This window comes from Macrosteles quadrilineatus, unplaced genomic scaffold, assembly GCF_028750875.1.
Source record: "Macrosteles quadrilineatus isolate MER2022 unplaced genomic scaffold, UCM_ALF_1.0 Scaffold_5__1_contigs__length_97177068, whole genome shotgun sequence".
Taxonomy (NCBI): Eukaryota; Metazoa; Arthropoda; class Insecta; order Hemiptera; family Cicadellidae; genus Macrosteles; species Macrosteles quadrilineatus.
The window spans coordinates 31133511-31421868 of NW_026542598.1; the positions used below are offsets into that span (position 1 = coordinate 31133511).

General features: G+C 34.5%; 2 protein-coding genes across 3 annotated transcripts; both read right to left on the minus strand.

The window, feature by feature from the left end:
- Positions 1 to 30076: 30076 nt before the first annotated feature.
- Positions 30077 to 241569, minus strand: LOC128993807 (laminin subunit gamma-1-like). 2 transcript variants are annotated; one of them, XM_054417822.1, is made up of 28 exons: positions 241414 to 241569; positions 176705 to 176972; positions 155796 to 155913; positions 149486 to 149684; positions 147438 to 147568; positions 143131 to 143309; positions 54596 to 54781; positions 53536 to 53761; positions 52750 to 52859; positions 52187 to 52336; positions 51208 to 51377; positions 47450 to 47582; positions 46523 to 46747; positions 45604 to 45795; positions 44706 to 44903; positions 44020 to 44216; positions 43408 to 43623; positions 42346 to 42616; positions 40581 to 40762; positions 39658 to 39788; positions 38822 to 38932; positions 38048 to 38252; positions 36873 to 37110; positions 35934 to 36121; positions 34767 to 34925; positions 33860 to 33977; positions 31679 to 31791; positions 30077 to 31246 (listed from the first exon to the last, which is right to left on the minus strand). In XM_054417822.1, exons 1-28 carry the CDS (start codon positions 241537 to 241539, stop codon positions 31124 to 31126), a joined length of 4863 nt encoding a protein of 1620 aa, XP_054273797.1. In that variant the 5' UTR covers positions 241540 to 241569; the 3' UTR covers positions 30077 to 31123. The 2 variants fall into 2 exon arrangements, with proteins under 2 accessions (XP_054273797.1, XP_054273798.1); XM_054417823.1 differs by lacking the exons at positions 143131 to 143309; positions 147438 to 147568; positions 149486 to 149684; ... (1 more) ...; positions 176705 to 176972; positions 241414 to 241569 and adding an exon at positions 120014 to 120327.
- Positions 241570 to 280008: 38439 nt separating this feature from the next.
- Positions 280009 to 283264, minus strand: LOC128995504 (uncharacterized). Its single transcript, XM_054420522.1, has 3 exons — positions 283067 to 283264; positions 280474 to 282268; positions 280009 to 280031 (listed from the first exon to the last, which is right to left on the minus strand). The coding sequence occupies exons 1-3, from the start codon at positions 283262 to 283264 to the stop codon at positions 280009 to 280011; spliced, it is 2016 nt and encodes a 671-aa protein (XP_054276497.1).
- Positions 283265 to 288358: the final 5094 nt, after the last annotated feature.

Consider the following 288358-nt stretch of genomic DNA (forward strand, 5'->3'; position numbering starts at 1 on the left):
GTAAAAATGTTGTTAACCGTGTATTTATCCCATAGAACATCGATTCGTATGAACAATATAAATTTTGATTCTGGATACTCTCTATTTCAGAATCTACCCTTTTGAAGGGGTTGCTGTTTCCTGGGAGGATGCGATCCCTTCTTGGGCGTGAAAGAAAAAAATGACGAATATAGATCGAATTATAACGTATAAGCATTGTTTTTTTTTATAAAAAAACTTCAAAAAAGCAAATTTTACTCACAAGTCGAAAATTACTAAGCTGTTTTCGGTTTATCAGTTTGCACACTTATTTTCAGTGAACGTTTTTACAACCCTATGAAAGAAGTTCTTGGTCACCTAGAAGGATAACACCATCCAACCACAGGGAAGAAATTACCCCCAGCACAGGGTGGGTTTTGAAAAATAGGACAAGTAGTATATAAATACCAATGTTTTATTAAAATCGGTGGAGATAAATATACAGACAAATTATCATTGACTGGACTAAATGAGGTTTTAGTGGATTGTGACTAAACTGAACGAACAATAATTACATATTAAGTAGGCTAGTATATTTACATGCAGAGTAGGTAGTTTTACGTGTAGTCAGTTCATATTTAAATGAATTGTCAGTAGCTCATTGTAGTTGTACTTTGACAATATATTTCCATTGATGATTACACACAAGCTGCCACTAACACAGGCCTAATTATCACAAAGGCTTCAGATAGCGAAATTGGTAATTAGATAATTAACTGATTATACACACAACAAACGGGGGAGTTTTCGTTTGAATGGGTAAGTGTTTCAAGTACCTATATCTAGATTACTACCTTACTCGAGAAATATTAATTACATTTTTGATTATATCTGTGTTTACCAGTGTTTCCATTCATCATTGCAAAATCATCGATGGACATTTCAATTTTTTTATACTACTGTGTATAAGGGTATCTGATTTCTCGAATCTATAATATTAAAACGAAACTGTGTTTTTTTATTTCACGATTCTGAATCAACCACTTGACGGATTTTCATGATTTTTGTGTTGAAAGAAAGATAATTTTGAGAACTAGGGAATGTTGAAGCCATAATTTTAGTTTAGGGTTTCAGTTTTTTAGAAATTAATTTTTAATTTTTTTAAAGTCTAGCAGCCGACGCTAAGATTCTAAATTAGCTTTTGGCATAAAATAATTTGCTTAACATAACAGCTGTAAACATTCAGCTTTTGTGTCACAAATTCAGCATTTGGATAAAAATGTAAAGACATACAGTACTTAGGGTTGACTATTTATACTATATGTAATGCTAATCATTAAAACGTTCAATTCTTCTGCAAGAGGATGACAGATTAATTAAATATACATAGTAAAATACTAGGATGTTCAAATTATTTTTTAAAGCAATCTTTGTAATCTTCGATTTGTTTTAGAGCAATATAATTTGTTTTAACTAACAGATGGTTAAATATAAACTATGGAACTATGAGGTTATTTTATTTACTCTTATTTTGTCATTGATTATAGGAAATAAGTAAGATTAGTAGAGATAATTAGACCTCAATTTGAACCACAGTTTTAACCAAAATTAATTAAACCACAGTACAAATCGAGGCTCTGTACACGAGTCTTATTAAAAAAGGATAAATGCAAATTATTTTACTGCCACACTTTTCAAGGAAAGATTAGAAAAATAACAATGTTTACATGTCTTAATTCTTAATTGTAGCTTTTTGTTTACAATTAATGTTTGTCTGCTTTAACTTTGTTTGGATTAGGCCCGGAAATATTGATGTCATAAAAAGAAGATGAAGAATAATCAGTAATCACGATTTTAAATTACCACCACAACCTCAGCCGGGTTTTATACAAAGATAAACAGATGGATGACATAGATTGAACACAACGTCAACATTGACCTAGGATACTGCAATTAGACAAACCATCCTTTTATGAAATCGTGTTCAGTTGTGGTTACGTTTAGGGGCGCCTATATCAGCGCCCCCAAACGTGAAAAAATCACTTTTATTTCAACTATGAATATATTGTACTTTAAATTAACTAATATGGGAAATTACGATGTACGTTTATTCAATGAGGGTGGGTAATTATCAAGGATAGAACTGATAACGGCATGGATAATAAACATTGACAATTACGTCATTAGCTTTACTAGCGTGTTTACTTTTTATATTCCTGCTACATGTGACCAGTTCTTTTTTCAAATGAATGTTATTTGAACCAAACAGCTGTTTCAAAACAAACTGTTATTGTTTTTACATTTCTTTGTTTACACTTATTTATTTAGCAATTAATGCAGTGAAATTGATATAAAGGATAGGTGTGACGATTAGTTTTGATGGTAGGACACCAATGTTGAATTATGTGTACTGTGAATTTTATTGGATAATATCGTTTTATTTTAGGTCGTTTCTATTCAGACCTACTGGAAATTGTGTATAGTAGTTGTATTTTGGTGATAATAATTATGGAAGAGGCAGGTATGCTATGGAAGGTGGTATCGTTTTTGTTTACTAGGTCTATACACTTCCCAATTGACTATTACTCTCTCTACCGTAGGCACTTTCAGTGTGTTATAATCAGTGTGCGTCTGTGCGAATCGGCTGTAAATCTCACTTCAACGCTTTTCACATCGTAAAAATTGCAGAAAATGCATATCGTATAGGCCTATGATGGAATAAAAACATATTTGGTCACACAACATTTGTTTACAAGATGATTTTTCACATTAAAACTGCAAAAAACTTTGCCTTTATTTGTGTAAACTAGCTGATCTGAATTGTACACGGTTTAACTGACTACTCTGAATTCCCGTACGTAGGACGGGCTAACACCTCGTTAATTCTTAAATAGAATTCACCAATTATCTACATCAACCAAAAATGTGACTAGATAAGAAATGTATTGAATATGAAATACCATATCCCTTTTTACTTTAACAGAATCCCTCTCCCCTCTTTGCAACAACTATATGTGTAAAACTTGCTGACACATCTTTGGGGTAAGTTCAACTCACTTAATTACTTATGTTATGGTAAAGAATTATTTTATAGGGTTAATCAGCTATGTCCGGTCTACGCTGGAGATTTTAAAAATGTCTCAAACACTTTACCAAAAGTGAGGCGTGAAAATCCAAATGTGATGAATGCATCACAGCTGTGTTTGCACGATAAATGTAACAGAATTCAGATGCATCACAATGGAAATGCCCAACCTTTCAATAGCCAGACAGCCACAATGATTGTGTTACGGACAGTTCGATGGTCAAAGGAAGTTTACATACGAAGTACAATAGTGTGAATGGAATTAATCTCTACTGTAGTATATTCATCGAGTTAAATCAGCAGTACTTAATTAAAAACTATCTTTTGGTGCGATTTGGATTCTTCATAATAATTCTACCTTAACCCAATGTCCTATGTGATTTTATAGGACATTATTTTTTTTTACTAAATGTACCTAATCGGCATGCCTTATCATTAACACTTCTCACTTAACACTTAACACTTCTCATCATTAGGACGAGAAACTTTATGCTATCTGTTTATTTGGTGTAAATAGCTAATTTCATCACTAGCACCTAAAATGACTCTTTTCGACCCGAGATCAAGTTTTTTTCAATCGAGGCAAAGCCGAGGTCGGAAAATGAGCAAGGGTTGAAAGACCCTTTTTCCCTAAAGATGACATAAACTATTAACACCCAATAAACAAAAAGCCTAATGTTTCTCATCTTAACGATGAGAAGTCTGATGATAAGGCACTTAGGTCTGTTTAGTTAAAAAGTAATTCTCTAGAAAATCACATAAATTATATTTAAGAATTCCAAACCCCACAAAAAGTAAAAAGCTTCGTTCGCTCCGCTTAACAATGAACTACAGTCGATTAAAAATGTCATACCTTCGGCACATGCAATTGTTTACAATCGAAATTTACAAATGAGTTGACAACAGCTGATTTGTACTTCCTAGGGGTAAACCGATCTTTACTTCCTAGGGAGTAAAAATGCTACTTAGACCCGCAACGCATGCAATAAAAACTGCTGTTTTTGCTACAGTATGACGAAAAGATTTATTCGTAGCTCTGCACAGTTAGTGGTTTTATTCTAATTGACAACATTTCTAATTTTAAAAACCTTTATACGTGGTTTGGGGTATTAAACTCTGATAGTTGTGGTCTTTAAAATGACCCCTGCTTACATTTAACATGTCTATGACACCCTCCAAGAACCCCCCCCCCTCCCCAACATGTATAAATAGTTTATACACCCCACTGCATCAAAAATAGTTTATATAAAACTGAGCAATACATTCTATCTGTGATAGTTTGGTAAATTAAAAGACGTTTCAAAACTAGTTTACATGCCGTTTAAGTGAAGTGCATCATTGCATTGTATTTTTAAACATCAAGTACTGTTTTAGGTATATCGGCTATACAGTATAATATCCTAACATGCTAATGGAATTTGTAACCCGAACGATTCTTCCCTATATAATTGTAGGACTACCCCATTGCAATCTATTTTTCTTTTGAAAGCTGGAAAGCGATTTTGTAATTTTCAATTGTTAAACGCTATTTTAGTTTTCACTCCTAGGTTTGTACTATTGCGTGCCGTAGAAGACACTACTGATGAAATTACCTCTAGTTTGATCAACAAACATCACCACATTTCCTGTATATTTGCAGCTTATTGAAACGTTCAACGGACGATGTATCATAACCAACCTGTCATCATTTATCATGCAGAAATGACATTTATTCTGTCTACAGACTGAATAAATTATTATGTACAGAAACAGTTATGCATTTTTATCACGTCGAGTTATTGGTTAATATTATCTCAAGTTTGTTTTTCTTCAATGAAAAAAAACATTGTTTTCAAAATAATTTTGCAGAACTCTAGGATTAAATGAAATATGTAAATAAAATAAATAAAACAATAAATAAATAAAGTAACTAAATGAAATAATAATATCAAAGGCCTACAGAAAAGTAAATCACCGATTCAAAGTTCAAAGCTGACGTGATTGACGAACCATTTGCACGTGATTGTTTACGATGCATTGTGACGTGGCTCTGACGTCATCATACGGACCACATTGACAGTTCCATTCACTGTAAACCATTCGCCAACCACAAAATTTTAGAGTAGTTTTGGTTGACAGTTTCCTTAACCATTATTTTTGAGTATCAATGTCTATGTCTAAATATTAAAACACGTATACTGGTTTAAATTTATTATTCGTAAGTCTCCTTTTAAATTATACGACGATACTAAGCATTATATAAATAAAATAAATGGTAGTACCATTTTACATACATTATTCAATTTAAGTTTAAGATTTCTAACTAAAAAATTGTAAAATTTTATTATTTACACATTAAATATCACAAAACAGATCTACATTAATAATCAAAGAGTTGAGTCAATGTCAAGGGCAAGTGTACTAATTTAGGATGCCTTTTGTCCATTCTTTATACTGAAAAACTTAAAACTACCATTTACTACCATTAGACCTGCTGTCTATCTCTTATTCCCAGAAATATTGAAGAGATAGGGATTTGTAAATGAGAATAACGTAATCTATTAGTAAAATTTGTTAAAGATGTAATTTATTCATATTGTAATGTCCATAATAGTTATGTTAGAAAAGAACATATGATGTTTCCTTGGCAACAGAGTTTAGTTGTTTGTTATATTTTGATGAAGTAAGATGTATACAAAAATCTAAGTTTTTCATTCTATCAGTTTTACTATTAAATTAACTTAATTTTTGATCCACAAGACGACTTGTTATTTTAGACGATATTTCCAACATGGTAGCAGAACAGAGTGGTTAAATTAATTGAGAAGAAGTTAATAGAATAGTGAATGATGAGTAATGAAAAACAGATTGAAAAATTAAGAGGTACTGAGAATTTCACAACATGGAAAATAGTCATGAAGGTAATCTTAGAATGTGAAGGAGTTTATGGAATTGTTAGTGGAGAATTCGGAAAACCAACAGCAGGTACACCAAATTATGACGAAAAATTGGTAAATTGGTCAAAAAATGATGCAAAAGCCAGAAAATATATTGTTTTATCCCTTGAGACGAATCCTCTACTTAGAGTAAGCAATTGCTCTACAGGAAAAGAGATGTGGGAGAAACTTGTCCACATTTATGATGTCAAGTCAACTGAAAATATTGACATATTGAGAAATAAGTTCCATAACATTTCTTGGGAACCTACCCTTAGAATGAATGGTCATCTGGAAAAGTTTGACGAAATCCAAAACCAATTAACAATATACGGTAAGCCTATTAATGAAGACGATTTGTGTGCTCGACTCCTTCAAACTCTACCAAAGGAATATGATCACATATATGTGACTTGGCACGACTCACCAAGGGAGGTGAAGACATGGGACATTCTACAGATGAAATGTCTCAACTTTGAATTACGTCTAAAGGACAGAGACGAGATGGATGTAGCAGTAGCCATGGTTTCCAAAATAAAAGTAAGTTCTAAACAGCCAAAATATATGGGAGCCAAAAATGCCAAAAAGGGAGACTTGCAAAAATTAGGAGCGATAAAATGTTTTTCATGTGGCAAAAATGGTCATCTATCTAAAAACTGTCGAACAGGTGTAATTTGTTTTAAGTGTCACACAAAAGGACATAAATCAAATGAATGTACCCGTGAGATACAAAATGCTGCAATGATGACTCGATCAAATCTAGAGGTAGGCCTAATTGATAAGTCATTTTTCAGTGAATGTGACAACTGGCTTGTTGACAGTGGTGCTTCTCACCATGTGACAAACCGCAGGGACTGGTTCGCCACTTACAAACCATTTGATACTCCTAAAAAGATGGACAGTGCTCGCCAAGGTGTTCATATTCAGGCCTTGGGGTCAGGAAAAATAGACGTTATGGTTTTTGATGGTAAACAGTGGACTTACAGGTATTTCGATGATGTTTGGTACTGTCCTGATGTTGCTTGTAACTTATTCTCTGTGAGGAAAGCAGGTGAAAAAGGCATTCACCAGACTGTGAAAAACAATGGTAAGTCATGGGTGTTTTCTCAAAATGGAACAATCATTGCTTTGGCTATATTTAATACAGCTAATCAATTGTATAATATGGTTGTTAAGGTCATTCCACCAAAAGAATCATGTTTTATTTTGAAGAAAATAAACAATAACGATGATAAACACTACTTTAACATTGAAGAGAGTAGCAATGATATCGAGCATGATCCCCTTGACAGTAGGCAATCAATTCTAAATGATGAGACCAGAAATCAGCTTGTTGACAGTAATCAGGACAATATATTCCATGAAGAAGAGCAAGATATTGTGTATCCAGGAACCAATGATACTGATGAGCAAGACATGTTGTGTCCTAGTGATGATAACGCTATTCCAGGTGATATATTACAAGAGGAGACTTATAACCTGAGAAAACGTGATGGAATAAAAATACCTATGAGATATAGAGATTATTCTGTCATGTGTGTCAGTGACAGAGATAAAAATGAGCTTTTAGCTTCTGCAATACTTACAAACGAAGTACCGGAAAATTATGATGAAGCAATTAGATCTGAGCATGTCGTCGATTGGAAATCCGCTATGGATGAAGAAATAAATTCATTAATAAAAAATAAAACTTATGATTTGGTTGATCAACCAAAAGGAAGAAAAGTCATCGATAATCGCTGGGTATTTGCACTGAAAACAAATTCTGAGAACGAGATCATTCGTTACAAGGCGCGTTTGGTCGCAAAAGGATTTACTCAGCGTCCTGGTATTGATTATGGTGACACTTTCAGCCCTGTAGCTCGGTTTAAGACGATGCGAACTATGTTAGGCTATTTAGTTCAGTACAATCTTGCTATCAAACAGTTTGATGTTAAAACAGCATTTTTGAATGGCAATCTTGATGAGACTATTTGGAAGAGTAAGCTTCAACGGTGTGTTTCCCAATCTTCAATGGAAGCAGAATATGTTGCCGCTAGCGAGACCTGTAAATCCCTTCGTCTTGTGAAAGAGATTGGCGCAATTGAAGAAAAGTCTATTCCTATACTACATGTGGACAATCAAAGTGTAATTAAACTTATGAACAATCCAATGTTCCACGATCGCTCTAAACATATTGAGACGAGATACCATTATGTTCGACAGTTGGTCTCTGGGAAACAGATCACTGTCAGATACATTCCAACAGAAGAACAAACCGCTGATATTTTAACAAAGGGCTTATCATCATTGAAACATGTTAAAATGAAAACTTTCATTGGGATAGTGACCTCTTAACTAAAACTTATTTTTCTAAAATGTATTATGGACATTACGGGGGTGTGTTAAAGATGTAATTTATTCATATTATAATGTCCATAATAGTTATGTTAGAAAAGAACATATGATGTTTCCTTGGCAACAGAGTTTAGTTGTTTGTTATATTTTGATGAAGTAAGATGTATACAAAAATCTAAGTTTTTCATTCTATCAGTTTTACTATTAAATTAACTTAATTTTTGATCCACAAGACGACTTGTTATTTTAGACGATATTTCCAACAAAATTACACTAAATTACGTACTAAATCAATACAATTTAACAGACACTTGAGGTATATTTAAGAAAATATATTAGTGATTAAGTCATGTAGTCTTTATGAAGACAGAATTAAACATGTCTGACAAATGTTCAAGTAAAAAGAAACCCTACACTCGCACTCGGAATAAATATGGTTCTTTGTCTTTTACACGCGACACTATCTTACAATGAGACACGGTTCACATAAATGTTTAGATCGTGTTTGTCACGAAAGCCTGTCGCAACATTTTAAATCCTTGTTATTAGCCAAACAGTAAATCATGATCTCCACATTAACGAATCAACAAAATGGTACTTTTTCTGTAAAATTGCCATATTTACAACACATTTAGTAACTAGGATATTGATTTCCTCGAACGTTAGTTTTCCATTTTTCACAACTTCGATTCCGTTACATAAAAGTAAAGGTATTTGGCGATACTATTACATATTAAACAAACTGTAATGGAAAAAAGTCCGCTATATATTGTATATAAATATTTTAACAAATAAATATTTCAATAAGGCCTCTTACCCACTTGCTTTAACTCTTTGATCAAAGAATAATGTACGTTATTTCATTTTTATCCAATAAATATTTTTGCAAAAAATATGTAAATAAATTATCTCAATCCGTTTCACATACGTAAATCTGGGCCGTGTGTTTATTTGCAAGCATTTTAAATTAGCCTAGATATTGTTATATCTAGTATATTATTTTATAAAATATGCACATAATATATAAAAACACACAATTTGAGTAGAACATAAAAATACAATGTATTAATTTAGTATTTTTTATTAATGCAATTTTTTACTTATTTTCCAACAATATTCAAAAATAATGAAATGGACATTTATCGTCTTAAATTAAACAAAGGTAAAGATAATGTCACAGTTATTCAATGTCTAATTTATGTCAGGTGACAGTTGGACCCAAGATGTCAGCTTTGCTAATGGACAAACTTCGCCACTTCTTAACTTCTGTGTCATTTAACATCATTAGCTTGACTTCTACCCTTAGAGTAACCTTTTCAACGACATTATGATTATGAACTGTCCAACTTAAATCGATTGGAGGATGATTTTGACTCCACTTATTAATATGTATTTGAATTATTGCTGTTAGAATTGTTGTTTATAGTTTATTAATTTATTATACGGTAAAATGCGTTATTATACTTTTGTGGATTTAATCTGTCTCGACTACTTTTTTACGTTCTCCTAGTAAACAAATTCTTAGTGTTCATGTTTTCAATGATTATTTGTGTAAATCATTAATACTGGTATAATCTTTTAATAAATAGAATATAAAGTAAAACTGCACTTAATCGTACAAATATTTTCCCGTTCTGTACTGATTAAATTCCCCTTTTCAGTACGAATTCTCTGTCAGGTTTTATAACAGGACATTTTTTATAGAAATATTAACAGTTTACATAGTGTATCGGAAAATAACAGCATTGGCAGTCAAGATGCCGTCGATGTAACCGGTAGTCCTAGGATACTGTGTGTAATTGCAAGAGCGATACAAAGCTTACCTTGCTGACTGAAATGTTGTGCATGGCAAGTTTCTGTAACAGATGGGGTATTTAAATCTATATATAAAGTCCAAAATGCCCATGAACTTTTGAAAAAACTACAAGTCACACACCCGTAAACCATATACTTAAAATGTTCGTCATGACGAGAAACCTTGTGCAAAACTATCCATTATTTCATAAGTTGCCCTTTAAGGTCGTAATTCCTTTCTAAAGGGAACTTTTCATATACCTAATGCTAAAAATACCTCAGCTGTACTTATTTGTTTGTACAGTATTACTGTATTCTGTTTGGTTAAATTTAGCTTAACTTAACCAATCAATAATTTTATTAATACTTATAAAGTCAAACGGGGTGAGGCCCGTGGGTAACTGCTAGGAGACCTATATTTTAAAACAAAAATTAGTAGTAATTTAGTTTATATACATGATAAATGCATTTTTATTTCAATTCATAAAAAAATTTACGTTTTTTTATACATTATTTGCGCATTTGCTTACTATATACGCACGCAACTTGTCTTAAATTAATAAGTCAACATGTCACAATAATAATTTTTATGGTTGTATTTTCTTAGGAAGGGGTATGGAAATCAGTAAAACCCATATCAATATGCAAGCCAAATTAAAAGTGTCAAAGTTTGCTTTGTTTAGATAAAAGCTTAAACGATAAAAAGTATAAAGTCTCTGCATATTAACCAGCAAAATGAGTAACTTTAGAAGCAGGTTACAAAAAATACTCTACTAGACTAGGCAAGTCTATAGTAAAAAATATTCAGCTTCAAATATTTATTTTTCATCAAGCAAAGATATACTTGAAAACCAGAAATAAATTTCAATGTAGATATTGTAAGTGAATTTTAATTCCATAATTACCATCGATTTACAAAGCAAAGATCAGACCATTGCACAATCAGATAATCTTTCAAGAATTGTGAATTTATAGGTTTCCGATAACGTGCGTGAAAATCGCATTTTACAATCCTACTCTTTGTTTCACTTCATCCATTTCGTTTGCCATTTTTTTAAGTGTTTTTTTTTTCTTTTTGTAGTAATAAAACTGTCAATTTATTTGAAATATTTTTGTTTACAAACAAATCAGTAATATAAATACTATACAATTTACTAACAAACATGTCTGCGAAGTAAAAAAAGTGTACTTTTAGGTTTACGAGTAAAATGGTATCCATACATGTCTTGCAACCATATGAACAAACTTTGTTCTGTTATACATGTCAAAAGAAACAAAAATTAATATCACATGTGTCCCATCTCATTCCGTTTTCGGTCTATCTGTCTGTATTTGATTAGAAAAATATTCATAACTCACTAACAGTTTGAGCTACGTCGGCGTTGAAATTCTGTAAAAATGTCTATCTTACAGACCACTATGTTTGTGCAAAATATGAATAAAACCTCTTTAACTGTTAAAAATGGTGGCTTTTTAAAATATTTTATTCAAACTCAATAAAAACCGTTAGTTTTACAAAATATTTTAAGATACGCTATTTTAGATGGTTAAAGCGTTTTTATTCATATTTTGCACAAACATAGTGGTCTATAACATAAACATTTTTACCGAATATCCACGTCTCAAATAGTTAATGATTTATGAATATTTTTATAAAAATCACATTCAGATAGATAGACCGAAAACAGAATGAGATATGACACATGTTATATTACTTTTTTATTTCTTTTGATACGTTGATTAACGTAACAAAGTTAGTTTATGTGGTTGGAAGACACCCTGTATATTTCAAAGGGCCAAAACTTATTATAGAATTGTCAATTGTCAACTTAATTTAAATACGTATTATGTTATTTTGATTGTAGAAAAATATTACATGGTCAATAAAATTTGAATAGATTTGTTAAAACCATACATGTATTACCGGTAATATTATATTACGAAATTACTAACTGGCTATATATCTTTTTATTTTGACTAAAAATTTTCCAAAAGAAGACCTATTTACTAGTAAAATAATATACAGTATTATCTGTACCTGTCATTTGAACAAAGTATTTCTTTTACCAACTGTTACTCAAAACACATTAGGGTTTGATGACAAGATTACATAGGATTCCTCTGTTTGTAGCCCTACAGCGAAGGGATGTTAACAAACAAGGTAAATAGGGTTGGTTAACCCACCCAAATGTCCTATATCGAGTTAGGATAGTAAATTTATGTTTAATATAGTTTTGCAGCAGATTATTATATTGCATGGAAAAAAAATAATATATGTTTTTAATTAGTCGTTGTGGTCATACCTTTATCATACCATTAAACGTCCTGGATAAAAATTGTATCGGTCTGTATAAATTAAGGCAAATGTAAACCTTTGTGAAATGTTTTCGAATCAGGATGTGTTTCAATCCTGGATTAACATCATGCCGCACTCAAGATGTATTGAAACACAATTTCCATCTCAAAGGTGTGTTGTGGTCCTTGGGGATGTAGCCGAAGGTGGTTGAAGGTTAATATTGTTACAGAGGTTTGGCCAAGTATTCAGGAAACATTTACAATTGTTTAGAACCTTTGATATTATATAAATACTGTCACTTGACACATTTTATATTCTTGCTTGGAGTAAATTAATCCATAATCTATTTTTTGTCGTAAAAGAAAATTAAACTCGGTAAAAACATAAACCATTAAGATATTTCACTGTATTTATATTACAACAAAGTAAAAAAAAAAAACAATACTAACCACTTATCCATTGAATTTCAAAACTATTTTAGTAAAAACAAAAGACAACACCAAAAAGGCATAAGGCCCAAACAAAATCGTATTACTTATTTCACCCAATAAATGTAGACTATAATCCAGTAGTGATTCGTGAAGCCTACTTAAAGATTTACTTTGCCTATGTGATTCCAGTGTTATGACTATGGCGCATACATAAGATACTAAGATGGCGAACAATGAATATTGATAGCTCAGCCGCCAGTTACATAAATACCCATACTAGTGAGCTCTTAGCTTTAAGTTTTATCTATGAAGCAAGATCTAAACTGCGCCAACGACATCTCGTGATTTAACTTGATAACTGAAGTAATCTATTGTTTTCTAATTTTTTTTTGTATCCAACATAACATTTTCATAAATCCCTACTTCTTAGATCTTACACTAAATGGGTTGAGTTTAAATTATATATATTAAATGTGAGTGTGTATATAAAGATAAATATCTCAAGTTATCTATATAATTAATAAGCTACATGAAACTTTGTCGGTTGAACTCCTCCGCCATTTCTTAACCGATTTTATCCATTGACGTCTCATTGGAAAGAGCGCGTCACGTAGATTTGCAAACTGGCCTTAAATTTTTTGAAAAATTCCCTTGGGCTCTGCCCCAGTGGCTTTGAAAGTTCCCATGTTATCCTTATGAAGAACATAATTGTTTACATTTTGATCAGCTGTATAATTTAATTGCTGTTATTTATTTTTCAATTCAATGAAACGCATTGAGTACATTTATTTACTATTTGAGTTTGTGTAAACATAACCCCCAAGACGGATCGTGTTAGTATGGTCGTATCTTAAATTTGTGTATTTATCGTTGTTTTGTGTCGCTATGACGGGTCGTGTTAGCATGATTGTAACTGAAATTTGTGCATTTAACGTTGTTTTGTGTAGCTATAATTTTTTTATTTGTTGTTTTTTTTTTTAATGCCTCCGACGTGACGACAACGAAACATAGACAGGAGACGTAATCGTGATAACGACCGCAGCTACAGAATACTGGCACGTAATAGGCTTAACTCATCACAGTCAGCACCTGGACAATCTCAACTATTAGGTTACAAATGCATCCTAACACTACCCCAAAACGACTTTTCGTTCTCAATTGGCCCTTTATCAATAACCTGTGTTGCCTGTACAGCGAGGCATTTTGAGATGGAGAAAACGGGCGGAATGCTTTAGGTTTATCAATAACGAAGATAAACATGGTCTGAGTTATACACCAGTAATCTTTGAGTTGACTCTTTTTAACTCTTTGTAAATCCTGTTATTCGTTTTGAGATAACTCCTGTAATATTTTGAAATTGCTCGAATTCGAGCAACATGTACACTAGTATTAACAAATTTTACTGTACGAGAATTATCAGTAGGCCTCAGAACTCATTCTCATAATAATTATATTTTTTCATTATTAGATCCAATTGGTGTATTTTATGTAGGCTGTTCCTCTTTAACAAGACCATACCATTTTGCTCAAATAACTCATTTGGTTCCCAATTACGTAGAACTAAGGTTATTGAAATTATGTAAAAGCTGAGAAAAAAGGTAAACCGCTTTGAACTTTCAAATGAAATTATACTTTTTTATCCTAAAAAAATTTCAAAAATAGAGAATTTTTCACAAAAATATGCATGAACAAAACTGTATTCGTTTCTACGGCTGTGTTCTTGTGTGACGATTAACTATCCTGAACTTTCATTAATGTATTTAACCAATGTATATGGCAGATTACGAAATTAAACTTAATTCTTTAAACTGCAATCATTTATAGTTTACTAAATTTCGTAACTTTAATTTTTATCATGAAGCAACAAACATTTGTTAATAGTGCTTTCTAGGCTAAACAAACCTGAAAACCTTAATGATAATGTTTTCACAAATGCAGTTGTATGATCCAAAACTAATTTTCCCAAAGTTTATACCTTTTTACTCTCTTTGTAATGAGCATTTATTTCTATATAGTTCAAGGTTTTATTATGATTGGGTGATTTATTATTTCCACAGACACTTTGCTACAAATGCGACAGACGAGATCCAATAGCATGTGATGAATGTATCACAGCTGTGTTTGGACAATAAACGTCAGAGAGTTATGATGCATCACAATGAGGACATCAGACCTTTCAATAGCCATGTCATCACAATGATTGTATTAAAATAGCAGGCGCACATTCAGTCCCAGGGTTGAAGTTGATCTGATATTTGCTAAACTGTTTTTCTCGGGCTGTCCAGCCTGTCTTAGCACTAATGTGTATTTAACCTGTACTAGATTACATATTTAAATTAGTTGCGTGAAATAAATTGTTAGGTGTGAAAGGTGGATCTACAAATTGAGTTTTGATATTTTTTGCCTAGCCAAGTACCGCAGTATGTGTGGTTATGGTTGGCCTAAACTCAAACAGGTAAGGTTGGTTATACAGGCACGTACGAATATTCTTGTCTAAACTCGCATTATGTACAATTTCTGCTTATTGTGTGAACACATGGCTAATATTTTAGAACGGTTGTTGGCTTTTAAAATCAAAAAGCTTTATGATTTGTTAAAAACTAGTTTAACTTATGCAATCTGAAAACTAAAACTATACAAAACATGTTTATCGAGACGAATAAAACATGTTTTACACCCACCTCAGTTAAGATTGGAATACCTGATTTATTTAATTATATATCAAACATGATGTATTAAAAACTATGAAAATAAATAAATAATTCTATGACGCGGTCAATGATAGCTCAAACCTACATAGGTTAGTCATAAATAATCCTTAACTATAATCGCTTTTCCTTTAACTTGAAGTACTCTATTAGAAGGAAATCAAAAAATCTTTATGAAGGGAAACAACGAGAAAGCTAACCATATAACGCTATATAACTTTCTGTTTTTAATGCTTTTAGATAATTGTCACTCTGTTACTAACATAAAAAAAAACTGTTTTCGGTAGGTCAAATATTGTGTATAAATATTTTGCCCATTTTACATTAATAATTATTATTTATTATATTGATAATGCATTATACACATTGTATGATAAGAAAAAAATAGAATACGTGTCTTTGATCTAAAAATAAACAGATACAACGATATAAATATTTCAAACACCCTCAATGTGTGTTCAAGTTCTCAATTGTAGCATTTTTCCAACGAATTTTTCTTGGGCCAAGTCCCAAACCGCTTGTAATATGAACTGCTTGTCATCTCCATTGTAATTTAAGACTGCTTTGGAACAGTTTTTATCTTATGTAAGAGTTTACTGAATTTCATATTAGTTTTTATTCACACTATGTTCATATAATGTGTAGTTTTAATATGTCTATTTAAATATTGCGCCAACGTTTATCTTAAGATTGCTCCCAGTTTTTTTTTCCAAAAAATAAATACATGCAAAAATAAATAACTTTGTAACTATACCTGTATTAACCTTGTATACTTATTTGCAGGTAAACTAAAGACATTTTTTACGTTTATTTTGATAAATTAATAGTTTGCCATTTACATGCTAAAAACTAAAGGGCTTTGCTAAGTTCACAACTAAAAAAGTTTAATATGAGAAATGTGTTTGATATAAAAAAAATCTAGTTTAATAGATATCTACATTGACTTAGAAATTTAATTCAGGAATTCAGTACAAAAAGGTAGATTTGGAAATTATGTACTTTATTAGTTTCCTGAACACAACGTGTTTTTAACTGGTTAAGTAGTAAGCAAGTAATGAATCTTTTTATATAAAGTTGATTTGAAAAACTACACTCATGATTAGCATTTAATAGTGGTTAAAATGTTGTAAATTAACATTTAAAAGTTGTATAGTGCAAGGGTTAGGTTGCAAAGAAAGATTCCCAAATTATAATTTTAGTTCCCTTAAAATGACCAGTAGGTATCGTGTTAGTAAGAGTTATTGTTTTCCTATTTACTGCAATATTTTACTCTTCCATTAATACTTTGGGTGGATTATCTTAAAAAAGTTAAACGAAACGTTCCTCTCATTTCTGCATCGTCAGATTGGTTGATATAAATGAAAATATATAAATTCTGAATCTACATACGGAACACAGCTATGCACATTCAGTGCCATAAATATACCTCATACAGTAAATGTATATCGCAAGTACGATATGCTGTAGATAGTAGCTCAGGCTTATGCGTTCATTCAATATTGGGATTCCACTCGAGTAATGTTGGTCTATTTATAGAGGCAATATAAACTGGAGTTGTATATATGTATTACTAACTGTACCCGCGGGCTTTGCCCCGTTTTACTTCATAAGTGAGCTCGTTCGCATGGCTCAATCACGTCCTGGTTGAAGTTCGTTCGCTACGCTCACTCACCTTTAGAATGGAGCTCGTTCGCTGAGCTCACTTGCCTTCAGGTTAGCTCGTTCGCTACGCTAACTCGCCTGCAGGTTGAAGTTTGTTCGCTACGCTCACTCAGCTGTACCCGCGGGCTTTGCCACGTTTACTTCGTAAGTGAGCTCGTTCGCATGGCTCAATCACGTCCTGGTTGAAGTTTGTTCGCTACGCTCACTCACCTTTAGGTTGGAGCTCGTTCGCTGCGCTCACTTGCCTTCAGGTTAGCTCGTTCGCTACGCTAACTCGCCTCCAGGATGAAGTTCGTTCGCTACGCTCACTCACCTTTTGGTTGCAAATTAGCTGTTATCATAGATTAAAAAAAAATAATAGTGCTGCACCCTGTTGGTAATCCTTGTAAGTTTTTAATGCTTTTGCATATCATAGAATCAACTTTTTAGTTGAAACAGCTGACTAAATTATTTAATTCCCTTTTAATATGAATACTCATAAGGTTAACATGGGGAACTATAGAGCCACTGGGGCGGGGCCCGAAAGGATTTTTGAGATAAGAATATGCCTATATGTTAATCGGGAATGTGAGCTATCATCATGCCAAATTTCAACAAAATCCGTCCAGTGGTTAATGCGTTCACTTGTCACAAACATACATCCATACATACATACATACATCCAAACTTTCTCATTTATAATATTAGTAGGATAAATGTAAAACGTACACAAAGTCCATAATTTGAGGTTATATTTTTGTTGATGGTTGGTTTATAAGTTAATATTTACCTACGACAGTTTTTTTTTTATGTAGCCGTTTCAGTTCAGTTCTTAGTATTGAAAAGTTTCACATTACAACATTGTTTACTTACATGACAGCAGTTTTACTTAACAGCACGGATAATGAACCAATGAGGTTCAAGGATTGAGAGAGGAGAAGTAAACTTGTAATGCTTCGAACTTCAACTAATCAGCTGTTAACCAATTTAATTGTTAACGATTGGTGCATTTAGTGATTGGTATATTGAGTCGTTGCATCACTGTCATTGTCAATGAGAGGTTATAAACGAAAACATAACCTCTCTTAGAATTTATGAGTAGTGATTTTTAGTAATTAAAACACTGTCGTTGGTTAAGTACTGTTAAAAACTTATATTTAAAACATTCAAGGACAAGAACTTATCTACAGAGTAAAAACATTTTAATTCTAACCATGGATTTTATAGAAGTTAATACTGATGTGGGGGTATTTTATAAAAAAATTGTATACTAAGATATTTGTAGCTATTGTGTGTAAGTCTTGTAAGTGGTAAATTGAGATGATGGCTATTTCTTGTGTAATGTGCATGTATGTCAGATCGGATCCTATATTGGTCTATATTCTCTTTTACGTATAATAAGCAATTTCAAATGTATAAAGATGGAAGGGTTAGGATATTTAAGGCCTTAAAATCTGCTCTTCAATCGTCCATGGGCTTTGTTCCTCTAATGCACCTATCTGCTTTGCTTTGCCATTTAAAAACGGTTTTGGCTCCTAAAGAGTTACCCCTTAAGAGAACACCATATTGTAGGTGAAAATGGAAAAATGCATAATATCAATTTAGAATAATTTGTTCACTTAAGTTGTCCTTTAACTTTTTTAACAAAAATATAGTTCTAGCCAATTTACTACAAAAAAGCTCACTCCAATTCAGCTTCTGATCAATATGGAATCCTAGCAATTTTACCGATTTATTACCATTATAATTGATTTTAAGTAAGTAAGTAATGTTTGTATTGAATTATAAATTACAGTTTAAACTGGATTACTGTATATTAATTTAGCCATAGAAATTTTGTTGGCTTAGGATGTAGCAATCTATAATATTGCTAGTTACATGTAGGCATACTGATATTAAATTTTGTGGTTAACATACTCCTTTATCATTTAACATTGAAAGATACATTTGATTGTTTGAATAACATGGAGAATTTAACTCGAAGTACTCCCATTTAATCTTGCATGAACACCAGAACAATAAAAGTTCAGATAATTTTAAATTGCCAAATAAACGTAGTACAAAGTATTAAGGAAACGCCTTCCAGTATTTACTGTGTTCCCAGAAGAAAGGATGGAGAGTGGCATTATTTTGAGAATATTGGACGTCCAAAACTGTTATTGGTGTTTGCCGAATGCTTTCCTAAACCCCGTTACAATAATATGAACCCTTCCCCGCTCTACTGCATCCCAATGGACCAAAAGTACATTTGAGATGGATATTATGTTTTGAAAGTCCTTAATATATAACATTCACAGCCAACCAGTTCTTATTTTTAAAGGAAATGCATTGATCTCTTTCTAATTCAGTAAGCTATGGAACGTTATCTTATTCATATGTCATTATTATGATTAAACTAGAACAGTACCATTTAGATATTCATGTTTAAGTAGTTAAATCATAGTGTAAACCAAACAATTAAACTATGGAGAGACACTTTTGAATAAATGTTCTTTTCCGATGTGAATACAGTAGAAATTAATATGCTTGTAAAGTAATTAGCTGACCTAGCAGAGGATTAAAGGACGATCCAAGTAAAGCTACCATCCCATTGACTTGGTTTGTTAATTTCCTCCGGCTATGAAACTAACCAGGTAACCAGAGTAATAATGTTATGTAGGCTACAAACCTTGTCATACGTTCCTCATAGCAAAGTATTACAAATTGTAATACTTTTAACACACAGTAACAAAATATGCCATTTTGGTTTACATTACAAGGTTAAACAAATGTTTATTTTCTGTTCTACGGATGGAATTGTTTTAAGTATACACATTCATAGTAAACAATTAGACTGGTATATCCTATTGGAGAAATTCGTTATAGTAAAATAAATTAAAAGAAAAAAAATGAATCTAGTAACCCATTGATATTTTAAGAACTGGTCGTTCAACAAATAACATAGTAGTTCAAAAAATTAAACAGACGTGTACATTTTGACACAATTAAGTATTCGGTTTAGGTTTAACCTAACATAAATTTCTCTAAATGCAAATGTAGCAGAAAAAGAAAAAAACAGAACCCGTAATCGGGACATCCGAATTCGTGGGTTATCGGAAACCTATAAATTTGAACTCTTGAAAGATAAGTGTGTCTGTTCAATGGCCTCATCTGTTTAAGATAGATCGATTCAAAGTACGAGGTTTAAAAATAACTATGTACTGGCACTGTTCTTAGAAGTTTTCATATAAATTTTTTCTCAAGTGTACATAAAAATCATAACGGTAGCAGACATGTTATGTGATTCATTACTTCTTTTAAATTGACCACTATCTAATTTGTTTTAAATGAATGTACCTTTTCAAAGTTAGTTCTAAGAAGAAATAAACTTTTAGCAGTATATTTGATCAAATTTTTTGTATCAAACCCATAATTATAGATATGCTGCATATACCCTCAATAGACCTACTATAAATAATAACAAATAGGTTAATAAAATATACACAAAAAAACTCTATTCGTAACGGATTATTTCTCAAGAGAAAAACAGTTTGGTACAAAACACTGTGAAGTTAATACAAGCCAATCACAATATGTTAATTATCTGATGAGCTACTTATTTGAACACTTGGTTAATTCAATCCACTTTACAGATTTACTCAGAAGTAAATAATGTTTTAAACTGTTCTTCTTGGATTTAATCATTCAGCCTATGTACAGATTACCTCATGTAAATAAATCAACTTTTTATTTTTGTAATTTAAGTGTTTTCCTCTTTTATGTTTTCAATAATTTACTAGTAAATTATTTATAGCAGCACACTGATAAACAATTAGACCATTTGCAGAAAATTATTTCATTTTAACAATGTATTGTTTCAAACAGCTGATCAGTGTAAATAAGCATAAAACAGCTGATTGACGTCGCTCACTAGCAGTGGTTTTACATAGTAACAGTGGGTATTTACATGATCACATTTTCTTAAAAATAAGTTTTCTTCATTATTTATGAACCAATTATCCTAACTTTGTATTATAAGATTTTTAATTGAATTATTTTTTAAGAAAATAGTAGTTAAAGTTTGTTCATATGCAGTTTATGAGACATTTACGTTTCAAATTCTTAACCAGCTGCCATTTTGAAAATAAACACTCAACAAATTTTGTTTAAATAATTTAATTATTTTTCATTAATTTTATATAGGCTATATACCAAATGTCAATATTTTAAACAAGTTTTTATTGAATTTAAATTGCTTATGTGAAAAATACAAAATGACAGCTATACGAGTACCTTTTGAGTTTTTGAAATTTTGAATATGATATTTTGACTTGTCCAGTAATAATAGCTGAAAAAGTTAGTAGAGAGTTACGGGATACCCTGTATAATATTATAACAATATCAGGATGAGAATATTATCATACGCACACTTGATGGACACATAGTCCACAACAAAATCTTTCCATCTCTTGAGAAACATTTCAACTCCTTGGTAAGTCATACTAAATGAATAGATTTTAAGGATTTATAAAATTAAGTTCCAAAACAAACATTTTTACAGTTGACAATATTTGTTTTGAAATATAAATATATGATTAGTATTAGTATATAATATATAATACTCTCAAGGATAAATAGTAATGTTATCCAATTTTTAGGTAAACTCTTTTAGTGCTCGGGGAAGTTATACGTTAACAAACTTAATACATTGTCTTATAAAATCAAATTAAAATTTCTAATTAAAACTAAAAGTTACAAAACTATCAAATTTTTTACAATTTCCGTGGGCACAGTATAAAATATACATGGTTATTGAAACACAAATGTAAACAAAGCAAAACCTGAATGGCAATACGTTTTCATAAAGGTTTGCTGGAAAGTTTATCTGCCACTAAATGTGAAATATGTTCCATTCGAAGCGTGTAGTCCAAAATATCTATAGATTCAATAGTCTCAATGCATTTTTATTTTTTTGCAAATAAGCAGCTGTTTAGTAAGTGATTCAATTATTTCGTCTATTACGATTGTGTTATTATATCGATATGTCGAGCAATTTACAACAATGGGCTAAAACCTTACCTAATAAATCAATCGATAAATAATTTCGATCGAAACGATTGCCGCAATCGAAATTTACTTTTTAAAACCGCTGATTTTTACTCCCTACAGACTTAAAATGATTTTTTTCTCCCTAGACAGCATGGATTAAAAACGACTGTTTTTGCTGCAGTATGACGGAAAATGCATTAGAAAAGACCAATATTTTTTTTATAGTACACTTGAAAATGTAATTTAAGTGCATACAAACAAAGTAATAAATATATAACAATGTAGATGAAATACTTAATTTTATCTCCAGTATTGTATTATACCGTTAGCTGAATTCACCTCCGGTCCAAGCCTTGACAATGATGGATGAAATGGCTTTTCGTGTCACATAAAGAATGATTGATTCTGGACCAAGAATTTGCAAACGTGTCTGAAAGGACCTTATATGTATTACAATAATTGTTTAAGTGGCAAATTAACTTCTAACGTCAGGCTAACTCGTTTTGTAATGAACATTTCACCACAAGCGTATTGCAGCTCAGACTAAATACATTTAATAATTAATCATAAATTTTAATTTTTAAGATTATACAATTCATTGTAGGGTTGTACAGAATTAGTGGGCATGATTATAAAAAAGGGTTCTTTTGAAATGTCTTCTAAATATAATAGAAATAATTCATGATAATGATTAATCACTGAAATTTAAAAATAATTATTTTCCTCTACTGATTTAAACTTTCAAATCTCTTAGAGCGTTACTGATTCAATGTGATAGTAAAGAACAGTGATTAAATCGACACTAGTTGGCTGTGGTCCTACAATAAATAAAACTAAGTAGTAAATAACTAAGTAATCATGAAAAATATCCAAGGGTTATATCGATAGGATATGTAGTTCTTGTAGTTCTAGGATATTAGTTATATAGTTCTTGGATATATTATTCTAAAATATTTTTTACAAGACTAGGATATAGTATCTGAGGTAGAAGAACATCGATTTTGTAATGCAAACGTAAACAAAAATACATGCAAATGTATCTATGTAAATGTAAATCAATTACATTATAATAATGACAGCTGAGAGGACTACCACTGTAATTAAAATAATGTATTCAAATGTTATCATAGCTTCCTCCAATACAAGGCAACCACCAGCGTTGGTGTTTGGCAACGTCGCACCGGCCGGCTGATTGCCATCGTAATAAGAGTGATATCAAACGTGCACAACATTGCGCAGACGCTTCAATAGTGTAAAAGCTGTTCCAGTAGGCCGGGACTGCGGCGTTACCACGTCTCGCTGCGGTCTTGTATTAGAGGAGGACATGATGGCAAAAAGCTTTCTGGTCCAATAAAACTCCAATTAAAAGAGCTAAACTGTGCTTGAACACAAAATTAACCGAGTAATACGCTTAGAGAGAAAACACTACGAGTTTTTTTTTACAATAAGCTAAGGTAGAGTTTCTGTTTCTTGAATAATTGCTGAAGTTATCATAAATTATTGGACCCATCTCTCGGCTCGTCCTTAAAAACATACTGCAATAAATAAAGCTTTTGTGTATAATCCGTAAGGAAATTGATATAGATAAGCAATAAATACGCCCGTGCCTATGTTATTGTATACTTAACCGATAATCTATCATTTAAGTATTATTTATATAGCTTTGAAGTCTCAACGCTTAAAATATAAACAGATATCAGCATATTACATTTTGTATTCTTGGTGTTGTCAGTGGAGTTATGAGCAAACATTTTGGTGTTTTAACCAAAGTATTTTTCATCTTGAAATAGCCATTGATTGACAAATTTTAATAATCGATTGGTTTTTTCAATGATTAAAAATGATTATTTTTCTACTTATTACCATAGGAAGTAGAGGAATTACAAACATGCTTATGAAAGTGTTGGCCACCACAGGGGAGGCTGGCAAAGTTTGGCGAGGCCATAATTCAGAGCTATAAATCTCACAGGTCGCTAGAAGCCAGGTCCAATAGCTTAGGGAATGCGAAATTAAATTCATCTTCAAATAAGGGTAATATTCACTTATCTAACATTCTGAAAACATATTTATTTGGAAATGTAATTATGAACGTACATTTTTGGCTTTTAAATGTTTAAAAAAAATTGCAGTTTTAGACATATTATTTAGTTTACAGATTTTGTTGTTTAATTATTCCAAGTGTCAAAGTACTTATAAATTAGGATTACCCAACATTAGGAACCCCACAAATAGTTCACTCAATAAGAAATTAAACAGTTGTTAATTTAATTTAGGCTATCTTCATAACCATTTTGACGAATACGTTGAGCCGACATTTTTTTAAGCCATTGCGAAATTTTACCAGATCAACTAGTTATAATATAAATGAAACTACTCAACAAATTGAAAGAACGATCCTTTAGACCAAATGTTCAAAGACATTTTGTCTTCTTGCCATAATATATCCACCACAGTGTATTGACGATTTCCTTAGCCAATTTAATAAATTACATTAAATATCAAATTTCAATACAATTAGTATACCTCTCATAGTCAACTAAATTTATATTGCACACATATAAGTGTAAGCAGTTGCATATTCCAAAGTTTTAACAAACATCCTAAAATTGTAGCTATATTATGCTAATCTAATCTAGTGATTGGGTTACTTTTTTAATGGCGTAAGGCAATAAATATTTCTAGTTGACTAATCCTAGTTGAATTTCACTTTGGATAAAATTTAGAGGATTCCCAACCTATTCCTTACAAGCACCAAATCCAGCATCAGATAAATTCGTCATCTAGCCTTACCTCGACTGAATCCTAATTTATGAGATTCCAATACTTGGAGGTCTTCTTACTTCCAATAGATGGAGGTTTTAGCTCTACAGTACGATATAAAATACGGGAAATCTTATAAAACATTTTAAGCTTTAAATACAGTAATAGTATAAAACACATTTCGACCAATCTGAGATGAATGAATTTCAATCATGTAATTGGAAAATATAATCAACGACTTTTATTTACCCTTAAGGGTTTGTTTATGGTATACAATAAAAATACAAAATTAATATCATAAACCACTCCAATCATCACCCAATAAGCGAACATTTAAAGCCATTTTTAAATGAGTAATACGAAAGTTGTCTATTTGAAATGTTTAAATAAAATTAACAAATATGAAACATGCAATAAGTTTTTTTTTCAATGGAGCAAAAATCGGTCACAATTAAAACACGTTGATTTAAATAAACCTAATAAGCCACCATGCTGTTGTATTAGAAGACAGTTGAAGACATTATACAAGTTATACAGTTCAGCGTTATACAAACGACATTTTGGAGGATGCATAATTCAGGCATAAAGTGAGGTGCTCAAGCACAGAGGTAGCCAGTTCTTGGAATTACAGATGGCCTCACTCTTAGCCCGCCGCCTACGTTAAGCTTCTCGTTTGTCTCGGAGAGCAACAAATGTTACGTCATTTGTACTCAGTTTTCCCGTGAATACAGTCAGATTGACATTGTCATTAGTTGCTTACTTTTATATTCGCCAAAACGTAAATTATTATTTTTTTATGAATAATGTGTAGTCAAATTTAGGTAAATTTACATAATTTACGGTTTTATTTAAGGTTAATTTTTGACTACTTATACTGCATTTTAATATTATGTTTGACTTTCAGTAAATATACTTAATTAGGCTAAAAATAATCTGTGTTAAGCCCCCTTTTTATGGATTTGTGATTTTCCTTGTGTAATTAACTAAAAGTAAACAAATCAAAGTTAAAATTGAACAGTTGATACGTAATCATCATCAGGGCTCCTCTGGGTTGTTTTAGGAGGATAGTAGAATGACTCTATCTTTAGCTAACCAACCAGTTTTCCCACAGAATTTCTTCTCAAGGAGTTTTATTTTGTATCATTGTATCATTGTGTAAAATTATCGTAAGACTTTTATAATATGAGATATTTTGAAATGCAGATATTATTATAATTATAGACCAATCTTGTTTTGCTTTAGACGTATTTGTACCTTCAGTTTCCATTTCAATCCGAACGCATCGTTCAAACCATTGCCAGCTAAAATTATGCCTAAACATTTTCTACAGTGAAGTATTTTAATGTGAAAATTAAATTTTGTGGCAAGACTTGAACCCGCTTCTTAAGAACGGCAGTTTGTCTCTTTAACAACTTAGTCAAAACATTTGATTCATACGTTAGTATCTTCTGAATACATGTCAAAGCTATTGTGTGTATTTAAATTTTTGTTCAATTTTCAAGGTGTGGTACATACATTTTTCTTCGGGAATGAAATTATGGAAAGAGCTTCATTGTGAGTTTTAAAATAAATATAAACAAGGTCGTTTATTTAAGGTCCTCCTTTAAGCGGGGATTCATGTACACTAGTTTTCAAACCAACTAGTCAATACTAAAACTAAACCATCCTAATGTTCTACTTTGGAAGGCTTGGTACTAAAATTGCTGTGTATTTAGAGCTATGCAATTACGTAATACGCCAACTATATCTGCAGGTAAAACTTAGGGATGGTTACAATAAAAAAAATAAACAATCAGTTATTTTTAAAGTATGGCAAGCCAACGCTAATCAATTTACCATTACAAACAATAATCCTTGTATAAACCGTACTCAAAGACAACCCAAAACAGTTGGCTTGTTACTATAGTGATCGCAAGTGGCTATCATGTTGCCTGGTAACACTGTGACGTCATCACGAATGAATATAAAACCTCGAACCTACATGCGCATGTGTGTCTGAATTTGTAACACTATTTCCTAATCTTGTTTATCCAAACCATAGCCATTTCAACGTTTTTGAAAGAACAGTTTAAACCTTCGTTCTAACGAATCATACCCCCTTCATCTAACGTCAACAATTTGTAAGATAGCACAAATAATTAACTAGGGAAATTATATCTTGATTCAAAATCGATCTTGATTGGAAAAGCGATCTCGATTGGAGAAGCGATCTCGATTGGAAAATCGATCTCGATTGGAAAATCGATCTTTATGGTTTCCATTTTAAAACTCTACATTTACTGGCAACAATCTAGTCATCGATATTTTTCATACCTTTAATGTTCAAAGAATTAAAAAAGTTAACTATACCTATTTTTTTTAGCTACGCTGATAATAAATAGCTCCCGGGAACTAAGTTAGGCTAATCTACAACAAATAGATTTCGTACTTCCAAAATATGTTGAGAACGTTATTGATTTAAAACTAATGATTTGTTTGAATTAAGCAAAATTGTATGGATCGTTTACTTTTTACAATATAAATGTGCTGAGAAACTGAGACAAGAATCTTCCTAGGTACATTCTCAAGACAGAAATAGCTATTTGTGTATTAAGAACGTATTGGCTGTTTACAAGCTCGTTTCTCCCACTAACACACAGATGAACTTTTTAGATGTATATAAAATGCCATTTAGGTTATGATTGCTTTGTTATGTTATTTGCTTTCCGGTTGTTAACTAACGTACCGGACCCGAGGTTGTGCTTGGTGTAGAAACTACAACGGTGAAATCAGCTGATCAGCGAGCAGGAATGATCCATTTCAGCTCTAGATGGAGGTAAATGAGCTATTTTGCGTACTGCTTACAGCTTTGGAGATCTGATCATTTCCATGAAGTGGTAAGAATAAAATTGATAAGAGTCCTATCTAAAAATATTGGCAAAAATTTACATTTTAATAGTCTTCACTAGTACCGGAACCTTTAGTAAAATATGTAATGGCAGAAGGCTTGCTAGTAAGCCTATGCAAATTTAGCAGAGATGTCTGTTTAAGGTTCCAAGTTGAAACTGTGGTCCATTACTCTGTTGGCCAACACCAAACACTGTACTCTGCTGGAACTATTTGTCTCTTAATCAAATAAATTACCATTTAGGTTAAACTACCTGCAATATATTAATTATTTACAAATGATCTTAACCTTAATTTACACCTACCATCTTTTATACGTATATACCAACCTGTGAGTAACCTAAATGTAAATATGTAATGTTTCAAGTGTTATTAGGCATATTTTAAATTATTTACTTTCTGTAAAGGTAACCAGAAAAATTAAAACTCACCAAGAACATCAAACAGGCAAATTAATTATTTACCAGTTACCGGTAAGTATTTCAAAATTGATAATTTACGTAAATTAAATAATCAAAGACTTAAATATGTCCACATAAAATCTTAACACTTTTCCATAGCAACAAAACTGATCATGACTTACAGGGCACTAAATTACATAGCTGAAAACTTCAAATTGCTAGTAAAACATTGCACCCGTTAAATTATCAATGTAGGCTACCTGAGTCTCGCTTAAAATATATCTCAGATGCATCTTTGGTTCTGGATTCAGAACAATGTTGGTAAAACCGCAGTGGCTATGGCGATCACTGTGGGGTTAGTGTCTGCGATGGTGTTTGCGGTGAGAAGATATCTCGCTTCTCGCAACACTAGGGAGGAAGCCACTGAAAGAGCGAGAGTCCAGAGGTACCTGACGTTTGATCCGGAAATCCAGGAACGAAGTAACACAATCACACGGAGATCTACTCCGGCCAAACTGAACTCACCGGCTTACAGACAATCTTTGAGAGAGGAAAGAGACTCAACCACTTCAAACCCTTCTGAAACTTTGCCAAACAAACGAGTAAATAAAAAACATGAATAAAAACTATTGTTAAGCTCTTATTTGTTATAATTTAATTAATGTACTGGGAAAGTTAGGTGGAATTATCGGTTTCCATGAGAATGGAGAATTGGTGAGTTGAATTTTACTCTTAACAAGGATATTTTTTAAGGGACTGAGTTGTAGCTAAGCTGTGAAAATTTGAGAGTAAAATCTATTTCTTAGTGGAAAAGGTTATACTCCCTCCATTCTACCCATGTCAATGTATTGACTATCTTGTGAGAATATAAGTGTATTTTTTTGTGTTAGCCTATAAGACATGTTTTTTATTATTCATGTACTTTCTGTTGTCACGAAGTAGAATAATGACAACCAGAAAAGAATCCAAAACCAAGAGGAAATGTTATGTTGTGTATACTTTTCTTGTCCCTAGATTCCAAAGTTTTGAGGTAAGCTGGCTGAGTTCTTTCCCCTTCCCTAAAAGCCCTGAACAGCCAAGATGGGTGATTAGGAAGACATTGTGTCTTAAAAACTTTACTTTAAACAAACTTTTTACATCAGTTACTTAAAGATATATAAACAAACTCATCTGAAAGTGGATTTGGTTTGAAAACCCAACAATATTTAAATTTTTATTTCAAATAAAAAGGAGTTAAAAAACTGGAAATGTAAGTGAACAAAAGTAGCTAATCAAACTGACATTTATTTGGTTAACTGCTATTTATTGAAAAATGATGAAAAAATATGTAAAAGCTTTCTAATTAATTCAGATTTTGTGATTAACAAAGAAAAGAATCAATCAGATATATTTGTGGCCAAAAACTGTGACTAATAAAAACAAAATTGATATAAAGAGACTTTTATTTAGTTTTACTAGTCGGTTTTCCTCCCTAAAATCAACAAGTGTTCTAATAAGTTTGTTCAGCTAATGGATTAAAAACATCAATTAAGTAAATTTGTATTCTCTCATAACATTGTTCAGTTTAATTTTAAAATAGTCTAAACAGTATATAAAGCCTGAAGCCTGAAGCCTGAGTTTACCGTGCCTTATTATTACAGTGTGTTTTAAACAACTATTTAGAATGCAGTTGTTCCTTATCGGTATATCAGGAATATCTTTTGCTACCTATCATTTTATGTCGGTGTAGTTAATTCAAACGTTAAATAGTTACTTCACTTCATACAACTAACTACTGTATATCTTTGATTATTTGTAAGGATAATAAGAGGCAGGATTTTAAATAAAATCTAACAGTTTAAAAGTCACATTATTTAATATCCTACAGTGTATCGGTGGTTTTTATGATAATAATCTAACACTATACATGGCTAAAACTCTTAATAAAATCACAATACAAAGATTCGTTACAAAATCTAATAAAAATATACACAACTAAATATTAATGATCGGTTATAAAAATAAATGTCTTTGGTATAACATCCATTGCATTCGTTAGTACTTAATTTGACAGATCAATGAAAAAATTAAAGTAATTAAGAGAACGTTAAGATGAAGATCGAAATATAGATTTACAATTCATAATGATTAGATAAAAAACCAACAATATTTGTTATCATAATCAAGTACTGGTTTACATTCTTACATTTAAAAATATTTAATTGTAGACTGAAACATTATTAAAGAAACTAATAGTTGTACTACAAAGAATTGATGTAGAATATATTTCAGGTCTAATATTGTTAAAGAGAAATATTGAATTGAGCGATAAACTAAGTCAATACTAGGAACTCATATATTTATTTTTATAAACTTTAACCTAGTGTGAAATAGTATGACAAGTTTTGACTCGAAATTCAGACTGCAAACAACACAAGCAATCACAAACTTACGCTAGTGGCAGTGTCCATGGTGATTTGATATACTTTCATTTCACCATTAATATTATCTACCCCAGTTAAAAACTGTGCCATTCTTTCAACAAGATTACGAATTGACTTGATTTAATGCTAAAGTCTTGCTACAAATTGGGAACACTGAAGTGAAATAGATTGATATTGGTTGCTTCTAAAATTTAACAAATAATTTTGAATACATTTTCAGATTTTTCTGCAATGACAAAACAAATTGAACTTTTTCTTACTCTGATGCAGCCATCTTCAACTCTACTCACGTATTGTTTGAACACACCTTATTTCATGGCAACACATGTCCTTGTGATGACATAAGGGTACTTCTGGAAACTGAACTATTTACAGTGTTCATAAGTCTATTTGGTCCTTAAGATCCAGTCTTGTAATGTTTCTTCCCACTCAGATACAGTTTGATTTAAACATTTTCTGACTAAGGTTCTAATCTGGTTCTCTTCCAGCAACCTTCGGGCAGTGCGTTGCGGATATCCTCGATATTTGCAACTTCTTCTTGCAGTTGCTGCAGTTCAGACTTGTAGCTGGATATAAGCTTCGTCTGAAACATATGTTTATGCATTAAAACTACACTTTGGCTATAAAATAAACGCTAGAAAATACGCTAGAAAATGCCACCATAGACAAAACGTGGTTTGAATTTAATAGAATAAAATAAGGTGAAAAAGGGGATTAGTGTCCTGTTTCCTGATATATATTTTTTTGACGCAGGAATGTTCTCAAATTTTTCTTGTAGTGGTTTAAAGTTAGGTTAATGTAATACTTATAAACTAATTACAATACATGTAAAATTAGAAAAATAATTAAACATTTTAAATAATTTAAAAGCATATATAACTAAAAATGAAAAATTTAAAACACTTTTTATTATTTAAAAACTTATTAGAACTACATTACAACTTATCAATAAGAACTCAAAGTGGTAAAATCTAAGCTTTGTATACCGAGTAAAAGATAACTAAAACTGTATTACCTGTTGAATCTTAGCTTCGTTAAGAGCCTCTATTTGACTATCCAAGTCCGCAGCGTAAAAGTCATTTTCCGCTTCAGCCAGTCTCCTCTCCAGCCTCTTGAGAATATCGTCGTCTAAAACAAGTAATTATAATGTTAGCTATAAAGGTGTAGAACAGCTTTTAACCAATTTGTTTATACAAGCCCATTGTTAAAAGTATACATATTGTGTTGAACAGCATAGTAAACATAAAATATCTCAAACTAGCCTACATAAACTAAAAGAAGGACATTAATAAAATAATAATAATAATTATTAATAATAATAATAATGTATAATTAGTTCTGTCTTGTTTATACAACACATGAAAGTGTTTAAATCAAAGAGTTAGGGATAGCTAAAAAATATGTAATCTTATAAAAAGATAGGGCATTTGCCGGGAATTATTAAGGAAATTGACAGGAAAGCAGGCTTACCTTTAAATAAGTCCATAGAGACACATAACACATCACAAAATTAAAAGTAGAAATTTTCTTGGTCACTGACCACTTTTTCAACCACTGGAGATTGGAGAAATGGCAATGGCAGTTGCAATTTGAATCTATTACACCTTGTCAGGGTTGCCAACACAGATGAAGAGACTAAAAATTGTTTTTACTGTTGCATATGTATGAATGTGTTCACTTATTATGAATAATCCACTATATTTACACTGTTCTATATTTACACATATGTACACACACATATTAAACATTTTTTATATACACTAGCCTGCTATGGAAGGTGAGGAATGGGGTTTATCTTAGATTAAGGTTTGGTGGGTTTCTAGAATGGGTGAACCATTGGTAGCTTGTGTTATGTGTCTCTATGGACTTATTTAAAGGTAAGCCTGCTTTCCTGTCAATTTCCTTAATAAAAAATATGTAAATTATTTATACAATATGTAGGACGATCAGTTTAAAGACATCCAAAATGTTTTAAATAGATACTACGTTAAGATTTTGTTCAGATTAAATTAAATATAATTATTATATTTTGTTATACAATTTAAAAGAAGATTTTTTTATTGATTAAGATTATTTTAATGTTTTGTATTTTTTTATGTTTTACAGATGTGTTTTATATTTAAAATTTTCATATTCTGTTATTTTTACATAATCTTTATTCAACTTTTCAGTTAGTCTCTTCAACATGTTTCTTAAATGTATATTAAATAATTTTAAAATTCTTATTACTTAACACTTTTTAAGACTATAATTTAGTTTCTAGAAAGGACAATTAAAAATAGTACAAGAAGAATTACGAAGCACCTGTACATTTATTTGTAAGCTCTATATGTTATGAGATAATAAACATGATTACAGTTAAGACTATGTAAATAGTTAATTAAATTGAACAAATATTTTATCCATGATTTTTATGGATATTCATTCAAATTAAAAATACACTAAAAAGAAATCATTTATGAGAGAAACGGAAGACATAACTTTAAAGTAATGGGTAAAGAAGGGTAATAAGGAAAATTAATGTCCCCAGACTTCTCCTACAGTTATGAAAAATAATCCATTTTGTAACTTTTACCCAGTTAAATCTTTTGTGTAGTTCCTGTACTTCCTTTTGGAATTAAGATTTATTGTTTGAAAACTATATGCTATAAAACCTTTTAATTTGCTATTAAATATAGTTAAAGGTATCACTAAAAAATAATAATATGTAGAATTATTTTATCTGTGATTTTATCAATTTATTTTGTTTTTAAAGCATAAATAAATACCTGCTTCTAATCATATTCTATTAGAACGTTAACAAACATTTATTTTTAATTTTATTAGAAAAAGTTCAACTGGCTTCTACTATACAACTTATATAATGCAGCTGTAATTAGTTCAATCGATTGTAAAATAATCAGATAGAGAATAATTTTCATGAAACAAATTTATTGGGTGATATACTGATTACCAGGAAGAAAATTGATTATAATCACTGTATGTAATAACTGGTGGCATTAACTACACTACTGCTGTATAAGGCTAACTAATTTGATATTAACTTAAAAAGTGTTTAATAATACCCAATAGAATACCTTTTTTATAATATAGGCCTACAGTTAAATCAACATGTTAAAAACAATAAAAAAAAACTAGATGATAGGTAGTATAATTATCTTTGTATTAACTTGGAAAATATGTTTTCCTCACTCACCAATATCACTTAAGTCATTAAGCTCCTTCATAATACTTTGAACAGCTTCCAGCGCAGATTCAACTTGTTTCGTAGCATCAGCTGCAGATGTTTTAGCTTGTCCCACTCGTGTCTTAGCCTGTAAACAGTGTATATTTTTATAATGAAAATATTTTTCTTGTTAAGTAAGAAAATAAATAAAAACAGTTTTCCTCTTTGAGATTTTTAATGGAGTTAAATATTGACAGGATTAGGCTGGAACTAAAAAAAAACATTGAACTATTTAGTAGGCTACTATTCTAGCTGCTATTTTTGCATAAAAAGTCAAACAACGGGAGAATTCCATAATTTTCTACTATGTTTTATGAATATTGGTATGGAGGAGTTGTATTATAAACTTGTCCTTTTTGGTCACAAATATCAACACTGCTTATGGAAAAGAGTGTACAAATTGTGTAGAATCTTACACACCTATTCAATGACAAGCAAAGACGAAGGCCATTAATGTTTTCTACTTCTAAATTTATATTAGAACTTTCAGTGTTTCTTCTTTCAAATGAAATTTTTTATTTGTTATTGAAAGACACATCTGCAATGGTGAAAAAATTCCGTTCTAAGACCTTTTTTGGAACTACGGTAGCAATTCTGAAACCTTGTCGTGGGGTGGTTCTACTGAGAGTCGTTCCTCACACCCCAAGAGGATTTTTAAAGCTGTTTGGTGTCTTTTTAAAGCCATTATATTAATGACTAGAACTGTGTCTAAAAACCTCCCTTACGTTTTTAGGACTAAATGTACTCAAATTATTTTTCCAGGGCTCAATTGGGTTAGGTATTTAGCCTCTTTAGCCCCTCCCCTTGGAACCATCATTGAAGTTTCTATCTTATTTCTAGCTAGAAAATACACAAGAAAGTTTATTGTCTGCCTTACATTGTCAACCAGCTGTTGGTCAACGCGAGCCTTGTTTTCTTGTTCAGCCACCAGAGCTGCTGTTATGGCCACTCTTCCAGCCAACACTTCCGCTTCATCTCTCAGATCCTTCGCTTCTGCCTTGCTCTCCTCTGCTAGAGTTTTAATCTTCTCTGCCTCCTAAAATTAATATGATAATGGTTTTTCAATGACTGCTTATTTTGTTTTAACTATATAGTGTAAAACTATAATTGCATAATACCTAGGTTGTGTTACTATAGTTCGGCCGCTTAGAAAAAGACCTGCGCGCTAATGCTAAACCAATGCTGGAGGAGGTCGCTTTCTAAGCGGCCGAACTATAACTAATAATTTTGTATAAACAATATGTTAAGATAGTTACACAATATTTTTGCTATAAAGTACATGTTCAATTCAAGTGAAAAGTGCCCCCCCCCCCTAACAAGCCCTCAAAATTTGTATTTCTTTTAGAATATAAACATCATTGAATATCTTTATTGGTTAAAGTGTTAAAGATAAATTTTCATAAATAATAATATGTACAAATATTTAAAAAAAACTCCTAATAGAACAATTATCTCGTGAAATTTTATAAAAGAATTTAAAGTGATTGGTAAAAATAATAGTGAACATAAAACGTAAAATCTGGCAGATGAAAGGTTGAAATCCAGCTAACAAGCAATTAAAACAGAGTCGGAATAAAAGTAATAAAAATAACTGCAAAATTGTTGCAAGCATTTTTAAATGTTGTCCAATTATACTACAGACTATAGCCAAATCATTACTATATACTAATTGGTTTGTTAAAACTTTCATGAGAAAGTCCAATCTTGCAAATTATAACGAAACCGGTTGGAACGATTTATTAATATTATATCTTTGTTTGCCATAAATTAATTATTTCATTGACAAATTAAAAACATGGTGGTATACGATAGATATGCTAATGATTAGATTATATTTTAGACGAAGGTGCCTAATTTTAAGATGAAGATGAATAATGAATAATTTGGAATACGTATGATTAAAGAGTGATTAGTGATGAATGATAGGCAATGAAAGATGAGTGAATCAATAATGGATGACAAAACTAAGGATAGTTAAAAGTAAATAAAAATAATTATTAATAATGGTAGAGTAGAAGGATGGATCACATATTTTGTCTGATACCTGTGCAGTGTTGTTGGCAAACTTGAGCTGTTCTTGGGCAGTCTGTGCGTGACTCCCGGCCCCAGCCAGGGCTTCTTGAGCGTTGATGGTCTTTTGTTTAGCTAGACTAATGCGTTCCTCTACGTCCGGGATCGAACTTACTGCTTCCTGCGCTTTAGACTTGCTTTTCTGCACTTGGCTATCAAACTCTGCAAACAGATTTTTTCATGGTAAACTGAACTACAAAATGTGCATTACTTTTGAACTGTTTAAGTTTCTTTCTATGTATTCTTTATACAAATACATGAGCAGAAGACATCTTGTCTAAACATGTGCTTTTGTTAACAATAAAAATGTGTCTAACTGAAAAAAAATTTTGAAGTTAACAATCTCTTAACGAAGTAGCTAAAATGTTTTGCCATTTAGTGGTACAATATCTTCTTTTATCCAACAAATTCCTAGCACTATAAATGTCAGACTACCTAATATTTTTTTATGGATTAAAAAACCCAAATACCAATAGACTGTTGATTTAAAGTGGTGTAAACGCTTAATAACAATCCTTGAACTGCAGGTATTTAAATTATTTTTTATATTCATTGGTAATACGGCAGGTATGACACCATAAAGAAGACTAATTATGGATACCTGAATTGGAAAGATTCCATCCTGGCTAGAGAAAAACAACTATCTATACCCTAAACACACAACATTAAGAACATTTAGCTATAACTGACATCATTTTCAACCAAGGATGGTTGAGTTGAAGAAAAAATATCTTTACATTAAATTATGACCATTGAGTTCCTGATTCCTTCCCATTTAGGCAACTGCTATCTCATCAACAATCATTAAAACATAGGCCCTAGCCCTCTGCATTGCATAATTGAAAAAATTTAAAAGTATACAAAGAAAAAAAAACAGAAAAAAACATGATAAACTACAAGTCAGCAAACTAACCTTGCAGAGTGCGATAGGTCTGCTGTGCCTCTTGCAAAGTCTTGTTGCCAAGATGCACAGCGTCCTCAGCCTTGGTGTGAGCTGCGTCTGCATCAGCCAACAGCTCATCAGCAAGTTGCTGCTGCTCCTCAGCCTTCCTCAGCACGTCATTCCCATCTATCATCAGCTCAGATATGTCTTCTAGCAAAGTCACATGCGATTGATACAGATTGTTGGCTTCGTCTCTGATCTTCTTTGCCTGTCAATGTTTTATTATTTTAGTACATTTGATATCAGAAACGTTATTTGTGGTGTGTTTTTTTGTTGTATTTTCTTATTTTGATAAACGGTCTTAGATTCCAATTTTACCAAAGTTCAAAGTATGTTAAAACTTCGGTAAATGGTTTTTTAATTTCAATTTATAAATAGACCACTATCCAAACGGCATCTAAAATGTTGTATTTGTTATTTATATGTCAAATGTACCATTCAAATTTAAAATTCATTAAAAAAAAACTCAATCCTAAAGAATGGGAATTTGTACTCATGAAAAATTGATATTCATACGAAAAATAAAATAAATTATAATATAAGCTATACCGCAATTAGGATACTTAATGCACTTAAACAACTTAAAACATATCCAGAATATATTTGGAACAAATTAAGTTTTAGTTTTTAAAGGTTTCTTTTATAATTAATGTAAATTGAAAATTTACAATTAATTATTGTAGTCTTGTAATAAGTTTCATTGTCCGTGAAAATTATTACTTGGAATATACTTGTTTAACTTACTCCTGAGAAGTGTGATTTATCTTTCTTGTCAAAAACTGAAGAAGAAACTTTCTTCATGTTGGTTTGTTATATTATTACTTGAAGAAATTACATAGGTAATGTTACTAAATAGTCTTAGGTAAAACATGAAAAAAACAAGAATGTGTAACAGTATCATTATTCTATTCTACTAATAAATATTTTTGAGACCTTAAAAGTTCAATTTTTCAGTGTGTTTCTTTATTTTCAATTTTGTTGGACACACTTCCAGACAAAGCACTAGATTCGTTCTCAGGTTAAGTTGAGGCAAGTTACCTGACCATAAGGGTAAAAGAGGACAATTTATGGGTCAAAAGTAGAAGAGGGCAATAGTGTGGACAGCCCTTTAAATATGACGTAAGATTTAATACATTTCTAGATACCTCAGCACCAGTGTTTATGGATTGTTCTTTGAGCTCCTGGGCGTTAGTCTCTGGTAGCATGAGGTCGTACACATCACTATAGATGGCCCAGGTGTCGTTATATACACCGTTGACATGATTAGCTGTGTCTGCTACTTCCGCCATAGTCAGGTTCAATTTCTCCTTGGTCATTTGCAGGATTGAGTTTTGGTGTCGGATTTCGTCACTGGAAATACAAAGATAGCTTAGATTCATGGCTAATATTTATTTTGAATCAGACGTTTTATAGAAGATATTGATTCAAGTAATCATAATGAACTTTAGATAATATATATGTAATTCCACCCCTAATTCCTGATGTAATCCTTGTTTCTTTCTTCATGGCAAAATGAAAACCTTCTTCCAAATTAAAATTTAAACATATTAAATTGTATTCTCAAATAAACTTGCCCAAACTAAAGTTTAATGTACATCATTACACTGTTACACGATAAAACAATAATTCTATAAATAAATTAAAATACAGCTTTTTATGTTTTAAACAAATTAAAATAATTCTACTTAACCCAGTCAAAAAATATTCATATCTTAGCATAATGCAATACAACACATAACACGCATAATACAATACGACACTTAACAGTACAAAATGCTACGTGTTTTTTAAATTGCATTGTTATAAAAAAATATGTTGATCATTTTAATTACCAGAACTTAGTCTCCCCAAAGTAAATATCGAAATACTGTAAGGTCAAAGGTTAAGTGAATGAAGAAGATGAATGCAAACTGTAATACCTGATGTTTTTCTGACGATTGATGGCGTCTTTCGCAATGTCATACGCTTGGGTTGACAGATTCACAGCAGCTTCAGCAATTTTATGAATTTCTGCCGCCCTCTCTTCTTGACTTTGAACAGAATACAATAAATTAAAAATGAGAGAAAATAAATTCTATAAATAATTAAACACACAATGGGTTCTAAGCAAAACCAAATTATGGATTTCATACATAAAATCTTATCTTGTACCAAGTCAATTTTTGTCAATTTTATTATAAATAGTTCATAGGAAATTATTTCAGTAACATTAAATTTGGTACTATGGTTGAATTTTTAGTTTAAAAAACCATAGTATTATATGCACTCATTGTTTGCAGTACAGGAATCAAAGCTAACTTAAGTATTTAATATTTTGCCGATTATTATTTTTTTTCTAAAATAATCTGCTTTATAACACCTTTAGAAGGTACTAAATTCTAAATATAAAATAACATACTATAAAACATATACTGGTAGCTAAAAAACATAAATTAAACTATACTACCATTAGTCGTTTGGTTAAAAGATGAATATCACTGATATGGAGAAGTTAATTTTAGATTTCAAAGATTTAATTTAAAGGCCATGGCAATTCCTTGTCAAATATATTATTTGTTTTATTTATGGCATTGGCATTTTTTCACATTTTTGTAAGAGACCTGTTTAACGCCTGGTCTTCTTCCTAGCATAAACTGTATACAGCATTAGCATAGTGCAATTACAAGTGGCATCTGTCCAGGATCAAACCAATGTATTTAGATTTTATGGCAAGCAACATAACACCTTGGCTACTCAGATGATCAAATTTACTTACTCCTGAGCAAGGTTCCGAGCCTCTCTAGCAATATCTGACATTTGTTGGTTCTGTTGACCAAACAGTGCGGATCGTTCCACAGCTTTGGCCAATGCTGTTGCTCCGTCTGCCTGAAGATAGTCTAGAGCGTCCTGAATAACAGTAAAATTATGTGAGTAAAACAGATAAAATATCAAATTTTGTTATTGGATACACAAAAAAAAAATTGTCAACCTAGACTAATTAAATTAGACATAGATATGGATGAAAATTACGTATGTGAGTAAAGTTGAGGACTCAAATGTACAGATTCTAAATAATATTTAGCTATAAAGTAAAATGTTAAAAATAGTCTTTAGTTTTGCTTGACAAGAATTATACATTACATTTTAAATGAAGCAAATACAGTAGTTTGAAGCGAGAAGACTTTTTATTGAATCATTCTTTTCTTAGAACAAAATATGAAAGAAAAGCAAGTACCAATTAGTGAAAACTGACACATTGGAATAAAGTTCCTAAATGAGCAAAAAATGCCTATAGTCCTCGCCACCCTAAGTTGAGGCAGCCCAAGGCCGCACGGCGTATATCTAGTGCGGCCTTTGGCTGCCTCAACTTAGGGTGACGAGGACTGTAGTATCAACATTGAACAGAAAAGGAGATTCATAGATTCAAGAAATTCCCAGTTTACAACTGCCTGATGGAATAGTAATTCTCTTGTCAATTGTTAAAAAACATGGTACTTTAAAAGTACAGTTACTGAGGAGCGATCTGCTCTATTTGTATAGCACCGGACTTGGCTCCCATCAGATCATCAATGGATTTTCATAAGTGATCATTTCGCAACCCCTAGTTCTACACTAGTGTGAAAATCAATCCTGGGCTAGAGCCTTTTGCCCTAAGACAAAGAAAAGTAAGTTCCACAAAAATCTAAATTTTCAACCAACCTGTAGAACATCTTGAGCTTGCCCGATTGTGTGCTCTGCCTGAGTTGCGTTTATTTCAGCTTGTTTAGTCTCTGTGTCCGCCTGAGCTATCCAGTTGTCAGCTTGCTTGATCAATGCTTCGACATCATCCAGGCGTTTTTTAACAGCCTGTACTTCTTCCACCAGAGATTTGTCTTTGTTGACTGAAATATGTAAAGAATAGCTTAGCTTGATGATAAAATCTAATATATAAAATTCTTGTGTCACAGTGTTTGTCTGCAAACTCCTCCGGAACGACTTCACCGATCGTTATGAAATTTGGTGTGTAAATTCTGTAGGTATGCGAATCGGATGTAAACTATTTCCAGTTTCGAAATTCTTAAAAGGGCTCTGCTCCAGTGGCTCTGGAGTTTCCCATGTTAACCTTATGAGAAATGGAATGAATCTTAACAGCTGTTTCAATTAAACAAGTTGGTTCTGTTCTATGATGTTCAATAGCATTAAAGTTACAAGGATTACCAACAGGGTGCAGCACTATTATTTCTTTTACATTTATGACAACAGCTAATTTGCAACCAAAAGGTGAGTGAGCGTAGCGAACGAACTTCAACCTGGAGGCGAGTTAGCGTAGCGAACGAGCTAACCTGAAGGCAAGTGAGCGCAGCGAACGAGCTCCAACCTAAAGGTGAGTGAGCGTAGCGAACGAGCTCCAACCCAAAGGTGAGTGAGCGTAGCGAACGAACTTCAACCAGGACGTGATTGAGCGATGCGAACGAGATCATCTTGAAAATTAAACGTAACGGTACTTTCTTTCCATCGGTCTGTCTTAGGGGAAACCTATAACTTAGGCGATACGAAGTTCGCCGGGTCAGCTAGTAAAAATATAAAAATCTAACTCATTTTTAATTTGCCAGTTCTGATATTATGATTTTTCAAGTATTGATTTAAGTTATGATCAAAAAAGTAATGTTGATAAATGTTTTTTGTTATCTTGAAAACATAAAATATTAAATACTGTAGCCAAAATTTAATGTTGTGATTTAAACTGTAAGACTCATAGAACATTGGTAAAGTTCAAAGACTTTTTCAGATTTGAACAATTATTAGAAAAGAAAATAGCAAATGAAAAACTAATCACGGTTTCATCATCTAGCAGCGCTTTAATTCAAGCTTGGGATCAACGCAAATTACCTTTTAAATTCGTGGACTTGCAAGTTCAAATATGATTTTAAAAACATTAAATAAAAAATGCTTAAACAAAGACAGTTTTTTAGGTTTTCAAAATAATTACGATTGTTAATGATGATGGTAAGTATTATTTTCAAAAGAAATAGTAGATTGTAAAAAAATGAAACAAAATATAATTATAATTTTACATTTTACAATGTCACACCAAGAACAAAGCTTTTGCCAAAAATGAATAAGAACACAAAATATGTGGAAATCAAAGTGTTGATTTTAATGTATTTTACACATATCACGAGGTTTAAAAAGTTTTTTTGGAATAAAAAAAATAATTATTTAAAATTTATAGTAAAAATCTGTTGTTATAACTATGTAAAATTGTCTTTCTAAACAACTACAAAACATAAATAATATTTAGTACAGTGGAACCTCGATAACAAGAGTTATTTTAAAATTACCAAGAATTTATTTCACCCCTGACCACATGTTATTGCAAACCTGCATAGAAGTCAACCTTGATGAAAAGTCTTATTTAATAATCCCTTAGTCTTATTATCGAGTGAGTTATGTTATCGAGGTTCTACTATACACATTTGCTCACTTCCAGTAGCGTCGCGAGCGTCTCTCCAAAGATCTTCCACATATTCCTGTACGACGTGGAGTTTCTTGTCGAAGTCGACATCGTCAATGACAGTCGGGTTGTCTTGGATCTCCTTGAGTACAGAGTTGAGATGTTTGAGGTTCCCCCTGTGTTTGTCGACAGCGTCCTGTACGAGATTGTAGCACGCAGGACAGTCGACACATCCTTGCTGCCGATTGAACTTGTTCTCCTTACATCTGTCGCACCTACGACCTTCTACATTCTCCAAACACTGTAATAACGGCATTCATTAGTCTTGTATTTAGTAAAAATAATTTACTTTTGTGATGACTTGTCAGCCACGGCCACGGCATGAGGACTTGATTTAAAGGAGAAGATATCCCCCCCCCCCCACAAGGTAAAATGTAGGGAGATAGGGATTTAACTGGAAGTATTTTAAGGAGTGAGAGAAGCTATGTTACTATTATACTCTGTTTCCTTAGCCTACCATTCATTTACTGGTTTGATCTTGAAAAAAGTGTTTTACTTTTCATAAATGGTCCTGAACTAATGATACTACTTTATGTACAGAACCTTCAAATTTACTTTAATGAAACAACTGGTCTGGCCTTGGCCAGTAACAAAGCTATACACATCATCTCACACCATTCTACACTCATCCTTCACTCATATTTGGGTTAAAATACCCTAGGTGGGGTCCTCATCTCAACAATGATAATTGAAAATTTAAATTAAAAGCAAAATTTGTAAATACAGCTAGGTCAAGTATGGAAACAATCAAAAGTTTAGTTCTGACTTTTCTTGCAATAAAAACTTTTGGTGAGGGTTGTTGCTGCTGATAAAAGTTACTAACCATGAAAATGTATTCTCCTTTGAGATTTGTACGTTGAGAAACTGACCTTTTAATTAAAATTTTTACATGGGCAGAAGGTATAACTGAGCTACTACAATCCACTAACAGTTTTATGATCAAAGACTGTTTGTTTAGAAAAGTTTGTTTCAAAACATAGAACTCTCAACAATATCAGGGCACTTTCTTAACAAATAGCTAAGAACACTCACCGGACACTGCCCTGAAGCATCGCACTGTAGCTGGAGGGAACCTACAAGATCACACTTGCACTCTTCACAGCCGTCGTCAGAGAAACCGTAGTGGTAAGGCTCGCAGATGTCGCACCGTTGACCCGTCACACCCGGGCGACAGTTGCACTGACCCGTCACAGCGTCACAAGACTGGTTCAGGGAACCCACCGGGTCACAGTTGCAAGATTGGCAACCCTAAAGACAGAGATTTAAGTAATTTCAATTAAAATTTGTAACTTTATTTTTAAATTTTATCAGTGTTGAGAAGTTGTTAGATTTAATCTTATTTTAGAGATAATATAAGGCAAAACTATGAAGGTAACAACAACAAAATGCTAAAGATTCCATGAAAAGATAGAATATAATGACAAATAATAAAACTAAATTAATTGTCTACTTTTTATTTATACAAAAATGTTTTCAATATTCTAAGATAGATGAGAGTGCCAATTTCAAAACTACAATAATATTGTAATATTTAAATAAATAATTTCACTATAATTTTTTTCTGAAATTAAATTTTTTTACATAAAGGATATAAAAATACTAAAATTGTTTAAGTCATTGGTGCTTGTTTAGTCATTAACTTGCCTGTCCAGACACAATGTTGTAGTATCCTGCCTGACACTGGTCACAGTTTACTCCAGTCACATGAGGTTTACACTGACACTGCCCACTCAGCTGATCACATATAGGAGGTCCTGTAGAGTCAACCTCAGTACCTGGCAGGTAGCACTGACATGGCTCACAGTCACCCTTAGGTATGGCCAAGGCGTCACCGTAGTATCCTGCAATATACAATGTGAGGTTTACACTGACATTGTCCACTCAGCTGATCACATATAGAGGACCTCCTAGAGTCAACCTCAGTACCTGAGAAAATAATCTGAGAAAAATTATAAGTGGAAAGCATCAAAATGGAATTGAATTTCTTATATTCAAAATATATTTCGTCTATGTACAAAATGTTGTACTGATAAATTAATAAATGTAAAAATTGTATACCTATCTTACATCAAATTTAATGTGTATTTGATGTAAAACAAACATTTTTCCTTTTTATAAGTTAATGTTTAATATTTATTTTATGAAAAATATACATATTTAATGCAATGTGGGCTTGAAATATTTTATACTTTATCCACATAAAATTGGAAACAACATAGTTTTTCCCACCAGTGATTTATTTTTTTTTTAAACGAAACCAACTTTAACAGAATTTAAATTAGACTAACAATCCTTTGACTTTGCATCCATCCGGGTACTTTTTCACTCACCAGGAAGACACTGGTCGCATTGGTCGCCGCCTGTGTTGTAGATACACTTCAGACACTGTCCGGTTATTCTGTTACAGTTTCCTACAGCGTTCAGGTCCACGTTGAGGTTACAGTCGCAAGCCTGGCACTGCCTGATGGGACCGTGGCGACCCTTGGGGTCTCCGAAGTAGCCGTCGCTGCAGAGGTCGCATTGGGGTCCTGCAAAGTAGATATTGGGATTTTTTAAAGCAAGAAACTAAATATTTCTTTACCAGGACAATCAATTTTAGATTGTCTTTTAGCCACCTGGTAAGAAATCATAGTAAGTTAAATTTAGTTAATAATACATATTATTGTCATTCAGCTAAAGATCAACCTTTTACATACGGTAATACAATCTTCAAAAAAGTTTTTCAATAAAATTACAAGATGTCCCACACTCACACTTCTATGTAGAATGTAGGTAAATATGGTTAGCGTTCAATTACCAATGCTAAACATAAATTAGATCAACATTTACACAAACAATGATTCAACAATACTTAGTTAAGTTGTAGCGGGTTAGTGACTAAATTGAATGTATAGAATCAAAAACAATAAAGACAAGACAACCATTTCAAAAATATTCCTCATAATTCATTATTTTTTCACCAAAATAGTGAGTTAAACTTGAAATTAACTGTAAGAACAATAACAGCGTTGTAAAGAGCTTCAAACCATCTAAAAATAATGTTTGAGGTTTGAAAATCCAGATCCTAAAACATAAAAATAATATACTGACACAAAAGTCCAACTTAAAATGTATTTATTTTACTTTTTGGAACCAATATAAGAGTGAGTTTGATAATGCTTTGTAAAATATAAAAATAAGGATTTGTTTAAAGATTTTGAATATAGTTTAAAATTTCATTCTACTGACCGCTGTAGCCCTTGGGGCACTCCAAACAGATGATTGTCTGGTCCTCGTCCTCCAGCTGTATGCAGGCTCCCTGGTTGGGACAGGGGCAAGGTTTGCAATCATCGGAAGTTCCGTCGAGAGCGTTGCCATAGAAACCTCGTCCACACTTTTCACAGTTGTCTCCTGCCGTGTTGTGCTGACAGATACAACGACCTGCGCAAAAATCAACAAGCCTTAAAATTATACAAGCCTAAATAATTAAAAGGAACTATACAGTAATAAATAAGGGAGTTTTTAAAAGGCAGACAGTCACTTTACGGTTATTGTAAAAGTCTAAGGAAATCCACTAATACGTAATTTTTTACATTTAAACCTGCATTCCAAGATTCGCAAAATAGATAAAACTAAAACTTATAATATAAAAATAAGTCAGGTAATTCTAGCAAAATAGCCAATTAATTTAACAAGCAATTACTAAGCCAATTAATTTAACAAGCAATTATTAAGCCAATTAATTTAACAAGTGATTATTAAGCCAACAAATATAAGATTTTTGCCTCAATTAGTTCACATGGTAAATTTACATTTTAGTTCTTGAAAAAAATGTTTACATTGAATTTCATAACCGTTATCAAGTAGTGTTCAATATTCAATGAACAAAGATCCGTTCAAAATGTCCCATTATACTTTAAACTATTGTGTTTGCAGTTTAGTTTCATGGTTGGTTTGCAGATTAAGTACTGTTCAATAACTAAATTTAAAAAAATGTTTAACATAAATTAGGTGATTTGAATTAACGGTTTTACATTAACATAAAATCAAGTTTAATTTGATTCAATGAATATAAATGAGCCACTCTAGTTAAACATTTATTAAATACTTTTTAATAATATTAATTTGTATTTAATTCTTATTTGGCGAATTTAGAAAACTATGTTACCAGTGTCTGAGTCACAAATGTCTGCGTGGCCGTTACAGTTGCAGCTGACACAGGGGGCGAATGGTCCCCCGTTGGGGGGGTCGTGTCGTGATCCGGGGGCGCAGGACTCACAAAACTGCCCCACGTAGCCTGTGGGGCAAGTACACATCTCCACCCAAGAGGCGGGGGCCCCGGCCGCGCCACGACGAGCTGTGTGGAGCTTGACGTCGTCCAGGAAACCAACACCTGGAACATTTAAATTTTAAATCGTTATTTGTCAATCGATACATTTAATTCACTAAAATAGAGACAATTGTTTGTAAGAAAATACACAATAACAAAAATTTTTATTTTTAAAGATGGGTTAACTTACCTCCCGATTACCAAAATAAAAGTGATTTTTAAATTTCTGTAGTCGCTAATCCATCTATCGTCCTATCGATACTGAAGAAAGGTATTTAAACAACGTTCAATTTATATGATATAATTTGTTCAACTTGTTCAGTACTTATTATAACCAACAATATAATTAATTCTGATAATATTAGTTTATTACCACAGACTGTTGAATTATCTTTAAGCGTATAAAGTCTTCAGTGGATTTTCAAAATATACTGGGACAAACTCCTTATTAAGTCTTAAACCACGGTCTAAAGTGGAAATTACATGACATGTTTGAGCTCTTTAAACCTTGTAGCTATAAGATTTATTAGTAACTAAAGATTAAATATAAAAAAATAGGCAAACATAATTTATTTATATTTGTGTATATTAAATGTTTATCTGGTATTTAGGATGTATTTGTATAGAACAAAAATATGCCACTTACGTAGTAGTAAAATTCCAAAATAAGTTAAGAAGCCCTTAACTTACATTTGGGTAGAGCTCTTTTCATCACAGTTAAGTTACATTAGTCTACGCCTGGCTCATAGTCAATGACCTTATTACCTTGAGTGGTGTACGTTCCTCGAATTTTAATAGCAGTAAGATTGGCCAGAACACTCATAAAGTCCCTGGCAGACAGCCTGGGCTGCCATCCGTAGTCAGGATCTTCATGTAGACGGAATTTGTAGCTGTTGTCCTGAAAAAAAAGATTAAAGTACACTTTTAGCCATCAAAATAGCTTTGGTAAACTACAAAAAATAAAGTTCAAAAAAAGTTCAAATATTTATTTTATGGATACATATTTGAGCTAAAATTGTACAAATTACTTTACCTCTGTTGAATTATAACTAGTATTATAGTATTATGACTTCAACAACTTTAATTTTAGGGGCTGACACACAGTCAATATTTATTGTGCAATTTGCGCAAACATATTGAACTGTGACCATACACGGTAATATTGTGCAGCGTACTATTAATATTGCTTTCAATACTTGTCAGTACAGTCTTTGTTCGTAGTTTTAAAACCAGTATAGCTATACTGTACAAAGTATAGTTATAATGAGTGATGTGGTATAGCTGCAGCGTGTGTGGTATGACATTGCTGACGAGGAAGAGGAAGAAGAGGATTTGGATGAAGGAGAGGTTAAAGAAGAAGTGACTTTACACATGAACTGCTAAATGAGCTTCGATTTAATGAGCCAAGTGGCCTTAAATAATTTCTCAGATTGGACGCAGAATCGTTTGATGACTTATTGCAGCCTCATATTAATAAAGTCGACACTTCTATGAGGGATGCCAATTCTGTAAGTCAACGTTTGTCTTCAGCTAAACGCTATCTTGCGACAGGGAATTCTTTTGAAGACCTCAAATTCACAAGTACTATTACTGCACATGCAATTTTGTAGTGGAAACCTATGCTTTAACACTGATTGAAGGATTATATACAGGTAAGATCAATAAACCTTTCTTTTAGATAGACAATTTATTAAGTCAATAGTTAACAGAGAAATAACTTCTTGAAAAAGTTAACAGAGAAAGTAATTATTTTCTAAAACTACACCCCTAAAAATAATAATAATAGTATATTATTATTATTTTTTTTATTTCTATTCCGTTTTATTTTATTCTACAAAAAGGGGTTTGATAACTCCCCTAAATAAAAGAAGCCCTCTAACAAAACATAAAACTTGAAGAAATCTTAATACAAATCAGCCTTTGTCATTTTTATGCTAACATTGTGATTACTCTGGAATATACAGAAGAGTCTTTGGTATTTGCTGGTAGTCTTAGCAGTTACTGGAGGTTAAAAATTAGTAAGGTAGGTTGCATATTATGCTGATCAGCGTAATATTGAACTGCGGATTGTTGATTCTTATCTTGCACGGGTTGTAAGTGGTGTTTTGTTGCTTGATCGAAATAGGGACCATGGTCAAAATAGCGACTGAACCATGGGACGGAGTAGATGTACGGCTTTGTCCATTAATTTGTACGCAGTCACGGCCCAACGAACCCATCGGACCCTCAATAAAACCTTCTTTAAGGCCGTTTTAGCCAACATTCGCAGCTGTGGTTCAATTTTCTTCAGTACTGCCCAAGCCATAGCTATCTTCTCATAATTGTCCGGTAGTGTATCAAGCAGTTTACGAACTTTTGCCAATAACTCTTCGTTTGCATTAATATTTGGCTTTTTGGAGGGCCCAGGTTTTGAGGTTGCAACTTCATGCTGAAAAATAATAGAACAACTGTACCACGTGTCACAATTGAAATAAAATTTATCGTCTAAGGGTGGATCGCAAAATGATGACCAACTCAAATATCTGCCTTTCATTCTTTTCATAAAATAATTTGATCTTTAAACATTTTCAAGAAACTCTTTTGAAGCGGTATGATGTATGCATTTTTAAAATTCTTAACCAGGTCAATATGCACTGTCCGATCGATATTTAGATGAACTTTGTAAACCGTTCTTTAAAAAAGTTTGTGTGTTATTTTACAGATACCAAAATCAGAATAGGAATGAAAATCAACTGCACAAGAGTTCAATAATCGATGGAACTTTGCAAACTGTGATGCAAACTTTGGCGCTGTCGATAGCAATATCACATTGTGATTCGCAAACCACCAGGATCTGGATCGCACTGCTACAATAATTACAAAAATTTTTGTGTGTGTTGTGTTGCTCGCAGTTGTCGATGCCAATAACGAGTTCATAATGGTAGATGTCAGCGTAATCGGGGTATCTGACGGAGGGGTCTTGGGAAACACTGAATTTGGAAATGCTTTGTTTAAAAAAAGGTGGACATGCTACAACCTGCCAATTTGCCAACAGTGACAAACAATTGCCATTTGTTTTTGTAGGAGACGAAGCCTTTGCACCTTAATTTCCTGAAACCATTCTGCCAAACCAGCTTGACCCCAGATGAAGTTGTATTTCACTATCGATCATCTCGTGCAAGGCGTAGAGTTGAAAACGCCTTTGGGATTTTGGCAAGTCAATTTGGAGTGTTTCAAAGACCAATAGTGGTTGATGATGAAAGGGTCAGCACAATAGTGTTAGCGTGTTATTATTTGCATAGCTATTTCAGACGAAAAGCTGAAACTAGGTACATTGATGTAGGGACTTAATTCTAAAATCCTACCTTCGTGGATAAGAGGAATATTATTGCAATATTTCATATTGCACAATATTATTGAACATGTATGGGTTATAATCCGATTGTGCTGAGTGAATACAACAAGTTTAAAAAAAAAAGTGAAATATTCAATAATTGAATCATGTATGGGTGGTTGGTATTGTAAAATATCCTTTCAATCTGCCAGTGCATCTACTCGATTATGACGACTTGGTAGGATGCTGGATGCACAACATTATTGAACTGTGTATGGTCGGAAACTCGTCAAGCATGACGTCACAATAGAAGACGGCAATGACGTAATGTTTACCGTTTTTGATCAGCTGCTTGTTTTAATCTTTCCTTGGAAAATAAATAAATGAATACCTACGTAATTGCCGTCTTCTATCGTGACGTCATGCTTTACGAGTATTACGGCCTGTTTTTTTAATGTGGTCTTGTTACAATTCAATATGATTGCACAATATGATATTGCACAAAAAATATTGACGTGTATCCTTTTAACATTTTAACAACGTGTAGCCCTTTTAACATTTTGGATTAAAATTGGCAGAAAATTTTGTATCAGTTTTTTATTATCTTTTGAAATTTTCTAGTCGATTTAAACAATATAGTGTATTTATTAAAGTATCCATATTCGTTTTATAAAATATTATTGTTTTTCCAATTTTTTTCCTGTGCATTTGAAATAATTTACGGCATAGGTACTATATATTTGAATCAAAAGAGACCTGATTTAATTATTTCAATTATGTCATCCACAGTATGTTCTACCATTGATTATATACATCAGTTTTATGGTATATAGTTGATAAAGTTCTATCATCCCATAATTTTGGTTACCCTGATGTTGGTATGTGATAAGATAATATTTTCCATTCTATTTAACAACATAAACTAGTTTTCATAATATTGACAGGTTGATTTTTATTCTAAAACTGGGTAAAATTCTAACACGGGAATGCAATGTATACGTGTCTATATGGGGATACTTTCCAATATTTTAGATAAAACACCAAATTTCTCATTGATTTTTTTCTCATTGTCAAAATCTTTAAATCAAATATGTTCAATAAGTAGGTCTATTCTTTTAGTCGAATAAAATCTTGAAAATTAATACATCAAAACTGTTTACTAAGCAAATCATCATGAGATAAACTATAAGATGAGCTAAAGTTTTCCTACCTCTACAGCAGGAACACGGTTTCCTTGGCCAAAGATGGTTTGTGCAATGGTCAGTCCAGCGCCTTCGATCACAACATCCTCCACTGTGGGGGTTGGACTGTTCTCACCGATCCTCAGTCTGAACTCCAAGTCCTGATTGTAACTTGCTCTCTGATCACCCAAGAACCGATCTGAAAATGATACGGATTGGTAACAGAACCAGCAAACATTGGACAATGTGGATTTAGTACAATTGTATTGAGACTAGATTTGAAATATGGATTGGTTTCAAAACCAGATACAAGTACGATTATTCATGTAATATGATTCGTGCAAGTTGGAAAAGATCAACTTTAGATAAAAAATTGAATTGGCAATTGAAACGAATAAACTTAAATTGAAAAAAGAGCCTGATTATTGTTAGATTGATAGTATTAAAGGGTAAAAGTAGCCCATATTTTCGGACTATCAATATGGATAGTTAATTTTAAAAATCAATAAAACCACAGAGACATAATATTCAAAGAAAACACTCATGCAAATCAGGTGTGTAGGAGAATGGAAGTATGGGTGAAAAAAGTTTAAGTTAGTCATGTTACTCATTTTGCTTTATTTTACAACTAAAATCGTAATATTTCAGCTATCTTTTATTTAATCTATTTGGACGTAGTTAAAATTGATAGGGAATTTTAAATGCTAAATAAAAGTGTTCTTATATTTTTTTTTCAAATAAACCATGTTTGTAGTAAAAAAAATAAGAAATCTGTCATTTTGAAATTTTAAATAGGGTCAAAGTAATTTTTGCATAGGTCTTTTCTACCTCAAAATGCATGTGGTACCAAGTTTCATAAAGATTGACTTAGAATAAAAATGTGAATACAAAACTACAAAATTTCGGATATCTAGCTAACAAAGCGATTTTAGTAAACGTTTCTTGCTTAATATTCTCTTTATGGTTGGTTTGGTTTCTCTAGGCTGTACAACAGATTAATAAACAGACCTGGAGCTACGAAGTAGACAGGGTCTCTGCTAGGCGAGCTGACTCCGATGGATTGTGTGATGCCGTTGTACTGCATAGGGATGACAGAATGTTGTGTGTCTTCCGCTGTCCAACGTTCATTGTTGCGGGCAAACATACTCTCCACCAGCACTGCAGCAACATACGACAGGTTAGGGCATTACTCTTAGATTTGTAATACACTTTATAGTAATCCGTTAAACTACCCACCATAACTTTCATACAGCCATTGATTAATCAATTCTCACCTTGAGTCTCTTTGATTGTTTTGGCAAAACCGTTGACTTGCTTTTTCATTAGGTTGTGTGTCATTATTAAATTTACATCTCAACCCGTTTATGTCTCTTCATTCTTTAAAAAACCTCTTTTAAAGTGAAAGAATATTTTTTTTAATGCAATAATCAATTTTTTTACAAAATAGCATACTTTCAGATAAAAAAATTCTGATATTTATTTTAATACTTAAGAAGCTATTATTAGTTTGGCAAAGAGAGAAAATAATGGTTTGGTTAAATATACCGAAACATACGATTGAACAGTTTTACCTTTTGAGTATCCCGGAGCAGATCTGCAAACGGAGGAATGTCCGTAGCAGAAGCAAGGTGTACATCCAAACTCATTGTTCTCATCCATGTTGAAGAAACCTGGCTTGCATCTAAAAAAGATAAAATTTTAGTTTAGATATCGATTTATGCCGAATCATCATGTTCACACAAAATTCGAACCAAAACTTAGGCCATTTTAAGATAGCCTAACATGATTGAAACCCCATTTCCTGCGTTTTCATTTATTAAATTTGAAATTTTTAGGTTTGATTTGTACGAATTCCTTAGTGAGTGGAAATATCGTTTTATTCCTCATAACCACTAAAATGCCAATGTTGATGTGTGTTTGGAGTAAGATTCTGCAAAGTAGATACCATAAAATATCTGAAAAAATGGAAAGCCCAAAACACTGCCGTTTATACATTGTTATCTCCCAAACACAATCCGTTAGTTCAAACGCTAGTCTGGACCTTATTTATTTTGCTCAACGTGACAACTGTGTAGTTTTAAGTGTCTAAGATTATTTTAGATATATATATGACGAGGGCCAAGGTTCGTATTTTAAGTCGAAGGTGAGTGAAGAATGAGTTTTAAATGGATGGAATAATTGTTTACTGACTACGATCAGCTGGTTGTATACACAGGACCATTTATAAAAAGCCCAGAGCAAGCATCTGGACAGTTTGAAGACAGCTTAAGCACTTCTCTGATTACACCTGAGACTGTTAATTTTGCACTCACTCAACGCCTATTAAAAACTTCATAGTCTTCAGGTGACGTACTCACCCAGTACACCGCTGGCCCTCCACATGTTCCTTGCACTGACAGACGCCCGACACCGTGTCGCAACGCGGCTGGTTGAGGTAGCTGCCAGGAGCGTAGCAGTCGCAGGGTTTGCAACCCCAAGGGCCGAAGTCGTAGTAGTTGTCGTCGCAGCGATCACACTTGTCCCCGGTGACTCCTGGCTTGCACTGGCATCTGCCCTCGCTGTTACATTGGAGACTGCGTGATCCTGGGAAAGGATGAGGAGTGTTAAGTAACGAAAAGTACGCAGAGTGTTTAAAGGACACGTTCAAGAGTGTAAGTTCGGCGAGTAAGAACATGGGTGTCTACAAAGGACATTATGCCAAAGTAAATGGGTTCCATAAGAATAGGTTTATTAAAAAACAGATAGCCTTTTTGCGGTACAGTTGGTATGGGTATGTAAGTGAACGATCACTTAGCGTAGTTTTATTGTACAGTTTGATGTATCACATGGACGGACTTCACTACTTCTCTGTGGCTGGGATCTTCAACTTACCGACTTATACTTATGACTTCTAATATACTTACGTCCGACTAACTATTTCTTACTGACAAGTTTTTAGAAACATCGCAAAATTAAGCATTGCTACTTGCAACTGTGTTTTTAATTCATAAAGTGGGACCTCAATAATAAGCCCCTCGATAATAAATATCATTTTCAAATACCCTTTGTTTCATCCGGCCCCTAATTATATGTTATTGCAAACCTTAATAAGAAGTCAACTTTTATAACGTTGATAACAAGTTTTAATTGATAATCCCCATGACAGATTTGTTATAGATATTCTACGTCCATACATTTGTACAGTATTTTGCACGTTAACATACTTGTCCGTTTTGATCTAAATTTATCCAGCCTAGGTCTCTTAAAGTTCAGTTAAGAGAGGGGGTGTCGTCGTCGAGATGTCCCAGTCCAGTGAGCCGAAACCCAACTCGACTGAGGCTGTTTAGGACTATGTCCTCTTCTGGGGTAGTGTACCACACATTTTCTCTCAACAGACCCTGATGTGCTTTGACAACCAGTCCTGGAATCATAACTTACCGACTTCATTGCAGTTGCAGGCGATACAAGCCGTATCTTCTCTCTGGTAGAAGTTGTCCCTGCATCTCTCACAGTTAGGGCCATCCCTGTTGCCCGAACAGTCCAAGCAGTGGCCGCCGTGGCCCGTGAGCTCGTACAGGTCCTTGTCGAAGTAGCAACGGTTGGAGAAACCGTTACAGTTGCAAGCTGGAACCAAATAACGTCTTTAATAGCCATACAAAGAACCTAGTATACAGAGAAATAAAGTGTAATTTACTTAATAAAGTGTTATAAATTATTTTTAAATAGTGCTACTCGTGGTTGGAAAGCCTATTACAGTAAAGCTGCAGCTTTCATATAAACAATTAGCTTTCATATAAACAATTAAAAACAACACAACCGTAGACCAACCAGTTATGTTTTATCTATGACAGAACTAAGGCTTTACTTTACACAACCAACTATTAAAACGAAAACCCTTTTCATATCCATTTGAGAAATAACTTTACCTATTTCGTTTTCGTAATTCATGATTACCAATTTGGTACTCAAAATTTTATTCAGTAATAACATATTCAACCGTTCAACCTGTGTTCTATCGCAGAATATTTAAGTTGCACGTCATCTCATAACTACTGTCATTACTATGAGATTTTTTTTTCATTTTGTCTGCTCAGTAAATGTAGAAACCGACGAAATAATAATTATCATTAGAATTATCACTCCACAAATAATGCTTGTTTACATTAATTATAGATCTCCAGTTGGTTTTCTTTCATCTGAAATATTGCTTACTTTATTATTACAGTTTACTTAAAAAACGCAAATGAGCCATAATCTTTCCAATTAGGAAAATTTCATTATTTATGTAATTTGAGAACCAGTTAGTCAGGTATAACTTAGACAGCACAAAACATGGAGCAACAAAGAAAATAACTGTCAATTACAGAAATCACAGTCGGGTAATGGCTCCAGAAAACAGTTCCAAGGACCAAGAATGACAAAATGACCATCATAACTGGCAGCCACCTGCGATGCAGCTATTTCCATTCCACAAGGCCGCAGTAACAGCTTTGTTATTGAAACTCCAGCTTTTTACTCAGCTTTTTTTGGAAATATCACTTTTGTGAATGTATTGTAACCATACTTGACCAAACCATTTATAGATGATGTCAAGTATCGGTAGAGACCGATTAAGGTGTAATGCAAACTGTTAGTAATGGAGACATGGGGAAAATATCGTCTTAACCTTGCAGAATATTTTGGTTCAGAATGAACTGACAAACATACTTGGCATTCCATTTGGAATCGCAGCATCTAAAACGTCGGTCGAAATTTACAGTTGTTCTACAGAGTGGTACAGTCTTTCAATACTGATAGTCTACTTGAGAACGTTTAAACAAGGGACAAAAAATAAATTTCATTGTCAACCAATGGTGGTCGGTGACATTCTGCTACATTTCACGAACTAAACACACTCGTCTGTGTTCTCACTCCGTTACGACACACGTGCTACAAGTACCTAATAAATATACGAAATAAAAGAAGAACGGTCCTAGACCATCACCTTGTGGTACTCCAAATTCAGCCGTTTATCAACTCATTTACTCCGGTCTCTGGACTAGAGAGAGGCACAAGGAGAGTGTGAGGGAGAAGAAGAGCGCAGTCAAGGTCTAATGATGCTCTCATGTTTTGTAATTACAGACCTCGTACCGCCTCCAGCATCAATTGTTGTTAACATCCATAACCAAGGATCAGTTGAGCCAGGCTGCTCGTTATAGAGATGGGATTTGAAAAACAACTTAAGCAGAACCCAGAGTTGACTGCTTTTATGAGGTTTCGCCATTCCGATACGTCTGAAAGGTAGTTGATGTTGATTATTGGCATTACTGCATAAATGGGGCAGTTGGAATAATTTCAAGATTATCGTGGTTGCTTTTGTTTTGGAACGTGTTTTATATGTGGTGTGTTTAATAACAGTGGTTTCACGCAGATTAAAGCGCTCTTTTTGGAATATTTTAACATCTTTTTTTGTAGATACGCCGGTGATCGAATCTGTTGCTCTCACACCAAACTATCATACGCTAACCACTATAGTCTGTATGTTGAAACCTGTCTCCTGACCTTCCATCTACCTGGGAGCTAAGCAATAGTTTACTAGACGGACAGGAGATAGGTTTCGTCATACAGACTATAACACAAACAAACATCTACAAACTCTTAACATATCTTTCATTAACTTCAGTTAAAAGTTACCCTATCAACTAGAAAAGTATCGCAACAAAGTTAGTTACATAACCAAATGAATTATCTTTTCAATTAAATAATTTCTCAATTCAACCAATCTAATCACTGTTGAAACAGATTGGTTCTTTGTTGAATCTAATTAACTCTCGGTTCAACCAAATTAGTTTCGTATTTCATATTCGTTCTCAACTCAGGCGGAATGCTATCGTAGATTAAAGTTGTATAATTATCTCGATCAGACGCAATATACATAATTAGAAAAATGTTGGTCGTTTTGTCACTATACTATAGATATACTTATAGAATGCCTATTTCCACGGTTTATAATGTATTCCCAGAACATGGCTGATACGATCAATTAAGTTCAAATTTGTTTTAAATCATTATGATACGCCGGAGAATATACTAATTTTTTTTAGTTTATGTCGTAACATAGAATTAAGTGTAAACAAAAATAATTTAATTCAACTTAAAAGGAGACGTATGCACCATAATCAATAAGTACAATAAACACTTATGGAATCGTTGTAGGTATTTCAGGTGTTTTTATTTATTTAGTTTATGGAAAAGCCCCAAGTTCTTGTCTTTGTTTTAACAAACCATGAACTTTTGAAAGAGTCATTAATTGACGAAATTATAAACGGCATCTGGGTCAGGAAATACAGGAAAATCTCTGAACTGTTTTAGGCAACGTCAACAATTTACAAATCATCTTGCAACAAACCAAAAGTAAAAATATAAAGTAAATAGACGAAAAGACAGAATAACGCGCTTGCTAAGTGTATTATAAAAGGACGTTCGCCTGTTAAAGTTGTTTGCCGGGCGGGTTAGATAACAGGTCTGCAAATTGCTACGAAATTACAAGCTACATGATCGTTCTGCTGCTGCACCGGCTGTAATGATATTACTGGGATATTGTGCTTGGTTTTTGCTTGTTTGACCTGTTTGTGAGTTCTTTCAGGCGGAAAATGTTTGTACTAAAATGTACCAGCAATACTTTTTAGAGGACTTTCCAGCTCAAGTGGTCTACAATTATTTTTTTTCGTTATTGTCAAACATAACACAAAGTGCTGTCATGGTATTTATTAGTATTATTGTAATGAACTGTACACGTTATAATAGAAATCGAATGCTTTATTCATTACTTATCAATTATTCGTGCATTTTACGATCATATTTTTAATATAATAAAGATAATAATAATTGAGTAACCAACATCTAAATTAGGTCGTAAGATAAATAATTTTTGCTACAATCATTTATTCAATTACTCTCATGGTAGCGACGTATTTTATTTACACATGTCCAGCTAAATATGAATGTGGCTTATGTAAAGAATGGAGTTACATAGTAAGAAAATCCAAATTTGATCAAAATACCTTTCAAACAATCAAACTACAACAGATTATTTTTATCTATAAAATAGCATGGGAATTTAAAATTACAGTTTTTGGACATTTTCTCCGTAATCATTAGGTGTACAACAACGCTTCATATACTATTGTTGTTTTTTGTTACCTATAAATAGATTTTTTTTTATTTTAAGTTTCAGGGGTCAAAAATGGACAAACCAAATTTTCCCAACAAAACCCCATTTACATAGTCTGATCATGATGGTTCGTGATCTCGTTCGAATATACATAGGTTTACACGTTTGTACTGAATGTCATCAAAATCATATGTTAAACATTAGAGTAAAAAACTCATACATCGGTCCCTGGCCTAGGTCTCACCATGAGATCTACGGCAATATGTACATCCTTATAGGACAATTCTGGTTGGAAAAATACTGGTTAATTTTTTGCTTATTTTATATGATTATTCAAATGACAAGCATGTAAATCTAACACTGACTTTTTATTTGTGGTGTCCGCACTTTGTGAAGGTCACACTTTGTATGCAAACCTCGATATTAGCATTCATTAAATGCAAGTGCATTGTGCAGTGCGACCACGATGCAAGAAGCAATCTATAGTGGTCTGTGGTTGCAGCTGCAATAATTTGTTAAAGACATTAAACACGGTTATTTATTTCTATGTTTCTATTTAACAAAGTACTTTAGATTAATAGTGTTATTTTCACTATTAAAATTTAAAATACGAGTAAACAACTGGACTAAGAATATTCAGGTACAACTTCAATAATCATTGGTTGGTATCATTCCTATTTTTGTTGTATTTGATTGATATAGTGTTGAGGAGGGAATTTAAAGTAGATGTAATATTAGTAGAAACTGTTTGGTTTAATGGTAACTTGTGGGATAAAAGTGTTGATATGCATATCCATAAAAGGTCACAAGTTCACCTTGTTGCTAGCCTATAGTATGTATGATGGAACCTGTCTCCAGGTCCTCTGTCTACAACCATGGGCATCCCCTAGGCTGTACCTCGGGACTGGATTTTACAGGTAGGATCAGGAGACTTGTTCCTGCATACACACTACAGTGATTATCGGCTCAGATTTTGGATCGAATGGTTAAGGATGAATTCTTAGCATATCAGTTTTGACAGCTTTTTGAATTTCCTTGATTTAAAATAACATTGACGTAGATTTGGTTGTATTTACAATTTTAGCGGAGTATTCTTTACACAGGAAAAATAATTCTTCGTCTATATTTTTCATACTTTTAACATTTTTGTCAAAATTTGTTCATTGTTTTGCTTTTGATGCAGTTACTCCTTTTAGTTTTCTATCTGCTAAAAACTCTTTTTACAATTAGTGGGATTACGTAATCTGTATTTGTAAAATTTGCCCCTTTTAAACCTCACATTTAATATATACACCTTAACATTATACCATTGACTATTGGACACTGAAGTAGAAATCCCATCTATATGGACCAGCTGTCACCAATTTTTTTTAATTAAAAGTGGATGTAGTTGTGTGAGGCAGTCACAAAAAGCGCTAGTGTCTAAAATTCTATTTTATACCTTATTTTTTGTTGCTGACCAGGTTGATGGGTCAGTTGATATAGCTCACCATAAGGAATTCCCTAAGCTTGACTTGGTAAAAAATTGTGTGTGTAATCGAAAGAATTTAGTAATTTAGATCAGCGCAATCTGTCGGTGGCTCACATCAACTACGACAATTTTGATTACAATCTGGCTACAAATTTAACGTGGGGATGGAATGTCTAGTTGTGTTAATAGATTATGCCCTAGATTGCAAACAGCCCAGTTGCTTAGGTCTTATATGCACCGACAACCTTAGTACAGATATTAACCATGGTTTTATCCTCGGCAGGTATGAAACACGCAGTTAAACCGCTCGTTATACCGCGAGTGTACAGCGCTACAGCGCAGCGCCGCTGTCTAGAGCGCATGCGTTTTAACTACGCAATCAAATAATGAACAGCAAATGTCAACGGGGGTAACGGGTCGGGGAAAGGGATCCTGGAATGTGGCTGGACTTTGCGCTAATCTATGGAACATTTCCAGACATTCCTTGGCTGTGTGTACTGCTGGGTACATGAAAGTAAATGTTAAATGCTCTTGGAAATGAGAGAAAGTAAGTATTGAAGATTAAGATTTGCATTTTGCATCAAACGGTTGATCCTGTGTTAGGAGTGGTTGTGAAATTTGATATAATCGAATGTTAATAAGATACCGTATTTTATGTGGCTTTAGAATAGATGACATTTAATTTCATTGATACTGTATGTATCATCTTCGTTCTCTAGGCTGACTGACTAAAACACATGATTGGTTGTAAAGACCTTTTGGTAGGTATTTCGTCCTGATAGAACTAGGATAATAAATAAAAAAAAAAAAATGATGAAAAATGATGGTAAATGAACATTTAAATAAAAATCCCATTAGATTAAATAAAAACCATTAGAACAGGCCGCTTAAAATGTGTCAGGCCATTTTACTTCTAATGTTTTGTATTGGTAGATTTGAGTGCATAATATGAGAATGTCGTTAATTAGATTAAACGCGAACATTTTATTATTTGGTCGACAATTTCTTTGATGATTTTTGAATTTATTCGTGTTGTACTGTTTGTGTTTTTTACTTGGATATCAATAAGGAAAGTAGGCTAGAATAAACCAGATTAATTAAACTTTTTAATTGAGATCAATTGAAATGTTAAGAACGACATACGACTAGGAATACCAACCAATCAGGTTAAGTTTAAGCAACTAACAAACAGGATCCAGTAAAAACCTTTACTACTCAATCAAGTAGTATTTCTTATGACATAAATTTAACTGTCGATCGTAATTGAACAGGCAAAAATTATTTCGTAAAATCGTGAAAAATCCTGTAACCCATATTTAAAGATCCTGTAACTGAGACAAGGCAATGCCATTCTCACTGCAGACGCTGCACGAGTCACGCACACAAATGCCATCATACTCACACTGACACACACAAACTCATACACATAGATACCACTAGGATCTTATCGTACAGTCACATCTTCTTGTAGGGATCGTTTACATGGTCACGCACCAAGTCTAGGTTTAACAGGTTGTTTGAACTACTAAAAAGGATGGAACGTTTCCTAGCACCCACAAGAAATCCAGGGCGTTGTTTTTAATAAAACTCAACCTAACTTTACAAGTAAAGAGATTTACTGTTTATTGACCAAATAACCTCACATATAGCCACGCTTCTCTTACTTCATGCAAATCAGCTTATATGAATTTTCATTTTAGCATTTTTGTATAATATACAGTTTAGTGTTCGTGGGAATTGATTGTGAATAAGCCTTAACATGGGGTTTTGCAAGCTCAACGAGTACTTATTGCAGAAGAATACTTACTCAGTATAAAAATTAGCACATCAGAAGAATACATTAACAGTAAACTATCCGTTGTATGGCAATAAATGTATTTAAATAATTTTTTAGGTGAGATTCTAGTCCTTAATATATCAGCTATAGGTTGTAAAACCAGTCAAAATTTACAATAAGGTATACATTTTTTCCTCGTATGTGCATTATCAATCTTAAACGTAGGTTGCATTTGAGGAGAAAAACATATTGAATCTTATTCACAATAAATTGCTTATAACACTATTCAGAGTAAGCAACGATGTTAAAATGTGTATCAGGAATATACGATAATGAAGTAGAATAGGAAGCAGGGCTGTCAGTTTATGTTACCTCCCTTTTATGACATGTTTATTCCTAAAAAATTACTTAAAACCAATTTATCAACAGACAGCTGAAAGATGTGTCTTAACGTGGGAGAGACGACATAAGTCCACGTTTCAATAGCAGCTGATGAACGAAAGTAGCAGAAAAATTAATTTCGGGCGCCGTCGTGACTCTGCGATATGTCAGAGTTGGCTAACGAACTGATGATGACGTCATTCAAACATATGACATCACTCTACACACGTGCAATGTCGGTAAATCGTTCTGTGGCATAATGCGATCTAAACAAATTGATGATATGAACCAGCCTGGAATCTGATAACTATCATAGTTCGAGTGATGTGACGTTATCACGGTATGCAACTGTAGCTGTCATTTAAGCGTAATCGGTTTATGTATTCACGCGCGCATGCACAAAATCTTGTTCCCACTCATTTCCATGAGTGAATTTATTTTTCATATGGACATTCAGTTCAATTATTTAACGACTCAGTTTCAAAATGTATTTTTATGTGCAATTTCAACTGTTTTATCATCAAATTTATCCAGATTTCCAAAAGAGTAATTTCATACATATTTTCAGTTTATTTCAGTGTTTCCTGATTAGAGTAATTTCATTCGGCGACCAGCCAAAGTCACGTATTGTAAGTAATTTTTTTTTAAATTTTGGAACCATCATACCCAGTGTCATATAAGTTTGAGATTGAACGAACGTGTTATTTGAGGTAGCGATTCCTCCATAAAATAATGGACAAATTGAATTTTCACCAAAACAGATCGATCAATTTTGATTAAAAAAATATAGTAAGTTATAGTTCTTATAACTGTAGACAAATTGGTACAACGCTCATTTATATAAACATTGCTGTTTAATAGTTATTGCAGTTTGTGATATCACCTAAGGAATAACATAGTTACTTCCAGCATTTACCCATTTTAATGGTATTTGGAATGCTAATTGGGTAAGTATGTATCAGATTGCTGATACCATTTATTTGATATGTGATTACACTGTGCCCCTGAGGTTCCAAACTAACATTACGCTTTAAGGCAACGTAGTTTGACAAAAGGTACGCTCTACGTGCGAGGAAACATTTCTAAAATCCCTACGATTCCATTACAGTTTGAAACAAGGATTTTCAACGGAAGAGAATCAAATTTCCACCAAGCTGGGACACAAACTAAAAACTATTGTAATAAATACTCTGTGGTATCTTGTAATTTTACAGATTGCTCCTATTATTAAGTCTGTGCTACTTTTAGCAGTTTCTACGAATCAAGTTAACAAGGCATAACAACCTAATAAGCAGATAAAAGTCGTTTAAATCTTTAAGTTCGACAAACTGATCCCTTGTTAAAACGTTTTTCTGAGAACGAGTTCCAGAAAATTAGGTAGTTAAGAGAGCTATGATTGGCGTTTAGTAGAATTGTGGAGATTTTTGTAGAAAGCTTAAGAAGGACGATCTCTTTTATAGCAATTACTTTATGCACACTTAATATTGACGCTTAACCCATCTAAACTGTATACTTAATAATTATTACAAATTATTAAGAGTAGGGACTATTAGGACTATTAGGTAGAGGCTAAAAATCAGTATGCTAACGGTCAGTATGTCGGTCAGTAAATAATCAGTATGTCGACGGTTGAAAATAGAAGATTTATTCTCAGTATTAGAGGTAGGGAGCACATCTCATTGTAACGTCAGAGTTGGTTACAATACGAGTTGGTGAAAGAGGCGCGTTGTGTTTTATGTTTTCAACTTAATTAACTATTGACAACTTATTCTCTATATTACTTTCGGAGATGTAAATTAAATTTTCAGTGAGGATTAAAAACTTAGTCTGCCATATTAGTTGTTTAGCCCAAAGACTTGACAGAGAAAATCATAAATTTCTAACACCATCACATCATAACAGTTCATTCGAATCAGCATTTGGAAGACTGGTTTGGAACGGTTTTTAGTGCCACCAATCGAGTAAAAACGTAGTGTTACAATTTTAATCTCTTTTTATCAGTTATAATACATAACTTTAAATCATAAAAGCATTCAAAAACTCACAAAGATGCCCCAATATTATATACACTAGTAATGAGTTTAATCAACAAATGACACAGGGAACGTCCTGTCGTGTCGTAGGAGTGGTAATTCCTCTGATAATTATAAGGATGACATGTAATCATCGACTGTAAATCACGGGAAGGCGGGACTATGTGACGCGTAGGCGTGTGAAGAGAAATATGAAACTATCAATCCGCCCTTACAGAGCATCCAGCCCGCCAGCCGTGGGACTAGGTGGTGTAGTAACGTAAAGGGAGCTTGAATAACTATTTACGTTTAAAGAGCGCAAAGTACGTCATTGCCGCTCGAGAACTGTATATGACCGCGCGGAGCTCCATACATTTCGAGAGCGGCAATGACTGTGCTCGTAAACACAAGATTTTTCCTACCACCATAATAAGCCTATCATGATACAAATTAAATTTTCAGTTGTATATTAAATGTTATTTAGGCTATGTTTGCTTTTTGAGGTTATGTTATTTGGTACCGGTCGTAAACGTAGTGATCCATGGCTGAGGTTGGTGTTGCGAGCGGGAATGATCCATTCCCGCTCTAGAGCGTAAATTAGCAATTTTGCGTACTGTATATAGGTGTGGAAATGTAATCATTCCCATGCAGGGGTACGAAAAATAATTGTTTGCGTAAATTCAACGAAAATGCCTTTAATATAAAGTTCTTACATGGGCGTCGCCTAGGGGGGGGGGTAGGGGGGGAGCCTCCCCCCCTAGAATCTGAGAAAGAGATAAGTTGGGAATTTCCTTGCCACGAGTTGGGACAGTTGGGAAGTCAGATACAAGAAAAATATATTTTTAAACTAAACAAAATTTAAATATTTGCGAAAATCCATCAAAGATAAAAATGTCTTTGATTTGGATAAATGAACTTGACGCTTCTCTTTGATTTCATTTAACTTTGATTTAACAAGGCTAAAACCATGGCTAAACACGCCTTATTTTAAGAAATCAATAATCAATTAGCGATATAGCTTGTTGGAATTTCGTTTACGAGAAATTTTGTTCCTTATTGGACGTATGTTGGCTACCTTGATCCTGTCCTGTGTTGATGATTCTGAACGATTCTCAGTGAGACTACGAGTTTGAATTTTGAAAGTGCAAGCGGTGTAGCTCTTCAGTTCAATTATGTTGTTTGTTAGTGTTTACAAGAAATTCAAAAATATTTTTCACGTCAGTCACATGAAATATATTTTATACCTTTTTTTGTGGTATTTGGAGCAGGCTAACTGACCGGAGTACTTGCTAATAAGCAGATTAAAATAACATAAAAGATAGGTCTTGTATATCGGTATTACCTTTAAAACTCTTTTTTTTATAACCTAAATGAAATATTTATTCTCTGAATATATTTTTAAAAATCTACACAAGTTATTTATTATTCCTAATTAAGGATTTACAAAAATGAATCAACTACCCAAATCACTCTGAAACAGATCTACGTGGACAAAACATAACCTAAAATTTGATGTTTGACTTTCACTCTAAGTTTGATTTTTGTCAAAGTTCTAGTTTGATGAAGATGAAGGTTGACATTTTTATTGTATGTATAAGTTTATTATCTACCAAGTTGAACGTTTTTATTTTATACGAGTCTTATTTTATGTTTATTCTTTTCTAGACTATAATAATACTATTCACAACACTGATATTAATATTTCATCATTACAAACTTGTTTGGGCCTACCCTAGTTGTAAGTTTTATGAAAGTTAAAATGTTGATCTTAACTGCTAAAAGTATTTTAATTTCATTATTTTGTAATAAAATATTTTTTTCTAAACTAATTTGTACTAGGCTTATTTTATATCCCTAAAATTTTACAATGCTACGTCTGCTACCACAATGGTTTGTAAAGTTTTTTTGGATTAGAAACATTACTTGTTCAATTTTTTTTAAGTCATAAAAATTCATTATGAATTGGTAGAAGTTTTAGAAATTGAGTAATTTTGTATATATGTAAAACTAGCTATGTTTTGTTAATGAAAGTTTATAAATACTGAATTGAGTGTGACTGCAGTGAAGTATAATAATTTGTAGATTTTAAAAAATAGTACAGAAATTGATTTTAAAAAAATAGTTGGGAAATCTATGTTAAGCAGTTGGGAAATTTGAGGCTTCTCCCCCCCCTGGAATTTAACCAAGCAACGCCAATGCTTGCCATTTGGACAAGTAAACGGTTAACACTAGTAGGTCTTCTGGTGTACGACCGTGTCACAGCAGGAAACATAAATTTGACTATTGATATATGTATCTAACCCATTGCCATGTAAAGCAGCTTAAGAATTTCATTGATTTAAAACACTGACTTGGGTAAGCTGTTGTCGATTACTTATTTCTGTTGAGTAAACCAATTTTATAATCGAGCCAAACTGAAACTACTAGCTATAAACTATATCACAAAGACATCAACAATCATAGTATGAAAACTAAGGTGGATTAGTAATTTTTATGCGCACTCTTTGAGATATTGAACATAATATTTAACTATGTTCTACATTTTACTATTGATACAACTCGACATTTTATCCCCGTGATAGAATTGTTCACCAGATTTTAAATAAAAATCGTCGTAGTTGATGTAAGACCTCGACAGGTTATTCTGATCTAAATTTTGATTTCTGGTGAATAGACTAACTGTGTTACCAAGTCAAACTGATGGAACGACTAATTGTGTGCTATAGAAACTGTTATGACCAATCAACTATGTGAGCAAAAAACAAACAAAAAAAATAATAGTTCATAAATTTTTTTTTGTTTTTTATAAAAGATTTGCGAAATCTAGTCCATATAGATGTAATGTCTACTTCAGTATCTAATAGTCTATGATTTGAAATTTTTAATTTGCTACAGCTTATTTATATAGATGGGACATCTACCTTTGTATCAAAAAGTCAATAATATTACCTAATGCTTTCTGTCTGGAACGCGATCGTACCCAGAAGACATGGTTTGTAGTGTTTTTCTCCTTGGACTTTAGGCTCTTACTCGGATTTTTTTTTTATATAAAATCCATTGTTGTAGGCAGGATTTGAACCCAGGACCTCAGGGACCGAAGCCCCGCGCTCTACTAGACCAGCTCGCTCTCCCCATGGTTTGATGTGGTGATAGTGGCCATGGAAACCTTACATTTTAGAATTGTTGCCTTGATATTAATGTATCATAACAGAAGGACGCGTATCAAAACTATGCTCAAAGATGCACCTTCGGACATGTCAGATGATTAACTGTGATTATCATATAACACTAACGAGCCGAGCCAGCACAGTAGTGTCGGCGTCTGAGGCCTAAGGCTTGGCGGCGATGGTAATTATAGGCCTTAGGCCAAGCTCCACATCTGCAGCTGACACATCCAGCATCCACGTGGCCGTTTAGGCTTAAACATCCGAGATGTTTAATGTATAATCACACTATTAGACTAATGATCAGTTAGTAGTGAATTCACCTATGAAGAAGAGATAATTGCAGTGAGCTTAATAGGGGTTTAGTCGCGTACTAACGCAGTTATGCATTTTCCGCCATATCAGAAAAATCAGCTGTTTTCAATAACATCTGATGATGTGATGTGAGGCTGAAGATGTTTACAGGTTGAAAAATAGTTAGCTGGAATCGAGAGCTGCTGCAATTGTTCCCTTTAAGAACTTAGGGAAACGGTGCCCCTTTCGAAAATACTATCGTGCCGTTAGTAGCCAGTATTTCTGTTCATCATGTGAGGTTGAATATTTTCTACAATAAATACTCCTCTGTAGGAATTTAGACAAATTAGTGATTTTAATTGTGTTCGGGAAGTAAAACCTGATGTAGGCCTACCTAACTTATTTCAGAAGTTCATTCCTATTCACAGAAAAATAAAGAAACAATTCGGGAGCTAACTTATAAAGAATAATGTACAGATTTTTTTTTCATTTTGAGAATTATGTATCCAACAGAATTAGTCCTGTATGGCGAATAGATACAGGACATCGAATGGCTTAAAAAGTATTTTCCATCCACGCTCATTTTACATCAAAGTAAAGTTAAAGCGTAAAGTTTGAGCTCGGTCGAAAAGAGTTTAACTTTATTCCTATGAAATCTATGGTCCACAAAGTCCGAAAAACGTCAAAAGTCGTATTTATTTTGCATAGCTACTTGCAGTTGGATTTTTATCTCAGTAACCTTCTTTTAGGACTCTAGAACTCCTCAAAGATATAAGAAGTTAGTGCGGCAGTCAGCTATTATCAGTGTGATATCAGCACCCCGGGCCTTGTTATCAGTAGATCAGTTGGCTGCTGAGGCTGCACCTCCCACCCATTTAGTAGAGGAGATCTACTGGTAGATTAGGTCAACAGAGGAAGCCGCTGGTTAAAAGAATTACAGAATGGCTTTAGAGTTCACTGAACACCCTGTATTTTCTATAACCACAGCGGAGCTATTTGTATTTGCTATAACCACAAGAGTGAGCGAGCTGGTCTAGTGACAGAACTCATGATTTCGGTCCCTGAGGTCTCGGGTTCAAATCCCACCAATACCCAATGGATGTTATCGAAGTGATAATGTTGCAACTGTTGTAGCTTGCTTGTCAATGGACATATTTTAATGAAATTTCAAAAATTTGTTTACTTAATACAATCTATAAAAATGTTTATAAAAACACGCCTTATCATCTCCCTGTAGCAGCAAACCTACGTACTCATTAAAATTCATTATAATTAAATAGGAAATAAATCTGAAAATTTTAAGGGAATAATTTGTGGAATTCCAGCCAGGTAGATGGAAATTCGCTTAGTCTGCAGGTTTGCTGTGGTAGAGGTATTTAAATATTCAGATGGACGAAATCTTTAGTTTATTAATTCCAAAGCAAATTAAAACCTGGACAATACACAGTACAGTTAGGTGTATGCTGTTGATTAAATTTTATGTATTCATTGTTGACTAAAAGCAATTATTGGATGAAAGATCGCTATAGTAGCAGTATGAATAACAACTAGTCTATCATTGTGTCTGCTATTGTAGAGTGTGTAATTACTTAAACATTCAATCAATGTCAGCCAAGTCCTTTACTGGGCATTTCAATTCTCCAATGTAATTGAATGATCAATTGTAGATCTCGTAAATGGTTTTCACTGAGGTTTGCATTAATTTATCAATAGATCAAAATGTGTAACGTTGTATACACATGTTACAATTGACACCTTTACGTAGGTTTGAATACAACTGGTTCAATGGATAAAATTTATTCCTATAGACTTCTAGCTATTTGCAGTACCAACATTTTGCTTGCAGTGGAAAAATATTTCAACGAAATGTTCATATCTAAAACATATCATGGAGCGATATTTATAACACAAGGCTGCCTAGCAATATCACATAGTATTGTATTGAATTATCATATCGCAACATAACTTGGACATATTATTTCGGATCGTAATAGTGCATCTCAATACTGTTTCGTAGTAGTGTTTATTTTGTTGCAACATGAACACATTTTTTGTATAATTAACAATAACAATAATCACTGTCGTATCGTATGGATGTTAACAATAATTGTAACATTGTAACATGAATACGTATTAATTTATGCAAATCACAATTCTCGTTTTTATTATCGTATAGTGTTATCGTATAACTTGTCGCAAATCATTATTTCATCGAATTATCGTATCACCACTATATAACTGATAAACCATAACTATAACCATTTTTTTGTATATAACTATTTTACCATTTTATCGTATCACCATGTTGCATATTACTATTTCACCATATTATCGTATCACATGTCGCATATCACTATTTCACCATATTATCGTATCACATGTCGCATATCACTATTTCACCGTATTATCGTATCGCGTATCGTAATCGCAGGTGTAAATCAATGAGTGCCGCAGCCAGGTAATAACCGCTTTAACACCTCGCGATGGTTTATCGTCTACGATAACATGCAAGAGCTGCAATTTTACCGATTGGTAATTTATACGCACAGCTCACTGCCCGTGGCGTCTCGGCGGACGCTCTTGTTAAGTACGATAAAACTATTTTAATAGGTTTATAGATTTATGCTTTATAGTTTGGGCGGTTTTTACGTGTTGTAATGATTAAAAACAGTAAATTTAAGGATTTTAAATTATGTTTAGCGTTAATCAACTGAACATTAGAGAAATAGGGTTCATTCTGTAAGTATTCGTGGATTATCGTCATTTCTTGTACTAATCACGAAGACTATCAACTTTGGGCATGCTTTTGCGTTCTAGGGGTTTGTTGTTAGCTTTTGTAGTTATTTTTATTTAATTGGATACTGATGATACTGAGTTTACAACAATGGTTTAAAGGTTATTATTTTCCTTTTTGCATTGAAAACTGAGCAGGTTGAGTTTTTAAAAGTCCGTAAAGGTTCGTAATGGATATTATTCTTAATTTTTATACAGCAAAATGTAATTTATCTAATAATATTTTATTGACAGTTAAATCTCAAAATTGGCCCAGTCACGTCATTTTCGAATACAAAACCGAAATCTATCCTTTCCACTATTCAGTGTTAATTAATTTGAAATTCTCCTACTATGAATTTAAATAGTGTAAGATCTATTTCAATAAACAAATTTAAACTAGCACAAAAAAAAACATTATATGCCTTACTTTTGAACAAAAAAAAATACGTGCCTGTAACAAATGAACTCAAAAGTTTCAAAAGGTTGATCATCGAGCTCAGTGTGAGCATAGAGTTGAACAAATGAACATTTTCAGTCGCTAGACGTCTCGTACGTTATAAACTCTATCGCAGTAGGATGTGCTCTATGGATACCGCTCACCCCATTAGAGCAACAGTACTAACAAGCGACTGAATGTGGTGGAAGTTTTTGAATAGTGGAAGAGTTTAAAAGTGTGTTTCTACGGGCTTTGAGATAACGAAAAACATTGAAACAACGGTAAATTTGCAAAAATTATTGCTATAATCATTTTAAAGTCTGAATTGAAATACTTTATTATATTTAGGTGTTCATACATATTTTTAATCAAAATATTTATTGTTTGGATTTTATTTCTCCTCTTCTTCCATAGAGAATACAGGTAAATCTGAATTGTTCTTGTTCTGGTATTTTCACTAAGTATTTTGATTTAATCTATTTCGTTCTTCAAAGTCTCAAGTCGTGTTATGTTCTTTGAGCTTCCAAATCTATGTACGTTTTATATCTCCATGAATTTTTAAAATTTATTTAATAATTAATAATTAAGTATGAAGTTAGTTCTACATATATTTGGTTATTGCTAATTTTGCTAGGCATTTATGAAAGGGAGATATAAAGCTGTTACCTAAAATAAGTACAATAATTAGACATTTAATTCGCTTAAATTATCATTTTCGAAATCAAGAATATTCTACGTATTGGAGTTCAAATCTGAAAATATTTTTTTTATATTGCACTGGTTTGAAATGCAAATAACTCAAGATACTTTTGTCCAGATATAACTTTTTGAGTTCCAAAAGTCAATAAAAGTCTGTCATAAAAACTACAGCAACCGACGTCAAACAACACGTTAAACTTTTAAGAGATTGGGTTGTAAGAACCACGCTACCTACTGTTGGGAAAGAAAACACAATGTTTATATAGCTACTTATTTATGTTGGTCTTGTATTCCCGGTTCCACACTATTATACATTTATATATATATATCATAATAAGTATTGCATTTTGCATGTTTTTTTACCAAAAGAAGTACATACAAATGGTATATGTGAGAACAAATTACTTCACCATGATATGTTGTTGTTTTATCATAATTAAAGATTAAAAATTCAGCACAAAGCATTGTTTGGAAATAAGTAATTAAAATGTTGTATTTCTAATTATGATTAGCCCCTTATCTCTCTTTTATGCACAGCCCGCATTATTAATTTTACAACACACCTGTAGGTAATTTTAAATGCTGTCACAAGCAATAACATGTAGCCTACACCGACAAATTTAAAGATATAACTGTTAAGTGTTAAATTAATAAATTACTAATTATTAAGTTTACAGTAGGCATTTCAACGGAATTTCGTGATTTAATTCTATTCACTTACAAGAGTCAAGATTGACGTGGTCTTTTCACTCACCTAAAACAGAAAAAAATACATGTAAATATTTTAAAACAAAGATTGGTAAGCAGACTACAACACAACAACAATGCACTTTAATGATGGTTCTAGAAATAATGTTGTATTTGATATTTTTGGTAGGTGCTTTAAGTTTGAAGACGATCAGGCAACTAGTGAGTTGAAAATAATCTTGGGTTTGATGGAATTGTTTTCTGATTTGGTAGTAAAAAACTCGGATATGCTTTACGTAAGTAATTTAAGCTAGTTAAAGTAGTAGTGGAAGTGCATTAAGTTTGAAATTAATTTCTTAATTTTGGAAACTCGTCAATGAGTCGTTAAGAACGAACTTTAATTTTTGTCGTAAAAAAGAAAAATACAAGAATTGGGGAGGGTAAACAATGGTAAAAATAATAAACCCATTAGATCATTATAAATTTATTAATTGATGATTGCCGTTAATTATTAATTAATAAGTAATAGAAGTACGTTCCTTTAAGTACGTTAGAAGTGGTTACTTTACTATCCAAAAATATTTGTTACCCGTCTCAAATCTTCAAACACTCTGCTTTTCAGTCACATAAAAGTAGTAATAACTAGCATAAGTATACAACTATAAAAGTTTCTTTTCCATAACAGATTAAGGATAAAAAAAAAAATCAAACTTATTTGTCCAAAAAGTTTATCGATCTTTCAAAGTAAGTAGTTTTACAGTTACATTTTAGACATAGTCTAAACAAGAACGCATTCTACTACATAATTTGATTTATTTCCCTCCTCTGGTCTACTCTACACACCTGGGCACCACTCTGAGGCCGTATTTGGTGTAATCTTCTCCTTAGAAAACGATCCTGACAAATTAGGAACGACCACCATCTGGCAGGACCGTGTCCTTTTAATCCTGCTAAATAGCTTTATTGTTCCTAATTTGGCAATCTTGTCAGTAAGTCGAGAATTCAATTTTTAACTGAACATTCAAAAATAAAATTAATATTCCGTTATGAAATATTTTAATAAAATATTTGTTGTTAAGTATTTCTGAGAAAATCTATATACTTTATCGTTTCAGCATTGCAAATATTGCTGGATATTTTAATTGTTTTTTTCATATTATTAGGAATTTTCTAAATTATAATGATAAAAACATTATTTATACTGAAACCATACTTAAAAGCGTTAAACAATTCCAAAGAATATTCACTGCATACATACGTTATTTCTAGCTGAACAAAATGTCTTTAAATGCGGTAAATTTATTTTACTCTAATAAAAAACTATAATAATATTTTACTCTAATGGTAAAAGATTCTCATCTAAATAGTTCAGATGAAAGGGTCAAATGAAATAATAGGATTTGAGTTACACACAAGATAAGGTCTTAATCGGTCCATCCCTTCATATTAACCCGCACGAAAACATTACTAACACAAGGTTGGACATTTTCTCTCAAATCCAACCTTTCTATAGTTTTAAGCTTGCTACAACCTATACAAAATGAATTTGTTGTTGAACTGTATTAGCAGTTGCAACGATTAAATTCCAACTTTAAAAATATACTTTCCTTATTTACAAGTTACTCTGTTTTTAAAACTTTAAATACAGAATTTTAACGTAAAATGAAATTGACGTAACTTAGTTTTTTGACATATAAATTGAAAAATGTGAAGAAAAAACTTACACGGAACATGCATTACTTTAAAAACGGTTTCCTCATGCATTTAGTCAGAAACCACTTAACGAACAGTGTTAAATACTGTATAAAATACAATTACTGTTTTACTTTAGGTGCACGCCATTTTCCATTAAAACTCTATAAAACTTTATAAAGTCAACGAATATTTTACATTTCCATTCTGACATCGTCCCATTAGTGTATTCTGAAAGTAAAAAATACAACTTGCTTGTTAACTAATCTTTTTATGAATAATTAACTAACATGTTGGTATATATCATAGTTCATTAGAGCTTGTTAAACTCGAGCTGTTATAGATTTCAATGCGTCAGCTACAGGCAAAGGAATATGAAATATTTTCATTGATTAGAGCGTGTTTCTTCGTAGCGCACTAATTTGAGTTGAATATGTGCAAACAAACTTTATACAGTAGACCTCGATAACAAGTCACCCCTGATAACAAGGGTAATTTTCAAATCCCCTTGAAATTAGTGTACCCCTAATCACATGTTATTGAAAACCTCGATAAGAAGTCAACCTTGATATAAAGTCTTATTTTATAATCCCTATGAGAGTCTTGTTATCAAGGTTCTATTAAACTATTATTTTAACATTTTTCATCATAAACAATTTAGGTACTAAAACTCTAGTAAGTACATTTTTTTCAATTATAACAATAAAACCAATTTACAAATCGAAATATTTTTCAATAGGCCTAACGGTAAGTATTAAATGAGTAGCCTAATTTAAAAAATGTAAGAAATTTTAACACAAAAAACACTATGACACAGTAAATAAGCTATAAAAGATATTTCCAAGTATATTGATTAAATAATTTCTTTTTCGTTTCTACAATATTTGAGTATCTAGCAGGAGGATTTCAAAAATCCCACGTCCCTATATGTCATTTAGAAATTAAGGCGAGCAGTACGTTGTAGACACTGTTTTAACATTTAATAAAACAGATAAAAAATACCATTTTAACACAGCTTAAAAAAATGGGGCTTCAAGTTCAAGTTTAGTGGTAATTAATGTTATTATTAGGTGGGTATATTTACAACTATTTCTTCTAAGCATTAGACAAACAAAGGCATTGATACATTGACTTGACTGTTTATAAATAAAGCAAATAAGCTTGAATGTCAACTGAAGGTTAGAATCAGTGTCCATTATAAACAATAAACACACACGTAGCGGCACGTGCTCTATAGGCTACGTGACTACTTGAGCCATAAGGCCTGATTCTTAAAGCTCAGTTATAAAGTTACAGTACTTTTGCTGAAATCGAATGTTCTAATCTGATTCTCCATAACTTTAACTGTACTTAACCTGCTAATTATCGGTTATTTCCAATATACTTATGTGCAATTAGTGCAATTACCGGTACAATTAGTGCAATCCCCTGTGCAATTAGTGCAATAACCGGTACAATTAGTGCAATAACCTGTGCAGTTAGTGCAATTACCAGTGCAATTAGTGCAATTACCGGTGCAATTAGTGCAATCACTGTGCAATTAGTGCAATCACTGTGCAATTAGTGCAATCACTGTGCAATTAGTGCAATCACCAGTGAAATTAGAGTGATGACCTGTGCAATGAGTACAATTACCTGTGAAATTAGTGCAATTATTGGTGCAATTAGTGAAATTACCTGTGAAATTAGTTGAGAGAGCAGAGTGAGTGAGTAAAGGTTGCGTAATTTTGTACAATTCTTTATAAAGAAAAGGCTTAGCATAAGCGTTTGGAATATTCTCTTCCATCAACCAGTAGCGCCTATTGAGAAGGCGGCGAGGACCACGGAAACTAGTTTCTTCAAGGGCTTACCACTAATATCCACACACAAATATCACAATTCGACTATACAAAACAGTAATACATCCTGAATACAAAAATAGTAAAAAAGTCATATATTTCAAAGCGTTACAAATGTTTGGAAAATTACCAATTTTAACCTTTTGCAACTTTGTAGCTGTATACTTTAGCAAGATTACAAAGAGTGTCATTCTTGTTTGAAATTTATTCCAGATTGGTTTTGGTAAATTACGTATTTTGCTCTAAAACACATTTTTTTTTCAAATATTTAACAAAATCAAAATATAATGTTCGTAATTTAACTCTTCACCCATAATAACGCTCACAATAATTGTGTAACGTTTTAACGAACATTGCCGCGACTATATTAAACATTTGGAGTCAAAGTTTATCATTCACGCAGCATGTTGAGGTTTAGGTCTGATTGCACCGTTTAATATAAGTTCATAAATTAATGCCATCAAACCAATGTGACATTTATATTCATTTTTATCTCAGGCACTACTTCCAAGCTGTTAAACAATACCCTATATATGTTGTTTGAACATATCTAGCACTTGAATAAAAGGGTAGAGTCAAGTATTTAGATTTAAATCACATCAGTGAAAAAGTAACCTCATTATTTCTCTTAATAATACTACCCGCGGTAAACATTTTGACGGCCAGCACTCCAAACAGAAGCTGTGAGCAAATGCCAAGAGATGTTCCATTTCACTAGGAAGATTTTATAACAGTCTGCCAATTGTGATGGAATTACAGACTACGAGCTCTGCCAGACAACTGTGTCTAACAACCGTGATATTGCCTTGTTTGTCTAGATTGTTGGTTCTAGTTATAGCCTCGCACAGGTGCTATATGATCATGTGTTTTGGTTATATTGCTGATAATAAAGAGAAATTGTTGGTAAAACACATGCTCGTAATTAATTCAGGTACGAAGCATATTTTTTATTTTCATTTTTAAGTTAAGTAGGCCTAGGCACTAGATTACCAAGACATAGAAGGTGTTTTTTTTTTTTTTTTAACAAAGACCAAGTTAAAAGTAAATAGATTCACTTGGACAAAACATGCTGATGTTTTGGCAGCTCTGCTTCCTAACTTCATTGCCGATCAGCTGATATACGTTTTAGCATTGTTGTCTACACGGTTTAGTAATATTGGGAATTTATTGTGAATAAGAATCAACAACGTGTTTTCACAAGCTCAATGATTATGTATTTTTTTACAGTTACCTGACAAAGTGGGCTTCCTTTCACTGATTTTAGTTACTTTTGGTTCTCTCTTTTTTCCGCAATCCAGTATTCCAACCAAACAACACAAAACTGCGTGTTTTTATTAGGCACGTACCCGTGTACGCTTGAAAGTAAGTTGGCTTATCACTTGAAGATCCTACGACAACGATCAGCTGGTACAGCGTTTCCAATTTCGTTCAATACTTAGATTAAACCTAACCTAAAAATGTGTTTTATAGTGTTTGAAAGACAATTAATTATTTATACGCTTTATAGTAACTTGTAGGAAAGATATAATGTGTAACACGAGTGCAAAGTTCCTTTGCTGCACTCAAGAAACTTTCCACATTTCTCTCATGTGCAGCAAAGTGCCAGTTCACACACTAGTTATACAAATAACTATAGAGGAATACATTTAAAGTAAATAATACATTTTATGTCAAGGAATGTTTTTAAGTGAGCTTTCGGATGAGACTTCAGTACCTAATAAATCAACTAGAGGTTGTATACAAAATATTGTATAAGTGTAAGGATCAATATACAATAGTTTTCTCCGTGTATTTGGGTTATCAATGGGGTGTTAAAAAAAAAACACTTTTTAAATATTAATTGTAATAAACTCCTAATAACGTACACGTAAAAAATGCATATCAGCTAATCGGCAATAAAGTAGTAGAAGCAGGGCTGCCAACTAATAAGCTTCATTTGTTTGTGACTCTTTATACTTGTAATTTTGTACACCGCTTTTACATATCAACAACTTAAAAACACGTATTTTGAATCCATTTATTTGGCAAAATGAATTTTTATTTATAAATTGACTAAAAAAGAAACAAAAAATAAAATGAATTCTTAAAGTTTGATGCAATTTAAAAATATTAAATGTTTCTATAATACAATAAAAATGCATTCTAAACAAAACTATATAATTTCCATTTTTGTAAGGTTTATATTTATATTTAAATATAAATTTTTAAAATTTTCCATACAAACCAATAAACCCCAATTTTAGGGCTTATGAACTTTTTGGTTTTTGATTATTTTGGTTTTAGGTTTTTCTTAAGTATAAAATCCTGTTACGAATAAAAATAAGTATAATATGTAAGCGATTTCAGTAACAAATCCCCTTAACCACCACAAACTACAAAAATCAAGCAAACCCAACACCAAAATGCCATCAAGGTGTAACCTTGTGTTTAAATTCTGCAATGGCCATTTTCAAGCCAAGATTTCATCGCGGCCACTACGAAACCTCGATTCAGCAATATCTTTTTAATCAAAGTAGGCGTATACTATTTGAGAAGCCGTTTGAATACAGTAGCATGAATACAAAATTGAATTGCCTGTCGTAAAAGGAAGTTTAATTGGAAACGTGAGGACTGCCAAACGAACACGTTTATACGCCACTGGCCATTATGGCCCTCTGGCCCACACACACCGTGTGTTATGGCTACAGCCGCTTTGGGTTCGGGCTATTAATATAAACAGTAGACACTTTTGGTTGTAAATCTCTTTTAAGGGAGTCGTAAAGGAATGTTTTGTGTTTGGATATTTTAAAGTACGGTTATATTTGAAAGGGCAAAACTTGGGAGTATTTGGTGTGTTAATATTAATTCATGTACATTTCGTATACATCGTAGGTATAGTTTTGGTATGTCATGGGAACATCAATCTAATTTTCTAACGGGTTGTCATATTTTGGCTGGAAAAACTTTTTGGGTCATTTTTGGCCCCTTTTTCTGACATTCTTTTGTAGATAGATGGAAATATTAAGTGACAGGTATGGTGAGAAAATTCGTGCATTGATCCCAATAGAGGGATTTTAAAAATAATTGTAACCTATATAAATTTATTTTTATCGTATGGGCTAAAATGTTTTACGATAATCTAATACAAAACATAATCTTTTTAAACATAAAGATCTTTGATTTTACTGCAAAGAAGTTAGTATTAGTCTAACAAACTGGATAAGCAGACGTATTCTTTTTTTCCTCAAACGCATAACGTTCAAATGTTTTAAATGTTTAACTCGTCTATAAAATCTTAATTATTGTTGAAGAGACAAACTATTTATCTGACAAGAAAAACTAAACTATTTATAGTTTATTGAATACTATACCATATTTTTTCAGAAAGTCGAGGACATGTTTCAGTTGCTTTTGAGTATCACGAGCAGGAGGTTACTTTCGCTTACGACCGTCTACGTGCTAACACGAGGTATGTGCCTATTGAGACAATAATATTAAGCTCAGTTTATTGGAGGAAGTTCATCTGTACAGAAGAAGATTTCCTTGTATGAAACCCTATACCTTTTAGCTAACTAAATATCCCATGTCCTGATAATCTGAGCTAATAATCTGAGCTGATAAACTGAGCTAACTGATAATCCTTTTATAATAATCACATGTATAAAACAATCTATTATTGTTGGTCTAGACCTGGGACCCTTTTACCTTTTTGTTTTTATGCACAGAGCCCAGAAACACCGTTCATATTTATATACATGTATAATTCCGTCGGCACGACATCTCGAGCAAAAATCATCAGATTTTTATGAAATTTGGTGCTAAAGTGTCTTTGTTTAAACGAGTTTGTGAACCAGTTTGATCGGACTATGGGAACGTGGTTTTATGGGGGTGAAAATTGATTTTTTCAATTTTTTATCTACGAACGTGAAATTTTGCAAAGGTTTTCTATACCACTTTCTAGAGCTTAAAAACATTTAATACAGCGTTGTAGTACACTTTATAGTTACGGAGAAGATATAAAAAAACTGCAAATTTTAAAATCTTATATTATACTTGTGGAGAATAGATTCAAAATGTTGTAGTTTTCTTGTTTAAGGTTATATATTGACCAAATTTGTCAAATTATGACAACAACTAATGTCTTTTAAATAAGGAATAAATGTGACATGTTGAAGGAAATATTAGAGTGAAAATCCAATCAAGTAGATTGAAATTCGTTTGGTCTGCAGATTTGTCTAGGAGGGGTATTTGGTTTACATGATGGTTGGACCACTGAGGATTTATTATTTAGATGCATTGGCCCTTATCATTTATGTCAATGTAATCAATGTATCATCAAACCGCTAGAAGCCATTAATGTTTAGAGTATGTTCATTATTTGTCAGCTTCTATGAAGATAACTTCTACAACCTAGAGTACACGGGATGTAATACAGGCTTGTAATAACAGATGCAATAACAGGCCCAAATAAACTAACCTTATGGTAAAGGGTAAACATGAAACTTATTGAAAGTTTGCACATTGTCAAACTTTGATATACAAACGGATGTCATCTGCATTAACATCAACGACACTCCTCCCTTCCGGCGATGTATTGTATTTCCTGTTAGAATGGCGGTCCTAACTGTTGTTAAAAGAGGCTATTTAGGTGCATACAGGTAAACTACTTGGACACTAGAATACAATCGAACAATTGCTTGACGTAAGGCTTTAAACTAAAATGAAAGTTGTTTAAAAACTTAAAACAACCCCTAAATAGTGAAAATATTTAATGTTTCATGTAGTTGTGAACTAGCATCAGCTGACTAATAGTTTGTTTATGTATACGTTTTTGGCTATTTTTGGTTGTTATGGTGACGAATAATTGGAGAGTTGGATTATGTTTAAAAGTTGAGATAGAAGGTTCCTTTTTTTGTTGTTGTGAAAATATAAGTAAGTTGAAGAAAGCCCTGAAAAGTGTTATTTACTCATTTATTTTCCCACAAGCTATTTCGGCATGTCTGGAAACAGTACAAGATTGTCGGATTTGGTAAAGTTGTATGGTGGCGAAGGAGACTTCCCGGAATGGCTGAAAAAGTTAGAGCTTGTATGTAAACTTAGTGGTGTTGACACCACGGGGGCGTGTAGTTGTGAACTAGCATCAGTTGACTAATAGTTTGTTTATGTTTACGTTTTTTGCTATTTTTGGTTGTTATGGTGACAAATAATTGGAGAGTTGGATTATGTTTAAAAGTTGAGATAGAAGGTTCCTTTTTTTGTTGTTGTGAAAATATAAGTAAGTTGAAGAAAGCCCTGAAAAGTGTTATTTACTCATTTATTTTCCCACATTACACAATGCTTAATTTGCGATAAGGAACAAAATATTTAATGGAGAGCCCACAGTGGCCTAAACTATAAATGAAAAACAATAAAGTTATTTGCTAACAATTTGTCATTATATGCCTTAGTAATATTTGATGGTCCCCACATATACATTCTTTGTCACAAGTATTTACAACTCAAAGATTTTTAAAGAAAAATCTGCTTTTAGAATCTAGACAATTATTGTTATAAAATATAATGTAAGTAACCTTACGATTAACTGTTAGAGGTTAACTGTAAGAAAGGACCACGAGGTCCTAAGCTCACCTCAATAAAGAAGCATTTTTATTTCATTTCATTACAATATCAACAGCGCGGAAGAAACTTAACTAATTAAAAACTTACGATTACGAAGCTTTGCGTAAATTTTATAAAAATTTATTTTAGGTAAAAATTATACAATAAAAGAGAATAAGCTAAACCCCTTCAGGTACAACCCATAGCAAAATGGAACAATAACTATTTCAAGTCTATCTATTTATCTGGATAACATCTATTACTTGACTACACTTTTAAATCGAATACTCTATCTTAACCGGCAATCAGGTGTCTTTTGAGACAATATTATTTCAACGAAAGAAGACAAAGATGGCAAGAAAGTGTTAATTGCAAACCCGTGAGACGAGTAATGAATTATTCAGATATCTCCAGCACCGTCCGCGTGGCTAGCGACACCTTCTGTGTACACACTGCATTTTTCCAAGTGTTATAGCTATGGAATAATCTTTAATGTTAAGACCAAAGATTTAAGAGTCGACAGAAAATAGTGTCTACTCTTTTATCTGTGGCAAGACCTAAGATACTGTGGGAAGGTTTTTTTTCTTTTTTTCTTTTTTTTTAAGTTTTATAGGGTCCGAAGGGTTCTTAACATCTTCCGGTCTAATTGATCTGTATGGCATGTTTCCACAGGTACGATAAGCCTTAAATGTTTTTAATGTTTATGGGATTAGGACATTACACCTTTAAACGAACACTTTTGCACGATTTTTTGAGTTCACTAACCCAACACAACCATAGGGATGTTTTTTTTTCAAGCGCGATTAATTTAAATTTAATTTGTTTTCATGGAAGTCATATAAATTTAATTTTGCAAAGAATGTTTGCGTAGGTTATCCATCGATGTTTAATACTCTCTGGAATATTGTACATTGGGAATATTGTACGTCGATCAGGTTATTTGGTCGCACTGAAAGGATTTATTATTGTTAAATGTTCATGACTTCATTTACTTTCATACAAGTCAGGTTGTCAAAAAATAATATAAGAGGAAGGTAGCAGCAATGCATTACATTGGGATAACTGAATGAATCAGATTAATCATCATGCATTAGCTCAAAGCGATAATTTTTTTTTTATAAAATACAACAAGGATACAATAATATTAAACACGATAGGGTCCACACAACCCATTCAAGGTCCACCTAATTAAGCTAAACGTACAACTTTGCCCAACTTAGCTTGTTCAAAACCAATCTAACTTGAAGATGAATGTAATTACCGACGGGCCACAGGTCAAAGGGCAATCTCAGCAAGAGGATACAGATTGGAAAGTTTCTGATTGATCTCAACATGTGAGTCATTGACGTGAAGTGTGAAGGCTGAAGTGTACATCGTGAAGTGTGAGTCAGTCAGTCTTGGGGGCGGAGTATTGTAACGCCTATGTACTGGGCACTGGGCACTGGCCAGGTTTGGGCATCGGGCAAGTCCGGTCTAGCCTTCAACTGGGCATGTAGGGAACAGACGTCTGAGAGGTTGAAGAGGAACACCTAGAGCAGCCTGGACTCTTCCCAAGAGTGGACTTTCACGAACAAGTGAACCCTAAGAAAGCCCTAGGGGATTTTCACAACTTTATTATGTCCATGAGTTTCTCAAGGCTATCAAGTACCTTTCTGCAAAATGTCAGCTCAAATCCAGTAGTTTTCACGTCATGGATCTTCAGAGTTACACACAAACATCCATACTTTCACATACAATAATATTAGTAGGGTTTTTTTCTAAGAACGTTGGAACAATGCAGCAAATAACCCTTTTTATAACTACAAAAATGTGTTCATCATTTAAACAAGTTAAGCATTGGAAGAAGATAACAAAAAGTATTCATCGAGTAACTTTAAAGGGAAGTGTCAAAAGAAGAATAAGTGAAATTAAAATATGTGTATGTGTTCGTGTTCCTTATATAAACTTATGACGGACTTTCCGAAGCAACCGTTTTATTAATATTTGATCCTGTACAAGATCTGAAGATGAGGTTTTAGTCCTCGAAACGCGTCATCAATAAGGATTACACAGGATCACTCTGGCAGTACTGAGGCATCTTTATGCCTTTTATAAAGTAAATATTTATCTATCGATTTGAACATTAGAACCCCATGCATTTCTTATAGTATCTTTCGATGAAAACCCCCTCTAAATATTAACCTCTAAAATATTCGTTATACATTCGTTATTTTTGCGAAAAATTTAAAAGCAGCTTTGCTTTGGATCCACCGTATCGTATTGGATTCACAGTTGTTTTGGATAAGATAACGCTCAATACCTGATATGTAATATACATTATAGCTTATCTAACCAATTAGAGAGTCTACTTTCAAGTTTAATTAAATCGTTTATCCTTTAACGGGCCAGATGTTTCCGCAATCTCAAAGATCCCATCAATTTTCTCAGACTAACATAATAACTTGTAACTCGAGAACTAAAGACGTAGTTTTCAACATTAAACTCATGTAATATCTTTCTTGGAGATTTATTCTGGTAAATATTTCCACACGGGGTAAATGGTACTTCCAACCAAGATAGAGGAGAATTATGGCCCTTTAACAGCTAAAGTTCCTTAGTATAATGGAACAAGTTATTGAACTGGAACTAAAAGTCACGTAACACTTATTAACTTCGGAACTACTTATCTTAATATGTGTTTAACAATGTACCAATTTTGTTTTTTCTTTTTGTAGGAGCTAGACTAGAACCGTGTTTCACAATACTTCATCGTAGGCCAAGAGGTTGCGGCATTATCACTTAAGATAAAATACTCTGGTGATTGGCGGTATTTGAACCCGGGACCTTAAGAACTAGGGACTTTTACATTGAAGGTAATAATTTTCAATAATACTGGACAGAAGATAAGTTTGACAATTTACCTGTATAGAATGGAGATATTAGTTTGGATGTATTTCAATCACTAAAATTCACTATTGATTTAATTTGAAAACATTTTAGTTTTAGTGTACCAAAAAAAAGCTTAAAATATTCCTATTAAAATGTTGGCTCCCTATTTTGAGGTTTCATACTAGCCATATAAATGTATAATTCGAAACAGTTTGTGAGTATAAATATGCCTTCAACTAAAATATTACTTTCGACACCCTTAGCCTAAAAATTCCACTAGCATAGAAAACGCTCAAAATAAACACACAAAATAAAACTTGACGTTTTGAAAATTTTATAAGAGTAATTGAGAATAAACCAATTTTTAAAAGGGGTTATTTTCTAGATATAGAAACCAATCAATATATTTTTCAAAGCTCTCACTTGCATCAAAAAAATCCGGAGGACGAGCCTTTTAGGTCATCATTGAAACTAAAATATGTTAATGTAGCACGAAGAATAACTTAAAGAAAATCTAATCTAATCCGAACCAATTGGTTTCGCACAAAGGAAATACGCTCACCTGATTAATGTTATGGGACAAATATTTATTTTTAAAATGTGTTAAATATTTTAAAGTAATATATTTTAATTTATGAAGTCATCCTTTAGCTCAGAAGGTAATAAGACAACCTTAATCCTCTCAAAGTTGTCCAAAGAGAACGTTACGTTAGTTTATACAACGACGTCAAAGAAGCATATGTTGGGGCCGTTGTTTCAGCTGACGGGTTCTCATTTTAGAGTCTTTTGTCTTCAAACTTGCGAGTCTAAATGACCTCTTTGTTCAGCTTCGATGGTATAAAAATAAAAAGGGGTTTGTTTTGCTTGGACTTGTTTGTTTTAAATTTGTATTTTTGTTTGCTATAAGCTATGTCTTTGTTATGAGTTCACTAAAAGTTTTTTTGGAAAAAGTCATTCCAAAAAATCATTCCACCATAACATGGTGTTTTTGTAAGAATATTTTTAATCTTAACATGTTGTGATATAACCCCTTTATCATTAATATTTAAAAAAATGACTTTATTTGTTTAACTTTCTTTAACCAAAAATCTTTTGATTAGATGCTGAATGTATGATATGAGTTGTTTAAAAAAGTTATGGGAATGTTCCTTTAAAAAATATACAAAATTTTAGCCCTACACTATTAACATTTAAAAATTGTTCAAGGATCGGTTAAATTTCCAAAGGAAGTTGAAAGCATGTCACAGAGAGAATTGTTAAAATACACTAAAAAACCCTTTTCGCAATAATCGTTTAAATAACATAAACTTACCATAAAAAATTAACTTCAGCTGGAATAAACTATTACAAATTTACAAATCAAAAGAGCAATTACACTAGTCGTGATCAGAAACGTAAAACTGACATCAGGAGGGTTAAACTGTTTGTAAAGCGGGATTGATAACAGGTCTGCAAATTGAGATACAATTACGCATTACATGACCCGTGCTGTTGGAAACAGCGGTTTAATGCTACGGTCTTGGAGTAGGTGTTTGTATACAAAAACCCCGCCACAGCAAATCTGCAAACATAATTTAAATTCGTCTGATTGCATGTTTACTCAAATATTTCTATAAAAGTAATATTTTTCCTTATTTAAATGACAAAAGTGAAAAAATCTATCTAATGTCAATAGTATAGGATGGAAGAAATAAATTTGGCAAATTCAATATCAATATAATAATTATAACCTTGAAACTACAATAGTTTTTTTTTCTTCATTAGAATACCCTGAGCATGAGAATGTTAAATGTAACGCTTTTTTGGGTTTTCTCCGTAAACTTAGGACGTACAATAACGCTTTAATATACAAAATTGTTTGTTTATTTAATAAGGAAGGTTATTTATTTATTTATTGAACACCAACGGCAAACACCATATTACATTGAGTAAGCTACTGATAGGAAAATATTATGAAAATTTAATAATTAACAGAGGTGCTGGAAACTATCTTTAACACTAATTAATACATGGCAAAGACAATGGAATATTGAGTATATATATTGAATATATATTGGAATATATATATTGTAATAACTGCTTGCTTACAAGGAATTTTGCTCAAATGTTTGTATTCAGTAGGTATACAACTATTGAGTAAATGAGACCAAATTACCCCATTTGTATCATGCGATATACATAATACCCCCGCCGCAGCAAACCTGTCGACTAAGCAAATTTCCATTTGTCCGAATTGATTTTCAATTAAATTTAAATAACATTAGGTTTAACGAGTACCTAGGTTTGCTGGAACAAGGAAACTTATAAAGTGTTTTTTAGTAAAATATTAATAGATTTAGTATAAGATATATAAATTTGCCAGGTTTGATCAAAATATATCCATAAACAAGCAAAATACAACATTTTTCAATTTTTTCCAAAAGAATAACATTGGAATTTTAAATATACAAATTATTTTTTGTAATTTACTCCGTTATCAATAACGTTACAAAAACACTATGATATACTAATTTTTTTTCAAGTTCATTGAAAAGGTCTAGAAAGAAATTGGGAAATTTTGTGTTTGAGGGTCAAAAATGAAAAAAAAACCATATTTACCCCAAAACACCGGATTTTAAACGGATTTTATTGCCGTGATTCTAGTATACATAAGTAAATGTCCAACTTGTTTTCGGTCCTATGGTAAGTTTTGATACTTTTGTGCAACAAGGTAATATAGATTATTTAAATTAACAATTTGGGGTAAACCAATCACAGATACGTAATAATGTTGCTGATTGCAGCATAAAACAATGTTGTTCATGATTAAATAGTCGACTATCTAACGGACGATTGTTAAATCTTATATCTTTCACAAAGTCATTCCTCTCTTGGCGAAGTCTAATCTTCGGTCTCTTTTTCCTTCGCCTCTGGTGACCCTAATCTACCAGTAGATCTCCTCAGTTTATGGGTGGGAGGTGCTGCCCCAGCAGTCACTTGATCTTCTGATAACAAGACCCGGGGAGCTGATATCGCACTGATATCACCTGACCATGCTGGAAGTTTTTACACTATTCATCAGCACAAGGTGCGACGTATTTATTTATTAATTTATTTTGTACTATAATCATACAATAATGCTTCAGTATACAAAATTGTCCGTTTTTATATGTGTTATAAAACTATAAACATAAGGTATTTACTATCAGATTTCTTCCTTCACCATATAAAAAATGACAAGAATTTATTAACGTATTAAAAGGTACTAGTATACTATTAATCCAGTGTCAAGTAAATTCAATGATATGACAAATGAGTGATACATAATAATTTTATCTGGTCGTTTAATTTTATTTGGTTTTCTTTAAATTTACAAACTGAAACATTTGCGACATCATCCATAGTTGTTGTTGTGATTGGCTGCAGTTGTTGTTCAATCCACAATGAATATTGTCGCCTTGTTAGGTAGCTGCAGTTGTGTATCTTTACAACCTCTTGGGATTGGATGGTAGCTTTCTGTTCACTGCAACCCCCTTGGGTAAAAGGATTTGTCACCGCAACTTTTCCATTGCTTCGAATATGAAGACCCTCATGTTCTACAAATCAACCAGGATACAATGGTGTTTTGCTCTCTTGCATACCAACAAATCTTGGCTCAGCCTTCATCCCTTCTCCACCTCTTAGGACTAATTTGGAAAGCCGATGTAGCCTTCTATGTTGAGTCAAAGCCGTATAGTCAGCTCCTCGTTTATTTAAACACTCAGTCATCTCCTTCGCAGTGGACTATTGGTGAACATTTTCTAGCCATGAGCTGAAACAATGCAAAAACCGTTAGCTCTTTATACATAGGTATCTAAAGGCTGGATAGCAGCCACATAATACAGATTTTAAACGACGACTAAAACAATAGAACGACTGCTACCGCGCAATGTTGCCTGGCTGCCTGTCATCGCCCGAGACTGGTCCCAGCAACTTGAAGTCGACTCTGCTACTCACGGGACAACACCCACATTGGGGCAGTTGTCGTACGACGATTATCAAATACAGAAGATCGACTGCTGCCGCGTAATGTTGCCTGGCTGCCTGTCATCGCCCGAGACTGGTCCCAGCAACTTGAAGACGACTCTGCTACACACGGGACAACACCCACATTGGGGCAGTTGTCGTACGACGATTATCAAATACAGAAGATCGACTGCTGCCGCGTAATGTTGCCTGGCTGCCTGTCATCGCCCGAGACTGGTCCCAGCAACTTGAAGTCGACTCTGCTACTCACGGGACAACACCCACATTGGGGCAGTTGTCGTACGACGATTATCAAATACAGAAGATCGACTGCTGCCGCGTAATGTTGCCTGGCTGCCTGTCATCGCCCGAGACTGGTCCCAGCAACTTGAAGTCGACTCTGCTACTCACGGGACAACACCCACATTGGGGCAGTTGTCGTACGACGATTATCAAATACAGAAGATCGACTGCTGCCGCGTAATGTTGCCTGGCTGCCTGTCATCGCCCGAGACTGGTCCCAGCAACTTGAAGTCGACTCTGCTACTCACGGGACAACACCCACATTGGGGCAGTTGTCGTACGACGATTATCAAATACAGAAGATCGACTGCTGCCGCGTAATGTTGCCTGGCTGCCTGTCATCGCCCGAGACTGGTCCCAGCAACTTGAAGACGACTCTGCTACACACGGGACAACACCCACATTGGGGCAGTTGTCGTACGACGATTATCAAATACAGAAGATCGACTGCTGCCGCGCAATGTTGCCTGGCTGCCTGTCATCGCCCGAGACTGGTCCCAGCAACTTGAAGACGACTCTGCTACACACGGGACAACACCCACATTGGGGCAGTTGTCGTACGACGATTATCAAATACAGAAGATCGACTGCTGCCGCGCAATGTTGCCTGGCTGCCTGTCATCGCCCGAGACTGGTCCCAGCAACTTGAAGACGACTCTGCTACACACGGGACAACACCCACATTGGGGCAGTTGTCGTACGACGATTATCAAATACAGAAGATCGACTGCTGCCGCGCAATGTTGCCTGGCTGCCTGTCATCGCCCGAGACTGGTCCCAGCAACTTGAAGACGACTCTGCTACTCACGGGACAACACCCACATTGGGGCAGTTGTCATACGACGATTATTAGGTACTGAAGATCGACTGCAAACCGCGTAATGTTGCCTGGCTGCCTGTCATCGCCCGAGACTGGTCCCAGCAACTTGAAGACGTCTCTGCTACTCACGGGACAACACCCACATTGAGGCAGTTGTCATACGACGATTATTAAATACAGAAGATCGACTGCTGCCACGCAATGTTGCCTGGCTGCCTGTCATCGCCCGAGACTGGTCCCAGCAACTTGAAGACGTCTCTGCTACACACGGGACAACACCCACATTGAGGCAGTTGTCATACGACGATTATTAAATACAGAAGATCGACTGCTGCCACGCAATGTTGCCTGGCTGCCTGTCATCGCCTGAGACTGGTCCCAGCAACTTGAAGACGTCTCTGCTACTCACGGGACAACACCCACATTGAGGCAGTTGTCATACGACGATTATTAAATACAGAAGATCGACTGCTGCCACGCAATGTTGCCTGGCTGCCTGTCATCGCCCGAGACTGGTCCCAGCAACTTGAAGACGTCTCTGCTACACACGGGACAACACCCTCATTGAGGCAGTTGTCATACGACGATTATTAAATACAGAAGATCGACTGCTGCCACGCAATGTTGCCTGGCTGCCTGTCATCGCCCGAGACTGGTCCCAGCAACTTGAAGACGTCTCTGCTACACACGGGACAACACCCTCATTGAGGCAGTTGTCATACGACGATTATTAAATACAGAAGATCGACTGCTGCCACGCAATGTTGCCTGGCTGCCTGTCATCGCCCGAGACTGGTCCCAGCAACTTGAAGACGTCTCTGCTACACACGGGACAACACCCTCATTGAGGCAGTTGTCATACGACGATTATTAAATACAGAAGATCGACTGCTGCCACGCAATGTTGCCTGGCTGCCTGTCATCGCCCGAGACTGGTCCCAGCAACTTGAAGACGACTCCGCTACTCACGGGACAACACCCACATTGGGGCAGTTGTCATACGACGATTATTAGGTACTGAAGATCGACTGCAAACCGCGCAATGTTGCCTGGCTGCCTGTCATCGCCCGAGACTGGTCCCAGCAACTTGAAGACGTCTCTGCTACTCACGGGACAACACCCACATTGGGGCAGTTGTCATACGACGATTATTAGGTACTGAAGATCGACTGCAAACCGCGCAATGTTGCCTGGCTGCCTGTCATCGCCCGAGACTGGTCCCAGCAACTTGAAGACGACTCCGCTACTCACGGGACAACACCCACATTGGGGCAGTTGTCATACGACGATTATTAGGTACTGAAGATCGACTGCAAACCGCGCAATGTTGCCTGGCTGCCTGTCATCGCCCGAGACTGGTCCCAGCAACTTGAAGACGTCTCTGCTACTCACGGGACAACACCCACATTGAGGCAGTTGTCATACGACGATTATTATGATGTTCTGCTCTATGATCAGGGTTTTAAAATTATATTTCAAAAACTATGATTTAAAATACAGCAAGGAGGTACTTATCTTTTGTTTCTCAGATCTTTTGGTTAGATATTAACAATCCTCCTGAGCAGCAATGGTTGGATCTTGCAAGAGAGTTGGGACCAGCCCGAGGTATAGTGTGGTTGTAGGGCTATCAGCTGATGTCTCCTAAATTGCCCTTCAGCAGTCCAATACTTATCTACAAATAAACACATTGTTACAATGGTTTAAACGTTCATATGTTAATTAAATTTAGCACCTTCAAAATGTATAAGCTTGCTGGTATTGATTTGTTGGTATTGATTGATGAGCAAAAACTACGAGCAAAAGATTTGGGGAACAAATTAATTATTTCTTAAAATTTCTATCTATTTTTTAATTCCTAATTAATAAATTAGTTAATTCTTAATTCTTCATTTTAATTCTGTAAAGAAATCTATTTCTTAAAATAATAAATTAATAATTTTTTTTATTTATTAGTAAAGATTTAATTTTTAAATTTTTTTTAATTTTACAACAAATTAATGTACAGACTATTCAAAAGTTTCTACACCAAATTAAATAAAACTACAATAACACCAACACATATAAATTAATCATTTACACAAATAATACTGCTGAATAAATAACAAACTTACCCATGGCAAGGCCTGGCTTGGTGTTTAGCATCCATGGCAGGTTACCAGATTGTGCAGGAGTCTGTTTCTGAGTCAAGGTTTCTGATTTCAGCTAAGTGTGTCCAGTGTATGTGAAGTTTGCTCATATGATTGCTACTAATTACAGTCGAAAATTTAGTAGGAATTGTTCTTCCTTTACTTTGGATTGAGTGAATTATCCAATGATTTAAAAACTATATTTCCATGGATACAAATATTAAGGTAGTTTTATTAAGACTTGCCCTTGTGTTGGATTGAACACATTTTTGTATAAGCAATAAGCATTATGAACTGTATCTTGCCTATTGTCCTTATTGTTTCAATATATAATTTCTAAATCAACAAAGAGTGTTACAATGTGTTCAGCACATCAATTAATTGTTGAATGTATCCATCCTGGATCACTTCTAACCGACTTCCAGTGTCAGGCAGAGAATATGTGGCCTCGTGGATATCGGAATGTTGGCATAGGATAGCAGTGCCGTCGGCGTACAGAGCTAATGAGGCGTCTTCTGGAAGAGGGATGTCTGCCATGTACATATTGAACATGACAGTGCCCAATATTGAACCTTGTGAAACTAATTTTAGTAGTGTAGCGAAAATGGTGTTTACCGTATGAATAAATAATTAAAATTAACAACTATGTCACTATAGAGTATTTCCCTCCCCATTAGGTTATAGGATAATTAGATTTTTCACCGACACTGATCCACCTACAGAAGGCTGAAAACAGCGTGGTAAGTGTGGATATCAGCGTGTGAGGCGAGTGATGAATTATTCAGGTAGTTAGCATCACCGCCCACCTCGCTGACACCTCCCGCCACCGCTCCACGCCGCACCGCTCTTGTTGAAACTGAATTGGAACATCTATATAGGTGTTGGATTTGTTAACTATAAGCAGTTATTGTATGATTACAATGAACTTCTTGATCTGTAGTGTGAAAATGTGATCAAACTTGTCAATTTTTGAGGTAAAAAATCAAACAATCTGGTACTATATGTTTTTGAAACAAACAATACTGTTCTATGAAATGGCGACCATACAAAGTCCGTATTTTAATCCAAGTATGAATGGAGATGAGTGTAGGATGAGTGGCGCGATCTTGTAGTCTTGTTAGTGACTAAGGCCGACATTCCTTAGACACAGCTGTAAATTAATAGCCCATACAGCTAATGACAACTAAGGGACCTACAGTTTATAGTGGAATCCGAACCACATTTTTGCCTTGGTAATTACGAATTGGTCTAATTATCGGGATAGTACTGCAGATCGTAGTACTCACCCGTGCGGACGTTAATACACACCAGGGAGTATCGCATCCACAGTGCATGCCTATAAATATCCACAATTTGTGACCTCCTAGTATCTGGATTACAGGACGACGTCACCCGTTGAAACCACTAAACAAACTGTACAAACTAAAATCATCTATAATTTACGAATTTAATTAGCTTTAATCCGGTTGTACTTATAGACATTTCTTGGCGGTACTTCCGGTAGCCAATCAGATAGTAAGGACGCCATTCAAGATTCTTGTCATTCGATTGGGTCTGATGATTATTGGAGTGTCCAATCGAAATCGGTCACCATTACCACCTATTACAGGGTGTATATAAAGTCTTGCACCGGCTTAATATTTTCTAAACGACAACGTATAAATCAATAATATTTCATACATCAACACCACACCTAAAAATCTACTTTTGTAAGGAACTATACATTTTCTGTCCTATCATGGGGACGTCCCGCAAGGAATCAGAAGGAAATCTTAAATAGAAGCATAGGTTGATATGCACATCAAATTAAAGACCTTTACTAGCAGAATATAATGCCGCAAATTTGCAATCAAACGGACAACCAAAAGTTATAATTACAAAAGATTCTAATTGAGGAACCATTCAACGCAAAAATCATGTCTCAGTTGAGATGTCACAAAACGAAATGTTGGCAGTTATTATGGGCCGCCAGTTATTTTTTCTAAAGCCTAATCAGACAAATTGCTGCGGCGGGGGTTTTAACACATTCCTACAACAATAATGACAATCACAGAGCAAACATTAATTAAATGGCCGTAGTCAATCGTTGTGACTAGACCACCGTAGTCAGAATGGAGTGATTGATGGATTGAAATACTCTGTGTAATGACTGAGTAATTAGTGGTCTAATGTAATGACTTTAGTCTGACAGATACAGCTGACTCTGGTGGAATGTAGCCGCAAGTAGATCATGTCCGTTATGTCTGCCAGACTGCTGTACTACATCAGTGTATGGCACAGTCTCGGTCGCTACCGGAGCATGGTAAACACATGTGCGTGAGCGTGAAAAGTGCCCGACCCTGACACAGCAAACCTACGGACTAAGGGAATTTCTATTTGTTTGATTGGATTTTCACTATATTTCCTTAAACATTGCAAATGTTACCCTATTTTAATAACATAAGGTTGAGTACTAGGTTTGCTGCCACAAAGAATGTTATGTTAATAGCTCGCGAGCTATTTGACTATTTATTTGACCGCGGTCAAATAAATAATTTTTCAAAATTTGATCAAAGTATATCCAAAACCAATCTAACTAAAAAAGAAACTTAAACAATTCAGAATGTACCTATCAAATTGCCTGTAAATATTTAATGTACAGTATCAAGAACAGTTTCAATGTCTGTATAACGCTACATTATATTGTTTGGTTGGAATGATGAATTATTATTTAACTTATACTGTTTATATGTATGTTATATGTATACTGTTATATATGGTATGTGAACGTATTTATGGATGATTGTTGTATATTTTGATATACAAATGGATAGATAAATCTATTAAATGACAGCTACAGTTGCATACCTTGATAACGTCACGTCACTCGACCCATGATGGTTAACAGATTTCATATCTTCAATTTGTTTCGATCGCATTATGCCACAGCACGAGTGAATTATGCACAGTTCGTAGTTGAGTAACGTCAGATGTTTGAGTGATAGCGCCATCATCAGTTCGTTAGCCAACTCTGACATATTGGAGAGTCACGACGGCGACCGAAATTAATTTTTTTGCTACTTTCCATCATCAGCTGCTATTGAAACGTAGACTTGTTGACATAACATGTTGATAGGTTTGAGTGGTTTGCTACGCCTTATCTGGCTATCTGCACTGGTCATGTTGTTTAAATAAGAATAAAGTATTTGAGCCCGATAACATTGGTGATTTGGTTCATTATTGATTGATTCAATATATATGAAGTTCTAGGAAGATTTAAAATAAATACCAGTCATCAATAGATTTGTTAAAATATTTTTTGGATAAATTCATGGGCGTCCACCTAGCTTTTGCATAAGGGGGGCTGGGGGAATGACTGGAATAACCACCTGTATTAATTTTAAAATTTAGGTAAAATGGTTGATTTATCCCAATTTTGTACCTAAATTTGCTTTGATAATCTTGGTTTTTACTGCACAATCCAAAAGTGTTGTTAATATGGGAGCTCATAGGGGGGCTCAATCCCTTCTTAGCTCATATTGATGGACGGTCATGGTTATATCGAGCCCAATATATAAAACCGGTTATTAAATTTGGAAACCAAAAACGTCAATAGACATACGTGTTTTCACTATAGTATTTTCCAGATAACACACCGCAACCGAAAAATCAAATTACTAAGCCCATCAAACCTAATTACGAAAAACTAAGACATTTCGTGGCTCATACCGTTTCAAGATTGATGGTCTACTCCGGAGCAAAGTGTGACGTTGCAGAAATGACAAAGTGTGGCATGAGCGGCTGTGCGGCTGAGCGGCTGAGCGGTTCAGCAGTTAGTTGAATGTCTTTGGCCCGTGTGAACGCGGTAACCTATCCGCAATCCGCAGTGAGACCATTAATCTTACAGCTCAGCTGGGAGATATGGCGGACCTGCCGAGACTGGACTACTTTCATCACGTGACGGCAAAGGTTAGGACAAGTGCGTTGTCCTACTCTGTCGTCAGTAGATTGGAAGGGATAAAATGGTGTAAAAAAGGATGTGTAGTATATAAGGTTTTGCCAAAGTGTTTGTGTATTCTCAAACTAGATTTGCCCCCGATGTTACAGCAGGTGGGTAAAATATGTTTTCCCTACAGTCACCTGACTGTTGAGTATTTGAAAGACTAATTATTTATTATGTTTTATAGTAACTGTAGGAAAATAGTATGTGTAACGCGAGTGCAAACTGCCTTTGCTGCACTCGAGAAACTTTCCACACTCGCTTGCGGCTCGTGCGTAAACATATCTCTAGTGTGCAGCAAAGTGCCACTTCACCCACTAGTTACAAAAATAACTATTTATTGATGCAACAGTAAAGAATTTTATTTATTATACAGGGTGTCCCGTAACTCTCTGGACACTTGTACGTTATTCCTTAGGTCAAGACAAACACATTTCACCATAGGAACATGGGTCTGTGGTGTCTAGTTTACCGACTGTCGGTATTTATGTGTTTTTTACAAAAAAACTAATAACTCCTAAACGGTTTGAGATACAGCTTTGATATTTTGCAAAAATGTTAATCTTATTAAGACCTATTATCGTTAGAAATTATACTAAAAAATCATTAACCGTTTCAAAATGGCGGCCATTTAAAATATTTGATGCCAAATTTCACGAAAACCGTTAACTTTACAAAAAAAAAGTTTGTAAATTTTATGTTGTTTTCAATGATACCTGATTTGTTAAGATTGGATAAATAACAACAGAGAAACGTGTCTCTTGCAATTTTTTTGTTAAGTTAACGGTTTTCGTGAAATTTGGCATCAAATATTTTAAATGGCCGCCATTTTGAAACGGTTAATGATTTTTTAGTATAATTTCTAACGATAATAGGTCTTAATAAGATTAACATTTTTGCAAAATATCAAAGCTGTATCTCAAACCGTTTAGGAGTTATTAGTTTTTTGTAAAAGACACATAAATACCGACAGTCGGTAAACTAGACACCACAGACCCATGTTCCTATGGTGAAATGTGTTTGTCTTGACCTAAGGAATAACGCTATATACAAGTGTCCAGAGAGTTACGGGACACCCATATGATGAACTGTAAAAGTTGCTAGTTAAAATTTCTCAAGCATTACAACGAAGTTATTGATATGTTTTGTAATGAGTCATATACATTTATTATTCAGTTTCGAGTAATAAACGATTATAAAACGCATTTAAAGTAAAAAGGATTGTATAGGAATTTTAATAGATTTTTAAAAGATTTTTAAAGCAGTCAAAATGGAACAGACTTATAATTATAGGTTAATTATAGAAATATTTATGATAACTAAGGAACCAACTAACTGTTGTCGGTTAAACATAGATATTAATAAGTGTTTACAAGTTTACCATACACGATCTATTTAGGTCGCCATGCATGAAAACAATCCAAAACACATCAGGCATTGTATTTGTGTTGTAGTGTATTTGTTTAGGTTTAATTTAATTGAATAGTGGTTAAAAGCATTTAAAGTGGCTAGAGCTACTGCGAACGAGCATCTGTCGTCAAATATAAGTTGTCAATGAGAATGAGATAATACAAGTATTAATGACAGACATTTGGGTCTAAAGGAAGTGCACAAGTTTAGTTTTTCTGTCTAAAAGTGTGTAATCCCAAAATAAATGTATTAGAAATAAATGCCGTCAATGTAATCAGTATAGAAACAGTATGACAATCAGACATTATTGGTATGAAAATTATCTATTATTAAATAGTTGAAAGGAGTTTATTGTAGTATCTACAGATATTTTCGTGGCCACAGCATATGTAACAGTAGTTTGAGTAAATCTCTCTTTGCAAAATTAATACGATATGGATAGACTTTGCATAGTTTCAAATGCATGTTCATCGATGAAACTTGGAACATTACTTATTCATAATGTCACCAAACATTAAAGCTTTGAAGTGAGTTTTAAAATTCATAAAATTATATAGAGCCATTGGTTTTGACTTTGTATATAAAACATACGCTCTAGTTTGGTTGTTTTGATTAATCCAACAATTCAAAAAAATTAATTTTAAAATATTAACCCAATAATCTGAGATAGATTGTTAGAAAAATATAGAGATTATTATTTAGCTTGGTCATAATTACATCTATAACTTGGCCTATTACAGTTCATCCTTCATTTAATTATTTCGGAATTTGTCAGACAACGAGAATTCAAAACCAAAAACTCCAAGAGATAATATTAAAACTCGTATTGTAATTTTAAACAGAATAATAACAAGTATTTTCTCAGTTTCACTATTGTAAAATTTATTTTAGGGGATATCACAGACATAACAAAGATATCAGACAAACTAAACCCAACCTTCTTCCAGAGGTGCGATCGTGCGTAGGTTAATATGAAGGGATGGGACGATTAAGATCTTATCCAGTCTGTAGCTCAAATCCTCTTGTTCGACGCGGCCCTTTTCATTATCTGAAACTATTTTGATGAGAATCTCCACCTTGTGTATAAATATTTACCAAACAGGATTACACATCCAGATTTTAGTTTGCTTTACGACTGAGTATCATAATTATAAGATATTAAAAACTGTGTATTTTCTAACTTCATGTTGTGATCTTTATTACGAATCACTTCGAAAAAAAATGTTGTACTGCCTGTTAACTAATCTGCTCGTAGACTGGACTACACGTTTCGATGTTGATACATCATAATCTTGTCGCACAAATCTTGAAGAAGTCGAAAACCCTTTTACAATCATTGTATATGATGTGATATTTATTGTTGTAGTGATCCTTTTTTAATTCATTTGGTGAATTATTAAGGCATGGCAAAATTTAAATATTGACTCAAAAAAACTAGTATACTCAATAGTAGTAACATCCGCCTTTAAAGTTTTTATAAAAAATTTCTAAGTAGGCTATTCTTTTATATTTATATGCATTTACATTATTTTTACCACCTTGGTTTATTAGACCTGGTAAGTAACTACTTTTTGTGTAACATAACAAGAAATCAATAAAAAAAGTCCCTACAAGTGTTCTTGCCGGTTACCTCTTTGGCAATTTTCCTATTGGTATTTTAGGGTCAATGACACATCGAATACATTCAAATAAAATAACCATTATGGACGAGTACTGTTTGTAAAAGATTTCCTCAATTCAAACAGTTAACTTAATCAAGCTAGTAAATTGGATTAGAATTGTAGTACTGTATTTTCAAATATTTTTCACAAATCCAAAACGCAATTCGACCTTTCTCTTCTAATCACAAATTCAAGGGGATCAAAAAGGAATCAGTCCAATGGTAAAATATGGACTACCTCGGTTAAAAATAAACAATCAAACACATCACGTGACTCACAGTAGGTGGGGAGGGGTTCGATCCCTAGACATGCAGCATTGTACGTGCTCAAGTTGATGTACCGACCCCAACCATCATTAATATCACCGGGGGGTAGGTTAGGGATATGGTGGAGAAGTATTTGTGGAGCCGTTTTAAACAATATTTCAGGCCAGGACTAAAAGGTAGCGACATTATCAGACGGCTAAAATCCATTGGTAATTGGAGGGATTTGAACCCGGGACCTCTGGGAGTAGTTCACTCCCTTATAGAAATAGTAGGACAGTATCTACGCGAGGAACATCATTAGGATTGAGAAATGTACCACTAAAACATTAAGTACATTATTTTGTACATACATTTTGGGTGATTTTATATACTGTTGTTTAACAAATTTTGAGCAACATTTACCTTAGCATAAGATGTGCTTTTTTTTTACATGGATAGTAAAGATGTGAGTTAATCTATTAGCTGTAAAATGCATAAAATTAATGGGACAACAATGCAAAAAACAGCTGGTACAGTCAGTATAAAATTCAGCTGATAAATTGAATACAAACAAGTACTTAAATTTACCTTCTACGGAAAAACTATTGAAAACTTCATTGAAATTCAAAGTAAAAGTGGTCAACATAGCAGGACAATATATCGAATCAAATCTCCATGAATCTAGAGGCAACCGTACTTAACAAGAGCGTCCGCCGAGACGCCGCGGGCAGTGAGCTGTGCGTATAAATTACCAATCGGTAAAATTGCAGCTCTTGCATGTTATCGTAGACGATAAACCATCGCGAGGTGTTAAAGCGGTTATTACCTGGCTGCGGCACTCATTGATTTACACCTGCGATTACGATACGCGATACGATAATATGGTGAAGTAGTAATATGTGATATGGTGATACGATAATATGGTGAAGTAGTAATATGTGATATGGTGATACGATAATATGGTGAAGTTGTAATATGTGATATGGTGATACGATAATATGGTGAAGTAGTGATATGCGACATGTGATACGATAATACGGTGAAGTAGTGATATGCGACATGTGATACGATAATATGGTGAAATAGTGATATGCGACATGGTGATACGATAATATTATTATTATTATTATTATTATTATTATTTGTTGTCATGAGAGCCGAAGCCCCCTGACTGCTTACCCGGTACCTATCCTTCAGGACATACCCGGGCCCCATGATGTAGGCCGAAGCTTACGCATCAACCTTTAGCACATCATGGGCGGATGACTTAAGGTCATCAGGCTCGCCGGCTGCCGAAGCAGACCCTTCGGAAAGAGGGTTGCCCCTCAATCCTAACCAGGGATTCCGGCTGCTTGTTTAAGCGTCACTCCACCTGGGTTCCACTAGGTCGGAACCTAGAGGTCCATAGTAGAGCGCCCCGACGCATTTAGTGCAAGCAACACTCGGGACCTATCTCATCCCTGACAGGCAGAACCCGCCATCAATAGCCAGGAGGAAGGGGACCATCAGCACGCTGACGGGGGGAACCCCAACCTCCCATTTACACCGCTGCCCGATCGAGGCCTTACCCATTGCTGGGAAACCAGAGATAACCAGAGCGATAGATCCCCAGATACCCCTGGCGGGCTCGGACCCAGCACCCGATCTACTTCGTTTGCCCGTCAGACCCAACATCACTGCCAGGCCATCAGGGTTTCCCAAAAGGAGGCAGGTATAGAAGTGGGACCCACCCGGATGAACCTATCCACCAGAGGTGGCGACACCCTTGACTCAATTGAGGTTCCGGGAAGAACCCCCCACACTCAAGATAACCATACCGTCCGTGCTCAGAGACAGGGATAGGTTTGCATAAGTACCTACAAACCGTTGCCCTCACACTGCGGAAAGTTACGTTGCCCTTGAGTGTCCCCGTGAGCTGCGGGTACTTGCCCGTTTTCACCTCCAGGAAAGGTTACTTCCAAAGTCGAGGATTTGCCCACTGAATGCTGGTCGCACACAACAAGCAGGCCGAAGCCCAAAGAACCACAGACACAGGTAGGTTAGAGATTATGATGTACTTCCATCTCTCCTAGAGCTAAACACCCCTCCATCCTGGATAAAGGAATGTCACTGGGACCCGATGCCCAGTCGACCATGTCTGTGGCCAACTTGAAAATGCCGATACCAACACGGAGCATTTACCTCCCCTCTGGGGGCTAGGTATTTCACCTCCCAGGACGAGGCTACTTCCAAAGTCGAGGATATGCCTCACAAAATGTCAGTCGAACACAACAGGTAGGACTCAGTCACAACCACAGTTACAGGTAGATGAGGAGAGGCGGAATTAACGGCGTCACTGAGAGCTAAACACCCCCCCCCCCACCCTGAATGGAGGGAATGTCACTGGAGGCTCCCCCTAAGGGGCTGGCGCTTACCAGTCGTCCATAACTGTGGTCTACCTGAAGTGCCGGGTCTGACACCGGGCAGTTACCTCCCCTCTGGGAGAGCTAGGGTCCGCGTGGTCGCCCAGGCCACGAACCCACGCAGGCGTGAGCCCCCTGCGGTAATACGATAATATGGTGAAATAGTGATATGGAACATGTGATAGGCCTACGATAATATGGTGCAATAGTGATATGCAACGTATATGTTTAAGACTTTAGGCCAATGCGTATTAGTTACTGATATTGCGGTATGCTTTTACGATTGTAACGATTACGATATTATATGAAATAGAAATGCGATATTGTGATACAATTTAACGATGCGATGATTATAGTTGCGATCTGTAACCCGGTTCTCCTCAATGTCGACGGTCTCTGTGTTGTCTTTCTACCAATTAGAGATCGCCGGCCGCTGCGATGCTAGTGTCACAGTCTTCGCAATAATGAGGTCTGCCTCTCCGACTACTAATCGAATACTAGATTGGCCTTTACCGATCGAGCCGCTAACAGGATTACTTTGAAAGAAAATCCAGCAGGTATTGTTAAATACAATGTCATTTAAAGATCTTCATCCATCTCGAGTTGCCTGATGGATATAGCCAAGTCGTTTGTTGTCAAAATCAAATTTTTAGGTCTAAAATAAATGTCCATGGTCCCTACGTCAGTTTACGTCCCTAAACTTTCCCACTCAAGTTAAATGAATTCACCATCATTAGCTTCCCAAAGTCTTGTATGGTATAGTATTTTTGTATTAAATACGGTAATTGTATTTCCAAACGCTTCAACCAAGTAAACATTCAAAGTGCATGTGCTGGTCAACTCTTTATCTTACCACCATTTTATTTTAAATTGGAAATACTATAAATAAACTAACATACTCTACCTACATAATCTACAACAATGTTTTAAGTTGCTTTATCAAAAATAAATTAAAGCGTTTACTTTTCACAATGTAAGGAACGATAGACCAATTTTCTGCAATGGGGACAATCTTTCTCTCTAACTTTTCCCAAGTACCTGCATAATAATTACTAACAATTTCATCGAGTGTAATAAGATGGTAAATGGACATTAAACACTTCATCAATACCATAAGTATAATCACCTCGTGGTAATATTTTACGAACAAAACCAGCATCGACACCGTCTCCCCTGTTTATGCAAAACGCGCCAACATCGGCTAACATTCGCGTAAATCACTTACAATTGTCCATTCGTCGTTGTTGCCGTGTAAGTGCATGAATATGCATCGAGCATGCGTCAAAACTAACCTGATCGCTCTTACTTTCTTGCACTAGTGCGACATAAATCATAACTAATGTAGGTTAGTGTGTATCTAGCAGTGTTGGAAGTTATGAAATGATAGCATAACTGTAATAGCGAATTTTCCAATAGGGAACTCTAATATCGTAGGTGGCACGGAAAATCCTAGACCCGGGCCGATTTACATTTTTATTTTTATGTCCCCAGAGATCAAAAACACTGTTTGTTGATATATTTGTATATGTCTAGGAACACGATAACTCGAAATTGTGTCTGATTTTGATGAAATTTGGCACGAATGTGTAGGGCTGTATTTACGTGATTGAATTCGTGAACCAGCAGGATCGGGTAGTAAAAACGGGGTTTAACGGGGTTTTGCAATTTTTCAAAAAATATTATTTTTTTTTTGTTACCGTTGAAAATGGAAATGCCCTTTGATCACAGCCAAACTCTTTTTTTATGTTGAAGCCAATATTGTAAAAGGTTACGAGCAAAATTCTAGTGTAGCCTACATTTAAAATTTCCATGTTTATTTATGCAAGATTTTTGTTGAGATTCCAATCAGATAAATGAGAATTCACTTAGCCTAACACAAAATATGGTATGACAGTAAAATATTATGGGTGAATTATTTCGGGTCTTAATTTAAGGAAATAAACGTTTTAACGCTCGAAAAAACATAATTAACTTGTACATACGTACTAAAACTCTTTGTAATAACACAAAGCAAAATTTAATAATGTATAGCTGGATATTTTAAGTTTTCACTTTTTAAAGGGAATTTATTTAAACGCTTGGGTAAATTTAAATGCAGTGGTTGACAGATTAACTGCATTGATCCTCTCAATAGCACAATAACAATAGTAACTACACTATTAAAAATCTAAAAATATTCAGCATTAGGTTCTCATACATATTTTCAATATTTAAATACAAAGATTAACGAATTCAATGAGAGGTACTTTCAAAACGTATTGATTGAGAGGGCAGCAATATTCCGTCACAGGGCCGTGATCGGCGCACAATATTCAACGTCCAGCTTTCAACAACCGTTGAATTCGCTCTCCATAATCCAACTTGGGTTTGTACTTAACTCTTTGTGACAACCCGAATAAAAAAACGTCAAACCTTTTTGCAGGGGAAAAATTTGTGTATACTATTCAACATCTGGTAAGGTTAGGTTAGTGACATTAAAAATTCTAGCTTTTTGACATTGTAAAATTGGTCACGATTAAGATTTTACTGTTATTGGTTGATTAAAAAAGAATTAAGTGGGACCTGTTTAGCCTTTTTACTGAATAATGTCAGCTGTTTATAAAGTACAGCTGAAAAGGGTTTCGACACATCTAAAATCTACTGCTTTTTTAGCATCGGACCGGCAACCATTTGATTGTCAGAAGAGTACCTACTTTAAGCAGCAGCTTAACTAACACTATAACTGGAGAACTATCAGGTTACGGAAACCTTTTTTTTCGTGCATGTACATTGGAAGCTCAGAATAGATCATGTATTGTGATTTCTCTAAGTTGTCTTCCACGAATAATCGTTTATGTAATTTGTATTTAATTATATTGCCAAAGCAAATTAGACGGAGTTTTGTACTTTCAGGTTAATTAATAACATGTACGACGCTGATAAAGAAGTTACCTAAGCAAAATATATATTCTTTGCATGCTATGTTACTTTGACATCAATTTTCATACACGCGTTGTAAAATCTACCTGTTTATAAGGGTCATACAACTAAGAGGCCTTATGTGGAAACTTCACTAAACTTTCACAACACGGTTCTTCCAGGGTTAGCGAGTAGCAGAATGTACAAGACATGGTATAAAACGTGGTATGTAAATGCCACGATTAGCATAGCATTAATTAAATAACCAAGATAGTGCAGCCTGGGCATGGGAAACCTTAGGTGAGAGTACGCGTGCTAGCTAACTAGTAAGTAATGTAGGTTCTATTTATCTTAGACTATGTAAGTTGTTTTGAGTCCATCTACGCAGTCAGAGTTTTTTTATATAATAAACGTTGCAAAATAAAAATGGTTGAGTATACGACAGTATTAAAAAAAAATCTAAACTACTTTCATCGTCAAAACAGTTTACAGTGTGGAAAACGGGGGACAGCTCACTTACTCACTTACTATAAAGATCACAGCGTATATACGAGCCCCGTAAATGGCATTGAAGGTTCACCTGTACTACAAGCTCGTATACACTACGAGCCTATAGAAAATATAAATAAATAGGGTTCACTTACTCTACAGATCATAGGTTCAAATCAAACCTACAGTTTGTGACTATTCTTTTAAGGGATACCTTAGCTCCACAACGCAAAAATTCTAAAACAGCCCTTTTGCAACAGTTTGAAAAATAGTGGCGCTTTGACACTGTGCACCAGATCAAAATTCGTTGTCGATTGCAATTATAGTCTGTATGGTGGAACATGTCTCCTGGACCGTCTACCTAGGGGCTGGCGAATGGTTTAAGGTCCAAAGCAGGTCCCAGGTAGATGGAGGGTCAAGAGACAGGTTCCACCATGCAGACTATAAATAATTTGTATAAATAACTATGCAACATTTAATTCCTATATGGCCATTTAATCTGCCATTAATATTACTTTGTTAAACCAACATTTTCTTCATCCAACTTCTGTTTGGATCCTCTGTTCCTTTCCTTGACCTGCTACCCCCGTTGACATTTGCGGATCTCATTCCTTTAATTGCGCAGTAAACCTGCGCTTGTGCGCTGAACCGTGACTCTGGTAAGGCTTTCTCCTTGTTATACGCTGCTTGCGGTGAACTGTATTGCGCAATCGTTGATTTATATGTCCACCGATATAGTTTTGTGATAACCAAAATGTATTTGTTAAGACTTACCACAGTAAATCTGCTCTATTTATTCCACTCACCTGAAAAATAAATGAAACTGTTAGATTGACTGTTTATTAATTCATGTAATATACATATCTATAAATTCATATTTTAGGGGTGGAACCTATACTTTTGGCCTGAAGTTCCAGATTCAGACCCATTGAATCGCTAATGGTTCAATGACTTAGAACTGGTCTATTATGGATATAATTCTAACATAAAATGTAATTCTGCGTATCTGGGAAGTACGAGCTGGTTTCTTAGGTTATAAGATCCTTTAATTTTTACTATCTTTGAACATGGGGTGTTTTACTATTTTTGTGTAAATCAATTAAAAGACCTGATAGAAAATGTATTTCTTCATCTGAAAACTAAAAAAAAAACATAAAATTAAGGAAATTGCAGCAGAATTTTCGTTTGTAGCAACATGTGACGGTAGTGAACAACATTTGATCCACAATCTTCCTACCGACAAGATAATCTACTCAAAGCACAGTTAATACGTTACCTATTCAGCAATCCAACCCAAAATTAACATATTTAATGCGTAACCTACCCAGAGTAAAACTAACACAAAGTAAACATATGTCATGTAAAATCTTAGCGGAAACCTGCCACTAAGTGAACGAATTTTATGTCTAATACAGTGTCATCAACACAAACTAAACTCAAAGTAAATGAATTGCACAAGTAAATACTCAATGACAAACTAACACAAAGTAACCACATTTCATATGTAGCCTCCTCAGCAACAATCAAACACGAAGTCACCAAATTTCATAAGTAAAATCCTCAACAACAATCCAACACAAAGTAACCACATTTCATGTATGAAACCTCCTCAGCAACAATCCAACATAAACTAAGCATACTGCATGTGTAACCTACTCAGCAACATTCCAACACAAATTAAGCAAATTTCATGTGTAACCTCCTCAGCAACATTCCCACACAAAGTCACCACATTTCATGTGTAACCTCCTTAGCAACAATCCAACTCAAAGTCACCACATTTCATGTGTAACCTCCTCAGCAACAACATAACGCAAAGTAACCGCATTTCATATGTAACCTCCTCAGCGACAATCCAACACAAAGTCACCACATTTCATATACAACTTCCTCAGCAACAATCCAACACAAACTAAGCACATTTCAAGTGTAGCCTCTTCAGCATTTACAAGCCCCGGGTGACAACCATATGGTGGAACCTCCAAATTCGTCGGATCGCTTTCTAAGGAGCAGATTATACCCAATAAGGTGGCGGTCCGTGTGGCTCTGTTCTCTGCAATTGTCTTATTGTACTTCTAGCACGGCCCCTCTCTATGTAGTCGGCTTTAGAGAAATAGAATAAAAGAGTTTAGAGTGTTAAAATAATTCAAAAAAAAATAATTATAGTATGTCTTGATTTATATTTGAATGGCAATTCTAATTTAGGTTGGCGAGGATGATGTAAAAATACGAATAACGAATGCCAGTTTGACAAGTGATAATATAAAATGTAATCCAAACGAGCTTAATATAGATTATTACACTATGGAATAAAGGGTTATTTAATGTTTAACGCTTAGTAGCTGGCTTTGGGAAACCATTGTTGATTGTCTTAAGTTGTGAATAGTCCTAAGGTACGCATTCAACCCTTATTGTACGTGGATAGCTTTGTTGCTGTAGATTACAATATTCTAGGATATTTATATAGATGCATAGAAGTGAATTTAATGGAGAGCTTATCCCTTATTACCACTTTATTAATAATGTGTTCAGCATAACGTTCCGCTAAATGTATTTTGACCACTTGTGGTAGTAAATTTACCGAATGAAGTTCAACGTGTTTGTGTGTGTGCTTGTGAAGAGTGCACGATATACACCTTTATAGTGAACATCATCGGTGAAAAGGATATAAGATCAAAAGTGAATAGAGAACATCAAAGCGTGAATAGGAAATTCTGGAAAGAGAATATTGATTGTACATTGAAACTCGTATAGTAAATAACTATTTTATCGGTATACTGAATAGTATATTTCTTAGTGTAAAAAATTAATAATGAGCTGTAATTTCCCCACTAAAAAGAAAGTTCTTTACCCAGAATTAATTAAGTTATGTGTAGATCAGCGATAGTGAACAGCGGGGAATAATTTACTAAGAAAACTATATAAGAGCAATATAGTTACATATGGTAAGAAAATATAATGAAGAGCTACGAATAAACATCTTCCAAACACCTAAGTATTAAATAAACTTCCTACAATTATTCCGGGCATACTTAGCTGTAAGAAAGTAAAACATTACATCATAACCAAGCGCAGTAAAAACTAAGTATCTTGTAAACAGCACTGCGATATCTCAGTCTGTAGACTGCAGAAACACGACGTAACATGTTAGTGTTCTTACAAAGGTCTAAAAGCGCTGTATGATGTCAGGCGTTTGTTTCAGCTGTTTGTTTCATTGTTTCAGTTGTGTCAGCTGTCAGAGTTCTCATTTCAACGTCTTTTGTCTTCAAACTTAAGAGTCAACAATATGTTTAAATTATAAAGAGAAAGTTAACATTCTTCGCTGTATTCAAAGTAACTTGGAAGATAATTTATTCTTACAGACCGAATAACCAGGCTAGCAAAAGCGCAAACTTTGTCTGAATAAAATTACGGGGGATAATTTTTACAAAAGGTAAAAAAAACTGCTGATTAGAAAGAGAAATGCATTTTGATTTATTTAGACTTTACCTAGAAATTACATCCTAAACTGTAACTTTAGAAACCCTAAATGCATTATATTTAACATGCTTACTTACAAATTTGTTTCTAATAATTTATATAAGTTTCTAATATAAACTAGATTAACATGCAGCATGCCATATTTTAACACTTAAACTCTCTAATATTTGTTTTTCTGATTTCCCATTCGATTGACATCAATGTGATAAAACAGCAATTGAATTAAAAGAAAACTAATAAGATAAGAACTTCTTCGACCAATAAACCTTCTAAAAAATTAATGTTTTTAAATCATCAAATCATGCCAATCTAACAACTTGTTAAAATGTAAAATATATACATGTGTTTGCAGAGAACAAAAAGAAATGCTATACTGAGATGTTGATCTTAAATCCATGCTCTGTCTCTTGCACTCGAGTGGAATGGTTTAAAGTAAAAACACTGTCTTCACAAGCTACAGCATCATTAATCATATCTCTTGCTTGTCGAGGCTAACAAAACGTTTAGATACAACCCCCTACAGTGTTGGTAGGGGCTGTTTACCAAGGCTTACATAGCCTAAATGGATTTGCTTATCAACTGTGTTTATCTTTTTACTCTACTGCATCATTTTTAATATTTACTACATTTTTTTATTTTTACCACTAATAAGAGTGTAGCTCAATAACATTCGCCTATTGGGTCTGATGATGATTGGAGTGTCCAATCGAAATCGATCACCACTTACCACCTTTTTTGTATATTTACCGTCTTGTGAGTAACAGTTTAAGCGTAAATGTATGTTTTAAGTGTTATAAGACGTTTCTTTTATTTACATTCCGTAATAAGAGTGCTTAAAACTACTAGCTTTTAAAACACCTTTAGTGGTATATAAAATTTTATTGGACACGTCATGGAGACCTGATGAACATTGCAATGAACTTAATCAGAGCAACCCCTTTTGTGTCACCCCGGCGTGATGATACTATGTCTAAGTCAAAAAGTTAAATAATCAGCTGTTTTAAAAATGTGCAATGCACACCAGTAGTTTTAAATACTATTGTGTCCGCTTCGACGTATAGTTTAACCAAACACTAAACGACATAAATATTACAAAGCTTGTTTTAAAAGATCACAAACATTTAGTTTTTATGAGCATTAGTTTATTTATTTTTTTTAGTTCCTATGTGGTTTTGTAATAACACAGGAATTATAAAACTCAATCCCCAATCAGAAATTCTTTTTGCTCTCATTTAAGATTTTACATGATGATATATGTTGATACTTTAGGTAGTCATATACACATATTTACCATAAAAATGTGTTCAGAAAATGTCTCATTAATTTTTTATTCAATGTTAAAAATAGCACGATATTAATTGAATCGTCGAAAACAAACTTATTCTTAAACAATGCCTAACACAAATAACTTTTTATCCTAAACCATAGAATATGCTAGTTTATTCACAATAGAATATTGTATTTTACCGTGGTTAAAGTCTACAAATTCCTTTGTATTTAACTGTAACGCACGGTTGATATGATGAGGAGCACTAAGCACGTCAAGTGCACGTCCATGTCTAACAACTAACAGCTGGTGCGTGATGTAACGTAGCTACGTGGTCTACCTTAACACTCACAGCTACGCTCTAACACTAACTACGCTGTTATGTGCTGTAGGAAAAGACCTGTCCCTGTGTTTACATTAAACTGGTTAACAAGGTGGGTTTTAAAACCTATTATTCTCGTAAGATATTTTTTTATTGGTATTTGTTTAGGAACAGTTCTTTGGATCCAACTGTTTACATCCCTTGAAGAATCCGACTTGAAGTAAGAACAATTTGGACAATGGTTCGATTAAAAAATAGCAATTGAGAATTTCGAACTTAATATCAAATCAAATCAAATCATTTTATTGAGCTAAGTTGACAATACATTGCATTAGCTAAGTCAAACATATAGCCTATGATTAAACTAGCAAATTTTGCATTTTAAAGCGACCACAAAAATCATTTAGCTAACCTGTCAATGAATTTTTTTAACTATGTTGGAGAATGTGGCCTACTGTAAATGCCAAATATTTGAATTCGTGTTACTTAACGCCTATACGTTTTCACGTTTCTATAAAAAAAAGTGATCTGGCATACTAGTAATTAATACACTTATTAAGAGTAGGCTAAAGACAAACACTGTATGAAAACATAAAACATATTTTTTAAATAGCAATTTAATCGTAGCGTTAAACGTGAGCGTTGAAAGAGTGACGTAGTCAATGCTCGGCTTATTTAAAAAAGCGTTTAGAAGAGGATTCACCTGTTTTACCTGAAAAGTATATGTGATTATCTCATAGTGCTTTTTGTACGCGTAAACATGAACAAACTAGTTCTGTATTTGTTTATGAAAAAATCACAACATGGTTGGGAAAATATAGCTTTATAAGATCAGTATATTGTTTCTACAATCAAAAATATTTACAAATGGTTTAAACAAAATGAATATTTTCCAGGAAACTATCTGCATTGTTGAGGCAAACGTTCAACTAATTATTATAATTCAGTAAATTTATCCTCCAGGCATACGTAACAATCGTCTATACGACGTAATGACAGGTATAATCAAATCCAGGATATGATTATACACAACAGTACAATGATATGTTACTAGCTGACAATGCAAATGTAAAATTATAAACATTCAACAAGTCTTCAACAATGTCGTTGATCCCTCAAGGTCGCAAAGGCGTTGGTTTTGGAGTACTTCGCCCACTGTCAGTCTGGCTCTAGAGAAGGTTACGATTACAGAAACCAAATTCGAACCATAATAAGTTTTTAGCATTTATGGCTTGGAAAATGTTAGTTTTTCTGGTGTGTATGGAGGTACAAAAGTCGTGATGAAGAACAGTTTTGTACCTTCCGTAAAAAGACCATATAACGGTAAGAATGTATATCATAATCGTTTAATGGTTTGGTTTTATTTTGTTGTAAAATGTGTTTCACTAAGCCTAGCTTTGCATTCTAAAGAAGATGTATATTTAAACATCCTAAAAATTTACGTTATTTTATTTTCACAAAACCACATTTGAAATATAGAATCGTCTCTAAGCGTTTGCCTTGAAAAAAAGAACGCGATTGATTAAATAGCAATAAATTGATTTTTTCGTTCACTCATTGGGATTAATCATCTTTGCCTTTTACGCATCCTATTATTTGTGTCGCAAAAAGACAATCAATCACTCATTGCTTTTGGGTTTATAATAACAACATGACTCGGGGCTTTTTAAAACCCCATACACATAACGAACCTCGTAAAGTGTCCACTAAACCGTTGGTCCCACAACGATGAAATTACTAAAACAGTTCCCAATAAAAGATCCCTAAGGAATAAATTTAAAATATTTGAAATACAGTATTTTGAATAAAGGATGAATGAATACTTGAGGTCCACTAGTTCAAATCTCACAATTGTCCAATTGGGCCACAATCGTCTCAATTGGGACCATCAGTTTGACTGAAATCAACCTTACGAGATTCGTCCTGTATATTTCCTGGGTAGCCAAGAGGTTATATGTCTCACCTTTGACTTTAAGGTTGCCGGTTCGATCTTAAAGGGTCAATTCTGGGCCCAAATCCCATTACTTTAAATTGAGCTATTAGTTAATGAAGCTATAAAAAATAACTAAAATTTCACGTTTTAAAACAAATACAAGGATCTAAATAGGTGTCTTACGAACAATATAAAAATGTCAGTAGCGTAAAAACACGAAACATAATAAAATGGCTCACATTTAGGTACAGGAGAACATAACCTATGTTGGTGGATTTCATTCCCGCTAAATTCCTCCACTAAATTTATACTATATCAATTGAAAATCTTCACTTTTCCCTCTAGGTTTCCACATGACTTCAGTCTTGGTCTCGAGGGGTCGCGGCATTATCAAGTAGAAATATCCATATATCCATATAAAATAATGTAAAATAATATAATAATATCAAATATAAATAAAAATATAAAATAATATATCCATGTAAAATATCCAATCCATTGGTGATTGGCGAGGTTTGAACCTACGACCTTGGGGACCAAAGGCTCACGCTGTACCACTAAACCAGATCATTCCCCAAAAATGTCCACGAGCACGTTCTGTTATTATTTAAATCAATTATAATATTGTTTCTGTATTAGGGAATCTTGTTCCAATTGTCATAACAAAATTCAAACCAAGTGAACAAAATCTTTTCCCAAAGATGACTCAGACTCCGTTTCCGTCCGAAGTGTCTTGTGTAGGTTTTATGTCATCTACATATCCTGCCGAGGCCCGTGCCAGACGTCTTTAATATTTACCAAGGACTTCGCCCACTGAGAAGGGGAGACGACTTCGATTCGAACACAATACATCGTAATGTTTACATGAGAAATGATATGATCGCAGGATTAATGTGAGTTGTTAAGATTGAAATTTTACAATGTACTTTATTTGATTTATAAATAATAGTGCTTTGTATTTAAGCTGGTAAATGGTTGGTTTCAACCAAGTGTGCAAAAGTTTAATTTAAATATATTTATTTTGTAACGTTTTACATTCTCATACAAACATTTTAAATTAATATTGCATTGAACATCATAAATCATTACCTCTCGAAGGACCAGCATAGAATAAAATGTCTTGAATCTGTGTTACTAGTTTAACAATTTTAGGTAAGAATTTGGGCTGGGTTTAGAGAGAACTCATTCACTGAAATAGCATTACTGATAGTAAGTTATGATAAATATGTTGATGGGATGCAATTCTGTTGGGTTGTTACATTGTTATTAAAAAAAATATTCAGATTCTATAATATCATATAAATTTAAACATTTTATGCTTTTCTTAAAATAACATAATTTCATGGGCTAAAACGTAAAACATTCCAATATGAGGTAAAACATTCCATCATACTCATTATTATTAATAAGTGTATATCTTATAACTTTTTTCATCCTTGAATGTAATTTAGATTACTCTAAAACTAGCCAGCCAAATAAACAAGAGATTATACCACAAAAGTAATGAAATATCGAACGATATTATATGAAAACCATTATTTCAATAACAATTTGTATCAATAAAATACTTAAACCTCTACACTGCATAAAGACCCTTCGACCTCTGAAAATCCCAACACGGAAAGAGTTCTTCAACCTCGCCGTAACGAATTTCATTTATTTTATTTGGGAGTCCACTTAAGATAGCGCAAAGTACTTTCAAAGCGGCGGGAGAATCGGACGACCCTCTACAAATCACAACTAATGAACAACCCACAAAAAAAGCCATTTCTCCACAGTAGATGGACCTTAACTTCCCTCGACTAGTAATTACGGATAACATTCGTGTGAACGTCATGAATGAGACATTATATTTTTAATATTGTGTTTTCTGTACAAATTAATAATAGCGTATTCGTAAATCACGATTTTTAAACGAGACTTTTGCTTATATCCCTCCTGCTTAGGACTTATGTTTGAATTATATGGAATTATGTTTTAGTAACAATTTATTTTATCTCGTATCTTAAATGTATTTCATCCGAGCGGTTATCTAAAAGGTTGTATAGTCATGCTATAATAACAGAAAAAGTAGGGAGGGTTTAGAAGAAAAAGAGGGTTTAGAAACAAAATAACATCGAGTTCAAGAGATTCTGTTGTGCACATTTTATGAATTTTTTAATTATTGTTAAAAATCAATTTAAGATCATGTGTTTGACGGTTTCAAGCTCTCTGTGTGGATCTTTTTTACGTGCTTATTTTATTTTATGTGTGCCTATTCCTTTATGCTTTTAGGGGTCAAAGTCGTTTAACTAGGCTTAATAAAATTATAGAAACACAGTCCACTCAGTAAATAAAAAGTTGAGAACGTTTCCACAAAATGCTGTATGACAACGTTTGTGATATTACATTTACCTTTGTTGATGTTGCCTGAGTTATTGTAGCTCCTTCTAAAATAATTCAAGTTCTTGAGACCGGATTACGAAAAAAATGTTTGATAGTAATTCAATTACTACTATGCAATTTGATACTATTCAGTTTGAGATACTACCACCACAGAAATGTCTATGCTCAGTCATACTCAACGATGTAATGGTCATACTCTCCGCATCAATCAAAGGTTCTACAATTGTACAATACATTAACCATCGTTTTCTTTCCTCGTGAAGGCGCTAATAATAATCAAACTGGACAGTTCATGAAAATGTTCCGTATCCGAATGTGTACCCTATTAAATAAATATTAATTTCCTTGTGATCACATTATACTACAACTACCCAAATCAACTCAGTGCAAAATCAACTGAACAATTTCTGTTCTCTAATTGTGCCGGTAACCTCTAGACACTTCTGCCCCGTTCCGCCCTTTTTCGGAAACAGCGTGTTTAATTAGTCCTGTCCGAGCCGCTTTGAACCCGGCGCCGCGTACCTGTTGGCCCGGATGCCCTTTTTTGTCACCGGGAGCATGCCCCGGTGGCCGTCCCGTGGGGCTTCGAGGGTTCGCGTTCAGGGACAAAGGTTTGGACACCTAGGAGAAACTCTGCAGGTGGACATTGTCAAAAGTGACTAAGGAGTCAACCCTTCGTCTATGTTTGTCACAGTGACAAACTTTATAGACAAACCTTATGTCTGTAGAATTTTTGTACTCAAAGTGGTGTATGAATTTTCCCAACAGGAGTTTAGGTTGTACAGTCCTAATATATCTTGGGGTGGAGTAGAACGACTTAAAATGTAGTGTTCATTTTTATGCGTATTATTTATTTTATCTGTTTTAACTTACTTTATATGACCAGAGGAGAAAGCCACATACAGGTGTTTGATGTTTATCCGTTTTGCGAATACATAAGCTTTGTTTACATTGGATGAAATAAAGGTAGACTATTTTTAAATATAAATTTTGTTTAACTACTTTCCCCATTTCTCACTTTGGAAACTAGTAATAATTGTGTTTTGTGTATGGAATAATTTATCAGCCTTGTTGAAATAGCTTTGTAGGGACAAGAATTTATAAAGTTTTTCATTCTGTGATAATGTGTGACTAAGCAATTTTAATTTGCCTAAACAAATGGTAAAGAGCTGATACAGCATATTATGCCCTGAACTACAGAAACAAATATAACAAAGTTTAAACAAATCGTTTTTAGCTTTCAGTGTATGAAAAGTGGTTGAGTTTTTAGAAAGGTGCGTTTATTTTTTATTTTATTTTATTTTATTTTTATTTTTTTTTTGTAAAGTGGGTTCTAGCTGTCAAGGATGATTGGGCTTTTAAGAAATTAAATGGTATTGTAAAAAAACAAGTTTATTTTACTTAACCAGTAAAAGAGTTGTAATACAATTTATTCAGAACCCATCCTTAACTCATGCTTAAAATACGACGTATTTTAAACATGAGTTAAGGATGGGTTCTGAATAACCACGACGCCAACATATCAGAATATGTCGTATTCTGATATGTTGGCGTCGAATGGTTTTTTATGCACTTAAAAAAGTATTTACGATCGCTAGTATATAAAATAAACAGTATCAGCAATATAATAATACATACGTTCTCCCATTAGCTGGATAACAACCCGTTATAATGCGTAAACCTATTATTTTCCATGGGGAAAATTACACAAGTTGCAATAACCTTTACAGCATTGGGTGTGTTGGAGCAGTTGAACCATGGTTTTTAGAGTTAAAATAAACTTAATATACTAAATTATTCAACATCTTTAGCACCATTTTTATAAAAAACCGAGCTACTTGTTATATTATGAGGTTTAAATTTTCAAAACTCCATTAGAAATATAAATTTCCAAGTAAATTAATAAAACCCTGGGGATAACATTGATTAGCACCCACATGACTCACATCATAAAACCGGAATACTGGTGTTGTCTGTAGCTCCGTACACATAAAAAAGTGAAAGATCACTTTGTAATTACACTTTTTTGTTTCAGGAGGACCCAAAACGGGTTTCCACCCGAAACGCAATCTTGAAAACTTCGACGAAAACAATACTTCCGCCATACACTATGTACAGTGTAAAAAAGTCAAAATAGTCGATCACATTTCACTGGATTTTAACGATATTCGCCGCATATTTGCAGAGAAAGCAAATCACATGTTTAAACAACATCTCATATCGGATGTCGACAGAGACAGATGGTAGTAGTGTGGTAAACCAGGCCTATTTGGTAAACAGACGTCTTCCAGACATTATGGAAATATCGGACAACAATGGGTAGAATGTCCCGACCTCGGGCCCGCCTCCATAAACAGCTGGGTCGGCCTGTTATCTTCTCATTTGAATATGGCTACTTTAAGCTCCTTAATACATAATATGTCCCGTGTATGTGTTTTGATTTGAGTTGTATAAAGTATTTGGGGGTTTACAAAGCATACAGACTAAGCAAATATGATTCTACTAATAACCTTAAGTTTTACATCCTTTCCCATATGACAGACTTGTGAAATGATGACATCATAATTGTTTAATCACATAAAAAATCATCGTATAACAACACTTGGCTACGATTGTGTACAAATTAAGCCCAAGTTCATAAGAATGCCAATAAAATATTCACCAGAAGCATTAGTATTGATAGTAGTTGTTGTTGGCTTAGTATTTTGTTCCCTATGTTTAAAATCGTATAACAAAGGTCCTATATAACTTTTAAATTGCTTATCTAAGTTAAAAAAGGGAAGTTTTCAGGAATAATTTCTACGTACCTGTAGAGATCCGTCCCATAACTGAAAAGAAACTTTGACTAAAATGATGTAGTGTTAGTGACCTCATTGCGTTGCTTTATGGAGGGTAATAGAGATTCACTACATAATCTATTATGACCTTCCTTCGAAGTAAAATGAGATGATAATAAAATGCTTCAAGGGATTTGAGCTTAAAAATACACACTATATTTCATGTAAAGTAACTTGCAGATATTTAATCCTGCTAGAAACTAGTTCTAGAAGAAATCTAAATACTTTTAACGCTTTTACAATAAGCGTTTAAAAAACAAGTTTTGAATTGATCATGGGATACGAAGCGCTTTCAATTGTTGCAGAATACGTTTTTTTGTTGTAGCTTCATTAAGTCGCGAGCAACTAAATGGTTTTCAAAAGTCAATAGACACCAAGCATTTACTATGGCTATGCATTTACTTAAGTCTAGCATGACAAAACAAATTCCATGTCATTTAATTAGTTTAATCAAAGCTATAGCAAAACTCTCACTTTACTCGAAATTACAAAACAGTCCAAAAATCCGGTTCACACGTGAAAACCAAACACCTAACACTTTCAGTTTGGAGTTGAAAGAAGTCAAACAGCGGCACAGCGGCGGGTCGAGTAAAGGGTATTTTAAAACACATAACTTGTTGACGGTTAGGTGAGGAATGCTAGAGCTACAAAGGTGGTAGAACTGTGGACCTACAGACCCAAGGGTGTGGACCTAAACATGTCAGAATTGTAAATAGCTGCATTTGGCGGCGGGTACGTGCTCTGACCATGAATCAAAATGTGTCAGTTTATGATCAACAATCTTGATGCAAGACCTCTCATGGTACATTTTTTGTTGTCGAGGTTAGTTTTTTGTGCTTATCTACGTCATTGGCGTTTTGTTGTTTTGTAAACATTTTCGTGTTTGAGTTTTGGGTGGAAATGTTATAGTTAATATTTACTTATTTTTATACTGTAATAAAGTTTATATGAAACTTATGAAAATAATAACAAAATTATGTTATGGTATTTAAGTTGCTAATGAATATACAAAATCAATTGTTTTCATCAAAGTGTTATAATACATTAAACGACGATTCTTAATGCCCAAGAAAATCGTCATTGAAATATCATCTTTGCAAATACTACAACGAACGCATACATTTGGAATCACATTTGAACATTTTCTTGCTCAATTCTAGGGTTTATTTATTTCCTGGCATTTTGAAAGCATATGATGAAACAGAAACTTCACCGATACATAAGTAGGTTTGCACCCAACTACTATATTTTTGAAATTTAATTTCGTGGGTAATACTGAAATAGGTCGCTAATTTCTAAGATCATTTATCGCACCTGTTTCCTTACATTCCTGACCACTTCACATCACTTGCTACCGGTCTCGCAACACTGACTAAGTTGCACTCTGACCTTTTGCTCACTGACATTTCTTAGGTCCACCACTTTCTCCATCAAGAGAAACGACGGGTTTTATTGCGAGGCTGAAAGCACGAAACCAGTCCTCGGTTATTCGCCGTGGTCGGCAGCTAAAGGTCGCTCGTAAAGTCTTTAGGGTCACTTGTGGGGACTTTAACGCATGACAAGTGATGAAAAGTTTCCGACCTGGTTGTCCCTGGGTGTTAGAAAACGTAGTAATCGTGTTGATGGCTATGGCAAGATCTTGGCTGTTCTAGTCGTAGAGCACGAGACTTCGGTCCCTGAGGTCCCGGGTTCAAATCTCGCCAAATTACGAAATTTTATCTAAGTGATAATAACACTAAAATTTATCCTGAAGTAATGTGAAAAACGATCTCGGGCTTGTGCCTAGCGTATAGAGAAAAGAGCAAGATCTTAAAGTTGAAGAATCAAGCCAACAACCTGAGTAGCTGTGAGAAAAATAATTACAATAGTTGTTGGAATAGTCTATTGTTGGTTATATTTTTGCTAGGAGTAGAGTAAAACGGAGGAAGTGTTTTTCTTCGTTTTAGATTATATTCACAATTTTCACCAAATATCTTTAGTGAGATTATGCGATAAAGTCTTTTAAGCCATGAAATAATGCTTGATTTAGTTTGACAGTCGTATCACAGTCTAACATAATATGCAAAGTGTAATTAGTGAATGAATATCATACAGTTAGTTCATAACAATTATTTGAAAATTTAACTAATAAACTTAAACAATTAAATTGAGGTATTGAATGCCTATTTAAAGGTTCGCTGCAAAGAATTGCAACATTGACTACTGTACTTCCTTAAGATTTCACACATTTTGATCTGAATAATGTCTCCTGTAACACATGGATAAATACTGTAATACATCTATAGAAAAAAATAGATAGTGACAAATTGGCAGATTAATTTTTGTTATTTTCTTTTCCAAGGACCCGTGCTTTTCAAACAACTTGATCAACTCCATAGAGACTACACAGTAGACTGTCTACCCTATGCTATAGCGTAGTCCCCGCTATAGTAAGTTAACAGAAGAGGTATGAATTAAATTTAGGGTCAAACAGACATGGCACTTATGTGACAAAATATCTATAAATAATAAATATGGTAAATATTTGATTATTTACAGTAACGTTTACGTGTGAAATATTCTCTTAAATCAGATAAAGGTTGTAAAAAACTATTACGGTAGTTTGCAGTTCTCAAGCAAGTATTTTTCAATTTAAATTAATGAAATCTTTTTGTTACGTTTAAAACTAGACAAAGCCTAAAACACTTAACAATTGCAGCAATAGCAGCCTTTTTTAAAACAATTACACCAATATATAAAATTATAAAACATACAAACAAATATAGAATAGTACCACTCTAGAAGAAGTTATAAAACATAAATGAAAACACTCTAAAACATAAACTTAAATAATGCATGTGTATATAAATGGCATGTGTTTCAACAACCACGTATTCACTTTGAACATTTCAAATGTAACAAATGCAAATGCAACGCTGTATGTACATTTGTTCAACAATGAGTGCCACTATTGAAGGTCGTGTAAATAAATTATTTACTTGTAAAACAAAATGTCAGTAACGAAGCCGAAATTGTTTGTTGTCCTGATGTTTGTTGGAGAATTGAATTGAACAGTGAAAACACGAAACAATTCCGTCCGCACGATTGGTCGAACTTTTAAAATCGTCTCTTCAGATATTATTTGCGTTCTTCGTTGTGGAAAAATATACCAGTTTATAAGGTTTTGCAGTTTATAGGTATTGTACCATTCCTAAGAAATGACTATCATCATGGAAAATACTTTATTACCTACGTCCTACTGTCTAGTACATAACATTTCTGGTGTAGTGGTTAGAGCGCGGGACTTCGTTCCCTGAGGTCCCGGGTTCGAATTCCGCCAAATCACCAATGGATTTAATGATACTGCAACCCCTAGGTGTAGCCTGAAGTAATGTGAAAAACAATCCCGGGCTCGTGCCTAGTGTCCTAGGACAAAAAAGAACATCATTTGTGTTCGAACAACAGGTAGCGTAATAGGAATTATTTTTAAATATCAAAATCAAATTACTCACTTGAATCTGAATACCAAGGAGTTAATCCATCCCATTTGGCGGACGTTGATTTTTCGGCGAGGAATACCAACACGATGAAGCAAAAATCCATCGTAACAACATTCATGTTCCCACTTTTACACAGAAAATTTACGATTTACATGCTAAACTCCCGACAAACCTAGGAATTTGTCTGTGTTGGACCGAGTCAAACATTGCAGTCCGGAACACCATAAAATACGACACATTAAAATATTGTTACACTGATTCACATTGAGTGTTTTCACAACAAGAATCGACGCACTATTTAATTTCGGAACACATCTAACAAGGCTTGAAAAAAATTGTTTGCTTAATTTCTTGCCAAACACTTGAAAAATTTATATTTTTGCTTGTCAGACTTCGAACGCACGCCACCTCGTCGGAGCGGCGCTCTAGACACAACGTACGAGCAGGACTACGAGGCGGCAACTGAAGAGTGAAGGACCGAGGTCGTAGTGGAGGACTACAGACAGATACACGCCCCTCACACACACGCACAGGCACACACACACGGCCGCAGGATAGGTGGGTTACCGGACTATTGTTCCTGTAATATACGATATCGGACCAGGAACCGCTAGTCCTGTCAACCCAGCGGAACAATCTACCTGGAGACGAAGGTGACAAGTGCCAGGGATGACTCAAGGTAGAGGGTTGGAGGGGATTATATTGAAATTTTCGTGAAATTCAGCCCCAGAATCAGGAATATATTTTGTAGCCTATCGTTTTCTTGTCGACTTTTTCCTTACCAGATCAGATTCCAGATACTGACACTTCGTTCAACTCCTTTACCAACCAGTTTTTCGAAATTTATAAAACAATATTTCAACTGAAACCCCTAAAAACTATCAAATAAAAGCTTCATGAATACGAATCTAAAAAAATTTTCTGTCAGTTTCTAGACTTCAAACTCTAAAACAATATATAAAATTAGACTAATAAACGATAAAAGATGTTTTCAATAATGATTTAAACATCACTAACTGTCTACACTATCATTAAATATGCACAGACAAAGAATCAGAGTAATTCCAAACACTTTTGAAAGGGTACTGTTGAAACCCTAGTATTGTTTAACGTCAAATTAATTGTGATAAGAAAGCTTAGTTGATTGAAAGCAGTATTCTTTCCAACAACTGCCAGAAAATGATCACATTGCCATACCTATAATCAGTACGCAAAATAGCTCATTTACGCTCTAGAGCGGGAATGGATTATTCCCGCTCGCAGCAAATTTCAAAGTTAGCGTTTCCATACCAACAGCCGCAAACAACCGGTAAGCATGTGACATAACCTAAAAGGCAAACGCAAACATAAACTAAATGACATTTTATATACAACTAAAAAGTTAATTTGTGTGTTATGATAAAACCTATAAGTAACTAATATGGCAGGAAGACCTTGTGTGTATAACGAGCACAAACAGTCATTGCGCTCTGAATACACAAATAGCTATTTTGTGAGAGTTGTTTGTTTAATTGTAGGGCCAGACAAATCTTATCGATGAGACGAAGTTTTGGTCGTCTCTCGCTTCCTAAATTCAAACTCAAATTCGTTATTTGCATAGAAGATAAAATATGTGACAGACTTTTTATGAGAACGTGAACCACATAGGATCTCTAATATCCCAACCAGACATGTAATAATAGAATTGTAATATACCATCGGCTAATTACATCATAGTACATACAGATCTGCAAATTCAACGTTGTTAAGAATATTTTTCATGATGAGTGAATATCGAAAACACTAGCAGGCTAACACTACAAGCATTTATTTATATGGTTGGCTGTGAAAGGTTGGTTTAAAGATTGGCAAATGCTTTTTTAAGACATGATCGTGATCCATTGGTCATGGGTATAAACAAGCAAAATGTAAAATGACTGTTTAATGTTTTTAGAGTTAAGGTCTAATAAAATTATTCAGTAATTTTAAAAGCTCTGTAAACATTTAAGTAAATAATACTTCAGAAAATTAGTATAGTGGTAGATTAAAATTATAAAACTAAACGTGTTCTAATGAAGTTGTTGAAGTGCTCCGTAAATGTTGAAACCCAAGATTTGTTCAAAACACTTAATTCTGAGTTATAAAAGCTGACCAGTGAATCAAGATGTGCTTTCCTTTCAAAGGACACAAAACACATTTCGATTGTTCGAGGAGTAATGGCTTTGTTTTCTTCAAACTTTAACATTAGTCCTATTAAAACTTACTTTGACTTTTTTCATAAAACATAATCTTAAAAATCTAAGCAAAATGTGTTTCTCAATATTTGCTGTAATAATTTAACTAACCCGTATTAAGTAGGCTACAAACTGTTAATCGTGAAATTAATCACAAAGAAATACATTTATTTATAATATCTTTTGGCAGTAATTTCCTAGGCCCTGAAGTTTTAAATGAGTTTCCAGCAATTTTAAAGGTCAAGAATAATTGCGATGCATATACTCAATGTTGCAATGTAGTAAATTGGAGGATTATTTCATCGCGAATCCGTATTTAAATGTTTGTAGTAAACTACAATTTCGTTAAAATTCCCTAAATAGGCGTCGTTCTGATATCGTAACGTACCTTAAAATATGGTATATTGGTTTTTCAATCGACGGTTGAAAACTGCCACGAATATAAACTAGAATATTTTCCCAACTTAGTATTTTCTAATTGTGATCATAGTCTATATTCAATTAATATTGAGATAATGCACAGTATAAACATGAAAACATACAAATCCGAAATAGTTTTCCTGAAGAATTAACTTCGAAGAAATCACAGCCTGTTTTAATGTTCCAATGTATCAATGAATATCGTCTAAAGTGGCAGAGTGAGGTACTGCTTCTCTGTCAGACACACACGGAATGGATTGACCTCTCTGTCTCACGGTCCAGATCAGGTACATGCACGTTAACTTGTCCAGTGTGTACAGGTAGTGTGTTACCGTCAAAGTAATTGATGACTACAGCATTTACCTCCGATAGTAAATGCTATGGGTTAAGGTTGAGCAATATTCGATTAATCGTGGTAAAAAAGCTTTAAACACTTCTACTAGCTAACTAATGGTGTTTAGCAGGAAACTTGTAATAATAGGGCATAAAGGGTCGATGCAAAGACAGTAGAATGTAGTTTGTTGTCTGGTAGAGCATCTGATGTCTTTATATGGCAATGGGGATGTCTGGTAGCTATAACTAGCAGCTACTGTCTGTACTGGATATCTCTAGTGTGACACTTGTGAGAAGACGACCTTGTGAAGACAACACAATGGTGGTAGAGCATCTGATGTCTTTATATGGCAGTATGGAAGTATGTTAGCTATAACTAGCAGCTACTGTCTGTACTGGATATCTCTAGTGTGACACTTGAGAGAAGACGACCTTGTGAAGACAACACAATGGTGATAGAGCATCTGATGTCTTTATATGGCAGTATGGAAGTCTAGTAGCTATAACTAGCAGCTACTGTCTGTACTGGATATCTGTAGTGTGACACTTGTGAGAAGACGACCTTGTGAAGACAACACAATGGTGGTAGAGCATCTGATGTCTTTATATGGCAGTATGGATGTCTAGTAGCTATAACTAGCTGCTACTGTCTGTACTGGATATCTGTAGTGTGCCACTTGTGAGAAGACGACCTTGTGAAGACAACACAATGGTGGTAGAGTATCTGATGTCATTATATGGCAGTATGGTAGTCTAGTAGCTATAACTAGCAGCTACTGTCTGTACTGGATATCTGTAGTGTGACACTTGTGAGAAGACGACCTTGTGAAGACAACACAATGGTGGTAGAGTATCTGATGTCATTATATGGCAGTATGGTAGTCTAGTAGCTATAACTAGCAGCTACTGTCTGTACTGGATATCTGTAGTGTGACACTTGTGAGAAGACGACCTTGTGAAGACAACACAATGGTGGTAGAGTATCTGATGTCATTATATGGCAGTATGGTAGTCTAGTAGCTATAACTAGCAGCTACTGTCTGTACTGGATATCTGTAGTGTGACACTTGTGAGAAGACGACCTTGTGAAGACAACACAATGGTGGTAGAGTATCTGATGACATTATATGGCAGTATGGAAGTCTAGTAGCTATAACTAGCAGCTACTGTCTGTACTGGATATCTGTAGTGTGACACTTGTGAGAAGACGACCTTGTGAAGACAACACAATGGTGGTAGAGTATCTGATGACATTATATGGCAGTATGGTAGTCTAGTAGCTATAACTAGCAGCTACTGTCTGTACTGGATATCTGTAGTGTGACACTTGTGAGAAGACGACCTTGTGAAGACAACACAATGGTGGTAGAGTATCTGATGACATTATATGGCAGTATGGTAGTCTAGTAGCTATAACTAGCAGCTACTGTCTGTACTGGATATCTGTAGTGTGACACTTGAGAGAAGACGACCTTGTGAAGACAACACAATGGTGATAGAGCATCTGATGTCTTTATATGGCAGTATGGAAGTCTAGTAGCTATAACTAGCAGCTACTGTCTGTACTGGATATCTGTAGTGTGACACTTGTGAGAAGACGACCTTGTGAAGACAACACAATGGTGGTAGAGTATCTGATGACATTATATGGCAGTATGGAAGTCTAGTAGCTATAACTAGCAGCTACTGTCTGTACTGGATATCTGTAGTGTGACACTTGTGAGAAGACGACCTTGTGAAGACAACACAATGGTGGTAGAGCATCTGATGTCTTTATATGGCAGTATGGAAGTATGTTAGCTATAACTAGCAGCTACTGTCTGTACTGGATATCTGTAGTGTGACACTTGTGAGAAGACGACCTTGTGAAGACAACACAATGGTGGTAGAGCATCTGATGTCTTTATATGGCAGTATGGAAGTCTAGTAGCTATAACTAGCAGCTACTGTCTGTACTGGATATCTGTAGTGTGACACTTGTGAGAAGACGACCTTGTGAAGACAACACAATGGTGATAGAGCATCTGATGTCTTTATATGGCAGTATGGAAGTCTAGTAGCTATAACTAGCAGCTACTGTCTGTACTGGATATCTGTAGTGTGACACTTGTGAGAAGACGACCTTGTGAAGACAACACAATGGTGGTAGAGTATCTGATGACATTATATGGCAGTATGGTAGTCTAGTAGCTATAACTAGCAGCTACTGTCTGTACTGGATATCTGTAGTGTGACACTTGTGAGAAGACGACCTTGTGAAGACAACACAATGGTGGTAGAGTATCTGATGTCATTATATGGCAGTATGGTAGTCTAGTAGCTATAACTAGCAGCTACTGTCTGTACTGGATATCTGTAGTGTGACACTTGTGAGAAGACGACCTTGTGAAGACAACACAATGGTGGTAGAGTATCTGATGACATTATATGGCAGTATGGAAGTCTAGTAGCTATAACTAGCAGCTACTGTCTGTACTGGATATCTGTAGTGTGACACTTGTGAGAAGACGACCTTGTGAAGACAACACAATGGTGGTAGAGCATCTGATGTCTTTATATGGCAGTATGGAAGTCTAGTAGCTATAACTAGCAGCTACTGTCTGTACTGGATATCTGTAGTGTGACACTTGTGAGAAGACGACCTTGTGAAGACAACACAATGGTGGTAGAGTATCTGATGACATTATATGGCAGTATGGAAGTCTAGTAGCTATAACTAGCAGCTACTGTCTGTACTGGATATCTGTAGTGTGACACTTGTGAGAAGACGACCTTGTGAAGACAACACAATGGTGGTAGAGTATCTGATGTCATTATATGGCAGTATGGAAGTCTAGTAGCTATAACTAGCAGCTACTGTCTGTACTGGATATCTGTAGTGTGACACTTGTGAGAAGACGACCTTGTGAAGACAACACAATGGTGGTAGAGCATCTGGTGTCTTTATATGGCAGTATGGGAGTCTAGTAGCTATAACTAGCAGCTACTGTCTGTACTGGATATCTGTAGTGTGACACTTGTGAGAAGACGACCTTGTGAAGACAACACAATGGTGATAGAGCATCTGATGTCTTTATATGGCAGTATGGAAGTCTAGTAGCTATAACTAGCAGCTACTGTCTGTACTGGATATCTGTAGTGTGACACTTGTGAGAAGACGACCTTGTGAAGACAACACAATGGTGGTAGAGTATCTGATGACATTATATGGCAGTATGGTAGTCTAGTAGCTATAACTAGCAGCTACTCTCTGTACTGGATATCTGTAGTGTGACACTTGTGAGAAGACGACCTTGTGAAGACAACACAATGGTGATAGAGCATCTGATGTCTTTATATGGCAGTATGGAAGTCTAGTAGCTATAACTAGCAGCTACTGTCTGTACTGGATATCTGTAGTGTGACACTTGTGAGAAGACGACCTTGTGAAGACAACACAATGGTGGTAGAGTATCTGATGACATTATATGGCAGTATGGTAGTCTAGTAGCTATAACTAGCAGCTACTGTCTGTACTGGATATCTGTAGTGTGACACTTGTGAGAAGACGACCTTGTGAAGACAACACAATGGTGGTAGAGTATCTGATGACATTATATGGCAGTATGGTAGTCTAGTAGCTATAACTAGCAGCTACTGTCTGTACTGGATATCTGTAGTGTGACACTTGTGAGAAGACGACCTTGTGAAGACAACACAATGGTGGTAGAGTATCTGATGACATTATATGGCAGTATGGTAGTCTAGTAGCTATAACTAGCAGCTACTGTCTGTACTGGATATCTGTAGTGTGACACTTGTGAGAAGACGACCTTGTGAAGACAACACAATAGTGGTAGAGCATCTGATGTCTTTATATGGCAGTGTGGTGGCTGGGTCTAGTCACTGCTGGCCAATTTACATTTTTCATGTCGCAATCATTAAATATCTAGAATCTAGAAAAGCTTTCTTAAAATTAAGTGATTTTATTTTACTTGAATCTTTTGAAATCACTTACACGCTAAACGTTCTCACAACTGGTTCTTGACATTCTTCTTTTATTGAAATTACGATTCATCCTCTACGAGACTGTAATAGTACTGCCTTAGATAGCCACATGGAGACTGGCACGAACGACATTTCCAACATACTCAGGACTCTACCATGTCAAGACTTCCCGGTCCAATAATTGTTCCCGGTAGAGAGACCTCAAATATCACATCAGTCAAACTCCATCCAGTCTTTTTTGTAAAAGCCGGCCAGGACAATGGTGGCAATTAAATGCTAAGCAGAAGCCTCACATACCGCGAGTACAACGTCGCCAGAGGAATGTTGTGGATTCTGCTGGGACTTTTCTGTATTTCTTTTTAGGAAATCCGCTAATATTTCTTGGGCTTATTTTCTCTTTCGCCAAAGAAAACGAGCTCACTTGTTATTTACCAAAGTATACTGAGAATGGGTAGTATTTCAGAAATACCAACATAACAACGATAGATCATCGGTTTGGTCCTAAGGGATAGGGATGTGTTGATAGCCTATTGGTTTGGCGTCTGAGGACAGGTTCTATTCATAGGCAAATCCACAAGTCTCATGGGCTTGGATTTGAATAACACACTCTCTTGGTGGAAAAAGTGCCACCAACACGGACAAGAAAAAAAAGAAAATTCAGCTGCCTTATGATAATTTGAAACTACATCCAGTGTCCTATGAATATTTAACTAAATGATCTTGTCTAAAGAATCATCGGTGATCTTATTCAGTTACAATTTTATCAATTCATTCATCACTAATCTTCGCCATAGCATACAGATCTAGCATGATTGGCAATGTCTATCCCTAAGCTTCTGTGTTCAACCCTACAAATGAGGTGGATGATTTTTCCGGGTGCTGCAGAGGCTTTATAAAATAAAAATTGAATTATTAAAAGGAAATGTAACCAGGCACGACTTTTAAGCAATATCTTTTATTTATTTTACCCTATTTCACATATACAACAAGCTTAGAAGTTGTACAGACTACTATTATAGAGCATTCGTTTGAACAATGAAGTGTTTTTTTTTTTTATAAATTGTATGTGTTTTCCAAACTACAAAACGCTAAGATTTACTTACGTTTCATGCTTTTTATTGTATTAAATGGTATATATTATAGACGACAGACTGAGAGATCTTTGCGGGTAACACAGCAGCGAAAAAAGATGGAATCGTTGCACTTTTTACAAATGTAATTCAAATTATTCCCCTAGTCGAGAGCATTTGACTAGTGAGTTTACAAAATAACGAGATGAGTTATCATTTTCACCCAACAAATTAAAGTAAGGCAAGAATCAAGTCATTGAATTCATTACGTGACCCATTTGAGTTGACTGCTAATAAATATTTATCCCTCTCAGCTGTTTCCTAGCTTCGCGTAGTCTTTATAGTAGGGGTTGCCAGGTTCTACTGTATAAGTTTTTGTTTATGAAGCTTTATTTCCTGTATCGCTTCCCACATCAGATTCCAACGACGTCAAACCGTTTTTTTCACCAATCACTGAAGGAAAATGTCGGTAAAACCCACCAAACAAACCATAAAAACCATCAGAAAACAAACAATTACTATGTATTAGCATTAGTCTACTTGTATAAATATATCTACGAAGTTTGTTTACCAAAACAAAGTCTGATCAGCCGTAATACAAAAAGCATCCGGACTAGAGATACAAAAAGTGCAAATCCAAATATATTTGCACAAACCAATTATCACAGCACCCTACCCTTTTGAAGAAAATCCAAATCAACCCTCTTCCCGAATATAAATCACCGATTGCTTACTCAATGACTTAATAAATCACCAAAAACCTGCAGGAATCCTTAAGCAGCCTGCATTTGCTTTTCAATGACATTCGCCAAAAAGTCCAATCTCATCACCTTTTTAAATCCCGACCCCAATTAATGGTAATCGAATTCTTGACGAATGCCCAGAATTTTTACAAGTGACGGTTTCTCGCGTATAAATCCCCGTCCTCTCGGAATGTGCCCATATTTTAAGTTCGACCGACACAGGACTTTTCCCACGGCCGCATTGTCCCGGGGTTTTAATATGGATGCTGCGTCGGGCAAAAAGCAAACTCATCGGACCAGAGCGTCGCAAGACCTCCGTACCTCGTCGAAGAAAGAAGACTGGAAACTGTTCTGGGAATACGCGGGGAGGTGGGGACTCGTAACAGTGATGATGCGCAAAGACTTGGTGTTTAAATCCTCAGATACGAGTTTTCTACTGCTTTCTGGTTGGTGGGTCTAAGGGTTTTGTGACCTTAATTTTTTAGGTTAGGTTGGGTAAGGTTTGGTGATGTTAGGCTTGATAAAGTTTGGTTATGTTAGGTAAATGTTTAGGAGTGTTATGTTAGGTAAATGTTTAGGAGTGTTATGTTAGGTAGGTCAAAGTTTGGTAATGTTAAGATGGGCAAGGTTTGGATACGAAAGGATAGGTAAGTATTGTAAATCTAGGTAATGTTCTTGTAGGTAAGTTAAACATTGGTTAGGTTAGAGGGAGTTCATTAGGGAAGGTTTTGGTTAGGTATCGCATACTCGATCAATTTGTTCGTCATCTATGTTAAAGGCAATCAATCAGTTCCGATATCTCATAAAGATTCTAGGGCCAGAGTGAGTTTATCCTCATATGGTTAAGGTAAATGCAATTGGTAGAGTCTACATTTTTAAATGATCTTTCAACAAAACCTTTGGAAGACTAAAAATTATGTTATGACTTCACCAACAGTTATCTTCAACCCCTTAATTGAACGTACAATATCATACATGTTACATATACTGTAACACTAAATCATCATATTCTAACATCGGAGGGGTTACATATATTGTTATTCCAAACTTCGTGATCGTTTTCTTTATTTGTTTAATTGAGCGTGACGTATCAGTGGTGAGGTTTCTGTTTCCATATTCAAGCGTGAGATACCGTCTGAAGCCGTTCATTAATATCAGACATGCCAGACAACTTCATTAGCCAACTCCAGTGTGAATATCTCGGGAATATCTCGCACTTTCTTGGTTCTATGCAAATTCTTAAGCAACTATAGAAAACTTGCCTCTAATCAATTTGACCTTTCGAGAAGCCTTAATGTCAAATGTCATTAACGTGCATAAACGTCCTGTTGAAATCAAAGATTGTTTCTAACAGATTTGTTATTTTAAATTAGAAACTAAAAACTTTACTAGTAAATATAATTTTTTAAAGTAATATTGAATTACATACATGTGGGAAACATTACGTAAGTATTCACTCCAGTTAAATTGAGCGAAATAAATTATTTGATTATTTGTTTTCGAAAAAATATTAAGTCAATTACTATCAAAGATTGAAAAATGCATTGCAAGATTTTATAAACTTTGTTTCTATAACAGAGGTTGTAGAAAAGAATTGCCTGACCTTAAGTTGCCAACCATAGTTTACACCACGTCTAGCTGGGAATTACAGTGCTCGCCTTACGACCAGACGTTCGCTGGTACGATTCTGATAAAAGTCATAAGGTTTTTGATGGCTCGAAACTGAACTAAGATCATTAGACCTTTAATAAGTGTCCTGACGAAATAAATAGTTAATACAGTGTCAGAAACAAATTTACAGAAAATTCACACTATATATTTCATCAAAATATTTCACCTATATATATCACCTAAAATTTTTCTTCCATTAATGGATAAAAATACGAAGTAGCATCCCTATCTCATTTAAAAAAATAATATTGATGTTTGTGGCAAAAACTTTAAGAGCTTATTTCTTTAAGTTGTTCTAAAATAAGCATCCTTTATTAAAATTGAAACAGGTGGCTTCAATCCGATTTTACGAGTGTCCAAATTTCCACATGGTCTACACTCTGTGCAGAGCAGCTTGGAATGCCGTTGTCCAGCTAAGGCGGTCTCCTGGGCACAACATAGCAAAGAAGTTGTTCACCGACTACCCAGAATTCCTGGATGTCTGCTGGGTTCACTCAGCACTAGAGTTTGACAGTGATGTATCACCGGAGAAGTTTAAATTATGACAGTTATTTCTAGTAAGGTAAGTGCTTAAGATAAACCTTCTAGCGTTTGCAGACGATGTGGCCATTGTAGCTAAAAAAATTATCATCGAGCAATAATAGAAATAGTAATAAAAGAAGCAAGAAAAGTGGGGTTACAAATAAATTAGAGCAAAACATACTACATGAAAATAATGATGATGATGATGAAATCCATTTAAGTATATTGTAAAGTTTTACACAAAAGGGTAAGAAAGTTTCGTTGGCACTAGGCACATACAACTTTTTCTTTGCTCTATGTTTTCTACTATCGACAATGCATATGCCCCTAACCTAAGTAATTACCTTAATACTTAATACTTTTACTTGAAATTGCGAACATACGAAGGTAGATATTTTGAGCTGTACATATTTTATGGATCAACTTAAACATTTAAATCTTCCAAGAACATTTTAAAGTTTAGAGCTTGATAAGAACAGACAAAACTGTGTGCAGCTCATGTGAGCGTTTCCTTATGAGGTAGTGAGGTACCGTCAATGGCAGCTCTTTATATCAGACGTGTGAGACGTGTTCATTAAACGGTGTGAACATCGTGCCTTAAAGGAGATTCAGACATCCAAAATTACGTACACATTGTCAGAGTAGTGCCTTTAGAAGATAAGAATAGAGTTTTTTGGACCATTGCTTCGGTCTGTAATTCTGCAATTCTGACCATTGCCATATGCTTCGTTGCAGTGATTTTCTGAGTTATGCCTTATGAAGCAAATCTGCAAACACCCTTAAGGACGCTGATTTCGCTCCAATATCTGGGCCCCTGAGAATATGTGGGTTTACTCACCAAAAACAATACTGTATTAGTAAGATAACATAAGTATAATATTAAATAAGATGTGATACACTTCGTAAGTTAAATTTGTCGTAAAATGTCGTAGTACGGATTGAGGAATGTATTTTATGTTTAAGACATTCAGTCAGGGCCCTGCCCTACCCCATTTCCATTCAAGATCTTCGTGTTTTAACATGGACATAATAAAACTCTGTAAACATCTCATATAAACTATTTTTCTGTATGTATAACAAATTTATTTTTACATGATCCCATAAAATGTGTTTCCGTGTTCTTATTGCGCAATCTTAAGGTAGTCTAGTTATGCATTTTCAAGTTATATGTGTTTGTAGATACAAACCAATACGTATAAATACGGTTAAAATTGTTGACAGATTTAAGATGTGATTTGTTTTAAATATAAACTAATCTATAAAACTCACGAGAAATGGTAAATTTAGGTTGTCATTTAGATAATATTTTCACATCAATATCAAGCAAGCGAAGAATTGTATATTACCTAAACGTTGTGTAATTTGATCGTGCTAGAGTTAAAAAATTTGGTTCAATTTATGTCATAGCAAAATGTGGTCATATTAAACATTTAAACCTCTAGCTGATTAAGGATCATTGATTGAACGATTTGTACCTACAAAATAATACGAGTTTACGTTAAAACCCTTTATGAAAACTACTAACTGATTTGTAAAAAAATAATGTGACTGGCAGCATTTACATTGTGATGATATATCTAAATATTAATAGACGAGAATGTTTCTTAAAACATTTTTTCTCAGCTCGTGTGCATCTCAGGGGAAATCTACGCATACTGTTAGAAACATATTGCATGTATATGTGCAGAATCTAAATAAATCAAAATAGGCTCAAAAATAAGCACAAAAAATGTATTTAAAATTAAAAAATAACACGTGCCTTGTGGGTTGCCATGCGGGTGACGAAATAACAACGAAATATAAACATAAAATCAAAACAAATGGAAGAAATTTCAATCACATGTTTTATTTACAGCGTGGGGTGAAAGTAGATAAGTGTGCACAATACATATTTTTGGTCGAGTTTTCGACCACGAGACGACCACTAGCTCTAATAAATCTTTGGCTTAAGGTAAAAGCAAGTTGTTTTTTACGATCTAAAAGTTAAACTTTAAGACTAAAACAAATGTCCTCGAGGTAAATTAGCAAAGTAACCAACCCAACTTTTGTGTCAAGGAAAACAACTTGCAAAAGAAATAATTTGTTTTCCAAACGAACCGTCTTCTGTCAACAAAGTTTCGCCCGACTCCGACATAATCAACGTAAATAAGAATCGATTTTGAAATATTGTCTTCTCTCAAGTTGTCGTCTAAGGATTGTGGATTTTTATTTACTTCGAAATAGTAAGTTCCTGAGAAGGTAATAATGCTACAAACTACAATTTGACAGTTGAACTAGGTTTATATCAAAGAAAATAGCTTTTACTAAAGTGTTTATGGTAAGATCTTGGCCCTGAACCACTTATATTTGGAACCGGATACATATCAAAGTTTAGTTTATAGAAGTCAAGAAAAAGGTCTGTCCAAATTTTTGGTTTTATTTACGTCTGTAAGTAAAATCAACACAGTTCAAAGATAGTAGAATACCTTAAACATTAAGGATAATATTTAATACAGCAATATTTCATAGTACGTTAACTAAATAGAGGCCAGACTCGACTAACCTAAAAAAATCTGTTTATATAAAAGAACGTCTATTGAGAAGAAGATCGGTTAATCGGACATTATTGGAAGATTTTTGTTTTTTGTTTTATCAGATTATAAATATCCTATCAGCAGGTAGAGTTGCATGATTAGTTCTCTCTAATTCTCCCTCTGCCAGTTCTACATTCTGTCCAAATATATCCACAACTAGCATCAAATATCATATCAGCAGGTAGAGTTGCATGATTAGTTTTCTCTATTTCTTCCTCTGCCAGTTCTACATTCTGCCAAAATATATCCAAAACTAGTATCAAATACCCTATCAGCAGGTAGAGTTGCATGATTAGTTTTCTCTATTTCTTCCTCTGCCAGTTCTACATTCTGCCCAAATATATCCACAACTAGTATCAAATACCCTATCAGCAGGTAGAGTTGCATGATTAGTTTTCTCTATTTCTCCCTCTGCCAGTTCTACATTCTGTCCAAATATATCCACTACTAGCATCAAATACCCTATCAGCAGGTAGAGTTGCATGATTAGTTTTCTCTATTACTCCCTCTGCCAGTTCTACATTCTGCCCAAATATATCCACAACTAGTATCAAATACGCTATCAGCAGGTAGAGTTGCATGATTAGTTTTCTCTATTACTCCCTCTGCCAGTTCTACATTCTGCCCAAATATATCCACAACTAGTATCAAATACCCTATCAGCAGGTAGAGTTGCATGATTAGTTTGCTCTATTACTCCCTCTGCCAGTTCTACATTCTGCCCAAATATATCCACAACTAGTATCAAATACCCTATCAGCAGGTAGAGTTGCATGATTAGTTTTCTCTATTTCTCCCTCTGCCAGTTCTACATTCTGCCCAAATATATCCACAACTAGTATCAAATATCCTATCAGCAGGTAGAGTTGCATGATTAGTTTTCTCTATTTCTCCCTCTGCCAGTTCTACATTCTGTCCAAATATATCCACAACTAGCATCAAATATCCTATCAGCAGGTAGAGTTGCATGATTAGTTTTCTCTATTACTCCCTCTGTCAGTTCTACATTCTGCCCAAATATATCCACAACTAGTATCAAATACCCTATCAGCAGGTAGAGTTGCATGATTAGTTTGCTCTATTACTCCCTCTGCCAGTTCTACATTCTGCCCAAATATATCCACAACTAGTATCAAATATCCTATCAGCAGGTAGAGTTGCATGATTAGTTTTCTCTATTTCTCCCTCTGCCAGTTCTACATTCTGTCCAAATATATCCACAACTAGCATCAAATATCCTATCAGCAGGTAGAGTTGCATGATTAGTTTTCTCTATTACTCCCTCTGTCAGTTCTACATTCTGCCCAAATATATCCACAACTAGTATCAAATACCCTATCAGCAGGTAGAGTTGCATGATTAGTTTTCTCTATTTCTTCCTCTGCCAGTTCTACATTCTGCCCAAATATATCCACAACTAGTATCAAATACCCTATCAGCAGGTAGAGTTGCATGATTAGTTTTCTCTATTACTCCCTCTGCCAGTTCTACATTCTGCCCAAATATATCCACAACTAGTATCAAATATCCTATCAGCAGGTAGAGTTGCATGATTAGTTTTCTCTATTTCTCCCTCTGCCAGTTCTACATTCTGTCCAAATATATCCACAACTAGCATCAAATATCCTATCAGCAGGTAGAGTTGCATGATTAGTTTTCTCTATTTCTCCCTCTGCCAGTTCTACATTCTGTCCAAATATATCCACAACTAGCATCAAATATCTTATCAGCAGGTAGAATCACAAGATAGTTCCCTTTATTTCTCCCTCTGCCAGTTCTACATTCTGTCCAAATATATCCACAACTAGCATCAAATATCCTATCAGCAGGTAGAATCACAAGATAGTTCCCTTTATTTCTCCCTCTGCCAGTTCTACATTCTGTCCAAATATATCCACACCTAGCATCAAATATCCTATCAGCAGGTAGAATCACAAGATAGTTCCCTTTATTTCTCCCACTGCCAGTTCTACATTCTGTCCAAATATATCCACAACTAGCATCAAATATCCTATCAGCAGGTAGAATCACAAGATAGTTCCCTTTATTTCTCCCTCTGCCAGTTCTACATTTTGTCCAAATATATCCACAACTAGCATCAAATATCCTATCAGCAGGTAGAATCACAAGATAGTTCCCTTTATTTCTCCCTCTGCCAGTTCTACATTCTGTCCAAATATATCCACAACTAGCATCAAATATCCTATCAGCAGGTAGAATCACAAGATAGTTCCCTTTATTTCTCCCTCTGCCAGTTCTACATTCTGTCCAAATATATCCACACCTAGCATCAAATATCCTATCAGCAGGTAGAATCACAAGATAGTTCCCTTTATTTCTCCCACTGCCAGTTCTACATTCTGTCCAAATATATCCACAACTAGCATCAAATATCCTATCAGTAGGTAGAATCACAAGATAGTTCCCTTTATTTCTCCCTCTGCCAGTTCTACATTCTGTCCAAATATATCCACAACTAGCATCAAATATCCTATCAGCAGGTAGAATCACAAGATAGTTCCCTTTATTTCTCCCTCTGCCAGTTCTACATTCTGTCCAAATATATCCACAACTAGCATCAAATATCCTATCAGCAGGTAGAATCACAAGATAGTTCCCTTTATTTCTCCCTCTGCCAGTTCTACATTCTGTCCAAATATATCCACAACTAGCATCAAATATCCTATCAGCAGGTAGAATCACAAGATAGTTCCCTTTATTTCTCCCACTGCTAGTTCTACATTCTGCAGTTTCCAGACACGACTCCGCGACTCTTAGTCACGATTACACTTGATCATTGGAGGTGTCAGACGTTACAAAAGCCAACAGCGTTTGTCTTATTTATGACTTAATTTCCCGCAAACCAATCTCCTTCCATCAGATGTTACGACCGGAGAGAATTCCAGTCCGAGGTTTCAGAATTGCTTTAATCTCTTTGTTTTGTAAATGCATATTTCTTGGTCTTGAGAGAAATAAAGGGATTTTAGAATTTTACACGACTATCCAACGAGCTGACCATATACAAATCGAATGGTAAGATTTGTTCAATGGAACTCAATAGCTTTGGTGTTATAATGCTTGCCTGGTAAATAACAAGTCGCCAGTTCAATCCTGAGAAAGGTTAGTAGCTTTTTGCTTATTTGAAACTGGACCAAGCTGATCTGGCTAGAGAAATAACTGGTCTTAAGAACAAGCTACACAAGGTATCTCACTTCATTATATTCTGATTCTTCATTCATTTGGGTTCATTTGGGTTCAAACACGCACCTAGGTGGCGTCACCATCTCAATAACTCAATTTGTAATATAAAAGTTAATAATAATAATAACAATGGAGACGGAGATTTCTAAAATTGATGAATCATATAATCAGTGCACTTTTAAAGTGTTGATTACATTCCAGCACTTTACTATAATATAAAATGTATTAGTATTTTAACTGCACAGTTATGAACCCAGTATCAAAAATCTAATAAATAAAACCAAATAAAAAAGGTAATATGCAAGGTAACAGATGCAAAGTGTGTTCTACCTATTTTTCAGGATGATACGCTCAAATGGCGACTCAATAACCATATTTTGGACACACAATGGCAGCGAGTATGTATAAAGCAGCCGCCACATATAAGGACATATGTTTTATTTTGGTTTGTTTAGCGGATAAAACCGTTAAATTTCCAACGGGTTGCTATTGTCTGTGGACTGCCAGGCGTACATAATAGATTTATAAAAACATGAGGTTTAACGTATTCAAACTTTTGTCCGTGAGTTGTTAATAAAGTTTTCCTTTTTGCGTTTCTAAATTAACAGATAAGGGGATTAATTTGTTTAAATTTGTTCCATTGTTTGTTGTCTCTTTTGGACAAATCTTTTTTGTTTATTTTAAAGAGCTATGACGTAAAAACGTGTTTAACGAATTCAGTAAGCATTTAAGTGATAATTAATGTTTAATAAATTTAGAGAGGGTTATAAAATTATGCAAAATGTCTTTTTAACACGTCCATACAGGATTTACAGCTCAAAATACCTTTTAATCTGCAAACACAAATATCTTTGTGTTTTGGTTTTAGATAACAATAAAGAGCAATTTTATTTAACTACAAACTGTTTTAGGTTTTTAAGCAGTAGTATTTTATCTGTTTGCATACGATATGATACCATTGACCATTAAAGTATTATATTGTCTGTGCTATTGACAATTCAATAGTCTAAGATGATACATAGATGATATATTTTGGACCCCCTGCAATCTGTGAGTATGGTAAAATGATATAGTATTGATAAACATAGAATTTATTTAACCATCTGGTAATTGCACATTATGATATGAAAACCAATTTATCACTCGTCCGCTAGTCCATTAACGGGCATTATGTGTGTTGGTTATGCTAAATGCTAATTTAATTAATATTGGCTATACATGTCCACCATGCAAACAAACAGGGTCGGTACCTAATCCAATAGATTAATATCTATAAATATTATTCTAGTTATGACGTATGAAATCAATAGCTATTACCATTTATATAGTCAATGTAATTGACTAATATCACGTAATTGGAAGTTTGATGAAAGTTACAACGAAAATCAGCAAAGACAAAGAACTATTTAACATGAAACTTAATCTTTGAACCTTTGTTGAATGTAGCTATTTATACCCCCTGAAGTAGAGGTAGATCGTATACTAATATGTATTCTGTAGGCCCAACACAACAGACGTTTGACAAAAAAATATTTATATCAAAAATATAAATTTATCAATAATTAAAACAAAAGATATAATAATCCAATAGCAATTATATGTATATTTTTTTAGTTGAAGATCTCAAACGAAAATTTTGAATAACTTGCTTACTTATTTCTCTCCTTTACGAAGCGAAATATTTACTTAAGATTTATTTGAAAACAAATTGTTTCCTGTCGGATTGATAACTTTTCCAGTTTTTCAAAATATAACTTCTGATTTACAAAGTAAAAACGTTGTTCCCTGACTCATACTTTCCTGAAATGTAACATTTAAATGTATAGGAAAATAGGGTGCAAAAGGGGAGTAAGAAAAGTTTATATTTTCATTATTACTTAACATTAGTTTTCACTCTTATTACTTTATTCTTTCAAAATCTGAAATGGGTATGTCCATAAAGGAAATATTAAACACGGATTTGTTTATGTCAAATGTAAGTGAGGTAACGTTATGCGCATTAATAACATAAAGCATTAATAACATTAATGGCACGAAAAAACGTAAGTAACCCCTTTGTTAAACTCTTAGCTCGTGGTGTGTTTTTAGTCATTGACATTTCATTTCTTTACCAAGGGACATGACTGTTCCGTGGGAATAATTTCGAAGAATACAGGGGCAAAATACCCTTATCAGGAACATTGAATACACGCTGTATTGAACAATACCCTGCAGTATAATTGCGTTCACGCTGAGGGTAGATATTATTGCTATTAAGGTAGAAATATATTTTACAGTCCATCATGTTGCTGAATTGCAGAGTACCAAACTGTGAAATAAATACTGATGTCATTGATTGGCATTTGATGGCTCTTCCTCTTTCTAGTGGATTGGCCAGTATCCATGGTACGGGCGTAGTTAATTTCAATAGCCTAGGCTGTTAGATTTTACTTAATGAAGGAAAGGTATAATTTTTAAAAGATTTGATTCCAACAAATTAACACGACTTCCTTCAGATGCAGGTTTACTTTACAGGTAGAACTATCGTCGATTGATATTTGAAAACCATTTGATGGGTTAGTGTTATCCTGTCTCTACGGTGTAAAGGTTATGCCATTCTCTAATAGCAAGATAACAGTGGCAACGCCGCAGTCCCGGCCTACTGAAACACTGTGCACTGATTCATAATGGAGCTTCTGCGCAATGTTTATGTTTACATGATTATTATTAGTTATTGCCATGGCAATAGATCGGCCGGTGCGACGTTGCCACACAATAGAAGGCTGACAAAAGTGGCAACGTCGCAGCCCCGGCCCACCGAAGAAACATAGTTTCATAATGAAGCTTCTGTACAATTAAGTTCAAACGGTTACTATTGTAGTTATTACCATGGCAGTAGGTCGGCCTTGCTACATTACTCAGTTGCGACGTTGCCACACACCAACACCACGGCTCTTATATTAGAGGTTTTAGAGGTTATGTTCCTAAACTAGGTTGTACATTTCCCTACGATATGTGTCTACCATTCCAACGACATAGGGTTGTAAATTTGCCTACGATGTCTTACACTGTTCCTACGATGTATGACTACATTTTCCTATCGTTTCCCTCAGCTAGTTAGTTTTAAACATATGTTACGACAGTTAACAACTGTTTTCCCGGGAATGGTTTATACAATGTGACCATATACGGCCAGTATGCCGCCCCAAGATACATTGTCCGATAAGCTTGGCCGCGGCCTCTGTTGCCTTTCCGGCCTAATCTGCGATCGCGCCACTAAATATGACAGCCGCCGCTGACGTTTCTATACTATTGTGTTCAGATAGCCCCGAGTTACAATACAATACCTATTGCAGCAACCTGCCTTGCTTCTACCGTTCTACCGCTGTCTGCTCTAGCACGAGGCACGAGGCTGTAGTACAACGGGGCTTTAACAATACTGCAGAGAGCAAAGATTATTTATATTCTGTGCCCTCTGCATTCTGCAATACTGTATTCTCAAATTCATTCAAATAGCCCCAGTATTGCGTTGATAAACTATAGCTATGCTTTAGTCATTATCTAAAGGGGGAATGTTTTACAATGGTTTTACTCAATCGGATAATTCTTAACATGAGTCCTTGCTCAGTCTGTTGTAACATAAATAGCCTATGTTTCAATTGGCGTAGAGAAAATTCCAAGATGTTGTATGATTATAATCCATGGTCGAAAAGCCACCCCAATTATAAAGTGAGTCAGTTTGGCAACGTTCAGAGTGTATAGGGAATGAGATTATTCCTTATTTCTCTATGGAACTGTTTGAAACGTATCATTGATAATTACCGAGTTAAATGTTTTGATGTTATAATAAATGTTAATAATAACTGTCCCAATGAGTAGTTATGATAGGAGATGATTTTATGGAGAATTGAAATGTATTTGAAAATTTTCATTTATATGTGATTGTGATGGTAATTTTGAGTAATTTTACACACATTTTCACACACACTTCACACAACTATCATGATAGTTGTGTGAAGTGTGTGTGAAAATGTGTGTAAAATTACTCAAAATTACCATCACAATCACATATAAATGAAAATTTTCAAATACATTTCAATTCTCCATAAAATCATCTCCTATCATAACTACTCCAATGGTTCTAGTAATTTAGTATAGCAATGAAAACAGAAATAATTTGGTTCTGAAAAATTAATCTTGTAGTTGTTTATGATTGTTCCTACGAAACACAGGTACAGTATGAATATAGACATTACTTAAAAAGTATTTTTTGTGATGTAAAAATAAGATAAAAATGTTTACACACAAGACAAAATAAAAACAAAACTATCACAACCGCGTAAATGTACTCGCGTATACTGTAGTACTGTAGTTGATTGAACTATTTATGATCGTTTTCGTTTAAATTTTGGGTTTCGTATAAACCTGATTGATCTCATTCCAACATCACCTTAAGAAACGGGACCTTTAACGTCGATATTGTGGAGGTAGTTTAAAATAGCACCTCTGGTACTTTTCTTACATTTTTACCACACAATTGTTCCACTCTTCAACTAAAACCTCTATGTTCGAAATGTAAACTAACCATCATACATAAGCATCACACACAATGTGCACAATGAACACATTGCAAAGGCGATTCCGGTGGGTATTGCTATAATTCCTGAATCCCCAGCTAATTCTAAGGCAACTCCGATAGCCAAATCGGCCAACAATAGCAGCGGACCCATATAAAGCAGGAGCGCGTTGCATATAAAGACATATGTTTTATATGGCATTGTTCAGCGGATAAAACCGTCAAATAGCGGTCGGAGCCGGTTATTGTTCTGTCAGGCCGAGCTATTAGCATCATAAAACATGGCTTTGGACGCTCTGTTTCCGTCGCTGCGCCTGTTCATGTTGAACTACGTGTTTTAGCAACGATTTCGCAACGTTTACGACAATATTAGGTTTGAGAGGATTTTTGATGTTTTTAATAGATGTAAAATTAACGGTTCTAGGAATATACCTCATGTTAAAATGTTCATGATAAGATATATGACATATAAGTTTGACATAAGTTAGGTAGGTAAAGAGTAGCTAAACAAAATATTTTGTCCTATAGTCACCTGACAAAGTGGGCTTCCTTACACTGATTATAGTACAGAACACTTTTAATTGCTGCATGCACTTACCTTTGCCATACTATTTTTTACTTTTGCCACACTTTTTTCCGCACACCAGTATTCCAACCAAACAACACAAAATAGCGTGCTTTTATTAGGCACGTAATTCGTGTACGCCTGGAAATAGGTTGGCAACAATCAAATATACCACGACTAAGATCAGCTGGTCCAGCGTTTCCCATTTCGTTCGACGCTTGGATTTAACCTAACCTAAAAACGTGTTGTATAGTGTTTGAATTTGAAATACAAATTATTTATATGTTTAAGGTCTGATCTGATCATAATTAATGTTTGAGTAACCCTGTTCGCCTACTTGATACAGAATGTTAAATTTCAATATCCAACGTGACCATCAACACCTGTTTACAACAGACGGGCACAGTTTTGATGTTGTTTTACGTTTGTCTACTGATTATCAACGTTTCTGCTTCTTTTAAACTGATGATGTCTAATATTGGATTGGGTATGGGGCTAACTCGGTTAGGTCTCCGAGTTTGTAATAGTTTGTTTATAATAGTTTATCTAATTAGAAAACGTTGTCCTTCATGTTTCCGGGAATTAATCACAGTCTTTAATCCCTACTTCATGAGCAGTTTGATTCTCACTAACCCCCTCTCTCTCCTCACTGATCTATCAAACAATTCACTTTATACCCTTAGCAATAGAGTTCCCCTGAAAAGAAGTATTTTGCTTCAGGTGGTTTCCCACATTGCTCAGGCTATACAAAACCACCACTACAACCACAACAAAAACGTCATCAACAACGGCAAACACAAACTGCACCCCCTAATATAATTTAAAAACTCCCACTCACACCTAGAAGGTACGATCTGGCCTGATAGAGTGTGGGACTTGGGTTTTGAGGTCCTTGGTTCAAATCCTGCAAATTACAAACGGATTTTCCTATATGATGCCAGAACCATCTAGGGGCCTAGCGTCCTAGTATGTGAAAGTAGGTAGTAAAAAGATAATCCAAACCTAGGGGCTACGCTCCAATACTATCCAATTCTGAAAATTTAAATGTCTATAGTCCGTATGGTAGAACCTGTCTCTTGGCCCTCAGCCTACCTGGGACTTTCCCAGGCTTGACCATTCACCAGTCCCCAGTTGGAAATAGCGTCAGGAGACAGGTTTAATTACACAGACTATAGTAGAACACCCATTGGCTTCCCAACCCGCTGAAATTTCACAGCCATGTCTTTTTCCATCCTATAAAATTTAGAAATCCACTAAATGCTCTTTGCACACTTACCTTTACACTCGTGGGTATGTGTGCGGTTCGCTCTGCCCCAAGGTGCGTCATTGTAGAAGGGAAGACATTCCTGACAGTCCACTCCTGCAGTGTTGTGCTCACACCGACACACCAGCCTGTCGTCTCCATCCAGCGATCTGGTGGGAACACACTCGCTGGCGTGGCCGTTGCACTTGCACCTGATACAAAGAGGAGATGTATAGTCTGTGTAATGGAACCTGGCTCCTGACAGTCCACTCCTGCAGTGTTGTGCTCAAATCGACACACCAGCCTGTCGTCTCCATCCAGAGATCTGGTGGGGACAAACTCGCTGGCGTGGCCGTTGCACTTGCACCTGATACAAAGAGGAGATGTATAGTCTGTGTGATGGAACCTGTCTCCTGACAGTCCACTCCTGCAGTGTTGTGCTCAAACCGACACACCAGCCTGTCGTCTCCATCCAGCGATCTGGTGGGGACACACTCGCTGGCGTGGCCGTTGCACTTGCACCTGATACAAAGAGGAGATGTATAGTCTGTGTAATGGAACCTGCCTCCTGACAGTCCACTCCTGCAGTGTTGTGTTCACACCGACACACCAGCCTGTCGTCTCCATCCAGAGATCTGGTGGGGACACACTCGCTGGCGTGGCCGTTGCACTTGCACCTAATATAAAGAGGAGATGTATAGTCTGTGTAATGGAACCTGTGCCCTGACCATGTCTACCTGGGGAACGGCCGATGAAGGTTATTGGATCGATCCTGAGAAAAGACAGTAGGTTTTTGATGGTTCGAAACTGGACCCAGCTGTTCCTGTTTGCCTTATCTGTCAATTGATGCAAGAACTTTGGATCATTTGGGTAACAGAATTTAAACCAACATAGCAATGTTTTTTGTGCGTTTTCTGTTTGGAGGGAACTTTGGGAACACTCTATACAGTAGTATGCTTGCTTTGTGATTATACATGTTCGAAACTAGAATTAGTGGTCATGTTCCAATGTTCCAGTGTTTTTGAAAATAATATTACAGTATTTTTTTTTTATTTATACAACCTTAAACACTTGGAATTCGTTGTATAATGATGTTAGTAGGAGAAGACAAAACTAGCCTATACTTATCATATCATATCGTGACGTAATATAACATTCCCTAGCCTAACAATTCTTAACCTTACCAAATCCTAACATCTTAACCTTATCGAATCCAACCAAACATAACCGAACCTAAATAAAAAACTGCAAATAGGTAAGAAAAAATAATGTTACTCATTTGAGAAATAAAATATAATTTAAATGTTAAATTAACAAACCTATTATTGGATGAAATTCTAGTGGAAACGAGTTAACTTACTCTGGTCGTTTAATTTGTTTGTATTATTTTTTTGTAAATTCAATAAAATTCAATATTAACCGAAAGAGTTTCAAAATAATAAACTGTAAAACAGGGAGAAACGTTAACAGATATTTTTCTTGCTCAGTTCAAGACAGAAATAAGCTCTGGGCTTGAATACTAATGCCACTTTTGTCATTCTTTCGCAGAATTATTCTTCCACTTGACAATAATATCTTTGCTTGTACTTGTTAAAAATACCCCCGCCGCAGCAAACCTGCCGTCTAAGCAAATTTCCATTTGGCTGAATTGATTTTCAATTGATCTATTTAAATAACATTAGGTTTAACGAGTACCTAGGTTTGCTGCTACAAGGAAACTAATAAAGTGTGTTTTTAGTAAAATATTGATAGCTTACTATTAAATAAATAAATTTGCCAAGTTTGATCAAAATATATCCATAAACAAGCAAACTACAACATTTTACAATATTCTCCATAAGAATAACATGGGAATTTTAAATTTACCATTTTTTTTAGTTTTCTCCGTAACCAATAACCGTACAAAAACACTTTGATATACTGAATTGTTTGTTTTTTTAAGCTCTTTAAGAAAGTTTAGAGAAAAATTGGGAAATTTTGTGTTTTGAGAGTCAAAAGTGAGAAAAACCAATTTTTACCCCATAAAACCCCCCATAAAACCCTGTTCCCATGGTCTGATCATGCTGGATCGCGAACTCATTCAAGTTTATCGCGCCTTACACCTTCAAACCAAATTTCATCGAAATCGGATAAAAATTACTCAAGTTATCGTGTTCACGGACACATATATATATATATAAATCTATATATATATCTATATATATATACATATATAAAAATTTGAACGAATGGTGTTTTTGGCCTCTGGGGACATCAAAATGAAAAAGTAAATCGGTCCCGGGCCTAAGTCTTACCATGAGACCTACGGTAATAGCTACTTCCCTATAGGGAAATTCGCTAAAATTGTTTTAAGATTGTCTCATTTAGAGAAGAACCGTAATTTGTGTTTTACTTCACAAGGAAAGTTCTTGTTTAATTAGGATAGTTGCTAAAGTATTTTTTTAAAATACTATTATTGAAAAAATATTTAATTGAGGGAAGCAATTATTTTGGGAAAAAATAACTTCTTGAGGACAACCACAAATGTTCTTTTGAAAAACTTTAATTCCCCCCTCAAATTACTTCGCCGAGACTTACGAGCAATAAAAGTCATAACAGTAATTAGCTTGAGGCAATCAAGGTTCTTAAGCACATAAAAACTGATTGCCACAAAAATATTCAACTTTTAGCCCTTAGAGGATCATGCCTACACATCACTACAAATCCAACACATAGATAATAAATACCCCAGCCGCATCACACCTGCAGACTATATGAATTTCCCTTTCCTTTTTGGATTTCCACAGAGATATTTCCTTTGCCTTATAAGATTTACGAGTGTCCCTGTTTCTCGAATTCGAGCAATTGCTAAGTATCACAGGCGTTATTTTAAAACGAATAACAGTCATAATTTCTGATGACTTTAAAAGATTCGACTCAAAGATTATGGAAATACTTAAGATGTACCTACATGGATATAATCAACACTTCTTGTAAATGTCATATCATTTTTCAAAACCTGATCTGGTTTTTCGTGTTTTCTACAAATAGTCTTACTCATAGCCGCATTAGGTTGTCCATAATATCGATTATAAATTTTAAAAATCACATTATTTCTATTTATTCTCCTTGGTGATCTTCTATGACTTTCATATGTTTCCATAGTTTGCAAATCGGCTCTTTCAATGATTTAAAAAATGCATCATGGTATTAATTCAGTTTACTTTTTAGTATATCAACTTATCCAGGCTCTCTCGCTTTTTTTTCATAGTAATATTTACGCCAGCCCAAATTCAAATAGTAAATATTTGATATCGACCAAGTCAGTAAATGTTTGTAGCAAACTTATTGATTGTTTACAATTAACATATTTTCTTCTTCTCACTTTTAATTTCTGACAACAGCTGGAGTTTCATATCAATTTTTGTTTCCCATGTTAATCTTATGGAGAAATACGAAACTTTAAAGGGGCCCAGGGCCCCACTCTCTAATTATTTCCCTAAAAAGAAAGTTTCCTGCACAGCTTCACGTTACGCTCTTTTCAATGACACAAAACCATGTCAATCGGTTCAGTAGTTTCGGAGGAGTAATTGTCACAAAAACCTGCTTGCGTATTAAATAAGTATAGTTTTGCCATTTAAAAAAACATTATATTTACTGAGTATTTAGGTTTGCCGCTATGTTAGTGGTAGTATATTAATAGCTTCGCGTGAAATAAATAAATTAGCCAAACTTGATCAAAACATACCCATTAACAAACATGAAAACTGCAACAGTTTACCTATTCTCAATACAAGTAAGAGTTTAAGACATAAGAGACATAAGAGTTTAATTTTTTTATGTTTTCTGTAACCATTAAGCACAAAACAACGCTTTAGTGTATTAAATCATTTGCTTATTTAAGCTCCACACCATTATATAGATAGATATTGAAAAATCCTATGTTTTTAGGGTCAAAAATGGGAAACTCCAATTTTTACCCCGTAAACCTCCATTCCCGTAGTCCGATCATGATGGTTCACGAACTCGTTTGAATAAACGCAGGTATACACGTTTGTACTAAAGTCCATAAAAATCTAGTTATCGAGCTCACTGATACACATATACTACATAATTTAAACGGATGGTGTTTTTTTGCATCTGGGGACATCAAAACAAAAAGGGAAATCCGTCCCGGGTATGACCATGAGAACCATGAGACATACAGTATTAGCCCTTTATGGTAAATTCATTTAAATCTTTGCAGTACTTATTTTAACTATAGGTTTTAAGCAATTAATTAAGCTCTACGGGTAAACAGCATTGTTATTTAGTAATTTCATTGAGTTGATAAATATAAAAGTAATCTAGACAAACTGTACCTTGCTCCAACGGCAAAGTCGACGATGGCGTAGTAGTAGGACTTGAGTACCTGAGGATCCCAGAAAACCTCATCCCCAAAAGTGTTGAGACGGTCTAACGTGATACGGATGTCCGTGGCAGTCACCCAATCCTATACAAACAAACAACATATAATTTGTGACAATTCACTCCCACAACTATGCATATTTACACTCAAAGCTTTTGAAATAAAAATCAATGCAAATTAGCATAACAACTACTTAAGTATAAATATACCGTTCTCTAACAAAAGAATTCAACTGGCCAAGATAACACACAAAAATACAGTACATAATATTTCAAAGTTCTAAAAAAATATGAACGTAAAAATCATTCATCTGTAAACCGTTTTGACTTTAAAACAAGTTTGGCTTTTGACATTTTCGACGTTTTGCATTTCACGGTAAATCTTTTTTCACAAACAAAAAGCGATTATCAAAGGGAGAGAGTTGTCAATAAAACACAAAACCATCCGTTTGTAAAGCTGTTACCTGAAATATTTAATACCGCGTACATTCTGATCCTCTGTAAAAATCAAATATGAAATGTACGTGGATAACGGTGTTTCCGATGTTGGTAAGAAGGTTATAATCCTTTTGGGATTTTAAACACATAAATATTTATAATTTCCATTCCCACAATTTTATGTTTTATTTATTACAAACCTGTAAAATGATCCGGGTAAAAGTAACATGTTTGCGATTAACATGTTCAAATGTATTTTAAAACCTGTAAATTATAAATACTGTACCTTTCCTACAGTTACCGAACAATGTACATGTTCTCTCACTGATTCGAGAAAGCAAAGTGGCCGATTCGCTCATCAGTGAGACACTGTTAACATAGTCTCACTCTAAATTACTTTGTCTCACTCACTCCAGATTTGCAACGTGAAGGCACGATATAGAGCGCGCGTAACATGCAGACAAGTTCTTATGCGTGCGAAATACAGCACTGGCCGTAAATCAGCTGGTCAGCTGGTCAGCTGGTTGTACTGTTGTATCATTAAATGTAATATTAAAAGTTCACTTCTGTGTAAAAAGTATGTCACGTTTCTTTACCAATTTATTTGTTTTATGGTAACTGTAGGAAAAATATAATGTGCAACACGAGTGCAAAGTGCAATTGCCTCACTCGATAAATTATTCCTCACTCGCCTACGGCTCGTGAGTAAGTATTTCTCTCGAGAGAGTCAATTGCTCCCTTTGCTCAATAGTTGCACAAATAACTATTGCAGTAGCCTAGTTATGTATTTTAATCAATGAACACCGTTTTTAATAGGGTGAAATGAGTCTAGCATGAGTAATTTGGTTCATTATAAAAAATATTTCTAGAAAGAAACTACACAGTGACGTTAAGTGTTTTACAGATTTGTTGAACATACATCTTCAGTTCCTTTACAATTTAATTAATAGATTTACAAAATTAATTACTTCCAAAAGCAAAAGGCTCACTTTCCCGTGACAACAATTATTTAGATTAGTTGATATGATAAGTTTCCCTACCTATATGAAAGAAATTCTATGATCTTCTTGAGTTTTTAGGTACGTAGGCGGTTCATAAAAAACAGTTTTCCAACGTGATGGGCGTATAAATTATGTATTTTCATCAAACTACGTAATAAATTGATGTAGATGGTATCTAGGACCGATTAAAACATACTAGTCAATTGTAAAATGCAGAGTGATTTCACGTAAGCGAAATACCGGGAGCAAAATTACAAAATTCTACAATGAAAAGTGTTTAGTGGAGAACAGGCTCGGTTTGGTGTATTCTGCCTATTTAATTGGTCAGTTGGAAACATCAGCTGGCTATAAAGCTTATGTTGTTATAGACTGTATGATGAGACCTGTCTCCTGACGCTCCGTCTACCTGGGAACTGGCCGCTAGTCCCAGCTAGATGAAAACCAAGGATACATGTCCCATGATACAAACTATATTCAAATGAGTCTCACCACTTCTAGAATTGATGACATCAGCCACTAAACACTTTCTGTGACAAACATTTCATGCAACCAATCAAACTCACTTGCAGTTCTGCAGAAGAGTCAAACTTGTAGTTGGAAGGTCTGCCCTCCAAGGTCGAGAAGGGGACTTGTCCACCGGTCAGAGGGGAGATGTCCGAGTACTCTGACGTACAGAGGGCGCGGGTCTCCTCCCCCTCGCGTGGCAAAGGTGTCCGAGGGTCCTTGGTGTCTGGGAGTCCGTATGTGTCACGGCAAGAGGCACTGGAACATGGAGGAAGTTGTGTCAAAACAAGGAGGCTTTTCACCTTCTTCACATCCTAGGGCGCTGGGCTATAGCCCAGAATCGTTTCAAACCATGCTTTAGGCTATATGTAGTGTAGATGATTGTGGCGTTATCACTTATCCAGGGTGAATAAAAAGTCAAGACCCCCCCCCACCCCTAATATTTTTCCAATTAAATATACAGAGATATCCTTTTAGTGGTCGTGCAATCTAAGCAGGAAGTTTCATTTTATGGTTTTGAAATTTCTGAGTGTCTCCCCAAAAGGGGGGATTTGGGGGGCAACTCAAATATTTTAAATGTAAACCACCTTCAAGTGACACCTCATTTTGAAGTGTTTACAAGAACTTAAAGAATGGTGAAAACTAGAGGTTGCTATCTCTTCTCTATCCAAAATCGTAGCCCGTCAAATGTTGTGGAAAATCAATGGTAAAATTGATTCGTAATGGTAATATTGGCTACCATTTTGGATAGAGAACAGATAGCGAACTCTGGTTTTCACCATTATTTATTTTTTTGTAAACACTTCAAAATGAGGTGTCACTTGATGGGAGTTTACATTGAAAACTTTTTAGTTGCCCCCCAAATCCCCCCTTTTGGGGGGACACTCAAAAATATTAAATGTAAGTCCCAACTAGTGACACTTCGTTTTGAAGTGTTTACAAAAACTTAAAGAATGGTGAAAGCCAGAGTTCGCTATCTGTTGGAAACATTCTTTCGTGGAACCTTTAAAATTTACATAATACACAATGAATTAGCGGAATTTATGCGAAATATTGAACGAATCACTAATATATATTTTACAGTTTACGAAAAAACTATGCGCAGTACTGTAAAATTATAAAACTTCGACGCACTAACACAGCTAAAAATGTTTACGTTTAGAAAATCTTTCAACTCTCAGACCGTAACTTTTGGGCTCCACATACGTCAGAAAGTTTTTAAAGCGAAGTTTGACAATTTGTCTACACCCTTGAGGATAAAAACGTTGAGATGACAGATTGAGACGAAATACTACATAAACTTGATAAAGTGGAGATTTTATAATAAAATAAGTTGGTATTACTGATAAAACATAAACAAGTGATACAATGGAAACATTTTAGGAAATGAATCATGTATTTAATTAATAATCTTCTGATCAAAGCATTTTAAGTACCCCAACCACAGCTAATTTCCATTGATCTGATTGGTTTTGACTAAAATAAAAAAAATCATTAGATTTGTCAGATTTATTCCTATTTAAAAAACATTATATTTAACGAGTACTTAGGTTTGCTGCTATAGGGAAGGCTGCCGCTTTCTTCAGCCTGCTAATAGCACTACAATGACAAAATTATCCCAAAAAATTACAATTAAATTGAAAAACTTAGTTTATGAATGCGTCATTAATTGTGCATTAAAACTATTTTGTAAAATTTTAAGTAGTTGTAAATAATATTTAGGTAAAACTAAGTCTTAACTCACTGTGTTTTGATAGTAAATAACGCCAATAACAGCTTTACGAATCCCAAAGGCAAAACTAACAAACTCAACTCATGATCGGACTATGGGAACAGGGGTTTATGGGGGTTTTTATGGGGTGAAAATTGGTTGTCCCTATTTTTTGCCCTAAAAACACTAAATTTCACATTTTCTTTTCAACCCATTTTGTAAAGCTTAAAAAAATAAATAATTTTGTATACAGGGTGATTGATATAAGTGTGCCAGCCGTTTTATTCGAAAACTATAAGACATATTAAAAAAAGTTAAATGGTAAGTGCCTTGGATTTTTTATTTAAAAAATTATAGTCAAGTCAAAAAAATTATTTTAGCCGCCATTTTTCCAATATGGCCGCCAACTTTGATTTTTCTTACAGAATACCCTGTATTTTATGATGTATTCTGGTAGAAAAAGTAATTTTAAGACGATTTTATTCTTGTGATTTTTTTCATAAACCTAACCGTTTCAAAGATAATAATGGTTTAAGTTGTGAAATTTTGAATGGTTTTCGAGCAAAACAGCTGGCATGCTTGCTTCAAAATTCTTTCTCATGCAGAAATTTCAAAACTTTAACCATTATTATCTTTAAAACGGTTAGGTTTATGAAAAAAATCACAAGAATAAAATCGTCTTAAAATTACTTTTTCTACCAGAATACATCATAAAATACAGGGTATTCTGTAAGAAAAATCAAAGTTGGCGGCCATATTGGAAAAATGGTGGCTAAAATAATTTTTTTGACTTGACTATAATTTTTTAAATAAAAAATCCAAGGCACTTACCATTTAACTTTTTTTAATATGTCTTATAGTTTTCGAATAAAACGGCTGGCACACTTATATCAATCACCCTGTATAGAAGCGTTGTTGTGTAAAAAACGGTTACGGAGATAAATCAAAAGATTGTATATTTAAAGTTCCCCCGTCATCCATATGGAGGATAAAAAATAAACTGTTGTTCTTTGTTTGTTTTATAGATATATTTTAATGAATTTTGACAATTTTGTTTATTTTATACTAAACTATCAAAATGTCAATAAAATACACACACATCCCCATAGCAGCAAATAGGTACTCATTAAAATCAATATAATTCAAAAAGAAAATTCAATCTGAAAATTTTAAAGGCATATTTTAGTGGAAATCCATCCGGGTAATATAAATTCGCTTCTGCAGGTTTGCTGCGGTGGGGGTATTTTACAATATTGCATTAAATCCTAACCCAAGATAATACCACTTGGACGTTAAAGCAGAGTAGAGCTTAACAGTGAAAGCTTAGTGAGTGATGGTTGTGCAAGGGAGGTTTTCATTATTTCATGCTTATAAAATCCATTAATTTCCCTCCGATAGAATTAACGTGTTCTCTCGACGTTACGCAAATTTCCCTGAAACTTTTATAATTTTCACTTTCTTTTCACAGTTATGTAGTGAATGTACAACATACATAATTTTAATCGTTAGTCGTTTTTAAAACAGTTTTTATTATTTAATGGTAAGGGGTTTTATGGGGGAAATCAACAGCTGCAATGACTTTTGAACCGTAATTTCCAAGTGAGAGGTTATACCCCCTAGTTTAGAGTCAAAAGGTCTATAAAATACAACAATAACAATCGTTCGGGCCATTTAAAAAATATATTATTTCGTTTTTATATGGGTTTTTATGAAAAAATCCCCACTAAAATCTAAATTTCAAAAAAGGAAAAATGGCTGGGACACACCAAATTAATCAAAGTCCGGCAAAATAGTGTGGTCTGTAGCTCTGTACACATCCACACATACAGACACTTCGAAAACCACTGTTTTAGGTTTCAGGGCGCCAAAATTGGATGTATCCACCCAAAACTCAAACTCGAAAATTTTGATGAAAAATACTTAAAGGAGGAGAAACTAAAAACCCTATTACAGTATGTAATTCCTGCACTTTAGATAGTAACTAATTTAAAATTATTTTTATAAATGTTAAATTAAATATGTCAAAACTAAAAGCGTTTTTTTTTAAATAAGTCGTGTATGTAGACGATCTACCCAGAGTTTAGCGAGAACGCCGTAAATAATGAAGCGATACGAGAGATGTTTGAGTGAACTCATATTGCATTCTGGAAACTGAAGGCGTTTAGTCAATCGTTTATTCAAGCTGACATACACTTTTCTGTCATTTCGTTTCACATGAAAATATCACTTGGAGCTTCTTTGAACTGGCCTAAATTAAAACATTTCCATTATTAGAAAATAAATTAGCTACTTTAGCCTATTTATTTTTGTTGTTGCCTATAAGATTAAGATAATACCCACGACGCAGCAAACCTGCATACTTAGCGAATTTCCATTTGCCTGATTGGATTTACACTAAAATGTCTACTTAAAAATATCACATTTATTTACTATTTAAATAGAATTAGTTTAACTAGGTCTGCTGCAACAAGGAGGGTAAAAAAGTGTTTTTTGTTGTGAAATGTGAATACTGTAGTTTAGTAAGAAATGAATGTATTTTCAAAATTTGATCAAAATATGTTCATAAACAAGTAAACTACAACAGTTGACTTGTTCTCCATAAAAAACATGGGAATTTTTAATTTACAGCTTTTGGAATTTTCTCCGTAAACATTAGGCGCATAATAACGCTTCAGTATACTAAATTATTTGGTTTTTTGACCTCTAAAAAATCGTTTGGGAAAAAAATTGTGTAATTTTGTTTAGGGTCAAATATGAGGAAACCTATTTTTATCCCATAAATCCCCCTATAAACCCCCGTTCCCATAGACCGATCATGCTGGTTCGCGAACTAGCTCGAATAAGTATAGGTCTACACGTTTAAACCAAATTTCATCAAAACATCGGATCATTTTCGAGTTATTGCGCTAACGCACACATATATATTTAAATATGTATGTGAATCTGAACGAATTGTGTTTTTATGGCCTCTAGGGACTTCAAAACGAAAATAAATCGGTCCCGGGTCCAGGTCTTACCATGAGTACTACGGTAATAGCTTATTCCCTATATGGGAAATTCGCTAAAACGACATAATGACATTGTGTCTCACTGTGTATGAGTTATGTTAATTCATATTATGCTGCAGTTTAACTGGACGTAAGTTCATTATTCATAGTTATTTTGCGTTAAAATAAATAAGTTTTCAAAATTTTATGATATTTCTTCCCAAAATTTATTTAGCTTTAGACAATTATTTTGAACGGAAGTAATTTAAAAAGTAAAGTAAGGATCACCAAAGGAATTGGTTTTATGGAACATGTGTGCTCTTTCTTTTACTTAAATCTTAAATGTATGTACGTAAATTTTAGCATGTTCATGTAATCGAGAATTTATTATTGATTATACTTTTAACTGTCTTATGAAGCTTAAATAACACACTTAGATGGTTTGATTGTTTAAAGAATAAAATTGCTAAACTTAAAATTCTAAAAATGGAAGTGTTTCATACCCGAAGTGTATTTATGGTCACGAGGTTGTGGTTATAAAATAAATATATTTATGTTCTACGCAAATATATATATATTAATTTTTGTATTATAGGTAGAAATGGACAACAATTTCCAACATGTAAGTAACATTGGTCATTTCATAGGGAATGATTTTGTTTAAGGTAAATCACAATCGTACTGTATGGTATAAAATTTATGTAGCAAAGAAAGCGCCGTCAGCCAAGGTGCGGCAACATGAGTACATAACTGTAAGAAGACTGTATCTAAAATTTGAAGGAACTCAACGGATTTCAAATACACATGAATTACGCAAAATCATTGCATACTTGATTCGTGCTATTATAGATAGTTTTCCTACAGTTACCATGACGGGTGTTGGGGTGTTCTTGCATTGATACGCAAATTAGTTGATTCCTACATTTACTTTCTTTCCAGCTCTTATTTTACTTTCCCGCACTCTGATATTTCAACCTAACCACACAAAATAGCGTGCATGTATTTGCGGTGGATATGGCTTAACTTAGCCTAAAACCTGTTGTTGAGTGATATCCATAAATTACAAACCAAAAATGACATTCAGGTTTTGATTCATTATGTTAGTGAAATTTAATTAAGATTTTGATCTATTAATTTTTAAAACAGTGTCATTTGGATTTATATTTCTGTGAAACACTTAAATTTGGGTTTGGATTTATAATTTGTGAAACTGCATGGTAAAATTCGCATTTATATACAATTACCAATTATTAATTTGCTTTAATAATTAGTTGCTTTAATTTTTCTATAGGAAAATTTTTATGTGCAACACGGGCGCAAAGTACCACTTTGCGCACTAGCTACAAAAATAAATATTTCCTACACAATGATGAAACATTAGGTAAATTTTGTTTTATGAGATAATTTGGTAAAGGTAGATTAATAGTCACTAGACAACGGGATTGTTTTCCTTGCCTCCATAAACTTAGAGTAGGAAAAGTCCATTACCATAGTTATCCCTAGAAATATTGAACTTTAAAACACCTATCAAATAATTATAATATCAGCAGTGAATTTCACACTATAATTTGACCCATTATCGACAGCCTATTTGGTCTTAAGCCTAGAATTAGGTAACTTACTTCAAAAAATGGATTATATTCTATTTATTTTATACGAGTTTCCCTTTACCTGTAAAATTGGAAGGGGATCCAAGGACTATTCTCGGATACTCGTTTGTAGATGGCAAAACTATCCGGTCTGGGCGAGTGGAACAGCAGTCTCACATAAGTGATGTCATATGCCTTTCCTGCAAAACAAAACAGATACATTTCAGTCTAACATTTCTATAACAACCCTAATTACAATTTTTATATGGGGGTGCCAACTGGATAAGTGGTACATAACTACATTCTATGATCACCGTGAGTACTGATTTAATCCCTTTTCTTACAATAGGTAAGTGGATAGACATATTTGATCTTTTCCCAATATTAAGTTCACCTCGGTTTTTGATACTAAATTATTTCATGAACATTTTATGTGGCATGGAAATAGTCTTCTTTATCATTAGATTAAAATATACCGCATTCGTTAGAAAATATAATCAAAATAAATCAGTTATATATTCTAGTAATGTAAATAATACAATACCGCAATTTACGTGACAGACCAAATAAGTAAGCTAATTTAATCAGGTATTTATTCACATTAGATCCATCAGATCAATCTAGGTATATAATTAGCTACTTGATTGGGAGCTGATTGGATTTCACTGCCTTTATAGCGAAATTGGTATCACGTCAGAAATACAAATATATATAGTTTGTTCATTTTTCATTCCATTTTTCTAGCTTGGTACTGTTCTTACACTATACATCACACTATAGCTAGAGGGTCGCGGCATTATCACATAGATAAAATCCATTGATATTAAGTGCGCGATAAGGATTTAGTTTAAAAACGTATTGATTGGGCAGAAATATTTCCGTAGCAGTGAGGGATCAGGTTTAAATTTAACGTTAGGTTTTCAGCAATATAAAACCGCCAGCGGATTTGGACTCGCCCTCTTAATCCACTCTTGCATTGGATTCAATTCGTCTAGAGAAATTTATTTTTGGAACAATAAAATGTTTAATTGGTCTAGAGCAAGAACTCACAAACAACCAACCAACCACTTTAAACTACCGTAAGGTAACACCTATTAACCTTACATAACCATACAAAATGTCAAATATCTTGCAATTTATAGTTTTGAAGTGTTCAGTAATTAAATGTTATTTTTATATATTTTTCAGTGGCAATTTTCTACACGAAAGGAACGCATAAAGCTGAAGAAAATATATTAGTCAATATTAAGATTTGTACTTAAAAATAGGAACAGTTTGTGGGCTTTATTTAATTATTGATATTTACTATTCTAATTCTAATAAAGCTGTTTTAAGAACTAAAGCAGATATTTTAAGAAGTGCAGGATGTGGCAATACAATGTTTCCGTTCTTTCACTGTTGCCTGCAATTTAAAAAGGCAACGCGCATGACTGGTCTGTGGAGCGGAATGCGTTGGTTTGACTGAAGGCGGACTGCAAATTCAAGTTTGACAACTTAGAAGAATAGATTATTTATAAAACTTGTTTATGGTCTCTTTTCCAAATCAATCCATGCGTGTAGTTGAGCTAACACAGATCATTATCTATATTTTCACATAGTTTAACATCTAACGAATCGTATAAAAAAATCCTTCTTTACGTTATTCATAGACAATAAACATGCCCTAGTCTTAAGCTCTGAATCATTTTCAAGGTTGTTTAAACAACGATGACGATAAGAAGTTGATTCACACGGAGATTGCGTTAACTTATTAGCCGAGTACAGCTACGCATATTCGCGACTAGGCCGTATTTGTTCAACTCTCAGGATGATGTCCAATCTACGGCTGACCACTTCGTTAGTAACGCTTCACTAGGTTCCTGTAGTCTCATAGCATCTATTACATGCTTATGTTGAATATATCAACCACATCCTAAGCAACTAACTGTTCTTGCATGCAGCTATACCACCATGATATAAATATAGATTAGCTAAACGTATTTTGCAATAACTGTAAGTACAGATTATCATGTGGAAAACACGGAGGGTTTCAAGTGCAAAAAGGTTTTAAAACTAGTTGCAGTTTTAAACAGTGTTATGAGTGTCAAAATTAGTTAGGGTCAAAATATTAATGTAAATGGTCAAATAAAATATGACAAATAAAAATTAAAGACAAAAATTACACACAGAAATAAAAATATAATTTGAATGATTATCAGACAGGCGTTATAAAATGGAAAAGTTAAAATAATCACGGAAGCTTTATTATTATTACCTGCTTAGCATTTATATTTAGGAGATAATCTCTGCGTTTAATCTCCTCAATTCTCTTTAAAATACTTTACACTGATGACTTACACTTTCTCTTGCAGCTGTTTTAGTTAAAAGTTGATAAACGCTAAAAATTCTACTTTTTATTATATTGTATTGTTGTTGTAAGACCACTAAAACGTCTAAAACTGTTAAAATGCTAATTATACATACCTTTTAATATAAAGAAAGAGCGTTGCTTTTTATTTCGATGAAACATATAATTTTAATTTTAATTCAAATTAGACAGATACTCTTGAAAACTTTATCTCGTAGAGTTGGATTATTTAAGTGATAATTATGTAAACCCCGTTTCAAGAACTCGTTGGTATTGCCATTAGTAGGGTGGAAGTATTATTCACTGATCCTCAAGAATATCAAGTGCATACTTAACTTTTTATTCGAGTAAAAACTATCGAAGCATTAAATTCTGTATACATGAATTCCGGTATGCAACGAATGTATACCGTTATTTCTTGGGCGAAATCACAAAATTTGCAATAAATTTTGTTCGTATTTTTTTTAATTACTGTACCATTTTGTTTAAAGTTAAAAGACTAGCATACAAAATTAATCAAAATCTGAAGGGAAATTTTTATAATAATCTCAATTAAAAAATCAAAATTTCTGAAAAATAACTCAAATAATCTGGATATTAAATAGTAGGCTACCAACATACAAAGTTTGGTCTAAATCGTATCAAAGGTGTAGTCTGTAGTTGTGTATATATCTACACAACCATAACTTCAAAAATCAATTTTTGGGGAACCTAAAACGGATCAATTCAAAACTAAATCTCGATAATTTTGACTAAAACAATAATTTTTCATCTCCTATTTAAAGGTAAATACTTAAATGTAAAATTCTTATTCCTCAAACTCTTTTCTGGAAACAATCGCATACAATGCAGCAAAACATGTTTTACACTCGCCCGAATCACGGAGGTAAGCGAGTGTGGCAAACAGCGGGCGGAGGTGCGAAACAAACTTGAGACCTTATAATTTACCGACCGATTGATTTAATAGAGAGCCTTCGGGTTCGATCACGATAAAGACGGCCTCTATAGCACAGCTTCAAACCTGCGAAGTGAGGAGTGTTCGTTTTGAGTGCAAAACTCTCGTTATCTATAGGTGTGTCTTCTACGCCAATGGTATTTTTTACGTGTTGAAAGGGAACGGTCCAAACCCTGGTCTTGTTACTTAATGTCGACCTTATTTTTAGTTATGGATGCATCATTAATTCATAGCCCGATGACAAATGACATCTGAGTCTGAAAAGTTCTCGCATGGAATAAAACCAGCGAACTTCAGACTTGAAGGTGAGCACTATAACCATTCTGCTACCCAAATAAAAAATCTTCTACATAATGTTAAATCTTTGCAATGTGCGTTATCAGACCAAATAGTGATTGTAAAGCACTAGCATGTATTACCTATTGTATTCTAAATGATTTCCAGGAACATTTGTGAATACGTGTAACTAGATGTGCTTGAAAAAAGTTATAATTAGTTCTATCCTTTACAGTATATCCTGTGCATGTGAATTATGGGTACTAGTATCACTTTTCAGATTTAACTATGATTACAAAATGCTGTACATGAATCCACGTTAATTAGTTGACAATGAAAAAATGTTATTTATTTGTGTAAATCATCGATTTAACTGGAAATGAAAAAACACAGTTACAGTAAAAAATCCCTTCACACGATATTTTAAATTATTTCTTATGAAATTCAAACCGTTTAACTTACAATAAATTCCCGATGAAACTCAACAAATTACTTGATCGAAAATGTATAAATGACCAAATGAAGAATCAATCAGATACATAAATTCTCAGATGGTGAAGCATAAGAATCAGAGTTAGGATATGAGTTCTTGAGTTCTGATGTTACAGTACTGTAGCAGAGTTTCAACAGCTGTTCGCTTCCAAAACAACATTAGTAGAGACTGCTGAGAATAACCCAGACGTTCCGAGACTCGTACAAAGGATTGCAGGCTTTTGACGGAGAACCCCTTCGCAGAGAGAAAATAATTGAGTTGAATCAACCATTTAAAAAATACGGTAAAGATCGCGATCACTGTTTTAAAAGTTGTGGATGTCTTAAACGTTTCAAATTACCTTTGTAGAGTTTTAATTGTTTAACTGTTGCGTAGGTTTAATGATAACAATTATTGTAATAAATTATAATTTTTTGAGCGAGTAAAATAGTTTTTAATGGGTGCTTTGGTCAAAAACAATATTATATAATCCAACAATTTACCTTTACCTGAATATACAAAAATACATTTTACAAGTGTTATTTTACGTATTTTAATACTTTCATGCAAGTCAGTAACATGTACGATGCTGGTCAAGAAGTTATTTAATTTACCTTACTAATAAATATTTCACGGATAAATGCTTTGCAAAAATACAAATGTGACCCATTGGTGTTTAGGTGTTACATTTTACGTAGAAAAAGAACTAACAATAACTGTGAGTTCATTTTCAAATAACACTTTCTATAAATAGGTGTATAAGTCAAATGTGCAGACCGCAAAACGTGAGTTTGAAAACAATCAAGTACGATCTGTTACATTTCTTCCACGAAATTGATGGTTCGATGCAGCAAAAACGACCACAAAGTTGTAACTTAATTAAACATACTCCCTTTTGCCAGAGCCTAAATTGCTCTCGAAACTACAGGCTGGTTTCAACAATGCTCACATTTCCACGATAACAAGAAAATTTAAATCACGTTATACCTGAAGTTTACCTTGCACAAATAGCAACATTTTACAGGACTCTGTTTACTAGCTCAGCAGAGGCGCGATTCCAATGAAACCTTATAATTTCCCCGCCGATTGATTTAATACAGAGCCTTCGGGCTTGGCACCTTGACCTTCAAATGGTATTGTGACCATTATGTTTGAGTTGGGTGAAAGGGTGCTCCAAACTTTAAACCTTACAATTTATTCTAAACGTTAAACTCCATTATGTGGCTAACAAAAATCTAATGTATTGACTTTACTGTCAAGTTTTTGTTTATTTTCGACCATTTATACGTTTGCTGCATGTTGAGGATGACAGTGATATAATGATCGTATATTGTAAATTTTAGCGAATTTCCCTATAGGGAAGTAGCTATTACCGTAGGTCTCATGGTAAGACTTAGGCCCGGGACCGATTAACTTTTTCATTTTGATGTCCCCAGAGGCCAAAAACACCACTCGTTCAAATTTTTATATATGTATATACATTACATTGTATATACATTATATATATATGTGTGTGTGTGTGTGTGTGTGTGTGTGTCCGTGAACACGATAACTTGAGTATTTCTTATCCGATTTTGATGAAATTTGGTTTGAAGGTGTAAGGCGGGATAAACTTGAATGAGTTCGCGATCCAGCATGATCGGACCATGGGAACAGGGTTTTATGGGGTAAAAATTGGTTTTTCTCACTTTTGACCCTCAAAACACAAAATTTCCCAATTTTTCTCTAAACCTTCTTAAAGAGCTTACAAAAACAAACAATTCAGTATATCAAAGTGTTTTTGTACGGTTATTGGCTACGGAGAAAACTAAAAAAATGGTAAATTATAAATTCCCATGTTATTCTTATGGAGAATATTGTAAAATGTCGTAGTTTGCTTGTTTATGGATATATTTTGATCAAACTTGGCAAATATATTCATTTTATACTAAGCAATAATTATTTTACTTGAAACACACACTTTATTAGTTTCCTTGTAGCAGCAAACCTAGGTACTCGTTAAACCTAATGTTATTTAAATAGATCAATTGAAAATCAATTCAGCCAAATGGAAATTAGCTTAGGCGTCAGGTTTGCTGCGGCGGGGGTATTTTTGTTTAACATAGCCTAGCTTATTCATTAGGATTTTACTTGTCGCTATCAACAAATGTTGAAACACGTATTTTTGATGTATCTACACTTAAACTTTTACAATAAACATTCACAAAACTGTAAATATTAATATTTACAACATGTTAAAAGGATGAAATATTTTAACCATTCACGCCATCATTAATTGACGCCAGCTGGATATTCATGTAATATATGTTTTAACCTGCCCTGAGCTCTTTGTGAATCAATCAATTTGATAATTTAGCCCAAACTGTTATATTTAATTAATATAACGTATATTTAATTCAAATCAAATAAAAAAATAACAGCCTAATAAACAAACTTTGTTCATATTTATTTTAACAGAAGTATTTACATTCAGTGAGCTTCAGCCCTTTTCCTTTGCCTCAGAGTCTCAACACAACCAAGTAACTTTTGGGACTCAAGATCAGATATGAGATCCTTATTGCCTAATTGCCCATTATGTTTATGTAAAAAGAGATTTACAAGCGCATATATCAACGCAAAAGCTCTAAAGAGAGCGAAACACTGGTCGGAGCATAAAACATCGACCTAAATCATTTTCCAATGAATACAAACTTTACTCGTTTATCAACCTTTTAGCGTTCCTCTTTTACGATCGAAACCTTACAAAACGTCTGGAATAAAGTCATTTCACCAACCTCTAAGTGCCCGTATCAACTACTTTACATGCTGGTTAAGAATCTATCAGAACTTTATAAGTGGGGTATAGCATGGTTCTAGGGTTATAACATAAACTAACATCAGGTACATTTTTATACTTTTTCGTGTATATATATGCCTGTGGCATTTATATTATTTGTATCTCGTAAGGCAAGGGTCAAACCCTAATCTTAGGGCCTATTACTATCTATGTTTGACCTTTTTGTTGAATAGTATCATTGATTGATAGGCCAACGACAAATGACATCTGGGACTGGAAACGATCTCGATTGAAACAGCAACCTTCAGATCACTATAACCACTTGGGCTACCATATAGAGTAAAAATTTGATGCAGGAAGATCATTCTCAACTTTCCCCACAAATAGCTGCGGGAGGAGGGGGCAAAAGGGGACCAATGTGAACGAGAATTTACACGAACGATCTCCTGAACTCGAACATCAGCGGGAATGCTGCACGACGTCCAAATGTCATGACGTCCGACGATATAAGTCAGTGTCACTACGACCAAAATATCATTTTTGAGCTGTCTCACAAAGTCCAATATAACCTATTCGACTGTTGCGCGACGTCCAAATTTCATGATTTCCAAGGATATAAGTCAGTGTCACTACGTCCAAAATATCATTTTTGAGCTGTCTCACGAATGCCAATATAACCTATTCGACTGTTGCGCGACGTCCAAATTTCATGATTTCCAAGGATATAAGTCAGTATCAATACGTCCAAAATATCATTTTTGAAGTGTCTCACGACGTCCAATATAACGTATTCGGATGTTGCACGACGTCAAAATGTCATGATTTACAAGGATATATGTCAGTGTCAATACGTCCAAAATATCATTTTTGAAGTGTCTCACGACGTCCAATATAACGTATTCGGATGTTGCACGACGTCAAAATGTCATGATTTACAAGGATATATGTCAGTGTCAATACGTCCAAAATATCATTTTTGAAGTGTCTCACGACGTCCAATATAATCTATTCGACTTTTGCACGACGTTCAAATCTCATAAGTACAGTAACTGAAAAAAACATAGTCTTTCTACAAGCTTTGGACGTCAACGGATTGGTCGTCGTGCAACAGCGCACTTTATACTCTTAAAAACTTAGCAGTAGCACTACGTCCAAAGACTGCCAGTTGCACGCAACGGTTGCACGACGTCCAAAAGCTCAGCGCTGTCTCACGACGCCCAGAGCTCCTGCTAGGTTAGGTTAGGTATGCACTACATTCGGTAAAACAGTGTTCACAGTGCGACAGAGTGAGCTTTTGGGCGTCGTGCAACAGGCAGAGGCTTTGGACATGGTGCAACTGCTACTTTTTTTAAGAATGTAAAGTGCGCTGTTTCACTACGACCAATCTCATAACGTTCAGAACTAGTAGAAAGAATATGTTTATTGCAGTTACTGTAATTTTGGACATGATGATACTTGAACGTCGTGCAACAGTCAAATATTGTATATTGGACATCGTGACACTGCCTTATATCATTGGACGTCGTGCAATGCATCAAAATCATCCAGTATTTTCACCGGTTCAAGGACATGCCCAATACCCGAAGATCAAGAAGTGAAACTGAACCACATAGAGGCTCATTTTAAATCACATTCTGTTATTTATACATTTTTATGCAAGCCTTTTTTATGCAATTGAATCTTCAATCCAACATTCTTGCACAACCTACCTCGAGAGTCCTTTCTTCATTCTGTGGTAAAAGTAAACCTGAAATTAAGATTTCTCACATTTTCCATTTGATGCTTGGAATTCCACCAAAGGAACAATGCCGCTGGTCCGTCGTTCCGTCACCGACAGACCACAGTCCGTCGTTCCATGTCCAAGATTTATCTCTTCTGTTGACAATTGGCCATTCACTGTTGTCGTGGAGACCGACTGTCTCTCCATTACAGCCGCGTTCTCAAGGGGTATAATTTGTGGACGATTAATTCCTCAGCGGTCTGATCACTGGCCTGATAAGCCACAGATGGAGAAAGATAAGTCGAGATCTAAGTGGAACTGGACAACAAGTGCACATAACTCTGGGGCGGTTGCATAAAGATTCGTTTTAATAACAGGTCCAAGAAACTAATTTTTGAGGTTCTCTTGTTATCCACTTTTTAGGGGTACAAATCGCGAGATTTGATCGGGTTCCGATTTTCCACCAGGATGGTTTACTTTCGGTGTCCACTTTTCTTTTTTTGTTTCGTAACACAGCATTTGCTTGTCAAAATTTGCCTCACCCATTAACTTATCTTGAAGCCTACTAAATAGACCGTTTTTTTTTCTAACCCCGTACTCACCAATGGATGTTATCGTGATAATGCCCCCTTCTGAGGGCCCGGGCCAATTTTCGGCATCTACCTGAAGTTTCGGGTCCCATTACCGAAAGGTGGGCCTTATAACCTGAAATAATGTGCAAGAATAGTTCCGAGCTAGAACATAGCGTCCTAGGATAACCTGTTAGGTGGGACGATAAATCAATCAATCAATCAATCAAATAGTTTTTGATCATTTTGGAATAACAATATATTCCATTCACGAGTTAAAGGAGGTTAACATAAATCAAATATGTAATCACTCGTAATATTGACTTAATTTACCTCACATCGTAGAAGGTCCGAACGCCTTTAACAATATGTTGTAGGATGGAAAGTGTAAATATTTTTCTAAACCCTGTTATCTCAGTCGACCAAACTAAGTGGTCAGTTTCAACGTCTTGTTCAGCGTTCATGCTAAACAAACCCGTCCTCAATGTTTTATTCAGTGACGCTACTCACATATTATAATACTTTTGGACCAAAACACCATTTTGTTTTCTCTCTATTACTGGAAAAACTCTTGTTAGAAAAAAATTACCCGCCGAAAAAACGTACGAAAACTGGAAAGATTTTGTTAGTTAGTTTAATACTAACAACATCTAGAGATAGTTGTTTGAATTTTTTTTTATATCGTCACGAGTTTTTTAAATGTTTTAAATACTGTGACGCATTTGTTACACGTTTGAGAGCATTGGTATGAGTCCATCCTATAGAAATAAAGTGGTTATGAAAAATAGAGTAGGTTTTAAAAAATAGTGCAAATAATAGAAAATCATAGCATTTTCAATTAATTTTCTGAAAATAATCAACACAATGACTTTTTGGAAGCAGTTTAAATGTTCTCCCCGATACAGTTCTAATTTGTATGGGATTTACAGAAATTACAAATAAATTCAGTGGGTTACTCCTAAAATCGTGTTTTATGTGAACGTACGAAGAAGATTAACTTTTTAATGACCTTTCTCGTTAAATGGACATACATTTTGCAAAGTAAAAAGATATCACAAACCAATTAACACACATAAGCAGTATGTTTGTGTTTAAATACAGCCTAGAGTGGGTTGGATGAATCTGCAAATGGCTGACTAGCAGTTAATGATTATTTGCCTTACAACTACAACAGATGCTCTGACTTCGCCATCTCTCATTCCCCTTTCACGTTCTCCATCCTCACAACCCCCACCCCTTCCCCCCCTCTTTAAGAGAACCACTTGACGTCACTAATTATTATAACTCTTGAGATTTGTCATCTTGTATTTTGACTGGAGTACCCAAGATTGGAGTTAGGCTATTGTTTTAATCATGTTTAACAGGGAAATAACAACAGACAAAATCACAGGTAGGATAGTAAGCCTCCCGCGTATTATGGGAGCTCTATAATGCTGGGATGGTTGAAAATTAGAAATGAAATGAATAAATTCAGTAAATCCACTTATAGTATAATGCTATTAGTTTGGATTTATGCAAGGGATTTTTCAAGAGTTGCACCAACCCATATCGGCACGCAAGTTATATCATCCAGGTAAACCGTATGATATAACTTGTTTACATAATACACAACACATATGGTATTTTGCGTTGTGTTGGGTTAAAATGTGAAAGATTATTCCAATGTATCAATAAATATCGGATTTTTAACATTATTTTATCATAGGCTTATTTGATCGAAATTTAGATTATATTTAGATACCATACATTAGGGTGCGTATTTTGAGACCAGACGAATGAAGGGTGAGTGTTGACTAATGAAATTCACTGTTAATGAAAACAGGTGGTTCTTTATATTGTGGACCATATGATCAAAGTCAGCTGGGTTCAATTTCAAACGATCAAAAAAACCAATGATCTTCCTTATGATCGGCATCCGTCTGATGCAATATCTGAAGAAAACACATTTATCCATCACTTCTGCAGAAACCACATTTATCCGTCACTTCTGAAGAAAACACATTTGTCCATAACTACTGCAGAAACCCCATTTATTCATCACTTCTGCAGAAACTCCAATTATGCGTCAATTCTGCAGAAAATACATTAATCTACAGCTTCTGCAAAAATCCCATTTGCCTGTCACTTCTGAAGAAAGCCCATTTATCCATCGCTTCTGCAGAAACCCCATCAATCCCTCACTTCTGCAGAAAACCCATTTATCCACAACTTCTGCAGAAACCACATTTATCCGTAATTTTTCAGAGAACACATCCATCCATAACGTCTGCAGAAACTCGCTTAGCCTGCAGAAAACCTCTGGTTGTACCTAAGTGTATACAAACACCCCCACGTGTTAAAACTCTCGACAAGTATCTCCAATACACTAGATAATGATAGTTTCCCCAAGACGGCTATCTCGATGACTCACTTGCTATTACAGCAGATTCAACGCTCGAGGCAGAAGGCTCTGAACACTCGATTGGCCGCACCGCCTCCCATAACGGCCAGCCTTGTGATATATCAACAGCGGGGGAGGATCCGATGCCTGCGGAACACTTTGTAGAATACATTACAACACTATACATTGTCTCAAGATCACTAGGCTCTGGAAAAGTTAGCCATTAGTGCTATAGATCTATGTGTGGAAGAAACACGAGGAGTGTCTGAGACAATGTTTGTGAGGTCCAAAGTTGTATTGGAATCGACTAGTCCTAAGATCACTGGGTTACAGAAATTATAGCCATTAGTGATAAAGCTAAAGAGTTTTATGTAGAAGAAAACGTTGGTATTCCTGAGAGAATGTTTGCCAAGTTTTCGAAAGTTTTGATATTAAAATTGATTGTATCTTAGGACAATAGTCCTAAGATAGATTCCAGAAAACTTTAGCCATCAGTGGTGAAGCTAGTGATTTTTGTGTAAAAGAAACTATCGGAACTTCTGAGAGAATTTTCGCGACGTCGTAAAAAGTTTGATTTAGAATCAAGTAAAAGGTTCCAGAAAAGTTAGACTAGGGAGATTTTGAAGAATAAAAGTGTGGCATTTCTGAGGGTTTATGCGACGTCATTCACAGTGTCATTTGGAATTACGTATTTTTTGTCTTAAGATCACAAGGCTCTAAAAAATTAGCCATTGGTGGTAAAATTAGAGATTTGTATGTGGAAGAAACACGTAGAATTTCTGAGAGAATGTTTGCGACGTATTCAAGAGTTTGAAATTACTGTATGCTACATTTTCCTAAGATCGCTAGGTTCCAGAAAAAGACAGCCATAAGTGCTAGAGAGCCATAAAGCTAGTGAGTTTTGTGTAGAAGTAAAGTATAGCATTTCTGAGAGAATTTCTGTGACGTTGTCAAACATTCCATTTGGAATCACATAAGTCTATACATTGTCTATAGAAGGCTATAGAAAAGTAGCATCTAGTGGTAAAGCTATCGATGTTTGTGCAAGAAACTCGTAAAATTCCACAGGGCATGTGTGCTGCTTTGGCAAATTCTTTGGATATTGGAATTTGTTCAGTAATGTTAAGAATCCTGATAATAAGAACATTAAGTTCAACTCGTAATGATAATGAACTTATTCGTTGCTATGGTACATTCATTACACCTTCGGCTAACGATATTGTAGACTGATAAATTTGAGAAGTTAGAATCAGGCGTCTCGTAGTTCATTTAGATGTATTTTATATACCAAAAGTTAAGACAGAAAGTTTTCATTCGCACGATCGTGTCTGTCTTGGAATGAGTGGAAACATGGGAAAAGTTTTAAATTGTAATATAATGACTATAACTACAATTAAAACCAGTTCGTCCTTAAGCAAATAAAGCCTTCATTCTCGGTTGGGTGGTATTACTATTGATGTGATCAAAAAAATTCTGCCTACGTAAAGAAAAGTTCAAATTGTCTGGAGCAACTGGATTAATTGCAAAAAATAACCTAACTCGCATAGCTCATCATACAAAATCTGTTCAACAAAGAAGAAAAAACTAATCTACATCATCTGCATTGAAAGTAAGTGAACAGGTGGCTACAGAACCAGTTAAAACTAAGAGACCGTCCGTGTACTAAACGAATCCCTTGTCATAATTGAGTCCAACCTTTTTCAAAATAGTCCCAAGTTCATTAAGCGACTTGTAATAACTAACATTTAATACTCTAGGATCCACAATCCATTAGCGGTACATGATTGGTCGTTGTAAACATTAATTGCTGGCCTATAACCGAGTGACGTCACCGGTGATACGACAAGTGGGCGTCGTAAATATGGGACCAGGGCGGCCGCGCGGCGCCGCAGCCGGGGACTGGGCATGCGTAGTGGTCGTAGAAGTAGTTTTTAATTTTTTTTTTGTTTTACCCTCATGTCTTAAAACGCTAGACTCAAATCCGGAACAGTTTCTTTCATTACTTCAGGCCAGGCCTACAAGATAGCAGCCATTACAACGTAGCTAACTAAACACCATTGGGGGTCGCCATTGGTGGGATTTGAACCGGGCACCTCTGGGACAAAAACCCTGCAATTTAGACCAATTTGCTTCCCCGATTCACATCCCACGTATTCAATGACGCTATAATTTATTTTTATTAATTATGTTAACTTAGCTCTTCAGGATAGCAGCATTGCAATGTAGGTAAACGCCATTGGGGATTGGTGGGATTTGAACCGGGGGCCTCTGGGACAAAAGCCTCGTTCTTTAGACCAGCTTGCTTCCCCAAATCACACACATATTTTAAGACGCTAGGCTCAATCCTGGAACCTTATGGTTTATTACTTCAGGGTTGACCATACAGGATCGCTAGCTACGTGGCTAAATACCACTCATAATTGGCGGGATTTGAACCCGAAGCCTTGGGGACCAAATCCCCGTGCTCTATCTAGAGAGCTCGCACCCCAATTTGTGCGTAGTAATCGTAGAAGTTTTAGTGATACTGTACTGTACTGTGCCGCACTTAGTGACTGGGCATAAGTTGTCTAGTTTAAGCTCGAGACTTTGGTTCTAGCGGTCCGAGTTCGAATCCTTACAACTGCCATGTTTCGTTAGTGATAATGGCAAAATAAGTTAGTTATGGCAAGAAGAAATGCGAAAAACGTTTCCGCCCTTTGTTCCCAAAAAGTAAAAATGTGTAACAAGCTGTGCTAATATTATACGATAAACATTTAATCAATAATTAATTTTAGTGAGTGTTATGAATAACATAGAGTTTACAACTGGACACCTCAAAACCGTAAGGAATCATAAAGAACATAAACAGTCGTTCCTCTAAACCACATCTAAAAATCGATGAAAAACTAATAAAAATCTCGGAAACATCAATAAGTAAAAAGTTAAGCTCCGAAGTCATTAACTGGACGCAATAAAAACACTTGGAAGCGAGTCAAGATTTTGCAATTGCAAAGAGCAAGGGGATTTTGTCAGGATGACAGCAACTTCTTACTCCATGGTTGATGCGGCTAAGTTTGAGCTCTATGTATTATGCAGCAGTGTTAGCCACATTTTCGTCCAGAATTCGGGTTACCACGACGCTGTTATTTATTCAGACAGCCAGGGTTTATCCTTTTATAAACATACAAAACAGACTCGCTTTATGTTATGTTTATCATTTATTCATGATGAAACAAACATAGTTGTGTGATAAATGAATTAGGTTATAATAGATTGTTTAAAAGGATTTTGCGGTTGTTGTAGTCTTCTAAAATTATTTAAACAAAAGCAAACACAAAGCATTAACCACGTCAATAGAGATTTAATGTGTTCTCAATTCCATTGTGTTTCACATTGTTTCATCTTTCGTTAACAAGTTAAAAATAATATTGTGACATAACAATATGTTCCAGGTCGAATAAACTGTAGTTAACTAACTCTTTCCTCCTATGGTCTTATCATTCTCTCCTAATCCGATTTCATTTCGAAAAGAAATTTTCGTAAGAGATATTACATAAGTGACTGTATGTGTTCTCTATGCCCAAATATCGGTCTGACTGTTGTTAAACCTTATAATGATTCTCTTTTAGCGAATTTCCCTATAGGGAAGTAGCTATTACCGTAAACATGGTAAGAAACATGGTAAAACCTAGGCCCAGGCCGATTTACTTTTTCATTTTGATGTCCCCAGAGGCCAAAAACACCATTCGTAGCTACTTTAAAATGGCAATTTTGTATGTTGATTTAAGCAGCGCTGAAAAAAAACCGATTATGACCGAAATCCGATTTTTCAGGAAAGACAGCTACTTAAGCGAAAATCAAAATTATAATCAGCTAGAGCGACGTCTAGACCCTAGTTTGGCATATGGCAAGTCACTCAGGTAAATTAGCTATTTCAAGTTAGCCAAGAACCTATTACTGAAACTGGATCCCAAGTGCAGCGAAACTGTATAATTAGAGAACTGTTAATAGCTTAGCAGTGACAGGTCTGATAAAAGCACTGATTTAGGAACAGGTACAGAATGGAATCGACTTAATTAATTGGCCAATATCGTCGGTAACATTTCAATACTAAAAGAGATTTATTTTAATTGAAAAGTTATATTTTCCAGGACTTCAATTGGGATTTGAGTATTTAATTGATTAACTTCAAGTATGCTGAGGGAACAAGTGTTATACATGTTAATGCTTTCATTTTCAAATTTTAAGCAGCATACCCTAGAAATAACTTAACTTTGTGGTTTGATTAAAATATTGCTGGATGGACATGTTTAACAACACTTAATAATTCTACATTTACACTTAGCTATGCATTTGCATAAGATGCGTGTGCGCATAAAAGTAATAACAGACTGTTAATTTTAAATAGACTAGTAAATATTAAGTAGGGAAAACTGACAACATCGTAAATCGATACCCCTGGAAATAATAGCGAGAAAATTTGATCAATAAAACATAGTCATATTTTATGAAATTTCAAAAACTATAAAAATTACTATATTTGTATTCTTAAAACTGGTAAGGAAGAAATTACTTCATAGAAAGATACGAATATTTACACGGGAAATTGAAAATTTAGAGAGGATTTTAACAATGTTTAAGTAACATTGACTCCAGTAATACTTACAGAAACTTCATTTTCGCAAATTTCGCTACCTGTTGGTATACCATGAGATTCTTATGAGCCTATTAGATCATGATTTGCAGTGAACAAACAAATAAATTCATTCACCATTTAAAGAGTTTAAGGTTGGTCGTATATGCTCCAATAAGGTTTTTACAATTTTTTTAGTTATTCTTTACGTGAATCGTTGCCCGATTACAATAGACTTTCCAAATTGACCACGGATTCACACGAGTGTCCATAACTATCAATCAAAATGAGTCTATTAAAACATTCTATTGCTGCGGTAAAATTAATTAGTCCTCATTCTAAAGATAATAATCTAAATAGGCTTCATTGCGGCGGGCCCAAGCCCAAGATAATTGGGCAGCTTTGATTTGGGCGGCGATCTTGAGAAAGTGGCCCTGGGCGGCTCTAAAGGGCGGCTGCAGGTTTAGGGTATACTGAGTACGGAGGAAAATTAAAATAGACACTTTAAGTTTACACACAGGATTTTATAAAATTGCATTTAGCAAATTTACTAAGGTTGTAAACTTGTTTTCTTTCGTTTGAAAGCTTCTACCACGGACAAAAGATTGTTACCCTCTGGTCTGTGCGTCTACCAAATAGAGAGTATTAAGAGATTTTTCTTTAGAAGATGCATAACGTTAGTCGTTAGTAGGATGAATTATATCTTGGTACACTGTACTGGCATCCATTAGAAAATTTAACCGAAGATATACATGAGAAAATGTATAAATCAAAGCAAATACAAACGGGATTGTATCTATAGAGTTTTAAATTATCTCCCTTTGTTTTCCTATCAAAGCTGGGCCTTGCAAGTGCAGACAACAAATATTCCCAAGGTAATGGAATGATGCAGAATTATTACCCCATGCACTTCATGGCTAGAATGTTACAGACCAAAAATGCTAATCGTCATATCTTTAAAACTTCCAGTAATTAAAACTAATTAATTTAACAACAAAATGAGTTGTACAAATGGAATAAAAGTACATTTTTGAGTAAATTAATAAATGAAGAAAATCGTTAAAATTTAGATTGGATAAATACATAATGAAACAAACTTTGTGTCTGAAAAGTTTTCGTAGGAAAACATATTTGTATATAAATATGAAGGTTAGGTTATGACTCCCCAAGCCACCTTATGTGGGCTCATAACAGTAATACTTTTGGTAATATAAAGCACAACCACAAACTATATATTTATAATTACATTTTGAAACTAATATGATTTAGTTTATATCATATTTTTATCTGCTGTCCTTTTGGTAAGTAAAACTCAAACAACGGGTTTCAATTACCAGAAGGGTGAAAAGTTATATGCACTTAAACTTATGCAAGATGTATCATATGTTTTTCAATTGTATGCTTTTACATTACAAGTTGTTATTATTTCAGCAATCAAATGTCTATCTATGGTTTGTGCGAGAAAAAATTTTCGTAAATCATAAAATGTTGTTTATAATATTGTTTTATTTTAACTATTAAACCCAAATAACTACAACCGAGCAAGGCTCGGTCCCCCGGTACTGTGAATTTACATTACTAAATATCTTGAACCAATATAAATTACCAACCAAGAAGGAGGAGTCAAGTCTGATGAATAAACCAATGGGATCATCGGGTATGTGGCTGTTTGTATGTCACTCACTCTGCTATCGTCAGCTGTGGCGTGCATCGATGACGAATGTGAGAATTGAGGATGCGTGTACTTCTGTGAATTTCAATAAGTCTCTTTCGCTTTTTCGTATTACAAAAATCAAGTTTGCAGGTAAAATTTAGCAGCTTTACACTCGTGTATGCCTATCTAAATATAAAGTCCTAATATCTAATACAAAGCTAATAAGATTCACGAACTTTTGAAGAACGCCATAAGCCGCACACATATCAACCGCATTCTTGAATGAAAGGTCTTGATGTGAAACTTCCCCGAAAAATATCAGTCTTTCAATAACCCCCTCTTAAGGGCACAAACCTCAAACTTTTGTAGCTAGGAAGATAAACATAGTACTGTTATACAACATACCCAATTTTTAAGAAACCTTCAGTTAATTAAGATAACATTCATAATTAAAAAACAAACTTTGAACTTGAAGGCAGCTTTCCCAGATATTCTCGTTGACGTTTAAATAGCCTATGTGAATATGGTTCACACAGTAATACGAGTATATTATTAGTATCCAACGAGACCAGGAAACAGTTCATGTACTAACTACTTACGATCGCTTTGTTTAACACGTAACACTATCGAGGGAAAGAAATGCTTGAACTAGTTTTATGACATGCATTTTTTTAGGTAAATGCCTTAGTTAAACTTGAAAACTGGATAAAAATTAAAAAATAATAACATAACAGTGACTGGCTGATCTTCTTAAGTCATTGGTAGAGTATTTTAGATTTAGTTTTTTATCAAGAGCACATTTAATTTACTATACTGTCTGACCAATCACCAACGAAGAGGAAGTAATTATTATATCACAAGTGTTTGCTTTTTCCTCTATAATTTTTACCCATAATCGACTTGAGAGTAAACAGCGAAATTGAATGAAAAGATGAATTTATGTGTCGGCCATATTGGCGCTGATATATAGTGGGGCAGGGACACTAAGTGGCGTTTCAGCCTGTAAATCCAATAACTATCGCTCTAGGACGCTATTTTAGTCTGCTACAAATTATAAGGCGAGGTGACCCGTAATGGCTCGGAGAATGAGCTTGCAGCCCTCGAAGAATTTTTAAAATACGTCACCTATTATAACTTGTGATGTAAACTCTAGCTCTTCGTCTATTACCTAAAGGTTAAATTGGATTTTTGACGAGGTTTTGTGTCGTTCCAATAATATAATAAATTATATTTTATAGGAGGTCTATCTACACTTTTTTTATACATTCCATCCAGATGTTAAATTTGTAGCCAGATTTCGTATCGAAATCGTCGTAGTTGATGTGAGCCCCCGACAGATTGCGCTGATCCAATTTCTTAATTTTGTTGAATACACCACCTTTGTTACCAATTCAAACTTAGGGAACGACTTATGGTGAGCAGCAACTGTTATGACCTAGACAGCAACAACAAATAAAGTGTCACATAGAATTTTAAACCGCGCACACACACATACTTTTTACAATTTTTGGGAATTCTGTGACTGGATCACACAACTACGTTCTTTTTTAAAAAAAATATTGGCGACAGCTGGTCCATAATACATGGGTTGCCTATAGCCAGTATCCAATAGTCAATGCTTATAATAGGCATAACTTTCTCCTTCAAATCGGTTGCCAGATCAATCTCAAACCCAGTCTTAGATTCCGTTTGTATTTGGACAATCACAACTATTGGACAACCTAATGTATTTATTGAGAGTAGCGAAAAAAATACAAAGTTCAGAGAATTTCAAACATGGTACCAAGAATGTTCTGAGATTAAAAATTATGTACAAAATCTGGATATCCAATAATCCTCACTTAGAAAATATTTTCACAGCTTATTTTACGTAATAGAGGTTAAATAGGTGTCAACGATTTAGGGAAATTTACTTGTAATATTTGAGAAGACAGATAACCTACAATAAACCCCTTTATACTCAGTGTAGTCTAGTGTTACACTTGACTGAAGAGCCTTCAATGAGGTTTACACATCAGAGCTCTCGAGCTTCCCCGTATCTCCCTCGTAATGGAGTGATTATGGTTACATCAAGAAGTGAAGTGTAAAATAACTCTTATACTTTCAACTGTGTAATTAAGAGTATTCATATTAATTATAACTGAAAAAAAACGGAGTAAATCGTCAGATTGCTCACACAACCTTAAAATAGACACGGTACGGATCTAATTAAATAAAAAAACCTTATGCTAAACTCCTTTGACGAATACAATAATTTGTGAAACGATGAATAAATAACAAGGTTCAATAAAATGAGATTCCAGCTTTATCATTATTCAGTGATAAAGCTGGAATCAGCTAGTTTTGTAGCCAGGACGATTTTTTTACCCTAAAGATCAAGAATAATTTCGAAAGATTTTTTTCTCATTTTCTCACAGAACTTTCTCAGGCATGTGTCGGTTACCATCTAATTACTATACGAGCACAGTATCTACTTTGCTATTGCTGATTGCTAAATAAGAAACAATTTCTAAATCCAAAGTCATAGTTGGAGTTTAGGGGATATAGCAATAAATTCGAATATCTTATTGGTAAAACCTAAGGGGATGCATTACTATAATCTGCTCACGAAATTCAAGCGGTTTGAGGGAAGAGCTAATCAGCTGGTATACAGATTAAGCTAAAATTGTGGTGTGGACCTATTAAACCTTCCTCTTAGATCGCCTAAATTTTGTGAACGGACTATATTCGAGTGGTTAAAGTGTGGACTTAAGAGCTGAGGGACGAGTTCAATCCCCGGCATATCCAAAAATAAAACGTTCATACCGCCTTCCGTTGAAATCGTTAGGTAAACCTTCGAAAAAATGACCACTGAAGAACACATTTAACCCAACCCTAGGGTGACTGATTGGTCGTGTATTAATAAACGCTCAAAGGGTCCCTAAAAATGTTCCTTAGTTGCGCAAAGCCCAAGCCAGGTAGTGGTCAGTTACCGACAGAATCCTTGTTAGTATATTTACAGGCCATCCTAACCTATCCTAACCTAACCTAACCTACTCAATTATACATTCAAAGAGGGCCGCCACTTGGCGCAGTTAATGGACGTATCGGGTGGCTCTAGTTGGAATTCGGGAACACCCGACTACCTGACTCAGGTTAGTTGGCGCAATTAGCCTAATGCCCGCCCGATCAGTCTTCTCTTAACAAAAAACTACTTTCTTCTTTTAATAAAAATTTCCTGCGGTACTCACTTAGATGTAGAGTCAGGTTGACTTGTGTTGGGTATTGAACATCCTCCAGCATAGTCTCACTCTGCCACCAAGTAACAGTGTTGTTGACAAAGTCCGTCAGATGAGTGGCCGGGAACATTCCCCTGGTACAGACTTGGCAAGACTTCGTGATCGACTCTCTGCTGGTCTGTCTACAGAACTCTATCGCACCCTTGGGGCCTTCGCCACACGTGTTGGTCGCCTCTACCAGGCGGCCGTAGGCAGCGTTCTCGAAACTCGGCAGGCATCTCTGGAACATGAAAAGTAGAGTATTAGAAAAAAGAAGACAAATTTTGAAATATTATTAAGTCGTTGAATTATTTTTGTAAGCAAATGTCATGGATTGGATGATAAGTAAGGTTTGATAGCACTGTAGGTGGATTTTTCAATAAATGGCTCAGTTTCCCAACGCCATTGGGGGTTTCTCAGTAAAAGATTTGAGCTGAAGTAATCTACGGTCTGGGGAAGGATTAAAGCTATTTAATAATTGCTAATCTAACACTCATTCTCACGACTATATTCCCTTGGATATAGATGCCGTATCTCAATAATCTACATACTTAATTCCTTTAAGGCTTTACTCTGATATATGACTTTTCCAGCCGTTCTAAACAAACGATTTTCCGATTTCAGCTAAAACCATCTTAACCAATCATAATATATTAAAAGAAAAAAGGGTATTGTATTATTTGTTTTGCCTCGGAAAGAAGTTTTGAACTGTTACGATTTGTGAATCAAATTTCTTATTTTCGCTAAATTAGTACTAGGTTTGCTGGTTTACCATTTTAAATCTGTTCTTGAACAGATGAAAGCTATGAACCGACATTATCCTATAGGAAAACTCACTAATACTGCAGACAAAAATTGATTTAGTAAATGATATAATTATGCTACTCTCTTAAAAAGTTATGAAATGATCCTTTTTGAGTTTTTAAGGGCACAATTTTACTCCGATTTGTAAAATATGTTTGCACCCAAGATCAATCAATACAAACAAATATACATAAAGAATTTGAATTCCAAATTGTAAATCAGCTCCAATGTTGAATGGTATAATAACACTGCAAAAGATGGTCTGATTGTTATTGGCTTCAATGCGTATTATCAGGTGTTATAATAAGCACGTACAACCGGTTCGTCTCACGTTCAACAAGTGACAAAGAACTCTGAAGGTGAAGAAGGCTTGACGAATTGGTCGATGAAACCAGTTGCGAGATTTCACCACCGATAGAAGCAAGATTGGTTTGATTCAATACATAACATTTGTCAAGACTGGGTATTTAAAAACAACTGCCCTAGGTGGAAAGACGACCTAGGGGCTGGTGAAATTTAATTTAAGAGTACTTGGTGCCTAGTTGTGATCACTTATAAAACTACTTCAAAGCTACAATGGAAATTTCTGATCACATAGTGCCTTGGATATTGAAACCACAATTGCACATTTTAACAAATATTTTTGGATGATAAATAACTCTTCAGCACCTTTTTAAAAGGAACATTGCTCTTATACTGTAGTAGGTTTGCTCACTTGGAAAACAATTACAGAACCACAAGGAACATTTCTGGTCCCACAGTGCCCTAGATATTCTAATTACAATCGCTTCGGTATCTGGAAAATAATATTGATGATAAATAACTCTTCGGCAGCTGTTTGGAATTAATCCAAGATAGACGCTAGCCTCCAAGGGTGTTCAGGTGTTGGTCGTGTAAAAGGGTTAAAACATGATAACGTTAGTCCCTGAAACTCTTAATTGATTCAATGTTGTGGTCAATTGAATTTTGTGATATTACTTGTTTGTAAACAACCAGGATTTCATTTTTGACAGGGAAAAGTTCAGTGCACAATATAATAATGTTAACTTATGCACTTTGCATCATTAATCATCAAAAACAAGACAAATATTTGTTATAGTTTAATACATTTTGATTATCATTGGTTCATGTACTATCACTCCATGAATTATGTAAACAATTATAGCAAACATATATTACTTCACAAGCCCTTTCGAGTATGCTGTAAATAATAACATTTTAACCTCCAGTAAAAACTTCAAAATGCAAGACGCGGTGGGGTAAAGTTTCCTGGCAAAATGATCTGAAGTTGCACTTTACCAAAGCTTATACATTATTTATTAGCCTCTCCCTCTTGGACAACAGAATATCAATTTCCTCTCGCCTTGATTCAATTTAAAATAACACTGTCGCAGAATAATAAATAGGCGAATGTGAAAGCTTGAAAGTAAGTAAGTACACATTAAAAGTTCAATAGATTTAAATATTTGAAATTTGTCTCGTATGACTACAGGTTTGGGTTAAGGATTTTTTTTCATCTGTTCCTATAATTGGGTTTAATTGGTAATGAATTAATACCATGTCAATATTTATTTGCCAAAGTATTCTGGATTAGGATTAGTTGGTTTCATTTATAAACGTTGCTTATCTTTACTGCGATTGACTGTTATAGTTTAGTAGGAAATAGAAATACTATACAGGTTGTTTCCAAATTGTCTGAATATATTTTGTGGACTTGTTCCTTGGGCTAAGACAAACATAAAATGCCACATAAGTATGGGTCTAAAATAAATAGATATCTGTTTGGCGGTCTCTTTGTGATTTAAAAAAAAAAACTATATTATATCAAGATAAATTAGTATAAATGTGTAGTTTGGAAGGTAAAAAGAGCTTTAAAAATATCGTTCCAATATCTCAAGCCATTTTTATATTACGGCCATTTAAAATCTGTAACGCCAAATTAAATGAAAACCGTAAAAATTAAAAGATTTGTATTAAATCCAAATCAAATAAGACCTTGTTTGTTAAAATCAGATAACAAATAACCGAGTTATCAGTTTTTTTTCTACATTCGGTTACGCAATTTAATAGGACTACCATACTGCTTGTTCTCATTTGATTTGGGTTTAAATTCTCTAGCTTTGTGGTCATAAAAAAATAGTTTTTTTAATAAAATTATTTACGGTTTTCATGAAATTTGGCACTAAAGATTTAGATGCTTTTTTGAAATTGCTTAAGATATTGAAACGACAGTTTTTTTAGCTCTTTTTGCCTTTCACACTACACATTTATACTGATTTTGAAATTTCTAGATTGAAAAATGCCAAAGGTATAATATAGCTTTGAAACATCACAAACAGAGAACGACATACATAAATCTAGGCATTTTAGATCCATACTTATTTGGCATTTTATGTTTATCTTAGCCCAAGGAACAAGTCCACATAACATGTCTAGACAATTTGGAAACGCCCTGTATTTTGTAAGGTTATATAAAAACATATTTTGGTAAGAAGTTTTCATAGGAGAGGTATTACTGAACAAATAAACGCCAACCTTTTTAAAGCAAGGTGAAACCGTGGACAATAAAAAAAACTCAAAAAGTGTCGTAAAACCATATTATTATGAACGATATATTTAATCCAGATGCAAATATTAACTGATTATTTTTGCTAACAATTTAAATTGTTATAACAAAAAATTTCAATATATTACAAAACTCATTGAAATGAAACTAGCAGCGCTCTTGGTGTGCAAATAGGAAACTATGAACAAAAAAATATGATAAAGAAGAGGAAAAATTTGCTAATTCTTATTTTTCCTTAGATCACGAGTTTGGGAAACAATTTTTGTTAACATCAGACTCCTTCTATACGGATAGATAAAAGTATTGCCTTTTTCCCTTTAGGAGATTATGTGTGGTTAAATTTTGAATATAATAGTCATTGACTGAAAATACCAAAATTATCGCCAAATGACTTGGCTGGGTTGGTGTAAGCGGTTTAAGCACAGACTTAAGAATATTGAACAATTATTAAAAGTGAATAAGTAAAAAATATAAGAATCAGAAAACTAACAATCGAGACTTGAGGTTATTATTAGGCGTTGTGAATATAAGTTGAATTAAAGTTTCACAAGAATATAAAATTATAATTTGTTTTGAAACTTCGTTGATACAAAATCCCAGATAAACTTTAGGGGAATGTATTTACCGACATCTCAGTACCACGGAAAACTTTCCACACGTTATGATTTCAACAATAAAGTCGAACCCTAGCGCTCTGGATAATGGAAAATACAGACTTTGCTCCACTTCAAATTTACCCTTTTAAACGTCATTTCACTGATAATATTTCATAACTTTCCTCTTTTAAAATGTCCAATTTCTTCAAATATATATTGAAACCTACATTACTAATAAATCCAATTAGCTACACAGCAAACTAATTCAATTTTACCAACCGTGGATACGTGTTTTGTTTCAGCGATTGAATATTGTTCATACCTCTATTGAATCTGGACTGAATGACACGATATGTTTAGAAACTATTGTCTCAATTATTACGATGTGATAAGAATGTTTTTTGTTAAGAATTACTTGAATAGTTATCTAAAAAAACTGTCGAACATTTTTGACAACTTGTGTTATGAAAGCCAGGAACACAAAAAAATCGTTTTAATTACTACGACAGAGTTTGAATTACTAAAAATCACTACTCGTAACTTCTAAGAGAGGTTATGTTTTCGTTTATAACCTCTCATTGCCACTAACAGTGATGCAACGAAACATTATAACAAACACCAATTGTGTTGTTACGAGTAAAACTATGCTGTTATGGAAGTAAACAATGCTGTTATGAGAAAATTTCAAATTCTAAAAACTGAACTGAAACGGCTACTTTAAAAAAACTGTCGTAGGTAAAAATGTTAAAGCAACAGCCACAACAAAAAAGAACATTTCAACGCTTTTCATTATTCACATTAGATTAAAAACTGGTTGAAATCGTACATTGGATTCGGTCATCACAGTAATTTTACTGGTCGAGTGTTGTTGTCATCGAGTATGTGATTAAAATAAATAAACACTTTCAAAAATATCTACAAATATGAGAAAAGTAATAGTGCCCCGATCACGTGAAATGTTGAATAACAATACCAAGTGATGACATTTCCATTAGTACAATTCCAAATTGTTTAGTCTTGATGGACTGTTGTGCTTCATGAGTAATTGAATGTGTTGCTGAGCCACCTGTGCTCGCCGAGACTACTTACTCTCTATAAACAAAGCTACACGAAGGTGCAAGAGAAGATAGAGGGAGTATAAATATCCAAGAGACAAGAGGCCATGTACAGATGATGAATAGCACGGGACAGTCACGAGCACCAGCATGAGCATAGAGTACACTTCACGAGCACCAGCATGAGCATAGAGTACACTTCACGAGCACCAGCATGAGCATAGTCTACACCTCACAAGCACCAGCATGAGTATATTCTACGCGTCACGAGCACCAGAATGAGCATCGTCTATATCTCATGAGCATCGTCATGAGTATGGTATACTTCTCATGAGCATCGTCATGGGATTAGTCTACACCTCATGAGCATCATCTACATCTCATGAGCATGGTCTACTTCTTATTAGCATCGTCATGGAAATAGTCTACACCTCATGAGCACCAGCATGAGTATCATTTACATTTCATTAGCACCAGCATGACTAGAATATATATGAGAATAGTCTGCATCTTATGAGCACCAGCATGAGCATAGTCTACACCTCAGGAGCACCAGAAAGAGCATCGTCTATACCTCACGAGCGCCAGCATGAGCATCATCATAAGTATGGTCTACTTCTCGCGAGAATCGTCATGAGAATAGTCGACATATCATGAGCAGCAGCATGAGTATAGTCTACACGTCACGAGCACCAGCATGAGCATTGTATACACCTCACGAGCACCAGCATGAGCATAGTATACACGTCACGAGCACCAGAATGAGTATAGTACTTCACGAGCACCAGCGTGAGCATATTATACACCTTACGAGCACCAGCATGAGCATTGTATACACCTCACGAGCACCAGCATGAGCATAGTATACACGTCACGAGCACCAGCATGAGTATAGTACTTCACGAGCACCAGCGTGAGCATATTATACACCTCACGAGCACCAGCATGAGCATAGTCTACACGTCAGGAGCACCAGCTTGAGCATAGTCTACATCTCATGAGCATCGGCATGACCATAGTACTTCACGAGCACCAGCATGAGCATTTTTACTCTGGAATATAAATTAAGGATTGATACTGCTAATTTTAGGCTACCGGTCATTAACAATAATTTGTAATGACAATTATTAAGATAATTGTTAATGAGTGGAATACAATTATTGTATTCCACTAACCCCTAATCAGAAAATTCACAATTGTGGCCAGACTCATAAATTCAAGCGGTTGTTGTGCACCGGATAAATAGAACATTAATTATGCTTGTTCACTAACAATCATGATAAAGCCTCATACATAAACAGGTAAATGAGATAATAAGTAAATTGGTATTCTTTTGTTGGAAAAGGCACGGCTGTTGAATAATGTATGATGCGATAGAAAAGTGAAACCATGACGTCCTTTTGCAAGAATACGTTACCCTACCTTGGCCTTGGCATAAGGAGAGGCCGGTAGGTGGGAATGAATACGGTTTTCAATATCACTGTACTTGTGGTATTATTTTGGTACGAAAATGCAATTATCATTTGAGATGAGGACTATGTGCGTGTTTAACCCAAATATATGAGTGTATAATGGTGTGAGATGATCTGTGTGGCTTTGTAACTGACTAAGATCAGCTGTTTCATTAGCCAGGACTATTTCTTAAAAGCCCAATGATCAAGGACAGCTGGGTCCAGTTTTGAAACCAGGCAAAATGAATCCTATTAATAATAGTTAATTACTTTTAGTACGTACTGTATTTCCATTCTTTACTGTAGCAGTGTACTAATACTTTGTGCTTACTCTAAATGCAGGAAAATATAAAAGACAAAGTGTTTCACAAGAAAGTATGTGAAACAGAGTAAGCAGAACATGCATATGTTAACTTAACAACCAACGTTTGTTGTCAAAGCAGGTAGCAATTCAGTCAAGTCAGCTGTTACTTTGGCAAACAATAACAATATGTATAGGCCCTATGTATGTAATTAGAAGTCAGTAAACATAAAATTATAACGTTGGCTGATAATATTTTACTATTGCTATTACGACAAACATATATTTTAACTGATAAATTTATGTTTCGGAAATTATACAACCATTCAAAGAATTTTTTACAGTTTAAGTGTCAAGAAGGTTTCTCTCAGTAAAACGTTCGGTTAATTGAGGATTGCATACTACACATAAAATGAATATAAATTAAATAATAAACAAATATTAGAGAGTGTAGTCCCACAGAGAATCTACGATATTATAAACATTTCATTCGATATAAATATTGATTACAATATTTCAATGTAAATATTTTGTTCTGTAATTATTCTGGGCTTAACCTTACCACCAAACAGTGTAAAAGATTCTTTCTTAATGAGTCCCTATGGCTTAAAATGTTCATATCCAATACATACAATCTATATTATACTGCGTGAAAAACTATATCAAATATGTTATATACACATATAGAACTAATAATTCATCGGATAATTTGTCGTAGGTTTTCTGCGGAACTGTACGTACCCGTTGTAGACTTTAAATGAGGAAAAGTCAATTTTGATCACTCATGACTATACACATTTCTTATGAAAGGAGGAATTTTTTACTAAAATGAGTAATTGTGTGAAAGTCTCGTTAGGTCGTTGTGCTGTGGGGGGGGGGGACTGGTAGGGGGGGGGAGGCACTTAGGGAAGAGATCAATCAAATATGAAGGTCGTGGACGGTCATCAATGTCATAACTGACCTACTCGGTCTTTGTGATTGGGTAACTTGTCAAAGACTAATTTATAAAAATATATGAAAGATTGCTTAGCTTTATGAAAAAAAAAACTACTTCAATGATGCATTTTTTAATTAATTGTATTACTGTATTTAGAATAATTATATCAGTTTTAAAACTCACTTTATAATTTTTGTGAGGATTTTTACTCAAACAATAATTTGTTTAAATACCATTAAAATATAAAATACTGATTTATTCATTCACAGGACAAGTTATGGATACTGAAGTAGAGGTGTCATCTACATAACCAACTAGCAACGTTCATGAGTAAGCTATATAGCTTAAAGACCCATTCACATAATGTGTGACAGCCCAAAAATCAACTTTTACGCTTAGTTTTTTTTCCCTAAAAAGATATTTGAAGTGTCACAAAAAATTGTATGATTTACACTTAATTTTTATTTTAGTTTGGCTTATGTTGGCGTATTCCATAGAAATCAATGAAACCATTTATTAACAACGGCACAATCTTGTCTATGGCTCAACTCAACTACGTTAATTTTCATTACAAAACTCCAACTGGTTCTGGTTACTGGCTCCGACTTTTATCATGGAAATGGAATTTATAGTTATAGTATAGTGATAGTCAGGTGTATTGTAAATATTTTTCTAAATGCATCATAATTCAAAAAAACCATTTTTCTAAGGCGTTAGATATTTACTTAAAATTTACCAAAATTACAAGTTAAGTTATCGTTTTTTTAATGCAAAGAGTCGATTTGTTAAAGTTACCTACTTTGAAAAATCTTGATATAAATGGTAAGTAGTGTTACATTGCCATCAAGCACCTCAAACATGTTTCCATTAAATTTAAAAACAAAAAACTTAGGTCTAACATTTTGAAACAGGAATGTTTTTGTATATCATAAAATAACAAAAAAGCTTTAGGAGAACGAGAATTCCTTGAAACTAAAACGAGTGTGATTATTAAAAGATTTTCAGGGCAGTGGCTCACAATAAAAGTTACTCATCACTTGTTTCACAAAGAACATGATGCTTTTGTTCTTGCAACACGGCACTGTACATAAAATAACTGTTCTCCGCTTTAAAGGTATACGACGAGAGTATAAAATATTGCTTTGCATTATGGACATTGTTTGTAATGTTTCAGTTGAATGCACGACGATTCTCTATTGTTGTCATTCATTTGAGTCAAGTACTTCTTGGAGGGGTTTTAGCGAATTTCCCATATAATAACAGCTAATAATAGCTATAACCGTAGTACAGTACTCATGGTAAGACCTGGACCCTGGGCCGATTTATTTTTACGTTTTGAGGTCAGAGGCCAAAAACAAAAACACCAACCGTTCAAATTCATATATATGTGTGTCTGTTAGCACGATAACTCAAAGAAAAATATCCGATTTTGATGAAATTTGGTATAAACGTGTAAACCTACATTTATTCGAAAGAGTTAACGAACCAGCATGATCAGACCATGGGAACAGGCGTTTACGGGGGGTTTTATAGGATAAAAATTTGTTTTTCTCGTTTTTGACCCTAAAACATTAAATTTAGCAATTTCTTTCCAAACCATTTTGTAGAGCTTAAAAGAACAAATAATTTAGTATATTAAAGCTACAAAAAAACTTGTACTCTCCCTGTTGCAGCAAACCTAGAGTACTCGTTAAACTAATGCTATTTAAATAGGGAATAAATGTGATATTTTAAGGAGACATTTTAGTGTAAATCCAATTAGGCAAATGGAAATTTGCTTAGTCTGCAGCGGCGGCGGCGGGGGTATTTGAACAACAATGGACAACAACGGTGTATTAAAAAATATTTGTTTAAAAGTGGTGTGTCCTGACAATCACCAATGGATTTCATCTATGTGATAATGCTGCAGTCTTTTATGACTAGCCTGAAATAAAATCAGTTCCGGGCTAAAACTAACGTCATAGGATGTGAAGGTAAGACATAAAAAAGTGGCAATACTTAGGTGTAACGAAATTAACAGATTATAATTATTAAAAAGTGAAATTCATTGAATGTGTATAGTCAAAGAAGGTTTCTCAAATTTCCCTAAAACCAGTATTGGAGTGGGTTTTATTTAAAAATTAAGAAATGTGCTCAACCTTAAACACGCGATTCTCATTCTCAGATTTTGTTTAAATTTCATATGCAATGGTAGTCATATTACATATTACACAGCAGTTACATCAGTAGTAACGGTGGAAGACTGAAGGCCATTTATAGTGTAGTAAAAATAAGAGAAAAATTCCATAAACCTAAAAAAAATTAGCACAACCGGGGAATTTGGTACAGATGTTGGGTGTACCTTCCTTTTGAACATACTAAAAGTCCCCTAAAATTGAAGCTGTGCTACGGCCGCCATATTGGAAAATGGCGGCATATTTCTGTATTTTTCGCTATAGTGACTTTATTATTAGAGATACAGGAAAAAATTAAATGTACAAAATGTAGGTCTTCTAAAAATACACATTTTTTGTATTTACCATATTTCTCTAAACCCAACGGTTTTTGAGTTATTTGTTATTAAGTATATTTAGTTTTTTATATTTATCAAAAATAGGTGAAACACATTGAAATTAATTGACCGTTACTTTCAAGGATTATGATAATTTAACCTATTTAGTTAAATAGTGTTGGGGGGTAAACTTCGATATGGTGGACTGTATAAAAAATGAGGGATGTGAGATATATTATGTTAAGATCAGCTTTAGAGACACACTGTGAGCACAAAATAATAAACTTTTAAATAGGAAGAAATGTGATTTGGTACCTTCCTTTTTACTGAAGTGATGTCTAGTAGACCGTTGACGCACTTGATGTTTGCTGGCCAGCTTTCGCGTACGCGACCGGTAGTTGCACCAAGAACAGTTTGAATACAGTTTTTAACTATTCAGTTCACTTTTTTGTTAGGTGTGTCACAAATAAATACATAAGATAAACATACGATAATATAAGTTCAATTTATATGCCACAAATAGAGTAGGGGAATATTATAATGAAAAACTAGGGAAAATGGCGAGAACATGATGCCGGGTTGAAGAGTACATGGGGAATGGGGGGAATTGCCAGACATCACGTGACAGGGCAAGGGTCAGAACAAAATATGAATGAAGTCTGGATTCACCTAGGTTGCGTAGATGCTTGAATACGGAACATGCCGCCCGCCTTGAACCATACATGGTTCAACAGATTCATAAATTGATTCATTGACTCATAAATGGGCACAAGTAATACAATGTAGATATATATACACAATAGATAATGATGACACACCTAATTATAAGATATGATAAATATGATAATTATAAATATAAATAAACATGAAATAGGACATTGAATAGAAATATTTTGTGATTAGGGGAGCGGGTACACCTTGGTAGCAGGGCGACAGAAGATTCCTCTCGAAGTCTTGATGGAGACAACTCGAACGATGCCATCTGCTCCAGGTGATGTCTTCACAATGCGACCAAGAGGCCAGAGAAGTGGTGGTGTTTTTGGGTCATGGATAATGACTAAATCGCCTACTTCAAGATTCTTGTTTGGCTTTATCCACTTTTTCCTTTGTTGAAGCTGGTGCAAATACTCTTGGTGCCACCTTCTCCAGAAGCGTTGATGTAGAGCCTGAACTGTTTGCCAATGCTTTAGTCGATTGTCAGGAATATCGGATACATTTACTTCAGGTACTGCAACAAGAGATGTCCCGATGAGAAAATGACCTGGGGTGAGTGCTGTGATGTCAGATGGATCCGCTGATAGAGCTGTTAGTGGACGAGAGTTCAATACTGCTTCCACCTGCGTGACAAGAGTTATCAGCTCCATTAGTGTTAGAATTTGATCTCCAATTACTCTCTTGAGATGGTACTTTGAGCTCTTTATGGCACTCTCCCAAAGGCCTCCTTGGTGAGGCGCGGCTGGTGGTTGGAAATGAAAATTAATTGAATGATCGAGGGCGAAGTTAGTGAGAGCATCTTGAGTATTCCTTTCATCAATGAAATTCTGGAAGGTCTTATTCAGTTGCTTGGAGGCACCGACATAGTTCGTTCCACAATCAGAGTATAGGTGAGCACAAAGTCCACGACGAGAAACAAATCTTTTAAGAGCAGCAATGAATGAGTCCACTGAGAGATCAGTTACAACTTCCAAGTGCACCGCTTTTGTGGTAAAGCAAACAAATAGGCAGAGGTATGACTTAAGCTTTTGAGAATTCCTAGTGGTGTGTACTTTCACTTCAAAGTGACCGCTATAATCCATGCCAGTATGATAGAATGGTCTTACAGGCCGTAGTCGAGTTTCGGGTAAGTCTCCCATAAGTGGAGGTTGATTTGTAGGTTTCAACTTAAAACATCTTTGACATTTAAAGATTACAGATCTGATTACACTACGAGCAGATAATATCCATACTTCTTGAGTGAGGATCGATTGCAGCAACTGAGGGCCTGCGTGTAAATATTTGAGATGATAGTGCATGACCAACAGTTTTACAACATTATGAGATTTAGGTAACAGGATTGGGTATTTGGCATCTTGAGTAAGGTTTGAATGTTTCAACCTACCGCCTACTCTTACCAAACCGTTATCGTCAATGTAAGGTGATAACCGAGCCAGTCTTAAGCTGCACTGAGTGCCCTTTTTCAGAGCTGTGATGTCATCCTTGAAAGATGAAATTTGAATGAGTTTGAAGAGATTCATTTTAGCAGAAGAGATCTCTTTATAACTAAGTTGTCCAGCTAGTCGGGCGTTCCCACAAATATTATGGATGAATCGTAGAACATAAGCAGTGACATTTACAAGTTTTCTAAAGCATGAGAATTTTTCAAGTAAATCAAATCTGTAATTTTCTAACTTTTCAACGTTAACTAGGACATTCAAGGGATTTGGTTTGACTTCAAGAGTGTCTTGATCAGTGATTAAACTGAATTCGGGCTTTGGCCAAAGATCTGATGACAAGTATAACCATTCAGGTCCCTTCCACCACAATTGGTGGCTTAAGAGTTGAGATGGGGAGAGTCCTCGGGTTGCACAATCTGCTGGGTTGTCTAGGGACTTGACGTAATGCCATGATTCAGGAGAAATTAATTCTTGTAGTTCTGAGACACGGTTGGCCACATAAACTTTTAAGCGATAGGGGTGAGTGCGTATCCATGTAAGAACAATGGTAGAGTCACACCATGCATACATCGAGTCAATCTTAATGTGGGACGAAAGAAGATTTGAACAGTATTGCAGGAGCTTTCCAAGTAGGTGAGCACCGCACAGTTCGAGACGAGGCAGAGATACTCTTTTTAGTGGGGCGACTTTAGATTTGGCCATTATCAGATTAATTTTAACATCATTCGATAAGTTGATCACACGGAGGTAGACTACTGCAGCATATCCTTTCTCCGAAGCATCGCTGAAACCATGAAGTTCTGCAAGCTTATGAGTTGAGGTAAAGATGTAACGTGGGATCCTTAGGTTTTGGATCACGGGTAGTTCTTCTAAAAAGGAAATCCATTTTGTTCTTATCTCATCTTGAATTGGATCATCCCATTTTAGACCTGTGGTCCAAAGATATTGAATGAGTGTTTTAGCCCAAAATATTACAGGTGTGAGAAATCCTGGGAGATCATAGAGTTTAGCGATTGTTGAGAGAATCATTCTCTTGGTTAGCAAGTGGCCTACTTCAACATTCTTTACTTTGTATGAGAGCATGTCTGTCTCTGGGGTCCATCTTAAACCCAATACACTGTAGAAGGCCTCACTACCATCAGTCAACTCCACTGGTGATTCTTTGTGTTCGACTGGAATCTGATCCAAGAGTTGGGGTGCATTACTGATCCACTTACGGAGTTCAAAACCGCCTTTAGACAGCAATGTTTTCAGTTCATTTTGAGCTGACATAGCTTTATCAAGATCTTCAGCTCCAGCTATAATATCATCATAGAAGATAGACTTGGTCAAGATATCAGAAGCTTGTGGGTATGGTTGACCTTCGTCCAAAACTAGCTGGTGCAAGGTTTTGATTGCAATAAAAGGGGAACAATTAAGCCCATATGTAACTGTATTGAGTTTGTACGTTTGGAGTGGATCATCTGGACTAGCACGCCAGTATATCATTTGATAACTTTTGTCCTTATCAGAAACCAAGATCTGACGATACATTTGACGTATGTCACAGGTGAATACAATTTTATGACATCTAAAATACAATAGAACATCACTGATATCATTTTGAAGTTTGGGACCAGGCATGAGAATGTCGTTCAATGATATGCCATTAGTAGTTTTAGCGCTGCCGTCAAAAACAACACGTATTTTTGAATTCGGGGGATTCTCCTTGAAGACACCGTGGTGAGGCAAATAATAGTATTCAGAGGTAGGAGGTTCTTTACAAATAGTCATATGACCTGATTCAATGTAGTCATCCATAAATTCAGAATAGAGCCTTTGTAACTCGGGTTGATTAGAGAATTTCCTTTCCATCGAGCTAAGTCTCAATTGTGCTTTGGTACAAGATTCACCAAGAGGGGAATGATTTGGTTTCTTGGGCAGCTCGATTATGTAACGACCTGAGTCATCACGTCTATGGGTGTTTTCAAAATGTTGTAAACAGAGGGTATCTTCCTCAGTCTGAGCCTTGATCCGTATTGGGGGTTCTTCTAGCGTCCAGAATTTTTGAAGTGAATTATGAAGGTCCAAATCATGAGTTGTCAAGAGTGAGATGGGAAATGTGTTTGATGAGTTTCCTGCTACAGAGGCTACAGGAGCGAGGCCCATCACAACAAAACCAAAAATGGTTCCAAGAGCTTGAGGTAAATTTTGTCCTAATCTATGCTGTTCGCCTGTGAGGGTTAGGGCAAATAAGTCTGCACCGATAAGTAAATCTATCTCTCCAGGCTGATCGAAACAGGGATCGGCTAGGATAAAATGTTTCAAAGATTCCTTAACCTGGTGTGAAACTGGTATCTGAGGCAGGGGTGATGTGATACTACTCAAAACCATACAAGGATGGTTTTTAGCCAAAGGATTTCCATTGATCGCAGACATGTTGACATGTACGATACCTCTAGAATTAATAACTGCACCAGAGATTCCTTTTATTTCATCATGGAGTCGAGTACGTGGGGCGTTGATGAGTTGAATAGCTTTCTCTGATATAAGGGTAAGTTGGGCAGCGGAGTCGAGCACAGCACGGAGTACAGTATGTTGACCATGTTGTGAAGAGACATGAACTAAACATGTACCAAGAAGGATTGTGGTTTTAGTTGGATTGAGTTGACTAGACAATCCTACAAAAGCGTTAACGTTTGTAGAAGCAGTAGGATTAATAGTTGTTGTATTCTTTGAAGATGAATTAGGTGTGTAGGTCTTATTTTGAGGAGACAGCTTAGTTTGATAGCTTGACTGTGCCTGAAGTGAACTACGTGTGGGCTCATGCAATAGAGTATGGTGATGTTTGGAACAAATCTGACACACTTTACTTGAGGGGCAGTTGAGTGTGTTATGAAGATAACCGAGGCAGTTTGTACAAATCCTATTCTTGCGAATAAACTCAGATCTTTCACTCACACTTCTAGCTAGGAAAGCTTGACACTTGTATATGTTGTGATCTGCAGCTTGACAAAATCTACAAGAGTTGGTTGTGGCGACAAGAGCAGTTTTTGTATGGTTGGTGAAATGTGGCTTACTTTCACGCGTAAACTTATTAGGCCTAGTTATGTTTGTAGGACACTTTAGGCCAGTGGAATACTTTGAGGTAGATGGTGAACTGAGACAAATACTAGCACCTTCTAAACGTTTGAATTCCATTTCAAGAAAGGTCATTAAATCATTAACAAGAGGGATCTCGTTGTTTAAGGCGCGAGAGTCTTCAAAAGATTTTCTAATATCAGCTGGGATCTTCTTTAAAAGTGTTAAGACTAACAGGGTGTTTTCAGTTGTAATGTCATGATTTAAGTTTTTCAAGGCTTGAGTATTTTCCTTATATACAGTGAGAAATGATTGTAAGCTCTTAAGCGAACCACTAGTAATGGGCGACAAATCCAGAATTTTTGTAACAAGCTGAGTGACAATACGTCTCTTGTTTTCATAGCGATCCTTGAGAAGTCGAAGGGCTACCACATAGTTTTCAGGAGTAATATTAAGACTCTTAACCAAGTCTAAGGGCTCACCACTCAGGGCACTAAGCAAATACTGAAACTTATTCACTGGGGAGACAGAATTATTCGCATTGACAGAGGCTTCAAAAATATTATAGAAACTAACCCACTCTTCATAGTTACCACTAAAGTAGATATAATATAGCAATATGACCCCACTTTCGGCGTTTTTTGGCCAATTTTTAGAGGATATGGAGACGTTTATAGGGGCACTGGAGACGTTTTAGAGGCTATATGTTGGCATTTTTGCACTTTTTCTACGAGAAAAATTGAGGATCATTTTTTAGCCACTAATTTCAAAAATCCTGATCTTTGCCCACAAATCCCTATATAGTTGTAAAACCTTATTTCCTACTTATTCCCTATATATATATTTGAAATCAAGCTTTAAAAGCTATTTTATTTATTTATTGACCCACATAAGTGTAAATTTAGAGTAGATATAATACCAGAATATGACCTCACTTTCGGCGTTTTTTGGCCCAGAACTTTTAAAATTTTCGGCGAAAAAAATGTCCGAAGCCCCAGGAGCTTTTTTTGCCCACTTTTTTAAAGACCCAGCTCTCGACCTATACACCCCTATATAAATTTTCTACTTTTTAATACTAAAAATTACGTCTGGAAATGGTGAGCTTTTTTTTGGCCACTTTTTAAAAAATCCAGCTCTTGGCCTATACAAGCCTATATAAATGTTCAATACCATTGTATAACACTATATCTATATTGTTTCATTTCAAATCCACATCCATTCACATGTATATTCTCAAAATCGATTGAGGTTTGCACGTGAACTCGGGCGCGCTCCCGGCTTATAATGTGCTCCCTTGGACATCCTTAGTGGAAATCCACGAGTTCTGGCTACTTGGGAACCCAAGCCATTTGACATACAACGAATCACCCTTTCTCCTAATTACCTTCTCTACCAAATACATGTCCTTATACTTGGTCTTTAACAACTCCTCTGTATAGAAGCCTCCCCTGATTATATTGCCATTTTCATCTTTCAAGATATAAGTCACAGGCTTTGTATTCTTAACTTCTGCTATTGTAAATAGTTCACCTGTCCAATTTGGAGTATAACCTTTACTAAAAACATGTTTATACTTGGAAATCCTTACGCTATCGCCTACCTTATATCTTGGTTTTTTAACTTGCTCTACTTTAGAAGTCAACCTCTCATGCACATATTTACTATTCTTAACATTCACTTGGTTAGGCTTCATTCCTATAGATCTATGCACCTTATTATTATATTTTCGAATTAACTTTGGAAGTAAATCCAACCATTTATAACTTCCCTGAGCACTAAATTCCCTATATAACCAATTTTTTAAAGTTCTCTGAAACCTCTCTACAATTGCAGCCTTAGTTGTAGAAAATGTGTGATAGTGATTAATATTTAAATTTTTCATTAGTTTGTTAAAATATTGATTAAAAAATTCTTTTCCATTGTCAGATTGAATGTTTTTAACCCCCTTTGGTAGAATGGTTTTAATGGCTTCTGTAACCACTAACCCTGTCTTATTCTTTAGTGGAGCAGCATTAGCTTTTTTAGAAAATGTATCTATTAAAGTTAAAATATATTTATTGCCAGAATTTTCTCTAGCATAGTTTTGCATATCAATTAAATCTATTTGTATGGTTTCATTTATACCTAATACTTTGAAAGACCTTCTTATGAAATTCTTTCTTGCAGGCTTATGAAGTTCGTATGCAATTTTATTCATTTTTTATAACATCATCCTTTCCTGTAACTCTAAATACATCACCATTAGCCCCAATCAATAGATTATCTTCCATTCTTTTAAATACATAGTTTTCTGGTATATATGGTCTATTATCTATATACTTAAATCCACTCAAAGATGTGGGGTCAGCAACTAATAAATCAGGATTGTATTCCATCAAATTAAAATTTTTTTCTCCATACACAAATTTCGATCCATCATAACGCATAGCTTGTGACATTAGACAAATATCATCCAAATGTTTCCCCTCTGGTAGATTTCTTATAAATTGATTTTTGGCATCCCAACAATATAGTTTTTTATTATAAGTTATAGTCTGTTCTTTTGTAACACAGTCAGTGTCATCAATGGCAGGTTTAACACGTACTAACCTTTTATTATTAAAATTCCAATAGCCTGCTTCCATTTTTGGAACTTGTGAAACATTCACAGCATCTTTACTATCTGTACCTTCCATCAAATTACTAATTTTCTGTTTCTTTGCATTCCAAACACCGTTCTCTGATTCTAAAAATTCATAATTATTATCGTCTTGTATAAATTTACCATCTTCTTTTCGTATTAAAGTCTGTTGTAAAGTGGGCACATCATCTAAACTTTCACCCTTTTCTACATTAGTAATTTTCCGTTTCTTAGCATTCCAAACACCATTCTCTGATTCTAAAAATTCATAATTATTATTGTCTTGTACAAATGTACCATCTTTTTTTCGTATTAAAGTCTGTTGTAAAGTGGGCACATCATCTAAACTTTCACCCTTTCCCACATTAGTAATTTTCAGTTTTTTAGCATTCCAATTTTTATTCTTAGATTCTAAAAACTCATATTTAGTTTTACCTTGTAAAAAGACATCACCTTTTCTAGTTAATGTCTGTCCCAAAGTTGATACATCATCTACAAACTCCCCATCTTTAACATTACCAATTTTACGGTTTAAACCATTCCAACTATCGTCTTGTAAATTTAAAGTAGGTTCACTACTAGCCCTGGGTTCTGCAGGCTTATTATATGGATTATATAAACGATAAAATTTATCTATAAACATATTTTTATTTAATAAATAATTCCACTTTCTCTTAATTCCTCAATAATGGAATCTATTTCATTATCCACTCCTGAGTTACCGGCTTGGCGACTTAGCCAAAGAAGTCTTAACCTATCTACAAGCTCATTAGGATCATCCCAATAAATATAGTCTATTTTATTACCAGTCACTTGTCTCAAACCTTCACCAACAGATTTAAAAAGAGGTTTAATTATATTAAGATATTTAGTATGTCTATTACTTGAAATTGGTGCACCATCTTTGTAACTCTTTAAATGCCCATTTGTAGCTTCCAAAATTTCTTTATAATTTTGCAAATCAGCCGGAGTATAATCCTCAGGTTCTTTTAAAGTTAACAATTGCCACAAACCTTTTGTCCCCTTGTAGGTTTTATTTGCAATTGTAACATCATCATTGGCAATGTCAACTTCCTTATTTCCAATAAAAAATTTATTTGCTTCTCGTCTAATACCATATGTAGTGTCAGTCATACTACTTTTACTGAGGTAATTTCCTAAATAGTCTGATGCTAAAAGACCAAAATCTAATTTCTGTGGAGTAGATTGTTGTAATGGTTGCAATCTTGGTATTATTGGTATTCTAGATGGAGTCATTGGGAGAATCTCCATTCGAGGCCTCTCTGTTTTGGAGATTTTTTTTAATTCTTGTAATGGCTCTATTAAAGGTTGGAATGTTTGAAACCTCTCTTCAGCCTCTAGAAACTTGCCACGTTTTAAAGCTCTATATTTCTCTCGTATTTGATTTGCAGAGTCAACCAATTCTTGTTGAATGTTTTTCATCTTTTATTTACATTTTATTTATCTCATTTGACAAAGGATTGTACTCAAACACTTTATCATGTATTATCAAACAATATGCAGATGTATTTGCTGGCACATTTTCTGCAGTTTCAATCTCTAATTTAATATCAACAATTCCTTCCTTCACTGTTTCGTTCTGTCTAGAACAGTCTATTACAATTAGTGGATATTTCTTCATAAACTCAGCCCTACTTATCATAGGATCTGGGATAGTATTATAGTAAGTCTCTCTAAATCTCATAAACATCTCATAAGCTTTAGAGACATCTCCATTTTCAAAGTCGAGATTTAAATCACTATAAGGATAATATTCAGAGTTTAGAAATACTTTGAGATTTTTTAACTTACAGTGATCAAATTCATCAGTTCTTTTTCGTGCACTATTATCCCTAGCTGTTTGGAAACCAAATATAATATACCTAGGCTTCTCCAAACTTGAAGATGTCTTTACTGACCATGTATGTCTTGTAGTATTGGGATATGATGGAAGTTCATGCAACTCTAAGCTTCTAAATGCAATTTGCAAATTTTTATTTTGCAATAACATCTTTTGTAATTGTAACTTCTCCCCATCTGATGGTATTACATGTGGCATCACCCATTGAATTGAGTTAAGTATAATTTTGGGAATTGCATCAGCAGTACCACTGGCTGGAGCACTAGTGGTTGTTAATATACAATTCAAATCATTTTTGGATCTTTTCAACACCAATTCTTGTTTGACATTTACTAATACCTTATTAAAATCCTCAAATACACCCATTAACAGTTCTAATGGCAAACAAGTACTAAACTTGCCACTTTTATGGAACTCTTTTAAATTCGTGTCAGAATCAAATGCCACATTTGACAATTTAGTTGTTTTATTGTAAGAGCTCAATATTTTCATAAGACTAGAAATTCCTGGGTTTCTTACAATGTCTATTTCTTTACCTGCGACTTCATATCTAATTTCATCAAATAAGAATGCAAATGCATTATTTATAAAATGACCTTTATCATGATTTTCAATTTCTCCCTTAATATACAGATAACTCCTACATGGGAGAGTTAGCAAATCTTGATTATTAATACATATTCGAATTTCATCAGAATTATTTATTGCTAAAGTGTTATGGGGAACATAGGAGTGATTTGTAATTTTAACCACACTATCGTCGAATTGGGATTTCCCTGTAACGTCTAGAAAATCTTCCATTTTTATTAATAGAAAATTTTAACTTTAGTCCTATTGATCGTAGGAACCTAGCATTTTGTATACTTATAGATAAATTCTTATAAATTCTCATATCTTTTTTATATGACAAGTAATTGTAGTTTCTTCTCCATTAAAGTCAATTGCCTTGTCATGCTGATCGGCAAATGTAATACTGACAACATCTAAACTTCTCTTATTTACAGGAAAATATATAATATTTCTTGGAACTTCAATAATTTTGTAGCCAGGAGGAGCTTCTGGATAAAAGCTATGTATGGTGTGTGATTTGTTTCCGTTTAAATAGGACCCGTTTGCAATATTACATTTTACTCTAATCACATTTACATTATTAATGTTTATTTTATTTGTAGATTCAAACTGAACACCAGGAGTAGAAACACCTTTAAATCCCAATAAAACAGACCCTAAACATGGTTTTGTAAAATCAAACACGTGGCTAGAAAGTAATGTCGCTTTCATAGTTTTATTATTAGCTGTAAGGAAAAAGTTTGGAATTTGCTTTTGAATTTCCTTTGCAAGCTCAACCACCTCATATGTCCCTTCAGAAATTTCTATTGTAACTGGAGCATTGTGGTCATAATAGAAAACATCATCACCTTCTCCAATGGTTAATTTGTTGCCTTTAAGTTGATTTAATTTTGGAATAAGCCCTTTAAATAAAAGTTTGGATTTAGTATTAATTAATGCTTCTCCATTTTTATCTATTATAACTTTAAGTTTACCATTTAATAATTGGTTTAAATCATCAACTAAGATCTCTCCCTTTGGTAATGTTATTTTCTCTACTTTGTAATATGTTAAAGTATTTAGTGGTTTTTTAACATTAAATATAGAATTATAACTTTGAAAATCTACTAATCCAATTACATAATCATCATTTAATTCAATGGGAGGAAAGAACACTGACTTTAGCTCTGGCTCTGTACCCGAAAATGCTATAGTAAATGAATCCATTTTTATAAACAAAAATTTTTTATGAATGATAAACATAAAATTCCACAAATGGAACTATTTAAATCTTGTATTTGATCAGTAGTATAGAAGATTTTATGTCCCTCAAAATATTTAATTACTTCTTTTGGAGGTTGGATTCCAAATGGGTCAAAATAAATTACAATATCTTTATTTTTACGATATGCTGTCCAATGTGTGCCAGATGAACTGTCTAAATTAACTATTCCGCACTCTTTTACTCTTGGTGTTAGATTTTTTAGCTCGTTTTTTAGGTACACCCCCCGGAAGTGAGGCACGTCTTTTGCGGCCTCTAACAGCTGGTAGTTGTCCATATTTTTTATTAAATTTTAATCCCATTCCCATCTTTGCTTTTGCCTTCATCAAATTTGTCACGGCATAAGCAGCTGCTCTTTCAGCAAGATTTGCATCCTTGGCTGTTACTCTAGTCCAAGCTAAGTCTGCTAATCTCATGTCTGCTTTGTTCCGAGCAGCGGTATCGGGATTATTCATGTAGAATATGTCATGCTCTTTACAATAAGAGTCTAACTTATTTTTTGGAGGTACATTTTTGGCTAGATTTTGACGTATATTCGTTCCAGGTCCACAGTACCGATATGATGGTATGTGAAGTGGAAATGGAAGATTATTTATAAGAGTATTCAATAGCCCTCGACCCCTGTAAGGCTTTAAGAATAAACCTTTGCCTTTTTTACATGTTTTCTTATTATCATTTTTCACCATTTTTATTATATAAAAAATGTCTTTTATTCAACAAAAACATAAATTTAAAATAGTACATACTAAGGAAAATATACCAAAGAAGTTGGGTCTATTTCCTACCAATATTCGATGTGTTATTTGTGGTCCAAGTGGAAGTGGGAAGACGGTTGTAATTTACAATTTAATTGTAAGAAAGGAAGGATTAAAATTTACAAACTTATATTTAATATCTAAATCTTTAGAACAAGAAAAATATAAAAAAATAATTGAAATATTTAGTTTGTGTGACGAAGTGAAATTACACACGTGTACTGACTGTGAAATCACACCAAATGATGTAAAATCACAGTCAGTTGTTGTATTTGATGACATAAATAGTCAAAATATTACACAATTTTTTTCAATGGGTCGACATAAAAATATTAACTGTTTTTACTTGTGTCAATCTTACAGCAAAGTACACAAACATTTACGTGATAATGTAAATTTCCTAATATTATTTAAACAAGATGATTTAAATTTAAAACATGTATATAACAATCATGTTGGTAATGACTTTTCATTTAACCAATTTAGAAATCTCTGCCACCAATGCTGGGATAAAACTAAATATGGCTTTTTTGTAATAGACAAAGAAAGGTCAAAGAATAATGGCAAATATAGGTTTATGTTTGATCAATTCTATCAAGAGGGTGGTAAGGGTAAATAAATAAAAGACTGGAGTTTTTTAACATTTGCATTTATTATATATCTACACATACAATTTATGTTTGATCAATTTTATAGTGACCAAGCGCAAGCGTATTGATGCCATCTTCTAGAATAAACCTCTTGTCATCGTCAAATGATAGTACTTTCTTGTTCATGGTTAAGGTTTGAAGATGATGATTTGTAGATTTAATTCTTGTCACATTCTCATAGTAATCTTGCCCAGTTGCAAGACAGTTCAAATAATGTTGATGTCTAAGGAGATGTTTAACAGTGGCACCATCAGCTCCTTTAGCTTTCTTCACCTCTAAAGCTTGCTTGTCTTCTTCATATAACCATTTTAGAGGAATATAAGAATATAACTTTGGTCTTAAACCACAATATTCATACATAATATGACCATCTAATTCGTCTTTGAACTTGCCTGTGACTTTTTTATTTTTATCAGAGTATAAGAAATGGTCTTTACTATATCCAGAGGTATCAAAATAGTGCAAGTCACTTTCTATTTCCTTGTAAAAGTCCTCTGTAACTATAGAATACATTAAAGAATCTGTATCAGTCATAAGAAATCTTTTGTTCTTAAATTTTGACATATAATTATAGTGGAAATCATACATTATTACTTTACTAATATCCAAAATGGTCATTCCCAAATATATTGGTTTATTAAACTTTACAACTAATTTATTTAAATGTATAGCATGTAAATTGTTATCAAACTTTTTGCTACAATCAAACCTTGGATTATTGACATATTTTGTTAATAGTGATTCATCCTTGAGATATATATCACGAAACTTGCGTTGGTTCATAATTGTTCGACCAAAGAGACTATTATTTAACAATTTGTAAAAGTCTTTTTCGAACTCATTTTTAGCACATTTGCGTTTTTCAATATTAAAATTAATATAGGGCGCAAGCCATTTGGACTGTCTAAATTTTAAAATTCTATGGTATTTTGTAGCAACCAAACCCAATTCCTCATATTTTTGTAATGCTTTGTAATGTAAAATATATTTAGTTTTGTCATTTAAATTAGGTATTAATTTGCCACTCATTTTCTCTGGTGCTAATGGGTAGTCATTATGTAAATCATGTAAGCTTTTATCATATTTTAAATCAACTTCTAAAATGTATCCAAACTCATCATTTTGATTGTATTTGTAGTCTATCTCATTAGTCCAACGAAATCCATCCACGGGTAGTGTCTCACACATAGCTGTGGAGTATAGCGAGTTACAATCTAAATATATTAAATAGACACTCTCTTGATTGGGGTCATAATGTTCACCCATATATCTATTATTAGCTTTAGCGTAACGTGTGGAAATCATACTGACTCCTCCTCTGATTGCACTTTCTATGAACAAATGCATGTCAATATCTTGAAATAATTGTAATTTTATACCAGTCATTCTAAGACAGGCCTCCCATGTTAGTCCTGGAAGTGAATACATATGTACGGGGTCAAGTTTGTAATCTTTTAAACACAGGTCTCTAAATGTCTCAAACACATCAGCCAGTAGCAATACATCTGTTTTAAGATATAAATCATGATATTCTTGTAAATTGTTTATATTAAAATGGGTCCAGACATTTTTAGCATGTTCATATTCATTGGGAGAGATATGTTCTTTAGTTAAAGTACTGTAAAATGTTTCAATTGGGGGTAGAGACTCTGTAAACTTATCTGGTCCTGTCATATATTCATAGGGAAATACGCCTTTGCGTTGTAGTAGTGGATTGTCTATGAATCTAAATGTATTTAAATTGGAAGCTAATTTGTATAATGGAAGGGATAGAAAGTTGTAGGAATCCAAAAATACTAAATCATCAACAGAGAATGAAATGTACTTTTCCATATCCTTGGCTATGCAATTTAATTTACGATCAAACTTTCCCAAGTGTTGCATTATTAAATGTCCATCATAATTTTTCAAGTTATGGAAGAATACTGGTATTTTCTTTGTTACTTTATAGTTTAAATTACAATCATTGTGGGCAGCTCCACGGTATTGGCCATTTGAATGACAATGTTCCCGTACCCTATCAAAATATAGAGGCTTTTCACAAATATGACAATGTGTTGAGTTTTGGAAAGATACCTCTTGCTCAGGAGTCATTACAAGGGGAATATATATCGCCATTTGACTTTTAATGAAGTCATAAGTCTCAAATAACCTTTCGAAAAACACATCCATAACATTTGCACCACTATATAACTCTTCAGAAATAATCTTAGAATCTCTCACTACAACGAATGCAAATCCCGATGGAATATGTATATTGGAGTTTATAAAGCACTCAAAATCAGCATAAATTACAAATGGGGCTTTAAGTTGATATTTATAATTTTTAAATTGTAATGTATCTTGTTTAGACATTTCCACTCGTTGGGCATCAAAGTTTTTACAATATGTTATATGACGCTCCAATTTATCATTAGTGTAAAAATGTTGTAAACAGAACCTACAAAAATACTTCTTATGGTCATATTTTGTAGACCGTAGCATTAACCTATCAAAATCACGAATTAAACAGTAATGTGATTTACGACCTTGTTGTAATAATAATAGATCTATGTGAGCATTACTATTCAGTTTGGTTCTTCTTAATGGATATATAAATTTTTGGTCTTCAACTCCAAATACATTAACACTTATATTATTTTGTCTTTCAAATTTATCTATATCAGATATTTTAACAGGATACTTTATGTTTGTCATATTTAACTTACCTACGTAGGGTGCATAGTTAGAGACTCTATTAGCATGTTTAGCATTCCTTGGATGTAAAGCTGCTAAAATTGACCAAAGGAAGCATTTATTATCAACATTCTTTATATTTAAAACTGCTTTTGTCAATTTAATACTTTTTGGTGTGGGAATGTATGACTTTGGAGTTAGGGGCTTATACTTGTAAACGTGCAACTGCCAATATTTAGTATAGTCATATATCCATCCACTACCTTCGGCTTGGTATTTGTGCATGGAAGTGTCAATCTTTAAAAGAGCATTTTCAATTTGATGCTTTAAATCTCTCTTCTCAATGGTTAGGATAGTAAGGCTTCTAAAATCTGCAATACATTCTTTTTCATGAACTAATTGTCCATTTTGATCCATTGAATATTTTATAAATTTGATTCTCCTTACTAAAGTCCATTTTATTGGCAGAGGACAAGATTGAAGAGTATTTTCAAGGTCAGCTCTAATCGACTCACCAATAAATTTAATCATTGTGTATGGACAATTATTGCAAAAATTTCTATGTCTTCTAAAATGACCAACAACATTTTTCTTACAAAAACTACAACTCTTGTGATTTTGTAATATATGTGATTTTAGAGCCATGTTATTATCACAGATTATATCACAAACTTTGCACAGTTTCACCTTCATTTTATGTATTACCTTGTAGTGGCGAATCAGGTTACTTTTGTTGGAGAGCAACACGGAGCAGTGTTGACATGACGGCTTCATGTTTAGGAATGAGGTCTCGGGCTGATGCCACCTCTATATATAGACTTTTGGAAAATGTCAAAAAATTGTAACCAGATTTTAAGAGATTTCAAAATTTTTTACTAGAAATTAACAAATTTAACAAAATTCAACTAAACATTTCTTCAACAGAAGGTCATCCACCCAAGACTTCATCAAGAGCTGCCACTAGAGACGAGAAGCTTGACCATGAGTCGGGAGCAAGAAGCCTGACCATGGCATGGAGTGCGGCCGCAGTCGGGAGCGCGCCCGAGTTCACGTGCAAACCTCAATCGATTTTGAGAATATACATGTGAATGGATGTGGATTTGAAATGAAACAATATAGATATAGTGTTATACAATGGTATTGAACATTTATATAGGCTTGTATAGGCCAAGAGCTGGATTTTTTAAAAAGTGGCCAAAAAAAAGCTCACCATTTCCAGACGTAATTTTTAGTATTAAAAAGTAGAAAATTTATATAGGGGTGTATAGGTCGAGAGCTGGGTCTTTAAAAAAGTGGGCAAAAAAAGCTCCTGGGGCTTCGGACATTTTTTTCGCCGAAAATTTTAAAAGTTCTGGGCCAAAAAACGCCGAAAGTGAGGTCATATTCTGGTATTATATCTACTCTAAATTTACACTTATGTGGGTCAATAAATAAATAAAATAGCTTTTAAAGCTTGATTTCAAATATATATATAGGGAATAAGTAGGAAATAAGGTTTTACAACTATATAGGGATTTGTGGGCAAAGATCAGGATTTTTGAAATTAGTGGCTAAAAAATGATCCTCAATTTTTCTCGTAGAAAAAGTGCAAAAATGCCAACATATAGCCTCTAAAACGTCTCCAGTGCCCCTATAAACGTCTCCATATCCTCTAAAAATTGGCCAAAAAACGCCGAAAGTGGGGTCATATTGCTATATTATATCTACTCACTAAATTTAGGCAACTCAAATTTAGGCAGGCGCAGAGAAGCTGGAGGTGGAGTAGGTGTTACAACAGGTTCAACTGGCAAAAGAACTTTAATGTCACTTATAAGGGCTACATACAAGTCAGAAAGTTCATCATGCATTGAAAATGATTCCTCCTCATCACAATCAGAAGCAGGGTCATCAGTCACAACTCTATTAAATAAAGTTTTAAAGTCAGTAAATAGATCTCTGACCTCCTCATTATAATTGTGTAAACGCTGTATATTAGCAGGAGTCAATTCTTGACCTTCAGTTCGAGGAAGTTGGTTTGACAAATATTTATTTATTTTCTGAAACCTGTTTTTAACAAGTTTTGCTTTTCTTTGTAGGGTAGTGAATCTCATCATGAACAAACAAATTAAATAACACACAACAAGAATAGATGAGTTTTCATAAAATAGCCCAATATCTTAAATTAATAATGATCTCATAAATCTAGGCCTACTGAAGTGCATAAATCAATTTGCAATTCAACTTCAATAGTAAAGTAAAGTCAATTATCAATTTGTTATTATCACCAATAATCTCTGTTGACAATAATATTTACAATAATGAATAAAGAGAGCATAGCAATAACAATAATTACCAGTTTTCTCCAGTTCAGGACCCTTTTCAATTAGTATTTGATTAAATAAATAATGTCTTCATTTTTCAACAACATAAACAAACTTGCAGGTTATGTTGATATGTTTCAATTCAATATCGGGTTATATTTAAACAAACAGCTGATGTAGATAAACAGAGTTTTGATGAGTTGAGTTTTCAGTTTAATAGCAGACAGGTGATTGGTTCGTCCTCAGTTCCACCGTTTCACTAATCTTGCAGGTTATTGGTTGCCATGTAGCGCAGAGCGATCTGTTGGCGAAGTTGAGAACTACCAACTACCAAGGTGTATCGCAAAGGACAGAACGTTGTTGCAAAATGGCGGACAATGGGATAGAATATTTCAGGGAAATAACTACTAACTTTGCAGTTTTATTTTTACACCCAAATAATAAGGCTGAATTGATTGTGAGACCTTATTATTTAAAAGGATTTTATGGATGAGATGTGAATAAATATTCAATCCTGAAAAATGTTCTAAGCTTGATTTATTTCAAGACAAACTAGGTAGGCCTAACTTGACGTGATTTAGGTGGCAGTGACAAAATTGAACATGAAAATAATTGTCTGGTATGAAACAGGAATGGACATTAAAATTGTTCGTAATAATGTTTCACAAGACAAAATATTACCAGTTAGGGATGTGACACTGATCATAAACATTCATTTGAGAAATAAATTATTGTACTGTATCAATTATATTTTAATTGGCAAATGTAATCCGGCTCGAAGGACCAGCGAATGGGGGGTAAACTTCGATATGGTGGACTGTATAAAAAATGAGGGATGTGAGATATATTATGTTAAGATCAGCTTTAGAGACACACTGTGAGCACAAAATAATAAACTTTTAAATAGGAAGAAATGTGATTTGGTACCTTCCTTTTTACTGAAGTGATGTCTAGTAGACCGTTGACGCACTTGATGTTTGCTGGCCAGCTTTCGCGTACGCGACCGGTAGTTGCACCAAGAACAGTTTGAATACAGTTTTTAACTATTCAGTTCACTTTTTTGTTAGGTGTGTCACAAATAAATACATAAGATAAACATACGATAATATAAGTTCAATTTATATGCCACAAATAGAGTAGGGGAATATTATAATGAAAAACTAGGGAAAATGGCGAGAACATGATGCCGGGTTGAAGAGTACATGGGGAATGGGGGGAATTGCCAGACATCACGTGACAGGGCAAGGGTCAGAACAAAATATGAATGAAGTCTGGATTCACCTAGGTTGCGTAGATGCTTGAATACGGAACAAGTGTGATACTATAAAATCTAAAAATTTCAGCTTATTTTATGAGTAAAACAACTCTGCCACAGCAAACCTGCAGACTCAGCAAATTTCCATTTGATTGGATGTTTTATTAATTGTATTTAAATAAAATAAGATTCAACAGGTACCTAGGTTTGCTGCAACAGGTAGGTTATTATAGTGTGTGTTTTTTAGTAAAATATCAATAACTTAGTATAAAATAATTAATTTTCCAAGTTTGATCATAATAAATCTATAAACAAACAAACTGCAACAGTTAACTAATTCATAATAATAGCATGGTAGCTTAAGATTTACAATTTACAAATTTAAATATATAAATTTTGGTTGTGTTTACTAAAAATATGGTGATTATTCGTCACGATTCGAATACTAACCGAAGGGGTTTTCAAAAGGAGATGAAGCAAGTAATTTAAGTACTGTAATATTAACTCGTACCAAGTATCGGAAATATTGTATGCAGTGAGGAAATCAACCATATTTTGTAAACTACGCAATAGTCATATTATACTAATTTTTGCCCATTTAATAAATTAACATTTTAATATTTTGATGGCACTACCACTATCACTCTGATATCAACTAAGTGGGATGAATAATTGTCGTAAACCTTGAAAGAAACCGTAGATTGCGATGGGTTTCACCGATTTTTGATAAATAAAACTAACTAAACCATACCATACTTAATTAGTCACCAACATGAACTAGACACGAAAAACACCCTTCCAAATTTACAATGGGATGTCAAGTATAGTTAGTTAGTGTGGTGGTGCCAACAAAATACTAAAATGTTAACTATTAAATGAGTAAAAAATTAAGATAAAATATTAATATGACTATTGCGTACTTTACAAAATATGGTAGATTACCTTACTGCATACAATATTTTCTGTGCTTGGTACGAATTAATATTACTTAAATAACAGGCTCCATCTCCTTTTGGTTAATATTCTAATCGTGACGAATAATCGCCATCTTTTTAGTAAACACAACCAAAATTTGTATATTCAAATTTGTTTATTGTAAATTTAAAACTCCCATGCTATTCTTATGAATTAGTTAACTGTTGCAGTTTGCTTGTTTATAGATATATTTTGATCAAACTTGGAAAATTAGTTATTTTATAGTAAGGTATTGATATTTTACTTTACAAAACACACTATAATAACCTACCTGTAGCAGCAAACCTAGGTACCTGTTGAACCTAATTTTATTTATATACATTTTTTAATAAAACATCCAATCAAATGGAAATTTGCTGAGTCTGCAGGTTTGCTGTGGCAGAGTTGTTTTACTCATAAAATAAGCTGAAATTTTTAGATTTTATAGTATCACACTATTTAACTAAATAGGTTAAATTATCATTATCCTTGAAAGTAACGGTCAATTTCAATGTGTTTCACCTATTTTTGATAAATAGAAAAAACTAAATATACTTAATAACAAATAACTCAAAAACCGTTGGGTTTAGAGAAATATGGTAAATACAAAAAATGTGTATTTTTAGAAGACCTACATTTTGTACATTTAATTTTTTCTTGTATCTCTAATAATAAAGTCACTATAGCGAAAAATACAGAAATATGCCGCCATTTTCCAATATGGCGGCCGTAGCACAGCTTCAATTTTAGGGGACTTTTAGTATGTTCAAAAGGAAGGTACACCCAACATCTGTACCAAATTCCCCGGTTGTGCTAATTTTTTTTGGGTCAAAACATATTTTTACTGTACTATTATTACTAAGGATCTGCTACTTGGACAGGAGACCTGCTGTAGACTGCAGGTGTCATCACTGCTCACTATACCGTACACGTTGTCACCAGCAGCAGGAGCATCAGTGCAATGTTTGAATCAGGAATATTAATCCAACAAACCATGAACTAATTTACATTTTTTACACTCAAAGAGTATATTTATACTGCAATAGAAAATCATGAAAGGTGAATTATCAGGTTTACCTTGGATTATGACGTAAACTAATTCATGGTTTCTTTAATAAGTCATCCACGACTACGAGCTACATTTGTACTGTATTTCTCAATAACAAATTACAACTGCTTACGAACCCATCTAAAACATTTACAAGTTAATGGGGTACACGAGGTTCATTCGCCACCTAGAGGCTATTGAATAAATTATGATGCAAACGTGATTACAAGTATTCTAAACGGTTTGGACGGCCAAAACAGCCCATGTTCCTAAATAGCTCGCCTAGTGTTGCTAACGAGGATCGGGATGCCGCGTCTACGAGATAAGCAGTCAAGGTCGTATAGGAGTGTTGCAACTTCCTCTGTCTGCAGTCTCGGTGTGGCTGCGACACTCTGACCATTGCAATTCTAGTACAATCACTGTAACACCATTAACAATCTACAACAATCGCTGTTACGTCATAAAAAATGTACGAAAATCACGGTTGCGTCGTTAAAAATGTACGAAAATCACGGTTGCGTCGTTAAAATATGTAACAATCACTGATACGTCATTAAAAATCTACGGCAACCTCTGTTACGTCATTAAATCTGCGAAAATCACTGTTACGTCATTACAAATCTGTGACAATCACTGTTACGTCATAAAAAATCAGTGACAATCCCTGTTAGATCATTAAAATTCATTAAAAATCACAGTTGCGTGGTAAAAATCTACGATAATCACAATTGCACCATTAAAAACATTTGACAATGGCAGATGCGTCATTAAAATATCTGCGAAAATCACTGTTATGTCATTAAAAAATCTGTGACAATCACTGTTACGTCATTAAAAATCTGCGACAACCACTGTTACGTCATAAAATGATCATACAATTGCTGTTACGTCGTTAAAAAATGTCGGACAATTACTGTAATGACGTAAAAAATCTTCGACAATTAGTTGTCCGAAAATGTAAATCGACGACAATTTAGTTGTCCGGCAACACAATTCTACGATGTGTGTAAGCTTAGTACGATTGTGCAGATCCGACCTACTACATTGACTTTTTCCACAATATTTGGCAACTAATTACAAAAATAGATGTACTTCATGAACTGCTTCGACTATGAATTTCCACAATGCTAACTACTTGGTTTTTTATCCAACTGTTCATATTCTAAAATTATTTTCACTAATTCGCAGATAAATAGGTAAATTAGTAAACTGTAACTGTTAACCATATAACCTATCTCTGGCAGCCCTGTGCCATAGTCATAGTCTCCTATCTTGACCAGTTTCCGCCGGAAACTGTGGGAGGGTGTCAAGTTTACAAACCTCGGACTTCCAAAGTAACATTACGACGTTAACCCATAGAGCACAGTATGCTGTGCTCCATGGGTTGAACACTGAGTGTTTAATTCATTCAAGGAAAAACAATCCAAATCATTATTTACTGAAATTATGTGGAGGTATCATGGTCAATTTTAAAAGAATTATCCTTTCAACGGAAACTAAATTAAATCAGAATTAGTTGTACAATCTTTATTTTTTTTTTATACGTTACTTCATGTGCAATATACACAAATGATAATATAAAGTTTTTTATATATATGCAAGTCCGTATTCTATTATACAATTAACTGATCGTGAAATATAAACATTTCGTAAAAACATTTTCTTATAATTTAATTGTTGGCTTCTTTATTTGGCCACACTTTGAATCGTTTTAAAATCGTTAAATTAGGATAAAAAGTAGTAATAATATTTCCGTCAGTTAATAATATACTGTAGAAATTGCTCCTGCTAAAACTGGTACTCAAGTTGTATATTTTCATACCTAAAGGACTAATTCAACGGAAATATTAGGACTAGCATTAAATTGGGCAAGTAGATGAGAAAACTGTTTTCTCTATGTGAGGAACACACCTCTTTTTTAATGTTATACTTTTTCACACACTTTGTTTTTAATGCTTCTTATTTTACATTAAAGAAAACTCTTTTTAAAATAGCTGTACAAAATGTATATATTTAGCTATGACATTTTCAAATTAAAAACGAAGCTGAGTTTTTGGACAAGCCAGGTGTTGTGCCTCGAATCTTGGTCCCGAGGCGGATATTCGTGAGCGACGAACCCACCTCGATAGCATCCACAGAATAGAATTAGTAGTTCTAATGGTAGGTCTATTTAATTTTTATCTACAGATAATGAAATAATAGAAGTGTGAAGAGGCTAGGGAAAGGCGTGGTAGGCGATAAATAATAGAGAGGAGGAGAGCGACCAGATTGGTCCAAGATGGGTAAAATACCTGTCTACACTGCGGTGCGAGGTCTAACCTGAAATAAGAAGGTATGGATGGTAGAAAAATTATGAACTAGTTGGGTTACATGCAGCATAAGACTGGCAGGAGTTACAAATGTGTTTTTGAATATTGGTACTGAACGTCAGTTCTTCTGTTGTTCGAAGATCTTTCAGCGAATTGTATTTTACCGTAAAATTAATTTGAGGCATGAAAAAGTAAAAATCAAGTGGAAAATAATTCGTATCGTAGACGACCGAAACTTCAGTACAATGCCTCCCCTGAATTGCAACCCCTTTTCCAATATCAAAAACCCTTACGAACATTGGTGTTATAACAGTTCCTCGTATGTTTTACTGTAGTTAACCATTGACCTTTGGGTACTGAAAGTGTTAGTCTATGGTATAACCATAGATAAAACATACTCCCTTAGTTTAAAGCATACTTGTGTTGCTTAGTCTATTACATACTTTACATTTTGTCTAATTCATCTTGCATGGAACGAGGATTTGAAACTTAAATTTCGTTCTTGAAACTGCTGTTGGCATTATACTAAACGGATAGCCTACGTTTTACCACATACTGAAAAACTGAAGTAAGGCTACATAGTGTTTTGAACGGTGACATAATTTTTCATTTTACTGTGCAAAGTTTCATACTGTTAATATTAGCAAGTAATGAGGTTTTTCAACGAATGTTAGGCTAGACTGTAAGGTATGACACCACTAATATTGGCAAATTAGACGCATTCCATACTACACAACAGGTACACACAGCCCAAACGAGATTTCACAATATTACAAAATGTACGTGGAATCTTCTCCAACCGCTTCTCAAGGTGGAAAATCTGATTAATCGGACTCAGTAAATCTTGAGGAGGGTTATAAATATTGCTCAAAACCGGAAACTTGTAGACTAATTGCTGCGGCCACGAACGTGCTGCGAGAGATCTGTCATATCTACGCGTCGTAAAATGTGTGTTAGCGTATAAACGATGTAGTACGTGGTGCGATTGAAGTTACAGAAAAAACACGTTAGGTTAGGAAACCTATAAAGCAATTTAAAATAAAAAAAATATAACGGTAGCATCATTGACTATTGGATACTGAAGTAGTTATCCCTTTTGTACACTGGCTGTCGCCAATTGATTGTAGTTGAGTGAGACATTCACAGAATATGCTAGTTTCTAAAATTATATTTTCTACCTTCTTTCTGTTACTAACATAGTTAATGGGTATTTACTGTAGCTCACACAAAATCGTGCCTTCAATAACTTGGTAAAAAGTTCGTGATTCGACAGAAACCAGTAATTGTACACCAGTACAATCAAAAAGGTTGATTTTCCCTATAAGAATTACATTAAAAAACATCAAAAAATTACATAAAGAAATATAAGAAAAAAATAGCTGTTTTTAAAAAGAAACTCTAAAGGTTTTTTGGAGTAAATCAGTATTGTTGGATGAACAGAAAAGTCATCGAGTTCAAAAAAGAATAATTGAAAACAGTAGGAGGAGACAAGTAACAAAAGACATTTTGCGTATTAGCAGAGTAGAAGCAGAGAGGCCTGGTCTAACACTTAAAGGAACCCATATACTGTACGTACAGGTGTATAACAAATCAACGATGATTTCTTAAGTCTTCATGAGGAATTGTTAACACTAGTTGATACGTATGTCAGCAGATCTAAATGAACTTACACATTTCGCTATGGTCATTGATAAATAATTAATTAATTGTGTTTTACAACCATTAGTTTATACGATTAGAGAAACTACGTACAAACTAACCCTTAGATTATGTTAGCGCAAACTAATTGTGACGTTCAATTGATACGTATATTAGCAAACAAAACTGAACTCAGATTACGAATCGAGAGAACGAAATGTAAGCTATGTTGAGCTGCTAGAGATTACAAAAAAACAAACTGTCAAATTGCTCTGTTAAGTTATAGTTAGTATGAATAATTACAACGTTGAAAGTATAAGAGTTATTTTACAACTTCACCACTTGATGTAACCATAATCACTCCATTACGAGGGAGATACGGTGAAGCTCGAGAGCTCTGATGTGTAAACCTCATTGAAGCCTCTTCAGTCAAGTGTAACACTAGACTAGACTCAGTTTATGTAGGTGATCTGTCTTCTCAAATATAACAAGTAAGTTTTCCTAAGCCTTTGATCTAAATTTAAATTATTTCTACGCAACGAAGGTCCTCACAGGGTACAGGGGAAATCTAAATATATAAAAGGCAAAGCCCTCACTGACTCACTGACTTACTGACTCACTCACTCATCACTAATTCTTCCACTTCCCATTTACCTAGGAGGCTGAAATTCGGTACACTGATTCTTTGGGCATTAAATAGGAAAACTAAGTAGTGTTTATTCTGATCGGACTCTCGGGCTCCGCCCCAGTGGCTCTGGAGTTTCCCATGTTAACCTTATGATCTTTCATATTTAAAAGGAATTAATGAATCTTAACAGCTCTTTCAATTAAACAAGTTGGTTCTGTTCTATGATGTTGAATAGCATTAAAGTTACAAGGATTGCCAACAGGGTGCAGCACTATATTTTTTTTTAATTTATGACAACGGCTAATTTGCAACCAAAAGGTAAGTGAGCGTAGCGAACGAACTTCAACCTGAAGGCAAGTGAGCGCAGCGAACGAGCTCCAACCTAAAGGTGAGTGAGTGTAGCGAACGAACTTCAACCAGGACGTGATTGAGGCATGCGAATACTTATGAAGTTAAACGGGGCAAACGGGTACAGCTAGTCCATATATAAATTCCAAAGTAAAGTACCCATGAACTTTTGAGAAAACTACAAATCACACCCCCATAAACCATATACTTAAAATGTTCGTCAAAGACGAGAAACCTCGCATAAAACTATCCATTATTTAATTAATTGCCCTTTAAGGTCGTAATTCCTTACTAAAGGAAACTTTCCGTATACCTAATGGTAAAAATACCTCAGCTGTACTTAGGTTGTTATTCTTACCTTATTAAAATCGGGTGTTATTATTTGTTTGTTTATTTAATCTTAACTTAACCAATCAATAATTTTATTAATACTTATGAAGTCAAACGGGGTGAAGCCCGTGGGTAACAGCTAGTCTACTGTAATGTTAAATTGGTGCAGAGGTGTTGTATACCCAAGGAGACAGCTTATTTTTCAACCTAAGATCGTAATAATTGGTTACGTTATGTTGGGACCATTCTGAGCCTCGAAACATCATGCTGCTATGAAATTAGTGGAATGTCCTAGTTCCCTCGTCTTGTATGAATCAAAATAAATTCAGATATTTAATACATGGTTTTATTAAATCTATTAGATTTATTCAACGCTGTCACACACATTAATAATATCGTTGGTCTCACCACGGTCGTGTATCGGTGTGTTTAAGGCAAAGAGAACTAACGGATCAACTTTTAATTACTAAGATCAGCTATTTCTTTGGCCCAGACAAACTTTAAAAAATTCATTAACGTTTTTAACAATCAAACGGCTTATGTCTTTTCTCAGGATCGAACCACTGTCCACCTAATTACTCAGCAAAAATGCAATATTTGATCTATACCCAGACAGCTACTGAGCCAGCATACTTCATGTGCCAAAAGCAGAGTGTCTGAACTTTACATCAATTCCTATGAGCTGTATGGGCTACAAAGAACATTTCCTAAAGCCTGACGCTCTCAATATCTACCATTTCTAAACTAGAAATACCATTCCTTTCACCCAGTTGGCTGTAGGCTAAGAATATCTGTCTTTTCCCGTGATGTTAAAAGTGTCTGAATATTATGATAATCTGTCTTCAAGTCTTTTGGACTTATCTCGTCCATCATCTACAAGTATTTTTATGTTTTCGAAGCCTACCTCACTGGATTGTTTGTTATGTACTCCATTGATCTAAAGATAACAGTAAACATCACCCACACACTCTGTCTCGGTCTCATTGACAAACACAGCTGGTCTCATGAATGGAGGAGACGCGGATAGTAGTGGAGAGTTACCAGACTGGGTGACCTCGCGGCCCGCCCACCTTCCACGCACTTGGTCCAGCGGCTGGACTGTTTGAACAAAGTATGATTTGGGATTTTTTTAAATTAATCTGTAACGTGTTGATTTACCCTCATTTATTTGCTTAAAAGATTCAACAAAGACGAAAATTAAGAATTTTTTTACCATTGTTAAATCAAATAGGTAAACAATAAACGTATGGGTAGAAATGATTTCGGGATGACAACGATCTATTTGATGTGTTATTATAACGATATGAGTACTTTCTTATAGCTGGGTAACTGAGTTACAGTTACTAGGTGCTGGCCTAGTAATCTAAAGGTCGCCGGTTCGATCCTAAGAAAAGTAAGTATCTTTTTGATGGCTTAAAACTGAACCTAGCTGTCCTTGATCACGCTCACGCTTGATCACGTTTTAAATAATAAATAGACCTGACTATGAAACAGATTATCTGAGTCAGTAACAAAGCTACAAAAAACCTTCCCTCATATTTGGGTTAAAACACGAACATAGGTGGCTTGCCCCTCTCAGTTGGTAATGGTAATGGTTAGATCTCGTTTTAGTGATCTTAGAAACGGTTTTAGTGATTTTAGAGACCTAGACGGTTGCTACACCTTTTTGAGTTGAAAACTTAATTCAGCTGTCCTCCATCATTGGGCTTTTCATAAATTACTCTAGGTAAGGAAACAGCATAGTCAGCAACAAAGTTATCATATCATTCATTGAACACTCTTTCTAAACTTATCGTCGCACTAAATACACACTCTGTTGTGACCACGATGTATAATCTAATCCATACCATAACTTAAACACGGGCAAATGTGTCATCAGAGAATAGAGAACACTACTTAATAATTTACTAAACAGAATAAATCATGAGTACATTAGTTAAGCCAAAAACTGGCTGCAAAGTGAATTTGGGCTTCACCTAAACACTGGTGATAGAAAGTAAACAGTCTCGTAGAAACATGTACGGAGAAACTAGTAAACATGTTAAACTCAGAACTTCAAGGAGCACTCTTTACTGAAAATGGAAAAAGATAATATAAAAACATTCAGGTGGGAATAAAAAAGAATATTCAAAGGAATCTGAAGGCGTGGATACAAGTAAATCATACTTGTTGCCTTAAAAAAAGTATCTGAAGAAAAGTTGAAAATTATCTAAAACAGACGTAATAGGAATTCTCCTATGAAGACAGAATCTCTATAACTCGTCGTGAACGGTATAGGGGCTTCTAAAGGTGTGTTCTTTTAGAGGTTTGAAGCGCCTGGAAGTAGAATGTGTGGATCTTTAGAGGATAGAAGCACCTGGTCATAAAATATGTGGATTTTAAGAAGATGGAGTTACCTGGAAGTGGGAGGTGTGCATTTTGATAACATGGAAGCATCTGAAAGTAGAAGATGTGAATTTTGAAGATTATGGACACCTGAAAGTGTAAAGTGTAGATTTTTATGGAATAACGTGCTTGAATGTGGAAGGTTCTTTGTGAGGATAGAAACACCCAGAGTTGAAGGTGTGGATTATAAAATTATGGAAGCACCAGAAAGTAGAAGACCTAGACTAGAATGGATTGAGGATCTGGAAGTAGGAGGATAAAATCATCTGGAAGTGTAAGGTGTGGACTTTGAGGCTAGAAGCACCTGGAAGTGGAAGGTGTGGATGTAGAGGTCCAGCCCACACGGACATGAGAGGCACCATTGCGTGGGACAGACGAACAACCTGTTGCCTGGACCTACATATCAGACTTACACTGATCCTACACCGTAGGTGGCCACTTTGTGTCAATGGTCTACCATAAATTCTGATCACTCCGTACAGTAGCAAAATGTTGTCTTTCTTTATAACTAAAAATGCATACAGTGACTAATATTTTGATTGAATTTTCAGAAATTTGTTCAAGACTCGCTCACAAATGTCGATTATTGTGAGACTTTTGTGTATTGTCCATAAATTATGAGTCTATGAAAGCCAAGAGGGACTTATTAGTATTTAAAACTCGCAATATTTTTTTATATCTAAGTTTGGTGTTCAATTTTAATGCATGCATCGAGTATGTTTTTCAATTAATCATATCTCATATCTTATATCAATTATCATAAAATCTTTTAATTAAAAAAAATCCACTTCTCGTCACTACATGCAAGGTCTGTGTGTTTTTCTAAAGACAGTGAAGTGCCCACGGTTTGTGACAAATGTGCAAGCCAATATTGATCGCAGTGTTGAAGTGCATGCAGCAGATCTTGAATCAACAAAGTAATTCTTAACAGCCTTTCAAATCACCACTGAGCAACCATAATTGGTAATCAATTGTATGGAACACAAATTTTCTAATCCAGTAAATATAAAAACAAATTTTGAGGATCTCTGTTCTGGACCAAACCTAGACAGGATGTAAACCATTTTATCAGACCTCCCGGCCAAGAAGTATACGGATTGGATAGAATGAAGGCCGAACTGACAATCATATAACATTTAATGATCCGTTGCATTAACGGGCTCGCCTCTGTTATTTGGGCCTGTAACGCTCGACCGCGCTGCGTCGCTGGCCCGCACGCATTGAAACTCTCCTGGTCTCCTGGGAACTGGGGATTGGTACAGTAGTTGATGCTGGGAAACTGAGAGAGATTTGTAGCCGTTGGTGCAGAGGCAAAGCTGCCCCCGAAGAGCTGAGACACTCGTAGTCCAGAAAGTGAAGCTAAATAAGTAAGGGAAACCTGTTGTCAGTGGCGCAGTACCTCTTGCAAATGAAGGGGTAGACTTCCATATCTGTTGGCACAAACAACCGAATAAAAATATAGATTATTCGATTGTTTCATTCGATATATAGTTTAATTAGTTAGGAGAGGTTAACCTTACCTAACTAACCAAACGATATATCGAATAATCGATATATAAATCGATATTTTCATTCGGTTGTTTGTGTCAACAGATACGGAGGTCTACCCAAATGGAGTAATCGGAAAGATGTGTAGAACATTAGCTTAAACTAGGGAACTAAGATAACTCTCCTGCCATCAGAGTAGCTGCAATTAGAGAACTAGAGAAATTTGTACCTATTTGACTCAGAGGAATATGTATACATTAATATTGAATCTTCGGCAAGAAGACTGTAAAAAGTTAGAATTTTTTTGCGATAAGAGTGATCTGTAGTCATTTGAGTAGTCAAGTTGATGTTAGAGTGATCTGAGATATAAATAGTTTCAGACGATCAAATCAAAGATAAATCTAATCGTACTTAATATGTGTTTTTAGATGTAGTTTTGAATCGTTTAGTGTGTTTTTGCTTTGCAGAGGGTGGCCAAAATATTAGACTACTCAGCTAGACTCATTAGTTTCTTATATTATCCAACTGTAACTCGGATAGCAAACCTGTATAAACAATTAAAGCAACTACCTAATCTGGTATGGACTAGTATATGTACAGTATAAAATGTAAGCAGGAACAGTGTCTGAGTATCTTGTAAAATACAGTAGGCTTTCCCCCAAAAAAGTGATTTCCGAATAACGATATCCATTTTTCATAAACACAATTTACAAAGCGCACAACGCTTTAGCTACGCTGAATAAAATACTCGACAAAATCACGTGTAATGTCAATAGGACATTAAATTAAAAGTACTTAATATCTGGGTTACAAAGTACCGGTACAACCATTTTTTGCCTATTTTGAAGGTAAATACGTTTTGGAGAATAATTCATAAGCAGATCCAATAAATGTTGACTGTGTTCAAGGAATCTAAGTTTTTTTATTGAAGTAATATTTATAGTGTTTCAATGTAGTAAAGTTTTTCTCTTCGTAGTATTAAGGTTTCCTGGTTTTCATTTTTGACTTTTTCAATTGGTTGTATAGTGTTAGAAATAGTTAAAAGACAAACATTTCTGTGCAAAGAACCACTTCTCTTCCCCCCCACCCAAAAAACCCATCCCTACAAATGCTCGTTGTACCTAGTTTATGACTTATTCAAATAGCGGTTGACTTACAGGTTCGATAAAACATAAAGAAATAACAACCTCCCTATAGAGAACCTCACTAAACATGAACCACCCAGAAGCCGGTGGGGCCTGATCGTTTAAGTTAATTAATTAGATTGCTTAATCACCGGGTACTTGCAAGTTAGCAATCTTGGAACTCTATAATAACTCTACTTAAGGACTTCCTCGCTTTTCAATCTGGTACGAGACGAGGACCGAGCAGTAATTTGCTAAGTAAATTTTACAACAAGAAACAGATGCAAATTGGCTCGATCAAATACTGGCAGGTAATTATGACCAGCTGTTGCACTGTCTGCTAGGTGCTGTGGTTATGGATGGATACCTTGTAATTTGTGCGATTCTCTCGGTGATCGAACGCCGCAGATTTGCACTTCGCCGCCCTCGCGATCACACAATCATTTGCATACTTCACTACATCGTTGTGCGAATCAGTTGATCAGCTGATCGCTCCTGACAGGCAGAAAAGCTACTGCCTAGCACGGATTGAACAGTGCTGCCTAGTGGGTGCATTAGGGTTTATTGTAAAACAACAAACAATTCTTTATTCAAAGTAAAATTAGCAAAAGTGTTTAAGTTTATTACACAATGTTTGCCTACAATTCAGAATGTTTCCCGTTTGAGAAAGGTCAGTAGGGTTTAGATGGTTCGTAACTGGACCCAGCTGTCATTTGTTTATTGACGTTTATTTTATTATAAAAAGGCTAAATTGTTAGCTGATCTTATTCAGTCAAACCTTTGTCACCTCATTTAGTACACATCCGTCACTCATCGTCCTAAAATAGGTACTGCATTTCAGCGTCGTATATATCTTTTCATCACTCTGTATTCGAAAACCTTCAATTTCCATACACCAAAAACAAATAGTGATCAGCTGACTTTTCCTGACATAAACATTACTTTCGCTAAACAAACAATACTTTGCATGACATCAACAAAGTTACAATCAGCTGAATTTTACACTTAAATTAATTTTATACAGCCGTATTTTTTTTTAGATTAGAAAAATGAATAAATTACGAAATATCGGATAGTTTTTAAGTTTCATGAAGTAGTTTTTTTTTTTACATCGTGATAAAAAGTTATGTTCAATACTCGTCACAAAAGCCCCATTTCGGAAGAGATGGTGTTTTACATACGAGTCGAAGTAGTGAAATATACTATATCTAATGTTATATTGAACTAATGTTTTTCAAACTTATTCAAGCTCAATATACAGGGAAGGGTACAAAATTGAGGTTTGGTCGTCCGTTATTTTACAACGAAAAAATATTATAGTAGGACAATGTCCATAAAACAAACTAAAGTCAAAAGTAGAAAAACAAGGTAAAGGATTAATGTTAGAAGGATCAGATCCTTCTCAACCAAGTGATTAAATGTTTACTGTACAAGGTAATGAAGAATATTATAATTAATTCTTTATACGTGCTGAAATCCCTGGCGTTTATTAAAAATGTTCCGGAGCAAAAAATAACATGGCCTTCATGTTAAAAGGATCGCATCCGTTAAAGGCAAATAAAACATATTCAAATCGTCGATGGGTCATTGAATAAAACACTTATTATTTTTAACATCTACTTTTTAGAGGTTTGTAGGTAGTCTAGCTTGGTTAGTTTGTATATTAATAGTAAACTTTATTGTTTGTACCCAAACCACTCTAAGTAACACAAACCATAATCATACAAAGCTATAAAAGTTTCTACTTACCAATATTAGGTTATCTGATATTTGTTAGCACGTTATATAAAGCTGCATACCTGAAACATAGTTTTCGTGTAAGTTTCAATAAACTAGTTTAGTAAATACTGTATTTCAACTTAGGAACAAATCACACGACAAAAAATAGACACTTCAACATATATTTGCTTAAAAAATACATTTTAAAGATTCAACCCCGTATTTGCACATAGCATTATCCACATTCATATTCAAATGTTCAGGTATATGTTCAGTGCATTCGTATTAAAACTATTTAAATACATTACTGTAAATATTATTGTAATTGTACTATACTAAGCCCTTTTTTACCAATTTATGAAATGAAAATAAAATGAAGTGACACTCTTTTTATTGAGCTAAACTTCACACAAACTTCAGAAACTTAAGCAATTTACGCTGTCTAAGTAAAGAATATTTTCTTGTTTATAAAAGAAACAATATACAGTGTGTTGTGGGATAAACAACGCAGCAAGCTATTCCAGAACAGCCAGTGACACGATTAGAAACTAGAAGCCAAAGGAAGGACTTGGGGACATGTGCTGGAAATAGCTACACAGTATGGCCGTCTACACGACATTCGTATGAGGGAAGTAGCATGAAGTTTAGATACGAGAGCCAACTACTATAGTCTGTATAGTGGAACATGTCTCCTGACCTGACCCTCTGTCTACCTGGAGACTGGACAATGAGTTAAAGGCCTGGATCAGTCACAGCTAGAACCGGTTAGGAGACAGGTTTTGTCACACAGTCTATAGGAAGTTGGATGGTTATTGGATTGCCCTATCTTACTTCTCTGCGTTACCCTGTAATTTTAAGATGTGTTACGTTTAGGAATCCAACAGGTAACAGGTTCATGGCAGAGCACATTTTTAGTTCAATACAGTGACAAACAAAGCAAAAAACTGCAGTGAAATAGTTTTGAGGATTTGAAGATATAACATTTTCTTCTTAGGACGTTTGTGCCATGGATGGTGCAAAAAAACAAAGAGAAAAATTACTTGAAAACTTTACTAAAAAATATTATGCATGGATAATTGCCCTAATTTAATTACTGGTGTATTTTCATACACAAGGAAAGTATTTGAAGTACAATATTTTGAATATTTAAAAATTGTTTAGTACGTAAGTGTTGTTCATTAGCTGATACTACCAAACACTACCGAATGAGGCGATTGATACTATTGACAGTCAATTATTCGTGATAGACAGTGTATTCAGATAGACAGATCATCGCTTGTTATATTCGGAACAATTGAAGGTCAACGATATGATTTAGAGTAAAGTGAGAAGACTTTTGATGAATAAACTGGACCCAGATCACATTGACAATTGAGATTTCAATAAATGGTATTCAATAATGAACCAGCTGATCTTAGCCAGTAAAATCATATTACACATTCGTTCTTCAATCATATGTTGGTTAAAATCTTCGTAATGTAGTGTTTACAAAAGCTCTATTAATTGTCAACGTAGCCTGATTGTCTAAATGTAGAATAATTCAACTTGAATTTCCCCATTATGCAGAGGTAAGTCTATATCAAGAGTTGTGGAAGTATTCCGGAGCTTAGAGTTGGTTGGCCTCTCTATAGACCTGTCAGCAACTTCAACATCTGAGCCCCACATGGTGGCCAGATGTGTTTCATCAACAAACTCTCACACCAGAGACCAAAGCAGCAACACTCCAATACTGCAGACTGTAGATATTCGCTAAGCTCAATACTTCACCAGCTTTGTAGAGGTATTGTCAGAATGTAGAAGGTTTGTTCGTTAATTGTTTGTTACTCTTGAAACATAATTACAGGTAAAAGTACGAAATTATTTTGACTTGTTTTAATAAGTCTGAAAGACTAAAACTTATGCTCTCATATGTCATAGTGAACAATTTCTGATAATGTTGAATCCTACAAACAGAAATATGAAAAATATAAACGCAACTGGACAGATACCCCTTCACCTAAGAGTGATGGGTAAGTGTAGAACAAAGTAAGATGCATTGTGTGGCTTTGTTCCTGAAAAAGCTCAGCTGATTCTTAAGCCAGGTTTGTCCAATCAGGAACAGCTGGGTACAGTCTTCAACCATCTCAGGATCTAACCAGTCACCTTTTGAGCACTACACCTTTTAGGCTCACAAAACAACTCAGCTACTATAAATACATGTGTTAGTATTCTACACAGTACTGCTATTATGAAAGTCGTGCTTCACATTTTGTTAGATTTGAGGTTTCAGGTGAGCAGAGCCGCGTGACCAGGCGCCAAATCTCTCACTCTAGACCTCTGTATATCATAACGTGAGAAATAAATACCTCCCAAAACCGGAAACTAGCTGAACAAATTGCCTGAGCGGTGAAGCGTGCGCACGGCTGCTGTTGGAACCTCACACTACAACATTTCAGAAACCTCTACCACAAGATGGTGTTCAGTCTCACAACGGCTTATCTCCAACAGCAGGGAGAGTCTGGTAAATATTGGAGTTGATAACGCATTGTTCTAGTACAGCATACTCGTGGAATTAGCTGGTGTAGTGGTTTCGGTTCCAAAATCCTGAGTTCAAATCCCACCCCCGAAATTCAAAATCCCAGCCCGCGAAAATCTAGCTTTCGCTTCAAGTAATGTGTAAAACTGTTTCCAGGTAGAACCTAGTTGTCCATGAGAATCATAATTCTTAAATATTATGTCTACTTTCAATCGTCATGAGTTAAACACAAAAATTTCTAAATCTTGTTTTAGTAATATCTTTCATTATGATACAACTAGATATTCTATCCCCATGTTGTCACCAGTTTTTAAATCAAAACCGTCGTAGTTGATGTGAGCCACCAACAGATTGCGCTGATCTAAATTACTAAATTCTGTTAAACAGACAAACTTTTTACCAAGTCAAACTAAAAAAAAAAGAATAATGATGAGTTATAGCAACTATAATGGCCCATCAACCATAACAGATGATAAATAATTCTTCGGCTCTTTGAAATTAATCCAAGATGGCCGCTAGTCTACAAAGGACTCTTAAGGGTGTTGGTAAGTTAAAAGGGTTAAACATTTTACGTTAGTCACTAAAAATGGTAATATAGTATGTTCTGCATTCTTCAGTATCCGTAGCTCATCAATTACCTTACAAATTTTATTTTATTTTTGTATTATGGACTCCAGTCTGTGAGTAACGTACACAACAATCAAATTATTATAGGGACATTAGTGGTGTAGACAAATCTAAAGACATGCCACCGAAGCTACGCAGGAGGTCTATTACAGACAACCCCGACAGTATAGAGGTGCATTCTGTGGGTTACTGCAGTATAATTGCCTTTGATGACTTAGCGGTTTAAACCACTTAGATATCCACAAGGCAGATGCAAAAGCATTGTTCTGTGCTATGCTTTAACTTAAGTGAAAATAATTGGCATAATTCGATGATGTACCGTAAACGAAGCTAAGGTATATTTATATATATATATATATATATATATATATATATATATATATATATATATATATATATGTTTTTTGCGTCTACTTCGGTGGGCTTACTTACTTAAATAGTCGTTATTTAAAAAATCAAGCAACATGGAGTCGTAGTTTAGGCGGTTTTAAAAGACGTTATGAAACACATTACCGTTCCTGATGAAAATTAAGGTTTAATTTAATGTTATAAGAGGTGGCTAAATTAGATTTCTACGATATTGGCCTACGATAGTGATCGTGGAAATGAGGGATTTTTACAGAATCATATTTCGGGATTCGATAAAGCATACATACATAGCAACATAGCTGATATAGACTATGTCAATACTGTAGAATTACCTTATAAAAAAATATTGAGTTCCATATTCCTGTGTAACTAATAACCCAGTATATTTTAATTACAACGCGTAATTAATTAGTCAGCCTCAAAATCCTACGATCAGATTGTTAATTATTCAATAAACATGTTTCAAATTTTATTCGGATATGTGAACGGGTAAAATTCACAAAAATGTAAAATGGTTTTTAAAAGTAAGATGTATTAGATTAATTCAATCGTACTCATTCAAGTCAATCCAAACACAATTAATTAAACTCACATGATTAAACAATATCTGCGAAAAGACTCCTTAAAATTTACACAAAAATAATTCTACGTGAACTGACCGATATAAATAAATGTTGGATCGAAACGCTGGGCGCTGATTGGACGGCAACGACCGCCAGTTCATCGCCATTGTTGGGGTTGGCGGGTCATCTGTTATCTATGTGCTACATTGTAGAGAGGGCATCCCTTATCAGCAGTATATGTTCTGTATTGGTGTGACTGTGACTTTATAAATATCTGGGTTACTGAGATTGGAAACAATCCTTTACGTACAAAACTGTACATTTGTCATGATTTGGCCTTTATTCAATAGCATCAGGCAGTTATTAATGTGCATATTGATGGTAATCACTGGTGCAAAATGCTAAAATTGTAGAAGAAATTATATCATTTTCACTTTTTTGAGCACTGTACAGCTTAATGTGTTTACGTTTGGTTTTGGGGAAAAAATTGAAACGAAAACGTAACTAATGTACCAAATGTAATTAATAATGTTCTTAAATTTATTTTATTACTATAGCAAAATCTTTTACATCACAGTAACCTCATACTGTTAAATTTGTATCCTTGCTTCTAAACGTAATAAACAGCCTGACTAACCAAAAGTGTGTTTATCTTTTCTACAAGTCTCCTATTTATGCCTCTATCCATGCAAGTTTCCTTATGCAGGATGTACCCGTAACTAAAACTAAAAACAAAATGGCAGCTGTACTAGTAACTTTTGAGTTTTATCCATTTTAACGGGATATTTCTGTTTGTCTTTGGTTCAGTAATGACACCCTAAAATGTAGGTAGATAGTTCGGGACACCCTGTCTTACTATCATTAAGATAACATTTTAACGAGATATTTGATTTTGTCTTTTGTCCAGGAATGATGGGGCCTACCTAAAAAATAGAGTTCGATGACAACATGTATATCATTCCGATAGTTTTACGAAGTCCATTTTCAATATGTTTCTAGTCATGAGTAATAAATCTTCGAGCATATATTGCCTCAATCCCTCGCCGAGGGCAAGAACCACGCGGCTACATGAATGACGAGACGAAGAGGCAGGCTTGCACAATACTGCAATAATGTTTACAACAGCCATAAACCGCTCTTTGATAAAACAGGTTCCATGCTGACGGTTGCGTCAAGAACACTTCCACAGCAGAGCGTTCCAACCTTTGTCACTGTGTGATTAGAAATCGTCTGACGGCGCTTCAAAATAACTCAAAGACCATGAATGTGGTTAAACACCAAAAGGTATTCGGGCGTTTCAGTGGAACAACTTTCGAATCCAAGGATAAAATCCAAATGTTAATATGGACAATAGTTTTATCAAATGTAATAAGTTTTGATGACTCGTGCAGTGGTCTGCAAGTCCAAAATTCTATGATTCAGCTAAGATTTAGCTTGTTGATGGTTCGAAAATGTTCCAGCTGTTCCTGATCATTTGGGCCATCGATAAATGGTCCTGATTAATAAAACAGCTGGTCCTAGTCAGTAACAAAGCCACACAGATCATCACACTTTATTCTGCATCCATCACCACTCATATTTGAGTTAAAATACGCACCTAGGTGGTGTCCCAATATTAATTGGTAATGGTAATGCCGGGGTTAGATAGTAAAGACTTTGAAGACCTGGAGTAAACTCTGTTTGCCTTATGGCAACTTTTTTCTTATTTCATGTGTCGAGAAGAGCATTCTTAAGTCCTTCCAGAACAGCTGAAACGAGAGCGAAGGCATTTCAAATCACTTGCAAGTAGCACTTTCAAACCGGAAATCAGAAAAGGTTCTCTTTACAGTAGAAGACACTTTAAAATTCATGCATTCCTAGACTCATCATTGTCAAATACAACTGCGGAAATAGCTTGGTGGTTTTTACTATCTTCCCAGGCTTACAAGATAAGGAAGCGTGTAGTCTGTGATAGGCCTATTACATCGCTAGTTTATAATGTGACGTGTTCGGTGGCTGTGCGTGCACGAAGCACATACCTGGCGAAGACAGTCATTGGCCTGCGCAGTGTAGAGTGCTGAGTAGTATATTGGGTCTAGTTACCTCTGCAGTAGCTAGCTGTAGTTCTGTAGATCTACAGGGTTACCAACAGACCAAAGTCCATTCAACATCCCAGAAGAGACAGCGAAAAGTATGGCATCTAGCAAAGATGAATGTCACTTTGTCGAACAAATCAAACTTTTCAAAGTGGTAATCTGACACGTGTCGTAATACTTCGGCCCAAGTAACACTTCGGCCCAGAAACATTTCGGCCCGAAACCCTCAGATGTGGCCTACGGTCCAACTCTCTACCTGCCCACTAGTAACACTTCGTCCCAACAAAATATTTGACAGGTTAGGTTAGGTTAGGTTAGGTTAGATTAAATGATATTCCACCGATTCTCCTGTGTGAGGTCAGAGGATGCAAGGGGTGACGGTTGGGCGACATTACACCAGAAGGGTGGTTGCAAAGTATACAGGTCATGTACCTCTTAATACCTGAACTGCGTTCCTCAACCCTTGTCAATTTTTCGTCGGGCCGAAATGTTACTCCATTAGCTTATTTAATCATCTGTAAAAGCGAGTGGGACGAAGTGATACTGTTTTTCTAAGAAATTTGAGTTTGGCCGAAATGTTACTGGGCCGAAGTGTTACTACATCATCTGACATTTGACAACACTTGGGAAAGAAAAATATGGCTGTCCAATGGGTTAGTGATTTTTAAGTACATATTCTCTTACAATGTCTTATCACCCATGGTATTACAAATAATTACTTGTTCAGGGTGAGGTAATTCAGTTTCTATGTTAGGAACTTCTATATTTCTGTCTGTCAAGCAAGTGATAGACGACGACCCATCAAAATAAGCGCATTATGAGTCTGATGGCAACCATCACAACTCACATTCACCCAGCATCACTTAAGTGGTTTTACCGATTGACCGCATTATAGGATAATCCGACTCGAGACTCGTGTCTATTAACGTGCTCTGTGGTGGGCGGTCGCTTCCAGTATCAGCTGTTCTAGGAACTGCCGGGGAGATTGGCGGGAAGCACTTGATAAGATTATCTGAAACATCCGAGAGCAGCTGAAGTTGTGAGGCTGTCAAATGATTAGACCCAGTGTCAGTGTCACAGCTGCCAAGGTTGCTTCATAATACGAATCTTAATCATTAGGAATCTTCATGAATCATTATGAATCTTTAAGAACCATTATGCATCTTTTTGACGCTCTTAAGGATTTATCATCTCATATAGGTACATTACAATACCTGACATCGAAGGATTTAAAATACTTCCGAGAGGATTAAGATTTTAAGGAAATAGTCGTATATACAGGTAATTAAACACAAATAGATCGTTTCAGCCTAGTTACATTTCGTAAGGGATTGGCCTTGACCTAACGTAATCCATGCCCCTTCCTTTCAATCATGCAAAACAAGCTTTAAGTTTAGATGTTTTACCCTAGTGTCCGTTAATTTCCAACTTACCTAACATCGCAGAACCTTAATTACCTAATCTAATATAATGTATCCTTAAGTTTCGGTTCTCTTTTGGAAAATACAAAACTTCTCCTAGAAACAAGTCTGGACCTAGAAACCACCTCTTCCCGCCCTAACCTAACATTGCAGAACCTTTCTAACATAACCTTACCTAATCTACTTTACATCATCCTTGCAAAGGGCAAATGATTGCAATAGTGACGACTCTCTTCTTGAAAAACAACAAATCCAATAGTACAAGTTGACGTGTATGAACTTAAGGTGCGCCTCTTCATAACATAACCTAACATTGTATAAACCTATCCTAACCTAACTTCATTTACACCACCCTTGCAAATACGAATTTCAATAGTGGTACCCCAAATAATCCCATAGTGCATGTTATTGAGTTGCAGAAAACACTGGGGATGAAGAGTAAAGCATTATCCCGTCTTGTGTATTCTAGAGAGTTTTCCCACCCAGTCGGGACCACCAAGACAGACGCCCCAGGCAAACATTAAACTGCACACCGTAGATGTGGCGAATTAGGGAAATTGCGGTGGAGTCATCTCAAACTCACACTCACAAGGCCCATTGACTTTCTTCCTCGTCATGTTCGACGTAAGCAGTCCCAGAATAATAATGGCAACCGACAATCTTGTTGGCCAAACTCCGTCTAAAGTTGATAACACTTATTATTGCTTTTGATTGTTGTAGGTGTTGTCATACATGTTGAGCTGGTCGAGAAACTTCCAAATCAGGTTAAAGCTAAAAATATTTGAGCTCTTTCAGGTTATTTAAAAGACGTCATCAACACTACACTTTTTTTTGTTAAGTACGAAATCTTTGTCGTCTAGAATCTAGATCTAGTCAAAAACTGTTTCATTTTGCTGATTATTTTAGCTGACGTTTCAACCTCGGTATATTTGACCATCTTCAAAACCAAGAAGAACTCATTCTGGCCTTAAGATAGCCATAAAAAACGACAGCTTTAAAGAAATCAATTACACAACATATTTTATACTCTGAAGGCCACAGTTTTGTTAAATTATTTTTGAATCATGAACTTTTGTTACTCCAGAAAGACTACAATAAGATTCACAAAGAAACAGTTCCAAAAAATCAAGAATCAAGTAAATAAAAAATAAAACTCTGCACCCCCTGAAGATTGTTACAAGATAACAACATTGTCTGACGACATGTCAGCTGGTCACTGGCTACTACGAGAGGCTACTCCAGCTGACTCCAGTGCCCGATCACTACAGCTGATCACTGGCCACTACGAGAGGCTACTCCAGCTGACTCCAGTGCCCGATCACTACAGCTGATCACTGGCCACTACGAGAGGCTACTCCAGCTGACTCCAGTGCCCGATCACTACAGCTGATGTCACAGTATCTGGAGCTCGTTTTTATCGCGCCACGCAAGATGCACGAGGCTGTTTTTGTCATCTTATTGCGTGGGAACGATGCTCGCATAGCAATCGTGCTCCTCGCTCACCGCCTGATCAGCTGACCGCATTTGTAATCATATGACTAGGTGACTACTACTGTGAAGTTATTCCGCCTGTCGCCAACTCTGTATTTCCAGAAATACTGGATTATGTAAAAATGGTTATGCACGTTTAATTACTATCTTAACGAATATGTGGGATGAAAACTTATTTCGTAATGTATAATGGATATAAGCAATATAATGTATAATGGATATATAATGGATATATATTATAATGGATATAAGCATATCCAAGGGAAACCGATCCTATTTGTCAGTAAACTTTATATTTGCTTTGTAAGTAGTTGCCTTCAATTGCTCTATTAAGTAGGAACCTATGTTTCGGTAATTAATAATTTCATTGTATTAACACTTAGTTTGACATAAAAAAAATGCATAAACTTATTTGCACTGACAACAAAATAGCGTCCGCCAAGAATTGTATCACATAACTTAAGATACTTAAAATTCATCTTGTACAGGTTTTAATTTTAAAACTCTCACTATCGGCGATTGTGGGAGGCTAAATATGACATACACGGTTATTCTTTACCGTCATATAAAAAGTACAAAAAGGAAAAGGTAAATACAAAGAGGTCAGCAGAAACTTTGCGATGTGTGTGGTTTTGATTTTATTTTTGATGAGGCATCTACAAAAAAAAAAAAAAAAATAGATTGTATTAGTTCAACCAATAGATGACACAAGAAGAAGGCTAACCTAACGTAGCCTCATTTACAGAATCAACCGACAGAACAATATACAAAACATGAAATCTTGGTAGTAAAACTCCTCAGGTGGTCCATGTCGAGTCATTCATCAGCGGATCTGCTAATGATGCTGAAGAGAAAGTGCTTCGAATAATGAAGTAGATTATGACCATATGCACGTGGAGAAGTGGCCTCCCAAAGGCAAATACAAACTTTGAAGCCCGTTTTTATATGGTTGCACGGTCAACATCCTTCCTCATTCTACTTGCTAATAAAGCACAAAGCACTCTACCATCTCAAACACGGTCAAAGCACCAACTCAACTGTTACTGTTGAAACTGCCGCGGGTTGACGAAGGCCCCTGTTCTGTTTGATTGGTGACGATGAAATAGTGGTGGTGGTGGTGGTGGGGGGGGGGTAATTAACGTGCTTATTTGGTGTTCTGTGAACCCATTTCCCCAAGTCTTCCGCCAGACGGCTTCTTTGATTGTTGGCAGTGGCTTCCTTTCTCATTACTTCGGTAAAACTGTTAGGGATATGGTGTAATCATTATGGTTTGAATGTGACTACGTTATGTCTTCAGATAGTAAAAGAATAAAACTGTTAATAAGTAATGATATACAAATTTTGGGTCAATCTTTTAATAGTGTACTTATGTCAAATAAAAGAAAACATACCTTATAGAAATATTGATGTTGGTTGAAGTTTCTCCTATTTTTTTGCAATTAATGGAAGTTAAAAAAAACCCTGAGAAACTCGGGGCGCCATTTAAGACCTGCATCTGTTAGTAGAACTATTTGTGGTAAATAATTTCAAGAGGAATATAAATTTATTTTTTATTTTAAAAAGCAAATTTTGTGTAAATTAAAGGAAATAATTTCGTAATTACGTATAATTACGTATTATTTGGTTAATAATGTTCTATTATCTGTGATTTAGGCAAAGCGAATAATTAGTGACAACAGCCTATACATTTTCAAATAGTTTATATAAGTGTGGTTTCAATAATATATAGGGATTTAAATAAAAATCGATTAAAATAGATAACACGTACATTGTGTCTAGAATTAGTATGGAAAATAAATGCGATTAAGCATAGAGAGCTTTCAGACGTACATTATTTCACATTCTGTTTGTAGAAGAAACTACCAAGCAAATAAATAGTTTAATTTGCTTTTGAAAGTTTAAATCCATTTCCATAGAAGCGTAAAAAACTTTACTCACCACTAAAGCCAAGTCGAACCTACTAATGTACATTGACCTGGCTAAATGTTAGTCATAGATAAGCTCAGCTCACAACCGATGACGTCAGCATTCGGTTGTTATATCGAACGTTGTACTTGTGGCCTATGATGGGTTTAGTGTGCGGTTTACTGATCAATGTTTCATCAATTCCTGATATGGTGTGACATATCCAGTCATATGTTCGACTATCAGTGGCTATATAGTTTATCTACCGATACCAGATTAGCTATATCAATTGCCTGTGAATAAGGAAACGCTGAACTGTTAATAAGGTTATTTGCGAATTTTACTATAAGAATGTCTATTACCATAGACTAAATAGGAAGCTATGTATGTATATATTCTTCATCTGTAATGAAACATGGACCAAACGGGATTGTTTTATAGGGAGTTTTGGAAGATGGTTTGCCCCCTAAAATCGTTTACTTTTGTCTTTGCTGATCTGTACTTGGTAAATAAGTATATACAGTACAAATGATATTAACATTGGGTTTTACGCCTGTTGGTTAGCAAGATATTGTGTAATGCTAAACTTTTTCCGTCTCCTCAGTGGTGGTTCGAAGGGGGGCTATATGCTATAGGGACTATAAGACCCCCCCCCTATCGTACCTTGGAAATATAAATGTTAACGTACATTTCGTCATAGAAACCTAATGGATGTTTTTGTACACAGATATAGACGTTAAACGTGTCTTTCAAAAATCACCTTCTGCTTTAAAAAATTGCGAATTTTCCGGAGAAAATTCCCCGGGCCCCCCTCCTAGTGTGGAAGGCCCATGTTAGCCCCCATAGATAAGGTCCTAGAACAATCACTGTTTCCAATGGTATCACTTTATGAGGATCAAGTAAATACTATAGATTGTTTATTTTGTAGGCCTATAAAATTGCTAATAGTCCCTTTGGGCTTAAACATTCAAGTTTACTTAATTACACATTGAGCCAATGGCATTGATATTATCCGTGGACCTAAGTGTAAAAAAACTCAATAAAGCAACTGTAAATTCTACCAATCTAAAATAATTCTACAACGGCAACATTTCCGTTAGCTCTAAAAAAATATAATGCACACCTTATGTTCCAATAAATCTCAAGACTAAGCACACTCCCCAGCCTACTTATCTTCTGACAAATTAGCCCAAAAAGCACAATCGCCTAATTTTCAAAACACTCCGAACAAGCGAGGTCTGGAGCGTGGCCGATTTGACAAACCACCATAGTTAGAACTATTGGTCAGACATCAACGGTTGACAAATTAGACCATGTCAGCATCAGTAAACAGCCAGCAGACGTGCCGGGCAGCTAAAGTACGGTTTGAATATGGAGTGACCCAAGAGTTTTTGCCCGGGCCCAAACTCTTCTGTGTTTTTCTTGATTGAGAACAGTTTTCATTCCTTTGAGACTGACAAATTGTAGTCGAGAAATATAAGATTTTTTATTGGGTGATAGCGATCGCTCTGATTTTGTTGCGCAAACAATGTAAGTGGTGGCAAGACCGGTTTTACAAATATGACTTTATTCGAAATCGAAATGTTACATGGGAAATCTTTCACAGTTCTTGGTTTCTCGGTTTTTTAATTATTTGTTTGAAGTTCAATTTGTGTTTCCTATCGCTGTCTGATAGTTGTGTCCCTTACCTGATGATACTTCAGATCCCGAAACGTCGTGACTTCTGTATAATTACTCATGGGAATTGCCACTAAACTTCTTTTAATCATTGACTTAACCAGACGGAATTACAGTATTTAGAAACGTTTATGTAAAAAAACAGTGGATCGATGATTAAAGATTCCAAATATTCTCATATTTTATCCTTGCACTATTAGATATAAAACGAGGTTTCGTAAACCTTTTATCCTATAAAGATTCACTCAATTTTCCTAAATAGCGGAAATTATATACTAAAAAACATAATTAATCTTAAAAAAACACACTGTAACTAAATATTGTGCTACGATTATATCGTGATCTAGATGATTGTTTCATCCCAAATGATATTAACTTAAGATGTAGCCGATTTGGCTTTTACTTGATATTTTAATAAGCAGCGGAAGACCATGATCAAAAGCGGTCCAGAGTTTGGATGATCTTTCTTATCAATTGACCTCTGTTCCGGTGCTGATAAGAACGTCAATGTAGGCCGAGAGATAGCCTCTCACATGGTGTCCTGTACTGGGTGTGAATGAAAAACAATGTAAAGTCGATTACATTAGCTCTTGAATTTGGGTCTTTTCAAAATGTGAAAGAATACTTGTCATGTTCAAAGAGGCAATTTTCTAAATACAGTAGTTTAAACCTGTTTAGCTAATTTCTTAGATGAATAAGCTATTGCCGTAGTTCGATTGGTTAGACCTGGACCCGGCACCGATTTGCTTTTACGTTTGGATCTCCCCAGATGCTAAAAACACCGTTCGTAGTCATATATTTAAAAAATATGTATATATACGTGTATTTATACGTCCGTTAGCACAATGACTCGAGTAAAAATGATCCGATTTAGATTATTGTTGTACAAACGTTAGAATATATTATTTGGATTAAATTAAGAGAATTTATTTTTTACTGAGCAACTAACAATTTACTAAAAAAATCTACTTTATGACCCTCCTTCAAGCAGCAAACCAACGTACTCGTTAAACCTACTGTTATTTAAATAGGGAATAGATTTGACATGTTTAAGGAAATATATAGGTTCAATCAGACAAATGGAAATTCGCTTAGCTATACGTAATGTACTGTGAGTAATGTGCTGTGGAGGGGGTATTGTAACTATTCATACTTTGTTTTGGTTATACCTAAGTATATCTCTTGTTTTCATTTGTTAGAGATACTATAGTTATATCAGTCAGTCAGTAATATGTAATATTACTGTCAGTAATATGTTGAGTAAGTATGAATTGTTTTTCAAGGCGTACAAGAGCAAACTAAATTTAAAATGTCTCCGTAAACCTAAACATGCCAATTGTATGAAAAGAGTGGTTGCTATATAAATGGAACGCAATAAAGTTTACGAATATGAAATAAATTATGAAGTCACGAACTATTTGACGAGGACCAATTTTGTTTATAAGTGAAATTGGGAGTAAAAAATCACAAATTTAGTTTCTAAAGATTCGAGTTTTTTGTAGTCAGTTTTTTGTTGGATTATCCATTGTTAACTTAGGAATTGTATTTATCTCAATCTCAATACATTCTCTTTCACTTCATTTAATAGGAATCGCGTAAATATATTTTTGTACTCACACTACCGTGTTTTGTACTTGCACTTCTGGAGACAGTTTTTCACTGTTTTGAGCTAGTTAAGTAAAGTAACATTAAATTGTTCATTTTCATATTCTTTATTTTGTTGATCAGTTTTTAGAAATTATCTCTTGAGTTTACTCTATGTTTTGAGTACAGCTGCTGAATTTCGCTTCCTTAATTAACACCTCGAAAATCAAAGGGGTTAATAGCCGGGTGAACAAAAATCTGTCAAGAACATAGTAAGACATCGATGTATGGGGAAGCAGACAGGTTGATTTGTTTCTGTACAAAAACTCTGTTCTAGGAACCACCCTTTGTGGCATTTGTTCCGAACAATAGTCTCAGAACACGCGGCCAAAGAAAGACATCGGCGGACAAAAGATCTGTGGACAAATGAGAAAAAGACAATCCTGAGACGATGCTTTCTATTGGTCAATCTTGAGCTTGACTGGAGAGCGATCGGGGTCATTGGTACCTAATAGATAAGGAGCCTAGTTAGGGAAGATACAGTGAAATTGGTCATTGGCCATTGGTCATTATGGAGCCTAGTTAGGGAAGATACAGTGAAATTGGTCATTGGCCATTGGTCATTAAGGAGCCTAGTTAGGGAAGATACAGTGAAATTGGTCATTGGTCGTTGGTCATTAAGGAGCCTAGTTAAGGAAGATACAGTGAAATTGGTCATTGGTCGTTGGTCATTAAGGAGCCTAGTTAGGGAAGATACAGTGAAATTGGTCATTGGTTGTTGGTCATTAAGGAGCCTAGTTAGGGAAGATACAGTGAAATTGGTCATTGGCCATTGGTCATTAAGGAGCCTAGTTAGGGAAGATACAGTGAAATTGGTCATTGGTCGTTGGTCATTAAGGAGCCTAGTTAGGGAAGATACAGTGAAATTGGTCATTGGTCGTTGGTCATTAAGGAGACTAGTTAGGGAAGATACAGTGAAATTGGTCATTGGTCGTTGGTCATTAAGGAGCCTAGTTAGCTAAGATACAGTGAAATTGGTCATTGGTCGTTGGTCATTAAGGAGCCTAGTTAGGGAAGATACAGTGAAATTGGTCATTGGTCGTTGGTCATTAAGGAGCCTAGTTAGGGAAGATACAGTGAAATTGGTCATTGGTTGTTGGTCATTAAGGAGCCTAGTTAGGGAAGATACAGTGAAATTGGTCATTGGTCGTTGGTCATTAAGGAGCCTAGTTAGGGAAGATACAGTGAAATTGGTCATTGGTCATTAGTCACGCTGTTAGTAAGAACCAAAATATTTTTCTGTTTCGGTTACTCTACATGTAGGCTATATTTTTTGTGTTCTGCTAATTTTGTTAAGAATAAACATTGCAAAAGCCGTGACCACAAAAAATGAAGGAAACATGTAGTTATTAAGGAGTTTGTTCGAATATAGCCAATTAGAAGAAATGTATATCTCATGTAGTTGTAAATCTCACCAACTGTACCATACATATTCCAATCTTCTTTTCCGATCATCTTTTTAGTTTAATTATACAGTGGCCTGACAGTGGATGCATAATTTCTCTCATATATCCACAGTCATTTGGGGGGTTTGGACCTTTGGACTTTGGACTACTTTCCTTAAAGCTCTTTCGTTGAACACTAAAAACTAATGTTTTGCCTATTGGGAAATTTGCAGAAAAAAGGCGTTTGCTATGTTCTTTGTCAACTTGCGAACATGCATCATAGTGCATTTTCATGTTCCTGGTACGTTCTGGGACAGTATTAATGAATTTATTAAAACCTGTAAAAAGGTTCTCTGCTAAAGCAAAAAGTTCTTTAATTCTTACTACAAAAATGTTTTTTTTAACCAAGGTTAAATTAATTTAAGGGTTTGGAACAACCGTAAAAATTGCGCATAAACAGTTTATTGACTGGACAGAATCTGTTTTTATCGGACACACAGTCCTTGTTACGTCTTATTTATGTAGGATTCTAAGTTATTTTAATACAGATAAAAGAGTACATTTACACTTAAGTTCTTGAAAATATACTGTTCATTTTGTAATGACAAAGAGTGTAGTAGATAAAAATATTTTAGCATATGGGAATTACAACACAAATTCGTTCATCTTTTTCAATAATGATCTGCGAATAACGAGGACTCGTTCATGACGTCCAAATTAACTGAACTGATTGAGATTGTTAAATTAAACAACTTCCTTCGTTGTTCTAGAGACACGTGCAATTTCTGATCGTTATATCCTTCCTAATCTTGTACCAGGAAAATGCAGGTCATTCAGCAAACCCTTATAAATTCTTATGTAAAACTGTTAATGTAAAAGAATGACAACCATAGAGAATATAAATTGAGGTTTAGCTTTTGCTGGGGGATTTCGCAAGTAGGCTAGATTAGAATATGTATCTCATGCCCTACTTTTCTCATCCATCAGTTTACCATTTTATGAATAGTTTGTGGATAGAATATTGATGTAGATCAGAAAACAATCGGCGAGATTGATTTTCATATTGTATCGTAGTTATTGTTTTTACATAGTAATGTTCATTTCAGTCGGCCCTCGAACAAGATGATATTCTAAGTAAAAATAAAGAGACTTTAACTAAGTAATTCTCAAATCAGTTGTTTCATATCACCCGACGAATCATAACGAATCATTCCCACGTATGAACTAACAAAATTATTACTTCACTGAGAGCACTAAATATTCTAAAAAATTATCAAAATTAAGTGACACAAAGTTGGTCAAATTTCACTCTGGAGGAAATTCATTGTTCAAAACTCCAAAGGCTTGAAAAGATTCAGTAACCATGTACCGAGAACGAATTTCCTCACGGATCATCGATTTGTCGAAGACTAATGAAACTGGACAGTAAACACACACTCGCTTCGTAGATACCGTCCAATAGACACAAAGAATTATAAGTACAAAATAAATAGGCAACTTTCATACAATTTTCTTTTTGAGACCATCCACTGGACAGACTGAAATGTTGTGCTATCCTACTCGATAAACAGGCCCTAAGTTTGAAAACTCCAATTTAGAGACAGTTGAACAAAGATCATGAACTTTTAAGTACACTGAAAACTGGAACCGAGTTTTATAAGTTTCACTAGGTAGCACATCTATTGGACGTAAATAATTACCAGGTTTGACAAGAGCCACTGCAAAAACAACACCATTGAACAAACGCCGAGAACTTACAACTATACAGTAAACATGCCCCAAGTTCTAGATTGATTCCAAAAGATTGCTCATTGGGCAAACACGTCAAGACTTTGAACTTCAACACCAAGTTTGAATAATTCCGCCGTAGAGACCATCCTAAGACAAAGACCCTCCACAGGGGCACATCTGGCGACCAAGCTTTTACTCAAGGAGGCGTTTGTTTTTGTGAACGACTGAGTAGACCAGGGTCGAGATCATATTGGGTTTCAGGGTCACAGGGTTCGACTTACGTACATGACATATCGCTATTGCTCCGTCTCATCTCCGAGCATTGAGCAGTAAACTCACCGGTTCGGGCTTCACGTATCCTGACCGGTTTTGGGTCTGATGTTTACTGGGCAATCACAACTTTATATAACTTTCTAACCCGTGCCCACTGGATTGTAAGTCGCCGGGTGAAATTGTGACGTTGTTACGAGTGATACATGTATTTTGAACGTATAGTGTGATAAATAATTGTCTAAAGATTTTGTGTAGATATAATAAGTGCTTGAAAAATAGCTTGTACGATTGATCCATCAAATTAGGTTTAAGAAAAAAATAAGTAAGTTACTACTAATGAGCTAAACATGTTTGAAAATCTTTTCTCATATCGACTAACACATTGTTTTCTGTTTCAATGTTTAGCATACGCAATGGTTTATAAGGGTATCTCAGTAAGAGTAGAAGATTTTTATGGCATTTGATTTTAACTTGTCAGATCAGTTGTATGTGGGATGACCACCCAATATTTCTTGTCACACCCAAATTGTAGACTATCTAATAGTTTCAGAGATGTGTATAGAGATTTTAATTTGCCAAATAACAATTTCCACGTTGGAATTATTGTAGATGTAAGCATCAATAAATAAGATGGTCCATGGAACAAGAAAAAACCCCAGCGGAACTGAATTAATTCAATATTAAACGAACCATAAGGTAAAGCAATTTTCGAGCACTGACTCTTGTGTTCTGCCCCAATTCACCAAACCACATCTCTTACTGAGAAGATTGCTATATACGAAATGTAAGTTAGACCTACTTTGTCCTAGTTGCAGCTATTGTGGAAACTATAACTACTCCTCAGGTCGGCGTCGAGGTTAGTAGAAAGAGAGGGCAAAGGTTGTCAAGTTCAAGAGATAATCTGCAAGTGTAAACTACTCGTGAGGCTACCACCGTCACGTAGTTGTGTTGTGGTCTTAAACCTCTCACACCCCAGACAGCTACAAGACCCGCAGTTCTCGGCTCTGCTGACATCAGTTCTGTACTACCACCGTCACGTAGTTGTGTTGTGGTCTTAAACCTCTCACACCCCAGACAGCTACAAGACTCGCAGTTCTCGGCTCTGCTGACATCAGTTCTCTACTACCACCGTCACGTAGTTGTGTTGTGGTCTTAAACCTCTCACACCCCAGACAGTTACAAGACTCGCAGTTCTCGGCTCTGCTGACATCAGTTCTGTACTACCACCGTCACGTAGTTATGTTGTTGTGGTATTAAACCTCTCACACCCCAGACAGCTACAAGACTCGCAGTTCTCGGCTCTGCTGACATCAGTTCTCTACTACCACCGTCACGTAGTTATGTTGTTGTGGTATTAAACCTCTCACACCCCAGACAGCTACAAGACTCGCAGTTCTCGGCTCTGCTGACATCAGTTCTCTACTACCACCGTCACGTAGCTGTGTTGTGGTCTTAAACCTCTCACACCCCAGACAGCTACAAGACTCGCAGTTCTCGGCTCTGCTGACATCAGTTCTCTACTACCACCGTCACGTAGTTATGTTGTTGTGGTATTAAACCTCTCACACCCCAGACAGCTACAAGACTCGCAGTTCTCGGCTCTGCTGACATCAGTTCTCTACTACCACCGTCACGTAGTTGTGTTGTGGTCTTAAACCTCTCACACCCCAGACAGCTACAAGACTCGCAGTTCTCGGCTCTGCTGACATCAGTTCTCTACTACCACCGTCACGTAGTTATGTTGTTGTGGTATTAAACCTCTCACACCCCAGACAGCTACAAGACTCGCAGTTCTCGGCTCTGCTGACATCAGTTCTGTACTACCACCGTCACGTAGCTGTGTTGTTGTGGTCTTAAACCTCTCTCACCCCAGACAGCTACAAGACTCGCAGTTCTCGGCTCTGCTGACATCAGTTCTGTACTACCACCGTCACGTAGTTATGTTGTTGTGGTATTAAACCTCTCACACCCCAGACAGCTACAAGACTCGCAGTTCTCGGCTCTGCTGACATCAGTTCTGTACTACCACCGTCACGTAGTTATGTTGTTGTGGTATTAAACCTCTCACACCCCAGACAGCTACAAGACTCGCAGTTCTCGGCTCTGCTGACATCAGTTCTCTACTACCACCGTCACGTAGTTATGTTGTTGTGGTATTAAACCTCTCACACCCCAGACAGCTACAAGACTCGCAGTTCTCGGCTCTGCTGACATCAGTTCTGTACTACCACCGTCACGTAGTTATGTTGTTGTGGTATTAAACCTCTCACACCCCAGACAGCTACAAGACTCGCAGTTCTCGGCTCTGCTGACATCAGTTCTGTCCTACTCAGCCACCTCGTTGCGTCGTGATTTGCATTTTAATCCTCGAATTCCCTATTCCGCATATTAGCTTATTCAGGTCGAGTTAGAGTGGTTATCAAATATCCAATTATAGTGGATCCTTTTTGGAGTCCTTTTCTACAACACGAATATAAAACTCACGTTTCTTGTTAGTAGGCCCATTGAATTAGATTAGTCGATAATTTTCTAGCGTATGAACTTATTGATATACAATCCAATTATTAACAACAATTGACTTTGGATTTTTTTAAGGTGAAAAATGTTCAAGGATTCCCTAAAATATTTCGTGTGTAGGCTAATATCTTTTAATAAATTCTACGCTGTTAGGTAACTAGTTACGTTATTCAAGTGATCATCTTGGGATACTGAGAACATATTGTTAAGTAGCGTCAGGGCATTGTAGCCCTAACGTAGCACTAGTACTGTAATTGGATTTGTATGGGTATACAGTACACATACATTCGTAATATTGTCTTCGATAAAATTTTAGCCGAAGCCGTTTTTAATGTTGAAATGATGTACAGGCTAGTGTATAATACCACAGGCTGGCTAGTGGCTACCTACAGCATTGTGTTAGCCTACGGTACAACTTTTATTCTTACATTCATAGGATCACGTACTGTACTAGTGTATGGAAAACATAACTTTAACTACCTAACTCACAAGTTTTGTGAAGTTTTATCATTTATGAGATCCAAATGACCAAATATTGTTATTTCTGATGATCTACCAATCCCAATAAAATTTAGACAAAATATAAGTGGAATGACATAAAAATACTGACGGTAAAATCTCAACATTCAAAGTGAAAGACCTAATTATTTATGGTTATTAGGGGGAAATGCTTAGCTTACGTCTTTGAAAGTTTATTTTTCATTAAAAGGTATCACCATTGACTATTAGATGTTGATTAATAGTCACAGGTAGCCCTGTGAGACAAGGCAAAGTCCAGTGGCGTTGTTCCTTTTTTACTAACATCCACAGACCACTAAAACCACACATTTACAAAACATTAAAATATTATCTGAATACAACAATGGTTTCCGTAGTAATGACGTAATTATTTCAATGCATTAAAAAAATTCATTTTTAAACATATTTGTAACTTGGGAACCGTTCACTTTAAGGAAAATTATATAGGGCAATTCTTGTTGGAAATGTATTAATTTGTTTAAAAACTAGTTTTCGTAATTCAGTGTTTGATTTTTAAAAATGTCTACTTTCACTTTAGGGTTTTAAAAATGAATGAAATACTTTTATCAACAAACTTAAGTTATAATATTGTTAAACCGGGTCATTTTCCGATAATTTTTGTCTACTTTTGACTCACCTGAGGCACTCCGGTTTGGTTGTAACAGTCGAACGAGGCCTGGGCCTGTAGCGCGTACTCCTCATGATGCACTTCATACGCGGTCGCTAACACCACGCACCACAACACATACGCGACGCACCACATCTCGGTCCTCGTACGCGGCCACCGGCACACTGACTACACTAGCACACTACCACCACACTACCACTACCACTACACGAGCAGTGTGAATGACTCCCCTCCACCACGCCGAGGCTTACTACGACCATTCATACCTCTGCTGATACTAGGACTGCTGACGAGACATTGGCACGTCTTTGCTCAAGGTTCATTTTTTGGTTGCTCATAATATAGGATACCATGAATGTATGCTTGTTTGCTTGCACAAAGATGTCTAAAACGGCTCTGTCGATCCTTCAAATGTTATTTATTTCTGGCCGGTTTCATAATGTTAATAATTTACTAATAACGTGTTTCATGCTGTTAAAACTGCCAACGAAAATCTAATTAAGTAAACAAATTTAATTAAAACTCAAAAAATTTTCAGTGAGCCAGAAAAAACAACGAAAATTGTAAACATCAACAAAAGAAAATAAATTAAGATAACAGCTGACTATAAAAAAACTGTAAACCAAAGAGGGTTTTTAATTTATGACTAGGACAGTGAGATACTATCCTTACAACTGGACTTAGCGTCTCATAGTAAAACCGACGGCACCGTTGATTTTATTGGGTTTGTTTGAGTTTTTTGCCGAAGGGGTTGGAAAGCCAAGCAACGCTCGGTGCTCCTGGTACTGTTTATTGTTTGAGAAATTACTGCGGAAATTTTCCATGATTTCGATATTCAACAAATTTTTCCAATTTTGGAAATTGCAATCTGATAATATTTATAGAATCGAAAGTATTAAAGCACGTAAAAATTACTACACAAAACCAAGGGAGTATATCTATGACAAAACGCAACCAAAGGTGAAATACTCCCGTTGCTGCAAGCCTGCAGATTAATCGAATTTTCATATGCCTGATTAGATTTTCTTTGGAATATTGACTTAAAATATCAAATGTATTCCCTATTAATGAATGTTCTACCTTTTAAACTTGGACATTGAGATACATTTCTATATTTATTTGAAGTTAAAAATCCTTAAATAGTTTTCGGGTTACGGACAATATATTGAGCAACTTGTTAGTTTTAGCGAATTTCCCTATAGGGAAGTAGCTTTTACCATAGGTGGTACGGTAAGACCTAGACCCGGGAACGATTTACTTTTTCATTTTGATGTCCCCAGAGGAAAAAAACACCATTCGTTAAAATATTTATATATGTATATATATATATATATATATATATATATATAGACTTTTATATATATATATATATATATATATACGTCCGTGAACGCGATAACTTGAGTATTTTTTGTCCGATTTTGATGAAATTTGGTTTAAAGGTGTAAAGCGGGATAAACTTGAATGAGTTCGCGAACCAGCATGATCGGACCATGGGAACGGGGCTTTACGGGGGGTTTTATGGGGTAAAAATAGGTTTTTCTCACTTTTGACCCTCAAAACACAAAATTTCCCAATTTCTCTTTAGACCTTCTTAAAGAGCTTAAAAAAACAATTGATTTAGTATATAAAAGTATTTTTGTTCGGTTAATAGTAACGGAGAAAATTAAAAAAATTGTAAATTTAAAATTCCCATGTTATTCTTATGGAGAATATTGTCAAATGTTGTAGTTTGCTTGTTTATGGATATATTTTGTATTTTGATCAAATTTATTTATTTTGTACTAAGCTATCAATATTTTACAAAAAAACACACTTTATTAGTTTCCTTGTAGCAGCAAACCTAGGTACTCGTTAAACCTAATGTTATTAAAATATATTTTATTGAAAATCAATTAAGACAAATGAAAATTCGCTTAGTCGGCAGGTTTGCTGCGGCGGGGGTATTTATTCCTATCATGGTTTTACGCCAGTGGCCATTTTGATACATTTTGAAAGGGCACAGTCCAAACCCTGATCTTGTTACTATCTAATGTCAACCTTTTTGTTGGATAGCATCATTGACATTTGGCAAACATAAGGCCTGTTTGCTTCCAACGAATTAGGTGTGTATTCATATGTTCTATCATAGACACAAAGAATTAAGTATAGACTGTCAGCCATGCAGCGGTTACCATGGTTGCCGTAGGTTTTGGCGCACACCGATGGGAGCGCCGTGTAGTTATAGGTAGCGCGTACCCTTTAACTACATGGCGTTTCCAGCGGTTTGCCCCAGAACCTATGGTAACTGCAGCACGGCTGACAGTCTATATTTTATCCTTTTTGTCTATGGTTGTATGTAGGTGCCAGCCCCGACCGCTTTTGTAATATGAATAAACAATAACAAACTTTTCCGAAATTTTCTCTATGTTCCAAATCGCACATCTTCACCTTCCTTCAATCGAACCAACAACGTACGTATATCCAGAACACATTTCCGTGTGATATTCATAACACCAAGTACACACAAGAGTGTTCTTCATGACAGGAGTGGCAAGATAGACCCGTCACTCCACTTCACCTTGATCTGCCTCGAGCTCTCCGCAATGTGTTATTAAATTACCGCTTATTCAAATAACCCTTAAACCCTCCATTAAATCAAATGTTTCGCCTGAAATGGAAAATACCTCACATTGACGTCCCTGCGTAATCAGGCGCTGTCAAAATATAATTTGCACCACGAAGATGGATGACAAGCCGCTTGGAGTGATTGGCGTTAATATTGGATGTGGAGCTTCTGTTGGGCTTGGCTGTCTGTGGCTTAATTAGTTGAACGTGTAAATTGGATTATGTCCAGATCTTTGGCGAAGAGATGTACTTGAAGATTACGCACTTTTGTTGGGATAGTAAAATGTATTGTTTCAAAAACTTCAAATTATTTGGTCATCATGTTTAGTTTTCCATGTACCATTTGCACATACTAGGACGCAAGATTCCAGCTCGGAACTGTTTTATACATTAACTGAGGCTAGTTCTAGATGGTCACGGCATTATCACTTAGAAGAAGTCCATTAGTGATTGGTGGGATTTGAACCCGGGACCTCAGGCTCCAAAGCCCCAAGCTCTACCACTAGACCAGCTTGCTCCTAACTTGGTTACTATGTAACGTACACACTTTTAATATTTGTTTGAATGGTAGTTGATGATTCGAAACTGCCGAGTCCTGCAGTCTTGGGGTTTTTTTTCAATAGCATTGACTAAAAAAGCAGCTAGTTGGAGTGACAAAGCTATATGGATCATATCACTCCAATCACACAACTTACAGCTGAAAATACCCACCCAAGCGCCACTGCACCGTTGCCGATATATGAGGCCTTGGTATCAGCTTTCAGCTAAGCTCGTTTAACATTCGATAGAGACCTTCATTACACACAACTGATGTACAACCAACAATACCAATAATAGTGGAAGATGCAGAGGGGCAAAGAGAGAGAGCAAAATAGGAAAAGTGATGTATGACTATAAAGAAATATCGATACAAAAGACAGAAAGATGAAAACTCAGAGAGATGGCAACCAACAAAACCAGTTAAACCGAAAAAAATTAGTTACGTAGTCAGCAAGAGTAGGAGAGTGAAATCTGCTTAAGTCAAAAAGAGAGAAATAAGAGAAAGAGAAGGACAGTACAAAACGAAAACAGATACATGACTACAAAAGAATAACGGTAGACGATTAAGACCAATAGTAGCCCAGAAATAAGCGAATACTACAGCAACGCCAGAAACAGTAGCAGAGATGCGCTGTAGGTAAAAAAAGAGAGAACAAGAGAGGATAGAGACAGAGAGTAATTACCTCTATCACGTGATGTCAGCTGAGCTCTGCAGCACGGCGAAGTCAATTAGATGGTGACAGGATCGAGGACCTGCGGTAGGAGTCCCTGTTATTAACTGTCTCCAACATAACCTCGCGGCCGTGGTGGGAATTGGCTGTAATAGGTCTGGGACTGCGAGCTGTGCAGTAACAATGATGGTTGGAGCAATAACAACCTTCTTCTCGGTATTAAAAATATAATAAAAGGTGATTAGTGAGATTAGAACCCTGGACCTCCAACGGGTGGAGCTGTGCAGAACAATAAACTGGTTGTAGCTTGACAACGCTGTATCGGCATTGAAAATATTTAAATTGACAAGAGCTCAACCAGTGGTCGAAAACTCGACCTAGTATGTATTGCAAACTTCTCTATTTTCACCCCACGCTGTAAATAAAACATGTGATTGGAATTTCTTCCATTTGGTTTGATTTTCTATTTATATATTTTGTTGGTATTACCATAGATAAAACATAGTCCGTATTTACACGTCCCCAAAATGGCAATACTAAACCTCAAAGATAACTATCCAACAATGCATATCAGCTGATCGGCAATGAAGTAAAGAAAACAGGGATGCTAACATAAGCTTTTTGTCGTTAAACTTTGCCTCAATGTGAATTTTGGTAACATTAAAATACCACAGTGAAGTTTTACCAAACAATCATTGATTATAAACTATTGGCATTCATGTATGTTGTGGTTTATACACTACAACCAATTAAAAGTGTTTTACAAGGGATTGTGGAAGGCCTTGTGCATTTTACAAAATTTGCATTTAAAGTGATTCTTTCAGTTAAGGCTGGAAAGGTACATCTGTGACCAGAGCTGTCTTTGTTACACCCCGAGTATACACAAAAATGCTAATTTTAATCTAATTTTTGAGAAAAGTTAAATTAATTACTGTATATTAATTATAGTCTGACAGAATATTGTTATTGATCCTTCGAAGGAGATAATGGTGGAATATACAGGAATACAAAAAGCTTCGCAAGCCTTCAGAAGGTGATTTTTCATAAGCTACACAGCACTGCTCACATCAGTACAACGTATTGTATCTTTCAACATTGAAGGCGTTTATAATTTACTGACATTTTGTTATGTGGCATGTGAAAATAAATATTGAAAACCAACTCATAGCTTGAGTTTTTCATTGAATTTACCTCAACAAAAGTTATTAGCTATACTAGTCCTAAATTTAAAATCCTACTACCTATATTCCAATGCATACTGTATTTATTTAATTTACTTTTAACGTGCATTCGACTCGCATGTAAAACACTATCTCGCCCCTAAATGGGACTTTCGTGACGACTATTGAACGATACTTTTTATAACGATAAAAAAAACTACTTCATCAAACTTAAAAAAATTTCTGATATTCGCAAAGCATTCATATTTCTTTGTTGATGTCAGGCAAAGTATTGTTTGTGTAGCTAAAGTAATGTTTATGTCGGGAAAAGTCAGCTGATCACTATTTGTTTTTGGCGTATGGAAATTGACGATTTTCGAATATTTTAGCTGTATGGAAATGGGCTATTTTCGAATACAGAGTGATGAAAAAAAAGCTAGATTTATACCATGAACTTAGTCAACTGATTAAATAAACAGCTAATTGCAACAGCCTAAGTAGAGGCAATATGCCGGTTTAACATCACTTTAGGCACGTTTTCCCCATAAGAATAACATGGTGAGCTTTTTTTGACCACTTTTTTAAAAAATCCAGCTCTCGGCCTATACAAGCCTATATAAATGTTCAATACCATTGTATAACACTATTACTATTTCAAATCCACATCCATTCACAAAATCGAGCGAGGTTTGTACGCGAACTCGTGCGCGCTCCCCCATATAAAATGCATGCTACCCATATAAAATAATGTTAAATTTTTTTCTTACTTTTTGATTTTTTTATGTTGTAATATTGTTTATAATCAAAAGTTGACACCCACTACGTTTGCCAGAATTTCAACCGTTTTGCCGTATCTCAAGCCGTTTTCGAGATATAAGCGTTTTTAGATAGTTTTACGGACTTAGACGATTTTTCATGGTAAATTTTATTTGTACCCATATAAAATAATGTTAAATTTTTTTCTTACTTTTTGGTTTTTTTATGTTGTAATATTGTTTATAATCAAAAGTTGACACCCACTACGTTTGCCAGAATTTCAACCGTTTTGCCGTATCTCAAGCCGTTTTCGAGATATAAGCGTTTTTAGACAGTTTTACGGGCACTGTCACAAGGGCCAAGTGAAGCGGTCACGAGACTGGGGAATCCTCAGGTGGTGACGTCACCGGGGACGAGCCTATATATAGAAGTGGCATCCGGGTGATATTTCATTCTCGAGCGTGATGCCGACCTGTCAACACTGCTCCAGTAGTGGTGAACCCAGAAAGATAAGTCACTTTAGGCGTTTTTTCCCATAAGAATAACATGGGGATCATTTTTTGGCCACCAAAACCAAAAATCCTGATCTTTGCCCACATATCCCTATAAAATTGTCAACCCTTATTTCTTACTTATTTCCCATAAATATATTCGATATTAAGCTAAAAAAGCTATTTCTTATATTTATTGACCCTTACAAGTGTAAATGTAGAGTAGTGGCGAACTACCGGTTTAACGTCACTTGGGGCGTTTTTCCCCATAAGAATAACATGGTGAGCTTTTTTTGACCACTTTTTTAAAAATCCAGCTCTCAGCCTATACAAGCCTATAAAAATGTTCAATACCATTGTATAACACTATTACTATTTCAAATTCACATCCATTCACATGTATATTCTCAAAATCATCAACTTGACAGTGCGAGGTTTGTACACGAACTCGGGCGCGCTCCCGGCTCATGGCGTGCTCCCTTGGACATCCTTTGTGGAAATCCATGAGTTCTGGCTACTTGGGAATCCAAGCCATTTGACATACAATAAATCACCCTTTCTCCTAATTACCTTCTCTACCAAATACATGTCTTTATACTTGGTCTTTAACAACTCCTCTGTATAGAATCCTCCTCTGATTATATTACCATTTTCATCTTTCAAGATATAAGTCACAGGCTTTGTATTCTTTACTTCTGCTATTGTAAATAGTTCCCCTGTCCAATTCGGAGTATAACCTTTACTAAAAACATGTTTATACTTGGAAATCCTCACACTATTACCTACCTTATATCTTGGCTTTTTAACTTGCATTACTTTAGAAGTCAACCTCTCATGCACATATTTACTGTTCTTAATATTCACTTGGTTAGGCTTCATTCCTATAGATCTATGCACTTTATTATTATATTTTCGAATTAACTTTGGAAGTAAATCCAACCATTTATAACTTCCCTGAGCACTAAATTCCCTATATAACCAATTCTTTAAAGTTCTCTGAAACCTCACCACAATTGCAGCCTTAGTTGTAGAAAAAGTGTGATAGTGATTAATATTTAGTTTGCTAAAATATTGATTAAAAAATTATTTTCCATTGTCAGATTCAATGTTTTTAACCCCCTTTGGTAGAATGGTTTTAATGGCTTCTGTAACCACCAACCCTGTTTTATTCTTTATTGGAGCAGCATAAGCTTTTTTAGAAAATGTATCTATTAAAGTTAAAATATAATCATTGCCAGATTTTTTACCATTTTGCTATATCTCAAATAGTTTTCGAGATATAAGTATTTTAAAACAATATTATGGACTTAAAAATGTCAAAATGTGCAAAAATGTCAAAAAGTCTGGACTTTTAAAATTTTCGTGATAACTGTTATTTGTACCCATATAAAATAATGTTAAAATTGTTTTTGAGTTTTAGATTTTTAATGTTGTAATATTGTTTGTAATCAAAAGTTGACACCCACTATGTGTACCAGAATTTCAACCGTTTTGCCATATCTCAAGCCGTTTTCGAGATATAAGCATTTTTAAACAATATTATGGGCTTAAACAATTTTAGGTGAGTAAACATGTCAAAAACTATGAATAAGAAAGTTCTATCTTTTGATGATGACGAGAGGCTTATTCTGGAAGATGACATTAATACTCTTGCTCTTAGTAATTATAAATTGATCAAACATAAATCTATAATTGCAAATATTATTTAGCCTTTCAGTAGTGGCAATATGATGGTATGACCCCACTTTAAGCGTTTTTCCTATAAGAATAACATGGTGATCATTTTTTGGCCACCAATTCCAAAAATCCTGATCTTTGCCCACATATCTCTATATAATTGTCAAACCTTATTTCTTACTTATTCCCCATAAATATATTCGATATCAAGCTAAAAAAGCTATTTCTTACATTTATTGACCCTTACAGGTGTAAATGTAAAGTAGTGGCGAACTAGCAAAGAGACCCTACTTTAAGCATGTTGTCTATTATGAAAAAGCCATATTTAGTTTTATCAAAATTTTAGAGGAAGAGATCGCTAAATTGGTTAAATGAAACGTCATTACCAACATGATTGTGATACACATGTTTTAAAACTTAAATCGTCTTGTTTGGATAATATTAGGAAATTTACATTATCACATAAATGTTTGTGTACTTTGCTGCAAGATTTACACAAGTAAAAACAGTCAATATTTTTATGTCGACCTTTTGACTAAAATGGTGTAATATTTGGACTATTCATATCATCAAATACAACAACTAACTATGATTGTGGTGTGAATTTTTTGTGTACTTGTGTACTTCATCACACACATTTCATACTATTTTCACAAATTACACATGAATTGTGAATGTCACTGTGACTGTGATGTAAATTCGTGTGTACTTTATCACACACAATTCACACAACTTTTATAAATTTCACACAAATTTACACAATTTCTGAAACTATGAAAGAAATTTCACATGAATTGTGAATTTCACTGTGATTGTGATGTGAACTCGTGTGTACTTTATCACACATATTTCACACAATTTTCACACAATTTTACACGATTTGACACAAATTTTACATAAGTTGTTGAAATTCTGGCACACATAGTGGGTGTCAACTTTTGATTACAAACAATATTACAACATAAAAAATCTAAAATTCAAAAACAATTTTAACATTATTTTATATGGGTACAAATAACAGTTATCACGAAAATTTTAAAAGTCCAGACTTTTTGACATTTTTGCACATTTTGACATTTTTAAGTCCATAATATTGTTTTAAAATACTTATATCTCGAAAACTATTTGAGATATAGCAAAATGGTAAAAAATCTGGCAATGATTATATTTTAACTTTAATAGATACATTTTCTAAAAAAGCTTATGCTGCTCCAATAAAGAATAAGACAGGGTTGGTGGTTACAGAAGCCATTAAAACCATTCTACCAAAGGGGGTTAAAAACATTGAATCTGACAATGGAAAATAATTTTTTAATCAATATTTTAGCAAACTAAATATTAATCACTATCACACTTTTTCTACAACTAAGGCTGCAATTGTGGAGAGGTTTCAGAGAACTTTAAAGAATTGGTTATATAGGGAATTTAGTGCTCAGGGAAGTTATAAATGGTTGGATTTACTTCCAAAGTTAATTCGAAAATATAATAATAAAGTGCATAGATCTATAGGAATGAAGCCTAACCAAGTGAATATTAAGAACAGTAAATATGTGCATGAGAGGTTGACTTCTAAAGTAATGCAAGTTAAAAAGCCAAGATATAAGGTAGGTAATAGTGTGAGGATTTCCAAGTATAAACATGTTTTTAGTAAAGGTTATACTCCGAATTGGACAGGGGAACTATTTACAATAGCAGAAGTAAAGAATACAAAGCCTGTGACTTATATCTTGAAAGATGAAAATGGTAATATAATCAGAGGAGGATTCTATACAGAGGAGTTGTTAAAGACCAAGTATAAAGACATGTATTTGGTAGAGAAGGTAATTAGGAGAAAGGGTGATTTATTGTATGTCAAATGGCTTGGATTCCCAAGTAGCCAGAACTCATGGATTTCCACAAAGGATGTCCAAGGGAGCACGCCATGAGCCGGGAGCGCGCCCGAGTTCGCGTACAAACCTCGCACTGTCAAGTTGATGATTTTGAGAATATACATGTGAATGGATGTGAATTTGAAATAGTAATAGTGTTATACAATGGTATTGAACATTTATATAGGCTTGTATAGGCTGAGTGCTGGATTTTTAAAAAAGTGGTCAATAAAAGCTCACCATGTTATTCTTATGGGGAAAAACGCCCCAAGTGACGTTAAACCGGTAGTTCGCCACTACTCTACATTTACACTTGTAAGGGTCAATAAATATAAGAAATAGCTTTTTTAGCTTAATATCGAATATATTTATGGGAAATAAGTAAGAAATAAGGTTTGACAATTTTATAGGGATATGTGGGCAAAGATCAGGATTTTTGGTTTTGGTGGCCAAAAAATGATCCCCATGTTATTCTTATGGGAAAAAAACGCCTAAAGTGACTTATCTTTCTGCGTTCACCACTACTGGAGCAGTGTTGACAGGTCGGCATCACGCTCGAGAATGAAATATCACCCGGATGCCACTTCTATATATAGGCTCGTCCCCGGTGACGTCACCACCTGAGGATTCCCCAGTCTCGTGACCGCTTCACTTGGCCCTTGTGACAGTGCCCGTAAAACTGTCTAAAAACGCTTATATCTCGAAAACGGCTTGAGATACGGCAAAACGGTTGAAATTCTGGCAAACGTAGTGGGTGTCAACTTTTGATTATAAACAATATTACAACATAAAAAAATCAAAAAGTAAGAAAAAAATTTAACATTATTTTATATGGGTACAAATAAAATTTACCATGAAAAATCGTCTAAGTCCGTAAAACTATCTAAAAACGCTTATATCTCGAAAACGGCTTGAGATACGGCAAAACGGTTGAAATTCTGGCAAACGTAGTGGGTGTCAACTTTTGATTATAAACAATATTACAACATAAAAAAATCAAAAAGTAAGAAAAAAATTTAACATTATTTTATATGGGTACAAATAAAATTTACCATGAAAAATCGTCTAAGTCCGTAAAACTATCTAAAAACGCTTATATCTCGAAAACGGCTTGAGATACGGCAAAACGGTTGAAATTCTGGCAAACGTAGTGGGTGTCAACTTTTGATTATAAACAATATTACAACATAAAAAAATCAAAAAGTAAGAAAAAAATTTTACATTATTTTATATGGGTACAAATAAAATTTACCATGAAAAATCGTCTAAGTCCGTAAAACTATCTAAAAACGCTTATATCTCGAAAACGGCTTGAGATACGGCAAAACGGTTGAAATTCTGGCAAACGTAGTGGGTGTCAACTTTTGATTATAAACAATATTACAACATAAAAAAATCAAAAAGTAAGAAAAAAATTTAACATTATTTTATATGGGTAGCATGCATTTTATATGGGGGAGCGCGCACGAGTTCGCGTACAAACCTCGCTCGATTTTGTGAATGGATGTGGATTTGAAATAGTAATAGTGTTATACAATGGTATTGAACATTTATATAGGCTTGTATAGGCCGAGAGCTGGATTTTTAAAAAAGTGGTCAAAAAAAGCTCACCATGTTATTCTTATGGGGAAAACGTGCCTAAAGTGATGTTAAACCGGCATATTGCCTCTACTAGCCTATTTTATTTTCTGAAATATAAAAATAAAATAATTTATGCTACGTTCTAAATAAATTGTGCTATGAGTTTAAAATGTACTAACTTTTCTGTGTAGTATGATCATAGACTAAGCGAGTATGTTTTATCCATGGTATAATGTACAGTATCGCTCGGTAAGCTTTACCGGGCGAGTAACATAATATACTACAATATTACATATTGTTTTGGTCTATTTGGAACTAATTTAAATGAAGCAGTCAGCGTTAAATGTATCAATGCTTTACTGAACCGTTATAGTTTAGGCTATTAATTCTAGCAAATAATTTTCTGATAAGTCAGCGAAATTAATTAAAACTAAATTAGTTAGCAGTCTAATGGAATTCATCGCTTGTGCAAAATGAGCGCAGTTAATTTAAAGCTAACTCAGCCGGGAGGCTTGCTGATGTGTTAACTTTATCTCTCGTTTTGAAATGTTAAAGGTTAGTTCTAAATTCAAAAATACCCCCGCCACAGCAAACCTGGTTACTATACAAATTTGAACGAATAGTGTTTTTGGCCTCTAGGGACAACAAAATGAAAAATACCCCCGCCACGTCATACCTGCAGACTAAGCGAATTTCAATTCGTCTGATTAGGTTTATACTATATTTCCATAAACAAGAGATATTTATTTCCCATTTAAATTACATTCGATTTAATGGGTTCTTAGGTTTAGTGGGAAGGTAAAAAGTGTTTTTTGTTAAATAGGATGAAGTAAATAGATTTGCAAATACCGAGCAACATATAACCCTAAACAAGTAAACTACAACAGCATTGTTTCTCATAATAATTACATAGGAATTAAAATTACGATTTTTGGAATTTATTCCCTTGCCTTTATTTTCAATACAATTATTAGGGGTTGTAATTACGATACCATTCCACCTACAGTAATATATACTTTCCTATTGGTAAATTAGCTAATATCGTCCCATTAATTGTTTAATTATTTTTTTTACTCGTCATTTAATTAATTTGTTTGTATTGTTATTTGTTTTGCTTCAGATGGATGATAAGCCTAATCATACAGATCAGAGAATCTTTGATGTGAGCTATTCTAGTCCACGTATAATGAATAATAATTAATAATGACGTTTACTTCCCAAAACAAATACAATGAAAATTCACAATAGCTACCATTTTCAAAACTTTAGTCGAGAACAGAAGATTTCTTGCTCCTTTATTTTCACCCCGAAGAGAATTAAAAACATTTCAAATTATTACTATAGACTTTAAAGAAACAAATTAAACTGCACTCTATCAAATTTTCACTTGTTAAACCCAGTTTATGTTATAGGGTTCATAAACATGAAAAGCAACATAAATTTAATCCAAGAGTTGAATCCTATTTCCCTGGACGATGTTATCTAAGCCTCAAGTCTGCTTAGGTTCACAATAAATAGCCTGGATACGCCACGACAAAGGCAACAATGTAGAGATTAGATTTCGTTACAAAGGAAACGCCGGAGTAAAAACTTCAGGAGACATTGTGTGGTTTGTACAAGTTGTTGCGAATACACTTTAACTTGACTAGGTAAGTGACGAAATATAGTAATACAATACAATACATACAATGAAATACAATGCAATACAATATTACTACCTTTAACATAAAACATTGATAACGTTTACGTTTATTAACATGAGAAAGAAATCTTTTATTTCGATCAAACATATCGAAGCAAATTCTCATTCTTTTCAACTAATTTAAAACTAATTATGTGTAGCTAATTATATAAAAAACATCTACTATGAAAAATATGATTGACTTGGACATGACTCTAATAGTAGGGCCTATATTATACAGTATTACTAGTCCGGAAAATAGGTGTTTACCGGACGAGTATGGTTGATCAGTATTTCAGTGCGGGGATTACCATACAACTGCGGTAAACGACGACGAGTGACGTACGATATTTTTCGCCATACTACTTAAACTAAACTTACAATAAAAAACTGTGCAAATCTATATATATAAAATCCAATGTATGTTTGTTTGTATGTTTGTCCTTTATGGACTCCGTAACCGCTCGACAGATTGTAATGAAACTTTCAGACATTATTAAGCATTATTCAAGAATGGTTTGTGTGAAGTTTGGTACAGATCCGTCAAAAGGGCTCCGCCCCAGTGGCTCTGAAGTTTCCCATGTTAACCTTATGAGTACTCATATTTAAATGTAATTTAAGAATAACAGCTGGTTCAACTAATCAATTTGATTCTGTGATGTTCAATAGTATTAAAAAGTTAATAGGTTTACCAACAGGGTGTAGCACTATTATTTTTTTTAAATTTATGACAACAGCTAATTTGCAACCAAAAGGTGAGTGAGCGTAGCGAACGAACTTCAACCCGGAGGCGAGTTAGCGTAGCGAACGAGCTAAGCTGTAGGCAAGTGAGCGCAGCGAACGAGCTCCAACCTAAAGGTGAGTGAGCGTAGCGAACGAACATCAACCAGGACGTGATTGAACCATGCGAACGAGCTTTTGACATAAAACCACATTAGGACAGGACGACGTCCGTCGGGTCAGCTAGTTTGTTATAAATTCCTACGAAACCTTTGACTTAACAATCACTAATCCTATTTCTAAAAGAGGTTATGTTCTCAGTTATTGATTCGTTGACCAATTATAATCAGCTGGTGTCCGTCAAAACTCATTACAGTACAGTAGTACCATAGATATACGTACACTAATATACAGTATACGTTACTAATCCTGAAAATAGGTGTTTACCGGACGAATATGGTCGTTCACTTGCGAGACGAAGTCGAGTACGGGATTACCATACGAGTCCGGTAAACACATTTTGGACGAGTGACGTACGATATTTTACGCCAAACTACTCTAGAGCTAACTTATCATATTCCCACCATCTAAATTACTAACAATCTCTACCTACTCATAACCTCTAAGATAGGTTATGTTTTTGTTTATAACCTCTCATTGCCAAATATAATCAGCTGGTGTCCGGTAAAAACTCATTACAGTACTACAGTAGTACCATTGACTATTTTGTTGTATTAATAGTCAAAGGTAGTACGTAATGACCCCCATTTGAGTAAGCAGGTAGCATACAGCTTTTTTCCTGACTAATTTCATAGGTGGAAATCCATTAAAACCGTGTAGTGTGGTGAAAAATGTTTAAAACTGTGGTGGGAGGGTTGGGTGAGAACTGTATGGACCATTGGCTATAGACCAAACTCATTTGTTATAGTCAATATTTGCTACTGCCAGGCCGAGTTGGCTGATATAGTATAACTCTGATACAGGCGTTGATGTATCAGTTCCCTCTAAGCTGCAAGACTTCATGATAAGATAGCTAAGACAATATTGTTACGTTATATAGAAACTTTGTAAATAAAAGCGGCGAAGCCCTAAAATAACGAATTTATTCTCGAAACATCAAGTGACAGTTAGTGCACAAAGTTTCAAATATAAAACAATTAGCTATGTGTATTTATAAATAGTCGTAAAAACGTCGCTATTTTAATAATTATTTTTTTAATTGGTTTAAACTTCGAAATCAATGTTTCTAACACATTAAAAGCAAATTCTCAATGACTTAGAAAAAACCACTTCGACATAAATTCACAGCCAATAAAGTCTTCATAAAAAATATTTTTACAAAAACATTTTATACTAAGGAATTAAACATATTATACTTAGACATTAGGTATATTATTTTATACATTAAAAGAGAACACGATTTTAGCTTTAAAGAAATAGGCTACCGGATACAATCGTTAAAAATAGGCCAATCAAACATGTAGATATTTTACCGAACTTAATATTGCTATAAAATAAATATTATTGATACGTTACAAGTATTTACAAAATAATTTTATAACGGTATAATGATTTAAGTGAGATTGTCAAAATGTGTTAGTAAAAATATTTTATCCCAATACAACATACGTATATGATAATATAATGGCTAAAAATTAAAATTACTTTTTGTATTTATTTTGCAATCAAATTCTCAGTATGCTATTTTAGAAAGGTAGTTTATTCTTATAATTTTTAAAAGGATCGACGGTGGTGTTTTGCGTTGAGAGCATTATATCTGAGTACCGTGAAATCTCATTTTCCCTAAATGCAACAAAGCTCCGTGAAAACTTAATTGAATATAAAAAATGAGAGAGATGGCTGGCCTTAAACCGGATAGTTAGTTTTCATAAAATGAAAGGTGCTTTAGTGATAAAATGTTACTAAAACATTAAGTGTGATGGTGGTGTGATTATACTCTAGCATCTTTGAATAATTCGCATCATTTAATAGGCGTACATTAAGAATATCTTTTGTTTTGTTCATAAATTTACAACAAATAACAAAACCAGCGTAAACTTTTATGATTTAACGATAAAGTAAAACAATAGTTAAAAATAACCTAAACTTTGTATTATAGCACAAACGGGGTTCAAACACAAATTAAAATTACAGTGAGACCCTAACTACAAAACAAGATTATTTTGTCATCACTGTTTTCTTTACTTAATTGTCGATCAGCTGATTTGCATTGTTAAATAGTTATCTACATGATGTTTTGTGTTATTCGGAAAGACTCAACATGGTGTTTTCGCAAGCTCAAAGAGTATGCATTGTAGAAGAATAGGCCTACTTTTAAAGTAAATCATTAGTTTTATGCCAAGAAAGGGTTTTAGGTGTAATTCCTGTACCCAATCAAATAATTTACTAATTAAAGTTAAATTAATACAAAAAAATAAAGAAACCGGATCTGTAGAAAGCAAAAAACGTAAAACATACCTGCTCCACTTGAGCAAAAACGTTGAGTATATTTGCAATAAGACTATAAATATCATAGATAACTATGCAACAATGCAATCAGCTGATCGGCAATGTAAAGAATGAAAGAAATTAATAAAGAAGTAAAGAAAAAAGGGATGGCAACATTATGAGCATGTTTTGTCCTTAAACATTGTCTCACAGTACTTGTTATTTGGTTGCATTAAAAATTAAACGGTATCAGCAACCTGACACATACTTTCTCTCATAAGCTTGTCAACAACCTTCATCTTGGATAAGCGGTGGGAGTAACTATGGTATTTTATAGGGAAAATCACAAAAGTTGCAATAACTCTTGACCTTAGTAGAAGTTTTTTACAAGTTTGGAGTAATACAATTTTGTTTCGAATTTAATGGGCTATAATATAGTCAATTTCTATCAAAATCCTTCAAAGCCATTTTCGAGAAAATTCAATTTTTCTGTTAATTTATGGGTTTTATGGGAAGATCCCCAACAATATACTAGGGGAATTAAGTAAAAATATAGCTACCAATTTAATGTGTTATGGTCCGTATGATTCTAAACGGATAGAGCAACCCCGTTGCTGAAAAGATGCAACTTAAGACATTTTCCCCATAAAATATTATAGTTACTCCCACCGCATACCCATGATAATGGTTGTTCTCAAGCTAATGGGAGAAAGTATGTGTCAGATTGCTGATACCGTTTATATCTTTTCGCCCAGGAAGATCTAGTATATTTATTGATAGTATTTTTAATGGATATTATTAACACATTGTCATCTTTTTTCATTAACCATAATATGGAAATATATTTACTTCTTCGGCAAAAATTCGATAGAAGTTAAATTTGTTGCATCAAATTGAGGTCACCATGCACTTTGAGAAAATTTCCTCGCTATTTTAACTGATAAAATACTGTATTGAATGTTGTTCATATAGTAAATGTTGAGTTAACGAAACAGCCACACATTATACTGAATGCATTTTAATCGATGGCGTTTTTGGCCTCTCTGGGGACACAAAGCGTTAAAGTAAAGCAGTCTCGGGTCTAGGGCTTACCCTAGAACTTTCTTAACCTTTTCTACCGGGTCTAGACTTATGCCCTATAAGTTTATGCCCTATATGGGAAATTCACTAAAATAGTGCAGTTACCGTTCCAACATTGATGTTGCAGTTTCTTTTAATTAAGATTTTACAACTCTGTTTGCAGCTGATTGTACTACTAAAAAAAAACAAAAAAATCTAACGAAAACCTAAATGTAAAATGGTTATTACCAAATACAAATACATAAATGAATCTTAAACAAAAAATAATGCACTGCTAAGATAAGTTTAGGCTGGTTTCATAAATCAATAAATACGTTAAATGTTTCTGGTTTTTTTTTCTACGTACAATTTCTTGATTACTATCGTACAGCTAGAAATTGCTCTTCGACATTAAGAGAAGTAAACATAGTTGCATCGTGATTACTTGGGGCTAAGACTGTTAATTGATGTTTGTCTTTCATCCTGATCTGTATACTGCATCTGTGTTTGATCCCACCATTGATCTTTGAGGAAATGTCAAAGCAATATAATGAATGTTTATACGAGTGTGCAAAGAATACAATGTCATACAATAACAAATTATCCAAAATTTCAAAAATGAACTTTTTGCAGTAAGAATTCGAGGATAATGTACAGTATACCTGCAATTAAAATTCGCCATATTCATTACTCAATTACACAAATACTAGTGTACCTGTTGCTCGAATTCGAGCAATTGCGAAGCATTACAGGCGACTCAAAGATTATGGAAATACTCACGATCTACACAACAGTTAGATATAATCAAAATCTTTTGTAAATATCATATCTTTTTTCAAAAAGCTTATCTTGTTTTTTTAGTGTTTTCTACAAATTTTTCCCTCTCATAGCCGCATTAGGTTGTCTATGACAACGATTATAAATGAAACGAAAAATCATTTCTATTTCTTCTACTTGGTTGTGTTCTATGACTTTTTCTATGTTTCCATTGTTTGCAAATCGATTATTTCAATAATTGCTCAGGAAATGTAGAACAGTGTTAATTCAGTTTTGTTTTTAGCCCATATCAAATTGTCCAGGATTCCTCGCTCTTTTCCATTGTAATAATTTCACCAACCCCAGTTTCGTCTACAGATGCAATATGCCAACAAATATCAACTACGTACAATCTCCAAGAAGTGGTAAAAAGGCAGAAACCAACCCATATACAACAGATATAAGTTAACTCCAAAAGAAATAATTTTAAGAGTTACTGTGATATTAGGATTTTCCACTGATTTGGTAGTAGAACATTATATTGCAAAACAGAAACAGAAACAGAAAGAAAATCCAATTTAAAATCAGAAAAACCCATTGCAAATACTGTACTTCATTTTGACAAATTCAATAAATCACAATTTAAATATTAACAGCTGTTTCATTAAAAAGTAGTGTAGAATTATGCATACGAGAGCACGCCCCGTGGTCGAAAAATCGACCAAAAGTATGTTTTGTGCAAACTTCTCTATTTTCACCCCACACTGTAAATAAAACATGTGATTGGAATGTCTTCCATTTGTTTTGATTTTCTGTTTATATTTTGTTGTTATTTCGTCATCACCATAGCAACCCATAAAAACCATGTTAATTTTTTAAAATTTCAAATTCATTTTTTGTCCTTATTTTTGAGCCTATTTTAATTTATAAAGGGATTCTGCACACCTACAGGAAAATAGCTTTCTAACGGTATACGTAGATTTTCCCTACGATACACACGAGCTGAGAAAAAAGGTTTTAAAGAAACATGCTTGCCTATTAATATATAGATAGATGGTCGTAATGTAAACAAATCTGAAGAGGCAACTTTAAAGGCTTCTGGGGCAGAGCCCCAAGGGTATTTACCTCCTTTTGATACATACAACAGACCAAGACCTTTCTTTAGAGACCCCTACCAAGTTTCTACGCCCAGCCGTTCTCTAAAATTAGCTGTGACAAAAACCCCGTTTTCCTCCATAAGAATAACATGGGATGGGAATTTAAAGGCCACTGGGGCAGAGCCCCAAGGGAATTCACCATGTTTCTCTTTTGATGGCTCATCTACAGACCAAGACCTTTCTTTAGACACCTCTACCAAGTTTCTACACCCAGTTGTTCTCTCAAAATAGCTTTGACAAAGAAAAACAGTTTCAAATTAAGCACTTACTTCATTATGATATCCTGTAATTGTTACATTTTACCACTTTAGGATGGTTCCAAATGACAGCCGCAAAGTTATGGACGTTCAGAACTAAAATTAACTGTTAGTTTATTTAGTTACTTTTGAACTCATACACTCATTAGATATTCTTTACATTATCTGAAATGCCTTTTTTGCTTGGCAAACAACCAAATCCCAATATTCAAAACATTCATTGTATCGGGCGGGAATAAATTGCGCCAACTGACCTGAGTCAGGTAGTCGGGTATTCTCGAATTGCGCCAAATACTCCAGGGAGCCACCCGGTACATTCCTAAACTAACTAAGCCAAGCGCAACGATCACATAGGACCACATTGGTCTTATGTGATCGTTGGCCAAGTGGCAGCCCTCTTTGACTGTTCAATTGATTAGGTTAGGTAAGATTAGGTTAGGTTAGGATAGGTTATGTTAGGATAACACGTAAACAAGGACATTCCTTCTGCTGGAAACTCACCCCTACCTGGCTTGGGCTTGGCGCAAGGAAGGAAATTTGTTTGGGACCCTTTGGTGGGGGGGGGGCAACACATTCACTACTATGTGTAAGAAGACTACACACACACACACATACAGAGGGATGGGATGTGAACCTGTTAAAGGTTTATGAAAAACGCACTTTTACCTCTGACTGACCTCAAGTTTGCAAGGATCACCTTCGAGTTTAGTTGCAAAGTTTTTACTGTATAGTAGCCAAACTATATTGTACTTCAACCAAAGGAATAACCATATACTGCACATGTTGTCAATACTCCAGTATAAACTAGTTTTAAAGCTTGTCCCTTCGGTTTAGAGCTTATTTTACAACCAAACTTTACACTCAACATACGAAGAAATCAGTTTCGGACTTGTTTATGTTAACCTCACTTCTACATTCAGTATCTATTCACAAATAACCAATACAAAAACATTAATGAAATATTAGATTTATTCCACTGTGTAAAACCAGAGGTAGAATATCAGGTGTCCAACCTTAATTGTTGTTAATTAAGTTTTAACTAGGAGTTTTGCCAACTCATTATCTTGTTAACCTCATTGAACACTTCTACAGCAAAGTTTCACACCTAGATGAATAGAAGATTTTACCTTTGTGGAATACATTTTTTTTTTCAAATTGTATACGTATTTAAGCATGAGTAAATTTAGTCTACATCTAGAGCCTTATAGTTTCGCATTGCAAATTATTTTTCCCTTGCTATTGCTGGTGTGGCTGGATAGCTGAATGTATATAGTTGTCTAATAATCAAAGATCGCTGGTAAGGCCCTGAACAATGTCAGTAGCTTTTTATGGTTCTAAACTACACCCAGTTCTCCTTGATTATTTTACGTGAGCTGATGGCATATTTGGGTGTTTTGATAGAAATGTTTAGGAACTTTGTTAAAAGACGACGAATTATATTTTTAGGATGTACAAAAAAAGAAGAAAGGTAATATTTGTCGTAAGGCTTTCAAATTTGTATCTTTCTGTACATGTTAAAGGCCTCAGTCCTTGTACAAAAAAAGGCCACAGAACTCTATGATTCCTTATTTTTGTCAACAATTTCAACGTGCAGTAAAGCATAGACAAAATATTTACAAATGTATATATTTAATTATGTGTTTAATTCTCTTGGCTATGATACTTTTTAACTACTATGGCATATACATAGCTCATCTCTTGTAAAACTATTACCTATAAAGATAAGCACTTTCTAGTTCACCTTAAATACCAATGCTAAGTAATCTTTCTGGATTGTTTAATTGTTACATAATAGGCTAATGTTTCAAACAATATCAATACATACATACAAACATAATATAGGCAAATTATTTTAAGAAATAAACACATATTTTGATTTTTCTCTATACTAAATATCCTTTACAAACTATCAGCATGGATATTAAACTCTAAAATATTCCTGTAGCTGTAATTTAAAAGGATAAAAACAAACCTTCCAGAACAAAGCTGTACAATCCATCAAAGTAGAAGAACAAACACAATTCAGTTTAAACTTGCCTTAGTGGCTTGTTAACTCTGCATATTACACAAGTTTTAAGCCTTAAAGTTGTTGGATTTTCCCTTTTCTCACAACAATAGTTGTTACCTTTTTAGTTGTGGTCTTAAAACAACAAAGTTTGAAATTAACTTTGACAATGACTTTTCTAGCAAAATTAAACCTCCTCATTTCATGCTGAGCCCAAGACTTTTCAAGAATAAAAAGCACGAGTAAGGTTTGTCTATATGTGTGCGTTTTTTCCACATAATGTTTGAACACACAATTGTTATTATTTTAGTTTTGTTGGTGGGAAAAAGCTTTGGATCCGATTTTTGGGTTAAATACATTTAAAAATTCCCTTGAAAGCTCTATGGGATATAAATGTCATCCTGTATTTTCCTAGTAAAATCAACCCTAATCTATTTATATACATACAGATTAAAAGTGTTTTATGTTAAAAATTATAAGTGACTTTATTGGTAATAATAACTTCCCATAATACTAAACAATCGTTGGAATATTACAAGAAGACGACAACGAAAACGTTATAATGTTTTATAAGTCAACAGTCAACATTTTTTTCCCTACAGTCACCCGATAAAGTGAGCTTTCTTCGACAGATTATAGTACAGAAAGCCTTACTTTGGCGCACAGTTTTTACTTTGGCGCACACATAGTATTCCAACCAAACAACACAAAACCGCGTGCTTTTACTGTGCACGTAATCTGTGTACGCTTGAAAATAGGTTGGCAACACTTAAAGTTATTACGACTACTATCAGCTGTTGCAGCGTTTCCAATTTCGTTCAATATCTGGATTTAACCTAACCTAAAAACGCGTTGTACAGTGTTTGAAAGACTAATTATTTATATGGTTTATAGTAACTGTAGGACATAATGTAACGCGAGTGCAAACTGCCTTTGCTGCACTCGAGGAACTTTCCACGTCCACCTACGGCTCGTGCGTAAACATTTCTCTCGTGTGCAGCAAAGTGCCACTTCTCCCACTAGTTACACAAAAAACCACTATCTATACTTATAAAAGGCAAAGCCCTCACTGACACACTCACTCAATCACTCACTCGTTACTAATTCTCCCACTTCCCATTTACCTAGGTGGCTGAAATTCTGTACACCGATTCTTTGGACATTAAATAGGAAAACTACTAAGTAGTTTTTATTCTAATCGAGCTTTCGGGCTCCGCCCCAGTGGCTCTGGAGTTTCCCATGTTAACCTTATGATTTTTCATATTTAAAAGGAATTAATGAATCTTAACAGGTGTTTCAATTAAACAAGTAGGTCCTGTTCTATGATGTTCAATAGCATTAAAGTTACAAGGATAACGAACAGGGTGCAGTACTATTATTATTTTTTTTATTTATGACAACAGCTGATTTGCAACCAAAAGGTGAGTGAGCGTAGCGAACGAACTGCAACCAGGACGGGCTTAAACCATGCGAACGAGCTCATCTTGAAAATTAAGAAGTTAAACGGGGCAAAGCCCGCGGGTACAGCTAGTCATACATAAAAGAGCTAACACAGTCTATTGACTTTATTAGTGTATATTGAATGTAATCCATTACTTTATCGACTGACGATAAATAAATGTGAATGTGAAAAATTCAGTATATCGTTTAGTATATTCATCTGTACACTTTGTACCATTTATTAGAATACATTGTGTTCTTAATTATAAAACAAATACAATGAAAAACATTTGTGTTTCATAATAAACTACAAACTAATATCATTAGTAAATCAGCTGACCCAATGCAAATCTAATCAAAATTGCAAATTACAACTTGTAACTTGTAGTTTATTAAGAAACAGGTCCTAAAAGTCAACCCCAAACATAACATTTTAGTTTGGTTGTAAATTAATGATGGTATTTTAGTTTGTGAAAAGTCTGCCATGGACTATACAATATACAGTTTAGGGATTCGACGCTAATGTACAGGAATCATCTTGTTAGTGCTTTCAATGGTTGATCAGCTGATTATTAGTGCTTTCACTGGTTGATCAGCTGATTAAATGACGCAATGTATTGTGTACTGTACTGTAATAATGGCTTTTTCATACACAGCCATTGAGTACGACCATAGATTAGACATATTTATTTAGTTATCATTATTATAGATCAGCAGACTCAGTCTTGAGGTATATATCTGTTTTGTATTTTTACAGAGTATGTTTTCATCTTCATTATATACATGATGGAAAAAAGTCCCGGGACGGCTAAATATTTCAAAAAGTAATACAGATAGAGCTTAAAAACTTGGTACAGAGTTACTGTGCATTAACATATGTTTAACGCATTATTCAGTGATACCATAGATAAATCAGTGTTGCTTAGTCTATGGTGATACGCTACCTCCTCAGGGGGACGGCCCACTAGGATCAGAATAAAATCTAAAATGTAAGCATATGTTGATTTGCACATCAAATTGAGGTTCTTTGTTAGTAAAATAGGCCTACAACTTAGCAAACCCACAAATTAATAAATCCACAAATTGTTATGCATGTAATTGATTGTACAAATGGCGATTTTGCCGTAAATAAATAAATAAAAACCCGAACTTAAATGAACAACCGAAACAAAAATGACAGCTATTCAAAGACACACTGAATTGGCACTGCTAGTATATAAGCTACATCCTCAGAAAAAGTTCTACCTGCTAAATCGGAGGAAAATCATACATGTATGAATAGGTTGATATGTACATAAAATAAAAGATCTTAATTAGTGGAACATAATATCCCAATTTAATTGAGCTCAAGCGAACAACTCAGTAAAAAATGGCAGCCGTTCAAAGATTTAAAATGACAGATTAAACATATTTTTGGATGGCTGCTATTTTCGACTCGGTTGACCGTTTGAGTTCAAATTTGCAGAACTGTATTCTACTAGTAAGGGCTTAGTGTGCATATCGACCTCAGATTTTCTTCTGGCTCCTATTGGGCCGTACCAAGTGTTAAAGCTCTGCCATTATAACTTTTGGAAATATTTAACTGTTCCGGAATTTTTTCAACCCTGTATAATCTGTTTTCATAAACTACACTTAAACTAAATCAAACTATCTACGATTTAGGCTGCTGTATGTCTCTGGTATGTTAAACCAAATTTTACGGGTTGTTTAGTAGCTATAATACTCGTGGTCAAAACGGGATGTTATTGGTTTTTAATGGGATCAAATCTGGACCCATTTGCCATTTTTATTGGGCTATCAATTAATGATGGTGTCTAACAAAAGGTTTGATTGAAATTTCATAAAAGAACCTTATAACAATTCGAGATAATTGGTATTTTTTATTCCTTTGAGAAAACTTTAATTAAACTCCGGACAGAGTGCGAGAATATTTCTTCATTAACCTCGATATAACTAATTACCTAACTAGAATAATTATTTCTAAGATCCAGGATATCTCACTGATATCGTTTGACAATGAATGCTGGTAAAAAAGTAGGCTAATAGAAAACTACATTCAGTGTCCATATATTCATTTTGACTTTTTCTATATTTATATATATGTAACAAAATGTGCATAAGATGGTATTTAAATTTATCTTTTCACGTGGGTAGGCTAAACTTTTGTACAAATAGGCAAAATTTGCAAAAATCTTAGCGTTTTAAAAAATATGAATGGATGGTGTTTTTGTCCTCTGCTGGGGACATCAAAATGAAAAAGTAAATCGGTAAAAATAGTACAAAATTGATTTTAGACACTAGCCTATTCTGTGACTGGTCCACACAACTATTTTCTTTTTCAATAACAAATTGGCGACAGCTGGTCTATATAGATAGGATGTCTACTGCAATAGTGAATTTTATTAGCTTATTTTCCCTATATCCATAAGGGAAACTCACTAAAAGAGGGCAAATGTTTTCCTAAATGTCTTTGTATTTGTTACATCATAGGGGTCCCCAAGGACTAAATTTTATAAAATTAGAAAACAAAAGGTGAACAAATTCCGCTTCTGAAGTGAAAGTGGAGAGCTGGGCCCAGCTCTTGACTGGGTGCGTTATCACACACCAGTACACCCATTGCTGTAGTTTTGTATTCTAAATACGTTTTACAGAATGCGGTTCTCTTTAAGTTCCGACGAACAACGTTCTGGACGTTATCCACGAATACTACACTTAGAAGCATCGGTCCACCCATTACAAACCTGGTTGCTGCACGATTATATGTTCTGACAATCTAACTTGTTACTAGCGAGACTCAACTATTTACAAATGAGACTATGGGTTAGGGAAATTGCCTACTGTGCGCAGCTTTGGAATATGCATTTATGACAAATATACACGTTCCAAAATAAATATTTTTTATTTACACGCCGTTTTTAGATTTGTTTACAGGTAGAGAAGCAGTTTTAAAAATCTACGTTACTGACAGATTGGTTCTACTGGGTTCCGATAGATAGCAGAGTAGATCGGCATGTATGAGAACACGTGAAAGCAGGACGTTGTTTTCAGCCAATTTGTCTTGCTCTATTAGAACAGTAATAAATTAATACTCGATAGCGTTTAATTAGTTTTTGTAAATAATACAATAAATAACACATTTACAATTAAAACATGCATATATATTTAAATCAATGAACAAATCAATAACCTATGTGACAATAATGCCAGTACAGTAATGTAATGATTTTTAATACAACAAAAGGTAAGGAAACATATGATTTATAAACTCAGATAAAATAAAAAGCTACTAGTACACCAATAATTTTACAATTTTCAATCTTCAATTATTGAACCACATTCCACTATGTATCTGTTATACTCAAATGATAAATGCTAAATAAAGTTAGCGCTACATTTACAATTCATTCTTAAGGAGAAAAAAAATTGTTGTTAGCTTGTTTATGAATAAAAAACAGGAAAAACACACCCACTTTTTACCTCTTAGCAGCAAACCAAATTACAGAACTCCAATTTTAATTTTAAAACTGAGGTTATTTAAATGAGTAAGAAATAAAACTTGTTATGGAAATATTTTTCTAAAAATCTGCGTTTTAGGTATCTACAGCTAATTCTAATTGCAACACCTGATCTCAAAACACATGGTTCTAACACATAGATTTCAACAATAATTGGGAAATGCTCAAAGCATTTTTAAGACTACTAGTGTACATGTTGCTCGAATTCGAGCAATTAGGATTTGCAAACCAATAACAATCATACTAAGCTGTCCACATTTCAACAAAAACACACCTACCTTCCCTGTAGCAGCAAACCTAGGTACTCATATTAAAATTAACTTATTGTTATTTATGTAGGAAACAATGACCATTTTCAGGGAATATGTTTGTAGAAATTAAGCCAGGTAAATGGAAATATTGGTTTGCTGCGGATGCACAGTTTTAATAACAACAGCAATGATTGTAGAATCTGAATTATTACTTATATCCATGAGTTTATCTAGCAATTATTTCCTGTAAAATATTGTTGTAAATGTAAAATAGCAGCTAAAAAATATTGGACAGACTCGGTCAACAAATGACGTAACTGAAAGAATCCCATACTAATGACATTAACATATAGTTTGACAGTAGTTCCATTTAATCAATGTTAAATGTTTACATTCGGGCGAGTGGCATATTTTATTTATGTTTATGATCCATACAGTTCCTGTTCTAATAATCATGCAGTATTTAATATATTTGGACCAGCTGTGTGGAATTTTGAAATCAAAATTAATTTGACAGTTAGTTCTGATTGTTTACATTTTTAAATTTTGTGGGTTTGTTCTTTGTTACCATGGATACCATAAATAAATATTTCACTTTTAATTTCTGACAACAGCTGGAGTTTCATAACAAATTTTGTTTCCCATGTTAATCTTATGGATAAATACGAAACTTTAAAGGGCCCCAGGGCCTCACTCTCTAATTATTTACCTAAAAAGAAAGTTTCCTGCACAACTTCACGTTACGCTCTTTACAATGACACCAAAAACATGTCAATCGGTTCAGTAGTTTCGGAGGAGTAATTGTCACAAAAATCCTGCTTGCGTATTAAATAAGTATAGATACAGAAGTCAGTGCTAAAATACAGGGCTATTTCCCTGCAGTATAGTGAACTGCTAGTGAAGGCTCAGCTTCCTTAAAATGCAAAGAATAAATTTGTTTAGTTACAAACAATTTTTGAATGCTGTTTAGTGACAATTACATTGCCAACTCAACATTATAACAGTTATCAGCTTTGTAAAATGTTCCACTAACACTAAGAAAATCATTACGAGTTTACTAATTGGTAATAACCTTAAAATTCTCACTGTCATACTACCTTTATTAAATTCTTCAACGAATATAATTATTGTTTCAAAGCACACCACGCTAAAACGAGTTATTTTCATCGTCAGCAACAATATTGTTACAACGAAATTGTTTGAACTAATTGGATTAAAAGAGAATCCGATTTCCAATTTGATTATTGTCTTATAATGAGTGTGTAGTCTTTTTCTCTGTGAATTTGATTCGCGTTAGGCTATAGATAATATCAATTTGTAGCTCTGGGTGCTTTTTCAATTATATTTTTCTAGTACTCTTGGACATCTAAAATCTTAACAATATCGTTCAAGTATAAAGTTGAAAAGACATTTTTGTGGACACTATTACTTAGAAACTAATAGAAACATGGCAATGAATTTTCGTATACATCATAGATGTGTTGTAAGAACGGTTTTCGAAACATAGGTGTAAATAAAAAAGTTTGTATGTATTTTAATGAAATTAAAATTTGCAAAATGATGTTATACCAACCGATCTTTATTTTATTTGCTTTTCAATTAGGCCTATGTATAACTGCCTATATTAGAACGTGTAATTGAAACGAACCAATACAACCAGATGTTCCAAACCAACAAGTTAACTCAGAAACAACGTTTACAGTGAGTTGGAAATACGGCTTTAGAAACACATGGCTTCAGTTGCATGGAACTTATGGAGCACATAATACCAAATCAAAGTCCTAAACTAAACACATGTTAATTCCTATTTTACGTCTTGTATCAATAACAGTTTGCAGGTGTTCTTGGTTTAGTAATACTAAAGTCACTATACTTTAGTAATACTTTAGTAATACTAAAGGGATTGAACAATATTTTATTTGAAGAGAAATAAATGTACCACTTGACACTTTTCATGAAAGTTTTTTTCCTTATAACAGAAGAACCTATTTTTTCTCTCCTTACGGAGAAAGTATTGTTTTCGTAAAAATGCTTAATGTTGATATGTAGTTAATACATCTTTCATAGACAGCAAACAAATAAAATAACGTACTCCTGTGTTTCAATAATTATTGTGGATTAGCTGAAAACATGTTTAAGGAACAAGCTCGGTTCACAAGAATGTATTTTAAAGTACTGTTTACTACATAATTCTGGTTGTTCCACTAAATAATATATTTACAAAACTTTACCATCCAAAAAAAGAAAAAACAATTTACTAAGTAGTGATTAAAGAGTTAGGTGTGCCGTGAAATATACTTTTGGTTACAAGAAAATATTAAGTCAACATAATTGCAATCAAATGTAACCGAAATAGAAAACAGGCTATCTATTTTATAGTCCAGGAGCTGAGGGGGTTTGAGCATGCATAAAAGTAGTACGCAATGTTATTGCTGATTATTGTAATATGGACTGTAGTGATCAAAATTACGTATGTCGCCTATTTCAAAAGTGGTCGATAAGGTGGGGAGGAGGGGGCAAACATGGCGGTTTGCGCTATGCGTTAAAAGGCCGGACGCACACAGATCAAGCATTTCACCTGAAGCAAGTGTTGCGAGGCAAAATGTTTCGCTGGGTACGAGCGCTCCATGTATTTCAATGGGACGCCGCACACTGATCAAGCAAACGTTGCGAGGCACCTCGCAACGCCTTGAAACATTTGAGCAGTTGCTCGACGAATGGATCCCATACAGCACGATGTTTGTTTCAAGGAGCAAAACGTTATGCGCATGCGCAAATCCTTTCTAGCTAGTAAAGCTTAGTGGCTTTCAAAATTCAATTGACCGTTTGTTGATTAAAAAATAACTCTTCTTTGAAAAATGAATTTAGAAGTTGCGTTAAAACTTAACAATTATATTTTGAATTTATATTGAACAATACTGTTGTTTAATTTTTCTTGCTACCATTTTGGTAGTCATGCAAAGTAGTAAAATAATTAAGAAATTACCAAGGTTATTCAGTTCATTAATCATTACCTATTTATATAACCATCACGACACTATCTAATAATAATTTCTTACCGTATTTAAAACCCTTTCTATGATTGTAAAATTTCTTTGGATCTGATTTAATTTCTGAGAGGAAAGCTGTCTATCAACAGATTGATTTGGGTGAACCCAATGTTGTCTTTCTATTTAGTCCAGCATTTTGCAAAAACTGACATACAGCAATAGTCGACTTCCTCGTCACATATGTTAAAACAATACTGCGGTATAAGACGAGTAGACATAATATGTAATTATATTTATTTTTCTTAATTTTGCTTGAAACCATTTGCTGAATCATGCTTGAACCTCCCGCACACTGGAGAAGCAAATAAACAAAACGCTTCAAGCAAATCGTTGTGCAACATTTTGCTTCAGGTGAAATGCTGGATCAGTGTGCGTCCAGCCAAACACTGATAGTTCGAAAACGGTAAAAGATAGAACATCGGTTAAAACGTCGTTGTAATTCTAAAAATATGGACAACAATAATGGTTATCGGGTCCGAGGTCGTATCTCTATAAATAAACAAGTTATTGTATAAAATATGTAAAAATGGACTTTTCGGGTGATAAAAAATACGCATGTCGCCTACTTTTCAGGTGGTCGAGAACTTGGGGGGAGGGGGGCAAAGATGGCGGAACGCGCTATGCATCGAAACGACTGTAGCTCGAGAACGGTACGAGATAGGACATCGGTTAAAACGTAGTTTTAATCCAAAAAATATTACCAATAGAAAAGGTCATTGGGTAAAAAGTTGTATCTTAACTAATAAAAAAGTTATAACAATAATAAGTTTAACAAAATCTACATCGTACAGCTATTTTTTTCGAAAATCGTATGGATTGTTGATAAATAATAGTGTAATTACTTGATTACTCGGCTAAATATTAACTAGATGCATTTTCTTATAAGAAAAAAATATATTATTACGAATACATTTGGTTTAAAATGTAAAACACGGCCTCCAAACTACATAATACTTGGGGTTTCGCCGCAATCAAATGCATAATACAGACTACCACTACAAATCCAATTTTAATTATTATAATGTTGTAGGTTATTACAATATGATTATGTAACAGATTCTTATTCAATACAATTATATGAAATAAAAAAACATTACTACAAAAGTAAATACCTTATAGCAAAAAATACGGAAAATCTCTTCATTCTATCCATAACAATTACACTGGTTGTTCATATTATTTGTTGAATTTAAATAGGTACCTAACTTTTGTAAGTTGATGAAATTTTATTGCCTAATCCACTAGTCACTAAGAACAAACGTACATAAAAACCAGCCACACACAATTAAAAAAAAAACGTAAGCAACTTAAAATAAAATGTATTGAAATTTAAAATAATTAAATAACTATTAAAATTTATAAAAGAGTTATTTGTATAAATAAAACATAATATATGTCAGTAGTATTAAACAGTACAAACCGTACAAACACTTTCACAACCCCGATATCACTGAGTTGGAAGGCAATGAACTTTGGGGAGATTAACAGTTGTGCCTATATCAGCAGCACTGCGCAGCTATTATGAGGACCAACCCCAAGGCGTTAGGAGGCCGTGTTTTACATTTTAAACCAAATGTATTCGTAATAATATATTTTTTTCTTATAAGAAAATGCATCTAGTTAATATTTAGCCGAGTAATCAAGTAATTACACTATTATTTATCAACAATCCATACGATTTTCGAAAAAAATAGCTGTACGATGTAGATTTTGTTAAACTTATTATTGTTATAACTTTTTTATTAGTTAAGATACAACTTTTTACCCAATGACCTTTTCTATTGGTAATATTTTTTGGATTAAAACTACGTTTTAACCGATGTCCTATCTCGTACCGTTCTCGAGCTACAGTCGTTTCGATGCATAGCGCGTTCCGCCATCTTTGTCCCCCTCCCCCCAAGTTCTCGACCACCTGAAAAGTAGGCGACATGCGTATTTTTTATCACCACAGTCCATATTACAACTATCACCAAAGATATTTGATATTACTTCTTTGCGACACTCACAAATTAATTCTACTTTCGGTAAAAAAACTACACGAAAAGTCCATTTTTACATATTTTATACAATAACTTGTTTATTTATAGAGATACGACCTCGGACCCAATAACCATTATTGTTGTCCATATTTTTAGAATTACAACGACGTTTTAACCGATGTTCTATCTTTTACCGTTTTCGAACTATCAGTGTTTTAACGCATAGCGCAAACCGCCATGTTTGCCCCCTCCCCCCCCCCCACCTTATCGACCACTTTTGAAATAGGCGACATACGTAATTTTGATCACCACAGTCCATATTACAATAATCAGCAATAACATTGCGTACTACTTTTATGCATGCTCAAACCCCCTCAGCTCCTGGACTATTACGATGTAAATTCTACTTGCTTATCTCTTCCAGTTAAAAGTTTTAGTCATGTTTTTTCAATGGTAAATTATTCGTTTAATATGAAAAAATGAGTTTGTTGAGCTCTTATATAAGCAAAAAATAATCATATGTACTAACAGATTAAAATACATTAAAACAACGTGAAATATTTAGACACAACCTGTGCAAAATACAAAGGATAATTTTATATAGAACACCAATTTTATTTTAAAAAATTTCACAGTTTATTTTTATGATAAGTTGTAAATGATCTTGCTTAGTATAGCTAACATAAATATATTTTATCTGGGATGAACAACATTTACAAAACAATAGCTTAATAATTAACATGTTCTACCTTAACTAATTTACATAAAACTTAAGTATAAAAATGTTAACAGTTTTTATGTTAAAATAACCTTGTTTAATGAAACGTCTTATCAAGGTTTCAGTAAAGAAAGCAATTAGTAAGATGATGGTTTTGTTGAACGAGGAAACGCGTAAAAAACACTTCTTGTTGAGACAATGTTAACTGATGAAATGAGTTAATTCATGTCTCTGTAAACGATTTCTTCAAAGTTTTAAGTTGTGGGATTTTCCTAATACTGGGTTGTTTCTAATACCATAAAACAATCAGGTGTTAATTACATAATGTCACTTAATTATTGTCCCACGACACTGCGACTCACACAGAAGAAACCCCTTCTGGGTGCAATGGAATGATAACAGTGTTTCTAACTAGTGTAACTAGGGTAACTGACTAACTGGTTATGCATATCTGGACATGTTCTAGTATAGAATACATTGTAAATAAATACTTAAAAAAAATGTTGTATCAAGGTGGTTGATTCTCCAACTTAAACAGGGCATGGAAGACTTCGTGACTGATGACCAGTCACTCTGTATCACGAATACTAGAAAAATGTAGGTATGGATAAACATAAACAAATGACGTTTTTGGCCCGAATCCTATACTAATAGCATTAACATATGGTTTAGACAGTTCCATTTAAACAATGTTAAATAATGTTTACTTTCGGGCCAAAAACGTAATTTGTTTATGTTTATGGTCTATACTAGGTGTTTTCTAGTATTCGTGCTCTGTATTAACAAAGGCTTAATTTAACAGCTGATATTGGTTTACATTTTTTATTAGTTTTAAATGATCATGTTGTAAATAGATGTTATAAGTTTATCTGTTCGTTCATTGTTGCTTTTCTTATAGTGTGACAAAGAAAAAAACATTTGGGTGCTCTCACTGCCTCACCCTGTACATGTCTCATTATGACTTTAATTTAATTAATGCATTGAAACAAAATGCAGTTATTGCTCATGATGAACAAACGTTATAGCGGCATAAAACAAACATAAAGATTTAATTAAACAGACGCTGCAACTAGCGCTTTCTGCAGTGCTTCCCTAATTTTATTTCTGAGAGCTACTTTTGCATACAAATATCAAGAGGATGGTTCGTAATTCTGCACGTGGAGAAAATTTATTCAACAGTTAAATATTGTGAAATAATCCTATTTAATTCATGAGAATTTTAAAAATATTTTTTTTAAGTTGTTCAGATTCAAATAAATCTTGTTATTGAAGCTATCAAACCTTTTTTAAGGAATGGATGTTACGTATCACTGACATGGTGTAACTTAAACGTTAGTATAAGTTGTCGTTAAGGTCAATTCATATGATGACTTGGATTATACTGTATGTACACAGTCTCCTCTTGAGATATCTACTATTTGGAAATGAAACTGCTTGTGGAGAAATAAGCTTGCCCAGGATTAAAACCCCAATCATTATAGATTATCTACAGCCTAATGATCTTGTTAGATAACAATTCGTTAGACAAACTAACAAATAAGTAGTAATAAAACAAGTTACAAAAAGGTACACTCGTATGTTGATAAGTTGGCAGCTTTAATCAGCTGTTTATGACGTTTCTGTGACCGAACTAAGCAGATTATCTTTGGTGATTGATGTTGAATAATTAAACCGATTATGAGATGCATCACTGGGGCAGATGCCGTGGCCGTGGTGGTAATGTGATAATTATAAGCCTAGTTATAATTAGGTTTAATCATCTTGCAAAACGTAGTTAAGTGCAGTAGTAGAGTCTATGAGATAATGTGTCTATGATTAAAGAGTGGTAGATGTTATTCTACAGGGTGAGGCAATGAAAGCGCCCTAAATTATAAATAGTACCAATTCAATACAGGAGGAAGACGTCATATTCATTGGCTATCAAACCAAGATGCTTCTAACAAAAGGGGTCGGGGCCAGATAGTAACATGACCAGGCTTTTGACCTACCATATTAAAAAAATAAAAAATGTCAATGTTGTAGATAGACACAACAAGAAAAAGGGAAAATATTCCCACAATTCTTCCATGTTAGTAAAGAAGGGGAGGCGAGCTGGTGTAGTCGTTAGAGCGCGGGACTTCGGTCCTTGAGGTGTCTCAGGTTTAAATCCTGCCAAATCACCAATGGATTTTATCAAGTAATAATGCCGCAACCCCTAGGTCTAGCCTGAAGTAATGTGAAAAACAATCCCTGGCTCGTGCCTAGCGTCCTAGGACAAAAATGTTAGTAAAGAAAAAAAATTCTTTAACGGGAAATTGATATTTTTACGTAGGTTAATACGGGGGGGGGGAATTGGTTTGGTTTAAGTCCAAATTAAATTATCTATAGAATATCATAAATGTTTGTCAACTGTATTTAAGGAATCATCCCTGTTATGATTTATATGTGCTCTAGATGTTTTGAAAAATGTTGAGATTGGTATTCATCTGATTCAATTTAGTGAACTTCCCATATAGGGAATAAGTTATTACCGTAGTTGGCACAGCAAACCTAGACCCGGAACCGATTTATGTTTTTTTTTTTAGTTTTAATATTTAAAATATATAAATGCCCAATTTTCATTATAATCGTGTAGAGCTTTAAAACAAATAATATTGTACATTGAAACGTTGTTGTAGGATTTGAAATCACGATGAAATTCAAAAAATATATACATTTAAAATTCCCATATTATACTTATGGAGGAAAAGTAAACTGTTGTAGTTTGCTTGTTTATAAATATATTTTGATGGGATTTGGCACCTTCCTGTTGCATCAAACTTTGGTACCCATTAAATCTAACGGCAATAAAATAGGGAATAGATCTGACAAGTTTAAGGATATAATTTAGTAAAAATCGAATAAGAAAATATACATAGTCTGCAGGTTTGCTGCGGTGGAGGTATTTTGTTTTCAGTTTGACACCGAAAACATGACAAGGAAATGTAACAATTTCCCTGAGAGGGCATTGTTTGTTCAGATTAGGGAACGAGAGCGTGCGAGATAACACCTCAATCGGATCAGAGCTTGAAAGTAGGAAAATCTCACTGTCAGAGTTAAAACGTTCGAGTTAAACACATTCACTAGAAATGTACCCACATTTTTAAATTATAAACAAAACTACAGATTATGTCTCAGGAATGTTTTGGAAAGTAAGTGTGTTACTTGTAACAACAGTTTTTAGGATAGTAAATATTTGAGATAAGTGCGATTCTGTCATACTTTTTTGTGCATTTTGAAGGGAAAACTAAGAATGAGTGACCAATTATTGAAATCCTGAAAAAGGACTGTCACTGTAAATCTTTTTACAAATAATTCAGTTTTAAAATTTGTTTTACAATATTAGTGGCATCAAACAACATAGTCATCTAAATAACCTGATTGTGGTTCTCTTCAATTCAATATCCCGATAACAGGGAACAATCATTAAATGTTATTGATTAATTAATTGATTAGTTATTCATAAATTAATCAATACATGTTTAAGCAGCATCCACACATATTTGGTCTCACTTGCAGCATATCAGTTGATCAAAGCTGCCACTTCACTTTTGGGATCTGATTTTAAAAAATAACTCGTATTTTTTTCATAAAGGGGTCACATTATGATGAATTAAAAAGCGTTATCTTGTAAATTTCCTTATTATTTTCTGAATATTATTAAGTCGAGAATGTTTAATTCTACAATGTTAAATTTTGCACAACAAACTATTTTTTGTTGAATAAGAAATCAAATCATGTTATATTATGTCTGGTTTATTAATTAACAGTTTAATTTAAAATTGTCCTTGGTATAAGATCAATTGAAAATGATGCCATCTTTAATTAAGTTATTTGGAAAATGTTGTGATTTATTCTATTCAAACTAGTTTAATTGTTGGAACTTACTCATTGCTTTAAATATTGCTTGCAGTTTTGCACACATTATAAAGCATAGCTTACATCTCTAAACTAAAACCATAAAGTTTGAAATTAGCCTACTTTGATACTCACAAGAACTTAATAATATCTCAAACCTAAACATATTTAAAAAAGTTAACTCGAGGAAGAGTGTATCTTATCGATTTAAGTTTTATAAAAAATTAAAATAAATAAAACAGGAATCGCCAAATCATTGAGTATAACTGGCTGTTCTCCAGTAGTATTGTGTGCCAAGCTGCCATTATTGAAGAGGATTTTGGCCAGCTTCTAAGAGCTACGTCAATAATCAATATAGTCTACCATCCCGAGCACTTCTTTGGACAACGAACATTTTGAAACTAAACGTTTTTAGGTGCTCAAAATTGTGGATAAACTAACATTTAAATATGAGTAAAGGATAGAATAGGTATGAGAAAGATGTGACGTTGATTATTATTTTTAGTACCTCATAGAAACAAAAATATGAATAACTACTAAACGATTTATGCCGCAGAAAATACATGGTAAGAGCCATCGGCATCATATACATGTTTTTCATAATATTTCGCAAAAAAAAAATGAGTTTAGAAATTTTAATAAATTGGACAAAAATTTTGGACTTAATTAGTTTTTTATATTCTCTTCTAGAAACCATTTGAATATGCTATTATTTATTGAATAACTGTTATATTTTGAACATTCATTCCATAAATACGTAATTTTTCAGCTCCTAACAATAACCTGATTATATAAAACAAATTATTTAATTGATAAACACTTTAACAGATAATAAAACGTATGCTGACCTCTACCATATTGTAGCGTAATCAAAAGGTTATTGTAGAAATAATAAAGTGGACTGTATATGGGTTATTAATTTAATTTTGACAACAGAAAATATTGGACTTTTGGTATAATTTTTAATTCTGAACTATAGTTATGTTACCACTTCATGACGTTAAGGTCTTGAAAGAAGATCTGGTCGAATGTTGGCTCTAGTTAAGAAGATAATATGTTTCATTAATGTCCAAATGTTCTCACAGTAGGTACACAGAATTTAGAGTGAAATTAAAAAGGGTTTATTTAATGAACACAAAAGGAAAAGGTAAATGAAATAAGTCAAAATAAAAGGAGAGAGAAATGAATTATGTTACACAGAAGCGATATTACAAGAGAGAAAAGTTGCACTTCTTGAACCAGAATGTTTTTCTTGGAATCTTTACATTTTTACAATTTTATTATTGTATTGTTGTTGACATGTGGGGATTATTTTAATATGCTCATATGGTCAGCTGGCCTTTTACTGAACATACCGGCCTCCATAAAACGATAGTTTTATAACAATGAACACCAAATTGTATAAAAAACGGAGCACTGAAGAATATTCTGAATATTATTTACAGCTATTTACAGGTCTTTCTAAGTTTTATGGCTTAGTTTTGAGGGAGAGGGAACACTTTAACAATTTTCACATCAAAGGGGTCAACGCCACTGGTAGTGAATGGTCGAGCTGGAGTTACTCTTGCGGTAGGAAGATATCCCATGAGTGGGGTGATTTTCTTTGGTTTCATTTAGAAACATTTTACACATTTATGATAACGTGTCCGTATGACTTGACGAGCCAAAAGAATCCAATAGTTTTGGCAAAGGATTGCTTGGGTCAGTTGTGGTCCGGAATGTAAGTGAGTAGTGTGGACAAAGTCTATGAGAAGATAAACGATATGGTGCTTCTTTGGAAGTACTATTGGGTGTTTGACGTTGAATTTCAACGATAGCTTCTTAAGCCGGCCTCCCACACGAATTATGCCGGAAGCATCCAGAAAAGGGTCTAAACGTTGAAGATTAGAGGTACTGGGTTTGTTTTTGTGAAGTAGAGTCAATTCATTCGTAAACCTTGTAGCTTGTACACACTTGATGATCGTACGCTCTGAGTTCTTAAGTTCAGAGACGGTGAGATGCCCATGTCTTCGGTCAGAGTTACGTGCATTGTGGATAAACCGCAAGACATAGCTTGTTACTCTAAGTAGTTTGGACCACGATGAGTACTTGGAGAGAAGATCCCATTCTGGAGGTTGGGTTGAAACTAGGACATTTAGAGGAATTGTTTTACATTCTTGAGTGTCTTCCAAGTTTATGGGAACGAAGCGATTAGATGGCCAATGATCATCTGAAAGAGTTAACCATGGAGGGCCATTCCACCATAGAGGATGATCAATGAGTTGAGCGGGAAGCAAACCACGCGACGCACAATCAGCGGGGTTGTCCGTTGAGGGAACGTAGCGCCAGGATTGAGAGGGGATCAATTCTTGGACTTGAGCAACTCTGTTGGCAACATACGTTTTAAGTCGATATGAGGGGGTGTGTAACCAAGTGAGGGTTACTGATGAATCACACCACAATGTAGTTTGAGAAAGGTCAATCTTTTCTTTGAAAATTGTACAACAGTAAGTTGTGAGTTTTGCAAGTAAGTGTGCACCACATAGTTCCAAGCGAGGTAGAGTAACACGTTTCAAAGGAGCTACACGTGTTTTTGCGAGAATCTGACGAGTGATGATTTCTCCAGTTGAAAACTCACAGCGGAAGTATAAGACTGCTGAGTATCCTACTTCGGAGGCATCTGAAAATCCATGGAGTTGTAAGGAACATGTGGTAGTGAAATGAAACGAGCGAGGGATCTTAATCTGCGAAAGTAGAGAGGTTTCGTCAACAAAAATATGCCATTTTTCGGCAAGTTCATTTGGAAGAGTGTCATCCCATTGAATACCCTGTGACCAGAGTATTTGCATGAGGGTTTTTGCCCACATGGTCACGGGTGACAAAAATTCGGTAGGGTCGAAAATGCGTGCTATAATGCTCAGCACTGATCGTTTTGTAGGAGGACCATCAGGGAGACTTAAGTTGTAAGTGAAACAATCTGAAATGGGTGACCAATGTAGTCCAAGAATGGCAAAATGAGGGTGATTAGTGGCTTCCAAAAAGACTGGTGTTTCTAAATGATCTTGAGGCAAATCTTGGAGTATTTCTGGGCAATTGGATGTCCATTTTCTTAGCTCAAAACCACCACGTGCAAGAAGTTCAATCAGCTGATCTCGTAGTTGCTTAGCTTCGTTGAGTGTATGAGCTCCACAGATGATGTCATCCACATACGTATTATCCCGTAAAACTTTGGCTGCTGCTGGGAACGACCCTCCTTCGTCGTCAGCAAGTTGATGTAACGTTCTGATGGCATGGAAAGGTGAACTGCTTAGACCGTATGTAACTGTCGTTAATTTGTATGTGGAGATTTCTTGAGTCTTTGGATCACGCCATAAAATTAACTGATACTTCTGGTCGTCAGGATGAACTTGAATCCAACGATACATTTTCCTTATATCGCAACTGAACACATAATTATGCGAACGAAAATTCAACAAAATGTCACAAATGTCAATTTGAAGTTTGCGACCGGTTAAAAGAATATCATTTAGTGAGACACCGGTACTGGTTTTGCAACTACCATCAAAAACTGTACGAAGTTTCGTTGTACTACTGGTTTCTTTCAGTACACCGTGATGAGGCAAATAGTAATGTGGCTGCGAAAGATCGGAAGGGGATGCTTTGACCATGTGTCCGAGATGTTCATATTCAGTCATAAACTGTGTATACAATTCCTTGAAATTAGAGTTGGATTCAAACTTTCGTTCAATAGAGTGAAGTCTATGTTCAGCAGCAGATTTTGAAGTGCCCAGTGGTTGATGTTGGTCCTTGAAAGGGAGTCGAACCACATATGTTCCATCTGGAGAGCGGGAGTGAGTTGATTTGAAGTGATCTTCAGCGATGCGATCGTCTTCAGAGATAAGATTGCACTGCGGTACCTCTTCTTGTTGCCAAAAGCGAAGTAGAGTATTATGTAACTCGTCTGTAGTGGATAGTAGAGACGAATGGCATGAGGTGGGAGAAGAATTAGACAAAGTTGGTGCATTGCCCATTAACACAAATCCCAATCGTGTTCCAATAACGAATGGAAGGTTTGAGCCCAATGGGTAGGATTGATGAGTAAGAAGTTCTGGAAACAAAGCACCTCCTATGAGAATGTCAATATTCTGAGGAATATGAAAGGTCGGATCTGCGAGGACAAAAGGTTTTACTAGTTCGTAAACCTCAAAAGAGAGTTGAGTACGCGGCAAAGGAGCGGAAATTCTATCTAGAATATGGAAAGGTTGATTTGAAGCAATTACTTCACTGCCTAGTGTGGATAGTTCTAGGAGTGCATGTCCTTTTGTTGAGGATTGCGATGCAGAGATTCCCACGATTGTGTGAGTAGAGCGGTGACGAGAGACGTTTAATAGCTGTGCTGCCCTCTCTGTCATGAAGTTGAGTTGACTTCCACTGTCGAGCAGACATCGAAAGACATGAGAGATTCCATTAGTAGCGGTAATTTTAATGAGAGCGGTGCCTAGAAGTACCGTAGTTGCAGGCTGAGAAATCGAGAGCGACATTTCTGGTTGAGCAGAAGCGACTACAGAAGGTGTAGCAGTTGAAGGTTTTGAGGGTTTGGCTATAGGAGGAGGCTGCACCGACTTTACAACATTTTCGAAATGTAACAAGGTATGGTGTTTTTGTTTACATTTAAGACATGTGCCTGTTGAGCGACAATCTTTGAGTGTGTGATTGCCAAGACATGAAATACATTTATTTTGCTCCTTTACAAGTTTGTAACGCTCGTTTGGAGATTTCTTAGCAAAACCCTTACACATGTAGATTTTGTGATCGGTTTGTTGACAGGCAAAGCATGATGGAAATGTCTTTACAGAAGTGGAGTGATCACCTGAGCTTACAAGTGCAGTATAGTGGGTGCTTGGTTTGGAGTAATTTTTACTAGATGTGAGGGCAGGCTTTGAATTAGCCTTGTGACAAAAAGTTGAAGAGTGTAGGTTGGCATCTTCACTGTTTGAGCATTCTTCATTGAGAAATTTAATGATTTCGTCCACAGATGGTAACGAATGAGTTTCACATGATTTGAATGAGCGATAATGTTCAAGTTTTTGCCGTAAATTTCTATCAAGTCTACGGAGCAAATGAGCTGACAGCAAAGGATTGTCATTTGTAGTGATGTCACTTTCTAAAGCAATAAGTGATTGTGTATGTTCCAGAAAATGATTTAGAAATTCACGTATTGATTTTGTATTTTCAGATGTAGCAATGGGAAGATCCAATATAGCATTTAAATGTAAAGAAGTTAAGCGTCTGTGATTGTGGTATCGATCGCGCAACAAATTGTATGCGATTTCGTAGTTAGATGCACTGATGTTTAAGTTTTTAATTAAATTTAGAGGTTCTTCAGTTAGACAGCTTAGTAGGTATTGAAATTTTGATACTGGAGACAGAGATGTGTTGAGGTGTACAGCGCTATCAAAAAGATTGATGAAATTAATCCACTCGGCTGAGTTTCCCGAGAAGGTTTTCAAGTCAAGTTGCGGTAGGCGGACAGGTTGCATGAAAGTAGTACAGTTGGAATCATTCACCATTTCTTGAGAGGGAGATTGAGGTTCGTCAATAGGGATTAGTGACTCCATAGTACTACAAAGATGTATACATAATTCACCAATAGTGTTTTCATCATCATTTAGAATAATGTCATCGACTTCTTCGTCAGAACAATGTTCTAAAACGCGCCTGAAATTTAGTTCAAAGTCGTCTCGCTTTTTCCTGATTTCATCTAAATAGTTATGAAGTGATTTTATTTGCACAGAGGATAGGTTGTTTGCTTTAGCACTTTCATTAATATAATCTATATTTTCTTGAATTTTTCCAAGCCTAACTTTGAATTGTTTGGTTAGTCTTTTATAAGTACAAACCTTAATCGGGGCTAGGTTCACAGGGGCCATAATTGAACAAAAATACAGTCAAAATACACAAGACACAAAAAGTTATTTCACTTCGTTACATAAAAAAATGAATTAGGCTAGTTCAACTTAAATAGTTTGTGGGCCTAAAACTCGGAACCAATCAACAAAAAATATAAACACTGAAGGATTGGTATAATGTTTACAAAATGACTATAATGTCACAGAGTCTTTCAGTCATTGGAGTAGGCCAAGATAAGCTAAGGTGAATTAGGCTACTGTGATCTAGAGAGTGAGAGAGATAGAGGTAGAGGGAGAGTACACAATATGCGGGAACGACAATATTGAGAGTTTATGAGGTAATGTTCGTCTTTAATCCTCACCAAAAGTCCACATAATTAGTTTAATCAATTGGTTAATCAACAATCCGACGCGAACGGACCAAAGATGTAGCGTAATCAAAAGGTTAGTGTAGAAATAATAAAGTGGACTGTATATGGGTTATTAATTTAATTTTGACAACAGAAAATATTGGACTTTTGGTATAATTTTTAATTCTGAACTATAGTTATGTTACCACTTCATGACGTTAAGGTCTTGAAAGAAGATCTGGTCGAATGTTGGCTCTAGTTGAGAAGATAATATGTTTCATTAATGTCCAAATGTTCTCACAGTAGGTACACAGAATTTAGAGTGAAATTAAAAAGGGTTTATTTAATGAACACAAAAGGAAAAGGTAAATGAAATAAGTCAAAATAAAAGGAGAGAGAAATGAATTATGTCACACAAAGAAACGATATTACAAGAGAGAAAAGTTGCACTTCTTGACCAGAATGTTTTTCTTGGAATGTTTACATTTTTACAATTTTATTATTGTATTGTTGTTGACATGTGGGGATTATTTTAATATGCTCATATGGTCAGCTGGCCTTTTACTGAACACATATTGTAGGTGGTTGTTATCTAGGCTTACCTATACAATTAACTTCAAATTATATTGTTGAGTGTAGATATTGTTTTGATAATCAGCTTTTGTGTTACTTCATTCTACAGATATAAAGATTTCTTCAACTGCAACATATTTCTGTTGTTAACATTGGAGATCCTCAGTGGTTGTTATCAAAAGCACAGAACACTTGCATTACACTATGAACTTATTTTATCTTAAATAATAGTACAATTTTTATTTATAATGCAGTTAGACGTGATTTGCTCAATGTTGCACGTGCTTAGTGGTTTGTTCCCTGGCCCGGAACTTCTGCAATGCGTTCTAGATATAATTGCAAGCTAGAAACATTATTTAATCATCAGCAGTAGTGTTGAGTTATTCATCAGACAGTAAGACGTGATATGCTCAATATTGCACGTGCTTAGTGGTTGCTACCCTGGCCCGGAACTTCTGCAATGCGTTCTAGATATAATTGCAAGCCAGAAACATGATTTAACAATCAGCAGTAGCACTTATTTATTCATCAGACAGTATAAGACGTGATCTGCTCAATATTTCAGGTGGGTTGCTACCATCGAAGTACCTATGTTGCTACCCAGGCACCAAACTTCTGCAATGCATTCTTTAGAATTGCAAGCCTGAAATATTTTTAATCATCAGTAGTGTTGATTTATTCATCAGACAGTAAGCCATGATCTGCTAAATATTTCAAGTGCTTATTGGCTGATATTACTTCTGCAATGCGTTCTAGATATAATTAAAAGCCATCATGATTTAATCATCAGCAGTAGTGCTAATTTATAGATAGATAAAATAAATTGGTGATTGGTGGGTTTTGAACCCGAGACCTCGGCCTCTGAAGGCCCACGCTCTAGTGGTCGAGAATAGTATGAGAGGACCAGTACATTTAAATAGTTTGTGACCACAAAAAATATACAGCACAGTATTTTTACAGAAAGTAAAATGTTGCACAAAAACTAAAATTCAAAGGACTCGCATTTGATTTAATACCTTGTGGCATATTTACATAGACAAAACGTACTATAGTTCTCTGTAAAATATATTTTATTAATATTAAACTAAGCAGCTCTAGTAAGTAAGGTTTTGCTCTCGAGTTTCCCACTCAATTACGCCTCAAAATGTTGCTTCCTTTCTCCTGTAAACCAACTATCCGCTTTATAAATTTTGCATTCTACAAGGTAAGCAAAAGAGTTTATTTGTAATATCAGCTTTACAGTTTTAAAACTCTTCTATTTCATAAGATAAAAGTAATATTGTGAGGAAAAATTCACTCTCTTTCATTATCGTTGGAAAACTGTGTAAAAGGGCTCCTTTTGTAACACGAAACCTACTCTTCTTCTCCAATTTCTTTTTAGTGGACTTCATAAGACGTAAACACAGAAAATAAAGGTTATATTGATCGTAACATACTTGAAATATTCCGTTTTAAATCGTTAAACTTTTTATTTATTTCACAAACTACAGTTACTCATTTAATAATGACTCCTCCAAATTGTTTTCGCCGATTTTGATATATTTTTATTTAAAGTATTGGAAATTTCGATGGACCAGCAACACGTTTAATCTCATATGAAGGCAAAGAAAATCTTAAACATTAAATATTCTAAACGATATTAAAAAGCACAGGCACAAAAGGTTTCTTAAAACTAACACTTTAAGGTGAAGTAAAAACTAAGACCTAATTAATGAATTAAAATACCTTGTTGATAACATAAAAGTTAGAATAATCATAATTATATCGATTGGACTCATATATAATAACTTAATAAATCCATTCTGCAAGATGAAAATTTAAATAACGATCTCATTAAAAGTATTAATAGATGTAAAGTACCACTTGAAATATATCTAGTGGTATCTAGTGGTTAAAACAAGAACTCGCTCATTATTGAGTAGTATTAAACTAGTTTCCACAAAACTACTAATAACACTCTTTATTGCATAGTTTGTTGTATGAATTCATTTTTAAGACTATTTCATTCCAAACATTAACTTTGGAAAAAAGTATGATAATCATGTCAATGAAAATGTTTCAGTGACAAAACGAGGAAATATTTTGAAATTTGTAAACGTAAGATTTTAAATTCACTAATTAATTACTTTTTCGATACTCGATTAACATTAAATGGCACAACATTAAAATGTAAAAACATACAGAAATAAATATCTGCGTTATAACCCAAGGTGTGTGCAAAACTCTAAAACACATAAACATGAAACACGGATGTTTACAAGAGAGGATAGGTTAAGTTGAACGAACCAATAAATTCACAAACTAAGATCATCTTGAAAGTTTTGTCTTCACTACTTCTCATATGATACTCCCGGAATTTTCGCTAGGTTATTTTTTAAATAAACGAACCAAATTTGTGATTTAAGCAGGCTGCGTCACTTCGTGACTTCAAAATCTGTAATATATATTGATATATAGTTGATAAGGGTGAAAACGATTATTCATCATAATTTCCCTATTATTTGCATTGCGTGCGTGATCTCTTCGAGGCATCTTAGTAAAATTACAAATGAGACATACTATAAAAACACAAAATCTCTTCTTTACATTTTAAACAAATAATTACAATATTTGACTTTAATTCCCTAAAACATCAATAAAACATACTATTAAAACACCAAATCCAACGTAAGCCATTTTCTTCTTCACATTTTATACAAATAGCATTAAAATATCTTACTTGAATTACAGATATGGATCACCAACCATTTTGAATTACAAAACATCACCAACCATTTTCGTATGGATGTATAAAAATTGTATTATGACCATCTGTTTTCAAGTTAACAAATGTAAACTTTAAACAGTTCAGATGATGTCAACAGAATTCAGCACAGACTCTGAAATTTTAAAAGCCTGTAGGACGAAGGGCTTTCTCGAGATATTATCCAAACCCGCAAAAGTTACATCTAGAGGATAAGAGCTTTAAATTGATACCTAATATGTCTATACAAATAAATATTTAGGAGTTTATTTGCTGCACACAAAAATTCCAACATATTCTTATAATAATAAAGATTGCAATGTATTTTATACATTTTGTTTGTATTGTTGACTACTTATTTTATTTGATGATAAATCAAAATGTTTTTGCTAAAGATTATTTTTACGACTTATAATAAAGCAATTATTAACATAATTTGTTACTATTCATTTGTAAATCATAAGTGCTTTGACGATTTTATAAATATTAATTTAGGCCATTCGGAAACCAAGCCAGTTTCGATGAATCTATTATGTACTGTATTCTGCAAAGTAAATCCAAATATTTGGTTAAAATATTAAATCATAATACAATTGTTTTTAAAGGGGAAATGAGAACATTATTTAAGAAAAGGTTCGTGCTTTTATAGCCTGCGAGGATTTGTTTTATAACTTTCTTTAACTCATTTACTGACCTAAAATAACACGATCATTCCACATCAGAAAACATTTCATAAAACTACTGACCAAACTGGGGGTTTTTATTGTAAGACAAAGTGTAAAAAACATTTGGTTATTGTAATGTTACGTAAAACTTTGTGTTTTTTACTTCTTTTGTCAAATCACATGCGTATTTTACAGCTTATAGAGTTACATCTGCTTTATCTTTGGTAGTTTGGTATCTTAAGTAACATTAAAAATATTACAACTTCTATTTCGTAAAATTGTTTCTCATTTCCCTCTGAATGGGGTTTCCTTATTATGATGGTAAATATTGTGTTCCAAAGTAAACAGAAATGTCTCCACTTTGTTCTGAATAAACACTTTTTAAGCCAAACACAATACCTTTATTCAAAATTACAAAATTCCTCATTCATTCATAAAATTAATAGTTTGAAATAAAACATATATGGCATAC

Coding starts and splice junctions, on each gene's coding strand:
- LOC128993807 (XM_054417822.1), bottom strand. CDS start 241,539: ATGTGGTGCGTCGCGTATGTGTTGTGGTGCGTGGTGTTAGCGACCGCG. Junction 33,978..34,766: donor ACCAACAGCTGGTTGACAAT/GTAAGGCAGACA, acceptor CACTGTTTACAG/GCTAAGACACGAGTGGGACA. Junction 31,247..31,678: donor ACGAAGCTAAGATTCAACAG/GTAATACAGTTT, acceptor CATATGTTTCAG/ACGAAGCTTATATCCAGCTA.
- LOC128995504 (XM_054420522.1), bottom strand. CDS start 283,264: ATGGAGTCACTAATCCCTATTGACGAACCTCAATCTCCCTCTCAAGAA. Junction 282,269..283,066: donor TCAACACATCTCTGTCTCCA/GTATCAAAATTT, acceptor AATGTTGTAAAG/TCGGTGCAGCCTCCTCCTAT. Junction 280,032..280,473: donor GCAAATACTCTGGTCACAGG/GTATTCAATGGG, acceptor TGTTGCCAACAG/AGTTGCTCAAGTCCAAGAAT.